This window comes from Pleurodeles waltl, unplaced genomic scaffold (genome assembly GCF_031143425.1).
Source record: "Pleurodeles waltl isolate 20211129_DDA unplaced genomic scaffold, aPleWal1.hap1.20221129 scaffold_59, whole genome shotgun sequence".
NCBI lineage: Eukaryota > Metazoa > Chordata > Amphibia > Caudata > Salamandridae > Pleurodeles > Pleurodeles waltl.
The window spans coordinates 2,512,384-2,800,741 of NW_027150301.1; the positions used below are offsets into that span (position 1 = coordinate 2,512,384).

Sequence of the window (288,358 nt, forward strand, 5' to 3'; positions counted from 1 at the left end):
TGGTCAGGCTGCCTGTAGATCTTACTTTTAACAGGCAAACTGTCTCCAGTATCAATTGTGTGTTCACACCAGGATGTGGTACCTGGCACAATTGAAAAGAGTTTGAAAATTGTCCAAGGAGATTTATGCAGTTGTCTTTCTGTTCTGTAGTCAGACAATCTGCCAAAACTACTCCCTCCACTAAAGCATCAGTTTCAGTGGTGGAAAAGAGATCAGGGAGAGGCTCACTCTCTTCTTTCTGTTGCCATGAGCAGGGTGAGATCAGCCCTGTCATAGTAGGGTTTTAGGCGGTTGACATGAATCACCCTAAGGGGACTCCTGGCAGTGCCCAGGTTTACCGGATAGGTAACCTCACCCTTCTTTTCAACAATGAGATGGAGTCCACTCCATTTGTCCTGGAGTGTTCTTGGGGCCACAGGCTCCACTACCCACACCTTCTGTCCTGGTTGGTACTGAATCAGTACAGCCTTCTGGTCATGCCATTGCTTCTGGAGCTCCTGGCTGGCCTGAAGGCTTTTACTGGCCTTTTTCATGTACTCGACCATTCTGGATCTTAGGCCAAGTACAAAGTCCACTATGTCCTGTTTGGGAGGTTTTAAAGGTTGTTACCAACCCTCCTTCACAAGAGTGAGTGGACCTCTTACAGGGTGTCCAAAGAGGAGTTCAAAGGGCTAAAGCCCACTCCTTTCTGGGGTACCTCCCTGTAAGCAAAAAGGAGGCAAGGTAACAGGACATCCCATCTCCTCCTGAGTTTTTCAGGGAGTCCCATTATCATACCTTTGAGAGTTTTATTAAACATCTCTACCAGTCTATTAGTCTGTGGATGATAAGGAGTGGTGAACTTGTAGGTAACACCACACCCCTTCCACATTGCTTTCAAGTATGCAGACATGAAGTTGCTACCCCTGTCTGATACAACCTCTTTATGGAAACCGACCCTGGAAAAGATTCCCAGGAGGTCCTTTGCCACTGCAGGAGCTGTAGTGGTCCTTAGAGGAATTCCTTCAGGATATCTTGTGGCATGGTCCACAACCACTAAGATAAACCTATTGCCTGAAGCAGTAGGAGGGTCAAGGGGGCCAACTATGTCCACCCCTACCCTTTCAAAGGGCACCCCAACCACAGGTAGTGGAATAAGGGGAGAGTTTGGAGTGCCACCAGTCTTGCCACTGGCTTGGCAAGTCACACAAGACTTGCAAAAATCTTTAGTGTCCTCTGACATCCTAGGCCAGTGAAACAGGGGAACAAGCTTTTCCCATGTTTTGATCTGACCCAAATGCCCAGCCAAAGGAATGTCATGTGCCACAGTTAGGAGGAACTCTCTGTACTGCAGGGGAATGACCAATCTCCTGGCTGCTCCAGGTTTTGGGTCCCTTGCCTCGGTGTACAAGAGGTTGTCCTCCCAGTAAACTCTATGTGAGCCACGGACATCCCCATTTTGCTGTTTGACAGCTTGCTGTCTGAGACCCTCGATGTGGGGCAGGTTTGCTGTGCCACACTCAGTTCTTCCCTGGCAGGCCCCCCTACACGCAAAAGCTCAGCAGTGTCTGCTGCCAGCTCATCTGGTGAAGGTTCTGCACACCGAGGAAATTCTTCTTCCTCAGAAGGAGAATCATCTATAGAGGGAGGGATAGTGGGTAGGGATTTACCCTTGCTACCCCTAGCTTTAGGGAGCACTTGGTCCATTGTTTCAGGATCCAAGTTACCCTGTCCTTTTTGCTTTTTGGCCTGAGCCCTTGTCAAAGCAAAAATATGCCCAGGAATGCCCAGCATTGCTGCATGAGCCTCCAACTCCACTTCTGCCCAAGCTGATGTCTCTAAATCATTTCCTAGTAGACAGTCTACAGGTAACTCTGAGGCAACCACAACTTTCTTTGGACCAGTAACCCCCCACCAGTTGAGATTCACAACAGCCATGGGGTGGCTAAGAGTGTTGTTATGAGCGTCTGTCACTTGGTACTGGTGACCAAGTAGGTGTTGTTCAGGGTGTACCAGTTTCTCTATTACCATGGTAACACTGGCACCTGTGTCCCTGTAGGCCTGAACCTCAACACCATTTATTAGGGGAAGTTGCTTGTACTTATGCATATTAAGGGGACAAGCAACCAAGGTGGCCAAATCAATGGCACCTTCAGAGACTAGCACAGCCTCTGTGGTCTCCCTAACAAGACCAACCCCACCTACATTGCCAATAGTGAGCCCAGTAACACCCTTGGATTGGATATTTGTAGGTTTGCTCCCACCACCACTGCTATTACTAGGGGCACTAGAATTTGCAGCAGGGGTTGTGGTAGTGGGAGGTTTGGTGTTTTTCTTTGGACAACTGGCATCAGTTGTCCAATGGCCTTTGACTTTACACAAATAACACCAAGGCTTTTTAGGTTGATTATTGGAAGAGGATTTGGACCCACCACCCCCACCAGACATCCTGGTCCTTCCTGGTCTCCAGCAGCACCCAAAAACCTCCACCGCAACCCTTCAGCTAGCAAGGCTTGTTTGCAGTATTTCTGTGTGGGAACACTTCTGCAACCTTCATCGCGACGTGGGACACCTTTCACCCAAAGGAGAAGTTCCTAGTCCTCTTCGTTGTTGCAGAACTCCAAGCTTCTTCCACCCAGAGGCAGCTTCCTTGCACCTTTATCCGGGGTTATTTGGGCTCCTGCCCCCCCTGGATACTATTGTCACTCTTGGACTTGGTCCCCTTGCTTTGCAGGTCCTCAGGTCCAGGCATCCACCTTCAGTGCCTTGCTGGTGTTTGTTGTTCTTGCAGAATCCCCATATCACGACTATTGTGCTCTTTTGGGCTAGTAGGTGTACTTTACTCCTACTTTTTAGGGTCTTGGGGTGGGGTATCTTGGACACCCTGACTGTTTTCTTACAGTCCCAGCAATCCTCTACAAGCTCCCATAGGTCTGGGGTCCATTTGTGATTCGCATTCCACTTTTGGAGTATATGGTTTTTGTTGCCCTTAGACCTATGCTTGTCTATTGCAACCTATTGTAATTCTACACTGTTTGCATTACTTTTCTGACCCTTACCTGTTTTGGGTTTGTGTACATATAACTTGTGCATATTACTTACCTTCTTACTGAGGGTACTCACTGAGATACTTGGGGCATACTGTCATAAAAATAAAGTACCTTTATTTTTAGTAACTCTGTGTATTGTGTTTTCTTATGATATTGTGCGTATGATATAAGTGGTATAGTAGGAGCTTTGCATGTCTCCTAGTAAGCTGCTTTGCATTAGCATCCAAAGTCTCTAGGAGTAGTAGGCTGAAATATATTCACTTTAGGTATAGCACATGACATACTTAACACCACACAGACTTCAGTTTATATATGGGGGCAACCCTAAACTATGCCTCTTACCTTGAGGCTGACTTTGCGCATATGGTGTGGGGTTACACGGTGATCCAAAGCTTCTGGGATGGTGTTATTGCTGGCTTTAATGACACATTGGGGCATGCCCTTCAGTGCACAGGAGGGATGTGCTTACTGGGCCTATTGCCTAGGCCACGTCCTAAGAAAGTGGTCTCTAGATTTTGGGATTTGGCCTTGATACTGGCTAAAATCTGCATAGCAAAGCAGTGGACAACACCAGCAGGTCAGCAGGTCTGGGGTAAACACAATGAACCAGAGAGGTCACTATATGGGCTAGGGCTGGGGCAAGAGCATTGCTTGAATATGATACATGAGGTATAGGGAGAAGGTCTTTGGTGGGACTTTGGTCAGATATATTGGGCATTTGGCAACACCCAGGAGATGACTTGGATTCAGATACTGAGACAGAGTCCCTGTCTCCACCAGACCCAATAGAAACCACACGATGGGCCCGACTGGGGCTTGCAACCCAGGGGCCCAGGTTTCACTGCCTTGTACCGGTAAACAAGAGTTGTAACCATCGGTTGCAGGTTGCCCCGCTGCCCCCTCCTCTGCTAACCCCCTAAAACTTTCCCACACCACCCCAGTAGGATTATAACATAGTAAGTTGCTTCCTATGAAACCGGCAGCCTCCAACATTTTTTGTAAAGCTGAATAGAAACCTCCCCGAAAGGACTATAGTTGGATTGTTACAGATGTTACTTCATAAAATCGCAATGCCACAGACTCCACGGTATCCTCTCCATGAAGACAGAAATGACAACAAGGTTAGCACAATGACTCCTCCAGCCTGCCCGTGTGCTACAATCAGGACTGCGTTACTGTATCTGGTTCATATGACAAGGCGCACACCTTTTCTATTTCACTGCACAATGTCTAACTGATGTAAAACTATGATGAACCATATTTTACATGTCTATGCAAAAGCCAATAAAAAGATATTTTTAAAAAAAGGTTTTCAGTGCTAAAATCACCACTTTCCCAGTTTTCAGGAATAGGCACACAAATGAGAAAAGCACATTTTTCAACACAGTCTTGGCATTTTACTGGGAGATGGCCCATTTTTCCTTTTTTTGTGCTTTCACCCAACTTCCAGTTAGTGGTGGATAAGGGTGTGAAACCCATGGTGGATCCTGGAAGGCTATACATTTCTGGAAAGTAGACACAATTCCTACCTATAGCAAGGGGTTGTGTTTATAGATTGAAGTGTTCCTATAGACACTAGCAGTTGAAATAACAAAATATTGAAGTTGAGTTGAAAAAAACAGCCATTTCTTTCTTTCTGTAAATTTTTCCAGCTGTGGCAGATTTTGAAAAGCGATACACCATTATGTCCCTTGGACCCTCCTTGTTGTGGGATATTCAGGGCTTGTAGGTTCACCAAGAATCCAAGGTCAAGAATTCAGCTGCACCTTGCAAGGATTCTTCATTGTACACGGGGAGTTCAGCAATGAATTTGGTGAACTACAATGAGTGACAAACAGATATCAAGGAAACCTATGCAGTTGCAAAATGGGCACAGGATATGGAGTTTAGAAGCAGTGGTTATTCTCATATTTCTGAATTTGTGGGTATCCATACTAGAATGTGAATTAGAGGGCATTTCTCAAAATGACTTTTTTCTTACACACTGTCTTACGTTTGTCAGAATTCATCTGCCTTACTCGATCTTTGTTTTTTCTCCTGCAGCTCGTTTGTCAACTTGTCGTGTTTTGGAAGCTGCTGAGCTAGTAATTGAGCTTGTTGTTTTTTCCGGGAGGCAGCGTGAGTCGATATTTATTAAATAGTGTAGGACGTTGGCTCTGTATATACTATCTCAAAGTGAGAGACAGTGTGGACAGAGTCCAAGGGTTCCACTTAGAGGTTGATAGTGGCAAAGTTAGATCATTTTAATGCTCTATTCTGAGGTAGTGTGGTCGAGCAGTAGGCTTATCAGAGGGTAGTGTTAAGCATTTGTTGTACACACACAGGCAATAAATGAGAACACACACTCAAAGACTTAACTCCAGGCCTATAGGTTTTTATATAGAAAAATAATATTTTCTTAATTTATTTTAAAAAACACGAGTTTCAGAATTTAGGTAAGTACATAAATTGTAAGTATGGAACTTTGAATTAAAACAGTAATGTACACAGTTTTGGCAAAAATTGCAATAAGCTATTTTAAAAGTGGACACTGCAAAAATCAACAGTTCCTGTGGGAGGTAAGTATTGGTTAGTTTCTCAGGTAAGTAAAGCACTTACAAGTTCAATCTCCTGGGCATAGGCAGCCCACCGTTGGGGGTTCAAGGCAACCCCAAACCCACAGCACCAGCAACACAGGGCCGGTCAGGTGCAGAGGTCAAGAAGGGCCCAAATAACATAGGCGCCTATGAAGAACAGGTGTGCTCCGGTTCCAGTCTGCTAGCAGGTACGTACCTGCGTCCTCGGGGGGCAGGCCAGGGGGGTTTTGTAGAGCACTGGGGGACACACACACAGGCATACAAAATACACCCTCAGCGGCACAGGGGAGGCTGGGTGCAGTGTGCAAAGTAGGTTTTGTGTTGAAAGCAATGGAGGGACCCTGGGGTCACTCTGGCGATGCAGGCAGGGCACAGGGGGGCTTCTCGGGCCAGCCGCCGACTGGGCTAGGATGAGGCCACCTGCTGGTCACTCATGCACTGATAGGTGGTTCCTCTCGGTCCTCTCTACAGGCGTCGCTGTGGGAGTGCAGTGAGGTCACCTCAGGGTGTCTACTTTGTTGGAGTAGCCTGGGAGTCCTCTCTGCGGTGTTGGTTCTCCTGATCTCGAGCCGAGGGCGTCGGGTGCAGAGTGTGAAGACTCACGCTTTCGGGGTGAGGTGAGAGTCTCTTTAAAGTTGGTTTCTTGTTGCTGTTTTTGGACAGAGCCGCTGTCCTCAGGAGGTTCTTGGTCCTTTAGGTGCAGGTCAGTCCTCTGAGTCCTCAGAGGTCGCTGGTCCCGCTGGATGCGTCGCTGTGCAGGTTCTTTGAGTCTGGAGACAGGCCGGTAGGGCTGGGGCCAAGCCAGTTTTTGTCTCTGTCATCTCTGCAGAGCTTTCAGGTCAGCAGGACTTCTTCTTTCTTCAGGCTACAGGAATCTGATTTCCTGGGTTCAGGGTTGCCCCCTAAATACTAAATTTAGGGGTATTTTTAGATCTTGGGGGCAGTAGCCAATGGCTACTGTCCTGGAGGGTGGCTACACCCTCTTTGTGCCTCCTCCCTGAGGGGAGGGGGGCATATGCGCATTCCTATTGGAGGAATCCTCCAAAACAAGATGAAGGATTTCTTAAGGCAGGGGTAACCTCAGCTCAGGACACCTTAGGGGCTGTCCTGACTGGTTGGTGCCTCCTCCTTGTTTTTCTCATTATCTCCTCCGGGCTTGCCGCCAAACGTGAGGGCTGTGTCCAGAGGGGCGGGCATCTCCACTAGCTGGAGTGCCCTGGGGCGCTGTAACACCAGGTTTGAGCCTTTGAGGTTCACTGCCAGGTGTTACAGTTCCTGCAGGAGGAGGTGAGAAGCACCTCCACCCAGTGCACGCTTTGTTCCTGGCCACAGAGTGACAAAGGCACTCATCCCATGTGGCCCGAAACCCGTCTGGATGTGGCAGGCTGGCAGGAACTGGTCAGCCTAACACTAGGAATTGGACTGGTTTACAGGGGGCAGCTCTAAGATGCCCTCTGTGTGTATTTTTCAATAAATCCCACACTGGCATCAGTGTGGATTTATTGTGCTGAGAAGTTTGATACAAACTTCCCAGAATTCAGGGTAGCCATTATGGAACTGTGGAGTTCGTAATTGACAGACTCCCAGACCATATACTCTTTATGGCTACCCTGCACTTACAATGTCTAAGATTTGGCTTAGATACTGTAGGGGCATAGTGCTCATGCAGCTATGCCCTCACCTGTGGTATAGTGCACCCTGCCTTAGGGCTGTAAGGCCTGCTAGATGGGTGACTTACCTATGGCATAGGCAGTGAGAGTTGGGCATGGCACCCTGAGGGGAGTGCCATGTCGACTTACTAATTTTCTCCCCACCAGCACACACAAGCTGTGAGGCAGTGTGCATGCTCTGAGTGAGGAGTCCCCAGGATGGCATAATACATGCTGCAGCCCTTAGAGACCTTCCCTGGCCACAGGGCCCTTGGTACCAGGGGTACCAGTTACAAGGGACTTATCCGTGTGCCAGGGCTGTGCCAATTGTGGAGACAAAGGTACAGTTTAGGGAAAGAACACTGGTGCTGGGGCCTGGTTAGCAGGGTCCCAGCACACTTTCAAATCATAACATGGCATCAGCAAAGGCAAAAAGTTAGGGGGTAACCATGCCATGAGAGGCATTTTCCTACAAATTGCAAATAACAAAATCAGAAAGCATCTTTGGAATGTGTGTGTCACTTCAGCAGATGGTGCTCTGCAGCAATTTAAAGTGTTTCCGGCCCCTTCACTCTGGAGACTTCCGAAGCTGTTCTAACCCACCAACAGATCTCTGCAGGCCCAGGAGTCAGCCACACGGGCAGTCACCCTGTTTCACCCGTGCTCCACTCACATCACACCCAGTGCTTGAAATTGAAAAATTAAAGTGCAGGTACTCTGTGCCAGAGTACCTGCTTGTTTCTGAGAAGTGCCAGTACTCTCCAATTAAAAGTATTACGGTTTTCTCGAGATGTGCCGGTACTCTCTCTCTCAAAATAAAAAAGTGCCGGTACTCAGTACCGGACAGTACCGGCCCATTTAAAGCACTGATCACACCCGTTCCCTATCCACTGGTATTTATTTCAACGTTTGGATGGATTAATCATGCTGGCATTGCGTGCTCTTGCCCGAGGATGTAAAAAAGAATCAGTCGGATTCCGATAAAACATGGACGTCCTCATCATGGGCGGCCACGTCATTGCAGAATAGTGCATGTCCCACGGGGCCGTTGTGCAATAGTAAAGAATTGCAAAAAACAAACAATAATCAGGAATCATCCCTCTATGTTGCATGTGTTAACACGAGCGGTGTAAGACTGATAACCTGGGGCACATAGTGGTCACCACCGAGCTAAAGAGAACAGCGAGTGCGGACAGATTGACAGTCAGTCCACCATGGTGCAGTATCCAGATGTAACTGGCCTAAAGGAAGTAAAGAATTAAATATGCAAAAAGTGAAAAAGCAAAGATGAATGAAACACCAAGTATTGCTATATTTTACTACTAAACAGGCAGTTACAACTGCAGGTACCTTGCAGGCACAAGGGTCATGATTTAAATGGTGCAGCAGGTGCAGTGATACCGGGGCCAAAAGCTCTAGGAACCCCACTAAACATCTAATATTGCTGTATTTTACCACTAAATAGGAAGTTACAACTGCGGTTACCTTGTAGGCACTAGGGTCATGATTTGAATGGTGCAGCAGGTGCAGTGGCACCAGGACCAAGAGTTGTCTGAACTCCTCTAAACACCAAATATTGCCATATTTTACTACAAACAGGCAGTCACAAGTGCAGTTATCTTGCAGGCACTAGGGTCAAGATTTCTTGTAGTGCAGGAGATGCAGTGACTCCGGCCCCAATATTTGTCAGAACTCCAGTAAACACCTAATATAGCTATATTTTACTGCTAAACAGGCAGTCACAATTGCAGTTACCTTGCAGTTAAAAGGGGAATGATTTGAATGGTGCAGCAGGTGCTGTGGCACCAGGGCTAAAAGCTCTAAGGACCCCACTAAACTCAGATTATTGTTAAATGTTACTACTAAACAGGCAGCCACAAGTGCAGTTATCTAGCAGGCACTAGAGTCATGATTTCAATGGTGCAGCAGGTTCAGTGGCACCAGGTCTAAAAACTCTAGGCACCCCACTAAACAAGGATCAGTGCTATACTTTACAACTGAGCAGGCAGTCACAAGTGCCGTTATCTTGCAGGCACTAGGGTCATGATTTGAATGGCGCGGCTGGTGCAGTGGCACCAGGCCAAAAAGTTGTCATAACGTCTCTAAACACCAAATATAGCTGTATTATACTACTAAACAGGCAGTCACAATTGTGGTTACCTTGCAGTTAAAAGGGGCATGAATTGAATGGTGCAGCAGGTGCAGTGGCACTCTACTAACTACACATTACTATATTTTAATACAATGCCATATTAAATAAAGTACAAATTACGAGTTTGGAACCCTGGAATATTAATTCAACATACATCAAATACATGCATCGCCATATAAATAACTATTAACGGTTTGATAAATTTAAAACAAACATTATTATAACCGTTTTCTAATATTTTCTGATATTTCTAATATTTATAATCCAGTTAGTAAAGTAGAATGCAAAGGAAAAAGCAATACTTGTTCATGTTAGCATCAATGTTTCCATATTAAAAGAGACCGGGAGAATCTACAACACTAGATCCCCGTTAACACTGGCAGGTTCAATAGAGCCCTGAAGAGTCTACCACAGTAGATCCCTGTTTACACTGCACGTTTACTAGGGCTCTGGAGAGTCTACGACACTAGATCCCTGTTAACCCTGGCATGTTTGCTAGAGACCTGGAGAATCTACCACAGTAGATCCCTGTTAACACTGGCATGTTTGCTAGAGCTCTGGAGAGTCTACGACACTAGATCCCTGTTAACACTGGCATGTTTGCTAGAGCTCTGGAGAGTCTACGACACTAGATCCCCGTTAACACTGGCAGGTTCAATAGGGCCCTGAAGAGTCTACCACAGTAGATCCCCGTTAACACTGGCAGGTTCAATAGGGCCCTGAAGAGTCTACCACACTAGATCCCTGTTAGCACTGGCATGTTTACTAGAGCTCTGGAGAGTCTACCACACTAGATCCCTGTTAACACTGGCATGTTTACTAGAGCTCTGAAGAATCTACGGCACTAGATTCCTGTTAACACACACATTTGATAGAGCCATGGAGAGTCTTTGACACTGGACAGAATGTGCCTTCTAAGGCTTTGTTCTTTTATTTTTGCTACATCTGCACTGGTCACTAAAATGCTTTTAATTCCATCTGCATCATATTTTATGTACGGCCCTAGCACTGAAACAAATACATAAATGTACTCAGAGAGTAAACGGAGGTGAGGCAAAGAAAGGAAAAAGTGAGATCTAAAGAAAATGAAGATGAGATTGTATTACAAAAAAATGAGAGGAACGAAATGAAAGAAGGAAATATAGAAAAGAAAAATCAAATAATTAAAGTGAAAGAAAAAGGAAATACGAGTATGGAAGAGAGAAAAGTTGAAGTATTAACTGGGAAGAAATGAGTTAGGTTACACAGACACACACACAAGTGTTAGACAATCTTCAAGTTTGCCAATTACAACCTCTCTCCCCTCTGATGTTTTACTCTGTAGACACTGAGTGCAGTAGAGACCTGAGGGCATCTCATACAACCTCTTTCACCTGTCAGTCACCTGAGGGTGTCACATACAACCTCTCTCACCTCTGATGTTTCACTCTGTAGACATTGTGTGCAGCAGGCACCTGAGGGTGTCACTACAACCTCTCTCTCCTCTGATGTTTCACTCTGTAGACATTGTGTGCAGCAGGCACCTGAGGGTGTCACTACAACCTCTCTCTCCTCTGATGTTTCACTCTGTAGACATTGTGTGCAGCAGGCACCTGAGGGTGTCACATACAACCTCTCTCTTCTCTGATGTTTCACTCTGTAGACACTGTGTGCAGCAGTCACCTGAGGGTGTCACTACAACCTCTCCTCTGTTGTTTTACTCTGTAGACACTGTGTGCAGCAGTCACATGAGGGTGTCACACACAACCTCTCTCACCTCTGATGTTTTATTCTGTAGACACTGAGTGCAGTAGAGACGTGAGGGCATCTCATACAACCTCTTTCACGTGTCAGTCACCTGAGGGTGTCACATACAACCCCTCTCACCTCTGATGTTTCACTCTGTAGACATTGTGTGCAGCAGGCACCTGAGGGTGTCACTACAACCTCTCTCACCTCTGATGTTTCACTCTGTAGACATTGTGTGCAGCAGGCACCTGAGAGTGTCCCATACAGCCTCTCTCTCCTCTGATGTTTCACTCTGTAGACATTGTGTGCAGCAGGCACCTGAGAGTGTCCCATACAGCCTCTCTCTCCTGTGTTGTTTCACTCTTGAAGTCTCTGTGCGCTGCACCCACCCGAGGACGGTGCCACCTGCACTATTTCTAGTAATGAGCAGCTTATCACCTGTGTCAGGTGATGACTTGATTAGACCAAAGGTTGCTGTGAGCGGGACACACCTTACACTGGTGCTGATAAGGTATTCCTGTCAGAGGGAGAGGACCCGGCACAGCTCAGACATGGCGGCTGCAGACCCCAGGGCCGATCTGTTACAAGAAGTCACCTGCTCCATCTGCAGGGAGCTGTTTACTGACCCCGTGACCCTGGACTGCGGACACAGCTTCTGCCTCTCCTGTCTCACCAGGTTCAAAGCCAGCGAGGATTTAGAGAAATCCTGCCCGGAGTGCAGAGAGAGAATGGACCTGGAGAAAGAACTGAAGCCGAGTAAGAGATTAGGAAATATGGTAGAAATGGTGACAAGACTGGATATAGCGCCCAGAGGGCCTGCCACAGAATGTCTGTGTGAGGAGCACGGGGAGAGACTGCTGCTCTTCTGTGAAACCGACGGTGGACTCCTGTGTTTGGTCTGCAGGGAGTCCCGGGCACACAGGGAGCACCGTGTGACCCCCACGAAGGAAGCAGAGCAGGAGTACAAGGTAAGAGAACTGGAGTCAGAATATAGTACAGAGGGTCATGAGTGAGTACAAACACTTGTATAGCGCCCCCATCACACTAAAGAACTTCAAGGAGCTGAGCAGGACCGCAGAGTCAGAGGGTCAGAATCTGGAGCAGGGGTCAGTCACCCACAGTAGACCTGTCACCTGATTGAACACTGTGGGCCTTGGGTGGACAGTCCTGAAGTAGATCAGGTCTTCCCACCATCAGTTCTCACTGTCTCTTGCTCCCACCTGTCTGGTCAGTAGTGACATAAACACACAGTGGGGTCCCTCAGGGGTCTGGTCGCATCTTCTTTGTGTGAAGCGCAGTCACCGCCGCTGCTTCCACCTGAGCTCTGAGCAGGTCTGAGACCCTGGCCTGGGTACCTACTAACCACATGCTTGGCTAAGGGACCCTAGTGTCAGTCCACTCGGATGGGTCCTGTGTGCCTTGAAGCCAGGTCAGCCTCTGACCAGTGACGTAACAAAACGGAGGGGCGCCCACTGCACAGTACATGGAGGGACCTCCACTCTGCACTCACTCAGGAGCTGTCAGGTGAGGGTACTGTGCTGAGGGGTCCCCCTGGACTTTGAGGCCTCCCCACACCGCAGGGGCTGTGGGGGCCTTTGTTATGCCACTGCCTCTGACCGGCTTAATTTCTTCATGACCTTTAAACCTGGCTTTTCACGTGAAGGTAGTCCCTCTGGATCAGGTTCTGACAGCTGCATTGTCAAGAGACTCGCAGATAAGAGTCGCAGGCTAGAAATTGTAATTTTATTTGTATAGCACCTCCTACCCCTGATGTTTTACTCTAGACACTGTGTGCAGCAGCGACCTGAGGGTGTCACTACCCCCTCTCTCACCTCTGCTGTTTGACTCTGCAGACACCGTGTGCAGCAGCGACTTCAGGGTGTCACACACAACCTCTCTCTCCTCTGATGTTTCACTCTATAGATACCGTGTGCAGCAGTGCCCTCAGGGTGTGACTACAACCTGTGTCTCACCTCTGATGTTTCACTCTGTAGACACTGTGTGCAGCAGTCACCTGAGGGTGTCACACACAACCTCTCTCACCTCTGATGTTTCACTCTGTAGGCAGTGGGTGCACCAGTCACCTGAGGGTGTCACACACAACCTCTCTCACCTCTGATGTTTTACTCTGTAGACACCGTGTGCAGCAGCTACCTGAGGGTGTCACTACAACCTCTCACCTCTGATGTTTTACTCTGTAGACAGTGTGTGCAGTAGTGCCCTCAGGGTGTCACATACAACCTCTCACCTCTGATGTTTCACTCTATAGATACCGTGTGCAGCAGTGCCCTCAGGGTGTGACTACAACCTGTGTCTCACCTCTGATGTTTTACTCTGTAGACACCGTGTGCAGCAGTCACCTGAGGGTGTCACACACAACCTCTCTCACCTCTGATGTTTTACTCTGTAGACAGTGTGTGCAGTAGTGCCCTCAGGGTGTCACATACAACCTCTCTCTCCTCTATTGTTTAACTCTTGAAGTCACTGTGTGCTGCAGGCACTGAGGACCAATTACTCACCTTTTTTCTCCTGGTCGATGGGGGTCACTCTGGTACTTACCTTGTGGGTATCCTAGTTCCTCCAGCTCCCCTCTACTGATTCCACTTCCTAGGGGGGGGCTCCGACTTTCACATTCCACTTTCTTAGTATATGGTTTGGTCCCCCCCAGGCCTTCAGTATTGTCTATTGCTTTCACTGTTTTCTATTGCATTTTATACTAATTCCTAACTGCTACTGCAATATAATAGTGTGTTTACTTACCTCCAGCTGGGGTATTGCCTTTACAGTATTTTAGTATTTGTGTCACTAAAATAAAGTACCTTTATTTTTTGTAACACTGTGTGGTTCTTCCATGTGTGTAAGTGCTGTGTGACTACAGTGGTATTGTATAAGCTTTGCATGTCTCCTAGATAAGTCTTGGCTGCTCATCCACAGCTACCTCTAGATAGCATGGCTGCCTAGACACTGTCTACACCTCACTAATAGGGGATACCTGGACCTGGTATAAGTTGATAACACCATAGGTGCTCACCACACACCAGGTCACAGAGGTCACATGTCCTACACACTGAGCCTCAGAGGAGAGGCTGTAGAAGAACACAGCATATATCTGGCATCTCAAATGACACTGGTGAACCAACAGAGACACTGCCCAGGAGCATAAGAAGCATGTGTTGGTGTCCAGGGATCTCACACACATACGCCCATTGTTGCAGGGATTACATTTTAGTGCCCCATTTTGGCTTTCCCTCTTATGTTAGCATCTTTTTAAGATCATGGGTTTTACATGTTTTTATTAACTCAACAAAATGCCATGTACGCATTTTTTTTTTTTTGTCAGACGTTGTTCTGTAGTCTGCACAGTTAGTTTTAGAGACAGCTACTGGAAGACAACGCCCTTGCTTGTTTTATGCTCGTAGGAGACAACTCTCAGATTAACTGTGGTTGTTTTGTAAGTTCTGGTCTAGTGTGAAAAGGCTCTTGTCTTGTTAGTTAAGCAATACCTGCTCTGAATTCGGTGACAGGCACTTCACAACAGTGTTATCATGAAAACCTGGCCATGACAAATGCTGCCTGACAGACCCCGCTTGCCATCGAGACAGAGCGCATTTGTGAATGCGATGAGACTGGCGTACCATGACAAATGCCAAGGTATAGGGTTAGATCATTCCAACTAAGTCTGGTAGTTTACTCTTGTTAGGACTGGACTCATAGCGCTAGGTAGGGGCAGCTTTAGCTGCAAAACAGTATGGTTGAATTATTTGCATTTTTCACCATTCTAATAACTCTTGTTACAATAATATGTCTCATCTGTCTAACAATAGCAATTCAGGCCTGGACAATGCTCATGAGTACACACAAGGAGTAAAAAGACTTGGGGTCCGGGGCACTTTAAATTGCTGGTGATGTAGCCTTTTTTCCCTTCGCTGAACTAAAATGCTACTTATAAGGCGGGAACGGTGATAATCCCCTAAGGAGTCTGTTGCTCCACAACTGGGTTTCCTTGACATGTAAATCCAATATCAAATAGCATTATATGTAAAGCACATTAGGCTTCAAAATAAACAATGCCACGTGCTATAATGAAAACCACGAAGATTTATTGAAAGTTTAATGGCATTACAGTCAGCAAAACCAATGGCAAATGTCAGTCAATCAATGTTCAATTGGATAGCAAGAAGCTTAGAATAAAGTGCAAATGATGAAATAACAGAGTATATTAGAACTCAGCTCAGTTTATAAATCAGAAATCTGACTGACAGAGTGTCACCTTCTGAAGATCAAGGGAGAGGGACCCCAATCCTTTGGGTAACACTCATTTTATAGGTTGAAATGCATGAAGCTTCATACATTTGGTGTGAATGTGCTCAGGCCTAGGGATCCCAGCAAATCATGTGAAGGAAAGAACAATAGTTTAAAAACTGATTTGTCAGCAGCATCCCACAGATTCATATAATAATGGGGGTCACACCCCCATTGCTCCTGACACTTTATAGTCAGTCCAAATGTTGCTACAGTCAAGGTTAAGTTCTCCTAAGAACAGCATCATTGTCCCAATAAATGTGACCTTGAGAAAACATTCACTTTCCTAACACAGCATGAAAGCGAAGCTGAAGAACGAAGCATCACGTTGTACATGATAGAATGACATTGTGTTCTACTTCTTTCCCTTTATTCACCTCTCATTGGACTCTATAACTACTCGTTAACCTACCGCTCCCTCTAAGCCCCTCATCGGCCACTCTAATAAAATGACTAATTGTCACCCTACCACTCTCTCTCTACTCACCTCTCATTGGCCCCTCTCAAATGACTACTCATCACCCAACCACTCTCTCTTTACTCACCTCTCATCGGCCCCTCTTAAATGACTACTCGGCACCCTACTGCTCTTTCTCTACTCACCCCTCATCAGCCCCTCTCAAAAAATGACTACCCATCACCCTACCCCTCTCTCTATACTCACCTCTCATTGGCCCCTCTCAGTAGATTCCTACTCTTCACCCTACTCCTCTCCCTCTACTCACCTCTCTTCACCTCCTCTCCACCTGCTCACCTCTCATGGCTCCCCCTTAGTATATGTGTACTCATGACCCTACTCCTCTCCACCTACTCACCTCTCATCCCTCCCTCCCAGTAGATGCCTACTCAGCACCCTACTGCTATCTCCTCTCCTGTACTCACCTCTCATCACCCCCTGTTAGACCTGGTATCCTCAGGGGGATGTTTCCCCAGATGTTTTGCCTTTTATCTCCTGTTTTGCTGATTCTCTTTTTGTTGGCTTGTAGTGCATATGCTTCTCCCTTAAACATGTTTATGATTTGTGTACACCTGATTGACATATTTAGTTTACTGATAAGTCCCTTGTAAAGTGGTATATCATGTACCCAGGGCCTGTAAGTTAAATGCTACTAGTGGGCTGCATCACTGATTGTGCCACCCACAGAAGTAGCCTTCAAATCTGTCTCAGGCCTGCCATTGCAGGACTTGTGTGTGCAGCTTACTGCCACTTTGACTTGGCTTTTAAAATTACTTGTCATAAACTCCTCTTTTATCACATGTCAGTTACCCCTAAGGTAGGCCCGGATTTTCCCTAACTACAGGGTGGTATGTAAGTAAAGGATAGGACATGTACTTTTATTCTTTACATGTCCTGGTAGTGACAAACAGCCTAATTAATGTTTCACTACTGTTAGGCCTTCCCCTCTCATAGGTTAGCATTTGGAATTTCCTCATTATTGCCTTATACCTTTTTAAATGGTAATTCCTGATAAGAGAGGAGTAGTTTTTTCATGTTTTATATCTTTGGAATGGTAATGATACATCCTACTTACTGATGAAGTTGGATTTAACATTACTGTTTCAGGAATGCCACTTTTAGAGAGTGGGCATTTCTCTGCACTTAACTGCTCTGTGTGCCTGGCAGCCTTTCTCCAGTACACATCTGGGTTGGGCTTGGTGACAGCTACATTTGAGCATTCCCTCCAGACAGCCATAACACAGGACACTCAACTGCATCTGCATTCTGATTGGTCTCCCTGGACAGAGAGGAATGGGAGGGGCTGACACTAACACTTTAATAGGTAGTGCCCTGTCCACACCCAAAGGGCTGATTACCCCTACCAGTATCCTGGCAGACAGGACTGGATTGAAAGGGATGCTTATGTACTTCAGAGAGCTCCTTTGAAGTCACCATCGAAGGCACATTTAGGTGTAAGTACTGGGTCTCTGACACCCTAAAATCAGGCACTGTGTTGAACTTGTAACCTGACACTGCTGGGTCTATAGCTGCACATTGCCAGAAGGACTGCTGTGCTGCCAGGAGTGACAGCCACTTTGCTAACGGCTTTGCTGTGTTGGCATGCTGCTTGCTGTGTGCTGGGCTGCAGCAGGGACTGCCACTCTGCGACCTGCCTTGTTGTCCAGGTCTGCTGTCTGCTCCTTTTTTGCTGTGTTGAACAATGAGTGTTCTCTAAGGGCTTGTTGTTTTGCCCTAGTTAAGTCACAGGCTCATTAAAAACTTTACCTTACTCCTGCCGTGAGGACTATGTCACTTCTGAGGTGGGCAGCCCAAACATGACATATTTCAGATGGGGCTGATCGCTAAAACCTACAAAGGACCAGTGCTGTTATGATGGACGTATAACAATTTCTGATGCCGGTAAGCGCTCTGCGCCGATCCAGATCATCATGCCTGATCCCCAGCGGCTCTCTGGTGAGCTCCCAAAGTGCTGGTACCTTTCCCAAGATTGAGCATCCTGGGAGGTTGGAAGATGCCAAAGTGTTGAAGGAAACCCTCTCACCGTTACCCCGCCAGTGTGCCTTGACAATTGGAGCTGCAACTGCATCGACGAGTCATCTGCCAACCCTTGGGAGCAGAATTACGGCATTGCGCCAACACCGGCAGTTTCATGAATCTCCTTTTGGGCAGTGGATCACCGTGTCTGGTCCTTCGACAACCCAGCAGGTCCAATGCCATCCCTGTGAATTCAGGAAAGAGCATTTGTAAGGATATGAGACCCGTGAGGTCTCTACAGTTGACCAGCGTGATATCGTGGGCATCTGTGTGTGATGCAGACGTACTGGTTGTGAGAAAGTAGCCTCTTTCTAGCCTTGTTACCCCCACTTTTAGCCTGTTTGTGAGTATATGTCAGGGTGTTTTCACTGTCTCACTGGGATCCTGCTAGCCAGGGCCCAGTGCTCATAGTGAAAACTCTATGTATTCAGTATGTTTGTTATGTGTCACTGGGACCCTGCTAGCCAGGACCCCAGTGCTCATAAGTTTGTGGCCTATATGTATGTGTTTCCTGTGTGATGCCTAACTGTCTCACTGAGGCTCTGCTAACCAGAACCTCAGTGGTTATGCTCTCTCTGCTTTCCAAATTGTCACTAACAGGCTAGTGACCAATTTCACCAATTCATATTGGCATACTGGAACACCCTTATCATTCCCTAGTATATGGTACTGAGGTACCCAGGGTGTTGGGGTTCAGGAGATCCCTATGGGCTGCAGCATTTCTTTTGCCACCCATAGGGAGCTCTGACAATTCCTACACAGGCCTGCCACTGCAGCCTGAGTGAAATAATCAATCAATCAATCAATCACGATATTTATAAAGCGCGCTATGTACCCGTCAGGGTTTCGAGGCGCTGGGGGGAAGGGGGGGGGGGGTGGAGGTGTGCTGCAGTTAGCGGTCGAAGAGCCAGGTTTTGAGGAGTCTCCTGAAGGCGAGGAGGTCCTGGGTCTGGCGTAGAGATGTGGGGAGAGAGTTCCAGGACTTGGCGGCGAGGAAGGAAAAGGATCTGCCGCCGCAGGTCTTGCGCTGGATTCGGGGGACGACGGCAAGGGCGAGGTTGGCGGATCGAAGTTGACGTGTGGGAGCGTAGAAATTGAGTCTGGAGTTGAGGTAGGAGGGTCCGGCGTTGTGAAGTGCCTTGTGAGCGTGGGTGAGGAGTTTAAAGGTGATCCTCTTCTCCACCGGGAGCCAGTGGAGTTCCCTCAGGTGAGGGGAGATGTGACATTGGCGGGGTATGTCGAGGATCAGTCGGGCGGAGGCATTTTGGATACGCTGGAGTCGTTTGATGTCTTTGGTTGGGATGGCCACATTATTTCACAGCCATTTTACACTGCACATAAGTAACTTATAAGTCACCTATACGTCTAACCTTCACCTGGTGAAAGTTGGGTGCAAAGTTACTTAGTGTGTGGGCACCCTGGCACTAGCCAAGGTGCCCCCACATTGTTCAGGGCAAATTCCCCAGACTTTGTGAGTGCGGGGACACCATTTCACGCGTGCACTACATATAGGTCAATACCTATATGTAGCTTCACATTGGTAACTCTGAATATGGCCATGTAACATGTCTAAGATCATGGAATTGACCCCCATTCCAAATCTGGTATTGGGGAGCCAATCCCATTTACACCCTGGGCTCCACTATGGACCCCGGGTACTGCCAAACCAGCTCTCTAGGGTTTTCTCGGCAGCTACTGCTGCTGCCACCCCACAGACAGGGTTCTGCCCTCCTGGGGTCTGGGCAGGCCAGTTCCAGGAAAGCAGAACAAAGAATTTCCTCTGAGAGAGGGTGTTACACTATAGGAAGGTAGCCTCTTTCTAACCTTGTTACCTCCACCTTTGCCCTGTTTGTGAGTATATGTCAGGGTGTTTTTACTGTCTCACTGGGATCCTGATAGCCAGGACCCCAGTGCTCATAGTGGAAACCCTATTTGTCAGTGTGTTTTATATGTCTCACAGGGATCCTGCTAGCCAGCATGGACCCCGGGTACTGCCAAACTAGCTCTCTGGGGTTTTTCACTGCAGCTACCGCAGCTGCCAACCCACAGACAGGCTTCTGCCCTCCTGGGGTCTGGGCAGCCCAGTCCCAGGAAGGCAGAATAAAGGATTTCCTCTGAGAGAGGGTGTTACACCCTCTCCCTTTGGGAATAGGTGTTAAGGGCCTGAGAGGAGTAGCCTCTCCCTCTTCGGTTTCTGCCAAGGATCGACCGCTGACTGCTTAAGGATGCCTGCAAAACCGCGACGAAGTAGCAAGAAGACTACCAGCAACATTGTAGCGCCTAATCCTGACGGCTTTCTCGACTGCTTCCTGGTGGTGCATGCTCTGAGGGCTGTCTGCCTTCACCCTGCAGTGAAAATCCCAAAGAAATCCCCTGTGGGTTGACGGAGTCTTCCCCCTGCTACCGCAGGCACCAAGCATCTGCTTCACCGGTCCTCTGGGTCCCCTCTTATCTCGATGAGCGTGGTCCCTGGAACACAGGAGCTGGATCCAAGTGACTCTCACAGTCAAGTGGTCCTTCTGTCCAACTTTGGTGGAGGTAAGTCCTTGCCTCCCCATGCCAGACATTAATCATGTGTACTGCATGAATTGCAGCTGCGAGGGCTTCTGTGCACTCTTGCAAGGATTCCTTCGTGCACAGCACAGCTCAGGTCCCAAGCACTCCGTCCTGCATTGCCCAACTGAGTTGACCTCTGGCTTCGTGGGACCCTCTTTTGTGTTGCTGAGTCAACCACCGTGCTCAGATTTCTTGAATGCCTGTTCAAGGGTTTCTGTGGGTGCTGCCTGCTTCTGCGTGGGCTCCCTGTGTTGCTGGGCGCCCCCTCTGTCTACTCATCCAAGTGGCGACCTCCTGGTCCTTCCTGGGCCCGGGCAGCACCCTTTATCTTAAACCGTGACTCATGCAGCTAGCAAGGCTTGTTTGCAGTCTTTCTGCGTGGAAACAACTCTGCATCCTCCAGCACGCCATAGGACATCTTCTGACTAAAGGAGAAGTTCCTGGTACCTTCCGGTGTTGCAGAATCTTTGGCTTCTTACACCCGGAGGCAGCCCTTTTGCACCTTCGTCCGGGGTTTAGTGGGCTCCTGCCCCCCCGGACACTTGCATTACTCTTGGACTTGGTCCCTTTCCTTTGCAGGTCTTCAGGTCCAGGAATCCGACTTCAGTGCTTTGCAGTCATTTGTTGTCTTTGCAGAATCCCCTATCTCGACTTTTCTGTCTTTCTGGGGTAGTAGGGTAACTTTACTCCTACTTTTAAGGGTCTTGGGGTGGAGTATCTTGGACACCCTTAGTGTTTTCTCACACTCCCAGCGACCCTCTACACACTACACTAGGCCTGGGGTCCCTTCGTGGTTCGCATTACACTTTTGGAGTATATGGTTTGTGTTGCCCCTAGGCCAATTGTCTCCTATTGCATTCTACTGTGTTCTACAGTGTTTGCCCTACTTTTCTAAGTGTTTTACTTTCCTGATTTTGGTTTGTGTGTATATTTTTTGTATTTTACTTACCTCCTAAGGGAGTATATCCTCTGAGATACTTTTGGCATATTGTCACTAAAATAAAGTACCTTTATTTTTATTAACATTGAGTATTGTGTTTCTTATGATATCTTGCTATATGATAAAAGTGGTATAGTAGGAGCTTTGTATGTCTCCTAGTTCAGCCTAAGCTGGTCTTCTACAGCTACCTCTATCATCCTAAGATGCTAGAACACTTCTAATCTACTAATAAGGGATAACTGGACCTGGCACAGGGTGTAATTACCACTAGGTACCCTCTATAAACCAGGCCAGCCTCCTACAGTCTGCCAGACTGACCTTTGCTCAGTCTGACAGACACTCTACTTTAGGGGCAAAAGGTGAGGGGCGTGGCCCCTCAGCCTCAAATGACAGACCGCAGCTGATCTTTGCTGTCACTGACCACCTCACATCTCACTGTCCACCTCTCCTGTGACTGCCCTGGTTAATGAACAGTGTCCACCTCTGCCATAAGTGTCTCCCTCTCCGGTAAAGTCTCCACCTTTCCTGCCACTGCAAACGCCCCCATGAATGCCTGCTTCCTTCATCATTGCCCTCCTATTATATCAGTGACCATTTCCCATCAATGCCCACCTCCTATCAGTGTCCACCTCTGCCACAAGTCTCTACCTCATCATTGCCCACCTATCGTATCAGTGACCATTTCCCATCAATGCCCACCTCCTATCAGTGTCCACCTTTCCTGCCACTGTCTGCCCCTCCATCCTGACCCACGTCCTCCATCAATGGCCAGGTCTCTTGTCAATGTCTTCCTCTTCTGTTCAGATCATACTGTCACTAGCTCCTTCTGCCAAAGCCCAACTCTCCTGTCCCACCTCTGTTCCCAATCACCTCCCGTAGTTTAACTTGCACTCGTCTGTCACTCACTGTAGATCACTTTTTCCTCTTTCCTTGTCTCCTGTTGCTTCCACTTAACTACCCTTTCCCTGCTCACCTGCCAGTGCCCACCCTTCTTGCTGCCCTCCATTCTTGGCATCTCCTTTTCCCTATTGCAGCACCCGTCCAATCAGGACTCAGCAGGCAGTGCCCCTGAAAGCTGGCAGTGCTGGGGCAAGAGACAGCCTTGCACGTGACTAAGCCCTTTCCAGTGCTACAAGAACTCAGGAGGATGGGCTGCCCCCTTTGGATTGTTTGCATTAAACTGAATAAATGTGATACACCTTCATTTTGAGCTGCCTCCCTACAGCTCATGTGTGTCACAGCTCTCAGCCCTTGACTCGGCTCTTCAGCAGTCTCAGAGAGCACGAGAGACGTGTCTCTCCGAATGAGCACAGCTGCCCTTAGGAAAGAGGCCTGACACCGGGCAATGCTGGTGATGAACCTATCACTGTCGTTGTGGGAGATACCCCTCTTGGGGGCCTTTTCAGGGGCAGTTGTGCTTGCTCACAATCCAGATTAGTGAAAAAACAAATCCAGCGACATAAGTGTTCCTTTGTTGTGGGACTTGCACGCCCCCTGGGCATAGCCCCCCCTTCTTACAGTGACAGGGACTTCTGGGGGGGTCACCCACATTTACAAAACCACTGCTGACTGATCACACGTTTCATTAGAATAGCTACAGGCACCTTCTTGCTGTAAACAATGTCCCACTGACAGGCACTTACCTGCGGCTCATGCTGAGAGTGTGCAAGGCGTCGTGAGTGACACCTTCACTTTGCATTATGAGACATATTGATTCTATAGCTCAGGACACTCCTCTGTGCTCCACTATGCAGGGGAGACCTCAATGTGTGGCTTCACAGGCCAGCAGTCCCGAGCCGGCAGCTCACGAGCACCCAACAAAAGGATGCTCGCAAATAAGTTACTGAAACCATCCCCACCGCCCCCCACCCCAATACATTGTACTGTGTCAGCACACCACCAGAAGTGTGACACAACTGCTCCTTGTGTTCCTTCTTAGGTCGGTGTTCCTCCAGAGCTGGGACTCAGCTGCAGTTCATTGGCTGTTCCTCTGTTCAGTGCACTGGGCTGTGCTGGGCACAAGGCAGGGCAGTCACTGGAGCCCACAGGGCCCTTTGTTAGGTGCTCCTTTTAAAACATCCCTGGACATACACAATGCTGATTGCACGTTGGACATCCCTGGGGGCTCACTAGGCGCTGCTTCAGGAGTCTGGCCTTTCAAGTGCCTGGTTTCTAACATAACTTAATACTGGGAGTCTGCATACATGTCTGTGAGCAGAGAAGGCAACAGAAGAACAGGAAGAAATTTACAAGGGTTTGTGCTAAGATCACACAATGTAGACAAGTGGAGAAGCAATGTCGAAAACTATTATCTTTTGAGAACAGTCATCAACTTTAACATTTTATCATCTTGGCTTTCTGGGAAATGAGTCATGATGAAGGGGGTGGATGCTTTCTTGCTGCAAGGAGGGTCTTGTTAATAACACAACAGAGAGCTCATGGCATCCTGCTTGGCTACTTTATCTAAATCCGTGTTTGTTTTTGTAGTTGTATTTATTACAAACAAGGACCAAATAGATCTTACACGTGCAAAGGGCGCTCCAGAGCTTCACCTAGTAGTTTAATAGGAGAATGCTTAGTCACAAATAGTTGGAAACAACCTAGAATATCATTTAAAGAGACAAATACAAGACATTCCAAGATCCCAGTTTTGTAAATAAAATACATGTCAAAAGGAAAATAAAAATAAATGAAGGGGTATAAAAGGGATACCTAAAATAGCAGAAACATTTAAGTAGGAGCTGTACAAGTCATGATTAGCTTATCCCTCCACCTAAGGAAAAAAGTTTAGTGTGAAAATCCTACTTATAAATTCAGCTGAGAAAAAGCTAAGGAAGTAATTCTTGTGACATATAACTACTTAAGGAAAATAAAAGTATGAGAAAGCTGTGGCAGTTTAGTGTGAAAAGCTTACTTATAGTTTTTGCTGAGAAAAAAGAGGGCAAAGCCATTCTTGTGGAATATAACTACTTAGAGCAAATAAAAATCTTTAGTTAACATGGATTTTTATTGTATATATCACAAGATTGACTTTTATAGGGTTATCTTATTTCTGCTGTTTAGTAAACACTTCAAGCTTGACTGCCATAATCTTCAGTCCTATAAGCTCCCTGCAGTCAGACAGCGTGGGTGCAGATCTGACCTTGTTCAAGGGAAGCATGCCTCCTGGGATTTAGCCCTTCTGTCTTAGCAAATTCCATCCAAAGAATGCTTTATAGAGGAAAACTATAAAAACATGGGAATGCACTATTTGATACCTAGTTCTAGAAACTTTAGCTACAAGGTACTAGATTACAAGCTAGAGCATGGGTAAACAACTGAAAAGCAGTCTATGGTAAATATACAGGTAAATAAAATTGTATTGGGGTACAAAAAATGTTACAAAGCATATGTCAATCCCTTAAATAATTTCAGTTCATTATAATTAAATGAAAACTTGAAGGGCATCTGTTATTTGTTCCAATCATCTCCGCTTGTTTTTTGTACTTCCACTTAGGCAGGCTGCTGGGACAGAAATGTCCTGTGTATGGTATATGGGTTTGTTCCCCCTGCCTAAAGTGTCCAAATCTGTTTTCCTGGTGTTCTGACTTCTCTATTCGTCCTGCCATCTAACAAATCTAGTGTGTGCACACAGGACCAGGCCTGCCCCTGACTATGTGAGGTCCAGGACCTGTCCCGTGACCTGGAGGGTTACATCAAGTGCACCTTCATAGTGGGAAGAGGACTACATTTATGTATCACCCAGAACCTTGCACTGACATCCCATATGTATATTGAATCCATCTTGTGAACATGCAATATATGCGTGTGTGTATTAAGGAGACCAGGCATCATGGTTTTGCCCAGACAGTCCCGTTTTTTTAAGGACTGTCCCGGTGTCCCAGCACTTTTTGACAAAACAGACATGTCTCCGTTTTTGAGAGAGGGTTGGATGAATGTGTACATTAATCACAGAGTTGTGCAGGCTAACGTTTCATCCGGCCCTCTTATCACACCAGAGACCCAACTTAACATTTATAGTCACCTGCTGTGCTGCCTCGCCTCATTAAACAGCACAACAGGCTTTAATGAGGGGTGAATGAGATCTGCATAGCCCATAAGGAGGCCTGGGGGGGGGAGGGGAGTCCACCAGTAGGTAGTTATAGTTAGGACTAGTTTCCAGAGGAAAAGCATTTTTTGACTTGCTCATAACTTTAGAGGCGTTTGACGAATCTTCACAAAAGTTTCCAAATAAAGTGCCCAACTGTGTCTTATTGTACCTGGTAAGTTTCAGCGTTATTTATCAAGAGTGTGGTTGAGAAAAAAAGGAGGGGCTAAAAAAAAAAGTGTTCCCCATGTTAATTCCCATAGGGATTTTGAACACGGCTACAGCTCAAACTGCTGGACAGAATTACACCAGATTTGGCAGGAATGCCGCTTTTGGTCCAGAAAGCACCCTTTTTAGGGTCGAGCGCAAGCGCTCTAGCCTGCTGTAATTTCTCTGTGGGCTTTTAACCTCGCCCACCACACGCCCTTCAGTTTTGTTGGTTTGTGGGCTTGCCTTTTAAAAATCACTTGATTTTATTTGTGAAAGGCATGCATATGTCATCGGCCAACTACTGAACACATACGAGGCTCCATGCTTTCAGCATCGTTTATGGACTACTTTTTCTTTTTATTTCCTACGCAGCTCGATTTCGCTGCACATTTGCCGATACGTTTGACTGCGAGTGAACTTCTGTTTCATTTTGTGTGCTCCTTCACGCTTATTGCGTGGTGCTTTCAATCAGCTTGCTTATGTAAAACTGTATTACTATTCAGTTTCATTTTATGTGGCACTATAAGTCCGGTTAGGACTTTACAATGCTAATAGCTCTAAGTCGAGCTAATGTGAGACCCATTGCAATGCAAATGCTTGTAATAAATATGTCACCCCTAAAGTAGACCCTAAATAGCCTTAAGGGTAGGGTGCAGTGGATTTAAAAAAATAGACATGTGCATTTAAGTTTTAAATGTCCTAGTAGTGAAAAACCTTTAAATTTGTTTTTAACTACTGAAAGGCCTACCTCTCCCATAGGATAACATTGAGCTACTTTATTACATTTGAGAAATGATAACTTTTGTTGCAGTACAAGCAGAGATGTCATGCATGGTCTCTAAAAAATTATAATTTAAAATTCTCTTTAATGGTAATGTTGGATTTTAAGCCACACGTATGAAAGAACACTTTTAGAAAGTTGGTATTTTCGTGTCCGAACCACATGCCTGAAACCTGTGTCCTGCATCACATTACGAGATGTTAGCAGCTTGCCTTTGTGTAATTCTCTTAGACAGTATCACAGAGGGAGACCGGGTGTTAGCAGGATGGGCCATCCTGCCAGCATAAGAGGGGCGGAGCTGTTCACAGCCTCAATTACATATCAAAGGAGCTTCCTTAGCACACTGACAAAGAACTTCACAAAAGCTTTTTGTTTCAATAGACATCCTTTGAGCAGGTCAAGGAGGAAGGAAATTACAAAGCCATCTGAGGGGGAAAACTCCACAAGCTTTTTCCCCTTTAAAGGTGGCACCAGCTATAACAAGCATTGGTAAATGCATTAGGTTTTGCCTGTGTGTATAATAATAAGTACTAAAGCAATGCAATAGCATTCAGTACAAAGTTGTGATATTACAATTACAGTATCTGCAAAGTCTCTGTATTATTTTTGAATTTGGACATTACCATCCATACCTAACATTACTCATTGACTTGTAAGCTGTATACTGCATCATTCTAGACAAGGTTCTCACGTGTTTCTACTTCTATAGAGTTTTTAAGCGAGTGTGTGCAAATAGTCATTGAGCATTCTTTCAGGAGCTCACACACTCTTGAAACGCATGGACTCTGGTGGCACTTTCTGTGGCTTATTAATAAAACTGTTCATGGTGGATGAGCAAGGAAAAAACAGAACTATTTAAACGTGTAAAATCCAAATATGCAGCCCAATTGTTCAGCTTTTGCACATGTCCAGCACAATATATAAGAGTGTGGTGGAGATTATGTTGAACCGATCACCAGCATGACGACTCAGGGAGTGAAAGCTCAGCACTGACACTTCCTGTAATCTGCAGATCATGGGCTCGAATTCATCATTACATGCTTTGTGAGCAGGGTAGAGTTACATAGTCTAATATCTACACTTGTTGTACGAAGCACCATAAAAAGGAAGTGATTCATATTTGAAGCATTAAAAGGTGCCTGACTTTCTGCAGGGCATGAGGGAGATGCTACCAACTGTGCACAGTGAGCCGGTGTTCTCCACTCGCCTGCATGCAGGCTTGCAGTCAGCCATGGCCACTTGCTGCTCACAGCAACAGGACGCTTTACAGAGAACATTTAATTGCAGCAACAGAAGTGTCTCGGACATGCGGTGGTGCTAGATAACTAGTTCCAAGGCGTCGGAGGCAAGAATGAAAACAAGTGTCTCCGACATGCGGTGGTGCTAGATAGTTAGCGCCAAGGCATCGGAGGCAAGAAAGTGAAAAAACAAGCCGCAGGATGCAAGAATGTGAAAAAACAAGGCATCGGAGGCAAGAAAGTGAAAAAACAAGGCATCGGAGGCAAGAAAGTGAAAAAACAAGGCGTCGGAGGCAAGAATGTGAAAAAGCAAGGCGTCGGAGGCAAGAATGTGAAAAAACAAGGCGTCGGAGGCAAGAATGTGAAAAAACAAGGCGTCGGAGGCAAGAATGTGAAAAAACAAGGCGTCTGAGGCAAGAATGTGAAAAAACAAGGCGTCTGAGGCAAGAATGTGAAAAAACAAGGCATCGGAGGCAAGAAAGTGAAAAAACAAGGAGCCTGAGGCAAGAATGTGAAAAAACAAGGCGTCGGAGGCAAGAATGTAAAAAAACAAGGCATCGGAGGCAAGAATGTGAAAAAACAAGGCATCGGAGGCAAGAATGTGAAAAAACAAGGCGTCGGAGGCAAGAATGTGAAAAAACAAGGCATCGGAGGCAAGAATGTGAAAAAAGAAAAAGGTGCCGATGCAAGAATGTGAAAAAATGCATGCTGACAGGAAGAGATAAATGGTGTTAAGAAGCATGCATGGAATGTGTGCAGCCGGGGAAAGATTACAAAATGTAAATAGTAAACACTGTGCAGCCTTAAGCAAAAACAATAAATGCTGTTTGTGCAGAAAGCAAATTAAAGTAGTTCCACGCATCAAAACAACAAGCGGACAATGATAATGAGTACTTGGGCCACACGAGACTGATAAGAGAACGGCACATCGGATGGCAGGAAATAGAACCCCTACAACCAATGAATAGGAGGAAAAGTAAAGCACATGGTCAATAAGAAAGTAAGGCAGGATGTAAGTCCCTTTTAAGATATATTAAATACAATAGATTTCACAAACACAGCGCAAGTGCTGTGCAGATAAAACTTAAAAATAGGGCCCTCAGATCCACTCTGCAGTTCAGTCCTGGACCTGCTGAAAACATGCAGAAGGCCTGCAATGCACTTCAGAGGACGGCCCTACCGCTTGAGGCCTACCTTGCTGCTTGAAGCTAGAACTACCAGAATGAATCCAAGGGCTAGTTGCCTGTTCTGACCGACAGGAACATAACAGACTCCAACCGTTTGAACCCTGTACCTGGACCCTGACAGGTGAGTCCTACCCTCCACATGGTGCCTAACAAGTCCTGGCACCTTGGAGGTGGTGCTAAAGGTGGCCAAATAGGCAAATCTCAAAGTGCTCTGAGAATCGACAGAAGACTGGACCTACTTGCTCACCAATCTGCCTGAGGTGCATCGCCACTTGGACTGACTTTGCGGTAGCTCCTTCTGCATTCTTTTCTGCAGCAGCAAATCCTGTTCAGCGGCTCCTCGCAGAACAGGTATCCGGCCTCGTGGAGCCCTTCTCGGCTACAGCCTACAGCTTTTCTCCGCTGTAGATTTTCGACTTCCCAAAGAGTGACAAAGTCCAAATGTAGAAATCTTCATTGCAAGTTTACCCAGTGCCTTCCCAATGTTGACGCCTCCTCGAACATCACAAGCTGCCTTGCCCTGCGGAACTTTACCTTCTCAGACATGTTCTTCAAAATTTCTCCTAAGTTCGACGGCAAGCCGACACAGGGCAAAATCAACCTCGTATATCCGAATCGCACTCCATTGAAGTTGGCCATAACGTCTGAATTTGGCCTAGCTTTGCATGTCTAGGCACTTTGAGCTTCTAAGTGCTAGTTTTCATCAAAACCTGTAAAGGTTCATAACTCTGGTTCCGCTGATTTGTATTAAAATCATTTTGGTACCATTTTATTTATTAAATTTTACTGTTTTTCTAAATTGGTGTGGGAGCTGTCTTGTGTTGTATTTTCACTTTATTACTGTTTATGCACAGCATAAATAATGTACAGTTAAGCCTGACTGCTTTTGTGCCAAGATACCAGAGGATTAAACACAGGTTGGTTTGGATTTGCTTGAGGCTTTACCCCGACAAGGATGATGGCTGATGTTTTCAGAGGGTTAACAACCCCCCTCAACCAAAGACCGTATTTTTCACAATCCCATCTCAGTCCACGCCTACTCGTGGCCCTGCTCCTCTTCCTCTATTCACCACTCATTGGTCCCCTCTGTAGATGCCTCCTCATCTCCCCACTCCTCTCTTCCCACTCACCTCTCACCCCCTCAGTACATGTCTATTCATCACCCTCCTCCTATCACTCACCTTTCTCCTCACCTCCTGCTCCATCATCCTCCTTCCTCAGACTCCTCTTCCATCCTCCTCCGTCCACCTGTCACACCATCTTCATCCCCTTCTCTACCACACCCATCCCATCTCCTCCTCTTTAGTCCCCTCTCTGCCTTAACATTTCTTCTCTTCCCTTCAACTCCCTCTTTTACTCTTACCTTATCCACCTCTTTGTTTTGTCTCACCCTTCCTTTTGTTTCCCTTGTCTTTTCTACCCTCACGCCCTCCATTCCTCCTCTTTGTGCCCCATCACCTCCTCCTCTCGCCAGGATTCTAGAATGTTTAGTCCTCTCCTCTGCCTCCTGGTGCCACACTTAATCCTCTCCTCTGCCTCCTGGTGCCACACTTAATCCTCTCCTCTGCCTTCTGGTGCCACACTTAATCCTCTCCTCTGCCTCCTGGTGCCACACTTAATCCTCTCCTCTGCCTCTTGGTGCCACAATGAATCCTCTCCCCTGCCTCCTGGTGCCACACTTATAACAACCTTGGCCCTGGTGCTTTCAGGACACTTGATGACAGGATGAGATCAAATTCACACCTGTGAGTTACTCAATAGCTACTGTCACTAGTGGTCTCAGTAAGTGATGAGCTCTACCTTTCCAAACGCCTCAAAACATCTCATTTTTGGAGGTTCCTGTGAGTATTTGGAGATCTTGTAGCCTTGTTCTGGGTTCTAAACCAAAGGAGGCCCAAGAGCACACGGTATGTCTGTGAGTGCGCTGCATTTTTCCTGTCACAGATCCTGCATGTGGCGGGTGCACGTCTCGCTTTTTCACTGTGGCAGGGGCACTCCATGAGACTGGCGTCTGTTCCCTTTTGCAGACACTTTATAAGGCTGTTGTCTGCTCTCTTTCTCCGGCTGCCTGTTCTATGCAGAAGACCCTGCATCAGGCTGGTGCCTTCTTCATTGCACAGACCGTGCTTAGGACCCGTGCCTGCTCTCTCGCTCTGGATTCCGTTCACTGTCACACTCTGTAAGAGGTTGGCGCCTGCTTTCTTCCTGTGGCTTCCTGTTACTTCCTGTTTTGTTTAGGCTGATGCCTGCTCTTTCACTCGCTGCCTGCTCCCAGCTGCTGGCCCTGTACAGGATAGTGTTTGCTCTCCCATTTAGGCTGCCTGTTCCCAAGTGCAGGCACTGTTAGGGACTGCCTGTCCCAGACTGTAGCCCTCACAGAAGGCTCCTGTAGGGTGAGAGTCCCTATGCCCTGTGCCACCCTGTCACTGACCCTGCATGGGCCGGGGTCAGTTCCTGTGGCAGGCCCTGTAAGGGTGTCTGCTCTCTTGCTGCCCGCTCGCTCTTGACATGACTGCCTCTTCCCTGCCACAGACAGTGTAGGCTGCTGGTGTCTGCTCTCCCTGGTATGACTGTCAGTACTGGGGCACATACACTGTATGCTGCTGGTGTCTGCTCTCTCTGGTATGACTGCCAGTACTTGGGCACAGAGTCTGTATGCTGCTGAAGTCTGCCCTCTCTGGTATGACTGCCAGTACTGGGGCACAGACACTGTATGCTGCTGGTGTCTGCTCTCTCTGTTATGTCTGCCTCTTCCCTGACAAAGACACTCTTTGCTGCTGGTGTCTGCTCTCTCTGGTATGACTGCCAGTACTGGGGCACAGACACTGTACGCTGCTGGTGTCTGCTCTCTCTGGTTACGATTCCTGTTCTGGGGCACAGACACTGTATGCTGCTGGTGTTTGCTCTCTCTGGTATGAGTGCTACTTCTGGGGCACAGACACTGTATGCTGCTGGTGTTTCCTCTCTCTGGTTACGATTGCCTGTTCTGCGGCACAGACTGTGTATGCTGCTGGTGTCTGCTCTCTCTGGTATGACTGACAGTACTGGGGCACATACACTGTATTCTGCTGGTGTCTGCTCGCTCTGTTTATGACTGCCAGTACTGGGGCACAGACACTGTATGCTGCTGGTGTCTGCTCTCTCTGGTTATGGCTACCAGCACTGGGGCACAAACACTGTATGCTGCTGGTGTCTGCTGTCTCTGGTACTGGGGCACAGACAGTGTATGCTGCTGGTGTCTGCTGTCTCTGGTATGACTGCCAGTACTGGGGCACAGACACTGTATGCTGCTGGTGTCTGCTCTCTCTGGTTATGATTCCTGTTCTGGCCACAGACACTGTATAATGCTGGGATCTGCTCTCTGGTTATGACTACCAGTACTGGGGCACAGACACTGTATGCTGCTGGTGTCTGCTCTCTCTGGTATGAGTGCCTCTTCTGGGGCACAGACACTGTATGCTGCTGGTGTTTCCTCTCTCTGGTTACGATTGCCTGTTCTGCAGCACAGACAGTGTATGCTGCTGGTGTCTGCTCTCTCTGGTATGACTGCCAGTACTGGGGCACAGACACTGTATGCTGCTGTTGTCTACTCTTTCTGGTATGACTGACAGTACTGGGACACATACACTGTATGCTGCTGGTGTCTGCTTGCTCTGTTTATGACCGCCTGTTCTGGGGCACAGACACTGTATGCTGCTGGTGTCTAATCTCTCTGGTTACGACTGCCAGTACTGGGGCACAGGCACTGTATGCTGCTGGTGTCTGCTCTCTCAGGTATGACTTCCTGTTCTGGGGCACAGACACTGTATAATGCTGGTGTCTGATCTCTCTGGTTATGAATGTCAGTACTTGGGTGCAGTCACTGTATGCTGCTGGTGTCTGCTCTCTCTGGTATGACTGCCAGTACTGGGGCACAGACAGTGTATGCTGCTGATGTATGCTCTCTCTGGTCTGACTGCCAGTACTGGGGCACAGACACTGTGTAATGCTGATGTCTGCTCTCTCTGGTTATGACTGACAGTACTGGGACACAGACACTGTATGATGCTGGTGTCTGCTCTTGGTGGGGCCGGTGCCTGTTCCCTCTCAAAGACCCTCCAAGGGCTGCAGACTGCCTCTCACAGACTGATGCCTGCTCTTGGTGGGGCCAGTGCCTGCTCCCTCTCACAGACCCTCCAAGGGCTGCAGATGCCTCTCACAGACCGGTGCCTGCTCTCGCTGCCTTTGGCCCTGTATAGAAGTGACTGCTCTGTAGCGCGAGGTGATGGTGACAGACAGACAGGTTCCAGACTAGAAACCTGCAAGTAAAGGGGAGTCAAGTATTGAGGAAGTGGCTTGTGACATATTCAGGACCAATCTAGATATCTGATCCTGTCCTTACACGTTGCTTAAGGCTGTTCTGGCATTTTAATATGGAATTAAGTGCCCTGAAAACCTCAGTCGGGTGTCTGTTCCTGGTACCTGTGATCTGGAAACACGTGGCCTATACTCACAATCTGAACTTCAAATGAGCACATCTGTGGCTTGGCTTAGTGCGGCTGTAGCTTCTAGTTTGATAACCTGTGGCTAAAGCTTATAATCAAGATATGTGTGATTGGTGATTAAACTGTGAATGTGTGGCTGGTACTTACTGTCTGCATATGTCTGGATGATCATGTGATGATTATTATTGTATGAACAACTTCACTTTACAAATCAACAGTTGTCACTTTTGTACTTTGCTCTCTGCAGAAGAAGCTCCAGGACTTGCTGTGTCCTCTGAGGAAAGAGATTGGGCACATGCTGGAGTCTAAACTCAAGGAAGAAGAACAATATAACACAGTGAGGGTGAGTGGCAGCCGGGAGTCCTGTGCAGTTAAAGATCTATCATTCTGTATGTGCAGGCTTGTACATGTGCCTGTCTAGGTCAGAGATGCAGAGACGCCACTGGTTCACCCTTCAGCCTGGGTCATGCCTCTACCAGGTGAATATACTGGGTGGAGAGTCACTGTCCGGGGGCTTAGGGACCCAGATCTTTCCAAGTGTCTTCCTGAAAGAATCAAAAACAAGCATTACCCTCCCAAACTTTGTGTAGAAATCACATACCTTCACAGTCCGTGTCAGAGTGAGTATGCATGAACCGTAGGCATCTCTCTGTAAGTATGTGTATGTGTCTGTTGGTGTGTTTGTGTGTGAATGATCAATCAATCAGTCAGGTGTGTTTTGTATAGCACGGCTTGTCACCCAGGTGTTTGTTGCAGGTGACTATCCGAAAAGTGAGGTTTTCAGTCCCTCTCTAAAGTGGGTCAGTGAGGGTGCGGAGATGGAGTTGGACCCCCAACGAAGCCATGGTGTCCCTGAATGCCCTTAAGGCAAAATCAGGGCCCTGGTCCAATTGGAAAGCCGCAACCGCATATGTACCGATAAAGACTCGCAAATCTTTAATAGCAGTCCGAGCGTCAGCCGAGCGTTGTGGCCACACCCATAAAAATCTGGAGCATGAATCAACAGCGACTAAAATATACTTGTATGCACTGTCCGGTGTTAGGGGACCACAGTGGTCCAAGTACACACATTGTAATGGTTTGTTTGAAATTAGGAGGGGTGTCTGCGGTGGGCGTTTTGCAGTGGAAACTTTAATTTGTTGACAGATGTCACAACAAAGGACATACTGCTTGGTCTCTTTACAGAGACCTGTCCACCAATAACGGGCCTGCAAGATCGAAATAGTAGCGGCCACACCAGCATGGGCAGAATCCACCCCCTCATGTGCGGCTTTAATCAATTGTGATCTTATATCTCTATTGGGAATGTCCCGTCCACCTACGCCTGGTATATTAACTTCAGCGTTTAGCATACCTCCCATATGGTAGGAATATTTTGTAGGAAATCCTTTAGGATAGGGCGTACCATCAGCCGTAGCTGTCACGGCGGCCCAAATGTCTGCGTCCGGTTTTGAACTCAAACGAGTCACAGCAGCCACAGCAGCCACAGCCACTGCTGACTTTGCGGCTTCATCAGCCAATGCATTTCCAGAAACGTGTATCCCAACGCGCTGGTGGCCAAGTGTATGTACAACATGGACATTTGGTAGCATTTCTTTCAGATCTGCTACTTTCCCCCACAGAAGTCTGTGTTTTATGGTGTTGCCTTTGGAATCTCTGAACCCATTCTGGCGCCAATAATGCAGGTATTCATTAAAGGACTGGACACAATAATAGGAATCACAAACACTCAGAGTAGGCTGTGCCGGATCCGTGTGCTCCAGTGCCATCAGCAGAGCTTCTAGTTCTGCCAACTGTGCTGTGCAATCCCCTAGGGTTTGCGTAAAGTATGTAGAGGACAAAATTTATCGTCCTCCATGTAGCCACTTACGACTGCACAAGCAGCAGAATATTGGTGTTTTGTGCCAATTGCGGGTTGTGCTGAACCATCGGTTTACATGACTCTATGATATTGTTCAATAGGCAATGTATTCCCTGGAACTGGGTACTCTATTTTGTACTGTAAAAATTCTTGAGTTTGTAATTTTGGGTTAAAAATGTAGTCTACATCAGTGGCTGTCAAAGACGTAGCCCATTGTATCCAACGTGGATGTAATGCTTTTGTTTTTGGAATGCTGGCTTTTGTGACAGCCTCTAGGGCTGGAATTGGAGAAACAACAATAATGTGTTTTCCTTGGGCAAGAGGACTTTCTTTAATGACAGCCATCTGTACAGCAGTGAGAATTTTCTCAGTGGGAACAAAGCGATGTTCTGAGGCTGAATGTAAGTGTGATTTGTAAGCAATCTGGGCTGTCTCACCTTCACTAAATGTCACATAGGTGAAACCGATGGCACCAGCTATTACTCTGATGACCAAATGTGTTTTGTTGCCCCTCATGTGTAAGTGTTGTGCTGCAAGCAGGTCTGTTTGCAAATCTCAAAGAATACGTGTATGTTCAATTGTCCAGAATTTACTTGAAAAATCAGGACGTATCAGATCATATAAAGGTTTTATGCGTGTAGCATAATCTGGAATGTAAGTTCTGCCAAAATTTAGGAAACCCAATAGAGATTGGAGTTTTTTAATCGTATTTGGTGGTTGTAACTGTGCTCATTTTTCTAAAAATTGTGGCTCTAGGCTCTTTCCTTCACTTGACATCTCTTATCCCAAAAACAGGACGCTGAGGAAGGCGATTTTTGTTTTCTTTAAATTGAATTTGTAGCCAAATTCAGCAAATCCTACAACAATGCGGCTTACCCATTTTACAATCGTGTTGTAGTAGTTCATCATCCGTTAGGTAGATATCATCTACATAGGACAATGCTTCAGGATCAATGCTGTGCAAAATTGCTGTCACACAAGCTGCAAACAGTCCTGGGCTGTTCTTATGCCCCTGAGGTAAACAACAGATTTCTTTCTGGGAGCCTTGCGCGCTAAAACTTGTTAAGTCTCTACTCTCAGGCGCTATATTCTAGCATAAAAAAACATTGGTAATTTCCAGTGTTGTTTTGTATTTTTTACGCACTATATTGTTCATTAGTGCCGTGCTATGTGAATTTTGTATAGCATACCTGTGTAAATGACTGTTTAAGTGTCTGTCGTCTATGACTATTCTATATGAATGGTCTGGTTTAGCTACTGGGAATAACGGATTATTCATTGGGGAGACACAGGGTTCAAATACACCCTGGTACTCTTATTGTGCGAGTATTTCTCTCACAGGTGCTTTTGCTTCGTGTTTTATAGGATACTGAGGTTGTGGTTGAGGTTCATTTTTAATTGTAATTACATGGTCGGGGGATTCTTCATCCCATCCTACGTGATTGCAGTATAAAGCAGGAGCCTGTGCCAAAGCCCAATCAGTGGCACAGGAGTCAGCGTGTTCCTCTGGAACAAGGGGCGAGAAGGAAGGCTTAATCACGTCTTCCCCATGTGGGCAGGTACGGACAATCTTGTTTGGCCAACAAAACATCATATATGTTTACCACGCGATCCCAAAAGCTTGCGTCTATTATGCGCTCAATGTATCCTTCTAGCTGCAGCATTACTTTATACATCCTATCAGACGTGGAGACACGCATGTCCGCAGTCTCTACTTGTATAAAGTCATCAGTTGCTTTCACCTCCAGATGCTCTAGAAGACTCCAGCGAACTATTGTGACCTCTGCCACGCTGTCTAGCAGTGCTAGAGCCCACTTCTTGTTCTTCAAGAGGACCCTCTTTCTGAGTGGCATGTCGAACTGTGACTGCTGCCACTTTTTTCTTTTTGAATTTTGGTTTTTGTTGAGTGGGTTTATCTTCCTTTTTAACAGAAACCTCTGAAGAGCGTTGTGATTCCTATCTCGGTTTCACGTACTCTGTCCTTCACTCTGATCACCCACATCCCTCATTTTGTTTTTCCAATGATTCCTGAAAGGAACGAGATTGGCATGTATCAGTATATTGATATCTATCAGGCGTTTTTATTTTATCTCTATTTCTGAGACTATGGCCCTCATTACAACCCTCGTGGTCGGTGTTAAAGCGGCGGTAATACCGCCAACAGGCCGGTGGAAAAAACATGGAATCACGACCGTGGCGGAAACAGCAAACAGAGACAGCCAGTTTAACACTCTGACCGCCACAGCGGTACAAACAAACAGCGCGGCGGTCACTGCCAACAGACAGGCGGAAGACAATGTACCACCCACACTATTATGAGAGGCCAATCCGCCACCTTTTCCGGGGCGGAACCAACGCAAACAAAAACACGGCGGAAACAGGACTTGGAAGGGAAAACACTCACCTCTCCACACCCCACAAGGAACCAGGACACCATGGAGCCAGAACTCCAGATACTCCCTGCAATGGTATTCCTGCTCCTCTATCAGGAGCACGAAAGATGGCGGCGACGACCACGGTGAGTACTGCACCTACAACACAGGGGAGGGGGAGGGAAAAGAGAGTGACACACACACGCAACACGCAATACCCACACCCCCCAACCCTCACCCACAACAACATACACACAAATACATGCTGCAACATACAATTTACACCCTCCTCTCCCCGGAAGAACGCAAGGACAAAAGGAAATGAGTTGAATGATTGTAATAAATTTAAATCCATTAGTCAAAACTTGAAATACAGTATATACAATTATGCACACCAACTACACAAGTCCAGAGAGTGTACAAATTATTATCCGAGGCCCACACTCGATATCAGACTTCAGATGGAGAGAACACTGCAGGGGCATCAGATCGAAATGAAACAGGCAACTCAGGGGGAAGGGAAGGGGGTGCACCTCAGCCGGATGAGTGCACGATGCCAGCTCCACTAGGGGGCTCCATGTCCACTGCTGTATCCTGGGGAGTGCAAAGCCACAGTCTCTCAAGTCATTACAGTGGGTGGTTTGCCAACTGCTTTATGCTGGGGAGTGCAAAGCCACAGTCTCTCAAGTCTTTCCAGTGGGTGGTTTGCCCACTGCTTTATACTAGGGAGTGCAAAGCCACAGTCTCTCAAGTGGATATCATTCTCCACTGGTTCTGGAGGGGGCTTGGTGCCCAGAGTGCTTCATCCTGCCAAGGACTGAGGTAGTGGATGTGACACTCCACTGGTTCTGGAGGGTGCTTTGTGCCCAGAGTGCTTCATCCTACCAAGGACAGAGGTAGTGGATGACTTTCTCCACTGGCTCTGGAGGGGGCTTTGCGCCCAGAATGCTTCATCCTGCCAAGGACTGAGGTAGTGGATGTGATACTCCACTGGTTCTGGAGGGGGCTTTGTGCCCAGAGTGCTTCATCCTGCCAAGGACTGAGGTAGTGGATGCCTTTCTCTACTGGTTCTGGAGGGGGCATTGTGCCCAGAGTGCTTCATCATGCAAAGGACTGAGGTAGTGGATGCCTTTCTACACTGGTTCTGGAGGGGGCCTTGTGCCCAGAGTGTTTCATCCTGCCAAGGACTGAGGTAGTGGATGTCATTCTCCACTGGTTCTGGAGGGGGCTTGGTGCCCTGAGTGCTTCATCCTGCCAAGGACTGAGTTAGTGGATGTGAATCTCCAATGGTTCTGGAGGGGGCTTTGTGCCCACAGTGCTTCATCCTGCCAAGGACTGAGGTAGTGGATGTCTTTCTCCACTGGTTCTGGAGGGGGCTTTGTGCCCAGAGTGCTTTATCCTGCCAAGGACTGAGGTAGTGAATGCCTTTCTCCACTGGTTCTGGAGGGGGCTTTGTGCCCAGAGTGCTTTATCCTGCCAAGGACTGAGGTAGTGGATGTGATACTCCACTGGTTCTGGAGGGGGCTTTGTGCCCAGAGTGCTTCATCCTGCCAAGGACTGAGGTAGTGGATGGCTTACTCCACTGGTTCTGGAGGGGGCTTTGTGCCCAGGGTGCTTCATCCTGCCAAGGACTGAGGTTGTGATACTCCACTGGTTCTGAAGGGGGCTTTGTGCCCAGAGTGCTTCATCCTGCCAAGGACTGAGGTAATGGATGAGATATTCCACTGAAGGTGGTGCAACATGCAAGCTGCCCAGGCTCCTGGAACTGACCACCAGGCTCAGGCGACTGACTACTGGGAATGGCAGCCATGTCTGCGGTGGTACCACTGGCTCAGGATGTCATGGGGCCGCTGGCGGTGCTTGCGGCGGTGTCAGAAGCGGCGGTGCTTGCCCGCGGGCTCTGCGTCATCGTTGCTGGCGGCGGACTCTGTGCCAGCGGTGCTTGTGGCAGGCTCTGTGGCATCGGTGCTTGCGGTGAGCTCCGTGGCATCAGTGCTGGCGGCGGACTCTGTAGCGGCGGTGCTTGTGGCGGGCTTTGTGGCGGTGGTGCTGGTGGCAGGCTCAGTGACTGCAGTGCTGGTGGCGGGCTCAGTGACTGCAGCGCACTCTAAAAACCCGCAGTTGCTCGCACCACTGTGCCCGGTGATGTGGTGGCTGAGGTGCTGGGTTGGGACCTGGAAAGCCGGGCCCTAGGGGACGGACAGAGGGGGAGAAGGAGTAGGGAAGAGGTCAATATTAGCTAGGAAAAGTTTTTTCAACACACTGGGACGGGTAGATGGAGGGGGTTTGGGAGAGGAGGAAGAGGTAGTGGTTTTAGGAGGTGTACGTTTGCTGACTTTGGGTGAAGGTGCATGGGCTGGAGGCTGTTGTGAGGTTGATGGCTGTTGGGTGGGTGTGTGGGTGCGTTTGTGTACTTTAGGAGGAGGGCTCAGAGACACACTGGTAGAGGACACAGGGGATGTGTGAATGGTAGGGGGTGGTGAGTACACGTGAGCAGTGTGTGGTGATGGAGGTTGTGGCTGAGGATGTAGTGCATGCAGGTGTGAGTGCAGACGAGACAGGGAGGGAGGAGGATGATGTGAACGAGGGGGACACAGTGGAGGCAGTGGATGTTGGTATGTGTGCATGGGTATGATGCTTTTGTGAGTGCCTGTGGTGCTTATGTTTGCCGGAGCCACCCTTGTGTATTGAGGTGTGTGCATGCTGGTCTGATGGTGTGCTTGGTATAGGCTGAGGTACATGGGATTGGGTCTGGGTGGAGGAAGTTGTAGGGGGGAGGCTGGACACAGGGACAATGGCTGCCATCAGTGCTTAGGCCAGAGCCTGAAATGCTCTCTGTTGGGCTGCCTGGCAGAATGAATGCCCTCCAGGTATGCATTTGTTTGTTGCAACTGCCTCTCGACACTCTGGATGGCATTCAGAATGGTAGACTGGCCAACAGTGAGGGATCTCAGGAGGTCAATAGCATCCTCACTGAGGGCAGCAGGGCTGACTGGGGCAGGGCCTGAGGTGCCTGGGGCGAAGGAGATGCCCACCCTCCTGGGCGAGCGGGCACGGGACACATGCTGAGGGGCTGCTGGGAGGGCAGTGCTGGTAGGGGGGTGGCGGCTGTACCTGTTGATGCGGGGGGCACAGAGGGTCCCGCCACCGCAAGGGAGCTCCCATCAGAGGAGGAGTCGCTGTCACTGATATCACCTCCTGTTCCCGCTGTGGAGCTCCCCTCGCTCTCCGTCCCACTGGTGGCTTCAGACTCCGTTGTGTCGCCCTCCAGGGCCAAGTGGGATGCAGCTCCCTCCTGCTCCAGTGCCACCGCTCCTCCGCCTGATGATGCTAATGCACACAAGAACGGGGAGACCACAAAAAGGGGGGGGAAGACAGAAGAAAGACATGTTCAGTGCATGCAATACCACTACCGTTGGCGGACACTACAGACACAGCAGCCCTCTGCACTACGCCATGCACTTACAGTTCCTAGATTAATCACATGCCCATGGGGTACAAGGCCTATGCCCGATTGCTGCACACATGGAAGTCACAGGAGCCTGACTAGATGTAGATGGCTCTTCACACTGGTGGGGTGCCACATAGCTTGTCTCACAAAGGGTCCTTGCCTACAAAGCTCGCCATGGTCTAGGGTAACCCACTGCCCACCTCCCCCACCCAGACACCTCGTAATGCGCGCAGAGTCAGCTGAATGAGAGTGTCCTCACCCCCTTGTGGCTGCTGTGATGCCCTCAAGCGTCCATCCAATGCGGATACGCCACCACCAGGATCCGGAACATCAGGGGGGGTCATGGTGTGACGGGCACCCCTCCCACGTTGGGAGGCCATCCCCAGCTGGGCCTCTGCCGTCTTCTTGCTCCAGCGGCGAATGTCCTCCCATCTTTTCCGGCAGTGGGTTCTCTGTCTGTGGTGGACCCCCAGGGTCTGGACGTCCTTGGTGATGGCACGCCAAATGTCCTTCTTCTGGTGGGCACTGACCTACAGAAATAATACAGGGGAAAAGGTAAGACTTTAACCGTCCGGACCGTCACAGTCATTGGCCCCCGTTCCCACACTTGCCCTGACGTACATACACTCACTGTCCGCACATGCAGGCCTCAGCCCCCCCCATTTATCTCCCATGCACACCACTCCAAACAGGCATTGCCCATGCAGCATGCTCACAGCGTACTCACCTGTTTGTCTGGAGGACCGTAGAGTAGCGTGTACTGAGGGATGACCCCATCCACTAACTTTTCCAACTCCTCCGAAGTGAAGGCAGGGGCCCTTTCCCCAGACACATGAGCCATCGTCGCTTCCAGACTGAGGTCACAGCAGCACTTGCAGTGTAGGTCCTCTCCTGTTGAAGGTCGGGTATCAAGTGAGTGAACAGACAGAAAATGGCGGTCACGTCCGCGGTGGTGCGTACCGTGACCGCCGGTGTACATTGTCATTGGCTCCTGGGACCCATGGGGTCCAATGTTAACCAATGCAGGATTGCTCCGCGGTCTTCGACCTCCTACCGCGACGGTGTAGAACGCCAGCGCAGTTACCTCATATCCCCTTGTCCCACCCTACAGGTCAGGCAGCCGCCATTTCAGGGGGCCACTTGGCATTAATGATAACTGCGTCACACCTATCTAGGCCTTGCATACACACAGTAACAGGCACATTGCGGATTTACAAATGTTTGCTAATGACATTTAGCAATACCTCAGTGTTGGCTGACTCTCTGCTCGCTGTTCTCGTCCATAGGGCACGTCCGCTGGGGCAGGTGAGGAGATGGCGGCATCCTCCGGTGTACAGACCGCTGGTGGACCTGTCGACAATGGAAGAGAGACACGTAATAGTCACCTACAGACTTGATTGTGCAACATCCAGGAACTGTGTGTCCAGTTGGAGCCAGACCTGATGTCAGCAATCAGCCATCCCACAGGAATCCCTCCTCTAGTGCAGGTCCTGTCAGTACTCCATTTCCTGGCAAGTGGGTCTTTTCAAACTACAGTGGCCATTGCATCAGGGATGTCCCAGTCTATGTTCTCAAACGTGCTGTCCAGAGTATTGTCTGCCCTGCTGAAACACATGCGCAGCTACATTGTTTTCCCCCAGGTGGAGGATTTGCCTACAGTGAAAGATGACTTCTGTGCCCTGGGACATATCCCCAACATCATAGGTGCCATTGATAGGACACATGTGGCCTTGGTACCCCCCGCAGGAGTGAACAGGTGTACAGAAACCGGAAGAGCTACCATTCAATGAATGTGCAGATGGTGTGTTTGGCCGACCAGTACAACTCCCATGTGAATGCCAAGTTTCCTGGTTCAGTGCATGACGCTTACATTCGGAGGAATAGCAGCATCCATTATGTGATGGGGCAATTCCAGAGGCACCGTGTGTGGCTAATAGGTGAGGACAAGGACCCTATACCCTGTGAATAGTTGTCTGGGTCTGGGGTTGTCCCTAAGGGTCAGTGTGTGTCTAACAGTTGTCCCTTGACATTTGCAGGTGACTCTGGTTACCCCAACCTGTCATAGCTACTGACCCTAGTGAGAAATCCCAGGACAAGGGCAGAGGAACCCTACAATGAGGCACATGGGTGAACTAGGAGAGTGATAGAAAGGACCTTTGGCCTCCTGAAGGCCAGGTTCCGGTGCCTCCATATGACAGGTGGTTCTCTCTACTACTCACCAAAGAAGGTGTGCCAGATCATCGTGGCCTGCTGTATGCTGCACAACCTGGCTTTGCGACGACAGGTGCCTTTTCTGCAGGAGGATGGTCCAGAAGGAGCTCTTGTGGCAGCTGTGGAGCCTGTGGACAGTGACGACGAGGAGGCAGAAGAAGAGGATATCGACAACAGAAACACCGTTATCCAGCCATACTTCCAGTGGGACACAGCTAAGAAGATGTCACAGCCTCACACATTTCATACAATTGTTAGACCTATCGTATGTCTGTCACTTTCACCCAGTGTATGGACCCAGACTTGTCACTTTGCCTTTCCATTTCACAGATGTGGGTCCAACTGTGTGACCTCTGCCATATTACCTCATGGACTAGAGCTGTGTTACATCGGTATGTTGACAGTACAATCAACATTGCTATTCTCCATGGTTATTGCTCATACACATTTGTGAAAGCACAGACTGACTCCAGATTGTTTTGTGATTCAAGGGTGTTTATTTCAGTGTAAAGTAGTGGAGGGGGTTGTAAAATGGGCAGGGGTGATGGTGGAGGATTGTCCATGGCAGAATCCAGTCTATTTGTTTCACAGGTGCATTGTCCAAAGTGGCATGGGAAGTGGAGCTAGGGCATTTGATGGATGGACAGGGTGACGAAGTGGGACAGAAGGATGACATTCAGGGTGGTCTCATTTCCTGGCGGGGTCTTGGCATTGTTCTCTGTCTTTGTCCTGGATCTCAGGGACTGTTTGCGGGGTGGTTCTCCATCTGCAGGGGGTGGGTTGCTGGTGTTGTGGTCCTGTGGCGGTGCCTCCTGTTCAATAGCGCCGGCGGAGGTGGTGGGCTGTTCATCATCCAGGCTAGTGTCAGGGGCCCCTTGTTGTGCCACAGTGTCCCTCCTGGTGTTAACAATGTCCTTCAGCACCCCTACAATGGTGACCAGGGTGGTGTTGATGGACTTGAGTTCCTCCCTGATCCCCAGATACTGTTCCTCCTGCAGCCACTGGGTCTCCTGAAACTTGGCCAGTACTGTTGCCATCGTCTTCTGGGAATTATGGTACGCTCCCATGATGTTGGAGAGGGCCTCGTGGAGAGTGGGTTCCCTGGGCCTGTCCTCCCCCTGTCGCACAGCAGTCCTCCCAGTTCCCCTGTTTTCCTGTGCCTCTGTCCCCTGAACGTGTGCCCACTGCCACTGCCCCAGGTCCCTGATTGTCTTAGTTTGGTGAGTTTGCCTGGGTTCCCTGTAGTGGTGGACACACTGCTGCTTGACGTGTCCTGGGGACAGAGGGATGGGCCCGCTGGGTGGGTGCTGTGCTGGTGTTTCCTAAGGGGGGAGGCTCCGTGGTGGCTTGTGCCAGTGTCAGGGGAACCGACTGTCCCGAGGACCCAGATGGGCCGGGCTGGTCATCTAGGTCCAGTTGGACAGAGCTGCTGTCATCACTGTGGGCCTCCTCTGTGGGTGGAGTGGACATGTCTGGAACCTCCTGTCCGGTGACGTTGGGTAGGGGTCCTGCAGGGGTGTAAAGGCATGATTATTGCATCTGTGTGTGCCATCGTGTGCAATGGGTGGGTGAACCTGTACTCCGGTGCTTGCATTCTTGTCTAGGTCCTTGTGTGAAATTTGGTTTGGGGTCTGTGTGGGTATCTGTAGTGGACATGCTTTGGTGATGGGTGTCCATGCTTTGGTGTTGCATGCAGGGCTTGGTGTTGGGATGGGTGGGTTGTGATAGTGGGACATTTGTGAGGTGTGGGAGTGATGGAGGGTGAGGGTGAGGGTGGGGTATGTGATAGCATGCAGGTAGGGTGGGGGATGTAATAGTTATGATTTGACTTACCAGAGTCCATTCCTCCTGCTACTCCTGCAAGGCCCTCAGGATGCAGTATAGCCAAGACTTGCTCCTCCCATGTTGTTAGTTGTGGGGGAGGAGGTGGGGGTCCGCTGCCAGTCCTCTGTACTGCAATCTGGTGTCTTGAGACCACGGAACGCACCTTCCCCTGTAGGTCGTTCCACCTCTTCCTGATGTCATCCTGTGTTCTTCGATGCTGTCCCACTGCGTTGACCCTGTCTATGATTCTGCGCCATAGCTCCATCTTCCTGGCAATGGAGGTGTGCTGCACCTGTTATCCGAATAGCTGTGGCTCTACCCGGACAATTTCCTCCACCATGACCCTGAGCTCCTCCTCAGAGAATCTGGGGTGTCTTTGAGGTGCCATGATATGGTGTGAGTGATGTGTGAGGTGGTGTGTGTTGTGATGTGTGAGGGGATGTGTTTGTGTGTTTCGTGCGAGGTGCGTGGATGTTGTGTGAGTGATGTTGTTGTGTGCCTGTGGATGCTAGTGTTGTCTCTGGTGGAGTCTCTCTCTGGGCTTCTTTATCAATTTTGGTCGTAGGGGTTTGTGGGTGCTGTGGGTGTGTGTTTTATATTGGATTGGGTGTGTGGTACGTGTATGTGTATCAGGTGTGTGTATTTCGAATTGTTCAATGTAGTTGTGTTTTGTAAATGTGTGTGTATTTTGAGCGCGGCGGTGTGTACCGCCAATGGAATACCGCGGTTGAAAGACCACTGCGTGGATTCGTGGGTCGTGATAGTGTGGGCGTATTCCTGTTGGTGTGACGGTGTCGGTTTTGTTATCGCCAGTTTATCACAGACCTGTGTGGGTGTCTGGATTTTAGCGGGTTCCGGCCTGTGGTTCGTAATAGCTGTAGCGGTATTCTGCCACCGCAGCGGTGCATTGGCGGGCTTCTGCACGGCGGTAAGCGGGATTTACCGCCAATGTTGTAATGAGGGCCTATATATGTTCCACGGGGTCTCCACACGCGGAGATTCCCCCTTCTCTTTTTTAGGAGTTTGTTGTTTTTTATCCCAGCATTTCTTATTACCCTCAGGAGCTTGCTTGGGAGAATCTTTGTTTGATTTGCCCTGAAATTGTGGTTTAGATGGTCTGGCCCCTAAACTGTCTCGACCTCTGCTAGATTAAGTTTCTGCAATTATTTTAGGCAGCTTGCTTTCCTGATCCTGTTGCGGAACGTCGCTTAGCCGCATGCGCACTGCAAGTGCGACCCCTTCCCCTTTAAGGCTACTTAAAATGATTGAAGATACTGTGGCAAAATGACCCAACAATTGCATCTCCAAATCTAGGGCCGGGGCAGCCCCGTATTCATCTTGTATTTGATTCAACATCTAAGGTAAATTTGCAAGTGTCTGTGTACTGTGTGCAGTTGTATAGAGCGTGGCAAATACCGTGCAACAGGTATTACAGTTATCTACTGTATGGACCATCCCATAAGGCAAGCACATTGTTAATATTCTATGTTTATCCTGAGGTCCAGCACATTCATCTATTGTGCTAACCAAAACGGAGTTTCCTCCCGTTTGTCGGGTACTTTACCCATTATTGAATGTATAGTCCCAGGATCTATACCTGGCGTAGCTGCATGTGGATGTGCTGGGGCAGAACGTGCTGGGTTTGTATTTAATGTTTGCATTACGAATTGTACTAATCATCAATATATCGCTGTTAATTCTATACATAAGCGACGAATCTCAGCTACCGCTAAATTTTCAACTTAAGGATGTGGTGTATAGGTGGCCAATAAAGGCCAGGTAGGACCATCATTACTTAGAGGACCTCACCTTACTGGTAATATTGTGTGGGGTAGGGCGCCATCAAGCCAATTATAATGTTCTTGATAAGATAATGGTATTTCTAAATATGCGTATGCTCTGTATTGTCAAGGTGCATTTGCAAGTGCATAATGATGAAATGTATTTGTGTTCCCATCAACTGCCGGAAATGTGACCCAAGAATAAAAAAGTTCTGTTCTATAAGCTGCATGGGCATCCACCACAAATGTTACTGGACCCTCCTGTGGCGTTTTGCTAATAAATGTGCAGTCAGAGGTTGTCTCATATTAACTGCTATTTGTACCTGCTGTGGAATCGCCATTATAGACAGACTATAAGTTCAGAGAAGGCACACCAAATAGGGTTACCTACGTAGCTGGGGTGGAAATCCTCAGTACCATGGACGTCTCCGTATACGGTATTGAGGTGTCATTATATATAATGAGACAGAGATACTCCGGAGGACTTGAAAATTGGAGCCTAACCAAAAGTTGGCGGCACCATGTCACGTAGGCTCTCATTGTTCTAATGAGACTACTGGATTTTGAGCAGCAGAATCGCCCGCGATGTGGGAGACTAAGCCTAACCCACTGCGGGTGACACCTGTCGCTCCAATCCGGGTTTTGTTCTGGCTAACTAGCAGTGCCTCATCCCCACCAAAGGATAGTGATGATTGGGCAGCCGAGCGCATGACATACAAGGCTTCTAAGGGAAGTCGTGGTCACTCAGGTCTCATCCGGTACTCTCACTTACAATTCAGTCTCATATATAAATGACAAACAGAAGCAGTATATGTTTCAATAATAAGTTTAATAAAACAACTGCATCATAGAAAGCAAAGCGTGAGCTGCAATAACCAGGATGACACAACATGACAGTATGAGAATTGTGACGAGAGGAGTGAAGCATAGAAACTACGCTATCATATTGTCACTATTTTTGATGGACTAATCCCTACCTAGGCTATGATAGAGCACAGCATGTTAAGTTCTAAGTCTGCCCTTCAGGTTCCCCTGGGAAGACATCAACCCCCATACCTGAGCAAAGGCCTGTGGTCTGCGTTAGCATCTGTAGCTAAGCATTCGGCAATCAGCAGACAGTCGTGGTTCCCTGTCTGGCATCTCCCTCTAACGTGTAAGGGACAAAGAAGTGTTTTTATAATAACACAGCTGATGTTCTAAGAAAGTGTCCCTACGTAAGGATGTGTGTTTTCTACGAATGTTGGAGACTAAACTTCTACCACATTCACCGGCAATGTACCGTGCTTTAGCCTTGGAAGAAGCACAGAGTGATCAAGAATGTCTTGTTTGAGAACAGAGTGCTGGCCTAGGCAAAAACAGTTAGCTAGCCAGAAATAAAACAAGACCGTAAAAATGGTTATTGTAACAATAATAAGGCGAAGCCGAATAAAATATATCTAGGTTAAAGTGCACAGCGGCCTAGTGTGCTAAAATAACGTGTACGGAGCTAGAACTAAAATGGCTACACAACATAGGGGAAGGCCATGGTTCAGGTAGCTGAGTCCTTGGTTATGGAGGATTTGTCAGGAGCTTGAAATGGCACCTTTTCTGAATCGGGAGCCAATGAAGGTCCTTCAGGGCCTTGGTGACATGGGTTCTCTTGGGCAGGTTGACATTCAGCCTGGCAGCTGCGTTCTGGATCGTCTGGAGTCGTTGCATGATTTCGGTGGTGGTACCTGCATAGAGTGCTTTGCCATATTCCAGGCGGCTGGTGATGAGGACATGCGTCTTCCTCCTGCTGATGCAGAGCATGAGGAATGTGTGAAAGCAGGCTGCTGAAACACCGTTGACCTGGCATTTCATGGAGAATTTGCTGTTGAGAATGATGCAGAGGTTGCGGGCGTGATCTTTCAGTGTGGGGGTGGGTCCAATCTTTGCTGGCCACCAGGAGTCGTTCCAGAGGGTTAAGTGTCTGCCGAAGATCAGAACCTACATTTTGTCCGTGTTCAGCTTCAGGCAGTTGTCCTTCATTCAAGCAGAGGCCTTCTTCATGCAGTTGTGGAAGTTGGTTTTCGTCTTGGTGGGTTCTGCTGAGAGCGAGAGGAAGAGCTGCGTGTCGTAACAATGATTTCTGTGTGTGTGAGTCATTTCTTTATGAGTGTGCACTTTCATGTGTGCTTCTTCGTAATGGTCTCTTTATTTGCTTGTGCATGTTTGGGTGTGGAAGAAATTAAGAGTGCATGCACATATCTGTGTGATCGTGTGAACCAGTGAGTTTGTGTATAAATGGGCCTGGAATTATCTGTCAGTGAGTTTGTACATGCATGCATGCAGCTGTGTGTGGAATGTGTATATACATTTTTCTTAGTGTGTTAACACTGTTAACACTGTTGTACTACAGTCATAATCTGAGATGTAAAATGTCAACAGAAAAAGATCTTGATTCCAGAATCCTGTCTACATTATTGATGTTGTGTGCCTAGTATCGGCTTGAAATAAACCACAGAATATGCATGGCACTGGGAATGTGTTATTGTTGCAGTATTAAGTTGTTGACCTTTTGTTGTTAAGATTTGTGCTTGGTGACGTTTATAGGGTTGCAATTCTTATCTAAAGGCTTGTGAAGGTGCAGGGTCAGTTTTATTAATTCAAGGGCTATTGAATTTATTTCCTTGGGTAGGAGATGTACGCCTCACATAAATTCTAACAGAATAATGTAATTTACCGATTGGTCTTGTGCAACTTTTGGACCAACTGAGTTTCACTATCAGTGATTATTTCCTTTTCTTGGAGAAGAGCTGATATCCAAGGTCTGTGATTATTACCTTCCATGATGGTTCTTGTGGAACTGAAAGACCATCTGACATTCACAGTCAGTGATTATTTTGTGTTTTCATAGGTGTCAAGTAATGCTTGGATCAGCTGCGGTCCATCATCAGTGACTATTTGCGGTTCTCCATGGGTCTTGTAGAACTGTTGGATCAGTTTAGGTCAACCGTTAGTGAATAGTACCAGTTCTTGATGGGTTTAGAAGAACTGATATCCAACATCAGTTATTGTTTCCTCTTCTTGATGGGTCTTGTGGAACTACAAGATCATACACTGAGACCGCACCAACAAAAATGGCGGGGGCATCATCATCATATTCAAGAACACCATTCGATGCATCGCCACCAATGACAACACCTCACCACGCATGGAACACCTCGATTTCCAACCACAAACTGATGCCAAAACTACTCTAAGAGGCACCCTTGTATACAGACCCCCAGGACACTGACTAGTCTTTTGTGACGCCACCCCCAATATCATCGCACTACTAGCCATTGACTCCAACCACTACATTCTACTCGGCGGCCTCAATTTCCATATAGACTACCCCAACAATGCCAACTCTACCACCCTTCTTGAGAACTAGAGCAACACAGGTCTCATCCAACTAGTCAGTGTACCCACACACAAGACCAAACACACTTTTGACCCCCTCTTCACCTCCAGCAACAGAGTCCGATTCAGCCACATCCGACCACAGCATCGTCCACTTCACCTTCACTGATGCCCAACATACCACCACCAGGAACCACAGAGCCAACTACCACAACTGGAGCAGAGTAACTGAAACACAGTGGATGTAGGCCCTCTGCTCATCCAAACCCAAGTTTTAAAAAGCCACAAAGGCATATTATTAGTGTTTATTCTTGAGCATGTCTATTCATGCTGAAAGCAAGTTTGGAACCTATGGATAAAAAGTACACCTATGAGTCTCAACAGACTGATCGTCTTAGAAAGCATCATCCTTATGTAATTTATGGGTGGTTACGCTCAGTTAATGTCTAGAATTTGTTTATAGTTATCACAAATCCTCAAAATGTCTCATAAAAAAGAATATGGTGAGACAAGAATTTATGTGGAAGGAAATTGTGCAAGAGGATGGTAACATGATGCTCTGGAAGAGAGTAGGGTGCGTTGATGTGTGAGGTGAGTTACAAGAAAGTGACTGGAGAAAGGAGAGCAGGGTGTAAAGATGGAGGGAGATGGTGCATGTTTATAAAAGTGTGAGAGAGGAGGGTATGGAAGACAGAGAAAGTGAAGAATGAGGGAGAGGAAGGTGGGAGAAGCTTGTGATTAAGAAGTGGAAGCCTGAATAAAGATGCTAAGGTTTGGACAGATTGGTGAGATTATAAAAGAATTGTGGGGGCGATGGGGTTGGTGGGAATCTAGGGAGGCGGGATATTCCTGTTTGAGGAAACTGTTATGTAACTAATCATGTTCTGTGTGAAAGGTGAGAAGCAGGACGTCAATTTAAGGGAATGTTTGGCATGTCTGAGAAATTTCAATAAAAGTTATATCATAAAAAGGAAGAGAAAAGAGAAGAGATATTGAGAGAAAAGGACAGGACTGAGCAGGTTTTGCAGAAGGAATACTGAATGAATGCCTCGGCTGTCTCTAGCAGAGGATTTCATATCACCAGTGTCAGCAGAGAATTTTTCTCCATTGCTTGGGGGGAGCAGGAGTGGTGGAGAGAATGGTACGTTTTAGAGGGCGGTAGAAATCCTTGCACTGGTCCTAGGAGGTGGAGAGGAAGATGGAAGTAGGACATAGGAGGGTGAAATGAGTGGGACAGCGAGGAAAAAGGAAGCATGACACAGAAAAGGTGTAAGAGATAGGATGGGAGAGGAGAGAGTGGGACACAGGCAAGTATGAGTTAAGAATGTGTGAGTGACAGTTAAGAGAAGGGCATAAAAAAGAATAATAAACATGAGAAAAGACGGAGAAAAGTGAGAAATGAAGGCAGATGAGGTAAACACAAGAGAGAAAAAAATAGGAAACAAAAATTCTCCTCTTGACTTTTCTGCTGGGAATCGCTCTAGAACCACATGTGTCCAGTCACACCTGCAACACACGCACTTGCTCCAAAGCCCCCCTCACTCATTCCACTGACGGCCCCGTCCATGACCCTCCCTGACTGTCTAGGAATGACCAATGCAGCCCGTCCACAGGAAGCCCAGCCCTAGACACCCACGCTGCCACCAGACAGTTGTCCCTGGTTTCATGTGTGTTTTTCACTAGCACCAATCACTTAGAGATTGCTCACAGGTGATTAATTCCACATTAATTAATTTTGAAACGCTACTTTTATCTGTTTTTGCATATTGCATCTGACCATTTATCAAAATGTTTTCAAAGCTTTCTGGGAGGAATCCCCCTTTTAACCCTTTGCCAGAGGTCTAGCTCACTCACTTCACTCACTTATATCAAATATTTTGGGGGCTGATATAACACTTGCTACGGCTGGTTTTAGTTTCCAGTAGAGCCCTATCAACTGTACCGGTTGTGTTAGGGAGGGAAGCTTGTAATGCTGCTCTACCTATTGTGTTAGGGAGGGAAGCTTGTAATGCTGCTGTACCTATTGTGTTAGGGAGGGAAACTTGTAATGCTGCTGTGCCTTATGTATGAAGGAGGGACGCTTGTAATGCTGCTGTACCTATTGTGTTAGGGAGGGAAGCTTGTAATGCTGCTGTACCTGTAATGTAAGGGAGGGAAGCTTGTAATGCTGCTGTTCCTCATGTGTGAGGAAATGAAGCTTGTAATGCTGCTGCCCCTGCTGTACTTGTTGTGTTAGGAGGGACAATTGTAATGCAGCTGTACATGTTGTGCAAGGGAGGGGAGCGTGTAATGCTGCTGTCCAAGCAGCACCTGTTGTTTAAGGAGGGAATCTTATAATGCAGCTGTACGTGTGTGTAAGGGAGGGAAGCTTGTAATGCTGCAGTGCCTTATGTGTGAGGAAAGGAAGCTTGTAATGCTTCTGTACTCATTGTGTAAGGGAGGGAGCCTTGTAATGATAAGGTACCTATTGTGTTAGGGAGGGAAGCTTGTAATGCTGCTGGACCTGTTGTATGAAGGAGGGAATACTGTAATGCATCTGCGCCTTATGTGTGAGGAAAGGAAGCTTGTAGTGCTGCTGTACCTATTGTGTTAGGGAGGGAAGCTTGTAATGCTGCTGTACCTATTGTGTAATAGAGGGAACCTTGTAATGCAGCTGTACCTGTTGTATGAAGGAGAAAATCTTGTAATGCATCTGTGCCTTGTGTGTGAGGAAAGGAAGCTTGTAGTGCTGCTGTACCTATTGTGTTAGGGAGGGACGCTTGTAATGCTGCTGTACCTATTGTGTAAGGGAGGGAATCTTGTAATGCTGCCGTACCTGTTGTATGAAGGAGGGAATCTTGTAATGCATCTGCTCCTTATGTGTGAGGAAAGGAAGCTTGTAATGCTGCTGTACCTATTGTGTTAGGGAGGGAAGCTTGTAATGCTGCTGTACCTATTGTGTAAGGGAGGGAAGCTTGTAATGCTGCTGTACCTGTTGTGTAAAGGAGAGAGGTTTGTAATGCTGCTGTGTAGGAGGCTGGACTGGCTTGTAGTGAGTACCAAGGGGTACTTGCACCTTGCACCAGGCCCAGTTATCCCTTATTAGTGTATAGGGTGTCTAGCAGCATAGGCTGATAGATAATGGTAGCTTAGCAGAGCAGCTTAGGCTGAACTAGGAGACGAGTGAAGCTCCTACAGTACCACTAGTGTCACTTGCACAATATCATAAGAAAACACAATACACAGTTATACTAAAAATAAAGGTACTTTATTTTTATGACAATGTGCCAAAGTATCTCAGAGTGTACCCTCAGTATGAGGATAGCAAATATACACAAGTTATATGTACACAATACCAAAAATATGCAGTATAGTCTTAGAAAACAGTGCAAACAATGTATAGTTACAATAGGATGCAATGGGGACACATAGGGATAGGGGCAACACAAACCATATACTCCAAAAGTGGAATGCGAACCACGAATGGACCCCAAACCTATGTGACCTTGTAGAGGGTCGCTGGGACTATTAGAAAATTAGTAAGGGTTAGAAAAATAGCCCACCCCAAGACCCTGAAAAGTGAGTGCAAAGTGCACTAAAGTTCCCCAAAGGACATAGAAGTCATGATAGGGGAATTCTGCAGTAAAGACACAAACCAGCAATGCAACAACAATGGATTTCCAGTCGAGGGTACCTGTGGAACAAGGGGACCAAGTCCAAAAGTCACAAGCAAGTCGGAGATGGGCAGATGCCCAGGAAATGCCAGCTGTGGGTGCAAAGAAGCTGCTACTGGACAGTAGAAGCTGAGGATTCTGCAGAAACAACAAGGGCTAGAGACTTCCCCTTTGGAGGATGGATCCCCCACGCCGTGGAGAGTCGTGCAAAAGTGTTTTCCTGCCGAAATACCGCCAACAAGCCTTGCTAGCTGCAAATCGTGTGGTTAGGGATTTTGGATGCTGCTGTGGCCCAGGAGGGACCAGGATGTCGCCAATTGCGTCTGGGGACAGAGGGGGCATCGAGCAAGACAAGGAGCCCTCTCAGAAGCAGGCAGCACCCGCAGAAGTGCTGGAACAGGCACTACGAAGAGGAGTGAAACGGTGCTCACCCGAAGTTGCACAAAGGAGTCCCACGTCGCTGGAGACCAACTTAGAAAGTCGTGCAATGCAGGTTAGAGTGCCGTGGACCCAGGCTTGGCTGTGCACAAAGGATTTCAGCCGGAAGTGCACAGAGGCCGGAGTAACTGCAAAAGACGCGGTTCCCAGCAATGCAGTCTGGCGTGGGGAGGCAAGGACTTACCTCCACCAAACTTGGACTGAAGAGTCACTGGACTGTGGGAGTCACTTGGACAAAGTTGCTAGAATCAAGGGACCTCGCTCGTCGTGCTGAGAGGAGACCCAGAGTACCGGTAATGCAGTTCTTTGGTGCCTGCGGTTGCAGGGGGAAGATTCCGTCGACCCACGGGAGATTTCTTCGGAGCTTCTAGTGCAGAGAGGAGGCAGACTACCCCCACAGCATGCACCACCAGGAAAACAGTCGAGAAGGCGGCAGGATCAGCGTTACAGAGTTGCAGTAGTCGTCTTAGCTACTTTGTTGCAGTTTTGCAGGCTTCCAGCGCGGTCAGCAGTCGATTCCTTGGCAGAAGGTGAAGAGAGAGATGCAGAGGAACTCTGATGAGCTCTTGCATTCGTTATCTAAGGAAATCCCCAAAGCAGAGACCCTAAATAGCCAGAAAAGAGGGTTTGGCTACTTAGGAGAGAGGATAGGCTAGCAACACCTAAAGGAGCCTATCAGAAGGAGTCTCTGACGTCACCTGGTGGCACTGGCCACTCAGAGCAGTCCAGTGTGCCAGCAGCACCTCTGTTTCCAAGATGGCAGAGGTCTGGAGCACACTGGAGGAGCTCTGGACACCTCCCAGGGGAGGTGCAGGTCAGGGGAGTGGTCACTCCCCTTTCCTTTGTCCAGTTTCACGCCAGAGCAGGGCTAAGGGGTCCCTGAACCGGTGTAGACTGGCTTATGCAGAAATGGGCACATCTGTGCCCATGTAAGCATTTCCAGAGGCTGGGGGAGGCTACTCCTCCCCTGCCTTCACACCATTTTCCAAAGGGAAAGGGTGTAACACCCTCTCTCAGAGGAAGTCCTTTGTTCTGCCATCCTGGGTCAAGCCTGGCTTGACCCCAGTGGGGTAGAAACCTGTCTGAGGGGTTGGCAGCAGCAGCAGCTGCAGTGAAACCCCAGAAAAGGCAGTTTGGCAGTACCGGGGTCTGTGCTATAGACCACTGGGATCATGGGATTGTGCCAACTATGCCAGGATGGCATAGAGGGGGCAATTCCATGATCATAGACATGTTACATGGCCATATTCGGAGTTACCATTGTGAAGCTACATATAGGTAGTGACCTATATGTAGTGCACGCGTGTAATGGTGTCCCCGCACTCACAAAGTCTGGGGAATTTGCCCTGAACAATGTGGGGGCACCTTGGCTAGTGCCAGGGTGCCCTCACACTAAGTAACTTTGCACCTAACCTTTACCAGGTAAAGGTTAGACATATAGGTGACTTATAAGTTACTTAAGTGCAGTGAAAATGGCTGTGAAATAATGTGTGCATTATTTCACTCAGGCTGCAGTGGCAGGCCTGTGTAAGAATTGTCAGAGCTCCCTATGGGTGGCAAAAGAAATGCTGCAGCCCATAGGGATCTCCTGGAACCCCAATACCCTGGGTACCTCAGTACCATATACTAGAGAATTATAAGGGTGTTCCAGTAAGCCAATGTAAATTGGTAAAATTGGTCACTAGCCTGTTAGTGACAATTTGAAAGAAATGAGAGAGCATAACCACTGAGGTTCTGGATAGCAGAGCCTCAGTGAGACAGTTAGTCACTACACAGGTAACACATTCAGGCACACTTATGAGCACTGGGGCCCTGGCTGACAGGGTCCCAGTGACACATACAACTAAAACAACATATATACAGTGAAAAATGGGGGTAACATACCAGGCAAGATGGTACTTTCCTACACAACCCCACCCCAAACGAAGGACAATAAGACTAGCCATGACCTGATGAGTCTTCATTGTCTAAGTGGAAATATCTGGAGAGTCCATTTGCATTGGAGTGGCTACTCCCAGGTCTATGTTCCACTGTATAGTCCATTCCCTGTAGGGATATGGACCACCTCAATAATTTAGGATTTTCACCTTTCATTTGTTTTAGCCAAAGTAGAGGTTTGTGGTCTGTCTGAACAATGAAGTGAGTGCCAAACAGGTATGGCCTCAACTTCTTCAGTGCCCAGACCACAGCAAAGGCCTCCCTCTCAATGGCAGACCAACGCTTTTCTCTAGGGGTCAACCTTCTACTAATAAAAGCAACAAGTTGATCCTGGCCCTCAGAATTAAGTTGTGATAGGACTGCCCCTACTCCTAATTCAGATGCATCAATTTGGACATAGAATTTTTTAGAGTAACAAGGGCTTTTCAGGACAGGTGCAGAGCACATGGCCTGCTTCAGCTCCTCAAAAGCTTTCTGACAGTTTGCTGTCCATAATACCTTTTTAGGCATTTTCTTGGATGTGAGGTCATTAAGAGGGGCTGCCATAGTTCTTAATGAACCTCCTGTAATACCCAGTGAGGCCTAGGAAGGCTCTCACCTGAGTCTGAGTAGTAGGGGGAACCGAGTCTATGATAGTCTGGATTTTCCCCTGAAGTGGTGCAATCTGTTCCCCACCAACAAGGTGTCCGAGATAAACCACCTTACCCTGCCCTATCTGGCACTTTGAAGCCTTGATAGTGAGGCCTGCCTTTTGCAGGGCCTCCAAAACTTTCCATAGGTGGACCAGGTGATCATCCCAGCTGGAGCTAAAGACAGCTATATCGTCCAAATATGCTGCACTGAAAGCTTCCAGCCCTTGCAGGACTGTGTTCACCAACCTCTGAAAAGTCGCAGGTGCATTTTTCAATCCAAAAGGCATTACTGTGAACTGGTAATGGCCTCCAATGGTTGAAAATACAGTTTTAGGTTTAGCATCTTCTGATAATTTGATCTGCCAATACCCTGCAGTCAAATCAAAAGTGCTTAGATACTTGGCAGATGCCAGTGTATCTATGAGCTCATCTGCCCTGGGTATAGGGTGAGCATCAGTTTTGGTTACCTGGTTGAGACCTCTGTAGTCTACACAAAACCGCATTTCCTTCTTTCCATCTTTGGAATGAGGTTTTGGTACCAGTACCACAGGAGAAGCCCATGGACTTTCAGAGTGCTCAACCACTCCTAGTTCTAGCATTTTCTGCACCTCTTGCTTTATGCAGTCCCTGACATGGTCAGGCTGCCTATAGATCTTACTTTTGACAAGCAAGCTGTCTCCAGTATCTATAGTGTGCTCACACCAAGAAGTGGTACCTGGCACAGTAGAGAAACCCTATGTTTTCAGTATGTTTGTTATGTGTCACTGGGACCCTGCTAGCCAGGACCCCAGTGCTCATAAGTTTGTGACCTATATGTATGTGTTCTCTGTGTGGTGCCTAACTGTCCCACTGAGGCTCTGCTAACCAGAACCTCAGTGGTTATGCTCTCTCAATTCTTTCCAAATTGTCACTAACAGGCTAGTGACCAATTTCACCAATTTACATTGGCAAACTGGAACACCCTTATAATTCCCTAGTATATGGTACTGAGGTACCCAGGGTAATGGGGTTCCAGGAGATCCCTATGGGCTGCAGCATTTCTTTTGCCACCCATAGGGAGCTCTGACAATTCTTACACAGGCCTGCCACTGCAGCCTGAGTGAAATAACGTCCACGTTAATTCACAGCCATTTACCACTGCACTTAAGTAACTTATAAGTCACCTATATCTCTATCCTTTACCTGGTAAAGGTTAGGTGCAAAGTTACTTAGTGTGTGGGCACCCTGGTACTAGCCAAGGTGCCCCCACATTTTTCAGGGCAAATTCCCCGGACTTTGTGAGTGCGGGGACACCATTACATGCGTGCACTACACATAGGTCACCACCTATGTGTAGCTTCACAATGGTAACTCCGAATATGGCCATGTAACATGTCTATGATCATGGAATTGCCCCCTCTATGCCATCCTGGCATTGTTGGCACAATCCCATGATCCCACGGGTCTGTAGCTCAGACCTGGGTACTCCCAAACTACCTTTCCCGGGGTTTCACTGCAGCTGCTGCTGCTGCCAACCCCTCAGACAGGTTTCTGCCCTCCTGCGGTCCAGCCAGGCTTGGCCCAGGATGGCAGAACAAAGGACTTCCTCAGAGAGAGGGTGTTACACCCTCTCCCTTTGGAAAAAGGTGTGAAGGCAGTGGAGGAGTAGCTTCCCCCAGCCTCTGAAAATGCTTTCATGGGCACAGATGGTGCCCATTTCTGCATAAGCCAGTCTACACCGGTTCAGGGACCCCTCAGCCCTGCTCTGGTGCGAAACTGGACAAAGGAAAGGGGAGTGACCACTCCCCTGACCTGCACCTCTCCTGGGAGGTGCCCAGAGCTCCTCCAGTGTGCTCCAGACCTCTGCCATCTTAGAAACAGAGGTGCTGCTGGCACACTGGACTGCTCTGAGTGGCCAGGGCCAGCAGGTGACGTCAGAGACTCCTTCTGATAGGCTCCTTCAGGTGTTGCTAGCCTATCTTCTCTCCTAAGTAGCCAAACCCTCTTTTCTGGCTATTTAGGGTCTCTGCTTTGGGGATTTCCTTAGATAACGAATGCAAGAGCTCATCAGAGTTCCTCTACATCTCTCTCTTCACCTTCTGCCAAGGAATCGACTGCTGACCGCGCTGGAAGCCTGCAAAACTGCAACAAAGTAGCGAAGACGACTACTGCAACTCTGTAACGCTGATCCTGCTGCCTTCTCGACTGTTTTCCTGGTGGTGCATGCTGTGGGGGTAGTCTGCCTTCTCTCTGCACTAGAAGCTCCGAAGAAATCTCCCGTGGGTCGACGGAATCTTCTCCCTGCTACCGCAGGCACCAAAGAACTGCATCAGCGGTCCCCTGGGTCTCCTCTCAGCACGACGAGCGAGGTCCCTTGAATCCAGCAACTCTGTCCAAGTGACTCCCACAGTCCAGTGACTCTTCAGTCCAAGTTTGGTGGAGGTAAGTCCTTGCCTCCCCACGCCAGACTGCATTGCTGGGAACCGTGACTTTTGCAGCTACTCCGGCCTCTGTGCACTTCCGGCAGGAATCCTTTGTGCACAGCCAAGCCTGGGTCCACGGCACTCTAACCTGCATTGCACGACTTTCTAAGATGTCCTCCAGCGGCATGGGACTCCTTTGTGCAACTTCGGGTGAGCGCCGTTTCACTCCTCTTTGTAGTGCCTGTTCCGGCACTTCTGCAGGTGCTGCCTGCTTCTGAGAGGACTCCTTGTCTTGCTGGGTGTCCCCTCTGTCCCCTGACGCAATTGGCGACATCCTGGTTCCTCCTGGGCCACAGCAGCATCCAAAAACGCTAACCGCACGACTTGCAGCTAGCAAGGCTTGTTGGCGGTCTTTCTTCAGGTAAACACTTCTGCACAACTCTGCACGGCGTGGGGGATCCATCCTCCAAAGGGGAAGTCTCTAGCCCTTGTCGTTCCTGCAGAATCCTCAGCTTCTACTGTCCGTAGCAGCTTCTTTGCACCCACAGCTGGCATTTCCTTGGCATCTGCCCATCTCCGACTTGCTTGTGACTTTTGGACTTGGTCCCATTGTTCCACAGGTACCCTCGACTGGAAATCCACCGTTGTTGCATTGCTGGTTTGTGTCTTTCCTGCAGAATTCCCCTATCACGACTTTGTTTGTCCTTTGGGGAACTTTAGTGCACTTTGCACTCACTTTTCAGGGTCTTGGGGTGGGCTATTTTTTTAACCCTCACTGTTTTCTTACAGTCCCAGCGACCCTCTACAAGGTCACATAGGTTTGGGGTCCATTCGTGGTTCGCATTCCACTTTTGGAGTATATGGTTTGTGTTGCCCCTATCCCTATGTGCCCCCATTGCATCCTATTGTAACTATACATTGTTTGCACTGTTTTCTAATACTATACTGCATATTTTTGGTATTGTGTACATATATCTTGTGTATATTTGCTATCCTCATATTGAGGGTACTCACTGAGATACTTTGGCATATTGTCATTGTAGGAGGCTGGACTGGCTTGTAGTGAGTACCAAGGGGTACTTGCACCTTGCACCAGGCCCAGTTATCCGTTATTAGTGTATAGGGTGTCTAGCAGCTTAGGCTGATAGATAATGGTAGCTTAGCAGAGCAGCTTAGGCTGAACTAGGAGACGTGTGAAGCTACTACAGTACCACTTAGTGTCATATGCACAATATCATAAGAAAACACAATACACAGTTATACTAAAAATAAAGGTACTTTATTTTTATGACAATATGCCAAAGTATCTTAGAGTGTACCCTCAGTGAGAGGATAGGAAATATACACAAGATATATATACACAATAGCAAAAATATGCAGTATACAGGGAGTGCAGAATTATTAGGCAAGTTGTATTTTTGAGGATTAATTTTATTATTGAACAACAACCATGTTCTCAATGAACCCAAAAAACTCATTAATATCAAAGCTGAATATTTTTGGAAGTAGTTTTTAGTTTGTTTTTAGTTTTAGCTATGTTAGGGGGATATCTGTGTGTGCAGGTGACTATTACTGTGCATAATTATTAGGCAACTTAATAAAAAAAAAATATATACCCATTTCAATTATTTATTATTACCAGTGAAACCAATATAACATCTCAACATTCACAAATATACATTTCTGACATTCAAAAACAAAACAAAAACAAATCAGTGACCAATATAGCCACCTTTCTTTGCAAGGACACTCAAAAGCCTGCCATCCATGGATTCTGTCAGTGTTTTGATCTGTTCACCATCAACATTGCGTGCAGCAGCAACCACAGCCTCCCAGACACTGTTCAGAGAGGTGTACTGTTTTCCCTCCTTGTAAATCTCACATTTGATGATGGACCACAGGTTCTCAATGGGGTTCAGATCAGGTGAACAAGGAGGCCATGTCATTAGATTTCCTTCTTTTATACCCTTTCTTGCCAGCCACGCTGTGGAGTACTTGGACGCGTGTGATGGAGCATTGTCCTGCATGAAAATCATGTTTTTCTTGAAGGATGCAGACTTCTTCCTGTACCACTGCTTGAAGAAGGTGTCTTCCAGGAACTGGCAGTAGGACTGGGAGTTGAGCGTGACTCCATCCTCAACCCGAAAAGGCCCCACAAGCTCATCTTTGATGATACCAGCCCAAACCAGTACTCCACCTCCACCTTGCTGGCGTCTGAGTCGGACTGGAGCTCTCTGCCCTTTACCAATCCAGCCACGGGCCCATCCATCTGGCCCATCAAGACTCACTCTCATTTCATCAGTCCATAAAACCTTAGAAAAATCAGTCTTGAGATATTTATTGGCCCAGTCTTGACGTTTCAGCTTGTGTGTCTTGTTCAGTGGTGGTCGTCTTTCAGCCTTTCTTACCTTGGCCATGTCTCTGAGTATTGCACACCTTGTGCTTTTGGGCACTCCAGTGATGTTGCAGCTCTGAAATATGGCCAAACTGGTGGCAAGTGGCATCGTGGCAGCTGCACGCTTGACTTTTCTCAGTTCATGGGCAGTTATTTTGCGCCTTGGTTTTTCCACACGCTTCTTGCGACCCTGTTGACTATTTTGAATGAAACGCTTGATTGTTCGATGATCACGCTTCAGAAGCTTTGCAATTTTAAGAGTGCTGCATCCCTCTGCAAGATATCTCACTATTTTTGACTTTTCTGAGCCTGTCAAGTCCTTCTTTTGACCCATTTTGCCAAAGGAAAGGAAGTTGCCTAATAATTATGCACACCTGATATAGGGTGTTGATGTCATTAGACCACACCCCTTCTCATTACAGAGATGCACATCACCTAATATGCTTAATTGGTAGTAGGCTTTCGAGCCTATACAGCTTGGAGTAAGACAACATGCATAAAGAGGATGATGTGGTCAAAATACTAATTTGCCTAATAATTCTGCACTCCCTGTAGTCTTAGAAAACAGTGCAAACAATGTATAGTTACAATAGGATGCAATGGGGAAACATAGGGATAGGGGCAACACAAACCATATACTCCAAAAGTGGAATGCGAACCACGAATGGACCCCAAACCTATGTGACCTTGTAGAGGGTCGCTGGGACTATTAGAAAATAGTGAGAGTTAGAAAAATAACCCTCCCCAAGACCCTGAAAAGTGAGTGCAAAGTGCACTAAAGTTCCCCTAAGGACAAAGTAGTCGTGTTAGAGGAATAATGCAGGAAAGACACAAACCAGCAATGCAACAACTGTGGATTTCCAATCTAGGGTACCTGTGGAACAAGGGGACCAAGTCCAAAAGTCACAAGCAAGTCGGAGATGGGCAGATGCCCAGGAAATGCCATCTGCGGGTGCAAAGAAGCTTCAACTGGACAGAAGAAGCTGAGGTTTCTGCAGGAACGAAAAGGGCTAGAGACTTCCCCTTTGGTGGACGGATCCCTCTCGCCTTGGAGAGTCGTGCAGATGTGTTTTCCCGCCGGAAGGACGCCAACAAGCCTTGCTAGGTGCAAATCGTGCGTTTGGCATTTTTGGACGCTGCTGGGGCCCAGGAGGGACCAGGAGGTCGCAAATTGGAACTGAAGAGAGAGGAGATGTCGAGCAAGAAAAAGAGCCCTCACTGAAGCAGGTAGCACCCGGAGAAGTGCCAGAAATAGGCACTACAAGGATGCGTGAAACAGTGCTCGCCGAAGTTGCACAAAGGAGTCCCATGTCGCCGGAGACCAACTTAGAAAGTCGTGCAATGCAGCTTAGAGTGCCGTGGACCCAGGCTTGGCTGTGCACAACGGATTTCCGCCGGAAGTGCACAGGGGCCGAAGTAGCTGCAAAGTCGCGGTTCCCAGCAATGCAGCCCAGCGAGGTGAGGCAAGGACTTACCTCCACCAAACTTGGACTGAAGAGTCACTGGACTGTGGGGGTCACTTGGACACAGTCGCTGGATTCGAGGGACCTCGCTCGTCGTGCTGAGAGGAGACCCAAGGGACCGGTAATGCAGCTTTTTGGTGCCTGCGGTTGCAGGGGGAAGATTCCGTCGACCCACGGGAGATTTCTTCGGAGCTTCTGGTGCAGAGAGGAGGCAGGCTACCCCCACAGCATGCACAAGCAGGAAAACAGTCAAGAAGGCGGCAGGATCAGCGTTACAGAGTTGCAGTAGTCGTCTTTGCTACTATGTTGCAGGTTTGCAGGCTTCCAGCGCGGTCAGCGGTCGTATCCTTATCAGAAGGTGAAGAGGGAGATGCAGAGGAACTCGGCTGAGCTCATGCATTCGTTATCTAAAGTTTCCCCAGAGACAGAGACCCTAAATAGCCAGAAAAGAGGGTTTGGCTACCTAGGAGAGAGGAGAGGCTACTAACACCTGAAGGAGCCTATCAGCAGGAGTCTCTGACGTCACCTGGTGGCACTGGCCACTCAGAGCAGTCCAGTGTGCCAGCAGCACCTCTGTTTCCAAGATGGCAGAGGTCTGGAGCACACTGGAGGAGCTCTGGACACCTCCCAGGGGAGGTGCAGTTCAGGGGAGTGGTCACTCCCCTTTCCTTTGTCCAGTTTCGCGCCAGAGAAGGGGCTAAGGGGTCCCTGAACCGGTGTAGACTGGCTTATGCAGAATTGGGCACATCTGTGCCCAAGAAAGCATTTCCAGAGGCTGGGGGAGGCTACTCCTCCCCTGCCTTCACACCATTTTCCAAAGGGAGAGGGTGTCACACCCTCTCTCAGAGGAAGTTCTTTGTTCTGCCATCCTGGGCCAGGCCTGGCTGGACCCCAGGAGGGCAGATGCCTGTCTGAGGGGTTGGCAGCAGCAGCAGCTGTAGTGAAACCCCAGGAAGGGCAGTTTGGCAGTACCAGGGTCTGTGCTACAGACCACTGGGATCATGGAATTGTACCAACAATGCCAGGATGGCATAGAGGGGGCAATTCCATGATCATAGACATGTTACATGGCCATATTCGGAGTTACCATGGTGAAGCTACATATAGGTAGTGACCTATATGTAGTGCACGCGTGTAATGGTGTCCCCGCACTCACAAAGCTCAGGGAATTGGCTCTGAACAATGTGGGGGCACCTTGGCCTAGCAGTTCGGGCTGGACTGTTCCCATGGGGAACAGGGTCAAGACTGATTTGCATATGGCTGGGTCCAAACTGTAATGGCATGGGCAGCAAAAAAACGATGGATTTAGGCCCAGATCACTGTACTGGGGGCGAATGTTTGACAATGTTCAGCATTCCGTCCATCACTTGTTGTTTTTGCTTTGTCGCCCTAAGTGGGAAGGGTATGCCCAGACGTGGGTCCCGTGCTTCCCATGCCACTGGATTCAAGCTAGCCTGGCTGATGAGGGGTGAAACCCCGAAACCGGTCCCAGGATGCTTGTTTCCAGTCCAGGAAAGACTTGGCCTAGCAGTTCGGGCTGGACTGTTCCCATGGGGAACAGGGTCAAGACTGATTTGCATATGGCTGGGTCCAAACTGTAATGGCATGGGCAGCAAAAAAACGATGGATTTAGGCCCAGATCACTGTACTGGGGGCGAATGTTTGACAATGTTCAGCATTCCGTCCATCACTTGTTGTTTTTGCTTTGTCGCCCTAGTGCCAGGGTGCCCTCACACTAAGTAAGTTTGCACCTAACCTTTACCAGGTAAAGGTTAGACATATAGGTGACTTATAAGTTACTTAAGTGCAGTGTAAAATGGCTGTGAAATAACGTGGACGTTATTTCACTCAGGCTGCAGTGGCAGGCCTGTGTAAGAATTGTCAGAGCTCCCTATGGGTGGCAAAAGAAATGCTGCAGCCCATAGGGATCTCCTGGAACCCCAATACCCTGGGTACCTCAGTACCATATACTAGGGAATTATAAGAGTGTTCCAGTAAGCCAATGTAAATTGGTAAAAATGGTCACTAGCCTGTTAGTGACAATTTGGAAAGAAATGAGAGAGCATAACCACTGAGGTTCTGATTAGCAGAGCCTCAGTGAGACAGTTAGTCACTACACAGGTAACACATTCAGGCACACTTATGAGCACTGGGGCCCTGGGTTACCAGGGTCCCAGTGACACATACAACTAAAACAACATATATACAGTGAAAAATGGGGGTAACATGCCAGGCAAGATGGTACTTTCCTACACAACCCCCCCCCAAACGAAGGACAATAAGACTAGCCATGACCTGATGAGTCTTCATTGTCTAAGTGGAAATATCTGGAGAGTCCATCTGCATTGGAGTGGCTACTCCCAGGTCTATGTTCCACTGTATAGTCCATTCCCTGTAGGGATATGGACCACCTCAACAATTTAGGATTTTCACCTTTCATTTGTTTTAGCCAAAGTAGAGGTTTGTGGTCTGTCTGAACAATGAAGTGAGTGCCAAACAGGTATGGCCTCAACTTCTTCAGAGCCCAGACCACAGCAAAGGCCTCCCTCTCAATGGCAGACCAACGCTTTTCTCTAGGGGTCAACCTTCTACTAATAAAAGCAACAGGTTGATCCTGGCCCTCAGAATTAAGTTGTGATAGGACTGCCCCTACTCCTAATTCAGATGCATCAGTTTGGACATAGAATTTTTTAGAGTAACAAGGGAAGAGTTCTGAAAATTGTCCTAGGAGATTTATGCAATTATCTTTCTGCTCAGCAGTAAGACAATCAGCCAAAACTACACCTTCCACAAGAGCATCTTGTTCTGTGGAAGAGAAGAGATCAGGTAGAGGATCACTGTCTTCTTCCTGTCCCTCATCAGTTGCCATGAGCAGGGTGAGATCAGCCCTGTCATAGTAGGGTTTCAGGCGGTTGACATGGAGCACCCTAAGGGGACTCCTGGCAGTGCCTAAGTCAACCAAGTAGGTGACTTCACCCTTCTTTTCAACAATTGTGTGGGGTCCACTCCATTTATCTTGGAGTGCTCTTGGGGCCACAGGCTCCAAGACCCACACTTTCTGCCCTGCTTGGTACTGAACCAAAACAGCCTTCTGATCATGCCATTGCTTCTGGAGCTCTTGGCTGGCCTGAAGGTTTTTACTGGCCTTTTTCATGTACTCAGCCATCCTTGATCTGAGGCCAAGTACATAATCCACAATATCCTGTTTAGGAGCTTTTAAAGGTTGTTCCCAACCCTCCTTTACAAGTGTGAGTGGACCCCTAACAGGGTGTCCAAAAAGAAGTTCAAAGGGGCTGAAGCCCACTCCTTTCTGGGGTACCTCCCTGTAGGCAAAAAGGAGGCATGGTAGAAGGATATCCCATCTCCTGCGGAGTTTTTCAGGGAGACCCATAATCATGCCTTTGAGAGTTTTATTAAATCTCTCCACCAGTCCATTTGTTTGTGGATGATAGGGTGTTGTGAACTTGTAAGTTACACCACACTCCTTCCACATGGCCTTTAAGTATGCAGACATGAAATTGCTTCCTCTGTCTGATACTACTTCCTTTGGGAAGCCCACCCTGGAAAATATTCCCAGGAGGGCCTTTGCCACTGCAGGAGCTGTAGTGGTCCTTAAAGGAATTGCTTCAGGATATCTTGTGGCATGGTCCACTACCACTAAGATAAACCTATTGCCTGAAGCTGTAGGAGGGTCAAGGGGGCCAACTATGTCAACCCCTACCCTTTCAAAGGGAACCCCAACCACAGGCAGTGGGATAAGGGGTGCCTTTGGAGTGCCAACGTTCTTGCCACTGGCTTGACAGGTTTCACAGGACTTACAAAATTCCTTTGTGTCCTCAGACATCCTAGGCCAATGAAACAATAGTACCAATCTGTCCCAAGTTTTCATTTGACCCAGGTGCCCAGCTAGGGGAATGTCATGTGCCAGTGTTAGGAGGAACTTTCTGTACTCCTGAGGAATCACTAATCTCCTGGCAGCTCCAGGTTTAGGATCCCTATGCTCAGTGTACAAGAGGTTGTCCTCCCAGTAAACTCTGTGAGAGTCACTGACATCCCCATTAGCCTGTTTGACAGCTTGCTGTCTGAGACCCTCTAATGTGGGACAGGTTTGCTGTGCCACACTCAGCTCCTCTCTGGCAGGCCCCCCTTCACCCAAAAGCTCAGCAGTATCTGCTTCCAGCTCCTCTGGTGTAGGTTCTGCACAGGGAGGGAATTCTTCTTCCTCAGAAGTAGAATCCACTGTAGAGGGAGGGATAGTAGGAAGTGGTTTGCTTCTACTAGCCCTAGCTTTAGGGAGCACTTGGTCCATTGTTCCAGGATCCAAGCTTCCCTGTCCTTTTTGCTTTTTGGCCTGAGCCCTTGTCAAAGCACAAATATGCCCTGGGATGCCCAGCATTGCTGCATGGGCCTCCAACTCCACATCTGACCAAGCTGATGTCTCCAAATCATTCCCTAATAGACAGTCTACAGGTAAATCTGAAGCTACCACAACTTTCTTTGGACCAGTTACCCCCCCCCAGTTGAGATTTACAACAGCCATGGGGTGGCTTTGTGTTATGTTGTGAGCATCGGTTACTTGTTACTGGTGTCCAAGTATGTGTTGTTCAGGGTGCACCAGTTTCTCAATCACCATTGTGACACTGGCACCTGTGTCCCTGTAGGCCTGGACCTCAACACCATTTATTAGGGTTAGTTGCTTGTACTTCTCCAAGTTATGGGGGCAAGCAACCAAAGTGGCTAAATCAATAGCCCCTTCAGAGACTAAAGTAGCCTCTGTGGTCTCCCTAATCAGACCAACCCCAACTAAATTAACAAAAGTGAGCCCAGCTACTCCCTTGGATTGGCTATTAGTAGGTTTGCTCCCACCACCACTGCTATTAGTAGGGACACTAGGTGTAGCAGTAGGGGTTGTAGTGGTAGGAGCTGTGGTGCCTTTCTTTGGACAACTGTGATCTGTTGTCCAATGGCCTTTTATTTTACATAAATAGCACCATGGTTTCTTTTCCTTGTTCTGATTAAAGGAGGATTTGGACCCACCACCCCCACCAGAGTGTTTTTGTGGGCCTGATGAAGACTCATTTTTAGATTTGTCCCCACCCTTGTCAGAAGACTTACCATCCTTCTTTTTGTTGCCATCTTTGTCACCCCCTGTATGAACTTTTCTGTTCACTCTTGTTCTGACCCATTTGTCTGCCTTCTTTCCCAATTCTTGGGGAGAGGTCAGATCAGAGTCCACCAAGTACTGGTGCAACAAATCAGACACACAATTATTAAGAATATGCTCTCTCAGGATCAAGTTATACAGGCTGTCATAATCAGTAACTTTACTGCCATGTAACCACCCCTCCAAGGCCTTCACTGAATGGTCAATAAAATCAACCCAGTCTTGTGAAGACTCCTTTTTGGTCTCTCTGAACTTTATCCTGTACTGTTCAGTGGTTAAGCCATAACCATCCAGGAGTGCATTCTTAAGAACTTGGAAATTGTTAGCATCATTTTCTTTCACAGTAAGGAGCCTATCCCTACCTTTTCCACTAAATGATAGCCATAGGATAGCAGCCCACTGCCTTTGAGGGACATCCTGTACAACACAGGCCCTCTCAAGTGCAGCAAACCACTTGTTAATGTCATCCCCCTCCTTATAAGGGGGAACTATCTTGTGCAGATTCCTGGAATCATGCTCTTTTGCAGGATGACTATGGGGAATACTGCTGCTGCCACCATGGGTATCTAAACCCAACTTCTGTCTTTCCTTCTCTAATTCAAAAGACTGTCTATCCAAATCCAGCTGTTGCTTTTTAAGCTTCAGTCTGGTTTGTTCCACCCTCAACTTATTGAGTTCCCTCTCTAACATTCTGTCATCAGGGTTGGTGGGAGGGACATTTCTAGAAACAGAGCTATGATGGGAATGAACAGAAGGAGACCTGTCCCTTACAGGAGCCACCCTAACAGCTTGGTTTACAGAAACATTACTACCAGTATGGTGAGAATATATGCTTTTGCTATGATGTGAGACAACACTATTTCTATGGTGTGGCTCATCATCATTACCATCTATGCTAGACTGTCTAGTAATGGGCAGGCTAGGAAGTTTCTTTCCTGAATCTTTTCCTGGGGGAGTCCCTGAATCAGATTGAGAACTATTAGGTACTTTTTCAACAGATGGGGCACTTATGGCCTTATCCTGTTCTCTAAGCATGTTAAGTAACAGTTCCAAGGAAGGATTCTTCCCTACACTCAAACCTCTCTCTATACAGAGACTCCTTGCTCTTTTCCAGCTAAGGTTGTCATATGCAAGTTTGGACAGATCAACACTTTGGCCTGTGCCAGACATTTTTTAGAGAGAGTTAAAGTGATAGAAAAAGAGAAAAAAGTTTTCAGAACTTTTTGGAAAGACAGAAAAAAAACTTTTTAAACTCTTAAGAACTTTTTGAAAGTTTAGGAGTACTTTTCAGCACTTAGAAAAGAGTGAAAAGAGGAAATGCAAAACTTTTTGGCTATGTGTATATACACTGACCTTGTTTTGTATATTTTTCTCTTATGAAAAGTACAATGACAAGAGTGGTAAGTAGTCTCAAGCACTTATCCCACCACTGCACAACCAATGTAGGAGGCTGGACTGGCTTGTAGTGAGTACCAAGGGGTACTTGCACCTTGCACCAGGCCCAGTTATCCCTTATTAGTGTATAGGGTGTCTAGCAGCTTAGGCTGATAGATAATGGTAGCTTAGCAGAGCAGCTTAGGCTGAACTAGGAGACGTGTGAAGCTACTACAGTACCACTTAGTGTCATATGCACAATATCATAAGAAAACACAATACACAGTTATACTAAAAATAAAGGTACTTTATTTTTATGACAATATGCCAAAGTATCTTAGAGTGTACCCTCAGTGAGAGGATAGGAAATATACACAAGATATATATACACAATAGCAAAAATATGCAGTATAGTCTTAGGAAACAGTGCAAACAATGTATAGTTACAATAGGATGCAATGGGGAAACATAGGGATAGGGGCAACACAAACCATATACTCCAAAAGTGGAATGCGAACCACGAATGGACCCCAAACCTATGTGACCTTGTAGAGGGTCGCTGGGACTATTAGAAAATAGTGAGAGTTAGAAAAATAACCCTCCCCAAGACCCTGAAAAGTGAGTGCAAAGTGCACTAAAGTTCCCCTAAGGACAAAGTAGTTGTGTTACAGGAATAATGCAGGAAAGACACAAACCAGCAATGCAACAACTGTGGATTTCCAATCTAGGGTACCTGAGGAACAAGGGGACCAAGTCCAAAAGTCACAAGCAAGTCGGAGATGGGCAGATGCCCAGGAAATGCCAGCTGCGGGTGCAAAGAAGCTTTGACTGGACAGAAGAAGCTGAGGTTTCTGCAGGAACGAAAAGAGCTAGAGACTTACCCTTTGGTGGACGGATTTCACTCGCCTTGGAGAGTCGTGCAGAAGTGTTTTCCCACCGGAAGGATGCCAACAAGCCTTGCTAGGTGCAAATCGTGCGTTTGGCGTTTTTGGACGCTGCTGGGGCCCAGGAGGGACCAGGATGTCGCAAATTGGACCTGAAGAGAGAGGGGACGTCGAGCAAGAAAAAGAGCCCTCACTGAAGCAGGTAGCCCCCAGAGAAGTGCCAGAAACAGGCACTACAAGGATGGGTGAAACGGTGCTCGCCGAAGTTGCACAAAGGAGTCCCACGTCGCCGGAGACCAACTTAGAAAGTCGTGCAATGCAGGTTAGAGTGCCGTGGACCCAGGCTTGGCTGTGCACAAAGGATTTCCGCCGGAAGTGCACAGGGGCCGGAGTAGCTGCAAAGTCGCGGTTCCCAGCAATGCAGCCCAGCGAGGTGAGGCAAGGACTTACCTCCACCAAACTTGGACTGAAGATTCACTGGACTGTGGGGGTCACTTGGACAGAGTCGCTGGATTCGAGGGACCTTGCTCGTTGTGCTGAGAGGAGACCCAAGGGACCGGTATTGCAGCTTTTTGGTGCCTGCGGTTGCAGGGGGAAGATTCCGTCGACCCACAGGAGATTCCTTCGGAGCTTCTGGTGCAGAGAGGAGGCAGGCTACCCCCACAGCATGCACAAGCAGGAAAACAGTCGAGAAGGCGGCAGGATCAGCGTTACAGAGTTGCAGTAGTCGTCTTTGCTACTATGTTGCAGGTTTACAGGCTTCCAGCGCGGTCAGCGGTCGTTTCCTTATCAGAAGGTGAAGAGGGAGATGCAGAGGAACTCGGCTGAGCTCATGCATTCGTTATCTAAAGTTTCCCCAGAGACAGAGACCCTAAATAGCCAGAAAAGAGGGTTTGGCTACCTAGGAGAGAGTAGAGGCTACTAACACCTGAAGGAGCCTATCACAAGGAGTCTCTGACGTCACCTGGTGGCACTGGCCACTCAGAGCAGTCCAGTGTGCCAGCAGCACCTCTGTTTCCAAGATGGCAGAGGTCTGGAGCACACTGGAGGAGCTCTGGACACCTCCCAGGGGAGGTGCAGGTCAGGGGAGTGGTCACTCCCCTTTCCTTTGTCCAGTTTCGCGCCAGAGCAGGGGCTAAGGGGTCCCTGAACCGGTGTAGACTGGCTTATGCAGAATTGGGCACATCTGTGCCCAAGAAAGCATTTCCAGAGGCTGGGGGAGGCTACTCCTCCCCTGCCTTCACACCATTTTCCAAAGGGAGAGGGTGTCACACCCTCTCTCAGAGGAAGTTCTTTGTTCTGCCATCCTGGGCCAGGCCTGGCTGGATCCCAGGAGGGCAGATGCCTGTCTGAGGGGTTGGCAGCAGCAGCAGCTGCAGTGAAACCCCAGGAAGGGCAGTTTGGCAGTACCAGGGTCTGTGCTACAGACCACTGGGATCATGGAATTGTACCAACAATGCCAGGATGGCATAGATGGGGCAATTCCATGATCATAGACATGTTACATGGCCATATTCGGAGTTACCATGGTGAAGCTACATATAGGTAGTGACCTATATGTAGTGCACGCGTGTAATGGTGTCCCCGCACTCACAAAGCTCAGGGAATTGGCTCTGAACAATGTGGGGGCACCTTGGCTAGTGCCAGGGTGCCCTCACACTAAGTAACTTTGCACCTAACCTTTACCAGGTAAAGGTTAGACATATAGGTGACTTATAAGTTACTTAAGTGCAGTGTAAAATGGCTGTGAAATAACGTGGACGTTATTTCACTCAGGCTGCAGTGGCAGGCCTGTGTAAGAATTGTCAGAGCTCCCTATGGGTGGCAAAAGAAATGCTGCAGCCCATAGGGATCTCCTGGAACCCCAATACCCTGGGTACCTCAGTACCATATACTAGGGAATTATAAGGGTGTTCCAGTAAGCCAATGTAAATTGGTAAAAATGGTCACTAGCCTGTTAGTGACAATTTGGAAAGAAATGAGAGAGCATAACCACTGAGGTTCTGATTAGCAGAGCCTCAGTGAGACAGTTAGTCACTACACAGGTAACACATTCAGGCACACTTATGAGCACTGGGGCCCTGGGTTACCAGGGTCCCAGTGACACATACAACTAAAACAACATATATACAGTGAAAAATGGGGGTAACATGCCAGGCAAGATGGTACTTTCCTACAGTCATAAAAATAAAGTACCTTTATTTTTAGTATATCTGTGTATTCTGTTTTCTTATGATATTGTGCATATGACACTAGTGGTACTGTAGGAACTTCCCTCGTCTCCTAGTTCAGCCTAAGCTGCTCTGCTAAGCTACCATTATCTATCAGCCTAAGCTGCTAGACACCCTATACACTAATAAGGGATACCTGGGCCTGGTGCAAGTTGTAAGTACCCCTTGGTACTCACTACAAGCCAGTCCAGCCTCCTACATTGGTTGTGCAGTGGTGGGATAAGTGCTTTGTAACTACTTACCACTTTTGTCATTGTACTTTTCATAAGAGAAAAATATACAAAACAAGTTCAGTGTATGTACACCTAACCAAAATGTTTTGCATTTCTTTTCTCACTTCTTTTCTAAAGTGCTGAAAAGTACCTCTAACTTTCTAAAAAGTTCTTTAAAAGTTTAAAAAGTTTTTTTTCTGTCTTTCCAAAAGTTCTGAAAAACTTTTTTCTCACTTTTTCTATCACTTAAACACTTTCTAAAAATGTCTGGCACAGGCCAAACTGTTGATCTGTCCAAACTTGCTTATGATCACCTTAGCTGGAAAGGAGCAAGAAGTCTCTGCATAGAAAGAGGTTTAAGTGTAGGGAAGAATCCCCCTAGAGAACTGTTAGTGAATATGCTTGTTGAACAGGATAAGGCCAGAGCTGGCACTACTGTTGAAAAGTTAGCTGATGGTTCCCACTCTGATTCTGGGGCACCCCTAGCAAAAGAGGTGGGAGGGAAACTTCCAAGCCTGCCCCCTAGCAAGCCACCTAGCATAGTTGGTACTGATGTAGAGTCACACCATACTGATAGTGTTGTCTCACATCACAGTAAGAGTATCCCTTCTCATCATAGTGGAAGTGCTGTTTCTGTTAGTCAAGCTATTAGGGTGCCATCTGTTAGGGCCAGGTCTCCTTCTGTTCATTCTCACCATACTTCTGTTTCTAGGCATATCCCTCCCACCCACCCTGATGACAGAGTGTTAGAAAGGGAGCTCAGTAGATTGAGAGTGGAGGAATCCAGGCTGAAGCTCAAGAAGCAACAGCTGGATTTAGATAGGCAGTCCTTAGAAATTGAAAGAGAAAGACAGAAAATTGGGTTTGAAACCCATGGTGGCAGCAGCAGTATTCCCCATAGTCATCCTGCAAAAGAGCATGATTCTAGGAATCTGCACAAGATAGTTCCCCCTTATAAGGAGGGGGATGACATTAACAAGTGGTTTGCTGCACTTGAGAGGGCCTGTGTTGTACAGGATGTCCCTCAAAAGCAGTGGGCTGCTATCCTATGGCTATCATTTAGTGGAAAGGGTAGGGATAGGCTCCTTACTGTAAAAGAAAGTGATGCCAATAATTTTACAGTTCTTAAGAATGCACTCCTGGATGGTTATGGCTTAACCACTGAACAGTACAGGATGAAGTTCAGAGAGACCAAAAAGGAGTCTTCACAACACTGGGTTGATTTTATAGACCATTCAGTGAAGGCCTTGGAGGGGTGGTTACATGGCAGTAAAGTTACTGATTATGAAAGCCTGTATAACTTGATCCTGAGAGAGCATATTCTTAATAATTGTGTGTCTGATGTGTTGCACCAGTACTTGGTGGACTCTGATCTGACCTCTCCCCAAGAATTGGGAAAGAAGGCAGACAAATGGGTCAGAACAAGGGTGAACAGAAAAGTTCATACAGGGGGTGACAAAGATGGCAATAAGAAGAAAGTTGGTGAAAAATCTCAAGATAAGCATGGGGATAAGGGTAAAACCAAAGATCCCACTTCAAATCTTAAACACTCTTCAGGGGGTGGGGATAAAACAAATTCTTCCTCTTCTTCTCAACCTACACAATTTAAAAAGCCTTGGTGCTTTGTGTGTAAAAACAGAGGCCATAGGCCAGGAGATAAGTCCTGTCCAGGTAAACCCCCTGAGCCTACCACCACTAATACATCAAGCTCTAGTGCCCCTAGCAGTAGTGGTACTAGTGGTGGGACTGCTGGCAACAGTCAAGTTAAGGGTGTAGTTGGGTTCACTTATGGGTCCATAGTAGAAACTTGGGTAGTCAGTCCCAAGACAGTTTCTGTCACACCTAGTGGCATTGGCCTTGCCACACTGGCTGCTTGTCCCCTTACAATGGATAAGTACAGGCAGACAGTTCCAATAAATGGTGTTGAGGCCTTGGCCTACAGGGACACAGGTGCCAGTATCACTTTGGTGACTGAAAACCTAGTGCATCCTGAACAACACATCATTGGACAACAGTATAAGATTATTGATGTCCATAACTCCACTAAGGTGGTCATTCTGACCTCGGCGGTAAAAGGCGTTTACCGCCGGTCAGAAGACCACCATAACACCGCCGCGGTCGCGGTAAACCGCCACGGTCATTCTGACCCGCAACTGCCAAACCGCCAAAAACCCGACCTCCACAGAAGGCCGCAACACCAACGGGTAGCGAAAAACTGTCGGTGACCAAACCTTCACCGTCACGCCAACAGAAATACGCCCATGCCATTCCGACCCACGAATCCATCATTGTTGGGCAGTCTACCCTTTTGAGTGCCATCCAGGGTGTAGAAAGGGAGGTGCATCGGAGCAATGCATCGGAGCAATGCATACCTGGAGGGTCTTCATTCGGGTCAGGCTGCCCATCAGCGATCGTTCAACGCTCTAGCCTCAGCACTGATGGCAGCCATTGTCCCTGTCTCCAGCCTCCCTCTTCCAACTCCCTCCACCCAGTCCCACTCCCCTGTTCCTCTGCCTATCCCATCCACACCTACAGACCAGCCTGCACACACCTCAACACCCAAGGGCAGCTCATCCAGACATAAGCACCACAGATCACACAAGCATTCACCCAAGCAACATCCAGATGCAGACATGCCAACAGCCACTACCTCCTCTGTGTCCCCCACCTCATCGTCTCCCTCCTCCCTCCCTGTGACGTCTACACTTACACCTGCATGCACACCACCATCAGCCAGTACGTCCATCACCAGCACACCCTCCAGACCAGTCCGCACACGTTCAGTCACCACCCCCACTGCCATGTACACGTCCCCTGTGTCCTCTCCCAATGTGTCTGTCACCCCCTCTTCCAAACCACACAAACGCAGGCAGGCACCCACCCAACAGCCATCCACCTCACGACAGCCTCCGTCACAAGCACCTGCACCCAAAGACAGGACACTTGACTCTCCTACAACCACATTCTCTTCCTCCACACCCATACCCACTCCAGCTACCCTTCCCATTGCTCCCAAAAAGCTTTTCCTCTCAAAATTGAACCTCTTTCCATCACCTGACCCACCCCCTCCATCTCGTAAGAGTTAAAAAAACACCTCAGCCACCACCAGCCCTGCATCTCCTAAGACCATAGTGCAGGGCTATTGGAGTCCACCAGCTCCTAGGGCAGGAACATCGGCCAGCAGCAAGGGGACAGCCAGGCACCCCCCCCCCCCCCCCTGGGAAGAGGACCAAAAAAGTGAAGGGCCGGCACGACAGGCCTGAGACAGCTGCCCCCAAGGACAGTAGCCTTGCCCCGTCACCTGCCACATCCACTAAGGGAGGCAAGGGCCACAGAGAGTCTGCGAAGGAGGGCAAGGGCAGCAGGGCGGAAAAGTCAGGCAGCAGCCGACCTGGCCAGGAGGGCCCCACCAGCCCCATTTCCAGGTGTGCCGGAGGACACCCAGGGGCCCAGGACTCCATCACAGGAGGGCCCCGCAACCGAAAGGTCAGATGGTGACTGAGCGGGAAGTATTGGCCAGGTGTGGTTCCCTAGAAACACAAGACAAGCACCGCTGAACAGGGGCCGCCGTGAGAAGCACCGCTGAACAGGGCCCCACCAAGACAGGCACCGCTGAACAGGGCCTGCTGTGAGAAGCACCGCTGAACAGGGCCCCGCCAAGACAGGCACCGCTGAACAGGGCCCCGCCAAGACAGGCACCACTGAACAGGCCCCGCCGTGAGAAGCACCGCTGAACAGGGCCCGCCAAGACAGGCACCGCTGAACAGGGCCCCGCCAAGACAGGAACCGCTGAACAGGGCCCCGCCAAGACAGGCACCGCTAAACAGGGCCCGCCGTGAGAAGCACTGCTGAACAGGGCCCCGCCAAGACAGGCACCGCTGAACAGGGCCCGCCGTGAGAAGCACCGCTGAACAGGCCCCGCCGTGAGAAGCACCGCTGAACAGGGCCCCGCCAAGACAGGCACTGCTGAACAGGGCCGCGCCAAGACAGGCACCGCTGAACAGGGCCCCACCAAGACAGGCACCGCTGAACAGGGCCCACCGTGAGAAGCACCGCTGAACAGGGCCCCGCCAAGACAGGCACCGCTGAACAGGGCCCCGCCAAGACAGGCACCGCTGAACAGGCCCCGCCGTGAGAAGCACCGCTGAACAGGGCCCCGCCAAGACAGGCACTGCTGAACAGGGCCCGCTGTGAGAAGCACCGCTGAACAGGGCCCGCCAAGACAGGCACCGCTGAACAGGGCCCGCCGTGAGAAGCACCGCTGGACAGGGCCCCGCCAAGACAGGCACTGCTGAACAGGGCCCCGCCAAGACAGGCACCGCTGAACAGGCCCGCCGTGAGAAGCACCGCTGAACAGGGCCCCGCCAAGACAGGCACCGCTGAACAGGGCCCCGCCAAGACAGGCACCGCTGAACAGGGCCCGCCGTGAGAAGCACCGCTGAACAGGCCCCGCCGTGAGAAGCACCGCTGAACAGGGCCCCGCCAAGACAGGCACCGCTGAACAGGGCCCCACCAAGACAGACACCGCTGAACAGGGCCCTTCATCTCAAGCACCGCTCCACTGGGCCCTTCATCTCAAGCACCGCTGAACAGGGCCCTTCGTCTCAAGAACCGCTCCGCTGGGCCCTTCATCTCAAGCACCCCTCCGCTGGGCCCTTCCTGTCAAGCACCGCTGGCCTATTGGCAGGCCCGGATCTGTGTCAGGCAGGGCTTCACCAGGCACTCTGCCCACCATGCCTCCTCCATGACCAGTGGAGTCTGTAATCCACCTGATGGACTGTGGCTTTGCACTCCCCAGGATGGTACAGTGGGCAATCCACCCAGTGTAGAGACTTGTGAGACTGTGGCTTTGCACTCCCCAGGATGGTACAGTGGGCAATCCACCCACTGTAGAGACTTGTGAGACTGTGGCTTTGCACTCCCCAGGATGGTACAGTGGCCATGGAGGCCCTTCGTGGATCTGGCATCGTGAACTCATGTGGCTGAGGTGCCCCCCCTTCCCTTCCCCCTGAGGTGCCTGTAGTTTTTTTTTCTGATGCCCCAGCAGTGTTCTCTCCAATGGACTCGGTCTCGTGTGTGGGCTTTGCCCATGTGTTAATGCACATTGGCCCACGAACAATAGAAGGTTGCCAAACTGTGCCGGACTTTTGTCCCATGTATATATTGTTACTGATGTTATTTATTTTATTGATATATTTCATACTTCACATTACTTAAAATTTCCTATAATGTACTTCAATTTTAATGATCATTTCCTTTTGTCTTTGCATTATTCCCTGGGGTTTGGGGGTGTCACTCTGACTTGTTAATCTGCATTGGTGTGTAGGTATTTGGGTGGGGGTGCGGGGGGGGTGGGTGTATCGCGTATGTGTGTGCCCGTAACCTTTCCTCCTCCCCCCTCCCCTGTGTCGTAGGTGCAGTACTCACCGTTGTCGTCTGCGCCGGCGTTCGTGCTCCTGGTAGAGGAGCAGGAAGACAATGGCTGGGAGGATGTGGAGTTCCGGTTCCATGCTGTCCCGATTCCGCGTGGATTGTGTAGAAGTGAGCGTTTTCCGTTTGAAAAGTCTGTTTCCGCCGTGTTTTTATCGGCGGGGCTCCCGCCCCAGAAAAGGTGGCGGATTGGTGAGTCGTGATAGGGTGGGCGCTACATTGTCTGCCGCCTGTCTGTTGGCGGTGACCGCCGCGCTGTTTGTTTGTGCCGCCGCGGCGGTCTTAGTGTTAAAGCGGCGGGCTGTGTTGGCGGTTCCCGCCAGGGTCAGAATTCCATTTTTTCGACCGCCAGCCTGTTGGCGGGTTGGCTGCCGCATTAACACCGACCGCCAGGGTCAGAATGACCCCCTAAGTTTCTTCCCTTAGCTATAATTCAGTTTAGTTGGGGTGGAGTTACTGGCCCTAAGCAGGTGGTAGTATCACCTAGCTTACCTGTAGACTGTCTCTTAGGTAATGACCTAGAGGCCTCAGGTTGGGCTGATGTAGAGTTTTATGCCCATGCAGCCATGCTGGGCATCCCAGAGGAATTGTTCCCTCTCGTTTCTACTGAAATGAAAAAGCAAAGGAGAGAAGGCCTGAAAACTCAGGATCCCTCTCCAACAACAGGTAAAAAGGGTATCACAGTATCCCCTAACCACCCTACCATTCAGGATACCATTCCTGTGGTGGGAGAAACCTCTCCTAGGGTGGCACCTGTTCCAAGGGAATCATCAGTTGGCATAACGGTACTCCCTGAGGTAGAAGTACCTCTCTGTGGGATAACTAACATTGGTGAGAAAAAGAGCACCATTTTAGTTAACATGGAGCATCCCTCCAACCCTCCCAGAGAAACTTTAGTGCAGAAACCCTGCACTACCTCACAACACTTAGGACAGCATCCCTGCCCTAGTGTGGAGCTCATAGGACAGCATCCCTGCCCTGCTCCAACTCAAGAGAAACAGCATCCCTGTTCTCTCTTCCAGCCATATGGACAAAGTGTTTGCCCAGCTGTGAGAAAGTAGCCTCTTTCTAGCCTTGTTACCCCCACTTTTGGCCTGTTTGTGAGTGTATGTCAGGGTGTTTTCACTGTCTCACTGGAATCCTGCTAGCCAGGGCCCAGTGCTCATAGTGAAAACCCTATGTTTTCAGTATGTTTGTTATGTGTCACTGGGACCCTGCTAGTCAGGACCCCAGTGCTCATAAGTTTGTGGCCTATATGTATGTGTTCCCTGTGTGGTGCCTAACTGTCTCACTGAGGCTCTGCTAACCAGAACCTCAGTGGTTATGCTCTCTCTGTACAAATTGTCACTAACAGGCTAGTGACCAATTTCACCAATTTACATTGGCATACTGGAACACCCTTATAATTCCCTAGTATATGGTACTGAGGTACCCAGGGTATTGGGGTTCCAGGAGATCCCTATGGGCTGCAGCATTTCTTTTGCCACCCATAGGGAGCTCTGACAATTCTTACACAGGCCTGCCACTGCAGCCTGAGTGAAATAACGTTCACGTTATTTCACAGCCATTTTACACTGCACTTAAGTAACTTATAAGTCACCTATATGTCTAACCTTTACCTGGTAAAGGCTGGGTGCTACGTTACTTAGTGTGTGGGCACCCTGGCACTAGCCAAGGTGCCCCCACATTGTTCAGGGCCAATTCCCCGGACTTTGTGACTGCGGGGACACCATTACACGCGTGCACTACATATAGGTCACTACCTATGTGTAGCTTCACAATGGTAACTCCGAATATGGCCATGTAACATGTCTAAGGTCATGGAATTGCCCCCTCTATGCCATCCTGGCATTGTTGGCACAATCCCATGATCCCACGGGTCTTTAGCACAGACCCATGTACTGCCAAACTGCCTTTTCAGGGGTTTCACTGCAGCTGCTTCTGCTGCCAACCCCTCAGACAGGTTTCTGCCCTCCTGGGGTCCAGCCAGGCTTGGCCCAGGAAGGCAGAACAAAGGACTTCCTCAGAGAGAGGGTGTTACACCCTCTCCCTTTGGAAAAAGGTGTTCAGGCAGGGGAGGAGTAGCCTCCCCCAGCCTCTGGAAATGCTTTCATGGGCACAGATGGTGCCCATTTCTGCATAAGCCAGTCTACACCGGTTCAGGGACCCCTCCGCCCTGCTCTGGCGCGAAACTGGACAAAGGAAAGGGGAGTGACCACTCCCCTGACCTGCACCTCCCCTGGGAGGTGCCCAGAGCTCCTCCAGAGTGCTCCAGACCTCTGCCATCTTGGAAACAGAGGTGCTGCTGGCACACTGGACTGCTCTGAGTGGCCAGGGCCAGCAGGTGACGTCAGAGACTCCTTCTGATAGGCTCCTTCAGATGTTGCTAGCCTATCCTCTCTCCTAAGTAGCCAAACCCTCTTTTTTGGCTATTTAGGGTCTCTGCTTTGGGGAATTCCTTAGATAACTAATGCAAGAGCTCATCCGAGTTCCTCTGCATCTCTCTCTTCACCTTCTGCCAAGGAATCGACTGTTGACCGTGCTGGAAGCCTTCAAAACTGCAACAAAGTAGCGAAGACGACTACTGCAACTCTGTAGCGCTGATCCTGCCGCCTTCTCGACTGTTTTCCTGGTGGTGCATGCTGTGGGGGTAGTCTGCCTCCTCTCTGCACTAGAGGCTCCGAAGAAATCTCCCGTGGGTCGACGGAATCGTCCCACTGCAACCGCAGGCACCAAAGAACTGCATCACCGGTCCCCTGGGTCTCCTCTCAGCACGACGAGCGAGGTCCCTTGAATCCAGCAACTCTGTCCAAGTGACTCCCACAATCCAGTGACTCTTCAGTCCAAGTTTGTTGGAGGTAAGTCCTTGCCTCCCCACGCCAGACTGCATTGCTGGGAACCGCGAATTTTGCAGCTACTCCGGCCTCTGTGCACTTCCGGCAGAAATCCTTTGTGCACAGCCAAGCCTGGGTCCACGGCACTCTAACCTGCATTGCAAGACCTCCTGAGTTGTCCTCCGGGGGCGTGGGACTCCTTTGTGCAACTTCGGGTGAGCACTGTTTCACTCCTCTTCGTAGTGCCTGTTTTGGCAATTCTGCGGGTGCTGCCTGCTTCTGAGAGGGCTCCTTGTCCTGCTGGATGCCCCCTCTGTCCCCTGACGCAATTGACGACATCCTGGTCCCTCCTGGGCTACAGCAGCATCCAAAAACCCTAACTGCACGATTTGCGGCTAGCAAGGCTTGTTGGCGGTCTTTCTTCAGGAAAACACTTCTGCACGACTCTCCACGGCGTGGGAGATACATCCTTCAAAGGGGAAGTCTCTAGCCCTTGTCGTTCCTGCAGAATCCTCAGCTTCTACTGTCCAGTAGCAGCTTCTTTGCACCCACAGCTGGCATTTCCTTGGCATCTGCCCATCTCCAACTTGCTTGTGACTTTTGGACTTAGTCCCCTTGTTCCACAGGTACCCTCGACTGGAAATCCACTGTTGTTGCATTGCTGGTTTGTGTCTTTCCTGCAGAATTCCCCTATCACAACTTTGTTTGTCCTTTGGGGAACTTTAGTGCACTTTGCACTCACTTTTCAGGGTCTTGGGGTGGGCTATTTTTCTAACCCTCACTGTTTTCTTACAGTCCCAGCGACCCTCTACAAGGTCACATAGGTTTGGGGTCCATTCGTGGTTCGCATTCCACTTTTGGAGTATATGGTTTGTGTTGCCCCTATCCCTATGTGCCCCCATTGCATCCTATTGTAACTATACATTGTTTGCACTGTTTTCTAATACTATACTGCATATTTTTGGTATTGTGTACATATATCTTGTGTATATTTGCTATCCTCATATTGAGGGTACTCACTGAGATACTTTGGCATATTGTCATAAAAATAAAGTACCTTTATTTTTAGTATATCTGTGGATTCTGTTTTCTTATGATATTGTGCATATGACACTAGTGGTACTGTAGGAGCTTCACTCGTCTCCTAGTTCAGCCTAAGCTGCTCTGCTAAGCTACCATTATCTATCAGCCTAAGCTGCTAGACACCCTATACACTAATAAGGGATACCTGGGCCTGGTGCAAGTTGTAAGTACCCCTTGGTACTCACTACAAGCCAGTCCAGCCTCCTACATTGGTTGTGCAGTGGTGGGATAAGTGCTTTGTAACTACTTACCACTTTTGTCATTGTACTTTTCATAAGAGAAAAATATACAAAACAAGTTCAGTGTATGTACACCTAACCAAAATGTTTTGCATTTCTTTTCTCACTTCTTTTCTAAAGTGCTGAAAAGTACCTCTAACTTTCTAAAAAGTTCTTTAAAAGTTTAAAAAGTTTTTTTTCTGTCTTTCCAAAAGTTCTGAAAAACTTTTTTCTCACTTTTTCTATCACTTAAACACTTTCTAAAAATGTCTGGCACAGGCCAAACTGTTGATCTGTCCAAACTTGCTTATGATCACCTTAGCTGGAAAGGAGCAAGAAGTCTCTGCATAGAAAGAGGTTTAAGTGTAGGGAAGAATCCCCCTAGAGAACTGTTAGTGAATATGCTTGTTGAACAGGATAAGGCCAGAGCTGGCACTACTGTTGAAAAGTTAGCTGATGGTTCCCACTCTGATTCTGGGGCACCCCTAGCAAAAGAGGTGGGAGGGAAACTTCCAAGCCTGCCCCCTAGCAAGCCACCTAGCATAGTTGGTACTGATGTAGAGTCACACCATACTGATAGTGTTGTCTCACATCACAGTAAGAGTATCCCTTCTCATCATAGTGGAAGTGCTGTTTCTGTTAGTCAAGCTATTAGGGTGCCATCTGTTAGGGCCAGGTCTCCTTCTGTTCATTCTCACCATACTTCTGTTTCTAGGCATATCCCTCCCACCCACCCTGATGACAGAGTGTTAGAAAGGGAGCTCAGTAGATTGAGAGTGGAGGAATCCAGGCTGAAGCTCAAGAAGCAACAGCTGGATTTAGATAGGCAGTCCTTAGAAATTGAAAGAGAAAGACAGAAAATTGGGTTTGAAACCCATGGTGGCAGCAGCAGTATTCCCCATAGACATCCTGCAAAAGAGCATGATTCTAGGAATCTGCACAAGATAGTTCCCCCTTATAAGGAGGGGGATGACATTAACAAGTGGTTTGCTGCACTTGAGAGGGCCTGTGTTGTACAGGATGTCCCTCAAAAGCAGTGGGCTGCTATCCTATGGCTATCATTTAGTGGAAAGGGTAGGGATAGGCTCCTTACTGTGAAAGAAAGTGATGCCAATAATTTTACAGTTCTTAAGAATGCACTCCTGGATGGTTATGGCTTAACCACTGAACAGTACAGGATGAAGTTCAGAGAGACCAAAAAGGAGTCTTCACAACACTGGGTTGATTTTATAGACCATTCAGTGAAGGCCTTGGAGGGGTGGTTACATGGCAGTAAAGTTACTGATTATGAAAGCCTGTATAACTTGATCCTGAGAGAGCATATTCTTAATAATTGTGTGTCTGATTTGTTGCACCAGTACTTGGTGGACTCTGATCTGACATCACCCCAAGAATTGGGAAAGAAGGCAGACAAATGGGTCAGAACAAGGGTGAACAGAAAAGTTCATACAGGGGGTGACAAAGATGGCAATAAGAAGAAAGTTGGTGAAAAATCTCAAGATAAGCATGGGGATAAGGGTAAAACCAAAGATCCCACTTCAAATCTTAAACACTCTTCAGGGGGTGGGGATAAAACAAATTCTTCCTCTTCTTCTCAACCTACACAATTTAAAAAGCCTTGGTGCTTTGTGTGTAAAAACAGAGGCCATAGGCCAGGGGATAAGTCCTGTCCAGGTAAACCCCCTGAGCCTACCACCACTAATACATCAAGCTCTAGTGCCCCTAGCAGTAGTGGTACTAGTGGTGGGACTGCTGGCAACAGTCAAGTTAAGGGTGTAGTTGGGTTCACTTATGGGTCCACAGTAGAAACTTGGGTAGTCAGTCCCAAGACAGTTTCTGTCACACCTAGTGGCATTGGCCTTGCCACACTGGCTGCTTGTCCCCTTACAATGGATAAGTACAGGCAGACAGTTCCAATAAATGGTGTTGAGGCCTTGGCCTACAGGGACACAGGTGCCAGTATCACTTTGGTGACTGAAAACCTAGTGCATCCTGAACAACACATCATTGGACAACAGTATAAGATTATTGATGTCCATAACTCCACTAAGGTGGTCATTCTGACCTCGGCGGTAAAAGGCGCTTACCGCCGGTCAGAAGACCGCCATAACACCGCCGCGGTCGCGGTAAACCGCCACAGTCATTCTGACCCGCAACTGCCAAACCGCCAAAAACCCGACCTCCACAGAAGGCCGCAACACCAACGGGTAGCGAAAAACTGTCGGTGACCAAACCTTCACCGTCACGCCAACAGAAATACGCCCATGCCATTCCGACCCACGAATCCATCATTGTTGGGCAGTCTACCCTTTTGAGTGCCATCCAGGGTGTAGAAAGGGAGGTGCATCGGAGCAATGCATCGGAGCAATGCATACCTGGAGGGCCTTCATTCGGGTCAGGCTGCCCATCAGCGATCGTTCAACGCTCTGGCCTCAGCACTGACGGCAGCCATTGTCCCTGTCTCCAGCCTCCCTCTTCCAACTCCCTCCACCCAGTCCCACTCCCCTGTTCCTCTGCCTATCCCATCCACACCTACAGACCAGCCTGCACACACCTCAACACCCAAGGGCAGCTCATCCAGACATAAGCACCACAGATCACACAAGCATTCACCCAAGCAACATCCAGATGCAGACATGCCAACAGCCACTACCTCCTCTGTGTCCCCCACCTCATCGTCTCCCTCCTCCCTCCCTGTGACGTCTACACTCACACCTGCATGCACACCACCATCAGCCAGTACGTCCATCACCAGCACACCCTCCAGACCAGTCCGCACACGTTCAGTCACCACCCCCACTGCCATGTACACGTCCCCTGTGTCCTCTCCCAATGTGTCTGTCACCCCCTCTTCCAAACCACACAAACGCAGGCAGGCACCCACCCAACAGCCATCCACCTCACAACAGCCTCCGTCACAAGCACCTGCACCCAAAGACAGGACACTTGACTCTCCTACAACCACATTCTCTTCCTCCACACCCATACCCACTCCAGCTACCCTTCCCATTGCTCCCAAAAAGCTTTTCCTCTCAAAATTGAACCTCTTTCCATCACCTGACCCACCCCCTCCATCTCGTAAGAGTTCAAAAAACACCTCAGCCACCACCAGCCCTGCATCTCCTAAGACCATAGTGCAGGGCTATTGGAGTCCACCAGCTCCTAGGGCAGGAACATCGGCCAGCAGCAAGGGGACAGCCAGGCCCCCCCCCCCCCCCTGGGAAGAGGACCAAAAAAGTGAAGGGCCGGCACGACAGGCCTGAGACAGCTGCCCCCAAGGACAGTAGCCTTGCCCCGTCACCTGCCACATCCACTAAGGGAGGCAAGGGCCACAGAGAGTCTGCGAAGGAGGGCAAGGGCAGCAGGGCGGAAAAGTCAGGCAGCAGCCGACCTGGCCAGGAGGGCCCCACCAGCCCCATTTCCAGGTGTGTCGGAGGACACCCAGGGGCCCAGGACTCCATCACAGGAGGGCCCCGCAACCGAAAGGTCGGATGGTGACTGAGCGGGAAGTATTGGCCAGGTGTGGTTCCCTAGAAACACAAGACAAGCACCGCTGAACAGGGCCCGCCGTGAGAAGCACCGCTGAACAGGGCCCCGCCAAGACAGGCACCGCTGAACAGGGCCCGCTGTGAGAAGCACCGCTGAACAGGGCCCGCCAATACAGGCACCGCTGAACAGGGCCCGCCGTGAGAAGCACCGCTGGACAGGGCCCCGCCAAGACAGGCACTGCTGAACAGGGCCCCGCCAAGACAGGCACCGCTGAACAGGCCCCGCCGTGAGAAGCACCGCTGAACAGGGCCCCGCCAAGACAGGCACCGCTGAACAGAGCCCCGCCAAGACAGGCACCGCGGAACAGGGCCCGCCCTGAGAAGCACCGCTGAACAGGCCCCGCCGTGAGAAGCACCGCTGAACAGGGCCCCGCCAAGACAGGCACCGCTGAACAGGGCCCCGCCAAGACAGGCACCGCTGAACAGGGCCCTTCATCTCAAGCACCGCTCCGCTGGGCCCTTCATCTCAAGCACCGCTGAACAGGGCCCTTCGTCTCAAGAACCGCTCCGCTGGGCCCTTCATCTCAAGCACCCCTACGCTGGGCCCTTCCTGTCAAGCACCGCTGGCCTATTGGCAGGCCCGGATCTGTGTCAGGCAGGGCTTCACCAGGCACTCTGCCCACCATGCCTCCTCCATGACCAGTGGAGTCTGTAATCCACCTGATGGACTGTGGCTTTGCACTCCCCAGGATGGTACAGTGGGCAATCCACCCAGTGTAGAGACTTGTGAGACTGTGGCTTTGCACTCCCCAGGATGGTACAGTGGGCAATCCACCCACTGTAGAGACTTGTGAGACTGTGGCTTTGCACTCCCCAGGATGGTACAGTGGCCATGGAGGCCCTTCGTGGATCTGGCATCGTGAACTCATGTGGCTGAGGTGCCCCCCCTTCCCTTCCCCCTGATGTGCCTGTAGTTTTTTTTTCTGATGCCCCAGCAGTGTTCTCTCCAATGGACTCGGTCTCGTGTGTGGGCTTTGCCCATGTGTTAATGCACATTGGCCCACGAACAATAGAAGGTTGCCAAACTGTGCCGGACTTTTGTCCCATGTATATATTGTTACTGATGTTATTTATTTTATTGATATATTTCATACTTCACATTACTTAAAATTTCCTATAATATACTTCAATTTTAATGATCATTTCCTTTTGTCTTTGCATTATTCCCTGGGGTTTGGGGGTGTCACTCTGACTTGTTAATCTGCATTGGTGTGTAGGTATTTGGGTGGGGGTGTGGGGGGGGTGGGTGTATCGCGTATGTGTGTGCCCGTAACCTTTCCTCCTCCCCCCCCCCTGTGTCGTAGGTGCAGTACTCACCGTTGTCGTCTGCGCCGGCGTTCGTGCTCCTGGTAGAGGAGCAGGAAGACAATGGCTGGGAGGATGTGGAGTTCCGGTTCCATGCTGTCCCGATTCCGCGTGGATTGTGTAGAAGTGAGCGTTTTCCGTTTGAAAAGTCTGTTTCCGCCGTGTTTTTATCGGCGGGGCTCCCGCCCCACAAAAGGTGGCGGATTGGTGAGTCGTGATAGGGTGGGCGGTACATTGTCTGCCGCCTGTCTGTTGGCGGTGACCGCCGTGCTGTTTGTTTGTGCCGCCGCGGCGGTCGCAGTGTTAAAGTGGCGGGCTGTGTTGGCGGTTCCCGCCAGGGTCGGAATTCCATTTTTTCGACCGCCAGCCTGTTGGCGGGTTGGCTGCCGCATTAACACCGACCGCCAGGGTCAGAATGACCCCCTAAGTTTCTTCCCTTAGCTATAATTCAGTTTAGTTGGGGTGGAGTTACTGGCCCTAAGCAGGTGGTAGTATCACCTAGCTTACCTGTAGACTGTCTCTTAGGTAATGACCTAGAGGCCTCAGGTTGGGCTCATGTAGAGTTTTATGCCCATGCAGCCATGCTGGGCATCCCAGAGGAATTGTTCCCTCTCGTTTCTACTGAAATGAAAAAGCAAAGGAGAGAAGGCCTGAAAACTCAGGATCCCTCTCCAACAACAGGTAAAAAGGGTATCACAGTATCCCCTAACCACCCTACCATTCAGGATACCATTCCTGTGGTGGGAGAAACCTCTCCTAGGGTGGCACCTGTTCCAAGGGAATCATCAGTTGGCATAACTGTACTCCCTGAGGTAGAAGTACCTCTCTGTGGGATAACTAACATTGGTGAGAAAAAGAGCACCATTTTAGTTAACATGGAGCATCCCTCCAACCCTCCCAGAGAAACTTTAGTGGAGAAACCCTGCACTACCTCACAACACTTAGGACAGCATCCCTGCCCTAGTGTGGAGCTCATAGGACAGCATCCCTGCCCTGCTCCAACTCAAGAGAAACAGCATCCCTGTTCTCTCTTCCAGCCATATGGACAAAGTGTTTGCCCAGCTGTGAGAAAGTAGCCTCTTTCTAGCCTTGTTACCCCCACTTTTGGCCTGTTTGTGAGTGTATGTCAGGGTGTTTTCACTGTCTCACTGGGATCCTGCTAGCCAGGGCCCAGTGCTAATAGTGAAAACCCTATGTTTTCAGTATGTTTGTTATGTGTCACTGGGACCCTGCTAGTCAGGACCCCAGTGCTCATAAGTTTGTGGCCTATATGTATGTGTTCCCTGTGTGGTGCCTAACTGTCTCACTGAGGCTCTGCTAACCAGAACCTCAGTGGTTATGCTCTCTCTGTACAAATTGTCACTAACAGGCTAGTGACCAATTTCACCAATTTACATTGGCATACTGGAACACCCTTATAATTCCCTAGTATATGGTACTGAGGTACCCAGGGTATTGGGGTTCCAGGAGATCCCTATGGGCTGCAGCATTTCTTTTGCCACCCATAGGGAGCTCTGACAATTCTTACACAGGCCTGCCACTGCAGCCTGAGTGAAATAACGTTCACGTTATTTCACAGCCATTTTACACTGCACTTAAGTAACTTATAAGTCACCTATATGTCTAACCTTTACCTGGTAAAGGCTGGGTGCTACGTTACTTAGTGTGTGGGCACCCTGGCACTAGCCAAGGTGCCCCCACATTGTTCAGGGCCAATTCCCCGGACTTTGTGACTGCGGGGACACCATTACACGCGTGCACTACATATAGGTCACTACCTATGTGTAGCTTCACAATGGTAACTCCGAATATGGCCATGTAACATGTCTAAGGTCATGGAATTGCCCCCTCTATGCCATCCTGGCATTGTTGGCACAATCCCATGATCCCACGGGTCTTTAGCACAGACCCATGTACTGCCAAACTGCCTTTTCAGGGGTTTCACTGCAGCTGCTTCTGCTGCCAACCCCTCAGACAGGTTTCTGCCCTCCTGGGGTCCAGCCAGGCTTGGCCCAGGAAGGCAGAACAAAGGACTTCCTCAGAGAGAGGGTGTTACACCCTCTCCCTTTGGAAAAAGGTGTTCAGGCAGGGGAGGAGTAGCCTCCCCCAGCCTCTGGAAATGCTTTCATGGGCACAGATGGTGCCCATTTCTGCATAAGCCAGTCTACACCGGTTCAGGGACCCCTCAGCCCTGCTCTGGCACGAAACTGGACAAAGGAAAGGGGAGTGACCACTCCCCTGACCTGCACCTCCCCTGGGAGGTGCCCAGAGCTCCTCCAGAGTGCTCCAGACCTCTGCCATCTTGGAAACAGAGGTGCTGCTGGCACACTGGACTGCTCTGAGTGGCCAGGGCCAGCAGGTGACGTCAGAGACTCCTTCTGATAGGCTCCTTCAGATCTTGCTAGCCTATCCTCTCTCCTAAGTAGCCAAACCCTCTTTTTTGGCTATTTACGGTCTCTGCTTTGGGGAATTCCTTAGATAACGAATGCAAGAGCTCATCCGAGTTCCTCTGCATCTCTCTCTTCACCTTCTGCCAAGGAATCGACTGTTGACCGTGCTGGAAGCCTGCAAAACTGCAACAAAGTAGCGAAGATGACTACTGCAACTCTGTAGCGCTGATCCTGCCGCCTTCTCGACTGTTTTCCTGGTGGTGCATGCTGTGGGGGTAGTCTGTCTCCTCTCTGCACTAGAGGCTCCGAAGAAATCTCCCGTGGGTCGACGGAATCGTCCCACTGCAACCGCAGGCACCAAAGAACTGCATCACCGGTCCCCTGGGTCTCCTCTCAGCACGACGAGCGAGGTCCCTTGAATCCAGCAACTCTGTCCAAGTGACTCCCACAGTCCAGTGACTCTTCAGTCCAAGTTTGTTGGAGGTAAGTCCTTGCCTCCCCACGCCAGACTGCATTGCTGGGAACCGCGAATTTTTCAGCTACTCCGGCCTCTGTGCACTTCCGGCAGAAATCCTTTGTGCACAGCCAAGCCTGGGTCCACGGCACTCTAACCTGCATTGCACGACCTCCTGAGTTGTCCTCCGGGGGCGTGGGACTCCTTTGTGCAACTTCGGGTGAGCACTGTTTCACTCCTCTTCGTAGTGCCTGTTTTGGCACTTCTGCGGGTGCTGCCTGCTTCTGAGAGGGCTCCTTGTCCTGCTGGATGCCCCCTCTGTCCCCTGACGCAATTGGCGACATCCTGGTCCCTCCTGGGCTACAGCAGCATCCAAAAACCCTAACTGCACAATTTGCGGCTAGCAAGGCTTGTTGGCGGTCTTTCATCAGGAAAACACTTCTGCATGACTCTCCACGGCGTGGGAGATACATCCTTCAAAGGGGAAGTCTCTAGCCCTTGTCGTTCCTGCAGAATCCTCAGCTTCTACTGTCCAGTAGCAGCTTCTTTGCACCCACAGCTGGCATTTCCTGGGCATCTGCCCATCTCCGACTTGCTTGTGACTTTTGGACTTGGTCCCCTTGTTCCACAGGTACCCTCATTTAGAAATCCATCGTTGTTGCATTGCTGGTTTGTGTCTTTCCTGCAGAATTCCCCTATCACGACTTCTGTGCTCTTTGGGGAACTTTAGTGCATTTTGCACTCACTTTTCAGGGTCTTTCGGTGGGTTATTTTTCTAACCCTCACTGTTTTCTTACAGTCCCAGCGACCCTCTACAAGGTCACATAGGTTTGGGGTCCATTCGTGGTTCGCATTCCACTTTTGGAGTATATGGTTTGTGTTGCCCCAAATCCCTATGTGTCCCCATTGCATCCTATTGTAACTATACATTGTTTGCACTGTTTTCTAAGACTATACTGCATATTTTTGGTATTGTTTACATATATCTTGTGTATATTTGCTATCCTCATACTGAGGGTACTCACTGAGATACTTTTGGCATATTGTCATAAAAATAAAGTACCTTTATTTTTAGTATATCTGTGTATTGTGTTTTCTTATGATATTGTGCATATGACACTAGTGGTACTGTAGGAGCTTCACTCGTCTCCTAGTTCAGCCTAAGCTGCTCTGCTAAGCTACCATTATCTATCAGCCTAAGCTGCTAGACACCCTATACATTAATAAGGGATACCTGGGCCTGGTGCAAGGTGTAAGTACCCCTTGGTAGTCACTACAAGCCAGTCCAGCCTCCTACACCAGCTATTGCTTTATTGAGACAGCATCCCTGTCTGGCATTTCCATCACTACAAATAGGTTCAGTGGACAATTCCCACTGCTCTAAACTAAAACTTACTGATAGAAACTCTGAAAATACATCTTCACATTGTTGCTTAGCTAAAAAACTTCAAACAGGGTGGTTTACATTCCCACAGGGAGGTAACATATAGTGGATGATAAAGGGAGTAACCAGTCTATTGCAGAGCTACTCTCTACTTATCACCACTTAGACAATAAAGTCTGAACTGGCCAAGGTTAGCCTTATTGTCCTTCGTTTGGGGGGGGGGGGGTTGTGTGAGAAAGTAGCCTCTTTCTAGCCTTGTTACCCCCACTTTTGGCCTGTTTGTGAGTGTATGTCAGGGTGTTTTCACTGTCTTACTGGGATCCTGCTAGCCAGGGCCCAGTGCTCATAGTGAAAACCCTATGTTTTCAGTATGTTTGTTATGTGTCACTGGGACCCTGCTAGTCAGGACCCCAGTGCTCATAAGTTTGTGACCTATATGTATGTGTTCCCTGTGTGGTGCCTAACTGTCTCACTGAGGCTCTGCTAACCAGAACCTCAGTGGTTATGCTCTCTCATTTCTTTCCAAATTGTCACTAACAGGCTAGTGACCAATTTCACCAATTTACATTGGCATACTGGAACACCCTTATAATTCCCTAGTATATGGTACTGAGGTACCCAGGGTATTGGGGTTCCAGGAGATCCCTATGGGCTGCAGCTTTTCTTTTGTCACCCATAGGGAGCTCTGACAATTCTTACACAGGCCTGCCACTGCATCCTGAGTGAAATAACGTCCACGTTATTTCACAGCCATTTACCACTGCACTTAGGTAACTTATAAGTCACCTATATGTCTATCCTTTACCTGGTAAAGGTTAGGTGCAAAGTTACTTAGTGTGTGGGCACCCTGGCACTAGCCAAGGTGCCCCCACATTGTTCAGGGCAAATTCCCCGGACTTTGTGAGTGCGGGGACACCATTACACGCGTGCACTACACTTAGGTCACTACCTATGTGTAGCTTCACAATGGTAACTCCGAATATGGCCATGTAACATGTCTATGATCATGGAATTGCCCCCTCTATGCCATCCTGGCATTGTTGGCACAATCCCATGATCCCACAGGTCTGTAGCTCAGACCTGGGTACTGCCAAACTACCTTTCCCGGGGTTTCACTGCAGCTGCTGCTGCTGCCAACCCCTCAGACAGGTTTCTGCCCTCCTGGGGTCCAGCCAGGCTTGGCCCAGGATGGCAGAACAAAGGACTTCCTCAGAGAAAGGGTGTTACACCCTCTCCCTTTGGAAAAAGGTGTCAGTGATGGGGAGGAGTAGCCTCCCCCAGCCTCTGGAAATGCTTTCATGGGCACAGATGGTGCCCATTTCTGCATAAGCCAGTCTACACCGGTTCAGGGACCCCTCAGCCCTGCTCTGGCGCGAAACTGGACAAAGGAAAAGGTAGTGACCACTCCCCTGACCTGCACCTCCCCTGGGAGGTTCCCAGAGCTCCTCCAGTGTGCTCCAGACCTCTGCCATCTTGGAAACAGAGGTGCTGCTGGCACACTGGAGTGCTCTGAGTGGCCAGGGCCAGCAGGTGACGTCAGAGACTCCTTCTGATAGGCTCCTTCAGGTGTTGCTAGCCTATCTTCTCTCCTAAGTAGCCAAACCCTCTTTTCTGGCTATTTAGGGTTTCTGCTTTGGGGTATTTTCTTAGATAACGAATGCAAGAGCTCATCAGAGTTCCTCTGCATCTCTCTCTTCACCTTCTGCCAAGGAATCGACTGCTGACCGCGCTGGAAGCCTGCAAAACTGCAACAAAGTAGCGAAGACGACTACTGCAACTCTGTAACGCTGATCCTGCCGCCTTCTCGACTGTTTTCCTGGTGGTGCATGCTGTGGGGGTAGTCTGCCTCCTCTCTGCACTAGAAGCTCCGAAGAAATCTCCCGTGGGTCGACGGAATCTTCCCCCTGCTACCGCAGGCACCAAAGAACTGCATCACCAGTCCCCTGGGTCACCTCTCAGCACAACGAGCGAGGTCCCTTGAATCCAGAAACTCTGTCCAAGTGACTCCCACAGTCCAGTGACTCTTCAGTCAAAGTTTGGTGGAGGTAAGTCCTTGCCTCCCCACGCCAGACTGCATTGCTGGGAACCGCGACTTTTGCAGCTACTCCGGCCTCTGTGCACTTCCGGCAGAAATCCTTTGTGCACAGCCAAGCCTGGGTCCACGGCACTCTAACCTGCATTGCACGACTTTCTAAGTTGTCCTCCAGCGGCGTGGGACTCCTTTGTGCAACTTCGTGTGAGCACTTTTTCACTCCTCTTCGTAGTGCCTGTTCTGGCACTTCTGCGGGTGCTGCCTGCTTCTGAGAGGGCTCCTTGTCTTGCTGGGCGCCCCCTCTGTCCCCTGACGCAATTGGCGACATCCTGGTCCCTCCTGGGCCACAGCAGCATCCAAAAACGCTAACCGCACGACTTGCAGCTAGCAAGGCTTGTTGGCAGTCTTTCTTCAGGAAAACACTTCTGCACGACTCTCCACGGCGTGGGGGATCCATCTTTCAAAGGGGAAGTCTCTAGCCCTTGTCGTTCCTGCAGAATCCTCAGCTTCTACTGTCCAGTAGCAGCTTCTTTGCACACACAGCTGGCATTTCCTGGGCATCTGCCCATCTCTGACTTGCTTGTGACTTTTGGACTTGGTCCCCTTGTTCCACAGGTACCATCGTTTGGAAATCCATTGTTGTTGCATTGCTGGTTTGTGTCTTTCCTGCAGAATTCCCCTATCACGACTTCTTTGTCCTTTGGGAAACTTTAGTGCACTTTGCACTCACTTTTCAGGGTCTTGGGGTGGGCTATTTTTCTAACCCTCACTGTTTTCTTACAGTCCCAGTGACCCTCTGCAAGGTCACATAGGTTTGGGGTCCATTCGTGGTTCGCATTCCACTTTTGAAGTATATGGTTTGTGTTGCCCCTATCCCTATGTGCCCCCATTGCATCCTATTGTAACTATACATTGTTTGCACTGTTTTCTAATACTATACTGCATATTTTTGGTATTGTGTACATATATCTTGTGTATATTTGCTATCCTCATACTGAGGGTACTCACTGAGATAATTTGGCATATTGTCATAAAAATAAAGTACCTTTATTTTTAGTATATCTGTGTATTGTGTTTTCTTATGATATTGTGCATATGACACTAGTGGTACTGTAGGAGCTTCACTCGTCTCCTAGTTCAGCCTAAGCTGCTCTGCTAAGCTACCATTATCTATCAGCCTAAACTGCTAGACACCCTATACACTAATAAGGGATACCTGGGCCTGGTGCAAGGTGTAAGTACCCCTTGGTACTCACTACAAGCCAGTCCAGCCTCCTACAATCACCCACTGAACATGAGTGCAAGTGAGGGGTTTGACTTGCGCTTGAGGTGCTTGCTCTAAAATACGCACCTAAATCGCTGGTTCGTAGTCTTAAGGGAATGATCAAATCGCTAACATGATCAGTTGATTCCATAGGTGCCTCGGATCAGGCTCGGACCTCGAAGGAGTATCGCCGCTGATCTCCATGAACATCACCAAAACAAATAAGGAGCATAACTCCAGGGTACACCGGAACTCTCCAAGGTGAGAGCTGCTCTTCTGGCCGCTTGTCACCAGAACAAACGGGAACATAACTCCAGGGTACAATGGAACTCTCCAAGGTGAGTGCTGATCTTCTGGCCGCTCGTCACCAGTTTGTGTAGAGAGCACACAGATGCGGGTTATGAAGGATACGTTTATTTCTTGAATTAGAAGAGCAGCTTAACAGCCACGTCTCCTTCTCCGCTGCCCTCGCAACTGTCACCGTGTGAATCCTACCAACATGACGTCTATACCATTCCAGCCCAGTAACAATATAGGTATTCTTAAAGTAAATACTACACCTGACGCACAGGCACACAGCTCCGGGTGCCTTGGTTGCTATAACAGGGATAAAAGATAAAGATCATACTGCCAGGTCCGACAGTACAGAGATTCCTTCAGCGCACTTGCTGAGCTAGTTACTGTTGATGGACCCTATTCCCGCTGCAGCCCCTTCCACAATCAGCTTCTCCACAGGGTTGATTCTTCCTTCCCTCATTCTCCAGCAGGATATCTTCACACCAGGGATAGTCCAGAAATTCCTCTTTCAAGTCGGAGATCAGGCGATGTTCCCTCACGTCTGGGGTGTTGGCTGTCGATGCAATACCAACCCTTGGCTGCATAGCAGTCCCTGAGTACTCTGCAGAGTACCCTTTACTCAGTAGAAGAAATCACAACAACAAACAGCGATGGGTCTTCGGTTCCCATTTGTCTAGTGATTTCACAGACACAATGTATATTCCATGTCTGCTTCCTTGAAACCACTTAGGTCGGGCCCCCTTTCATGTGTCCTGCCCAGGCCAACTTCCAGGTATGTCCTTTGTCTGCAATGATGCTCTGCCCAGCAGGACAGTCTCCAGGTGGAGTGTGAACCACAGAGAGATATGAGCAGGCATCACCCAGCTCACAGAGATCAGAGAGACAAGAATGTGTGCCTCTTCAAAGGACTCCTTTCCCTAACAACAAATGCTGCAGGCCTCACCCTGCACCCCCTGCCATCTCCGATCAGAAGCTGTAGTCAGAGTCACACACCATCCAATGTACCAGGAAGGGCCCTGGACAGTCTAAAGAAAGCCTGTCTCCTCTTTCTTTACTATAGTGCCTGGAGCTCCCCCTGCCATCTAGGAGATGGTAACAATACACATATGAGATCCAGGAAAAGCAATCTCTCCCCCATCTTGTACTGTGGTCCAGGCTGTGGCCTTCCATAATGGATCCCGCAGGCCTGTATCACTTGTGCACGGCACACTAGCCATCCTAGCACACAAGCACATCACATGCACAAGACCCAAGATGTCATTGTTTAGGATTTCTGTTTCATCGTTAGCAGAGGCACTGTAGATGAATGGGCCTGTGAGGGTGTTTTCATGTCTCACAGGTAAAAAGGCCTCTATAATTCAACATCCATGGTAAGCTGCAACCACAATGCTCCATGCATAAAACCCGCAGCACCAAGGGTACTCCGTCACTCTGAGGATGTGCAATTCAGAACAATTTCCAGAACGGATTATTGTCACAGACCAGGCCTAAGTCATGATCAGTGTGTGGCTTGAGCGAAATTAAAAAAGACAGTATCCCAAGTATATGCAGCTGACACAACTGTACATCATGCAGGTGACACTCCCATCCCAACAATAATGCAAATAAAATGTGAAAAACAAGATTAAAATATAAAGCGTTACGCTCCTGAAAAATTGAGTTCACCCACAGTTCAATCACTAGAAACACACAGGTGTGAACATCATCAACGCCATCGCCAAAGTACAGACAAAGGTCACACAATGACCTTCAGACCAGAAATGTTCAAAAAAGAGAAAACATGACACTCTGTGGTGCAAACTCACTTAAGAGGACAACCCACATGAAAAGGAGGATCCGGAAAGGACAACACTGAAGGAGCACAGAGCGAAATGCAGATACAGACGCACAAAGGATATTACGATATGACTCCTACTGCTCACATACACATGATACAAAAGAAAAATATATCTTACACAAGAAGTGATAAGAAATAGAGCATGACAGTGAGTGCTGCCCTGGGATGAGCAGGTTGCAGTCCTAAATATCGATATTAAAATATCTATTACAAACATTTTTTAACTTCCACACTTTATATTTAAAATGACGGAAACGTTGTTTGTAAATAATAAACTATAAAAATATCTACTAACAAAATATCTTCTACTGCAATATTATATAATTATAAAGTAACCATAGAATTAACAAATAAAATCTACTGAAAACTTGGGGCCAGATGTATGAAATATTTTTGCACTCGCAAACGGTGCGAATCGCAAAAATCGTCCGTTTGCAAGTGCAAAAGCGTGGTCTGCAATGCATGAAAGGCATTCGCAGACCAAAAAAAAGAAATCGCTAAATTTGCGATTTTTTGCGTTGCGACCTGATTTTGCGAGTCGCAGTTTGCGATTCGGTATTTCCAGTAGGAAATTGCGAGGCGCAAATTGCGATTCGCAAAATCCAAGTCGCAAATAGATGCATCAAAAATCGCAAATTGCGATTTTTCGCAGAATGGCATTTTGCACATGCAAAATACCATGAACTGAAACCAGGTGGTAACCAGGTGCAACCTATATAAAGAGGCCCAGAATGCCTCAAACTCTTTTCAACAATGGCTGCACTCTACGTCATGGCGAGGAGGATGAGGATCTTGGCAGGTTTGATGAGAGGGAGGAGGAGACAGGAGCGCATTTTCAGAGTGCGCATTACACTTTTTGACCTGACAGAGGAAGAAATATATGAGAGGTATAGGTTGAACTCATCCATGATACTTGATCTGATAGCTGAGCTACAACCCATACTGCAGCGCAGAACACAAAGGACTCACAGCATACCCACCCATGTGCAGGTATTATGCTCCCTCCACCTACTTGCCTCAGGGAGCTATCAAGGGGTCATAGCAGCAGCTGGAGGGGTCTCACAGAGTACCCTCTCCAGATTTTTCAATGCATTCATCAACGCCATGCTGAGCAAACTACAACAGTACATCAGAGTCCCTCACACCCCACAGGAATTACAGCAGGCAAACATTTTACCAGATAGCACAGTTCCCCCACGTCCTAAGTGCCATAGATGACACACATGTGGCAATCTGTCCACCATCCGTCACAGAGTATGTGTACCGCAACCGGAAATACCAACATTCCATGAATATACAGGTGATATGCAATGCCTCCTACATCATTACTGATCTCGTGGCCAGGTACCCAGGGAGCACACATGATTCGTAGATCTTTCGCCACAGCGGGATTCACACAAGACTGCTAGCTGGGGAGTTTGGTGAAGGATATCTACTAGGTACTGTCCCTCTATACAATGGCGCATTCATGGCGTGCTGATGTCAGATGGCTCAGTTATTCATCACAACCTCTGTCCCTTCCAGGAGACAGTGCTTACGCAGTGCGCACCTACATGATGGCGCCCTACCTCCATCCTGCAACACCTGCTGAACGGAGGTACAATGCAGCAGACAGGGTGACCCGCAATGTGGTGGAGCGCACCTTTGGACTGCTGAAGAGTCGCTTCCGGTGCCTCCACAAAAGTGGAGGGGCACTACAGTACAGCCCAGAGACAACATGTAGAATAGTGGCTACTTTTGCAATCCTGCACAATATAGCTACAACCAGGGGCATACCTGTAGAAATCAGTGATACTGAATCTGATGAGGATGATGATCCCATACCATCCCTACAGCCAGCAGACAGGACCAGTTCAGTAGTAGTAGTGCTGTACCTGTAGTGAAATAAATGTATTACCTTAAGTCAGGTAATGTAATAACAATAAACAGGTAATGTGAGAAACGCAAACCAATGAAGAACCAGAGTTATGCACTGTTACTTCATAGTGTCAACAGCAGTCCAATGGCAGCTAGAGTCATTTTTTGCGCCCACAACTCGGGTGGCCAGTTACGTCACTGGCACCTCTATTGTCACCCTCAGTGGCAGTGCTGTGCCTGGCACTGCGCCATCTGGTGTCTGCTGCTGGTACGGCAACACTGCTGAGGCTGGAACTGTCCTCAGTGTCCCCTAGTGCTAGCTCACTCGGAATGGCTGATCTTGGTCCCATAATGTGTTCGATCACATTGGTGATCTGCACAAGTCCATTGACAACATCCCTGCTGCTGTGTGCTGCCTCCACTTACGCAGCCACTGCACGACGGGCAATCAGTGCTGTAGAATTTGCCATCCTGTTAGAGGAACGACAGAAGCTGCCAAACATGGTACGGAATCTGCGCTCCTGTCTGCGCTGGCTCACACTCTCATGGTGCAGCTCCTGGCAGAGTTCACGGACAGCACTTGTAAGGTCCCTGGTGTCCTGTGATGCCTGCACCTGTCCCTCACGCAGCTGTACAATGTTACTATTGAGGGAGTCAAGTTGGCGATGCAGGCCCATCATGTTGCGGTTATGTTTGCGCAGGTTTTTATCTAATGCAAGGATCCGCTTATTTTGTAGACGCTGCTGCTGCAACATAGCAGCTTCCAGGTCACCAAATAAGGAGGAACCCTCACCTGCCTCATGCTGCTGTGCCCAGGACTCTGTCGCAATCCTGCGTGGTGCTGTGGTTGGATGACACCTGCCCTCCTGAATCTGGCTGCGCCTGTCTTTTGCTGATGGGGTACTTGGCCCTTACTGCTGCTCATCGGAGTCGTTGCTGAGCTCTGGCAGTGGCAGTGCCCTGGGACAGTTGCTATGTTGAGGGACCCACTGGTGTTAGAATCTGAGGCCAGATGTGTGTCTGTCTCGCCTACCCGTGCAGACGCTGTGGCTGCTGGGCCTGGCCCACCTGCAACAACAATATGCATCATGTCAGTTATGCATGTTACATTTTCGGTCAGACAATGGCAATAAATGTACAGGTGTTGAAGTAAGCCTCAGCAAGGCCTACCAGTGCAAGGGGTTCACCCTTCGCTGCACAAAGTCCTCAGACCACATAGGAAGAAGTTGGCACAGAAACTGAAATAAAAGACCAGGTTTATTAACCCTCATGAGGTGGTACTACAGTTCCAACAGCACCCTTCGGTAATGTTTGAAGTAGCACACTGAACTGAGAGAGCATGGTCCTTTTATACCCAAGCAGGGGCTAAAAGGAGGTGGTACAATTATAGAAGTAAGACTTGCATACATGTAAGGTCATGAGGAAATGCACAGTCGACAGGTAGAAGGAGATGACAGTTTTCAAGGACTAACAGCTGCAGACCTTACTGAGGATGTGCGAAAGTGGGAGATGCTAAATATAACTTGTCACTAGGCAGATTTTCAAGAGTAGTTAACAGAAATGTAGGACAGAGCACATGGTGAGCACATGGCAGCATGTGGCTGAGAAAATGGCTGCCATGAATACAAAATGGATTCCGTCAAATGTTCACAATAGTTGCTAAATACAAGATGTCTTCTGCTAATGCTTAATCTAATCGCTGCTAAACTACAACAGACGACCCTTTCAGCATTAGCTGAAGACATTCGTCTTTCTAGGATAATCTAAATATTCATCTTGTATATTTATGCTCATCATTTCAGCTATTTCCTTATCTAACATATGTTGTGCTTTCATTTCTGTAATATTTCTTTTGGTAGGCATACAAGCAGTAATACACATGGAGCAGAACATTGGACCACACTGAATACAGATATAGCATGTGAAAAATATTGCAATCATTACACACACCTCACCACCCAACAGGTAGTTGGTAATATCCATAGTTACCACAAACTAAATATGTATTACGTGAAGCTGTAAAACTACTATTATTTACACCCTCAATAGTTAAAATCAAGGTACAATCGCTTATCCCTACTGGAATTCGCCCAATGCTACGTCTACATAAATCTGCTTTAGTTTTTGTAACAGAAATCACAAATTGTTCTTTCTTGTCAAAGTCTCTTATATTTGTGAAGACATATGGTATTGAAACATTGTCCGGTTGATACTCTTCCTATTCCCATTTAGTTCCTTTGGCTTGGGGATACCGATCTTTGTCTTGGTAGCATACTTTATTAAGGCGAAAAAGAAGTCCGCCCTCTGTACGTTTTCCAGATGCAAACAAAAGCGTATACCAAGCTTGACAAGAACCATTGTGTGAAAAAGGAAGAGGAATGAAAGGTGTTCCTCCTTTCTTTTGATGCGCAGGTATCATTCCACATACCCAACAGTTAGTAGTATTTGTAGCATTATGAGTTTGATGCAACATCTGAATGAAAGTATTATTGAAGTACGATTGACGGTGCTTCCCCTCCTGATAGGGAAGCGTAAAGTAATAGTGATCCTCTGGTACTGGAGTAGTGGCAACAAAAAACTCACAAGCAGGAGCCTTCTTTTCAACAAACCCAAGTGATTATTGCTATAACCACCAAAACAACAACAAACCCCATAGTACTAATGATCAGTTTGTTATTCATTTTAGCAACAGTGATAATCGACCCTTTCAGAAATCAATTGTTGGAGCTCTTATCCCTGGGCAGCCGCTGATTTCTTCACCACGGGCCAAGACGGGTGTCACTACTCTAATGCATGGCTGGTCCCCCACCCTTGCCACATTGGCTCTCCGTTTCACTAACCCAGGGCGGTAGCTCAACCAGTTTAAAAAAAAAACAAAATTCAGATTCTTTCCTCGGTCTCCAATTATATCACGACACTCCAGAAGTCGTAGGGTCCGGGAAGACCTCTGCAGATTCGTCAGGTGATATAGCACGGCCTTTCTCCGTAGTCAAAATCTCTCGATGATCGGTCAGCACAGCAGGTTCCACCAAGGTAGGTAGCACTCTCTTGCAGTGAGTACTATGGACCCAATTCTTTCGGTTCGTCACTCGAACTGCTGTCCTTGTCGCAAGGAGCACCTGTTCTGGGCCTCGCCACCTTGGTTCCAAGCTGCTTGATCTTTCAAAGGACTTAATCATCACCTGGTCACCAGGTCGGAGTTCATGGCCTTCACCTGTAGATCTGTCAGGAAGTGCTTCTCGAACCTGTTGATGAATAGAAACCAAATTGTTGGTTAACTGTGCCAAATAATCATTCATCAGGACACAAGGTACATCATATACAGAATTTGGCTTAGGAACTCCCCAAATGTTCATTGGCCTTCCAAATACCACTTCATAAGGACTGTGGCACTGACCTAATAGACAATAATGCCAACAGTAATGCATCCGGCCAAGTTAAGGATGTGGAAGCCTGTATCTTCGCTAACTTCAGCTTCAAAGTAGCATTATACCTTTCCACCAACCCTGCTGATTGTGGGTGGAAAACCGCATGGAACTTCTGTTTGATCCCTAAGCCTTTCAGGGCATACTTAATAACTTCCCCAACAAAATGAGGTCCATTATCATTCCATAAAAGTCTGCAAACACCACACCTAGGGAAAAATTATTTCAAAAGCACCTTTGCTGTGGTAATGGCAGTATTATCCTTTGTGGGGTACGCCTCTATCCATTTACTGAAGGCACATACCACCACAAAGACATACTTTAAATTGTTGCAGTGTTCAAACTGAATATAATCCATTTGTAGAACTTCAAAAGCTGCAGTTGGTGTAGCGAACCCTCCAGCAGGAGTGTGTCCCTTTTCCAGGATTGTATTATAAACAGATCAAACAAGACTGTACTACTCTCTTAGCTGTACTGGAAATTTCTGGATGCTCCCAAACTTGCGTAAGCAACTTCGTTATTGATGAAGCTCTAACATGTGCCAGCCCATGTGCCATCTGAACCATAGGTTGTACAAAAGCTATAGGCAATTTCCATTTATCCATCTGCTTATTCCGCCAACAGCCCTCATCATCTAATTCTCCTTCTTCAGATCATTGCTCACGTTCTTTCACAGAAGCAGATGTCGGTATATCTAATTACTCTTGTCTAGCATTATGCCAACGTTCAGCTTGTGACTTCACTACATACATAGAAGTAGTACTTTGCTGCATCGCAGTCTCACGTGCTATGCGGTGTGCAAGAGCATTACCTTGCCCTATATTATCGGTCACTTTCTTGTGTGCACTACATTTCACAATAGCTAGTTTCTTTGGATATGTCAATGCAGTCAAGAGGTTGTGCACTAATTCTCTGTGCATTATCTGCATCCCGTGGGATGTGAGAAAGCCTCTCTCCTTCCAAAGCAAACCAAAATCATGAGCCTCTCCAAAAGTATAGCGGCTGTCTGTATAAATGTTCACACATAAGTCAGTACTAAGCTCACTTGCTCGTGTCAAAGTTATTAGTTCAGCTGCTTGAGCTGACTTCTGTGGTATACGAGCTGTCTCCACTACCGTGTGTATTGTGGTGATTGCATATGCAGCTGAGGTCGCACCATCTGGCAACTTCAAACAAGACCCATCAACCCACAATTCCCTGTCTACATCTGGAAGGGGTGTGTCTTGTAAATCAATACGACCCTTTGTCTGTTCTTCGGTAAGGAATATACAATCATGTGTTTCTTGTGACTGAGGCTGAGTCACCGGATATGGCAACAAAGTGGCTGGATTTAGTGTTGCACATCTCTTCAGTGTAATGTGAGGAGCCAGCAATGTCAACTCATATCCTGTTATACGAGTGCTAGTTAAATGTTGTGTCTTTGTTTGATTTAAAAGAGCATCAACCGCATGGGGTACTAACACCAACAGCTTATGTGACAAAACTATCCCTTCACTCTGACGTATTGACACAGCTGTTGCGGCAACTGAACGAAAACACCCAGGCAACGCTCGAGCGACAGGATCAAGTGCTTCTGAAAAATATGCAAAGGGACGCTGCTTATTGCCATGTGTCTGTACTAAAACTGACAATGCACATCCATCTTTCTCATGTACGTAAAGTGCAAAAGGCTTCATGTAATCTGGAGTACCTAACACCGGTGCTGACCAAAGGGCTTGTCCTAGCTGCCGGAAAGCAGTCTCACATTCATCTGTCCATGGGAGGGGCATTGGAGTATCTTTAGACAAAAGTGCTAGCAAAGGTTTGACAATGTGTGAAAACCCTAATATCCATTACCTACAAAAAGAAGTAAGACCAAGGAATGCACAAACATCTTTGTGAGTAGAGGGTACTGGTGTGTCTAAAATTGCTTGAATACGATCCGATGTGAGTGCACGGCCCTCCTTAGACAAAAGGTGACCTAAATAGGTTACCTTTGGTCTACAATATTGCAATTTCTTTTGTGACACTTTATGATGGTGTAAAGCAAGAAAAGAAAATAAGGACAAAGTGAACTTTTCACATTGCTCAGGGGTATCAGCCGCCAACAAAATATCATCGACATATTGTATGAGAGCCACACCTTCAGGCAAAACAAAAGAATCAAGTTGTCCAAAGTCATAGTACAAGAACTAATTGCTCCCTCAACTTCCTCATAAAAGGCGGCTGGATTTTTCCGCGGGTCAGGTAATGCTGTTTTAAGTGCCATTACATCTGCCCTATTCCAAGGAGTATACACCCAATTATAAATAAAATAACCCTTAGCATCAACAGAAGTTTTATCATCACTTGTACCCAATCCTTTAGGAGGAACATACAAAGACGCAGCGTCCCGCATTGGTTTCGCGTGAACTATCATAATCTTATCTGTTCCAAAGATGGAAGCTTGCACCCCGCCGGTCTGAGATGTCCGTGCAACTACGTCCACGGCCCTTTTATCCTCTCGCAAACGGTCTGCTGCAACACATAATTTCACCAAATGCCTGATTGCATCAGCCACCTGGGAGAAAACAAAAAGACCATCACGCATTTGCTTATGATCAGCTGCTACATCATCGGGCTCTAACTCATCAGAATATTTCTGAACTAGTTCAATAACTTCTGTGCCAAATGCCTCTGTAAAATATAGCTGCTCCTTTTCCGTCCACCCTTTCATGTTATCTAAAAGTTCAGAAGCAGAGACAACGGTACGAATTGTTTTACGAGCAATAGATCTAAGCTCAGACGCACGGTCAGCAGGCAACATAGAGCGACTGTCTCGTATCTTCTGTTGCTCTGAACCAGAGACCTCAGCTAACTCATGAGGGGCAGAAAGAACGACATACGGAGGTGGAGGGCGATCTAGTAACAAAAAATCATCATGTGGTTTATTAAGGATAGGATAGAGAGGTTGCCTAACGGTGTATTGGCCAGTTACCTGTAATTTACATTCTTTCTCTTCTAGCTCCTTTAAGTCATTTATTTCTTTCTTTCTCATTTCCAATGCTTTCACATATACATTCTTCCGCTGCTCTTTCTCAAGCAAGGCTTGCTCACGCTTCACTCGTCCACACACTTCTTTCTCCCACATTCGTACACAGTCAAACATATCTTGCCTAGACTTTCGCTTACACATACATTGGTACACATACTCAATCTTTCGCAAATCAAATGACCCATGCATAGGCCAACGTAACTCAGGATCCGCACAAGTGTATTTATTCCATAATGTGCTGTACATTATAGAAGAAAGACCATATTTAACATACATATCTCTATTGGGCGTCCCCTCTGGGGGTGCCGGTTGCGATTCTTCCAGTCGCAAATTGGTACCATTACAAAAGCAACACATCCTACGAAGTGCGCTAAAAACAGGCATGCCAAAAATAGTGCAGAATATGCAATATTATAATCAGAGTAGCACTTAAAGTGCTGTTCAAATCAAAATTAAATTGGAGAAAATTCTCCTCATTACTTGCCTATATAAATTGCAATTTATATATCAATTCAAAGGACACAAATTGACTAGTCACCCAAAACACGAGAGCCACAGTAAGTAGTGCTAAACTACATTACCAAACAAAGGCATCAAAACCCACAGCTAGTGCCGTAAAACGGCTCTTACCAATCACAGGGTGTCCAGGTTCCAACTGCCAAGTTCTAAAATCGACCAAATGGTCACTGCATGACGAATGAACAAAAAGGATCTCAGTCGAGGACCGGCGCCACCTGGATGGTCAAATCAGAAGGAAGGGAGAAACGCCGTGGTTGCCAAGACTCTGGTCTCCTCAGGCATTGATCGTCCGCAGCGAGATCCCAATCCTTCATCGCGACCAATCCGTTGGGTGTCCGAGTCACCGATGAGTCCCTGTTCGGGTGCCAATTTGTTGAAGTAAGCCACAGCAAGGCCTACTAGTGCAAGGGATTCACCCTTCTCTGCACAAAGTCCTCAGACCACATAGGAAGAAGTTGGCACAGAAACTGAAATAAAAGACAAAGTTTATTAACCCTCATGAGGTGGTACTACAGTTCAAACAGCACCAGGTAATGTTTGAAGTAGCACACTGAACCGAGAGAGCATGGTCCTTTTATACCCACGCAGGGGCTAAAAGGAGGTGGTACAATTATTGAAGCAATGCTTGCATACATGTAAGGTCATGTGGAAATGCACAGTCGACAGGTAGGAGGAGCTGACAGTTTTCAAGGACTAACAGCTGCAGACCTTACTGAGCATGTGCGAAAGTGGCAGATTTTCAAGAGTAGTTAACAGAAAGGTAGGACAGAGCACATGGTGAGCACATGGCAGCATGTGGCAGAGAAAATGGTTGCCATGAATACAAAATGGATTTCGCCAAATGTTCACAATAGTTGCTAAATACAAGATGTCTTCTGCTAATGCTTAATCTAATCGCTGCTAAACTACAACACAGGTACTTCTCTACACGGTGTTGTGTGTGTTGTGTTCCTCTGGGTGTCACTCTACTTAAATACATTGCTGTGCTACTTTCAGTTCTGGGTTGTGGACTGCCACTACCATAATGCATTGCAGTGCTGCTTCTAAGATGTGGACTGGACTACTTCTCACACTGTTTCACATTACGTGCTAATTCCTAAGGGGCTTTTGTGCATGCACATATAGGGTTACAAAACAATATTCCACTTACCTTGGCTGGTACTTGGTGTGCCGGAGGTGTCGATCTCTGTGACCCCAGTCACAGCTTCAGGGTGGAGTGTGGACTCCACTAGGTCCTCTAATGGTGTTGATGGTGCCTCCGTGGGTGGACCGCCTCCTGTGCCCCTGGCTTCCGCAAGTCTCTTTGCCACCCTCTCCTTTGCACGGGACCGCAGGTCATACCACCTTTTTCTTATCTCTTCAATGGAGCGCTGTGCCACTCCAATTGGGCAGATCTTGGACTGTATGTCCAACCATAGTCTCCTCTTCTCACTCTCAGGCACCTGGAGTGAGCTTTTTCCAAACAGGCGGTCATGGCTCCTCACCACCTCCTCAGTTAGTACCTCAAGCTCCTGCTCGCTGAATTTCAGCTTGCGCTTCCTTTCACCCTTCTCCTGTGCTTGGCCTGGGGTATCCATCCTGGCTCAGGTGTTCTTGCACCTTCTGAGTGCTGCTCTGTGTGGCTGGGCTGCTCTCTCTCAGGATGCTGGTTTGGGTGTGGCACCTGAAACTGCCTGGGATGACTCATTTCCTGCTGGTGATGTCATCAGGCACCTCCAGGTGTGCTTTCTCAAACTTTCTCGCAATTTGCGATTTTTTACAGAATCGCAAAAAAATCGCAATTTGCGAAAATGCAAATTGTGATACGGTAAATGGGCCTCGCAAATCACAAATAGCGATTTTTAAGAAATCACTATTTCCGAATCGCAATATTGTTACATGGCCAATTGGGACTCGGAAATAGCGATTTCTTAAAAATCGCTATTTGCGACTCGCAAGCTCCAGTTTTCATACATATGGCCCATAGTGTTTCAAAATGTTGATAATGTAATAAAGTAATTTGAATATATTGTCATAGGGAGGACAGGACTGCTTTTTTCATTCCAACAGTTTGATATCTCGCAGCCCCAGGTGTTTGAAGGTGCTTAGAGTCCACCATAGTTCCTCACCAATTTTAGGAAGTTTATTCCTCCCAGCAGGGAAATGTGATGAATATGCATCAATCTTGTGCCAATTCACCCTAAAGGCAGACAATTTGCTGAAGGGCTCCAAGGCCTTAAAGGTGTTCGCTGCATCCGATCCCTTTCCACATAGATTACAACATTTAATTTGCGTATAGTTAGCTATACAGTGATGATCCATTAACCAAATGGTCTTGGTGGCAATTTCCCTAAAGAGAGTGGGCAACCCTGCCTTGTGCCCCAACAACTATACATTTGTCTGAAATGACCCTCCCACCCTTTTTATGGGCTTATGGAGGAATCTGGTTGCTAAAATGTTGCTAAATACCTTATAATCCACATTAAGTATGTGAGTGATCTATAGGAGAGTGGTCTATAGCAGGTCACTTGTTCCTCATCCCTGTTCTTCATACACAGTGACACAATCAGAGCCTCCCACATTGCTGACAGGACTTAGGCCAGTATCTTAGATTCATTATACACCTGTCAATATAGGAGCCAATTCATCCAGACAGGCTGCATTAAATTCAGCGGGTAGGCCTTGGACACAGGCACCTTTCCTCTCACTCGGAATTTCATAGCACCCACCCTTGAACTAAGATGTCCCCACCCAAGAAGGCTGCTTCCTCACTGGTCAGTCTATGTGCCTGAGCCACCAAGACATAGTCAACCTGTCCAGTGAATACCTATGTATAAAAGGCCCTGAAAGTTGCATGCATTCCTCTCTGTAACTAGCTGCCCCTCACCAATTGTATCTTTAAGATCGAGGAGCCTTTCTCATAGGATTAGCCATCTATGCAAGCAATCTCCCATCTTCACGCCTCGCCTCGAGACTCTGACGGGTGAGTTGTCGTGCTCTATAAATGTTTGATTGATTGATCTTTATCTCTTTCTTTGTGCTCCTTGGTGATGTAGCTATGATAATCGTATCATTTTTAGTGGGTCTCTCATTCCTAATAACTTTCCTCTCTCTTCACGCAACTCATGTCTGGCATCCTAGTTACTCACAACCATTTTCTCTATGTTACATAAGACGTTCTCTTGTTTAAGAGTCTTGGGCCAGATGTGAGAAGGCTTTTTGCAATCTCAAAAGCTTTGATTAGAAGATCACAAAAAGGCCTTTTGCTACATATGAAGCCTGAATTGCTATACGGAAACCCGTTGCCAAATCACAATTTGGATTTGTGTCAACATACCGAATCGGTATTCGCAAGGGGCGGGTTTTGGGCGTCCCTTCTGTCAGTATGCAACCCCGCGTGGATCCTCTGAATCGTCTTACCTCCAGGGACTGCACACAAGCTATCCTGGATCGGAAGCGGTGTAGTCCCTTGCCAGGACTCTGGTGCTCCTCCCTGGACCCATTCCACAACTGAGGTGACAAACGGAGGCAATCACTTAAATAAAGTAATCCAGTCACAGATGACAGACACTGATCTACGTTTTAAAGCTTTACTCAGAATTAGTACAAGTACTGAATTTAGCTGTAAGCAAGTTAGCACGTACATGAAGTCCAGCAAATTCAATACAAAATCGAGCATAGATTTGCTTTCATAGGATGGGGAAAGGATCTTATCTCAAGCAGGAGAAATCTTTCTCTTTTATAGCAAAAGAAACAAAGACTTCATACATTTACCATATCAGTGCGGTGTTCTCACTGACTCATCCAATAAGGATTAAAACTCAAGAAACAGTTGCCACTGCTTACTATCAAGGTTATTCTCACAGATACCATGCAAGACACTATTGTTCAGAGAAAGAAACATTTTACCACAGTTGCTGTCTCCAGTCGTCTTGTGGATTCTCCAAGTCCACATCAGTTTGTTTTCTCTTTCTCCTAATCAAAGTCCTTGATCCATGTCTCCTACAGTTGATGAAATTTGTGTTGAAAGTTTAAGAGAAAAGACACATGCAGTGCATATTAGAATCACAAGAAGAGGTGTTAATAGCAGTTTAAGCACTCCCCCTCCTACACTCCCTAGCCATGCACCGACCTTAGCAAAACCCTTTCCAGTGGAATGAAACAATGACCCTATTCCTTCCCACGCACCGTCTCTTCTCGATCATGTAATTCAGAGGTGACATTTGTGATATTAGTAATATAGCGATCAAGGTTGTCGTCTACTTTAGAAATGGATGCACAACATTCACAGTATGGGTTACGCGGCAGACTCTGCCTTCTTTTGCTTAAAGCTTGTCTACAGCAAGCCGATTGTGCAGGATCATGGCTTTCACAGCAAGCAGCTCCTTGTTAATCACTGTTAAAGCACCAGAAGAGTTGGCATCCAGGGGATCTACTAGCGTGGAAGGTTCCTAATCTTGACGTCATTCAGAGCTACTCCCATCGAGGGGATCAGCGCTCCAAATATATCACCTAATATCTGTTCAATGCCTCTTTTATTTGCTGTCAGGTGTCTTTCTAGGTCATTTGTATGGGAAGTCTTGGGAAACACTCAGGCCACGTAACAACTACCTACCTAACTGTGTGGCAACTGGATGTCAGCTGATTTGTATTTAATACGTACATCTAGTTCAGCAAAGGTTTGATCTACAACTAACTATGATCCCACTCACTCCATCCAGCATCTTCAGCCGTCTCATTTCCTTCTTGTCTGTGAACTAAGCAAACATTCCTCTCTTTTCCAAGTCTAAACTCAGTCTCGGATGATCATTCTGCGTTCCTTCTGTCTCCTCCTTCACACTCCCTCTTACCTCCTTCCCACCGCTTGCCTTTTCTTCTTCACTCCGTATCCTGACATTTAATTCATCAACAGAATGCGCTCTTCCTCGCTTATTCTGCCTCGCAGGTTTTCACTGGGACGGTTAATGGGGGTAGCATTCGTTAGAGGGGCGAAGAATTTCATCATATACTCACGCTTCTTTAGTATATTATACGGTTTCAGAAACCAATGGGATGTCTAGTTTCTCCAAAATAAATGTCAGCATCAGTATCTTACGGTACATTTTCAAACGTACATGGGTGACCAGAACAATACAGCTTAATTGAAGTTTGGTTAAATAACACATTCACAACACAGAGCACGAAAATGCATAAGATAAAGATAAGTGATAATATGCCGAACTATTGGCATCTGATACTGGAAGCTAGGAACACACAAAAAAATTATTAACTTTCATGATCTTAATATATTTCGACAACATTTGATGGTACACATTATAACTGTGTTGGAAGGTGGGTCATTAGTTGTGTGGCCTGCACAAGTAATGGATCCGCACATGACCACCACTGGAAACCAAACACCCCACCGTAGCGCTTGACTCTCATAGGGTAGCGCTGCTGAGCAGTCCATGGCTTACTCAAGGGAGGTGGTGTGGGCTAGTAATCCCCATTCACGAGCACGCATGTATAGCACTCAGTAAATTATTGTCCAGTCTGTGCTTTTTCTTTTGATAAACTAAAAGTACGTTTATTACTCACACACACTACTCAATACTATGCAACAATTTACAAATATACATAAATTGATGGAACTACCCTTGGATGACTGTGTAATCTCTCATGTCTACCCCTAGGAGAAATATAACCCAACAACCCACATGGCAAAACAATCTCTGGGATCCCAATGCAACATTTGCTTCTAATGTAGAGTAAAACCACCAAAATCTGACAAATAAGTACATGTACGGTACAAGAGCGTGGGTATCAGTCTCATTATATAAATCAACATTACCAGAATAGAGACATGTTTAAATACTTTAAACAATAAAGATTAATTTTGGATTACTTTTAAATTATTTGTTGATTACCCTGGTATAACATCATACACTTGATTAATCTGGTGTAATACCATCCTGCACTCCTAGAGATTGCAGACACACAAGCCAAGAACTAAAGTTCAAACAAGCTGCTGCTTTACATTTGGTTGTAACACTTTGGGGGTTATATTTCCTTTGTCCGTCCCAACCTAGGGTGGGGGACTTAAACGTGAGATTGGGGGGACACTGCGCTGTTCCTACAGCTCCTCCTAACAATGGGCACTTGTTTGGTGGTGGCCCCATCTTCCTGGGGCCACCACAAGCTGAGCACTGTGTTCCGGAAGACTTGGGCCCCGTAAGACCTTATTGGCCATATGCATCTTTAATGAGTGGCAACCACACGCCACTGCTTTACTCTGGGGATACGGTGTGTCTGTTCCCACGCAGGCACCCCCTGAATGCTGGCCTCGTGGAGGGCAGCGCGGGGAGCCTACCCCCAGCTGTCCTCGTGTTTTAAAGTGTGTCCGGTTCCACCCGGACACCCCGGTCAGGTGAGTGCTCTTGTGGAGCGGCTCGGGGAGTCCAACCCCGGCTGCTCCCGCCGGCTCCCTGCACGGCCAACACCTCCAGGGGTTGCCGCGGGAGCCGGCCTGTACTCTGGTGTGTGCCCGCTCCTGCGGGCAGAAGCGTGCTCCTGCAGTGGCTGTTGGGGCCACCGGGTGGAGTGTGACGGCACTCTCCCCTCCACTTCTGCTGCAATGGGGCCTCGGAATGGGGTCTGGGGCCCCCTCACAGTCCCTGGCCTCGACCTCTTTGTGGGGCCCCGAGGTGGGGTCCGGGGTCCCTCTGGCCCCCGACTTGGTCTTCTGGTGGGGGCCTGGGGCCCCAGAGCCACCTTCACAGGTAGTGCAACGGCGCTCCCTGGTTTAGACTTCGGCCGGTGGCTCAGCCGGCAGCCATCTTCGCGTCCCCCGACTTCTCTTCTTGGCAGGGTCCCGAGATAGGGTCCAAGGCCCCTTCCACCATTTTCATCGGGCTCCCTGTCTTCCTCGTCAGTGGGACCCTGGGATGGGGTCCTGGGCCCTCTCAGTTTGTCTTCACGGGGGTCACAACAGTGGAACCCCGGCTTTACTTCCACTTCTGTTTGGAGGCAGCCTCTGGGCCCTGGCCCATCCCGGGGGCATCGACTGGAGCAGCAGCAGAGACACACGCACTTCGCCGCTCGCTCAGAAGGAGGTCACAGACCTTCTCCTTTGGATATTTCGGCCCGAAGGGCCAATTTGGGTGGGTTTGGTGTCGTTTCACTCCTGGTGACGATCCCTTGCTATCAGAGGCACTCTCCTTAGGCCTCCTGGCCTAGAAGGGCCCCAGATTATAGCAGGCAAGTCCTTCCTCTGGTGCCCTCCTTTCCCTCTGGGCAGCGCGCTCTCCTTGCGCCAGCCCAGTCTTTCCCCCAACTAGTCCTCAGGGGTGTGAGAAGCTGGCCTGGTTTGTAGTGGGTACCTGTGAGAAGGTAGCCTCTTTCTAGCCTTGTTACCCCCACTTTTGGCCTGTTTGTGAGTGTATGTCAGGATGTTGGTCACTGTTTTCACTGTCTCACTGGGATCCTGATAGCCAGGCCTTAGTGCTCATAGTGAAAACACTATGTTTTCAGTATGGTTGTTATGTGTCACTGGGATCCTGCTGGTCAGGACCCCAGTGCTCATAGGTTTGTGGCCTATATGTATGTGTCACTGGGACCCTGTCACACAGGGCCCCAGTGCTCATAGGTGTGCATGTATATGTTCCCTGTGTGGTGCCTAACTGTCTCACTGAGGCTCTGCTAACCAGAACCTCAGTGGTTATGCTCTCTCATTACTTTCAAATTGTCACTAACAGGCTAGTGACCACTTTTACCAATTTACATTGGCTTACTGGAACACCCTTATAATTCCCTAGTATATGGTACTGAGGTACCCAGGGTATTGGGGTTCCAGGAGATCCCTATGGGCTGCAGCATTTCTTTTGCCACCCATAGGGAGCTCTGACAATTCTTACACAGGCCTGCCACTGCAGCCTGAGTGAAATAACGTCCACGTTATTTCACAGCCATTTTACACTGCACTTAAGTAACTTATAAGTCACCTATATGTCTAACCTTTACCTAGTAAAGGTTAGGTGCAAAGTTACTTAGTGTGAGGGCACCCTGGCACTAGCCAAGGTGCCCCCACATTGTTCAGAGCCAATTCACTGAACTTTGTGAGTGCGGGGACACCATTACACGCGTGCACTACATATAGGTCACTACCTATATGTAGCTTCACCATGGTAACTCCGAATATGGCCATGTAACATGTCTATGATCATGGAATTGCCCCCTCTATGCCATCCTGGCATTGTTGGTACAATTCCATGATCCCAGTGGTCTGTAGCACAGACCCTGGTACTGCCAGACTGCCCTTCCTGGGGTTTCACTGCAGCTGCTGCTGCTGCCAACCCCTCAGACAGGCAGCTGCCCTCCTGGTGTCCAGCCAGGCCTGGCCCAGGATGGCAGAACAAAGAACTTCCTCTGAGAGAGGGTGTGACACCCTCTCCCTTTGGAAAATGGTGTGAAGGCAGGGGAGGAGTAGCCTCCCCCAGCCTCTGGAAATGCTTTGTTGGGCACAGATGTGCCCAATTCTGCATAAGCCAGTCTACACCGGTTCAGGGACCCCTTAGCCCCTGCTCTGGCGCGAAACTGGACAAAGGAAAGGGGAGTGACCACTCCCCTGACCTGCACCTCCCCTGGGAGGTGTCCAGAGCTCCTCCAGTGTGCTCCAGACCTCTGCCATCTTGGAAACAGAGGTGCTGCTGGCACACTGGACTGCTCTGAGTGGCCAGTGCCACCAGGTGACGTCAGAGACTCCCTGTGATAGGCTCCTGCAGGTGTTAGTAGCCTTTCCTCTCTCCTAGGTAGCCAAACCCTCTTTTCTGGCTATTTAGGGTCTCTGTCTCTGGGGAAACTTTAGATAACGAATGCATGAGCTCAGCCGAGTTCCTCTGCATCTCCCTCTTCACCTTCTGATAAGGAATCGACCGCTGACCGCGCTGGAAGCCTGCAAACCTGCAACATAGTAGCAAAGACGACTACTGCAACTCTGTAACGCTGATCCTGCCGCCTTCTCGACTGTTTTCCTGCTTGTGCATGCTGTGGGGGTAGTCTGCCTCCTCTCTGCACCAGAAGCTCCGAAGAAATCTCCCGTGGGTCGACGGAATCTTCCCCCTGCAACCGCAGGCACCAAAAAGCTGCATTACCGGTCCCTTGGGTCTCCTCTCAGCACGACGAGCGAGGTCCCTCGAATCCAGCGACACCGTCCAAGTGACCCCCACAGTCCAGTGACTCTTCAGCCCAAGTTTGGTGGAGGTAAGTCCTTGCCTCACCTCGCTGGGCTGCATTGCTGGGAACCGCGACTTTGCAAGCTACTCCGGCCCCTGTGCACTTCCGGCGGAAATCCTTCGTGCACAGCCAAGCCTGGGTCCACGGCACTCTAACCTGCATTGCACGACTTTCTAAGTTGGTCTCCGGCGACGTGGGACTCCTTTGTGCAACTTCGGCGAGCACCGTTTCACGCATCCTCGTAGTGCCTGTTTCTGGCACTTCTCCGGGTGCTACCTGCTTCAGTGAGGGCTCTTTGTCTTGCTCGACGTCCCGTCTCTCTGCAGGTCCAATTTGCGACCTCCTGGTCCCTCCTGGGCCCCAGCAGCGTCCAAAAACGCCAAACGCACGATTTGCGTGTAGCAAGGCTTGTTGGCGTCCATCCGGCGGGAAAACACTTCTGCACGACTCTCCAAGGCGTGGGGGATCCATCCTCCAAAGGGGAAGTCTCTAGCCCTTGTCGTTCCTGCAGTATTCACAGTTCTTCAGCCTAGTAAGAGCTTCTTTGCACCAACCGCTGGCATTTCTTGGGCATCTGCCCATCTCCGAGCTGCTTGTGACTTTTGGACTTGGTCCCCTTGTTCCACATGTACCCTCAGTCAGGAATCCATCGTTGTTGCATTGCTGATTTGTGTTTTCTTTGCATTTTCCCTCTAACACAACTATTTTGTCCTTAGGGGAACTTTGGTGCACTTTGCACTCACTTTTCAGGGTCTTGGGGAGGGTTATTTTTCTAACTCTCACTATTTTCTAATAGTCCCAGCGACCCTCTACAAGGTCACATAGGTTTGGGGTCCATTCGTGGTTCACATTCCACTTTTGGAGTATATGGTTTGTGTTGCCCCTATCCCTATGTTTCCCCATTGCATCCTATTGTAACTATACATTGTTTGCACTGTTTTCTAAGACTATACTGCATATTTTTGCTATTGTGTATATATATCTTGTGTATATTTCCTATCCTCTCACTGAGGGTACACTCTAAGATACTTTGGCATATTGTCATAAAAATAAAGTACCTTTATTTTTAGTATAACTGTGTATTGTGTTTTCTTATGATATTGTGCATATGACACTAGGTGGTACTGTAGTAGCTTCACACGTCTCCTAGTTCAGCCTAAGCTGCTCTGCTAAGCTACCATTATCTATCAGCCTAAGCTGCTAGACACCCTATACACTAATAAGGGATAACTGGGCCTGGTGCAAGGTGCAAGTACCCCTTGGTACTCACTACAAGCCAGTCCAGCCTCCTACAGTACCTACGTTACTTACACCTTATACCAGGTCCAGTGATCCACCTTAGTGAAATGTAGGCATTGTCTAGCACCTCAGGCTGTCTAGGGGTTGCAGTAGCTGAGCAGCCAAGGCTGAACTAGGAGACTGTAGGAGGCTGGCCTGGCTTATAGTGGGTACCAAGGGTACTTACACTCTGTGCCAGGTCCAGATAGCCCTTATTAGTGTAGAAGAGGTGTTTCTAGCAGCTTAGGCTGATAGAAGATAGCTATGGCAAAGCAGCTAAGGCTGAACTAGGAGACATGTAAAGCTCCTAGTATACCACTGGTGTCATATGCACAATATCATAAGAAAACACAGTACACAGAAGTACTAAAAATAAAGGTACTTTATTTTTATGACAATTTGTCAAAAGTATCTCAGTGAGTACCCTCAGTATGAGGATAAGTTATATACACAAGATATATGTACACAAACCACAATTATGCAGGTAACAGCAAAAGGAAGTAATGCAAGCAATGTAAAGTTACAGTAGATTGCTATAGGAGCACATAGGTATAGGGGCAACACAAACCATATACTCCAAAAGTGGAATGCGAACCACGAATGGACCCCAAACCTATGTGAGCTTGTAGAGGCACCATCTCCAGTGGTCTCCATACGGACCGACTCATCTCATTCGAGAGCGGCATCATCGGGGCATGTTTCTCCCATCAACTTATCACCTAGATGGTTGGAGAGCCTGAATAGACCAGCGGCCTCCCCGGATTCACAATACTCTTGAATGTACTCTCCTACTGCCTCTCTCCCGAGAACACCATCGCCGACAGCGCGGGCAGGACGGGCTTGTTCTGCTCCTCGTCAACCGACCGCGAGGCCTGGGCGCTCTCTTACAGCCTCTCGCAGCAGGTCTCGTTCCCAACGGAGATCCAGGTCACGATCACGACACAGAAGATCACCCTCTTGGTCGTCGTCAGGATCATCTGTTGGGCGTTACTCCCCCACCCTAACAGATTCTCCACCTGCTAGGATCTCACCATTGGATGACATTACCACTTTTAACGAGGTGCTGTTAAGGGGAGTGCAGAAATTGAGTATAGAGGTTCCGGAACCAACTACCTCCTCGTCAGTCATCTTTGAGACTCTGCAGCACAGATCAGTGTCGAAAAAGCTACTACCACTAGTGCCTGGCTTATTGCAGCCAACCATGGACACTTTTCTGCACCCAGCCACACTCAAGTCTGCCCCGGCTAGGATTAAAAAAAAATACAAGGCTCCCGAACAGGATCCTTTATTCCTAAGAAAGGATCCGCCACCGGATTCTGTTATATTGGCCGCAGCCCGAAAAACCCACTCGGTGGCATCATCCTCCACGGTCCCCCCGGATAAAGAGAGCAGGCATCTAGACTCTCTGGTGAGAAAGATGTGCGGTACGGCAGCATCTGCAATGAAAGTCTCCAGTGCTTCTGCACTCCTGGGGAGGTATGACCGTTCTCTGTGGGACTCCCTCCACAGATTCACAAAAAAATTGCCCAGAGAAGACAGACAGGACTTTCAAGAAATCCTGCAAGAAGGATGCCTGGTATCCAACCAGGTCATCAGCGCGGCGGCAGATGGGGTGGACTTAGCTGCGCATGGGTACGCGCATGGAATCTTTGCTAGAAGGTCTTCCAGGCTGAGACTGACTGGTTTAAAGCAGGAAGCACAGCAGCGCATCCTAAACCTCCCATTCAGCGGGAACTCGCTGTTCGGTACCCATGCAGATGAAGAGATGGCCCGCATGAAGACAGAGGTGGACACCATGAGGGCAGGAGGCCTGGAAAGAAAGAAAGATTTCAGGCGGAGGTACAGGCCTTATGACAGGCGCCCATTCCAGCAGAGGGTTCAAACCCCTCACTGGTCCCAAAGGCCACAACAACGGCAAGGACGCCCCCTTTTTCAGGCTCGTAAGCCCACAAGGGAGCGAGGGTCAAGTAGACCTCAACAGCCCACACCGAAAGCGCCGGCCAAACAATGAGATCTCGCTTCCCTCGACACTGTACACCACTCCGGTGGGGGGAAGTATCACGGGTTATCTTCACGAGTGGCACTCGATCACAAAAGACAAATGGGTGCTCAACATTGTCGAAAATGGCTACTCTCTTCTTTTCAGACAGCCTCCACCACACTTGCCACCAGCCAGATGCATTCCATCTCATCTCAGCCTGCTGCGCAAAGAGGCTCTCGCCCTCTTACAAAAGAAAGCAATAGAAAAGGTTCCACCTGCGCACAGAGGAAAGGGGGTTTACTCCCGTTATTTTCTGGTGGCGAAAAAGGGCCGAGAGGGCGTTTTCAGACCAATTCTGGACTTACGGCTGCTGAACAAGTACATAAGAAAACAGAAGTTCAGGATGCTAGCCCTTCACCAGATTTTCCCGCAACTACATCAGGGAGACTGGATGTGCTCCATCGACCTGCAGGATGCATATTTTCACATCCCAATAGCTCCCAAGCATCGGAAATTCTTGCGTTTCCAAATAGCTTCACAGCACTATCAGTTCAGAGTTCTACCATTTGGCCTGAAATCTGCCCCCCCGTCTTCTCGAAATGTGTGGCAGTGGTAGCGGCACATCTTCGAAAACAAAAGATCTTCGTCTACCCATACCTAGACGACTGGTTACTGAAGGCTTCCTCTCCGGATCAGGCGAGAAGCCATCGGGACATTGTGCTCAGGGTTTTCGAGTCTCTAGGTCTTCAAATCAACTACCAAAAGTCAACCTTGATTCCAACACAGAACCTTCACTACCTGGGAGCTATACTAAACACAGAGCTCCAAAGAGTGTATCCTTCGGAGGAACGACTTTTATCGATACACAGGAAGTGTCAAGACCTGTTAGAAGCCGACGCACCTACTACCCGTCAGGTGACATCGCTACTGGGCTCCATGGCTTCATGCATTTTCATTGTCCCAAATGCCAGGCTGCACATGAGGCCCCTTCAAGAAGCATTGGAGAGCAACTGGAGCCAAAGGACAGGTCGCTGGGAGGACAGAGTGCGGCTACCGACAGCGGCACTTCAGTCATTGCAATGGTGGATGCACAGACCTCACCTGTCAGTAGGTTCTCCGTTTCACCAGGTAGTTCCATCCGACACTCTGGTAACGGATGCGTCTCTTCAGGGATGGGGGGCTCATCTGGGTCCCCTCCAAGCTCAGGGCCTGTGGTCCGACAAGGAAAGGAACTACCACATCAATCTGCTGGAACTCAGAGCGGTCCATCTGGCTCTCAAGTCTTTCTCTCCATTGGTTCAGGGGAAATCTCTCCTAATACAAACGGACAATACAACCACAATGTATTATTTGAACAGACAGGGGGGAACGAGATCCCTACCCCTATCTCGAGAGTCCCAAACGATATGGCATTGGCTCCTGGCCAGGGGAATGTCAATTACAGCGGTTCACCTGCCAGGTCAACAAAACGTGGAAGCAGATTTCCTGAGCAGACACCTAGAGGACGCACACGATTGGGTCCTACACGGCGAAGTCGTCGAGTACATCTTCGCTCAATGGGGTCGACCTCAATTGGATCTCTTCGCAGACGAAGTAAACAAGAAATGCCCAGACTTCGCATCCAGGTTCTACCGTCCGGGATCTTGAAGAATGCCCTGTTGATCGACTGGTCAGGTATATTTCTCTACGCCTTTCCACCGATTCCCCTCATACCGGCTGCGATCAACAAACTTTACAAATCCAGAACCAGAATGATTCTCATAGCGCCACTATGGCCCCGTCAATTCTGGTACACAGATCTCCTCAACCTTTCGGAAAAACCTCACAGGAGGCTGCCGTGCAGACCGGATCTTCTGAGCAGGATGGAGGGCAGGATTCTACATCCCAACCTACCCTCTCTGAGCTTAACAGCATGGCTCCTGAATTCCTGCAGTATGGACACCTAGGGCTCTCGCAGGAGTGTATGAACATATTGAAAGAGTCCAAACGGCCTTCCACGCGGCGTTCTTATGCTTTTAAGTGGAAGAGTTTCTACATATGGTGCTGTCAACAAGGGCACAATCCCATACGGGCTCAGGAGGATGTCATACTGTCTTATTTACTTCATCTGGCAAAGTCCGGTCTGCAGGTATCATCTATTAAGGTACATTTGTCTGCCATTACAGCCTATGGTAAGTCACCTTCTCAGGAATCCTTCTTTACGAAACCAGTAGTCAAGGATTTCTTAGAAGGTTTGAAGAAAGTTTTTCCTCCCATTCGGAGACCCTCTCCTCCATGGGAACTGAACATAGTACTGTCAAAACTTATGGGCCCTCCTTTCGAACCTATACACAAGGCCTCTTTACAACACCTTACGTGGAAGACGGCTTTTTTGGTAGCCATTACTTCCGTGAGGAGGGTCAGTGAGATTCAGGCTTTGTCTTCCAAAGAACCATACACAGTTTTTCACGACAATAGAGTGGTTCTGCGAACTCACCCATCTTTCCTTCCGAAGGTGGTGTCAGAATTCCACATCAATCAAACTATATCTTTACTGACTTTCTTTCCCAATCCGGAGACTCCGGCGGAGAAAGCATTGCACTCCTTAGACTTGAAAAGAGTGCTGAAATTTTATTTGGATAAGACAAAATTGATTATACATTCCAACCACTTGTTTGTAAATTATGGTCATTTGAGGACAGGAGAGGCAGCATCTAAACGAACGATATCAAGATGGATAGTTTCTTGTATTGTTAATACTTACCAGCTGGCTAATAAACAATTACTAGCTAGGCCTAAAGCGCATTCCACAAGGGGAAAAGCGGCTACTGCTGCCCTCCTTAACAATCTCCCAATCTCTGAGATTTGTAAGGCTGCTACATGGAAGTCTGTACATACTTTTACTAGACATTACTGTTTAGAGTCAGATGCAAGAGCAGACGCCCAGGTTGGGCAGGCCTCTCTGAGAAATGTATTTGCATAATACGTATCTATTCCTGCACTTCTATTAGACAGTCCACAGAGTTTAGGGATGGGCTTGCTAATCTATTCAATGTTTATGACTATTGATGAGGATCCCCTGGAAGAGAAGGATTAGTTACTTACCTGTAAATCCTAGTTCTCTTCCAGGGGTATCCTCATCAAATTCATAAACAACCCACCCTCCTCCCCGGACGCACGTCTCCTAGAAGTGCAGGACAGACTGTCTTTCGAATCAGTTTCACAGCTTGTCACCGTAAAAAAGTACTGACCTAACTGTGAACCAACTGTCACCTTTCCTTCACCCCTGAGGCATGGTGGGATACTGGAGGTGCTCAGGGTCTTAAAGGCACGGTGCCAAAGTTTTTATGGTTCTCCTGTGTTAACCTGCATGCAGCCTATTGGCTAAGAATGCTCCATTGTTTTTCAATGTAGTTTTTCTCTTTTTTCTCTAGATATTGCTGATGCTTATTTCCCTAAGCCCAGTCTTGGGGGCTTGGGTAGATATTTATTCTCTTTTGTAATTTTATAATGTTTTTAAAAAAAAACTCCATAGAAATAAAGCATTTTAGCTTGTTTATGATTATAGTCTGCATTGCTGTTTTATACATGTACATATGAATTTAGTATGAAAGATATGTCTACTAAAAATACTATATATATATATTTTTTCGTGCATATTTCATACTTTATATGTGTGTATTTTATACATGCTCCGGGGTCCCCGCACAAGGGCGGGAATATTCAATGTTTATGACTTTCATGAAGATACCCCTGGAAGAGAACTAGGATTTACAGGTAAGTAACTAATCCTTATGACATAGTAGCAATACATATTTTCCAAAGAAACTATAAATAAATAGAAATATACATATAATCTGAAAAAAAATATTTATCCACATAGGCATATGCAGTTCATAGTTTGAAAAAGGTGGTTATGAAGGAAAGAGCCAACTCTTGAGTAGTTTTCTGAAGACAAGAAAGTTATCTGTGGTTCTTATAGTTGGGGGTAATGAATTCCATAGTTTGGCTGCTTGGACGGGGAAGGATGTACCACCTATAGTCTTTTTCTTGTATGGTGGTGTTCTAAGGCGGGGTGCCAATCTTGAGCGGAGGGTTCTTTGTTGGATGTATTTGGTAATTTTCTTTCTGATAAAAAGCAGTCCTGTTCCATGTCTAGCTTTGTGGGTGATACAAAGCAGCTTGAAAGTGCATCTTCTGGCAACGGGTAACCAGTGTAGTGCTCTCAAGGCAGGGGAGATGTGGGCTTGCGGCTTTATATGTAGTAGTAGCCTGGCTGCGGAATTCTGGATACGTTGTAGTTTTTTCATAACAGATAGAGATGATCCATGGTAGAGGCTATTGGCATTATCCAGTTTGGATAGTACAAGCGAGATAGTAGCTTGCACCTTGTGTGGAAATCCGAGGTGGGGGAAGATGCATTGTATAGTCTTTAAGGTGATGAAGCTTGTGCGTGCTAATTTGTCTACTTGGGCATTCATAGTTAACTTGGAATCCATGGTGATTCCTAGGTTTTTAACTTCCTTGGATAATTGAGAGGGTGGTCCGAGATCGTCAGGCCAGACGCACAGAGGGTCATAATTTTTCCAGTCACCACATATGAGTATTTCTGTTTTGGAGGTATTTAGTTTGAGATGGCTCCAGGTCATCCACTGATCAACGGCTCTGAGGCAACTGAAGATTTGTGAGTTTTCAATGTTTTTGATTGTGATAGTGTGTAGAGGAGTTTCATTGCAAGAATGTTTAAAAGTCTGTGTAGTTCCGCTCACATTCTTAGTAGGTAAGAAAGGTAGAAGATCGAGTATTTGTAATCCTGAGATTGCAAATCAATTGTCATTAGACTGTCCAATTCTATTAACTTCCTGAGACATATAATTATCACTATATTCAAGCGATTCAAAATCAGATTTCTTGTTTCAATCATCATCTTTATTGAATATCTTGAGAGGGAAGGAAGGGGTGGGGTCTGTCACTGGAAGCTTCCCAGAATCTAACCATCATTTCTTTGATGCTGACAGAACAAGGTGAGAGCCGAGAAGCAGAAAATTGAGTCTGAGATTGAACAGCTGCGCCAGCTCTTGAGAGATAAAGAGCAAACACTGTACAGGGAACTGGAGGAGTTGGAGAAGAAAATTACCATGGTAGAAAATGCAAATATCTCCAAACTGTCCAATCAAATCACCTCTCTCAACGTCCTGATAGCAGATCTAGAGAAAAAATGCAAGGAACCAGCCTTGGACCTCCTGAAGGTGAGACACTGCTTCGTAAATACAAGACAATACAGAAGTGCTCCATTCATATTGTGTGTGATGCGTTGAATGTACGTGAGAACATGCATGATCAACATAGAGGGTCAATTTACAGCAACCTGTATTCTGACAACCCAATATAACATTCAGACAAGTTCAACTAACTGCAAATGCTTCTGTTCTGACAGCCCAGAGCAATGTACAGGCACATCCAGTACAGAGCAAACTCCTTATATACTGACACTCCGACACGGTATAAAGAATATGATAGGCTGGGTCATGTGACTTCATTCAGAATATCAGACTCTTCTCTATCATGTGACCTCTTTAAGAATATCACAGACCGGTCTGTGTCATGTGATCCCATTCAGAATATCAGACTATGCTGTCCTGTCACCTGGTACAGATTATCAGACTTTGCAGTCTCGGGTGACCCTATTCAGAATTTTAAACTCTCCGCTATGCCATTTCACCCCTTTCAGAATAAAGCTGTGCTATCCTGTGACCTTGTTCAAAATATCAGACTCTGTACCTTGTGTGGCCAGATTCAAAGTGTCACAGATGGTGCTGTGCCATGAGCCAGTATTCAGAATATCACAGATTGTGCCCTGTCACATGGCCCTTTTTGAATTATTGCAGGCTGGGCTGCATTATTTAACATATTGTCTTGTATCATGTGATCCCACTCAGCATATCACAGATTGTCATGTGATCCCATTCAGAAACTCACAAGCTGTACTTCATCACATGACCCAGTTCCGAATATAACACTGTGCTGTGCCGTGTGACCTCATTCAGAATGTGTTTACAGATTAATTTTTATTGTTACAAATTTCCTGTGGATTTCAAAGAATAACCATTCTTAAAACAAAGTAAAATATAAATATATTTCAGTTCTATTCCTAAACTGAAATATCATAATATTGACACATTTGTACATTCCTAATTATCAATGGAACTTTAACAAATAGAGTGAGCACTAGTTACATTCATTAACGGGTTGAGACTGAATATACCTACTACAGTGTATGTAGTTTGGTTCAATCCCGCTAGCACGTCCCACCTTCCCTTATTTACATTTAACAACAAACCGCGAGTGTGCAGATTAAGAAAGAAGTTTCTCGTAGAACGGTCACATTGTGAATTATGGTTGTGTACTTTGGTGCAGCAGTATCAACAACAGTTTCAGGCTTTATCACCAGCTTCAGTGCTGTTTATTAAAACTGCTGCAATTAAGCTCCATTGCTCATGGTCCTAAAGATTTCCTAACCTGAATGAAAAATGTCCTAGCTTTTGAAATGGAAAGCTTTGTTTCCAGGAAGGACACAAAGGCGAGGAGTATGCTTTTCTTCCTTCGCTGTAATCAATAGCAGCCATATTCAAACTTTATGATAAGCTACAAATCCCAAGAACCTTTGGGAATGGAACAGACAAAACATCCAATCAAACATAGGCATTAGTCCATGACCAATCAGGCCCCAGCAGAGACCCATAAAGTCTATTGCCATGTTGTCCCAGCCTCTGTCTTCACTCAAGATCAGCCACTGCACATCCATCGAGTCTTGTTTCCCAGTCTCAGTCCCAGGAAGAAACAGAAGCATCAATACGGGGTGCCATGTCAGAGAAACCTTAGCAAAACAGCTTTCTTAACATCACGGTCATAATGCTGTATTACAACACTGCATCATATAACATATAATAACATAATAGGAAAAATGATTACCTACCAGTCACGTGAGGGTTGGGGGTCAAGATTCTCGCTGGGTGGGATAATCCTTGTCCTTGTGTCCTTAATAGAATTGAAACTTTCCATTACAACAGGTAGGACATTTTTCATTCTATATCATGAATGGAGGCGAGGATTATGCTGGTTCAAAGCTTGCTTATGATTAAATTAACCATATCCAGCGCCAGCCTCTTAAAAGTGGAGTCCAAAGACCAGTGTGCTGAATTCATAATATCCTCCAAGTGGGCACCCAGGCTAAAAGCCTTTAAAGCCATTGGCCCTCAAGTGGAAGGTGCTCCAAAAACCTTGAGATCAATGCCAGCCTCCTTCATGACCCACCGTACCCACCATTCTGTGGTGGGGAAGAGACTGCCCTGTGCCGTTTCTGCAACACGATTAGGACCTGGTGCTCACCAGGTGGGCGAAACTTGGAAGACATCTCTTCATATGCCTTAAGACATTGCACGACACACACAGTTTAGGGGAATCTGGAAATGCAGGATAAGAAATAACCCTGGTATTGGACTTGGTCCTCCTATTTACCATAAGGAAAACTCCAGACAGGGAGAAGGTGCACCCCAATATGTTCAGGACTCGAACATCTGAGACCCTCCTGCAAGATACCAGGCACAAGTCATTGCTAATTTAGCCTAAAGCTCCTTTCTGGACAAAAATCTGTTGAGTTGCCAAGACAAGAAAATGTTTAGCACCTGCAGCACCTGGTCGGCATTCCAAAGAGCTGAATAACGTGGCTCCGCTTAAATCGAGAGACAAATCTCTTGACGGATGCCATTGGTGAACCATCCAGAAGGGTGTGTCCTACCGAAACGGTGAAATGGCAAAACTGTGAAACGGAAGGTATTGATGGATCTATGTACTAAACATTTCTTCACCAGACTAGCCAGGAAATTAAGCACTTGAACTACATCTGCGACCACGGAATCCACACCCCTTTGCATGCACCAGCGTGTCCATTGTGTCCATACTGCCCTGTAACGTTTGACTGTGCTGCTGGCTTGGGCAAGACCTCTTCAGCTTGTCTCGAAAGGCCCAGGGTCAACCATCATCTCCTGTAATCTGCCACGCCATCAGGGTCAAGGAGCCTTCCATCACCAGTTCTGAAGCAGGGGGAAACTGATTGGAAAATCCAAGGAAAGTTTCAGAAGAGCTGGAAACCAGACTTGAGATCTCCAAAAAGGTTTGATCAACACTACTTCTGAATGTTGCCTCCTGAGTTGAGCCGAGTGCTCATTGCAAATGGAGGGAATACGTATCCCTTTTCCTGACTCCAATCCTGAAGGAAGGCGCCTGTCGCTGCCACCAACTGATCCGTTCTCTAACTGAAGAAGCGGGTAGTTGGTGGACCAGCAGCACACCAAAGGTCTACAGAGAATGGTACCCAGCATACCTGAAGATTGGCAAAGACTTCTGGATGTAGTTTCCACCGGCTAGAATCCCAAAGATGAAGGGAGTGTGTAGTAATCACACAGAGCAGGATGATTTGAGGTGTTTATTCCAGACTCGTCACAACAAATCTCACAAACCAGCATCGCCAACATTCTATGGCAAACTCCCGTCTGGTCCACTTACCAACATTCCAAGGTAAGTAGGAGCATACCATAGTATATATTATTACATTAAATAAATACTAATACATATTTTAACATGTATCACAGCATATGTATAATACATATTTACAAAGTCAGTGAAAGTTAGTACGTTTTCTTATTGCTTGGATACAATTGTTTTTAAGACATTTTCCTCGAATACTCATATGCTTATAACAGAGTGCCTGTTCGCTTCGCTTGCCGGGGGAGATATTCTGCCGTGACTGAGATTTGATGGTCTAGGCAGTGCTGCCAATAGTTGGAGCCTTGGAGCAAGTGCCCCCAGATGGTTGATATATTGGACTGCTGACACATTTTTCATTTTGAAGATGACACGCAACTGAATCTTGTTGTTCGTCCAACATCGTACTATGAAAGAGCCGGTTAGAAGTTTCATTCCATTTCTGTTCTTGAGGAGACCCCTGTAGAAAACTCTCTGCATCTAGCAACCCCAACCTGACCTGCTGACATCCAATTCTATAATGAGGTCTAGGGCTGAACCGAAAATCAGTCTCCCATTCCATGCTTCCTTGTTGGACAGCCACCAGCGGATTTCTGCCAGCGCCCCATCTGGGAGGGACACCAGTTGGGAGTAAGTTAGTCCTTTCTTCAAATGAGAAGTCTTTAACCTCTGTAAGGTTCAGTTATGGAGGGGCCCTGGAAGGATGGCCTAGATGGACGACAACAGGCAGCCAACCAGGCAAGTGATCTGCCTCAGCAAGGTGTGAGGTTTGTCTAGGGTCTTCCTCCACTTGTGTTGAATCTTCCCTACCTTATGGGATGGAAGGCTGTGGACAGTCGTAGTAGAGTCCATGATGAAGCCCAGGAAAGTTGCTCTCTGGGAAGGAACCAAGAGTGACTTTTTCTCGTTTATCACAAAGCCTACCCCCTTCAGAAGGTTAATGACTGTTTGAAGTTGGAGAGAGAGACGACATGGACATTGACCCATTATCAGCATGTCATTGAGGTAGATGATAATGCGTATCCCCTACACCCTCAGGTGTTCCACGATCGGTTTGAGAACCTTTGTGATGCACTAGGGGCATAAGAGACAGAGTGGAAAATTTGAATGTTTGTTGGCACCAAACATACTGGGGGAACCTTTAATGCAGGGGAAAAATTGGAATCGATGGGTATGCTTTTTTGAGGTCCAAGCGGACCAACTAGTCTGAGGGACGTAACACGTCTCTTAGGAAGTAGATCCCCACCATCTTGAAATCGTGGTAGACAAGCCATTGATTGAATTCTCATTAGTTAATAACTGGGCTTTGTCCTTCATTGCTTATGTCCACCAAAAATATGTTACTGATGAACCCATGGGGATGTGGGACCATCGGGGGAACAGTCCCTTTGTTCAGCAGGGAAGAGACGTCCTCATCCATGAGGGATGCCTCTAGGGAGAAATACTGAAGGGGACGAGGCCATGGTTCCTGGTGAGGGAAACCATAGAATTCTATTTGGAAATCTTGGGCCATTTGTAAAACCCAAGCATCTGCTGTAAAGGATCTCCAGGCCGTCTAGGAAAACCCCCGTCGGACCCCACTTTTATAAGAGAGGAAGGATTAGCACTCAGCGGAACGGGAGGAAGCGGAGCTCCCTTTGAATCTTCTGCCCTGGATATGTTGCCCTCTGGTGGGGTGGAAGTTGGTGAATTTGGTCTGGTACTGAAAGGAGCCTCGTCTGGAGCCTGGCCCGCTGGAAGGGTATTGGGAAAGTACGTGGCTGACCAAGCGGCCTCCGCCATGAACGGCCCCTTGGAAAACCCGAGAGTTAAAGACTTTCTTTATGGAGAACCTGGCCTAGTCTGGGGATGGGGAGAAGAAGGTGTTCACAAACTTTCCCAACTCTTTGATAAAGGCTCTCCTTGGGCAATAAGTCTTGCCTCCGAGGTCGCATTGACCCGGTGCTTTGGGTAACCTTAATCAACAGGGAACGGCAGCACTGTGTGGACAGCGTGCAATTGGCGTTACCTAAGAAGATGATAGCGTGCTGTGCCCACCCTGAAAGGGCCTCTGGTGAAATAAGGGCACTTGTGGCCTTGGAGTCTTCAGTCATATCAAGGATCTTGGTAAGGGGGCAATAGTATTCAAAAGCTTATCCTGACAAGCCCTCCAGGAATGGAATATGGTCTTTTTCGGGTCTTTTATGAATTTTTCCAGGGAAGTGGCCATTCTAGAGTCAATGTCGGGAGTCAGGGCGACTTTACCCTCCAAGCCAGGGCAGTGACATTCGGCCCGGAAGCAGCTGCAGGCTTCTTTCTCCAGTGGCTTCCTAAGGTGACCAACCACATAGCTGGCTACCTTTTCTGCCGGGGCCCGCTCAGAGAACCAAGGGTTGAGGATGTCATCTGGGTAAAACATGTCCAAGCCCTGGTCCTGGGCCTCTGGGTTGGCAGAGTAAGGGATGGATGGACGCCAAGGTCTGGAGGACTCTTCCTCATCATCTGAGTCCACAGGGGACTCATCATCTTGAGTGTCTGGGGAAATAGGGCATGGGAATTCCAGGGCTGGTTCAGTAGGACCCGGGATTGGGGTGGGGGTGGATAGCCAAGAAGGCTTGCTTAAGGCGAGCAGAAGCATCATAGTCAACGCCATCCTTGCGAGGAAGATTGACAGGCACGTGGTCTGGATTTGGGGCAGATTGGAAGGTGCCTAAGATCCCAGAGGGCACAGTGGACTCTTTCATGGAATTAGAGATATGGGTGCAGGCACGCGCAACTTGATCCACCAGGTGCTGTTCCAAGGAGCCCAGGGCCCCAGCAACCTCCTGGTAAATTAAGGCATCTACAGCCTCATAAAATTTATCGTCCCAGGGCAGGAATTCTAATGGGTCCCCTTTCGACTGCTGATCTCTGGAAACCTCCATGTATGCTAAAATTAGCTGCAAGTGGGGAATCAGGCGGAGATGCACTAGTTTACAAATGAACACCAAAATATACAGCGCAAGCACTGCAAAGTGCCAATTGGTCCAAAGTGGACTGTTTGGGTCTCTGATGGGCTCTGATTGGTCATGGACTAATGCTTATATATGATTGGATGTTTTGCCTGTTCCATTCCCAAAGGTTCTTGGGATTTGTAGTTTATCATAAAGTTTGAACATGGCTGCTATTGATTAAAGGGAAGGAAGAAAAGCATAATCCTCCCCTCCGGTCACAACATAGAATTACTTCCGTCCATTAATTTCATAATTTGTTCTTCAAATTGAAACAATTCAGAGGGAAGACCGATTTTATACATAGAACATAGTTTGATGACTGAGAATGTTCCAGTTCAAGTGTGAGCAGTTCTCAGAGAGCATTTGGAGCCGCCTGTTTTAAACGAAAACACCACAGTATATAGACACAAGGGCTTTTTCCTGAGTACTGGTTATACCCAGTTCTAGCGCTGCAGCTTGTATAAATAGACACTTTCTATCAGAAACAAGAGACCTAAGGATCCTATCCTGTGCTTTATCCAAAGTCCTTGTTTATTTACATTTAATCCCATAGAAGTGTGTTAGAAGTAATTTTGGCGTGGTATACATTGAGTATAGACACTAGTTGTTTCTCAAGCGATGCAGGAGTTATGACAGGCCTGACATCTGATCTCAGGAACTCTAGACTATAATACATGATGCATTCAGAATATATCAGATTGTACTGTCATCTGCCCTCATTCAGAATTCCAAAGTTCTGCTGTCTTGTGGGACCATTTGGGATATCACAAGCTGCGCTGTGTCATGTGACCCTATTCAGAACATACTCCCAGGTGTGTAACTGAACTTAAATTTCACAACTTATATTGTACCTAAACTTCTGCCAGAATCTAAAATCTGTTGTGGAAACTGATGTCCTTCTGCCTGTTCTTCTGTTTTGCAGGATGTTAGAAGCGCACTGGACAGGTAAGGTTGGTTTATTGTCCTCCTCTCAGTGTGTAAGGAGCAGATCTGGCTGCAGTATGGAAATGTCAGTAGTGAGGTCACACAAATCCACTCTGCTGTGAGAGCAGTACTCCCTCATACAATTATGATATGTAGATCACCTCGTAGCTACTCTCCTGTCTTCCAAACAGTGTTGAGGCCCCTCTGCTTATCCTTAAAACATCCACAGTCTTTAAAAGCCTCTTTCGGTTTTCAGAAACATTACTTGAGTTCTCAAAAAACAACGTGAGGACTCCTGGAACTCGGAGACTTATGAACCCCCCCCCTCATGTCCACAAATATCACTTTTATCCACAGAAACTACCTCACGTTTTCCACAATCATAGCATACTCAAAACCTCCTTCAATACCTTCTGACCCCACTGCCAATCCTCAAATGTCCCTCTAGTGCTTTGACACATCATTGGAATTGTCTAAAAACCACATCATCTTGCAAACCTGTCTCATCTTTTATTAAGGAGCCTGTGTATGGCGCTAAAGGGCTACAACCATAGTTTTATGCCCCAGTTTAAGGTATTGCTTGTGCCTTAAACTCTCATCTTTTATTAAGGAGCCTGTGTAGGGCGCTAAAGGGCTACAACCATAGTTTTATGCCCCAGTTTAAGGTATTGCTTGTGCCTTTCTGACTGTGAGTGGCCATATTACTAAGAATTAAGGGCCAGATGTAGGAAAATCCGAAATTGCGACTTGCAATTTGCGAGTCCCTGCGACTCGCAAATTGCAAGTCGCAATTTGGGATGCAGAAAGGTGTCTCAGACACCCCTTCCTATTTGCAACTCGGAAATGCATTTTGGGAGTCGGTTCCGACTCGCAAAATGCATTTCTACATACCAGATGGGGTTTAGCGACTCGCAAACGGCGTTTTTCGCCGTTTGCGAGTCGCTAAACCTTTCCTACATCTGGCCCTAAGTTACTACTAAAACTGAAAGTGGGCGCAATTTTCAAAGCTTTACTTGGATATAATCAGCTATTTGAAAGAAAATCATTCTGAGATAGTATAGCCTTATAGCCCGCTGCAGAGGGCTGTACTAGGTGTTAAAGGCCCTGAACCCAAGTTGTTGGACAAAGCCACAGGTGAGGGTCTAGAACAAAGGAGAGGGACTTTAACAACAGGTATAGCCTGAGGCAGAAGGGCTGTTAATCCCTTAAAACATTATGCACTTAGTGGTGAAAATGGAGAAACATGAAGACAAGCATTGGGATGTTGGAGCTTCGGCTTATTCCAGCCGTTATAAGTCCGGAGCTATTCTATTGTCTTCAAGGGAGCTCCCAATATCCCAATCTTCTAAAGATAGGTAGAGTAGAGAGACGGGTACTTCAGTTGTTCAAACTGAGACAAAGTTATGCAGTTGCTGAGTTACAATATTACAATTCATTTGTGATTCAGGCATAGTATTCCGCATTCAGAGGTTTATGCAGAACAGTACATTCCACACAGATGCTTCATGTTCAAAAGACTCTGCAGAAACACTTTTCACCCACTTGTCATTAACACAAGAGCTTTCCCAAGGGAAAGGCTTCAGAGCAGCTATTAAAATGTAAAGCATACTTCCACTTTTATAGTGATTTCCTTGCCTAACACATGGGCAATGCACTGCACGTCAGTCCTCAGTGAGAGCATCAAAAAAGAAAAGTTCTTAAAAATGAGAAATGTGTGAAGTGGAGAGCTTGTTAATGTGCATTCAGTGTCAAAAAGATGTACATGAAGGAATGGCACGTGAAGATACTGCTCTGCTCAAGTGAAAACCGCAGTTCAATTAAGATGTCCTACGTGTACTGGAACACTGTGCACTGAAAGGGGCTCGTACCTGTCTTGAGTCACAATGTCATGTAATTGTCCAAAATACAGGTATAAATAAGTCCAATGGCCATTCTAAAAAAACGACAACCCTATAGTTTCTGCACTCTTCCTCTGATTATCAAATTTAGTTCTTTTAATGTGGATATTAATTCCTCTGAATACTTTTTAGATTTTTGCCTACTTTTATTTTTACTCATTCTTTTGTGATATCGCTTCAGTCCTCAAAGGGCTCCCCCTGGCCTCATAAACCCAACTCTGTTCCTCAGATCTGCTTTTGGTGGTAAGAAATCTTTCTTCATCCCTCACGACTTCCCTTCAGTCCACAGCATCCTCAGGGGTCAGCATCCTGTCAATCTTCAAACCTCTGAAAGTGTCCAGAACCCTCACGTCTGGCATCAGAAAAGAGAGAGGGGGGGATGGAAACTCTAATATTCTGAAAGAAAGAAGGTGAAAAGAAAAAGCAATGTAGAAGAAGAGACAAGGCAGTTGAACGGGAAGAGAACAAGAAGGAGGGAGAAATGCAGAGAGAGGTGCAGAAGAGACGAGTGAAAGAGACACGGGCAGGAACCATTTCACTTTTAAGATGCACTGGAGTGAATATCCTGTGCGTGTGGTTTGCAGTAATCTGAAAGCACTCCGGGTCCTAATGGAGGGGCTAATCCTCTGACACTTGAGAGAGAGGCACCTGGGAGCAGTTCACAACACCAACAAATAGAAGAAAAGTCAAGGCTTCTTTTTAGGGAGGTGTTAGAAGTAGCCGTTTAGAAGTAGTCAAACCAAAGGTCATAGCCTCGAAGTGAGATGCCCACAAACCGAATTTGCAACAGGGTCAAAAGTGGAGGACCTTAGAGACTCCAAGTTGCAGGACTTCAGAGTCCCCAAGGTGCTGGACCTCAGACATTCCAAGGTGCAAGACCTCAGCGTCAGCAAGGTGCAGGACCTCAGCATCCCCAAGGTGAAGGACCTCAGGATGCAGGACATTAGAGTCTCCATGGTGCAGGAACTAAGAGAGGCATGGTCCTGTAGTTCAAAGCCTCCAGAGACTCTAAAATGCCGGACTCCTATCTGCAGTCTGCTGGGGAGGCCTCATCCACACCAGGACATCAGTGGGCCCGAGGGGTGATGGCGGGGACCGGGTGAAAGGTGGGGCCGACACCATAGCCTGCGGATAGATCACCACCCTCCTTCTGCAGAAGAAGGACAGAACCACCCCCCAGATCTGGGTAGAGGTGAGGAGAGTGCAGCGGCCTAGAGCCAGAGGATTGCAGGGGAGCGGGGACCACTGCAGGTCACTTCTTTGGCCATGATGGGGGGGCTGCCTACTTTAGGGGCCCAGGAGATTGCCCCCGAGACATCACCTCACTGGGGTGGCTCACACAGGACCTTCTCTGGGGTGCGGGCCCCTACTTGGAACCAGCAGGCCTGGTGGGCTATACCAGTGAGCGACCCACCTTATGGGCCCCCTTCTACTCTGCACCCATTAGAACAAGAGGAGTGGGATTTATGAGATGGCACGAGAGCCTGTGAGACACCCACCAACATAGAGCATGGATTCCGTTGTGACCCCTGCCAACGGGATTCATAGCGACAGTGTCTGGATACGGCTTATCACCTAGATCATTATGACAGCAGCCCGTGCTAACAAGGAACGCACCCTGAAGGAGATATTCTCCAAACCCATATAGATGATGGGGGCCGTCCCCTCTTGAGTGTGATCGCACACCAGAGGGCAATGGATGAGAGGAACAGGTAACGCACTCGTTCTTGGTGGCCTTTTTCTAATCTCTTAAGGAGGACCTGCAGGTGGTGAAACAAGATCTCTCCCAGGATCTAAGAGAGGTCCGATGCGCGGTATCACAGCTGGGTGACTGTCTCCTCCATTTTGGCTTATCTTCTGGTTGGATGGAACCGTGCACCAGCATCCCTCACTGGAGGCAGCTTGCAAGGCCCTGTGATTGGAGTACCCCCATGAGCCGACTCGGTTGACAACAAAGGAGGACCCCGAGATGGCGTAGCCAGAAGACATCGCCCGGCGTGCTCCACCTCGATCCAGAGACTGAGAGGAGGGCGGTGGTGGAGTCCCTATAGGGGAATGCGGAGGGGTGAAGATCTTTGGACCACAACACACTTCTGGCTATTTGAGGGCCAGATACAGAGAGGAAATGGGTGGAGGATGGAGGGCCCAATGGAAGGAGACGGTGGACTCAGGTGGGATTAGACCTTCATTTATAGGATTGCCCACAGAGACTATTCTGGGTTAGTCCAGAGCTGTTGATCTATGTTTGTGTTGTTCTTTCAGGGTTGTGGATTTTTTGTTCTGAGAGGGGAGGGAGCACATTCACAGAAGCAGAGGGGCACGATCATAGGAGGACAGGCGGTGGGACTTCCTATCACTCTCCCGGGGCTACACTACTATATTGGAAGGATTTACTGCTCTTCGCGATAAGTTAACTGTATTGACCCTTAATGTTAGGGGTCTTTACAATCGGGTGAAACGTATGGTGGTCCTCTCACACGTAGAGCATATGAAAGCTGAAATATGACTTGTACAGGAGACATATCTCCTAGCCGGGGACTGCCATAGATTACGATCTAGAGCCTTCCCTCACCCGTATTTCTCTTCAGCAGATAAAAAGACATCCGGGGTAGCCATATTAGTTTCCCGCTCCTTACAGGGTAAGGTGGGAATAAAGGTTCTGGAGGTCAAGAGGAGGTTTCTGGCTTACAGAATTAGCTTACATTGCTAATTACACTATTGTGGTGGGGTCCATTTATGCAGCAAACGGGGGTCAAGAACGATTTATCCAACAAACTGTCGGAGGTGACAGGCATTCCAGACAAATTGCTTTTACTGGGAGGAGATCTGAACCTAGTCTTCCACAATGAGATGGATAGATCGGTGCCACGCACAGGGGGAGTGGGAACGTTATCATCAGAAGGGGTTAGGCGGGTGGGGGAGTTGAGACTCCGAGAAATGTGTCGAGAGTCCTATCTTTAGTCTAGAGATTACACCTTCCACTCACATGCCCATAAAACGTACGCCAGACTACACTATTTTTTAGGAACTACAGGTATACAATCCTTACTGCCAACCATTGATATACAACTCTGCTGCTTGTTGGACCACTCAGCAGTGTCTTTGACCCTGCGGCTTCCTCCTCTCCAAAGACAGGTTCGACCATGGTGACCGAACAAAACTCTTTTTCAGCGCCCGGCATTCACTAAACAAATAGAACAAGCTATTTCCAGATATTTGGCACTCAACGATGTTTCAGGCTGCTCTGTTTTCCTTCTGTGGGAAGCTCTAAAGGTGGTCATTACAGGAGAGCTCATAGCAATTACAGCTACGGATAACAAGATTAGGCAAGAAAAAAGGGAAACGATGACCAAACAGGTGCTAGACCTAGAACAGATCCATAAGTGTACTGGGGTGCCAGAGATCTGGAGGCGATTGGAGGCAGCTTGTAAACAATTGGCAGGCCTAGACCAAAATAGACCAAGACAGAGCGGAATATGCGCTCCTGCGGATGCACCATTCCTTTTATGTGGGAGGCAACCGCATGTGCTGGCTGCTGGCTAACCGCCTCTGCGCCCTGAGTCTTTCCAATCGTCTGAGGGACACATGATTAGAGGTGACAGTCCTATAGCTTCGGCCTTCTGTCAATTCAATGAAACCATGTACGCCACTAACACCGCAGTGGGGGGTGGTTCCGGGACCTATTTCGGGGATGCTCCCACTGCTCGGCTGACACCGGATCAGGTGGCACAGCTGGAGGGCCCATTTAAAACAGAAGAATTGAATTGCGATGATAGCTAAAACAAGCCTCATAAATCCCGGAACCCGGATGGGTTCCGTTCTGTATTTTATAAAACTTTCTGCTTCCAATTGGCACCCATCTTAACATGCCTATTTAATGCCATAACAGGCCCTGATTCCATTCCGCCCGCAATGCTGGAGGCGTCCATTGTGGTTCTTCCTAAGCCCGGGAAGGATCCTTTATCATGCAGGTCCTACCAACCAAATCACTACTTAATACGGACAATAAGCTGCTAACCGGTATCCTAGCTATCCACTTCTACTAGGTCTGATTGATCCAGACCAAAATGGATTTGTGATGCACCCCCAGTGTGGTGTCACACAAAACGCATTCTTGACTTAATAAATAAGACAGGCCTGGCTTGTAGTGTTGAAGTAAGCCTCAGCAAGGCCTACTAGTGCAAGGGGTTCACCCTTCTCTGCACAAAGGGGGTCATTCTGACCCTGGCGGTCCGAGACCGCCAGGGCCATAATGAGTGAAAGCACCGCCAACAGGCTGGCGGTGCTTTCTCACCCATTCCGACCGCGGCGGTAAAGCCGCGGTCGCCCCGCCGGGGCCGGCGGTTTTCTGCCGTTTTTGCCCCAGCTGGGAGAATCCGCCAGGGCAGCGCTGCAAGCAGTGCTGTCCTGGGGATTCTGACCCCCTTACCGCCAGCCTGTTTCTGGTGGTTTTCACCGCCAGGAAGAGGCTGGCGGTAAGGGGTGTCCTGGGGCCCCTGGGGGCCCCTGCACTGCCCATGCCACTGGCTTGGGCAGTCTAGGGGTCCCCTAACAGGGCCTCAGCCGGCTTTTCACTGTCTGCCTAGCAGACAGTGTAAAGCGCGACGGGTGCAACTGCACCCGTCGCACGGCCGCAACACCGCCGGCTCCATTCGGCCTCATTCCCGCTGGGCCGGCGGGCGCTAACTTGGTTAGCGCCTGCCGGCCCAGCAGGAATGTTGGAATGGGGTCCGCCTAAATTCGGCCGCAAGGTTGGAATCACCCCCTAAGTCCTCAGACCATATAGGAAGAAGTTGGCACAGAAACTGAAATAAAAGACAAAGTTTATTAAACCTCATGAGGTGGTACTACAGTTCAAACAGCACCCTTCGGTAATGTTTGAAGTAGCACACTGAACTGAGAGAGCATGGTCCTTTTATACCCACGCAGGGGCTAAAAGGAGGTGGTACAATTATAGAAGCAAGACTTCTATACATATAAGGTCATGTGGAAATGCACAGTCGACTAACAGTTAGGTAGGAAGGGCTAACAGTTTTCAAGGACTAACAGCTGCAGACCTTACTGGGCATGTGCGAAAGTGGGAGATGCTAAATATAACTTGTCACTAGGCAGATTTTCAAGAGTAGTTAACAGAAAGGTAGGACAGAGCACATGGTGAGAACATGGCAGCCATGAATACAAAATGGATTCCGCCAAATGTTCACAATAGTTGCTAAATACAAGATGTCTTCTGCTAATGCTTAATCTAATCGCTGCTAAACTACAACAGACGACCCTTTCAGCATTAGCTGAAGACATTCGTCTTTCTGGGATAATCTAACTATTCATCTTGTATATTTATGCTCATCATTTCAGCTATTTCCTTATCTAACATGTGTTGTGCTTTCATTTCTGTAATATTTCTTTTGGTAGGCATACAAGCAGTAATACACATGGAGCAGAACATTGGACCACACTGAATACAGATACAGCATGTGAAAAATATTGAAATCATTACACACAGGATAGTCAGTAGTTTCCAGCCCCAGGCGGAAACAAGAGCCCAAAACCATCCAGAAAAAGTCCAAGAACCAGTCTCTGTGTGGATTTCTGCAACAATTTTATGCAATTTAGATATTGCATCATATACTGAAGGTGAGTGATCTGTAATAAAAACACAGCAACTACTACCGATGATGCGACATGGACCACCTCGATCAGCTAATATCACATCTAGTACCATACGATTTTGGAGCGCTACAATCCTTGCAATTTGGAGCTCCTCGGTAATATTCCCAAGTGCCAGAGCTGCCTGATTGGTAACAGCTTCCACAACCCTAGTCAATCGGCTCACTTTCCTACTGTTTAACGCAGCACCCACAAAGGAGAACAACCCTAAATTAAAATCAACATATTGTTGCAGGCTAGTGTCCGTTTGGTCTACCTCATTTGTACTTATTGTCCTTTTATATCTATTTTTAATGATGTAATTGAACAGTTTAAAATCTCGGTGATATGATGCAGGGGCCAAAAACACAGGGGGTAATAGAAAAGATACATAACACACACCTGACCACCCAACAGGTAGTTGGTAATATCCATAGTTACCACAAACAAAATATGTATTATGTGAAGCTATAAAACTACTATTATTTACACCCTCAATATTTAAAATCAAGGTACAATCGCTTATCCCTACTAGAATTCGCCCAATGCTACGTATACATAAATCTGCTTTAGTTTTTGTAACAGAAATCACAAATTGTTCTTTCTTGTCAGAGGGGGTCATTCTGACCTCGGCGGTAAAAGGCGCTTACCGCCGGTCAGAAGACCGCCATAACACCGCCGCGGCCGCGGAAAGCCGCCACGGTCATTCTGACCCACAACGGCCAAACCTCCAAAAATCCGACCTCCACTGCAGTCCGCCACATCAGCGGGCAGCGATAAACTGGAGATGACCAAACCTCCACCGTCACGCCAACAGAAATACGCCCGTGCCATTCTGACCCACGAATCCACACGGCGGTCTTTCAAACGCGGTATTCCATTGGTGCTACACACCGCCGCAGTCAAAATACACACCCAGCACCAAAACACAGCCACATTGGACAATTTGAAATACACACACCTGATACACATACACACACCACTCCCACACAATCAATCAACTATAAAACACACACCCACATCACCCACAAACCCCTGCGACCACAATTATTGAGAGAAATAGAGAGAGACACAGCAGACAACCCATAGCAAGACACACTGAGGCACACTACACCATCACACACACCACATAGAAGCACAAAGCACCACACACCAACATAGTCATCATCACATACACCACCCCACACCTCACCCACACCACCCCATGGCACCCCAAAGGCACCCACGCTTTTCGGACCACGAACTCCGGGTCATGGTGGAGGAAATCCTAAGAGTGGAACCCCAGCTCTTCGGCTCGCAGGTGCAGCACACCAGTATAGCTAGGAAGGCGGAGCTATGGCAGCGGATCGTGGACAGGGTCAACGCGGTGGGACAGCATCCCAGGAATAGGGAGGACATCCGCAAAAGATGGAACGACCTACGGGGAAGGTCCGATCGATGGTCTCCAGGCACAACATCGCGGTCCAGAAGACTGGCGGCGGACCCCCACCCACCCCTCCCGATTTTACATCGTGGGAGCAAGACGTCTTGAACATCCTGCATCCTCAGGGCCTCGCTGGAGTAGCCGGAGGAATGGACTCTGGTAAGTCCAATCTCAACTACTATATCCCCCCCACCCCACCAGCATGCCAACCCACACCCCCACCCTCACCCCCAACCCCCCAGCACACATCCTCCCTGACAATGTCTCACCAGCACAACCCACCCATCCCAACACCAACCCCTGCATGCCAACACAAACCATGGACACCCATCACCTAAGCATGACCACTGCACTAACCCCCCCCCCCACCAACTACCCTCACAACACCTCCCTCAAGGGAATGCCTGCACTGGGGGACAAGGGCACCCATAACACGCACGCTATTGCACACACAGAAACAATAACCAAACTCTCTTACCCCATGCAGGACCCGAACGACAACACACCAGCCAGGAGGGTCCAGAAGTGTCCATCCCACCACCGGAACAGGCCCACACTGAGGATAGCAGCTCTGTCGACAGTGAACCTGATGACCAGCCCGGACCATCGGGGACCTCTGGGCAGTCGGTTCCCCTCAGGCAGCCACAGGCCACACCAGACCCGACCCCCTCTGTCAACACCAGCACAGCTCCCACCCAGCGGGCCCATGCCTCTGTCTCTAGGACACGTCAATCAGCGGTGTGTCTGCCACTACAGGGCACCCAGGCTAACCCAACACCCCAACAACAACAGGGACCTGGGGGCAGTGGTAGCGGGCACACCGTCCAGGGGACAGAGGCCGGGGGAAACCGGGCAGCTCGGAGGGCTGCTGTGCGACAGGGGGGGGAGGAGAGGCCCAGGGAACCCACTCTCCAAGAAGCCCTCACCACCCTCATGGGGGCCTACCACCACTCCCAAGAAACGATGGCGACGGTACTGGCCAGGTTCACTGAGATCCAGGCACAGCAGGAGGAACGCTACATGGGGTTCAGGGAGGAGCTGAGAATCATCGGGACCGCAATGGGGACCATCGCCCTGGCCCTCAACAGGATAGAGGACGCGTTGCGGGACCATGTTGCACCACACAGGGCCCCTGTCACTAGCCCGGACCAGGAACAGCCTACCACCTCCGCCGGCGCTAGTGGACAGGAGGCCCCAACACCACGACAGCCCCCCAGAACCCCACCTCCTGCTGAAGAACAACCACCCCGTAAGAGGAGCCTGAGACCAAAAAAAAAGACAGAGTAGGATGTCAAGACCCCCGCCAGCAGGACATACCCCCTCAAGTCTTCAAACTGTCCCACATTGCCACCCTGTCCAACCATGAACTGCCTATGCTCCATCCTTCCACAGGCAAAAGGACAATGCACCTGTGAGACTGAGAACTGGACTCTGCCATGGATATTCCTCCACCCCCACCCATCACCCTTAGAATCACATGTACCGATATCTAGCACTGTAAATAAATCACATATTGCACAAAAATCTGTTTGGAGTCATGCTGTATTATTAACAAATGTATTACATATTACTGTGCAATATCTGTTCTGTCAATTACTGATGACAACATACCAATGTCAATACGCTGTAGTTCATGGGCAAACCAAGCAGAAGTCAGGTACTGAGTCAGACAGCACTGAGAAGGGAAGGGAAAGGCAAAAATTAATGAAAAAGATCTGGGGGGAACTACAGAAAGTACAGATGCAGGAGGCTATAAGCAATTGTGAAATGGCGTGGGTGATTCTTACCTGTGTGTTACTGGAAATACTGTTGTATCACTCTGTCCCTATTGTCTGTGTCATCCTCTGAGTCTTCCTCCTCTTCACTCTCCACAGGCTCCACGGCTTCTACAACACCACCATCTGGACCATCCTCCTGCAGGAAAGGCACATGGCGTCGCAAAGCCAGGTTGTGAAGCATACAGCACGCCACGATAATATGGCACACCTTCTTTGGTGAGTACATTAGGGATCCACCAGTCATATGCAGGCACCTAAATCTGGCCTTCAGGAGCCCAAAGGTTCGCTCAATCACCCTCCTAGTACGCCCATGGGCCTCATTGTACCGTTCCTCTGCCCTGGTCCTGGGATTCCTCACTGGGGTCAATAGCCACGGCAGGTTGGGGTAACCAGAGTCACCTATTAGCCACACACGCTGTCTCTGTAGCTGTTCCATCACATAGGGAATGCTGCTATTTCGCATAACATACGCGTCATGCACTGACCCTGGGAACTTGGCATTTACATGGGAGATGTACTGGTCAGCCAAACAGACCACCTGCACATTCATAGAATGGTAATTCTTCCTGTTCCTGTACACCTGTTCATCGTCATTTGGGGGGACTAAAGCCACATGGGTTCCATCAATTGCACCAATGATGTTTGGGATGTGTCCAAGGGCATAGAAATCAGCTTTCACTGTAGGCAAATCACCCTCCTCTGGGAAAATGATGTAGCTCCGCATGAGTTTCATCAGGGCAGACAACACTCTGGACAAGATCTTTGAAAACATAGGCTGAGACATCCCAGATGACATGGCCACTGTTGTCTGGAATGAGCCAGTTGCAAAAAAATGGACTGACAGAACCTGCACTAGAGGGGGAATTCCTGTGGGTTGGCGGATGGGGGACATCAGGGCTGGCTCCAGCTGGCCACACAGTTCATGGATGGTGGCTCGGTCAAGTCGGTATCGTAGTATTATATTGCGTTCTTCCATTGTCGACAGGTCCACCAGCGGCCGGTACACGCGAGGATTCCTCCTTCTCATCGCAAGTCCCAGCGGACGGTGCCTAGGAAGGAGAATATGGAGTACAGAGTCAATCCACTCACAGGTACGTACAACACAGCTTGCACAGTACAGGTAAATGTATGGGTTGCTATGTTTGTATGTGTGCCATAGCAAGGCCTAGGCCTGTGTGACGCAGTAGAAATTAAGCCATGTGGGCCTTTGAAATGGCGGCTGCCTGACCTGTGAAGTGGGACAATGGGATGTGAGGTCACTGCGCTGGCGGGACACACCGTGGCGGTAGGCGGTCGAAGACCGCTGTGCGAAGACGCATTGGTTAACATTGAAGACTATGGGTTTCAGGAGCCAATGACGATGTGCGCCGGCGGTCGCGGTACGCACCGCCGCGGTACGCACCGCCGCGGGCGTGACCGCCATTTCCTATCTGCTTAATCACTCGAGACCTGATCATCCACAGGAGAGGACCTATACTGCAAGTGCTGCTGTGAACTCGGTCTGGAAGTGACAATGGCTGCTGCTACTGGTGAAAGGGCCCCCGCCTTCAGTTCAGAAGAGTTGGAGAAGCTCGTGGACGGGGTCCTCCCCCAGTATGCGCTACTCTACGGTCCTCCAGACCAACAGGTGAGTACACTCAGTGCACATTGAATGGGTTATGCCTGTGTGGTGTGGGGGGGATGCAAGTTGGTGGGGTGGGGAGGAAATGAGGAGTGCAACGCACGACAGATGAGAGAATGGGACCCATGGCAAGGTTGGGGAGAGGGGGGCATGTACTCCAAACAGACAGATATGTGACTTTTTCTCTTTCCCACCCTGTACATGTCAAACAGGTGAGCGCCCATCAGAAAATCGATATTTGGCGTGCCATCGCCAAGGAGGTCCGGAACTTGGGGGTCCACAACAGACGTGGCACCCACTGCCGCAAGAGGTGGGAGGACATCCGCCGCGGAACGAGGAAGACCGCAGAAACACTGCTGGGGATGGCCTCCCGACCTAGGAGGGGTGCCAGTCGCACCATGACCCCCCTGATGTTCCGGATCCTGGCGGTAGCCTACCCTGCTTTGGATGGGCGCTTGAGGACAGCACAGCAGACACAAGGGGGTGAGCATCTGCACATTCTCCTATCTGTATGCGCAGTGGAGGCGTCTGGGTGGGGGAGGAGGGCTGTGGGTGACATTAGGCCAGGGCGCTTTCTGTAGTGTAGTCCTCTCCCTTAGGCATGGCCCTGTGCCCCCGCCCCCCACCTCTGTAGGGTGCCAAGCGCAGCTACCCATGGTCCAGCATCACCCATTTGCGCGTCTGTTGGCCCTAGACCTGTTGGCCTAGTCAGAAGTACTGAGTAGTGTACCCCTAGGTCGCGACTTAGTGCATGAGGCACCTGTGTCTGTCCTCTCCGCAAAGGGCATTGATAAGGCATGCACTCAACTTTGTTTTATTTCTCCCCCCACCCTAAATCTTTGTTTTCTTGTGCTTTAGCATCATCAGGCGGAGGAGATTTGGCGTCGGAGCAAGAGGGAGCTGCAGGTCACCAGACCCCGGTGGGCACTGACACAGACACCGAGGGCACCAGTGATCCGGAGGGCGAGGGGAGCACCACAACGGGGGCCGGTGGAGACACCAGCGACACGGACACGTCCTCGTTTGGGAGCTCCCTAGCGGTGGCGGCACCATCTGTGCCCCCCGCAACAACAGGTACAGCCGCCACCCAGCGCACCAGCACCGCCCTCCCAGCAGCCCCTCAGTCTTCGCTCCGTGGCCGCTCGGTCAGGAAGGCGCGCGTCTCCTTCGCCCCAGGCACCTCAGCCCCTGCCTCTGTTACCCCTGCTGCCCTCAGTGCGGAGCTCATTGACCTGGTGAGGACGGTCATTGTTGGGCAGACTACCCTTCTGAATGCTATCCAGGGGGTGGAAAGGGAGGTGCATCGGAGCAATGCCTACCTGGAGGGCATTCATTCGGGTCAGGCTGCCCATCAACGAGCGTTCACTGCTCTGGCCTCAGCACTGACGGCAGCCATTGTTCCTGTCTCCAGTCTCCCTCTTCTATCTGCCTCCAGCCTGTCTCTGTCTCCTTTACCTCAGCCTATCCCATCCACACCATCAGACCAGCCTGCACACACCTCAACACCCAAGGCCAGCTCATCCAAACATAAGCACCACAGAAAACACAAGCATTCACCCAAGCAACACACAGATGCAGACATATCAACAGTCACTACCACCTCTGTGTCCCCGTCCTCCTCGTCTCCCTCCTCCCTCCCTGTGACGTCTACACTCACACCTGCATGCACACCAACATCAGCCAGTTCTTCCACCACCAGCACACCCTCCACTACAGTCCGCACACCTGCAGTCACCACCCCCACTGGCATTTACACGTCCCCTGTGTCCTCACCCATTGTGTCTGTCACCCCCTCTTCCAAGACACATAAACGCAGGCAGACACCCAAACAACAGCCAACCACCTCACGACAGCCTACGTCCCAGTCACCTGCACCCAAGGACAGCACACCTGACTCTCCTACAACCACATCCTCTTCCTCCACTTCTCTCACCACTACTCCTACCCCTTACCTTGGTCCCAAGAAATATTACCTCTCCAATCTTGACCTCTTTCCCTCCCCTGACCCACCCCCTCCAACTGGGAAAAGTCCCAAGGTCAGCTCAGCCACCACCAGCCCAGCTTCTAAAGTGCAAGTGGTGCATGGCATGTGGAGTCCACCCTTTGGCGGCAGTGACACTTCGGTGAGCAGCAAGGTGACAGCCAGCCCCCCCCCAGGCAAGAGGACCCGGAAAGTTAAGGGCCGCCGTGAGCGGACAGAGACGGCTGCCCCCAAGGAGGTAACTCCGGCCACTTCACCTGCCACAACAGCCAGGGGAGGCAAGGGCCCGAGAGCCCCATCTAAGGAGCGGAAGGACAGCAGGGCGGAGAGGACAGCCACCAGGAGCGCGGAGCAGGAGGGCCCCACAAGCCCCATCCCGGCTGCAAGGGACGACACCAAAGGGCCCAGGACTCCGTCCCCGAAGGGGCCTGACCCTGCACGTTCGGAGGGCGAGTGAGCAGGGTGTCCAGGCCAGGTCTGACTCCCTTGACATGCTGCAAGAGCACCGCTGAAGAGGGCCCCGCCGTGAAGACAGGTACCGCTGAACAGGGCCCGCCGTGCAGAAGAGCACCGCTGAAGAGGGCCCCGCCGTGAAGACAGGTACCGCTGAACAGGGCACCGCCGTCTCAAGCACCGCTCTGCTGGGCCCTTCATTTCAAGCACCGCTGAACAGGGCACCGCTGTCTCAAGCACCGCTCCGCTGGGCCCTTCATCTCAAGCACCGCTCCGCTGGGCCCTTCATCTCAAGCACCGCTCCGCTGGGCCCTTCATCTCAAGCACCGCTCCGCTGGGCCCTTCATCCCAAGCACCGCTCCGCTGGGCCCTTCCTGTCAAGCACCGCTCCGCTGGGCCCTTCATCCCAAGCACCGCTCCGCTGGGCCCTTCCTGTCAAGCACCGCTCCGCTGGGCCCTTCATCTCAAGCACCGCTGAACAGGGCACCGCCGTCTCAAGCACCGCTCCGCTGGGCCCTTCCTGTCAAGCACCGCTCCGCTGGGCCCTTCATCTCAAGCACCGCTCCGCTGGGCCCTTCATCTCAAGCACCGCTCCGCTGGGCCCTTCATCCCAAGCACCGCTCCGCTGGGCCCTTCCTGTCAAGCACCGCTGGGCCCTTCATCTCAAGCACCGCTCCGCTGGGCCCTTCCTGTCAAGCACCGCTCTGTTGGGCCCTTCCTGTCAAGCACCGCTCCGCTGGGCCCTTCATCTCAAGCACCGCTGAACAGGGCACCGCCGTCTCAAGCACCGCTCCGCTGGGCCCTTCATCCCAAGCACCGCTCCGCTGGGCCCTTCCTGTCAAGCACCGCTCCGCTGGGCCCTTCATCTCAAGCACCGCTCCGCTGGGCCCTTCCTGTCAAGCACCGCTCCGCTGGGCCCTTCCTGTCAAGCACCGCTCCGCTGGGCCCTTCATCTCAAGCACCGCTGAACAGGGCACCGCCGTCTCAAGCACCGCTCCGCTGGGCCCTTCATCTCAAGCACCGCTCCGCTGGGCCCTTCCTGTCAAGCACCGCTCCGCTGGGCCCTTCATCTCAAGCACCGCTCCGCTGGGCCCTTCCTGTCAAGCACCGCTCCGCTGGGCCCTTCATCTCAAGCACCGCTGAACAGGGCACCGCCGTCTCAAGCACCGCTCCGCTGGGCCCTTCCTGTCAAGCACCGCTCCGCTGGGCCCTTCATCTCAAGCACCGCTCCGCTGGGCCCTTCATCTCAAGCACCGCTCCGCTGGGCCCTTCATCCCAAGCACCGCTCCGCTGGGCCCTTCATCCCAAGCACCGCTCCGCTGGGCCCTTCCTGTCAAGCACCGCTCCGCTGGGCCCTTCATCTCAAGCACCGCTCCGCTGGGCCCTTCCTGTCAAGCACCGCTCCGCTGGGCCCTTCATCTCAAGCACCGCTGAACAGGGCACCGCCGTCTCAAGCACCGCTCCGCTGGGCCCTTCCTGTCAAGCACCGCTCCGCTGGGCCCTTCATCTCAAGCACCGCTCCGCTGGGCCCTTCATCTCAAGCACCGCTCCGCTGGGCCCTTCATCCCAAGCACCGCTCCGCTGGGCCCTTCATCTCAAGCACCGCTCCGCTGGGCCCTTCATCTCAAGCACCGCTCCGCTGGGCCCTTCATCTCAAGCACCGCTGAACAGGGCATTGCCGTCTCAAGCACCGCTCTGCTGGGCCCTTCCTGTCAAGCACCGCTCCGCTGGGCCCTTCCTGTCAAGCACCGCTCCGCTGGGCCCTTCATCTCAAGCACCGCTCCGCTGGGCCCTTCATCCCAAGCACCGCTCCGCTGGGCCCTTCATCTCAAGCACCGCTCCGCTGGGCCCTTCATCTCAAGCACCGCTCCGCTGGGAACCGCCGTCTCAGGCACTGTTTATGGTTCACTGTGCCCACCATGCCTCCTCCTTGACCAGTGGAGACTGTCATCCACCGGATGGACTGTGGCTTTGCACTCCCCAGGATGGTCCAGTGGGCAGCCCACCCACTGTAGAGACATTGAGAGACTGTGGCTTTGCACTCCCCAGGATGGTCCAGTGGGCAGCCCACCCACTGTAGAGACATTGAGAGACTGTGGCTTTGCACTCCCCAGGATGGTCCAGTGGGCAGCCCACCCACTGTAGAGACATTGAGAGACTGTGGCTTTGCACTCCCCAGGATGGTACAGTGGGCATGGTGGCTCCTCGTGGATCTGGCGTCGTGGACTCATGTGGCTGTGGTGGCCCCCTCTTCCCTTCCCCCTGAGGTGCCTGTAGTTTTGTCATCAGATGCCCCTGCAGTGTTCTCTCCAAAGGACTCAGGTCTTGTGTGTGGGCTTTGCCCTTGTTTCGCAGAATATTGGCCCACGGACATGCTAGATTCGTAGGATGTGCAGGACTTGTTACTCCAGTTATACACTGATGTGTATATATTTTTTGTTTTTGTATATATTTATCACGGTTGGTCAATACTTTCCAGGAGCTTTTTTTGTACATAAATATTCATTCTAAATTTGGTTGTGTCATTGTATTTTTTACGGGTGTTTGTGTGGTGTCACTGTGACTTGTTGCTCTGCATTGGTGTGTACATATTGGGGGGGTGGGGGCGGACGCATATGTGTGTGCCCGTAACCTTTCGTCCTCCCCCCTCCCGTGTGTCGTAGGTGCAGTACTCACCGTTGACGTCTGCGCCGGAGTTCGTACTCGTGGTAGATGAGCAGGTAGACGAGAGCCGGTATGATGTTCAATTCGGGTTCCATGCTGTCCGGATTCCGCGTGGAGTGTCTCGAGGTGAGCGTTTTCCATTGAAAATGTCTGTTTCCGCCGTGTTTTTATCGGCGGGGCTACCGCCCCGGAAAAGGTGGCGGATTGGTGGGTCGTGATAGGGTGGTGGTACATTGTCTGCCGCCTGGCTGTTGGCGGTGACCGCCGCGCTGTTTGTTTGTTCCGCCGTGGCGGTCGGAGTGTTAAAGCGGCGGCCTGTGTTGGCGGTTTCCGCCAGGGTCAGAATTCCATTTTTTGGACCGCCGGCCTGTTGGCGGGTTGGCCGCCGCTTTATCACCGACCGCCAGGGTTAGAATCACCCCCAGAGTCTCTTATATTTGTGAAGACATATGGTATTGAAACATTGTCCGGTTGATACTCTTCCCATTCCCATTTAGTTCCTTTGGCTTGGGGATACCCATCTTTGTCTTGGTAGCATACTTTATTAAGGCGAAAAAGAAGTCCGCCCTCTGTACGTTTTCCAGATGCAAACAAAAGCGTATACCAAGCTTGACAAGAACCACTGTGTGAAAAAGGAAGAGGAAGGAAAGGTGTTCCTCCTTTCTTTTGATGCGCAGGTATCATTCCACATACCCAACAGTTAGTAGTATTTGTAGCATTATGATTATGATGCAACATCTGAATGAAAGTATTATTGAAGTACGATTGACGGTGCTTCTGCTCATGATAGGGAAGCGTAAAGTAATAGTGATCCTCTGGTACTGGAGTAGTGGCAACAAAAAACTCACGAGCAGGAGCCTTCTTTTCAACAAACCAGGTGATTATTGCTATAACCACCAAAACAACAACAAACCCCATAGTACTAATGATCAGTTTCTTATTCATTTTAGCAACAGTGATAATCGACCCTTTCAGAAATTAATTAAAAACAATCTTTGGAGCTCTTATCCCTGGGCAGCCGCTGATTTCTTCACAATGGGCGAAGACGGATGTCACTACTCTAATGCATGGCTGATCCCCCCCCCCTTGCCACATTGGCTCTCCGTTTCACTAACCCAGGGCGGTAGCTCAACCAGTTTAAAAAAAAAAAAAAAAAGATTCTTTCCTCGGTCTCAAATTATATTGCGACACTCCAGAAGTCGTATGGTCTGGGAAGAACTACACAGATTCGTCAGGTGATATAGCACGGCCTTTCTCCGTAGTCAAAATCTCTCCATGATCGGTCAGCACAGCAGGTTCCACCAAGGTAGGTAGCACTCTCTTGCAGTGAGTACTATCGACCCAATTCTTTCGGTTCGTCACTCAAACTGCTGTCCTTGTCGCAAGGAGCACCTGTTCTGGGCCTCGCCACCTTGGTTCCAAGCTGCTTGATCTTTCAAAGGACTTAATCATCACCTGGTCACCAGGTCGGAGTTCATGGCCTTCACCTGTAGATTTGTCAAGAAGTGCTTCTCGAACCTGTTGATGAATAGAAACCAAATTGTCAGTTAACTGTGCCAAATAATCATATATCAGGACACAAGGTACATCATATACAGAATTTGGCTTAGGAACTCCCCAAATGTTCATTGGCCTTCCAAACACCACTTCATATGGACTAAGGCCGATTCGAGAGTGTGGCACTGACCTAATAGACAATAATGCCAACGGTGATGCATCCGGCCAAGTTAAGGATGTGGAAGCCTGTATCTTCGCTAACTTCAGCTTCAAAGTAGCATTATACCTTTCCACCAACCCTGCTGATTGTGGGTGGAAAGCCACATGGAACTTCTGTTTGATCCCTAATCCTTTCAGGACATACTTAATAACTTCCCCAACAAAATGAGGTCCATTATCAATCCATAAAAGTCTGCAAACACCAAACCTAGGGAAAAATTCTTTCAAAAGCACCTTTGCTGTGGTAATGGCAGTATTATCCTTTGTGGGGTACGCCTCTATCCATTTACTGAAGCCACATACCACCACCAAGACATACTTTAAATTGTTGCAGCGTTCAAGCTGAATATAATCCATTTGTAGAACTTCAAAAGGTGCAGTTGGTGTAGCAAACCCTCCCGCAGGAGTACGTGTCCCTTTTCCAGGATTGTATTGTAAACAGATCAAACAAGACTGTACTACTCTCTTAGCTGTACTGGAAATTCCTGGATGCTCCCAAACTTGCGTAAGCAACTTTGTTATTGTTGAAGCTTAAACATGTGCCAGCCCATGTGCCATCTGAACCATAGGTTGTACAAAAGCTATAGGCAATTTTCATTTATCCATCTGCTTATTCCGCCAACAGCCCTCATCATCCAATTCTCCTTCTTCAGACCATTGCTCACGTTCTTTCACAGAAGCAGATTTCTGTATATCTAATACGTCTTGTCTAGCATTATGCCAACGTTCAGCTTGTGACTTCACTACATACATAGAAGTAGTACTTCGCTGCATCGCAGTCTCACGTGCTACGCGGTCCGCAAGGCATTACCTTGCCCTATCTTATCAGTCACTTTCTTATGTGCACTACATTTCACAATAGCCAGTTTCTTTGGATATATCAATGCAGTCAAGAGGTTAAGCAGTAATTCTCCGTGCATTATCTGCATCCCGTGGGATGTGAGAAAGCCTCTCTCCTTCCAAAGCAAACCAAAATCATGAGCCACTCCAAAAGCATAGCGGCTGTCTGTCTAAATGTTCACACATAAGTCAGTACTAAGCTCACATGCTTGTGTCAAAGCTATTAGTTCAGCTGCTTGAGCTGACTTCTGTGGTATACGAGCTGTCTCCACTACTGTGTGTATTGTGGTGATTGCATATGCAGCTGAGGTCGTACCGTCTAGCAACTTAAAACAAGACCCATCAACCCACAATTCCCCGTCTACATCTGGAAGGGGCGAATCTTGTAAATCAATACGACCCTTTGTCTGTTCTTCGGTAAGGAATATACAATCATGTGTTTCTTGTGACTGAGGCTGAGTCACCGGATATGGCAACAAAGTGGCTGGATTTAGTGTTGCACATCTCTTCAGTGTAATGTGAGGAGCCAGCAATGACAATTCATATCCTGTCATGCGAGCGCTAGTTAAATGTTGTGACTTTGTTTGATTTAAAAGAGCATCAACCGCATGGGGTACTAACACCAACAGCTTATGTGACAAAACTATCCCTTCACTCTGATGTATTGACACAACTGTTGTGGCAACTGAACGAAAACACCCAGGCAACGCTCGAGCGACAGGGTCAAGTACTGATGAAAAATATGCACAGGGACGCTGCTTATCGCCATGTGTCTGTACTAAAACTGACAATGCACATCCATCTTTCTCATGTACGTAAAGTGCAAAAGGCTTCATGTAATCTGGAGTACCTAACACTGGTGCTGAACAAAGGGCTTGTCGTAGCTGCCAGAAAGCAGTCTCACATTCATCTGTCCATGGGAGGGGCATTTGAGTATCTTTAGTCAAAAGTGCTAGCAAAGGTTTGACAATGTGTGAAAACCCTAATATCCATTGCCTACAAAAAGAAGTAAGACCAAGGAATGCACGAACATCTTTCTGATTAGAGGGTACTGGTGTGTCTAAAATTGCTTGAATACGATCTGATGTAAGTGCACGGCCCTCCTTAGACAAAAGGTGACCTAAATAGGTTACCTTTGGTCTACAATATTGCAATTTCTTTTGTGACACTTTATGATGGTGTGAAGCAAGAAAAGAAAGTAAGGACAAAGTGCACTTTTCACATTGCTCAGGGTTATCAGCTGCCAACAAAATATCATCGACATATTGTATGCAAGCCACACCTTCAGGCAAAACAAAAGAATCAAGTTGTTGTTTTAACGCTTGACTATAAATACTTGGACTCTCAGTATAGCCTTGAGGAACTCTGCAAAATCTATATGATCGTTTATTCAAAGTAAAACCAAACAAATATCGGCTGTCAGGATGAATAGGGATCGAAAAGAAAGCATTCTTCAAGTCTATCACAGAGAACGTAGTTGCTGTCGGGGGAACCAAAGTAAGAAGTGTAGTGATGTCAGATACCACAGGATATTGTGGTATCACAACCTTATTGACTTCTCGTAAATCAATAATGAATCGGTAAATCCTGGTATCAGTATCCTTTTTCAGAATAGGAAGAATCGGACTGTTACAAACATTATACAGAACTTCCTCAACAACTCCAACTGCAATAAGATCATGCATAATTCGTGTGAGTGCTTCTTCGCCCTCCTGTAAAATTTTGTATTGAGGCAAACGTGGCAATAAAGCTCCCTCCTTGACACTAACATGTACCGGTGGAATAATCATTTGTCCCACATCAGTATCTGAAGTAGCCCACAAAGTACAAGGGAGTGAAGCTAATGCAATATACTCTTTAACAAGACAAACTCTTTCCATCACAGGATGATTATCATTCAAAATAACACGCACCCCTTCAGGAGAGCATCGTATTGTAGCCCTGAAATACTTGAGCATATCAAGACCCACAATATTGTCTGGTGTATTTGGAGAAAGCAAAAATGGACATGGATCAGTAAATTTATCAACATGGAATGCAAGTGGTTGTGACAATGGGCTAGGGGAAGGTGTTCCATCGAAACCTATCGATGTAATGGTTAAGCCAGACAGGGGAGCCCTTGGAATCAATTGTTTAGATAAGGCGCTACGAGTAGCTCCTGTATCAACCAGAAACTGATCAGTAGAACCCAAAACATGTGCTGTAACATAGGGACCCCTCTGATCTACTGGAACTTCAACTGATTCCTTACCCCATCCTAGGCAATCCTATGCATAAGCAGAATCTTGGAAATCAGGCTGCACATGGTTAGACATCTGGTATTGGTTCCGTCTATCAAAAGTGTTGAACCCATCCTGCCCTTGTACATTAGCATCAACCCTAGCATGATCATTTGTGCTTCTTCAAGGCCCTGAATATCCTCAGCGATTTCTCATTTGTCCCCGACCACGTGAACACTGCTGAACACGTAGTGCAGGACAATCGGTAGCCCAATGCCCACATTTCTTACAATACGCACACTGATCAACAGACAAATTCGAACGAGTGTAAGAAGAACCATAAGATCCACCTCCACCTCTATCACTACCTCTAAAAGGTGGACCATAAGCTTGAGCCAACATAACCTTCGTCTTTAATTCTTTAATCTTTTTATCCTCGCTACCTTTTGCTTCTAATTCCTGACGTTCATAATACTGAGCCATAGTCAAAAGAGAAACCGGAGTAGAGGTAGTCCATGAACTTTCACTAGCTTTTAGATGACTAGCTATTCCTGGTAACAGATTTGCAGCATATTTATCGACAAACAAATGTCTGCCCATATCATCTGACAATAACTGGCCACTAAAATCATGAAATGCTTCTTCAAAGCGTGTAAAGAAATCAGACACCGATTCATCTGTCTTTTACTTACAAGACGCTAAAACAGTCCAATCTATCTTTTTAGGGGGAATAATCGTTTTTAACTTAACTAATATGGCTGCGGGAAGATCTAGAATCAACTGATATGGCTTTTTCGCAGGTTCCCTATCCCCGTCCATCTGTTCTAATTCTTTCTTTGATGCCCCAAAAACTACACGATCATCAATTTTATGAACAGTTCTCCACATATCTGGCGGTAATATCAATCCGAAAAATAAATCAATGTCAGCCAAAGTCATAGTACAAGAACTAATTGCTCCCTCAACTTCCTCATAAAAGGCGGCTGGATTTTATCGCCGGTCAGGTAATGCTGTTTTAAGTGCCATTACATCTGCCCTATTCCAAGGAGTATACACCCAATTATAAATAAAATAACCCTTTGCATCAACAGAAGTTTTATCATCACTTGTACCCAATCCTTTAGGAGGAACATACAAAGGCGCGGCCTCCCGCATTGGTTTCGCGTGAACTATCATAGTCTTATCTGTTCCGAAGATGGAAGCTTGCACCCCGTCGGTCTGAGATGTCTGTGAAACTACGTCCACAGCCCTTTTCTCCTCTTGCAAACGGACTGCCACAATACATAATTTCACCAAACGCCTGATTGCATCAGCCACCTGGGAGGAAACAAAAAGACCATCACGCATTTGCTTATGATCAGCTGCTACATCATCGGGCTCTAACTCATCAGAATATTTCCGATATAGTTCAATAACTTCTGTGCCAAATGCCTCAGTAAAATATAGCTGCTCCTTTTCCGTCCACCCTTTCATGTTGTCTAAAAGTTCAGAAGCAGAGACAACGCTACGAATTGTTTTACGAGCAATAAATAGATCTAAGCTCAGACGCACGGTCAGCAGGCAACATAGAGCGACTGTCTCGCATCTTCTGTTGCTCCGAACTGGAGACCTTAGCTAACTCATGAGGGACAGAAGGAACGACATACGGAGGTGGAGGGCGATCTAGTAACAAAAAATCATTGTGTGGTTTATTAAGGATAGGATAGAGAGGTTGCCTAACGGTGTATTGGCCAGTTACCTGTAATTTACGTTCTTTCTCTTCTAGCTCCTTTAAGTCATTTATTTCTTTCTTTCTAATTTCCAATGCTTTCGCATATACATTCTTCCGCTGCTCTTTCTCGCGCAAGGCTTGCTCACGCTTCACTCGTCCACGCACTTCTTTCTCCCACATTCGTACACAGTCAAACATATCTTGCCTAGACTTTTGCTTACACATACATTGTTCCACATACTCAATCTTTCACAAATCAAATGGCCCATGCATAGGCCAACGTAACTCAGGATCCGCACGAGTGTATTTATTCCATAATGAGCTGTACATTATAGAAGAAAGACCATGTTTAATATACATATCTCTATTGTGCGTCCCCTCTGGGGGTGCCGGTTGCGATTCTTCCAGTCTCAAATTGGTACCATTACAAAAGCAACACATCCTACGAAGTGCGCTAAAAACAGGCATGCCAAAAATAGTGCAGAATATGCAATATTATAATCAAAGTAGCACTTAAGGTGCCGTTCAAATCAAAATTAAATTGGAGAAAATTCTCCTCATTACCTGTATCAATTCAAAGGACACAAATTGACTAGTCACCCAAAACACGAGAGCCACAGTAAGTAGTGCTAAACTTCATTACCAAACAAAGGCATCAAAACCCACAGCAAGTGCCGTAAAATGGCTCTTACCAATCACAGGGTGTCCAGGTTCCAACTGCCAAGTTCTAAAATAGACCAAATGGTCACTGCATGACGAATGAACAAAAAGGATCTCAGTCGAGGACCAGCGCCACCTGGATGGTCAAATCAGAAAGAAGGGAAAAACGCTGTGGTTGCCAAGACTCGGGTCTCCTCAGGCATTGATCGACCGCAGTGAGATCCCAATCCTTCGTCGCGACCAATCCGTTGGGCGTCCGAGTCGCCGATGAGTCCCTGTTCAGGTGCCAATTTGTTGAAGTAAGCCTCAGAAAGGCCTACTAGTGCAAGGGGTTCACCCTTCTCTGCACAAAGTCCTCAGACCATATAGAAAGAAGTTGGCACAGAAACTGAAATAAAAGACAGAGTTTATTAAATTTCATGAGGTGGTACTACAGTTCAAACAGCACCCTTTGGTAATGTTTGAAGTAGCACACTGAACTGAGAGAGCATGGTCCTTTTATACCCACGCAGGGGCTAAAAGGAGGTGGTACAATTATAGAAGCAAGACTTCTATATATATAAGGTCATGTGAAAATGCACAGTCGACAGGTAGGAGGGGCTAACAGTTTTCAAGGACTAACAGCTGCAGACCTTACTGGGCATGTGCGAAAGTGGGAGATGCCAAATATAACTTGTCACTAGGCAGATTTTCAAGAGTAGTTAACACAAAGGTAGGACAGAGCACATGGTGAGCACATGGCAGCATGTGGCTGAGAAAATGGCTGCCATGAATACAAAATGGATTCCGCCAAATGTTCACAATAGTTGCTAAATACAAGATGTCTTCTGCTAATGCTTAATCTAATCGCTGCTAAACTACAACAGTAGGGACATTATGCTTTTAACCCTGGGCATGGAGAAGTCCTTCATCAGAGAGCATTGGCCTTACCTGACCACAACATTAACCCACTTTGGTTTAGGCCCCCCGTTTCTCACAAGGATCCACAGCACCTATAGCAAACCGTGGGCGATGGTATGGGTGAACTGACATTCCTCCCAATCATTTCCCATATGCAGAGGCACCAGACTGGTGTGTCCTTTGTCACCCCTACTATTGGAGCGGTTTGCACAGAGTGTACTATCGAATCCAAATAGAATGGGTGTGACATTTGAAGGCGAAGTGCACATCTTGGCTTTATAAGTAGGTGATGTTTTAGTCTCCTTAGATAATTCCAAGGCTCCGGCTCTTCTGCAGGAGATAGAGGAGTTTGGGTAGATCTCCGGCTTCCCCGTAAATGTTCAGAAATCTCAAGCCCTTAATATTGCGGTCCCTCTTCTGGTCCATCAGTATCTGGAAAGGCAGTTTCCAATATGTTAGCATAGATAGAGTATCCCTTATCTAGGGCTCAAGCTTGCTCCAACCATCTCCAACACTACCCTTATTAACTTATCGGTACAGCGAGTACGACGCGGACTTGCCAAATGGCAATCATACCCGATTTCATTGCTGGGCTGCATTGCCTCCCTTAAAATGACGATCCTTCTGCAAATCTTATACCTTTTTCAAACCCTACCGGTCGAGCCTCTCCTGAGAACGATTCAATCTTTACAGAAAGGTTTTTACCATTTCATTTGAGCAGGGAGGCGGCCTCGCGTGAGCCGCACCCTTATGCTATCAACCGCCAGCACAAGGGGGGCTGGGGGTGTCTAACCTACTGCACTATATTCAAGCTGCCCAACTCTACTATTTAGTAGAGTGGTCGAGAGGCAAGTCCGAAAAGAGGTGGCCGTTTATGTATAGGGCGCTCGCAGGCACATCCCTGTGGAAGATTCCCTTCCTATCCAACCCACAACATCCTTGGGGTTTATATTCTTCTCCAATCACACACTCACTTATGAGAACGTGGGACCGGGTGGCAACAGGGAAAGCTTTACTACATTTCCCTTTCCCTTGATGCCAATTGCTGGCAATCCATCCTTTACCCCTGGTATGAACACCTTGGCCTACAGCAAGTGGTTGCAACTGGAGTGTCGCACTGTCGGCCATCTATTTGATGTCGAGGGTTTGATACCTTTTGACACTCTGAAATCCGAACATGCACTCCCCAAGACAGAGCGAAAGCGTACTTACAAATTAGTCTTTGGGCCATGCATCCAGTGACGAGATCAGGTAAAGAGATTCCTTACAGATGTTGAGCAATGGCTGTTGAAGAAGACCTCAGATAAAAGATAAATCACTGACCTGTATGATTTACTACAAAAGGCCCCGATACACAGATATCCCGAGGACAACGACAATGGGAGGCCGAAATCGGTAGATCTCTCACACATAGGAAATGGGAGGACATATACTGCAGGGCACGTCACACAACTAAAATATGGCAAGCATAGAATCTGCGACCATAGGCGGTGTCTAATAGGGTTGGCATTGGGTTTGGCCACTCAAAACATACTCTCTCACTGGGGTACTGTAAGGAAATGTCTCCTTGGCATGGGTACCCCCTAACGTTTTGCCTTTGCTGATGCTAAGGTATGATTTGAAAGTGTGCTGGGACCCTGCTAACCAGGCCCCAGCACCAGTGTTCTTTCCCTAAACTGTACCTTTGTCTCCACAATTGGCACAACCCTGGCACTCAGGTAAGTCCCTGGTAACTGGTACCCCTGGTACCAAGGGCCCTGATGCCAGGGAAGGTCTCTAAGGGCTGCAGCATGTCTTATGCCACCGTGGGGACCCAGCACATGCACACTGCCTCACAGCTTGTGTGTGCTGGTGGGGAGAAAATGACTAAGTCGACATGGCACTCCCCTCAGAGTGCCATGCCAACCTCACACTGCCTGTGGCATAGGTAAGTCACTCCTCTAGCAGGCCTTACAGCCCTAAGGCAGGGTGCACTATACCACAGATGAGGGCATATGTGCATGACTATGCCCCTACAGTGTCTAAGCAAAACCTTAGACATTGTAAGTGCAGGGTAGCTATAAGAGTATATGGTCTGGGAGTTTGTCAAACACGAACTCCACAGTTCCATAATGGCTACACTGAAAACTGGGAAGTTTGGTATCAAACTTCTCAGCACAATAAATGCACTCTGAGGACAGTGTGCAATTTTTTGTAACATACACCCAGAGGGCATCTTAGAAATGCCCCCTGAATACCTACCCGACTTCTAGTGTAGGCTGACCAGTTTCTGCCAGCCTGCCACACCCCAGACATGTTGCTGGCCACATGGGGAGAATGCCTTTGTCACTCTGTGGCCAGGAACAAAGCCTGTACTGGGTGGAGGTGCTTCTCACCTCCCCCTGCAGGAACAGTAACACCTGGTGGTGAGCCTCAGAGGCTCACCCCTTTTGTTACAGCGCCCCAGGGCATCCCGGCTAGTGGAGATGCCCGCCACTCCGGCCACTGCCCCCACTTTTGGCGGCAAGGCTGGAGGAGATAATGAGAAAAACAAGGAAGAGTCGTCCACCAGTCAGGACAGCCCCTAAGGTGTCCTGAGCTGAGGTGACCCCTGCCTTGAGAAATCCTCCATCTTGAGTTTGGAGGATTCCCCCAATAGGATTAGGGATGTGCCCTCCTCCCCACAGGGAGGAGGCACTAAGAGGGTGTAGCCACCCTCAAGGACAGTAGCCATTGGCTACTGCCCTCCCAGACCTAAACACCCCCCTAAATTCAGTATTTAGGGGTTCCCCGGATCCCAGGAAATCAGATACCTGCAACCTGAAGAAACCAGAAGGACTGCTGACTTACAAGCCTGCAGAGAAGGAGGAAGACGACAACTGCTTTGGCTCCAGCCCTACCAGCCTGTCTCCAACTTCGAAATCCTGCTCCAGCGACGCATCCGCCAGGGACCAGCGACCTCTGAAGCTTCAGAGGACTGCCCTGGACTAAAGGACCAAGAAACTCCTGTAAACAGTGGCCCTGTCCAAAACCAGACACCCCCGGCTCGAGATCCAGAGAACAAACACCTCAGGGAGGACTCCCGGCGACTGCGAGCCCGTGAGTAACCAGAGACGACCCCCCTGAGCCCCCACAGCTACGCCTGCAGAGAGAATCCAGAGGCTCCCCCTGACCGCGACTGCCTGTAACAAGGGACCCAACACCTGGAACCAACACTGCACCCGCAGACCCCAGGACCTGAAGGAACCAAACTTCGATGCAGGAGTGACCCCCAGGTGACCCTCTGCCTAGCCCAGGTGGGGGCTGTCCCGAGAAGCCCGCCCCTCAGCCTGCCTGCACCGCTAGAGTGACCCCCGGGTCCCTCCATTGTTTCCTACCTGAAACCCGATGCCTGCTTTGCACACAGCACCCGGCCGCCCCTGTGCCGCTGAGGGTGTATTTTGTGTGCCTACTTGTGTCCCCCCCAGTGCTCTACAAAACCCCCCTGGTCTGCCCCCCGAGGATGCAGGTACTTACCTGATGGCAGCCTGGAACCGGAGCACCCCTATTCTCCATAGGCACCTATGTGTTTTGGGCACCTTTTTGACCTCTGCACCTGACCGGGAGTTGACATGCCCCAGATATCTTCAGCTCCTGAGGCTTCTCGACACACCAGCCATGATACAGTGAACAGGGCCATGTAGGGATTTAACCTTTAGTGTTTTCTCTCATTGTTGCTGTATTAATGGGTAAATGTGCTCCCTGGAGGAGGGAGGGAGGAAAAGGGGATGCTTTGTTTACCTTTCATCCCGTTCTATGTTATTACTTGTAATACAGCTGTATAATTATTATCACTATGAAGCCCTCTTCTGGGTGGCTCATACAATGCGATCGCTGTATATTGTTACATACTATAAAAAAAAAATTAACTTAAAATGTAGGACTTAAGTGTAGGAAAGTACCATCTTGCCAGGCATGTTACCCCCATATTTCACTGTATATATATGTTGTTTTAGTGTATGTGTCACTGGGACCCTGCCAGCCAGGGCCCCAGTGCTCATAAGTGTGCCCTGTATGTGTTCCCTATGTGATGACTAACTGTCTCACTGAGGCTCTGCTAACCAGAACCTCAGTGGTTATGCTCTCTCTGCTTTCTAAATTGTCACTAACAGGCTAGTGACCAATTTCACCAATTCACATTGGCATACTGGAACACCCTTATAATTCCCTAGTATATGGTACTAAGGTACCCAGGGTATTGGGGTTCCAGGAGATCCCTATGGGCTGCAGCATTTCTTTTGCCACCCATAGGGAGATCTGACAATTCTTACACAGGTCTGCCAGTGCAGCCTGAGTGAAATAACGTCCACGTTATTTTTCCCTAGTATATGGTACTAAGGTACCCAGGGTATTGGGGTTCCAGGAGATCCCTATGGGCTGCAGCATTTCTTTTGCCACCCATAGGGAGATCTGACAATTCTTACACAGGCCTGCCAGTGCAGCCTGAGTGAAATAACGTCCACGTTATTTCATAGCCATTTACCACTGCACTTAAGTAACATATAAGTCACCTATATGTCTAACCTTCACCTGGTGAAGGTTGGGTGCAAAGTTACTTAGTGTGTGGGCACCCTGGCACTAGCCAAGGTGCCCCCACATCGTTCAGGGCAAATTCCCTGACTTTGTGAGTGCGGGGACACCATTACACGCGTGCACTGTACATAGGTCTCTACCTATGTACAGCATCACAATGGTAACTCCGAACATGGCCATGTAATATGTCTAGGATCATGGCATTGTCACCCCAATGCCATTCTGGCATTGGGGGGACAATTCCATGGTCCCCCGGGTCTCTAGCACAGAACTGGGTACTGCCAAACTGCCTTTCCCGGGGTATCACTGCAGCTGCTGCTGCTGCCAACCCCTCAGACAGCTTTCTACCCTCCTGGGGTCCAGCCAGGCCTAGCCTAGGAAGGAAGAACAAAGGACTTCCTCAGAGAGAGGGTGTTACACCCTCTCCCTTTGGAAAAAGGTGTCAGGGCTGGGGAGGAGTAGCCTCCCCCAGCCTCTGGAAATGCTTTGATGGGCACAGATGGTGCCCATCTCTGCATAAGCCAGTCTACACCGGTTCAGGGATCCCCCAGCCCTGCTCTGGTGCGAAACTGGACAAAGGAAAGGGGAGTGACCACTCCCCTGACCTGCACCTTCCAGGGGAGGGGCCCAGAGCTCCTCCAGCGTGCCCCAGACCTCTACCATCTTGGATTCAGAGGTGTGCTGGCACACTGGACTGCTCTGAGTGGCCAGGGTCAGCAGGTGACGTCAGAGACTCCTTCTGATAGGCTCTTACCTGTGTTACTAGCCTATCCTCCTTCCTAGGTAGCCAAACCTCCTTTTCTGGGTATTTAGGGTCTCTGCTTTGGGGAATTCTTCAGATACCGAATGCAAGAGCTCATCAGAGTTCCTCTGCACTTCTCTCTTCACCTTCTGCCAAAGGATCAACCGATGACTGCTCAGGACGCCTGCAAAACCGCAACAAAGTAGCAAAGACGACTACTGCAACCATTTATCGCTTCATCCTGCTGGCTTTCTCGCCTGTTTCCTGGTGGTGCATGCTCTGGGGGTAGCCTGCCTCCTTCTTGCACCAGGAGCTCTGAAGAAATCTCCCGTGGGTCGACGGAATCTTCCTCCTGCAACCGCAGGCAACAAAGGACTGCATCACGGGTCCTCTGGGTCCCCTCTCAGCACGGCTAGCGTGGTCCCTGGAACTCAGCAACTCTGTCCAAGTGACTCCCACAGTCCAGTGACTCATCAGTCCAAGTTTGGTGGAGGTAAGTCCTAGCCTCCCCACGCTAGACTGTATTGCTGGGTACCGTGTGATTTGCAGCTGCTCCGGCTCCTGTGCACTCTTCCAGGATTTCCTTCGTGCACAGCCAAGCCTGGGTCCCCGACACTCTAACCTGCAGTGCACAACCTTCTGAGTTGTCCTCCGGCGTCGTGGGACTCCCTTTTCTGACTTTGGGTGGACTCTGGTTCACTCCTCTTCTAAGTGCCTGTTCCGGTACTTCTGCAGGTGCTGCCTGCTTTTGTGAGGGCTCCATGACTTGCTGGGTGCCCCGTCTGTCTCCTCATCCAAGTGGCGACATCCTGGTCCCTCCTGGGCCACAGCAGCATCCAAAAACCCTAACCGCTACCCTTGCAGCTAGCAAGGCTTGTTTGTGATCTTTCTGCGTGGGAACACCTCTGCAAGCTTCTTCACGACGTGGGACATCCATCCTCCAAAGGGGAAGTTCCTAGTTCTCTTCGTTCTTGCAGAAACCAAAGCTTCTTCCATCCGGTGGCAGCTTCTTTGCACCCTCAGCTGGCATTTCCTGGGCATCTGCCCTCTCTCGACATTGTTGTGACTCTTGGACTTGGTCCCCTTGTTTCGCAGGTACTAAGGTCCGGAAATCCACTGCTGTTGCATTGCTGGTGTTGGTCTTCCTTGCAGAATCCCCCTATCACGTCTTCTGTGCTCTCTGGGGTTATAGGTGCACCTTACACCTACTTTTCAGGGTCTTTGGGTGGGCTATTTTTCTAACCCTCACTGTTTTCTTACAGTCTCAGCGACCCTCTACAAGCTCACATAGGTTTGGGGGCCAATCGTGGTTCGCATTCCACTTTTGGAGTATATGGTTTGTGTTACCCCTATACCTATGTGCTCCTATTGCAATCTATTGTAACTTTACACTGCTTGCTTTACTTCCTTTTGCTATTACTGCATATTTTTGGTATTGTGTACATATATCTTGTGTATATTTGGCATCCTCATACTGAGGGTACTCACTGAGATACTTTTGGCATATTGTCATAAAAATAAAGTACCTTTATTTTTAGTATATCTGTGTATTGTGTTTTCTTATGATATTGCGCATATGACACCAGTGGTATAGTAGGAGCTTTGCATGTCTCCTAGTTCAGCCTAAGCTGCTCTGCTATTGCTACCTTCTATCAGCCTAAGTTGCTAGAAACACCTCTTCTACACTAATAAGGGATAACTGGACCTGGTACAGAGTGTAAGTACCCCTTGGTACCCACTACAATGCAGGCCAGCCTCCTACATTAAGTGAGTCCAATATTTAGCTGTTTAGAGATTTTAAGGAACAGGCCTTCAGTTATTAAAAGATACCGTGATCCAGAGATTCCAAGGTACAGGGATCCAGAGATTCCAAGGTACAGGGATCCAGAGATTCCAAGGTACATGGATCCAGAAATTCTAAGGTACAGGGATCCAGAAATTCCAAGGTACAGGAATCCAGAGATTCCAAGGTACAGGAATCCAGAGATTCCAAGGTACAGGGATCTAGAGATTCCAGTGTACAGGGATGTAGAGATTTCAAGGTACAGGAATGCGGAGATTCCAAGGACCATGACTCTAAATATTCCACAGTGTAGGATTTCAAGGATCTCAAGGTGGAGGAGCTCAATGATTCGACGATGCAGGAGATGTAGTAATTCCTGGTTGAAGGCTTTCACAGACAGGTGCAGGATCTAACAGACAGTCATACTCGGCACTACTGAGATTTTACAGGAGGAGAGGAAGAAAGCAAGAGAGAGATACAGAAAGAGAGAGAGTGAGCCCTACAGACGCAGGAGATCACAAGAGTGAGTAGAAGATCGAGAGGCATATGCAGAGAGGGAATGAAAGAGATAGTGTGTGATTATTCACATCTGCTTTTGAGATCCCAAGAACTGTCAGCGAGACAAACAAACCAAGAGAGTTAATATGAAAGAGAGAGAAAAAAGAAAACAGTGTGTGTGTGTCTGTGTGTGTGTTCTGTTCCTTTTCAGCTCCTGTAGCCTCCGAGTCTTCTGTAACACTAAAATGATTTGTGTGTCCTTCAGGTGTAAGAAGGTGAAGTTTCAGGGTCCTAGGAGTGAGATGAAGAAAACAAGGAAAGAAGAGGTTATGATAACTCTGAAACCTAAAGAGGAAATGAAGAAATATAAAGGTAAATAGAGTTGCACTGAATGTAATTATATGTTGGTGTCCACACTGAGACCTTCGGCCTCCACCAGCTACAGCTGCAGCTTTTACTGTGGAAAGACCTGGTCGACCAGTTGGCGAGTGCAGGGTTACACACTGACCCCCTCAGCTGTGCTAACTCCTGAGCCGTGCTGGTGGTCCATCAGCAGTACAGGGAGTTTCTCCTTAACATTGTCCATGATATCCCCTGGGTTGGGCATCTAGGGGTGACTGAGACCTCAGTGAGGCTGGTCAACCACTTCTACTGGACCTAGATGTCAGAGAAGGTCAAGGAGTTTTGTCGCTCATGTGTGACCTGCCAAGCCAGTGGCAAGGGAGGAGGCAAACCCAAGTCTCCCCTGATACCACTACCAGAGGTGGGGCAGCTTTAGAGAGGGTGGTGCATTGCTTGAGATCATTTGTAAAAGTGCAATCAGCTGCTTTAGGAGGAAGTGCCCGCGCTCATGAGGTAACCAACCGAGAGTCACTACCCGGAATGAAGGAAGGGGAGAGGGGGCCACAATAGTGGAGGCTGACAAAGATTAAAATTGTGCATGAGCAGAAAAGTCTTGAGCTGTGTTCAAAAGATAAACGGATTTGGTTGGGAATAGAGATGATGCTGCAATTGTACCATTGACTACAATATACTGTCTAGTGCAGCACTGTGGACAGTGCAGTATAGTGTACTGAGTAATGCAGTGTGCTCTCTTGTGCAACAAGCCATCTGGTACATTGTGACATGTAGTACAGTGTGCTGTTTGGTGCAGCATTTTGTGAAATAGTGCACTGTCTATTCTGTTGTGCTCTCTAGTGTTGTATGCTGCCTAGAGCTATGTGCTGCCTTGTATGGTGTATTCTCTAGTTGTAAGAAACAGTCCCCTTGTTTGCAGTACCCCCCACACACACTTTTTGCCTGATATCTGATGCCAACTTGACTAAGGGGGTCATCACGACCCTGGCGGTACAAAACCGCCAGGGCCGTGGTCCGCGGGAGCACCGCCAACAGGCTGGCGGTGCTCCTAAGGGCATTCTGACCGCGGCGGTACAGCCGCGGTCAGAAACGGGAAACTGGCGGTTTCCCGCCAGTTTCCCGCTGCCCTGGGGAATCCTCCATGGCGGCGCAGCTTGCTGCGCCGCCATGGGGATTCCGACACCCCATACCGCCATCCTGTTCCTGGCGGTTCGGCCGCCAGGAACAGGATGGCGGTATGGGGTGTCGTGGGGCCCCTGGGGGCCCCTGCAGTGCCCATGCCAATGGCATGGGCACTGCAGGGGCCCCCGTAAGAGGGCCCCACTTTGAATTTCAGTGTCTGCTTAGCAGACACTGAAATTCGCGACGGGTGCTACTGCACCCGTCGCACCCCTTCCACTCCGCCGGCTCCATTCGGAGCCGGCTTCCTTGTGGAAGGGTGTTTCCCACTGGGCTGGCGGGCGGCCTTTTGGCGGTCGCCCGCCAGCCCAGTGGGAAACCCAGAATGACCGCCGCGGTCTTTTGACCGCGGTACGGTCTTCTGGCGGTTCCCGCTTGGCGGGCGGCGGGATCATGCCCTAAGTGTGTGCTGGGATCCCGCTAACCAGGCCCCAGCACCTGTGTTCTTTCCCTAAAGCTGTACCATTGTTCCACAATTGGCACACCCCTGGCCCACAGCTAAGTCCCTTGCAAGAGGTATGAGTGGTACCAAGGGCTCTGTGATCAGGGTGGGTCCCTAAGGGCTGCAGCATAGATTGTGCCACCCTAAGGGACCCCTCACCAAACACATGCACACTGCAACTTGTGTGTGCCGGTGGGAAGAAAAAGGTACAGTTGACATGGCATCCCCCTCAGGATGCCATGCCCACAAACCACTTCCTGTGGCATAGGTAAGTCACCACCCTAGCAGGCCTCACGGCCCTAAGACAGGGTGCACTGTCCCACAGGTGAGGGCATTGGTGCAGGAGCAATGTGCCCCTACAGTGTCTAAGTCCATTTTAGACATTGTAAGTGCATGGGCCATAATGAGTATATGGTCTGGGAGTTTGTCATTACGAACTCCACAGCTCTATCATGGCTTCACTGAAGTCTGGGAAGTTTGCTTCTCAGCGCATTAAACGCACCCTGTGCATTGCTGGATTTATTGAGAAATGCACCCAGAGGGCATCGCAGCGATCCCCCCTGTATTTTACCCAATCCTTTAGTGCAGGACTGACTGGTCTGTGCCAGCCTGCCACTAAGAGACAAGTTTCTGACCCCATGGGGTGAGGGCCTTTTCTGCTTTCTGAGGCCAGAAACAATGCCTGCACTGAGTGGAGGTGTTTCACACTCCCCCCCTCCCCGCAGAAACTGTAACACTTGGCAGTGAGCATCAAAGGCTCAGGCCTCCTGTTACAATGTCACAGGGCACTCCAGCCAGTGGAGATGCCCACCCCTGGGAAAGCCCCAATTTTGGCAACAAGTTAGGAAGGAAACTTGGGAAAAATAAGGAGGAGTGACCACATCAGATGGGATCACTCCTAAGGTGCCCAGAGCTAAAGTGACCCTCTCGCTGCAGAATGCGTCATCTTGGTTTGGAGGAAAGGGACCAATAGGGTTAGGTCTGTGTCCCCCTCCCCAAAGGGAGTGGACATGAGAAGGATGTAATCACCCTCAGAGACAGTAGCCACTGGCTTCTGCCCTCTGACCCCTGCAACGCCCCTAAATCCAGGATTGAAGTGCTCCCCTGAACCTAGCTCGTCAGATTGCTGGCGACCTCACAAGAAGAAAGAAGAAGGACTGCTAACCTGACTCCCAGCAGAGAAGGCTGAAGACGCAAACTGACTTGGACCCAGCCCTGCCGGCCTCTCTCCAGCTTCTAAAGCCCTGCTAAAAGAAGGTGATGCATCCTGCAGGACCAGTGACCTCTGAAAAGCCTCCAGAGGACTGCCTGCACCCCAGAGGACCAAGGACACCCAAGCACAGCTGCCCTGTCCAAGAAGAACTTCCAACTAAGGACTTCAGAACCACCCCAGATCCTACCCACTCTGCACCCAACGCCCAGAGCCTGTGTCCAGTTGGCCCAACCGACTAAAGCTGGTCCCCAGGTGATTCTGAACAAGTCCCCACCCTGGGTTGACCCCCCCGTCCAACACGATGACATCTGCAGCCTGAATCCAGAGGACCTCCCCTGACCGTGAAGGTTCCGGACGAAGATACACAACGCCAAAGGTAACCCTTCACCTGCAGCGCCCTGGCATTGGGAAATTCGACCACTGGTCCAACACTGTTCAGCAGGCGGCCCTCCTCCTCGACCAGTTGGTGGTTTTTCTGGAACTGACCCCCTGGACTTCACCTGCAGCATCTTTGTGACCCCTGGGACCCCCGATAGGAAAGCATTGGGAGTCTGACTCTGTGTTTGTACCCTGCATCCAGCTGCCCCTGTGCCTCTGAGGGTATGTGTTCGGTGCTGACCTGTGCCCCCGGTGCTCTTTTAAACCCCCCAGGTCTGCCCTCCTAAGACACGGGTACTTACCTGGAAGCAGGCCTGATTCCGAATGCCCCCTTCTCCATAGGAGCCCATGTTAAATCAACCTCAACGTTAACTTTTGCACTCGACCGGCCCGTGTTTCTGGTGGTGGGTGTTTGGGGTTAAATTCAACCCCAACCTGTGGACATCCTAACCCCCGGAGACTGGAACCACAAGGTTCAAGTTGTAAGTAAGTAAGTTTGCAAGCAAGTATCCAACATATGTATCAATACCACTTTGTTTAGAATTGACACGTTATACGATTTTCAAGCAAATAGCAATAATCTATTTTAAAAGTTGACACACTGCAATTTTCAGAAACAGTTCTGGGGAAAGAAAAGTTAGCACAGTTGCAATGTGAGTACAGGACTTAGTTCCAGTCTCTCCCTGATCCCTGTACCCACCCCTGATCCCCTTGCTTACCCCCGGCTCCCCCGAGCCACACATGCACACACCACACATACATACATACACGCACAAATCCACGCTCACTCATTCACACCACATGGCCACGACACTCCCTCCACCCCAGCATACACGCATTCACACAAGCACATAGACACTTGCACAAACACACACAACAACCCCACCTCCACCAAATTCACACAAACACACACCCATTCACGCACACAACACTCAACATCCCCTGTCCCCTGTAAGACGATCACCTTACCTGGTGGTCGTGGTGGTCGTCCGGGAGGGAACGGGGTCCATGCTGCTTACTCCGCCACCAGTGCCCCACCAACACAACACCGCCACGCCATTTACAATCTTGTAATACAGCGGGCGGTGTTGGGAAGCTTCACCAGACCGCCGACAGCCAGTATGACTGCTGGCGACTTTCTGCCCAGTATGTGGCGGGGAGCAGCCAGTGGTCATAATATGACAGTCATGTGGTGGGTGCAACTTCGGTGGTCTACCAAAAATGAGTGTAATGCACACTACAGTGTGCTTCTTGCAGGTAGGTGATGTGTAGTGCAGTGTACTGCACGGTAAAGTGTGCTTCTTCCAGGTAGCTGCGGTGCAGTGCAGTGTATTCTACAGTGTGCTCCTTCCAGGTAGGTGCTGTGTAGTGCAGTGTATTGCACAGTACAGCGTGCTCCTTCCAGGTAGGTGCTGTATAGTGCTGTGTAATGCACAGTACAGTGTGCTCTTTCCAGGTAGGTGCTCTATAGTGCTGTGTAATGCACAGTACAGTGTGCTCCTTCCAGGTAGGTGCTGTGTAGTGCAGTGTTTTGTACAGTACAGTGTGCTCCTAACCAGGTAGGTGCTGTTAGGCCAGTGTATTGTGCAGTACAGTGTGTTCCTTCCAGGTAGGTGCTGTGTAGTGCGGTGTATTCTACAGTGTGGTCCTTCCATGTAGGTGCTGTGCATTGCAGTCTAATATACAGTACAGTATGCTCCTTCCAGGTAGGTGATATAAACTGCTGTGTAATGCACAGTACAGTGTGCTCCTTCTAGGTAGGTGCTGTGTAGTGCAGTGTATTGTATAGTCTGCTCCTTCCAGGTAGAAGCTGTGTAGTGCAATGTATTGTATTATGTGCTCCCTCCAGGTAGGGGTGTTGCAGTGCAGTGTGTTCTACAGTGTGCTCCTTCCAGGTAGGTGCTGTGCAGTGCAGTTTATTGTACAGTACAGTATGCTCCTAACCAGGTAGGTGATGTTAGGCCAGTATTGTACAATACAGTGTGCTCCTTCCAGATAATTACTGTTTAGTGCTGTGTATTCTACAGTGTGGTCCTTCCATGTAGGTGCTGTGCAGTGTAATGTATTGTACAGTACAGGGTGCTCCTTCCAGGTAGGCGCTGTATACCGCAGTTTCTGCTGTGTAGTGCAGTGCATTGTACAGCACAGTATTCTTCTTCCAGGTAGGTGCAGTGCAGTGTATTATACAGTACAGTGTTCTTCTTCCAGGTAGATGCAGTGCAGTGCAGTGTATTATACAGTAGAGTGTGCTTCTTCCAGTTAAGTGCTCTGTAGTGCAGTGTATTGTACTGTGTGGTCTTTACAGGTAGGTGTAGTTTAGTGTAGTTTATTGTACTGTTCGTTTCTTCCAGGTAGGTGCTGTGTAGTGTAGTGTATTGTACAGTACAGTATGTTCCTTCGAGGTAGGTGCTGTGTAGTGCAGTTTATTGGGTAGTCTGCTTCTTCCAGGTAGAAGCGGTGTAGTGCAGTGTATTTGTATTGTGTGCTCCCTCCAGGTCGGTGAGGTCTAGTGCAGTGTATGGTACAGAATAGTGTGCTCGTTCCGGGTAGGTGCTTTGTAGTGCAGTCTATTTTACAGTACAGTGTGCTCATAACCAGGTAGGCGCTGTTAGGCCAGTGTATTGTACAGTATAGTCTGTTCCTTCCAGGTAGGTGAGGTGTAGTGCAGTGTATTGTACAGTACAGTCTGCTCCTACCAGGTATGTGCTGTATAGTGCAGTGTCTTTTAAAGTACAGAGTGCACCTAACCAGGTAGCAGATGTTAGGCCAGTGCATTGTACAGAACAGTGTGCTCCTTCCAGGTAGGTGCGGTGTAGTGCAGTGTATTGTACAGTACAGTTTGGTTCTTCCAGGTAGGTGCGGTGTAGTGCAGTGTATTGTACAGTACAGTGTGCTCCTTCCACATAGGTGCTGTGTAGTGCAGTGTATTGTACAGCACTGTCCGCTCCTTCCAGGTAGGTGCTGTGTGGTGCAGTGTATTCTACAGTACAGTGTGCTCCTTTAATAGCGCAGTGTACTGTACAGTGTGCTCCTTCCAGATATCTACGGTGTAGTGCAGTGCATTGTACAGAACAGTGTTCTTCTTCCAGGTAGCTGCGGTGCAGTGCAGTGTAATATACAGTACAGTGTGCTCCTTCCAGGTAGGTGCTGTGTAGCACAGTCTATTGTACAGTAGAGTGTGCTCCTTCCAGGTAGGTACTGTGTAGTGCAGTATATTGTATAGTCTGCTCCTTCCAGGTAGAAGCTGTGTAGTGCAATGTATTGTATTGTGTGCTCCCTCCAGGTAGGTGTGTTGCAGTGCAGTGCGTTCTACAGTGTGCTCCTTCCAGGTAGGTGCTGTGTAGTGCAGTTTATTGTACAGTACAGTATGCTCCTAACCAGGTAGGTGATGTTAGGTCAGTATTGTACAATACAGTGTGCTCCTTCCAAATAATTACTGTTTAGTGCTGTGTATTCTACAGTGTGGTCCTTCCATGTAGGTGCTGTGCAGTGTAATGTATTGTACAGTACAGGGTGCTCCTTCCAGGTAGGTGCTGTATACCGCAGTTTCTGCTGTGTAGTGCAGTGCATTGTACAGCACAGTATTCTTCTTCCAGGTAGGTGCAGTGCAGTGTATTATACAGTACAGTGTTCTTCTTCCAGGTAGATGCAGTGCAGTGTATTATACAGTAGAGTGTGCTTCTTCCAGTTAAGTGCTCTGTAGTGCAGTGTATTGTCCTGTGTGGTCTTTACAGGTAGGTGTAGTTTAGTGTAGTTTATTGTACTGTGTGTTTCTTCCAGGTAGGTGCTGTGTAGTGTAGTGTATTGTACAGTACAGTATGTTCCTTCGAGGTAGGTGCTGTGTAGTGCAGTTTATTGGGTAGTCTGCTTCTTCCAGGTAGAAGCTGTGTAGTGCAGTGTATTTGTACTGTGTGCTCCCTCCAGGTGGGGGAGGTCTAGTGCAGTGTATGGTACAGAATAGTGTGCTCGTTCCGGGTAGGTGCTGTGTAGTGCAGTCTATTTTACAGTACAGTGTGCTCATAACCAGGTAGGCGCTGTTAGGCCAGTGTATTGTACAGTACAGTCTGTTCCTTCCAGGTAGGTGAGGTGTAGTGCAGTGTATTGTACAGTACAGTCTGCTCCTACCAGGTAGGTGCTGTATAGTGCAGTGTCTTTTAAAGTACAGAGTGCACCTAACCAGGTAGCAGATGTTAGGCCAGTGCATTGTACAGAACAGTGTGCTCCTTCCAGGTAGGTGCGGTGTAGTGCAGTGTATTGTACAGTACAGTGTGCTTCTTCCAGGTAGGTGCGGTGTAGTGCAGTGTATTGTACAGTACAGTGTGCTCCTTCCACATAGGTGCTGTGTAGTGCGTGTATTGTACAGTACTGTCCGCCCCTTCCAGGTAGGTGCTGCCTGGTGCAGTGTATTCTACAGTACAGTGTGCTCCTTTAATAGCGCAGTGTACTGTACAGTGTGCTCCTTCCAGATATCTACGGTGTAGTGCAGTGCATTGTACAGAACAGTGTTCTTCTTCGAGGTAGCTGCGGTGCAGTGCAGTTTATTATACAGTACAGTGTGCTCCTTCCAGGTAGGTGCTGTGTAGCACAGTATATTGTATAGTCTGCTCCTTCCAGGTAGAAGCTGTGTAGTGCAATGTATTGTATTATGTGCTCCCTCCAGGTAGGTGTGTTGCAGTGCAGTGTGTTCTACAGTGTGCTCCTTCCAGGTAGGTGCTGTGTAGTGCAGTTTATTGTACAGTACAGTATGCTCCTAACCAGGTAGGTGATGTTAGGCCAGTATTGTACAATACAGTGTGCTCCTTCCAAATAATTACTGTTTAGTGCTGTGTATTCTACAGTGTGGTCCTTCCATGTAGGTGCTGTGCAGTGTAATGTATTGTACAGTGCAGTACAGTGTGCTCCTTCCAGGTAGGTGCTGTATACCACAGTTTCTGCTGTGTAGTGAAGTGCATTGTACAGCACAGTATTCTTCTTCCAGGTAGGAGCAGTGCATAGTATTATGCAGTACAGTATGCTCCTTCCAGGTAAGTGCTGTGTAGTACAGTCTATTGTACAGTAGAGTGTGCTTCTTCCAGTTAGGTGCTCTGTAGTGCAGTGTATTGTACTGTGTGCTCTTTACAGGTAGGTGTAGTTTAGTGCAGTTTATTGTACTGTGTGTTCCTTCCAGGTAGGTGCTGTGTAGTGTAGATTATTGTACAGTACAGTATGTTCCTTCGAGGTAGGTGCTGTGTAGTGCAGTGTATTGGGTAGTCTGCTTCTTCCAGGTAGAAGCTGTGTAGTGCAGTGTATTTGTACTGTGTGCTCCCTCCAGGTGGGTGAGGTCTAGTGCAGTGTATGGTACAGAATAGTGTGCTTATTCCGGGTAGGTGCTGTGTAGTGCAGTGTATTTTACAGTACAGTGTGCTCCTAACCAGGTAGGCGCTGTTAGGCCAGTGTATTGTACAGTACAGTCTGTTCCTTCCAGGTAAGTGAGGTGTAGTGCAGTGTATTGTACAGTACAGTCTGCTACTACCAGGTAGGTGCTGTATAGTGCAGTGTCTTTTACAGTACAGTGTGCACCTAACCAGGTAGCAGATGTTAGGCCAGGGCATTGTACAGAACAGTGTGCTCCTTCCAGATAGGTGCGGTGTAGTGCAGTGTATTGTACAGTACAGTTTGGTTCTTCCAGGTAGGTGCGGTGTAGTGCAGTGTATTGTACAGTACAGTGTGCACCTTCCACATAGGTGCTGTGTAGTGCAGTGTATTGTACAGTACTGTCCGCCCCTTCCAGGTAGGTGCTGTCTGGTGCAGTGTATTCTACAGTACAGTGTGCTCCTTTAATAGTGCAGTGTACTGTACAGTGTGCTCCTTCCAGATATCTACGGTGTAGTGCAGTGCATTGTACAGAACAGTGTTCTTATTCCAGGTAGCTGCGGTGCAGTGCAGTGTATTATACAGTACAGTGTGCTCCTTCCAGGTAGGTGCTGTGTAGCACAGTCTATTGTACAGTAGAGTGTGCTCCTTCCAGGTAGGTACTGTGTAGTACAGTGTATTGTACAGTCTGCTCCTTCCAGGTAGAAGCTGTGTAGTGCAATGTATTGTACTGTTTGCTCCCTCCAGGTGGGTGAGGTCTAGTGCAGTGTATGGTACAGAACAGTGTGCTCCTTCCGGGTAGGTGCTGTGTAGTTCAGTGTATTTTACAGTACAGTGTGCTCCTAACCAGGTAGGTGCTGTTAGGCCAGTGTATTGTGCAGTACAGCGTGCTCCATCCAGGTAGGTCTGGTGTAGTGCAGTGTATTGTACAGTACACTATGCTCCTTCCAGGTAGGTGTTGTGTAGTGCAGTGTATTGTACAGTACTGTCTGCCCCTTCCAGGTAGGTGCTGTCTGGTGCAGTGTATTCTACAGTACAGTGTGCTCCTTTAATAGTGCAGTGTACTGTACAGTGTGCTCCTTCCAGATATCTACGGTGTAGTGCAGTGCATTGTACAGAACAGTGTTCTTATTCCAGGTAGCTGCGGTGCAGTGCAGTGTATTATACAGTACAGTGTGCTCCTTCCAGGTAGGTGCTGTGTAGCACAGTCTATTGTACAGTAGAGTGTGCTCCTTCCAGGTAGGTACTGTGTAGTACAGTGTATTGTACAGTCTGCTCCTTCCAGGTAGAAGCTGTGTAGTGCAGTGTATTTGTACTGTGTGCTCCCTCCAGGTGGGTGAGGTCTAGTGCAGTGTATGGTACAGAATAGTGTGCTTGTTCCGGGTAGGTGCTGTGTAGTGCAGTGTATTTTACAGTACAGTGTGCTCCTAACCAGGTAGGCGCTGTTAGGCCAGTGTATTGTACAGTACAGTCTGTTCCTTCCAGGTAAGTGAGGTGTAGTGCAGTGTATTGTACAGTACAGTCTGCTACTACCAGGTAGGTGCTGTATAGTGCAGTGTCTTTTACAGTACAGTGTGCACCTAACCAGGTAGCAGATGTTAGGCCAGGGTATTGTACAGAACAGTGTGCTCCTTCCAGGTAGTTGCGGTGTAGTGCAGTGTATTGTACAGTACAGTTTGGTTCTTCCAGGTAGGTGCGGTGTAGTGCAGTGTATTGTACAGTACAGTGTGCACCTTCCACATAGGTGCTGTGTAGTGCAGTGTATTGTACAGTACTGTCCGCCCCTTCCAGGTAGGTGCTGTCTGGTGCAGTGTATTCTACCGTACAGTGTGCTCCTTTAATAGTGCAGTGTACTGTACAGTGTGCTCCTTCCAGATATCTACGGTGTAGTGCAGTGCATTGTACAGAACAGTGTTCTTATTCCAGGTAGCTGCGGTGCAGTGCAGTGTATTATACAGTACAGTGTGCTCCTTCCAGGTAGGTGCTGTGTAGCACAGTCTATTGTACAGTAGAGTGTGCTCCTTCCAGGTAGGTACTGTGTAGTACAGTGTATTGTACAGTCTGCTCCTTCCAGGTAGAAGCTGTGTAGTGCAATGTATTGTACTGTGTGCTCCCTCCAGGTGGGTGAGGTCTAGTGCAGTGTATGGTACAGAACAGTGTGCTCCTTCCGGGTAGGTGCTGTGTAGTTCAGTGTATTTTACAGTACAGTGTGCTCCTAACCAGGTAGGTGCTGTTAGGCCAGTGTATTGTGCAGTACAGCGTGCTCCATCCAGGTAGGTCTGGTGTAGTACAGTGTATTGTACAATACAGTGTACTCCTTCCAGGTAGTTGCTGCGCAGTGCAGTGTATTCTACAGTGTGCTCCTTCCAGGTAGGTGCTGTGTAGTGCAGTGTCTCATACAGTACAGTGTGCTCCTTCCAGGTAGGTGCTGTATAGTGCAGGGTAATTCACAGTACAGTGTGCTCCTTCAAGGTAGAAGCTGTGTAGTGCAGTGTATCCTACAGTGTGGTCCTTCCAGGTAGGTGCCGTGTAGTGTAGTGTATTGTACAGTACAGTATGTTCCTTCCTGGTAGGTGCTGTATAGTGCTGTGTAATGCACAGTACAGTGTGCTCCTTCCAGGTAGGTGCTGTATAGTGCTGTGTAATGCACCTTACAGTGTTCTCCAACGAGGTAGGTGTTGTGTTATACAGTGTATTGTACAGTACAGTGTGCTTCTTCCAGGTAGGTGCTGTGTAGTGCAGTGTATTGCACAGTACTGTCTGCTCCTTCCAGGTAGGTGCTGTGTGGTGCAGTGTATTCTACAGTACAGTGTGCTCCTTCCATAGTACAGTGTATTGTACAGTGTGCTCCTTCCAGATTTCTGCTGTGTAGTGCAGTGCATTGTACAGTACAGTGTTCTTCCAGGTAGGTGTGGTGCAGTGCAGTGTAGTATATAGTACAGTGTGCTCCTTGTAGGTAGGTGCTGTGTAGTGAGGGGATTTTACTGTTTGCTCTTTACAGGTAGGTGCAGTATAGTGCATTTTATTGTACTATGTGTTCCTTCAAGGTAGGTGCTGTGTAGTGCAGTGTATTGTACAGTATGTTCCTTCCAGGTAGGTGCTGTTAGTGCAGTGCATTGTACAGTACACTATGGGGGTCATTCTGACTCCCGCCGGGCGCGGTCACCGCGCGCCCGGCGGGAGCCGTCAAAATACCGTACCGCGGTCGGAAGACCGCGGCGGGTATTTTGAGTTTTCCCCTGGGCTGGCGGGCGGCCTTCAAAAGGCCGCCCGCCAGCCCAGGGGAAAACGACCTTCCCACCATGAAGCCGGCTCGTAATCGAGCCGGCGGAGTGGGAAGGTGCGACGGGTGCTACTGCACCCGTCGCGTATTTCACTGTCTGCTATGCAGACAGTGAAATACAAGCGGGGCCCTCTTACGGGGGCCCCTGCAGTGCCCATGCCATTGGCATGGGCACTGCGGGGGCCCCCAGGGGCCCCGCGACACCCCCTACCGCCATCCTGTTCCTGGCGGGCGAACCGCCAGGAACAGAATGGCGGTAGGGGGTGTCAGAATCCCCAAGGCGGCGCAGCATGCTGCGCCGCCTTGGAGGATTCTGACGGGCAGCGGAAAACCGGCGGGAGACCGCCGGTTTTCCTGCACTGACCGCGGCCAAAGCGCCGCAGTCAGAATGCCCTGCGGGGCACCGCCGGTCTGTCGGCGGTGCTCCCGCCGACCCTGGCCCTGGCGGTCTGAGACCGCCGGGGTCAGAATGACCCCCTATGCTCCTTCCAGGTAGGTGTTGTGTAGTGCAGTGTATTCTACAGTACTGTGTGTGCCTTCCAGGTAGGTGCTGTCTAGTGCAGTGTATTCTACAGCGTGTCCTTCCATGTAGGTGCTGTGCAGTGTTGTGTATTGTAGACTACAGTGTGCTCCTTCCAGGTAGGTGCTGCATACTGCAGAGTAATGTACAGTACAGTCTGCTCCTCCCAGGTAGGTGCTGTGTAGTGCAGGGTATTGTATAGTCTGCTCCTTCCAGGTAGGTGCTGTGTAGTGCAGTGTATTCTACAGTGTGGTCCTTCCAGGTAGGTGCTGTGCAGTGTAGTGTCTCGTACAGTACAGTGTGCTTCTTCCAGGTAGGTGCTGTATAGTGCAGGGTAATGCACAGTACAGTGTGCTCTTTTTTAGGTAGGTGCTGTGTAGTGCAGTGTATTGGGTAGTCTGCTCCTTCCAGGTAGAAGCTGTGTAGTTCAGTGTATTGTACTGTGTGCTCCCTCCAGTTGGGTGAGGTCTAGTGCATTGTATGGTACAGAACAGTGTGCTCCTTCCGGGTAGGTACTGTGTAGTGCAGTGTATTTTACATTACAGTGTGCTCCTAACCAGAAAGGTGCTGTTAGGCCAGTGTATTGTGCAGTACCGTGTGCCCCTTCCAGGTAGGTCTGGTGTATTACAGTGTATTGTACAATACAGTGTACTGCTTCCAGGTAGTTGCTGCGCAGTGCAGTGTACTCTACAGTGTGCTCCTTCCAGGTAGGTGCTGTGTAGTGCAGTGTCTCATGCAGTATAGTGTGCTCCTTCCAGGTAGGTGCTGTGTAGTGCAGTGTTTTCTACAGTGTGGTCCATCCAGGTAGGTGCTGTATAGTGCTGTGTAAGGCACAGTACAGTGTGCTCCTTTCAGGTATGTGCTGTATAGCGCTGTGTAATGCACAGTACAGTGTGCTTCAACCAGGTAGGAGAGGTGTAATGCAGTGTATTGTACAGTACAGTGTGCTCGTTCCAAGTAGGTGCTGTGTAGTGCAGTGTATTCTACAATGTGGTCCTTCCAGGTAGGTGCTGTGCAGTGTAGTGTCTCGTACAGTACAGTGTGCTTCTTCCAGGTAGGTGCTGTGCCTTCCAAGTAGGTGCTGTGTAGTGCAGTGTATCATAGTGTACTGTGTGCTCCTTCCAGGTCGGTTCTGTATAGTGCTGTGTAATGCACAGTACAGTGTGCTCCTTCCAGGTACGTGCTGTATAGTGCTGTGTAATGCACAGTACAGTGTGCTCCAACCAGGTAGGTGCTGTGTTATACAGTGTATTGTACAGTACAGTGTTTTCCTTCAAGGTAGGTGCTGTGTAATGCATTGTATTCTACAGTGTGGTCCTTCCAGGTAGGTGCTGTGCAGTGTAGTGTCTCGTAGGGTACAGCACTCCTCCCAGGTAGGTGCTGTGTAGTGCAAGGTAATGCACAGTACAGTGTGCTCCTCCGAGGTAGTTGCTGTGTAGTGCAGTGTATTGGGTAGTCTGCTCCATCCAGGTAGAAGGTGTGTAGTGTAGTGTATTGTACTGTGCTGTATAGTGCAGTGTATTTTACCATTCAGTGTGCTCCTAACCAGGTAGGTGCTGTTAGGCCAGGGTATTGTGCAGTACTGCGTGCTCCTTCCAGGTAGGTCTGGTGTAGTATAGTGTATTGTACAATACAGTGTACTCCTTCCAGGTAGTTACTGCGCAGTGCAGTGTATTCTACAGTGTGCTCCTTCCAAGGAGGTGCTGTGTAGTGCAGTGTATTGTTCAGGACGGTATGCTCCTATCAGGTAGGTGCTATTAGTGCAGTGTATTGTACAGTACAGTATGCTCCTTGTAGGTACTGTGTAGTGCAGTGTATCGCTCAGTGTGGTCTTTAGAGGTAGGTGCAGTATAGTGCAGTTTATTTTACTTTGTGTTCCTTCCAGCTTCCAGGTGGGGGCTGTGTAGTGCAGTGTACAGTGGGGTCCTTCCAGGTAGGTGCAGTTTATTCTACAGTGTTCTCCTTCAAGGTAGGTGCTGTGTAGTGCAGTGCATTGCACAGTGCAGTGTGCTCCTTCCACATTGGTGCTGTGTAGTGCAGTGTATTGTACAGTACTGTCTGCTCCTTCCACGTAGGTGCTGATGGTGGAACAGTGTATTCTACAGTACAGTGTGCTCCTTCCATACTGCAGTGTATTCTCAGTGTGCTCCTTCCAGATTTCTGCTTTGTAGTGCAGTGCATTGTACAGTACAGTGTTTTTCTTCCAGGTAGGTGTGGTGCAGTGCAGTGTATTATACAGTACACTGTGCTCTTAGCAGGTAGGTGCTGTGTAATACAGTCTATTGTACAGTACTGTGTGCTCTTTACCAGTAGGTGCAGTATAGTGCAGTTTATTGTACAGCGTTCTCCATCCAGGTAGTCTGGTGTAGTGCAGTGTATTGTACAATACAGTGTACTGCTTCCAGGTAGTTGCTGCACAGTGCAGTGTATTCTACGGTATGCTCCTTCCAGGTAGGTGCTGTGTAGTGCAGTGTATTCTACAGTGTGAGGTGTCCTCCTTCAAGGTAGGTGCTGTATACTGCAGAGTAATGTACAGTACAGTCTGCTCCTTCCAGGTAGGTGCTGTGTAGTTCAGTGTATTGTACAGTACAGTATGCTCCTACCAGGTAGGTGTTGTTAGTGCAGTGTATTGTACAGTACAATGTGCTTCTTCCAGGTATGTGCTGTGTAGTGCAGTGTATAACTCAGTGTGGTCTTTACAGGTAGGTGCAGTATAGTGCAGTTTATTTTACTTAGTGTTCCTTCCAGCTTCCAGGTAGGGGCTGTGTAGTGCACTGTATTGCTCAGTGTGCTCTTTACAGGTAGGTGCAATATAGTGCAGTTTATTGTACTATGTGTTCCTTCCAGGTAGGTGTTTTATCGTGCAGTGGATTGTACAGTACAGTGTGCACCTTCTAGGTATGTGCTGTGTAGTGCAATATACTGTACAGCATGCTCCTTCCAGGTAGGTGCTGTGTAGTGCAGTGTATTGCACAGTACTGTCTGCTCTTTCCAGGTAGGTCCTGTGTGGTGCAGTGTATTCTACAGTACAGTGTGGTCCTTCCATAGGACAATGTATTGTACAGTGTGCTCCTTCCAGATTTCTGCTGTGTAGAGCATTGCATTGTACAGTACACTGTTCTTTTAGGTAGGTGTGGTGCAGTGCAGTGTATTATATAGTACAGTGTGCTCCTTGCAGGTAGGTGCTGTGTAATACAGTCTATTCTACAGTAGAGCGTGCTCCTTCCAGTTTGGTGCTGTGTAGTGCACTGTATTGAACGTTGTGCTCTTTACAGGTAGGTGTAGTATAGTTCACTATGTGTTCCTTCCAGGTAGGTGCTGTTAGTGCAGTGCAGTATACAGTACACTATGCTCCTGCCAGGTAGGTGCTGTGTAGTGCAGTGTATTCTAAAATACAGTGTGTTAGTTCCAGGTAGGTGCTGTCTAGTGCAGTGTATTCTACAGTGTGGTCTTTACAGGTAGGTGCAGTATAGTGCAGTTTTACTTTGTGTTCTTTTCAGATTCCAGGTAGGGGCTGTGTAGTGCAGTGTACAGTGGAGTCCTTCCAGGTAGGTGCAGTTTATTCTACAGTGTTCTCCTTCAAGGTAGGTGCTGTGTAGTGTAGTGTATTATACAGTACAGTATGTTCCTTCCAGGTAGGTGCTGTTAGTGCAGTGCATTGTACAGTACACTATGCTCCTTCCAGGTAGGTGCTGCGTAGTGCAGTGTATTCTACAGTACTGTGTGTTCCTTCCAGGTAGGGTCTGTCTAGTGCAGTGTATTCTACAGCATGTCCTTCCATGTAGGTGCTGTGCAATGTCGTGTATTGTAGAGTACGGTGTGCTCTTTCCAGGTATGTGCTGTATACTGCAGAGTAATTTACAGTACAGTCTGCTCCTCCCAGGTAGGTGCTGTGTAGTGCAGGGTATTGTATAGTCTGCTCCTTCCAGGTAGGTGCTGTGTAGTGCAGTGTATTCTACAGTGTGGTCCTTCCAGGTAGGTGCTGTGCAGTGGAGTGTCTCGTACAGTACAGTGTGCTTCTTTCAGGTGGGTGCTGTATAGTGCAGGGTAATGCATAGTACAGTGTGCTCTTTCGAGGTAGGTGCTGTGTAGTGCAGTGTATTGGGTAGTCTGCTTCTTCCAGGTAGAAGCTGTGTAGTGCAGTGTATTTTACAGTAGAATGTGCTCCTAACCAGGTAGTTGCTATTAGGCCAGTGTATTGTGCGGTACAGTGTGGTCCTTCCAGGTAGGTGTGGTTTAGTACAGTGTATTGTACAATACAGTGTCTTGCTTCCAGGTAGTTCTGCACAGTGCAGTGTATTCTACAGTGTGCTCCTTCCAGGTAGGTGTTGTGTAGTGCAGTGTCTCATACAGTATAGTGTGCTCCTTCCAGGTAGGTGCTGTGTAGTGCAGTGTATTGTACAGTACAGTGTGCTCCTAACCGGGTAGGTGCTGTTAGGCCAGTGTATTGTGCAGTACAGTGTGCTCCGTCCAGGTAGCTCTGGTGTAGTACAATATATTGTACAATACAGTGTACTCCGTCCAGGTAGTTGTTGCGCAGTGCAGTGTATTCTACAGTGTGCACATTCCAGGTAGGTGCTCTGTAGTGCAGTGTCTCATACAGTACAGTGTGCTCCTTCCAGGTAGGTGCTGTATAGTGCAGGGTAATGCACAGTACAGTGTGCTTCTTCGAGGTAGAAGCTGTGTAGTGCAGTGTATTCTACATTGTGGTCCTTCCAGGTAGGTGCTGTGTAGTGCAGTGTCTCATACAGTACAGTGTGCTCCTTCCAGATAGGTGCTGTATAGTGCTGTGTAATGCACAGTAGAGTGTGCTCCTTCCAGGTAGGTGCTGTATAGTGCTGTGTAATGCACAGTACAGTGTGCTTCAACCAGGTAGGGGCTATGTTATACAGTGCATTGTACAGTACAGTGTGCTCCTTCCAGGTAGGTGCTGTGCAGTGCAGTGTATTTTACAGTACAGTGTGCTCCTAACCAGGTAGGTGCTGTTAGGCCAGTGTATTGTGCAGTACAGCGTGCTCCTTCCAGGTAGTTGTTGCGCAGTGCAGTGTATTCTACAGTGTGCTCCTTCCAGGTAGGTGCTGTGCAGTGCAGTGTATTTTATAGTACAGTGTTCTCCTAACCAGGAAGGTGCTGTTAGGCCAGTGTATTGTGCAGTACCGGGTGCTCCTTCCAGGTAGGTCTGGTGTAGTACAGTGTAATGTACAATACTGTGAACTCATTCTGGATAGTTGCTCCGCAGTGCAGTGTATTCTACAGCTACAGTGTGCTCCTTCCAGGTAGGTGCTGTGTAGTGCAGTGTATTGTTCAGTACAGTATGCTCCTATCAGGTAGGTGCTATTAGTGCAGTGTATTGTATAGTACAGTATGCTCCTTGTAGGTAGGTGCTGTGTAGTGCAGTATATCGGTCAGTGTGGTCGTTACAGGTAGGTGCAGTATAGTGCAGTTTATTTTACTTTGTGTTCCTTCCAGCTTCCAGGTAGGGGCTGTGTAGTGCAGTGTACAGTGGAGTCCTTCCAGGTAGGTGCAGTTTATTCTACAGTGTTCTCCTTCTAGGTAGGTTCTGTGTAGTGCAGTGCAATGTATAGTACAGCATGCTCCTTCCAGGTAGATGCTGTATGGTGCAGTGTATTCTACAGTATAGTGTGCTCCTTCCACAGTGCAGTGTATTGCACAGTACAGTCTGCTCCTTCCATAGTGCAGTGTATTGTACAGTGTGCTCCTTCCAGATTTCTACTTTGTAGTGCAGTGCATTGTACAGTTCAGTGTTCTTTTTCCACGTAGGTTTGGTGCAGTGCAGTATATTATACAGTACAGTGTGCTCCTTGCAGGTAGGTGCTGTGTAATACAGTCTATTGTACAGTATAGTGTGCTCCTTCCAGTTAGGTTTTGTGTAGTGCAGTGTATTGTACTGTGTGCTCTTTACAGGTAGGTGCAGTATAGTGCAGCTTATTGTACTATGTGTTCCTTCCAGGTAGGTGCTGTGTAGTGTATTGTACAGTACAGTATGTTCCTTCTAGGTAGGTGCTGTTAGTGCAGTGCATTGTAAAGTACACTGTGCTCCTTCTAGGTAGGTGCTGTGTAGTGCAGTGTATTCTACAGTACAGTGTGTTCCTTCCACATAGGTGCTGTCTAGTGCAGTGTATTCTACGGTGTCCTTCCATGTAGGTGCTGTGCAGTGTAGTGTATTATAGCGTACAGTGTGCTCCTTTCAGGTAGGTGCTGTATACTGCAGAGTAATGTACAGTGTATTGTTCAGTACTGTATGCTCCTACCAGGTAGCTGCTGTTAGTGTAGTGTATCGCTCAGTGTGGTCTTTACAGGTAGGTGCAGTATAGTGCAGTTTATTTTACTTTGTGTTCCTTCCAGCTTCCAGGTAGGGTCTGTGTAGTGCAGTGTGCAGTGGGGTCCTTCCAGGTAGGTGCAGTTTATTCTACAGTGTTTTCCTTCAAGGTAGGTGCTGTGTAGTGCAGTGTATCCTACAGTGTGGTCCTTCCAGGTAGGTGCTGTGCAGTGTAGTGTCCCGTACAGTACAGTGTGCTTCTTCCAGGTAGGTGCTGTATAGAGTAGGGTAATGCACAGTACAGTGTGCTCCTTCGAGGTAGGTGCTGTGTAGTGCAGTGTATTTTGCAGTGTACTCCTAACCAGGTAGGTGCTGTTAAGCGAGTGTATTGTGCAGTAAAGTGTGCTCCTTCCAGGTATGTCTGGTATAGTACAGTGTGCTCATTCCACATCGGTGCTCTGTAGTGCAGTGTATTGTACTGTACTGTCTACTCCTTCCAGGTAGGTGGTGTGTGGTGCAGTGTATTCTACAGTACAGTGTGCTCCTTCCATAGTGCAGTGTATTGTACAGTGTGCCCCTTCCAGATTTCTGATGTGTAGTGCAGTGCATTGTACAGTACAGTGTTATTCTTCCTGGTAGGTGTGGTGCAGTGCAGTGTATTATATAGTACAGTGTGCTCCTTGCAGGTCGGTGCTGTGTAATACAGTCTATTGTAGAGTAGAGTGTGCTCCTTCCAGTTAGGTGCTGTGTAGTTCACTGTATTGTACTTTGTGCTCTTTACAGGTAGGTGCAGTATAGTGCACTATGTGTTCCTTCCAGGTAGGTGCTGTGGTAGTGTAGTATAGTGTATTGTACAGTACAGTATGTTCCTTCCAGGTAGGTGCTGTTACTGCAATGCATTGTACAGTACACTATGCTTCTTCCGGGTAGGTGCTGTTTAGTGCAGTGTCTTCTACAGGACATTGTGTTCCTTCCAGGTAGGTGGTCTAGTGCAGTGTATTCTATAGTGTGTCCTTCCATGTAGGTGCTGTGCAGTGTAGTGTATTGTACAGTACGGTGTGCTCCTTCAAGGTAGGTGCTGTGTAGTGCAGTCTATTGCTCAGTGTGCTCCTTCCAGGTAGTTGCTGTCTACTGCAGAGTAATGTACAGTACAGTCTCCTCCTACCAGGTAGGTGTTGTTAGTGCAGTGTATTGTACAGTACAATGTGGTCCTTCCAGGTAGGTGCTGTGTAGTGCAGTGTATCACTCAGTGTGGTATTTACAGGTAGGTGCAGTATAGTGCAGTTTATTTTACTTTGTGTTCCTTCCAGCTTCCAGGTAGGGGCTGTGTAGTACAGTGTAAAGTGGGGTCCTACCAGGTAGGTGCAGTTTATTCTACAGTGTTCTCCTTCAAGGTAGGTGCTGTGTAGTGCAGTGTATTGTACAGTACAGTGTGCTCCTTCCAGGTAGGTGCTGTGTAGTACAGTGTATTGCTCAGTGTTCTCTTAACAGGTAGGTGCAATATAGTGCAGTTTATTGTACTATGTGTTCCTTCCAGGTAGGTGTTTTATTGTGCAGTGGATTGTATACTACAGTGTGCACCTTCTAGGTAGGTGCTGTGTAGTGCAGTGTAATATACAGTACAGATTGCTCCTTCCAGGTAGGTGCTCTGTAGTGCAGTGTATTGCACAGTACAGTGTGCTCCTTCCACATTGGTGCTGTGTATTGCAGTGTATTGTACAGTACTTTCTGCTCCTTCGAGGTAGGTGCTGTGTGGTGCAGTGTTTTCTACAGTACACTGTGCTCCTTCCATAGTGAAGTGTATTCTACAGTGTGCTCCTTCCAGATTTCTGCTGTGTAGTGCAGTGCATTGTACAGTACAGTGTTATTCTTCCAGGTAGGTGTGGTGCAGTGCAGTGTATTATATAATACAGTGTGCTCCTTGCAGGCAGGTGCTGTGTAATACAGTCTGTTGTACAGTAGAGCGTGCTCCTTCCAGTTAGGTGCTGTGTAGTGCACTGTGTTGTACGTTGTGCTCTTTACAGGTAGGTGTAGTATAGTGCACTATGTGCTCCTTCCAGGTAGGTGTTGTGGTAGTGTAGTGTAGTGTATCGTACAGTACAGTATGTTCCTTCCAGGTAGGTGCTGTTAATGCAGTTCATTGTACAGTACACTATGCGCCTTCCAGTTAGGTGCTGTTTAGTGCAGTTTATCCTACAGTACAGTGTGTTCCTTCCAGGTAGGTGGTCTAGTGCAGTGCATTCTGTAGTGTGTCCTTCCATGTAGGTGCTGTCCAGTGTTTTGTACAGTACGGTGTGCTCCTTCCAGGTATGTGCTGTGTAGTGCAATGTATCTCTCAGTGTAGTCTTTACAGGTAGGTGCAGTACAGTGCAGTTTATTTACTTTGTGTTCCTTCCAGCTTCCAGGTAGGGGCTGTGTAGTGCAGTGTACAGTGGGGTCCTTTCAGGTAGGTGCAGTTTATTCTACAGTGTGCTCCTTCCAGTTAGGTGCTGTGCAGTGCAGTGTATTCTACAGTACCGTGTGTTCCTTCCAGGTAGGTGCTGTCTAGTGCAGTGTATTCTACAGTGTGTCCTTCCATGTAGGTGCTGTGCAGTGTAGTGTATTGTAGAGGGTGGTGTGCTCCTTCCAGGTAGGTGGTGTATACTGAGAGTAATGTACAGTACAGTCTGCTCCTCCCAGGTAGGTGCTGTGTAGTGCAGGGTATTGTATAGTCTGCTCCTTCCAGGTAGAAGCTGTGTAGAGCAATGTATTGTACTATGTTCTCCCTCCAGGTAGGTGTGCTGCAGTGCAGTGTATTCTACAGTGTGCTCCTTCCAGGTAGGTGCTGTGTAGTGCAGTGTATTTCACAGTACAGTGTACTCCTTCTAGTTAGGTGCTGTGTAGTGCAGTGTTTTCTACAATGTGGTCCATCCAGGTAGGTGCTGCATAGAGCTGTGTAATGCACAACACAGTGTGCTCCTTCCAGGTAGGTGCTGTATAGTGCTGTATAATGCACAGTACAGTGTGCTCCAACCAGGTAGGTGCTGTGTAATGCAGTGTATTGTACAGTACAGTGTGCTCCATCCAGGTAGGTCTGGTGTAGGGCAGTGTATTGTGAAATACAATGTACTGCTTCCAGGTAGTTGCTGCGCAGTGCAGTGTATTTTACAGTATGCTCCTTCCAGGTAGGTGCTGTGTAGTGCAGTGTATTGTACAGAACAGTATGCTCCTACCAGGTAGGTGCTGTTAGTGCAGTGTATTGTACAGTACAATGTGCTCCTTCCAGGTGGGTGCTGTGTAGTGCAGTGTATCACTCAGTGTGGTCTTTACAGGTGGGTGCAGTATAGTGAAGTTTAATTTACTTTGTGTTGCTTCCAGCTTCCAGGAAGGAGCTGTGTAGTACAGTGTACAGTGGAGTCCTTCCATGTAGGTGCAGTTTATTCTACAGTGTTCTCCTTCAAGGTAGGTGCTGTGTAGTGCAGTGTATTGTACAGTACAGTGTGCTCCTACCAGGTAGGTGCTGTGTAGTACAATGTATTGCTCAGTGTGCTCTTTACAGGTAGGTGCAATATAGTGCAGTTTATTGAACTATGTGTTCCTTCCATGTAGGTGTTTCATCGTGCAGTGGATTGTACAGTACAGTGTGCACCTTCTAGGTAGGTTCTGTGTAGTGCAGTGTAATATACAGTACATCATGCTCCTTCCAGGTAAGTGATGTGTAGTGCAGTGTATTGCACAGTACAGTGTGCTCCTTCCACATTGGTGCCGTGTAGTGCAGTGTATTGTATAGTACTGTCTGCTCCTTCCAGGTACGTGCTGTGTGGTGCAGTGTTTTCTACAGTACAGTGTGCTCCTTCCATAGTGCAATGTATTTTACAGTGTGCTCCTTCCAGATTTCTTCTGTGTAGTGCAGTGCATTGTACAGTACAGTGTTATTCTTCCAGGTAGGTGTGGTGCAGTGTATTGTAGTGTGGTCATTTTTATATATCCTTTGCGCGTTTGCTTCAGGCGTTAGGCCTTTGTGCACTTTGCCCTGGATGTATTTTATTCCTTTGCTCGCAGCATAGAGCCTCTGTGCACTTTGCTCTAAATGCATTTTATTCAGCTTCGTACTGTTATTTTTCAAATAGCCAGTTCTACGGTCTTGTTTTATTTTTTACATCACACTGTTTAGCCTACTTCAGCACTGGAGTTCTCAATAACACATTCTTGTTCACTCTGTGCTTCAGTCAAGGATACAGTCTGGTACATTGCCGATAGACGTGGTAGGAGTTTAGTCTTTGGATTGCAGATATACATTCTTGCGTAGGGACGTTTTGTTATCACACTGACATGTTAGTTATAAATACACTTCCTTGTCCTAATACACGCGAGAGGGAGATTCCGAACAGGGAACCACAACTAGACGCTGACTGCCCTGTTCCAGATGCTGATCCAGATCACAGGCCTTTGCTCAGGTATGAGGGTTGATGTCTTCCCAGGGAATCGGAAAGGCAAGCTTAGAGCTTAACATGCTGTGCTCGAAATAGAACTTACTTAGAGAGAACGGAATCTATTAACACTATGATAGCGTTGTTCTTATGTTTCACTCTCATCGTGACTATTTCAATCCTACTGTGTTGTAAGCTTCTGGTTATTGCGGCTCACGCCTTGTTATCTAAAATGCAGTTGTTTTATTAAAAACAATCTATAAAACTTAAACTGCCTTTGTCATTTGTATATGAGATCATACTGTAAATGAGAGAGCTGGTTGGGACCTGAGTGACCACAACTTCCCTGAGAAGTTCTAAAGATGTCATGCGCTCGGCTGCCCAATCATCCCTCCCCCTTGGAAGAGATGAGGCACTGCTAGTTAGCCGGAGCAAAACCGGATTGAAGGTGACAGAGGTCCTTCTCAGTGGGTAAGACTCATTCCCCCACACCCGGAACGACCCTGCGACCTAGAAATCCAGTAGTCTCATTTAGGATAATGAGAGCCCACGCGACATGGCGCCGCCAACGTTTGGTCTGGCTCTAATTTTCCGGTCCGGCTGACTCTCTCGGTCTCATATATATATTGACTCCTCGGTTCCATTAGCGGAGACGTCCGTGGCACTGAGGACTTCCGCCACCGCGATATAGGTAGATCCTAAATATAGCGGTTGGTTGTTGTAGGAGGCTGGACTGGCTTGTAGTGAGTACCAAGGGGTACTTGCACCTTGCACCAGGCCCAGTTATCCCTTATTAGTGTATAGGGTGTCTAGCAGCTTAGGCTGATAGATAATGGTAGCTTAGCAGAGCAGCTTAGGCTGAACTAGGAGACGTGTGAAGCTACTACAGTACCACCTAGTGTCATATGCACAATATCATAAGAAAACACAATACACAGTTATACTAAAAATAAAGGTACTTTATTTTTATGACAATATGCCAAAGTATCTTAGAGTGTACCCTCAGTGAGAGGATAGGAAATATACACAAGATATATATACACAATAGCAAAAATATGCAGTATAGTCTTAGAAAACAGTGCAAACAATGTATAGTTACAATAGGATGCAATGGGGAAACATAGGGATAGGGGCAACACAAACCATATACTCCAGAAGTGGAATGCGAACCACGAATGGACCCCAAACCTATGTGACCTTGTAGAGGGTCGCTGGGACTATTAGAAAATAGTGAGAGTTAGCAAAATAACCCACCCCAAGACCCTGAAAAGTGAGTGCAAAGTGCACCAAAGTTCCCCTAAGGACAAAATAGTCGTGTTAGAGGGAGAATGCAAGGAAAACACAAATCAGCAATGCAACAACGATGGATTCCTGTCTGAGGGTACCTGTGGAACAAGGGGACCAAGTCCAAAAGTCACAAGCAGCTCGGAGATGGGCAGATGCCCAAGAAATGCCAGCGGTTGGTGCAAAGAAGCTCTTACTAGGCTGAAGAACTGTGAATACTGCAGGAACGACAAGGGCTAGAGACTTCCCCTTTGGAGGATGGATCCCCCACGCCTTGGAGAGTCGTGCAGAAGTGTTTTCCCGCCGGATGGACACCAACAAGCCTTGCTACACGCAAATCGTGCGTTTGGCGTTTTTGGACGCTGCTGGGGCCCAGGAGGGACCAGGAGGTCGTAAATTGGACCTGCAGAGAGAGGGGACGTCGAGCAAGACAAAGAGCCCTCACTGAAGCAGGTAGCACCCGGAGAAGTGCCAGAAACAGGCACTACGAGGATGCGTGAAACGGTGCTCGCCGAAGTTGCACAAAGGAGTCCCACGTCGCCGGAGACCAACTTAGAAAGTCGTGCAATGCAGGTTAGAGTGCCGTGGACCCAGGCTTGGCTGTGCACGAAGGATTTCCGCCGGAAGTGCACAGGGGCCGGAGTAGCTTGCAAAGTCGCGGTTCCCAGCAATGCAGCCCAGCGAGGTGAGGCAAGGACTTACCTCCACCAAACTTGGGCTGAAGAGTCACTGGACTGTGGGGGTCACTTGGACGGTGTCGCTGGATTCGAGGGACCTCGCTCGTCGTGCTCAGAGGAGACCCAAGGGACCGGTAATGCAGCTTTTTGGTGCCTGCGGTTGCAGGGGGAAGATTCCGTCGACCCACGGGAGATTTCTTCGGAGCTTCTGGTGCAGAGAGGAGGCAGACTACCCCCACAGCATGCACAAGCAGGAAAACAGTCGAGAAGGCGGCAGGATCAGCGTTACAGAGTTGCAGTAGTCGTCTTTGCTACTATGTTGCAGGTTTGCAGGCTTCCAGCGCGGTCAGCGGTCGATTCCTTATCAGAAGGTGAAGAGGGAGATGCAGAGGAACTCGGCTGAGCTCATGCATTCGTTATCTAAAGTTTCCCCAGAGACAGAGACCCTAAATAGCCAGAAAAGAGGGTTTGGCTACCTAGGAGAGAGGAAAGGCTACTAACACCTGAAGGAGCCTATCAGCAGGAGTCTCTGACGTCACCTGGTGGCACTGGCCACTCAGAGCAGTCCAGTGTGCCAGCAGCACCTCTGTTTCCAAGATGGCAGAGGTCTGGAGCACACTGGAGGAGCTCTGGACACCTCCCAGGGGAGGTGCAGGTCAGGGGAGTGGTCACTCCCCTTTCCTTTGTCCAGTTTCGCGCCAGAGCAGGGGCTAAGGGGTCCCTGAACCGGTGTAGACTGGCTTATGCAGAATTGGGCACATCTGTGCCCAACAAAGCATTTCCAGAGGCTGGGGGAGGCTACTCCTCCCCTGCCTTCACACCATTTTCCAAAGGGAGAGGGTGTCACACCCTCTCTCAGAGGAAGTTCTTTGTTCTGCCATCCTGGGCCAGGCCTGGCTGGACCCCAGGAGGGCAGCTGCCTGTCTGAGGGGTTGGCAGCAGCAGCAGCTGCAGTGAAACCCCAGGAAGGGCAGTTTGGCAGTACCAGGGTCTGTGCTACAGACCACTGGGATCATGGGATTGTGCCAACTATGCCAGGATGGTATAGAGGGGGCAATTCCATGATCATAGACATGTTACATGGCCATATTCGGAGTTACCATGGTGAAGCTACATATAGGTAGTGACCCATATGTAGTGCACGCGTGTAATGGTGTCCCCGCACTCACAAAGTTCAGGGAATTGGCTCTGAACAATGTGGGGGCACCTTGGCTAGTGCCAGGGTGCCCTCACACTAAGTAACTTTGCACCTAACCTTTACCAGGTAAAGGTTAGACATATAGGTGACTTATAAGTTACTTAAGTGCAGTGTAAAATGGCTGTGAAATAACGTGGACGTTATTTCACTCAGGCTGCAGTGGCAGGCCTGTGTAAGAATTGTCAGAGCTCCCTATGGGTGGCAAAAGAAATGCTGCAGCCCATAGGGGTCTCCTGGAACCCCAATACCCTGGGTACCTCAGTACCATATACTAGGGAATTATAAGGGTGTTCCAGTAAGCCAATGTAAATTGGTAAAAATGGTCACTAGCCTGTTAGTGACAATTTAAAAGTAATGAGAGAGCATAACCACTGAGGTTCTGGTTAGCAGAGCCTCAGTGAGACAGTTAGGCACCACACAGGGAACATATACATGCACACCTATGAGCACTGGGGCCCTGTGTGACAGGGTCCCAGTGACACATACATATAGGCCACAAACCTATGAGCACTGGGGTCCTGACTAGCAGGATCCCAGTGACACATAACAACCATACTGAAAACATGGTGTTTTCACTATGAGCACTGAGGCCTGGCTATCAGGATCCCAGTGAGACAGTGAAAACAGTGACAAACACCCTGACATACACTCACAAACAGGCCAAAAGTGGGGGTAACAAGGCTAGAAAGAGGCTACCTTCTCACACAACCCCCCCCCAAACGAAGGACAATAAGGCTAACCTTGGCCAGTTGAGACTTTATTGTCTAAGTGGTGATAAGTAGAGAGTAGCTCTGCAATAGACTGGTTACTCCCTTTATCATCCACTATATGGTTACTTCCCTGTGGGGATGTAAACCACCCTGTTTGAAGTTTTTTAGCTAAGCAACAATGTGAAGATGTATTTTCAGAGTTTCTATCAGTAAGTTTTAGTTTAGAGCAGTGGGAATTGTCCACTGAACCTATTTGTAGTGATGGAAATGCCAGACAGGGATGCTGTCTCAGAAAAGCCATAGCTGGGCAAAAACTTTGTCCATATGGCTGGAAGAGAGAACAGGGATGCTGTTTCTCTTGGGTTGGAGCAGGGCAGGGATGCTGTCCTATCAGCTCCACACTAGGGCAGGGATGCTGTCCTAAGTGTTGTGAGGCAGTGCAGAGTTTCTGCACTAAAGTTTCTCTGGGAGGGTTGGAGGGATGCTCCATGTTAACTAAAATGGTGCTCTTTTTCTCACCAATGTTAGTTATCCCACAGAGAGGTACTTCCACCTCAGGGAGTCCAGCTTTGCCAGCTGATGATTCCCTTGGAACAGGTGCCACCCCAGGAGAGGTTTCTCCCACCACAGGAATAGTATCCTGAATGGTAGGGTGGTTAGGGGATACTGTGATACCCTTTTTACCTGTTGATGGAGAGGGATCCTGAGTTTTCAGGCCTTCTCTCCTTTGCTTTTTCATTTCAGTAGAAATGAGAGGGAACAATTCCTCAGGGATGCCCAGCATGGCTGCATGGGCATAAAACTCTACATCAGCCCAACCTGAGGCCTCTAGGTCATTACCTAAGAGACAGTCTACAGGTAAGCTAGGTGATACCACCACCTGCTTAGGGCCAGTAACTCCACCCCAACTAAACTGAATTATAGCTAAGGGAAGAAACTTAGTGGAGTTATGGACATCAATAATTTTATACTGTTGTCCAATGATGTGTTGATCAGGGTGCACTAGGTTTTCAGTCACCAAAGTGAAACTGGCACCTGTGTCCCTGTAGGCCAAGGCCTCAACACCATTTATTGAAACTGTCTGCCTGTACTTATCCATTGTAAGGGGACAAGCAGCCAGTGTGGCAAGGCCAGTGCCACTAGGTGTGACAGAAACTGTCTTGGGACTGATTACATCAGTTTCCACTATGGACCCATAAGTGAACCCAACTACACCCTTTGCTTGACTGTTGCCAGCAGTCCCACCACTAGTACCACTACTGCTAGGGGCACTAGAGCTTGATGTATTAGTGGTGGTAGGCTCAGGGGGTTTACCTGGACAGGACTTATCCCCTGGCCTATGGCCTCTGTTTTTACACACAAAGCACCAAGGCTTTTTAATGTGTGCAGGTTGGGAAGAAGAGGAAGAATTTGTTTTATCCCCACCCTCTGAAGAGTGTTTAAGATTTGAAGTGGGATCTTTGGTTTTACCCTTATCCCCATGCTTATCTTGAGATTTTTCACCATCTTTCTTCTTAATGCCATCTTTGTCACCCCCTGTATGAACTTTTCTGTTCACCCTTGTTCTGACCCATTTGTCTGCCTTCTTTCCCAATTCTTGGGGAGAGGTCAGATCAGAGTCTACCAGGTACTGGTGCAACAAATCAGACACACAATTATTAAGTATATGCTCTCTCAGGATTGTGTTATACAGGCTGTCATAATCAGTAACTTTACTGCCATGTAACCACCCCTCCAAGGCCTTCACTGAATGGTCAATGAAATCAACCCAGTCTTGTGAAGACTCCTTTTTGGTCTCTCTGAACTTTATCCTGTACTGTTCAGTGGTTAAGCCATAACCATCCAGGAGTGCATTCTTAAGAACTGTAAAATTATTGGCATCACTTTCTTTCACAGTAAGGAGTCTATCCCTACCCTTTCCAGTAAATGATAGCCATAGGATAGCAGCCCACTGCTTTTGAGGGACATCCTGTACAGCACAGGCCCTCTCAAGTGCAGCAAACCACTTGTTAATGTCATCCCACTCCTTGTAAGGGGGAACTATCTTATGCAGATTCCTGGAATCATGCTCTTTTGCAGGATGACTATGGGGAATACTGCTGCTGCCACCATGGGTATCTAAACCCATCTTCTGTCTTTCCCTCTCTATTTCTAAAGACTGTCTATCCAAATCCAGCTGTTGCTTCTTGAGCTTCAGTCTGGTTTGCTCCACTCTCAATCTATTGAGCTCCCTTTCTAACAATCTGTCATCAGGGTGGGTGGGAGGGACATTTCTAGATACAGAGGTATGATGGGAATGAACAGAAGGAGACCTGTCCCTTACCAAGGGCACCCTAACAGCTTGGCTACCAGCATAATGTGAGAGCACATCATCAGTATGATGTGATTCAACCTCTGTACCAACTATGCTAGACTGTCTAGTAATGGGCAGGCTGAGAAGTTTCTTTCCTGAACCTTTTCCTGGGGGAGTCCCTGGATCAGATTGAGAACCATTAGCTACTTTTTCTACAGATTGGGCACTTATGGCCATATCCTGTACTCTAAGCATATTAATTAACAGTTCTAAGGAAGGATTCTTCCCTACACTCAAACCTCTCTCTATGCAGAGACTCCTTGCTCCTTTCCAGCTAAGGTGATCATATGCAAGTTTGGACAGTTCAACTTTTTGGCCTGTGCCAGACATTTTTTAGAGAGAGTTAAAGGGATAGACAAAGAGAAAAAAGTTTTCAGAACTTTTTGGAAAGACAGAAAAAACTTTTTAAACTTTTAAGAACTTTTTGAAAGTTTAGAAGTACTTTTCAGCACTTAGAAAAGAGTGAAAAGAGGAAATGCAAAACTTTTTGGCTATGTGTATATACACTGACCTTGTTTTGTATATTTTTCTCTTATGAAAAGTACAATGACAAGAGTGGTAAGTAGTCTCAAAGCACTTATCCCACCGCTGCACAACCAATGTAGGAGGCTGGACTGGCTTGTAGTGAGTACCAAGGGGTACTTGCACCTTGCACCAGGCCCAGTTATCCCTTATTAGTGTATAGGGTGTCTAGCAGCTTAGGCTGATAGATAATGGTAGCTTAGCAGAGCAGCTTAGGCTGAACTAGGAGACGTGTGAAGCTACTACAGTACCACCTAGTGTCATATGCACAATATCATAAGAAAACACAATACACAGTTATACTAAAAATAAAGGTACTTTATTTTTATGACAATATGCCAAAGTATCTTAGAGTGTACCCTCAGTGAGAGGATAGGAAATATACACAAGATATATATACACAATAGCAAAAATATGCAGTATAGTCTTAGAAAACAGTGCAAACAATGTATAGTTACAATAGGATGCAATGGGGAAACATAGGGATAGGGGCAACACAAACCATATACTCCAGAAGTGGAATGCGAACCACGAATGGACCCCAAACCTATGTGACCTTGTAGAGGGTCGCTGGGACTATTAGAAAATAGTGAGAGTTAGCAAAATAACCCACCCCAAGACCCTGAAAAGTGAGTGCAAAGTGCACCAAAGTTCCCCTAAGGACAAAATAGTCGTGTTAGAGGGAGAATGCAAGGAAAACACAAATCAGCAATGCAACAACGATGGATTCCTGTCTGAGGGTACCTGTGGAACAAGGGGACCAAGTCCAAAAGTCACAAGCAGCTCGGAGATGGGCAGATGCCCAAGAAATGCCAGCGGTTGGTGCAAAGAAGCTCTTACTAGGCTGAAGAACTGTGAATACTGCAGGAACGACAAGGGCTAGAGACTTCCCCTTTGGAGGATGGATCCCCCACGCCTTGGAGAGTCGTGCAGAAGTGTTTTCCCGCCGGATGGACACCAACAAGCCTTGCTACACGCAAATCGTGCGTTTGGCGTTTTTGGACGCTGCTGGGGCCCAGGAGGGACCAGGAGGTCGTAAATTGGACCTGCAGAGAGAGGGGACGTCGAGCAAGACAAAGAGCCCTCACTGAAGCAGGTAGCACCCGGAGAAGTGCCAGAAACAGGCACTACGAGGATGCGTGAAACGGTGCTCGCCGAAGTTGCACAAAGGAGTCCCACGTCGCCGGAGACCAACTTAGAAAGTCGTGCAATGCAGGTTAGAGTGCCGTGGACCCAGGCTTGGCTGTGCACGAAGGATTTCCGCCGGAAGTGCACAGGGGCCGGAGTAGCTTGCAAAGTCGCGGTTCCCAGCAATGCAGCCCAGCGAGGTGAGGCAAGGACTTACCTCCACCAAACTTGGGCTGAAGAGTCACTGGACTGTGGGGGTCACTTGGACGGTGTCGCTGGATTCGAGGGACCTCGCTCGTCGTGCTCAGAGGAGACCCAAGGGACCGGTAATGCAGCTTTTTGGTGCCTGCGGTTGCAGGGGGAAGATTCCGTCGACCCACGGGAGATTTCTTCGGAGCTTCTGGTGCAGAGAGGAGGCAGACTACCCCCACAGCATGCACAAGCAGGAAAACAGTCGAGAAGGCGGCAGGATCAGCGTTACAGAGTTGCAGTAGTCGTCTTTGCTACTATGTTGCAGGTTTGCAGGCTTCCAGCGCGGTCAGCGGTCGATTCCTTATCAGAAGGTGAAGAGGGAGATGCAGAGGAACTCGGCTGAGCTCATGCATTCGTTATCTAAAGTTTCCCCAGAGACAGAGACCCTAAATAGCCAGAAAAGAGGGTTTGGCTACCTAGGAGAGAGGAAAGGCTACTAACACCTGAAGGAGCCTATCAGCAGGAGTCTCTGACGTCACCTGGTGGCACTGGCCACTCAGAGCAGTCCAGTGTGCCAGCAGCACCTCTGTTTCCAAGATGGCAGAGGTCTGGAGCACACTGGAGGAGCTCTGGACACCTCCCAGGGGAGGTGCAGGTCAGGGGAGTGGTCACTCCCCTTTCCTTTGTCCAGTTTCGCGCCAGAGCAGGGGCTAAGGGGTCCCTGAACCGGTGTAGACTGGCTTATGCAGAATTGGGCACATCTGTGCCCAACAAAGCATTTCCAGAGGCTGGGGGAGGCTACTCCTCCCCTGCCTTCACACCATTTTCCAAAGGGAGAGGGTGTCACACCCTCTCTCAGAGGAAGTTCTTTGTTCTGCCATCCTGGGCCAGGCCTGGCTGGACCCCAGGAGGGCAGCTGCCTGTCTGAGGGGTTGGCAGCAGCAGCAGCTGCAGTGAAACCCCAGGAAGGGCAGTTTGGCAGTACCAGGGTCTGTGCTACAGACCACTGGGATCATGGGATTGTGCCAACTATGCCAGGATGGTATAGAGGGGGCAATTCCATGATCATAGACATGTTACATGGCCATATTCGGAGTTACCATGGTGAAGCTACATATAGGTAGTGACCCATATGTAGTGCACGCGTGTAATGGTGTCCCCGCACTCACAAAGTTCAGGGAATTGGCTCTGAACAATGTGGGGGCACCTTGGCTAGTGCCAGGGTGCCCTCACACTAAGTAACTTTGCACCTAACCTTTACCAGGTAAAGGTTAGACATATAGGTGACTTATAAGTTACTTAAGTGCAGTGTAAAATGGCTGTGAAATAACGTGGACGTTATTTCACTCAGGCTGCAGTGGCAGGCCTGTGTAAGAATTGTCAGAGCTCCCTATGGGTGGCAAAAGAAATGCTGCAGCCCATAGGGGTCTCCTGGAACCCCAATACCCTGGGTACCTCAGTACCATATACTAGGGAATTATAAGGGTGTTCCAGTAAGCCAATGTAAATTGGTAAAAATGGTCACTAGCCTGTTAGTGACAATTTAAAAGTAATGAGAGAGCATAACCACTGAGGTTCTGGTTAGCAGAGCCTCAGTGAGACAGTTAGGCACCACACAGGGAACATATACATGCACACCTATGAGCACTGGGGCCCTGTGTGACAGGGTCCCAGTGACACATACATATAGGCCACAAACCTATGAGCACTGGGGTCCTGACTAGCAGGATCCCAGTGACACATAACAACCATACTGAAAACATGGTGTTTTCACTATGAGCACTGAGGCCTGGCTATCAGGATCCCAGTGAGACAGTGAAAACAGTGACAAACACCCTGACATACACTCACAAACAGGCCAAAAGTGGGGGTAACAAGGCTAGAAAGAGGCTACCTTCTCACAGTTGTTCAAGCTTGAACTCTGAAAGGAAAACCCCGATATTGGTGTGCCTTCTCTGAACTGTCGCTGTTTTCATAATGGCGAATCCCCAAGTAATGAATATAGCAGTTAATATGCGACAACCGCTCAGGGTTCATCTGTTAGCACATGGTCTAACAAACCAGGGGGGTCCAGTGACGTTTGTGGTGGACACCCATGCAGCCTATAGAACAGAACTTTTTTATTCTTGGGTCATATTTCTAGCAGTTGATGGGAATTCACACACATTTCACGATTACACTCTTGCAAATGTCCCTGGACAATACAGGGCATATGCATATTTAGAAATACCTCTATCTTATCAAGAACATAATAATTGGATTGATGGAGCCCTACCCCACACCATAGCACCAGTTAGGCTAGGTCCACTATGTAAAGATGGTCCTACCTGGCCTTTATTGGCTACATATACACCACATCCAGCAGTTGCTCAGTTGGCGGTGGCTGAAGTTCGTCGTTTATATACAGAATTAACGGCTACATATAGACACTTAGTTCAATTTGTGATGCAGACACTAAACACAAACCCAGCGCATGCTGCTCTGGCACAACCACATGCAGTAGTTCCGGGTATCAATCCGGCCACTGTGCACTCTGTTATGGGCAAAGTACCGGCTAAACGAGAGAAAACTCAATTTTGGCTGGCGCAAAAAATTAAAACGCTGGAAGCAGTATTTCCCCATACGGGACCTCAGGATAAACATAGCATATTAACGATGTGTTTGCCGTTTGGTATGGTTTCTACAGTGGACCATTGTAATACATGGGGCACGGTGTTTGCCGCGCTCTACACTACAGCACACGGTACACCAACATTGGCTAATTTACCGGAAGTGCTCAAACAAATTCAAGATGAATATGGGGCTGCCCCGGCCTTAGATTTAGGGATGCAGCTGATAGGCAATTTTGCCATGGTTTATTCCATCATATTAAGTAACCTAAAAGGGGAGGCAGTAGCACTAGTGGTGCGTATGCGTCTTCGTGACGTTCCGCAGCTAGATCAAGAGCGGGAAATGCCGAGAATAATAGCAGAAACATATTCTAGTATCATTCGTGATAGCCTAGGGGCTAGACCACAGAAACCACAGTTTCAGGGTAAGGGTAGTAAGGATACTACTAAACAACAGCAACCTGAGGGTACTAAAAAGCGCTGGGAGAAAAAAAAAAAAACACCTAAAAAAGAAAGGGGAGAATCTCTGAGACCGGAGATCCCGCAGACAAGGTATAATCTCAGAAATAGGGATAATTTGAAGACGCCTGATAGATATCAATATACTGATACACGCCAATCTCGTTCCTTTCAGTACTCATCAGAAAAGAGAAATGAGAGAGGTGGGCGATCAGAGAGGAGAACAGAGTACGTGAAACCGAGACAGGAATCACAACGCTCGTCGGAGGTTTCTGGAAGAAGGAAGAGAGACCGATCCAACAAAAACAGCAGTTTAAAAAGAAAAAAGTGGCGGCAGTCTCGGTTAGACATGCCACACAGGAAGAGAGTTCTCTTGAAGAACAAGACATGAGCACTAGCACTGTTAGACAGTGCGGCAGAGGTCACAATAGTTCGCCTAAATCTTCTAGAGCATCTGGAGGTGACAGCAACTGATGACTTCATACAAGTCGAAACAGCAGATATGCGTGTCTCTGATCCCGATAGAGTTTATAAAGTAACTTTACAATTAGAAGGGGACATTGAGCGCACTATAAACGCCATCTTTTGGGATTGTGTAGTCAAGATATCTGACATTCTGCTGGCCGAACAGGATTGGCCCCCGGACTTTGTTCGCGACTGTCCAGTTGGGGAGGAGGTTATTACACCTTCGTTCTCACCACTTGTTCCGGGAGAACTCGCAGAGTCCTAGAGCATTAAATGGGCTCTGGCACAAGCACCCGCCTTATATAGAAATCATGTGGGGTAGGATAGGGATTCACCTTATCATGTAATTCCGATAAAGGGCGAACCTCAGCCACAACCGCAATATCCTATAAAATTTGAAGCAAGAGCATCAGTAAGGAACATACTTGCACAATTGGAGTACCAAGGAGTAATTGAACCCTGTGTCTCGCCGATGAATAATCCCTTAGTCCCTGTAGCTAAACCGGAACATTCTTATAGGATAGTGGTGGACTACAGACATTTAAACGGACATGCACGCACATATGCTATACAAAATTCACATAGGGTAGCACTCATGAATAATATTGTGCGTGAAAAATACAAAACCACTTTAGGTATCTCGAATGGTTTCTTCTCTCAGAATATAGCGCCCGAAAGAAGGGATTTTACGAGCTTTAGGGCGTTTGGCTCTCCGAAAAAATTTGTCGTTTGCCTCAGGGGTATAAGAATAGCCCAGGACTGTTTTCGGCTCGTGTGACTGAAATTTTGCACGAGTTGGACCCTGAAGCTTTGTCATATGTTGATGATATATATCTCACAGATGACGAGTTACTAGAACATTTAAAGCGGGTAGCCCGCATTGTTGTGGGATTTGCCGAAATTGGCTACAAATTTAACTTCAAAAAGTCGAAAATTGCCTTCCTCAGTGTCATTTTCCTGGGATATGAGCTGTCGAACGAGGGTAAGAGCTTAGCGCCTCACTTTTAGAAAAATGTGCACAGTTACAACCTCCTAATACGATTAAGAAACTCCAGTCGCTGTTGGGATTTCTAAATTTTGGCAGAACTTACATTCCTGATTATGCTACACGTATCAAACCATTGTACGAGTTGATTCGCCCAGATTTTTCAAGTAGATTTTGGACGATTGAGCGTACACATATTCTTCGAGACTTGCAAACTGTGCTCCTAGCTGCTAAGCATTTACACACACGGGACAATAAGACACATCCGGTCATCAGGGTTATAGCTGGGGCCGTTGGGTTTACGTATGTCACCTTTAATGAAGGTGAGACAGTCCCGATAGGATACAAGTCTCACTTGTATTCTACTGCAGAACAACGTTTTGCCCAAACTGAGAAAATTCTCACTGCTGTACAGATGGCTGTGATTAAAGAACGACCTCTTGCCCAGGGTCCAACGCATCATTGTCGTTTCCCCGATTCCAGCCTTAGAGGCTGTTACAAAAGCGAGTGTTCCTAATGCGAAAGCACTACACCCGCAATGGATACAATGGGCTACGTCTTTGACAGCCACGGATGTAGATTACATTTTTGACCCAAAACTGCAGACACAGGAATTTCTCCAATATGAAATGGAATACCCGGTTCCCCCTGGCACGTTGCCTATTGATCAATATCAGGTGGTCATGTACACCGATGGCTCTGCGCAACCTGCGGTGGGAACTAAACAACAGTATTCTGCTGCATGTGCAGTAGTGAGCGGCTATATGAAGGGGGGGAAGTTCTGCCCCCAACATACTTATACACAGACCTTGGGAGACTGTACGGCACAGTTGGCTGAGCTGAAAGCTCTGTTATTAGCCTTGGAACATGCGGATCCGGCACAGTTTACACTGCTTGTTTGTGATTCCTATTACTGTGTTCAGTCTTTCAATGAATATTTGCATTACTGGAGGTTAAATGGGTTCAGGTATTCCAAGGGTAACACCATAAAACACAGGTTACTGTGGGGGAAGGTTGCATATCTGAAGGAGACGCTTCCTAAGGTCCATGTTGTACATACACTTGGAAACCAGCGCGTTGGAATACACGTTGCTGGAAATACTTTGGCTGATGAAGCCGCAAAGTCAGCAGTGGCAGTTGCCACTGTGGCCGCAGTAACCCGTTCAAGTTACAAACCAGACACAGAGATTTTGGCAGCCATAAAAGCTACGGCTGATGGCACGCCATATCCTAAAGGATTTCCGTCTAAATATTATTACTCCATGGGTGGTATGCTGAACGCTGAAGTTTAAATCCCAGGCGTTGGTGTACGCGACATGCCCAATAAAATTGTGCGACCTCAATTAATTGCTGCAGCTCATGAGGGGGCGGCATCTGCACATGCTGGCGTGGCTGCCACAATTTCACTCTTACACGCCCGTTACTGGTGGCCTGGTCTCTATAAAGAGACGAAGCAGTATGCCCTTTGTTATGACATCTGTCAACAAACTAAAGTTTCCACGGCTAGACGCCTGCAGCAGACGCCCCTTCTAATATCGAATAAACCATTACAGTGTGTGTTTACTTGGATCATTGTGGTCCGCTGACACCAGATAGTGCATACAAATATATATTGGTAGCTGTAGATTCATGCTCAAGATTTGTGTGGGTGTGGCCACAGCCCTCGGCTGACACTCGGACTGTTATTAAAGATTTGCGCATCTTTGTTGATACATGTGCAGTTGCGCCGTTCCATTCGGACCAGGGCCCTGCTTTTGCCTCTAAGGCATTCAGGGACGCCATGGCTTCGTTGGGGGTCCAGCTCCAGTTCTCGTCTCCATTTCATCCCGAGGGAAATTCTGTTGTGGAGCGATTAAATCACGATTTAAAGCAATCCTTAACGGCCAGAGTTATAGGTACGGGTTATAGTTGGCTAACCCACCTGTATGGAGTACAGAGAGCACTGAATAACTTGCCTAGAAGGTCCCTGGGGGGTCGTACTTTATATGAGTGCCTGTTCGGAACACAAATGTTTGTTCCAGATCAAGAAGGTCCTGGTGTGGAGGCGCCGGAAACACCGTTTTGACATAAATGATTGTGTCACTGTTTTGCAGGATTTACAACAATTCCATAAAGATAACTCTTCTGCAAATGCTGCCTCCACAGGAATTAAGGATGAGCCAGTAACGCCTACTGGTTGGATTCCCAGAGTTGGGGATCTTGTGCGTGAAAAGGTCGCAGTGTAAAAAGAATTTGGCCCTTCGTATCGAGCGCCAGTCCCTGTACTGGGGATCCACGGAACAAGAACTGTGATTTTGCCGCCGTTGCAAGGAGCCAAAGGAAATCGCCTTGTATCCATCGACAATGTCAAGTTACAACATGTGGCCGATTCTGCACAGCAGACCAAGAGGAACGCCCAGTAGTTCCCGAATCCCTCTCACTACTGGGGAAGATGTTCCGCTGCAGGTGATTTGCACCAACGCTGTTTCCTCTCCGAGCTTGGGGAGGGTGGAAGCTGATCTTACGATTGTTCCACTAACGGCAAATAATTTGGAATCTTTTGATCAAGTTGCTGTGACTACTGATTTTGCTGAGGGTGTTATCTACATCGTACCACGGCGGGAGACTGCTCCTTTGTTTACGGTGGCACCTTTTGCGAGAACTGCCTCCGGCTGCTTTAATAACAATGATGATGACATGTCGGACTCTTTGTCCTCTTCCACACCAGTCCTGGGTCCATGTAAGCTGATGTATTGGCTTAAACATACGTATTTTGTGTTTCCTTGGAACTATCTGTGGTTTTTTATGACTATGATGGCTTTTCTTCTGTGGCTAGGGTTTGTTGTTACCTTTTTTCTGGTAATACATGGTAATTTTCTTCCTGAACGATCAGAGACTGAGCAGGTGGAGAAGGTGTTGAAACCACATTTTTCATTGCATAAGGTTCGAAGAGACTTGTCCTTTGTGAACATTTCTGCTGTACCTATTCCGGATGGGATTGTGTGGGATAGAGTAATGTTTGATATATATGGTCCCACTGAGATAATTCAAATACCTTATGTTCTAAAGTTATCGATGAATAATATTGTACCAGGCATTGTATCAGATGATTGGGATGTAAAGACAGTTGATTCTATGTTAACAGAATTACAGTATTATACTGTCTATGAAAATGAAGATGCTTACCAGTTTAGAGATAATTATGGTGACATGTTTTGTTACAATTATTATGGACACCACTTTATTCATAAAGTCAGTAGCCCTAAATCGATATTTGATTATATGCAATGGGAACATTGCCCGACTCCTCTGCTGGGTAGTTCTAAAACATATTCTGACAAATTTGCATATTTTTCTGGGCATCATCAACAAAGTGCTAAGTCATATTATTTTAAAGTTACTCTGCATGCTAATCAGCAAATGTTGTTGACTGATACTAAATTCCTGTATTCAAATTCGTTTGTTTCCCAACTATCTATTGAAGGGTATGAATACTGGTCCAAAACTGTTGTTTTGAAAAGTGTTTGGGGAACAAAACATTGGCAGACGCGGGGTAGGGAAACATTGTTTAGGGCATGTATCATTCCTGTCCAAATGATTTTCTTAAATGACACTGTACAACAGACTAGCTGTTTGGGCTTAGTGACAATTAGAGATTTGAATATGCCTGGCATACCTGTCCCTTCCAAAATGAAAGATTGGCAGCAATATATTAATGCCACGTTTAGTGAGCTTACAGACTGGGTCCAGAATGGTACGCTTAACACTTCATTGACACGTCCAGGCGGGTGGTTATTGTGGCCCATAGACACTAATGGGTGTCATCAACGTTTTGTGACCTCCTCGGGGGGTTTCAGGACCAGCAGGGCAGACCCTCGCTACATATCACCAGAACATGCTGAGATCATTACTACATATAGCGTGGGGAAACTTTGTCGACAATGGTTAAAATCATCCACGCTAGATGCAGTTAAGACACATCTCACGTTACTGTCTAATTATACTGAGTTGCAAGATTTTTTGTCAGGCCCAAGAGTGCCCCGGAGGAAACGTTTTTTGTATGAAGTATACAATGAGCTTTGGAAACTTTCCCAACAGGAGGCAGCAGCCCGGTTGAGGCAGATAGATCAGGAAAATTTGAAACAAGCATTGTCTGTTGTGGATAATGGAATACATACCCTGTCCGACCGTGTATATACCATTGACAACATTGTTTCCTCTGCTATAGACATTATTAGATCAGATATGTCTTCTTTATATCATGGACAGAGTCATTATGCAGTTGGGTTGGACACTTCAGACATTGAAGGCGGGTCGCGTTCCGTGGCAGCACATCAGAGCCAGGGAGATATTTTTTTCCTTTAATTTAACACGTCAACAACAGCTGATGGCTAAAAAGGAGGCAACATATGTTATGTTGAATATTGAAAAGTTGGAGAAGTTGCCTTTTACTGTGGCTGAGATTCCGTCAGCTGAATGGTTGATACACAGGGTTATTAATTTGCCTATTTCGAATCTGCAATTCACTTCTTGTTTGAAGCATATTCCGGTGGGCAGATATGAGAAATTGGGAGACAGTTACATACATGAGATGTGGGAGCTTCCCTTTTTATACAGATGTCTTAATGGTATGAGGGAGGTTTTTCTTAGCGGTAGCGAATGCAAAACTTCTGTCAGCCATTCGATGGTTTGTAAGCAGCTGTCCTTGCATGCGGCGTGTAATGCCTCGGTTGCGAATTTGACTTGCTATCTAAAGGGAGTTCCAGTCCCCGTGATTAAAAACACATTCCAGGTGCTTTCAAATGGCAGCTACGTCCTTCTTAACAGTGAAGACTGTTGTGGCATGCATGCTGGAATAGTTTACGTGGTCGTGGTCACCAAGGCCGTTACGTGCTGTGGGAATGTGTTGTTTCCCCCCACTAAATTAAGGGAGGTAGCAGACATCTGGCCTCACATTGCTACTTCCAAGGTGAATTTCGACAAGTTGAGTCGACTAAAGGCTCTATTGTTTCAAAAGCATGTGGCCCTTACATCTGCACGAGAGACCTACGCACTTCAGGTGGCGAGGTCATCAGCAGAAATACAGTACCTGTTAAATACTAACTTTCCGAGCCACTTTGGTGAACTCGTGGGACGTATATTTAATGCGTCCAGCACTGCTGGAATTGCACATTTTTTCAAAGCCGTTGGTGCTGGTTTTGCTCATGCCTTCTCTTCCATTCTCAGTTTGATACCTTCGGCTATTCATTCGATTTTCGGAATCATTTTTGGCGGATTTCCGATAAATTTGGCTTTATTGGCTGGTGTTTTGCTATTGCTGTTGTTCTTCCACAATGGCTGTCCCGCCGCGACAAGATCCAATGTGGGCGCTCCCATCAGCGCAGCTGTGTCGTGAGCGCATGATGCAGCATTTTGGAGCAACAGTCCTGGAACATTTGGAGTGTGGCTGGTCTCTGTCATTCCGACCAGTTTTGGATTGTGTGCAGCCCGTGTTTCGGTGCCTTTGGTGCTCCTTTGAACATGCAATGTCTCTCTGTCTCTCACTGCAGCGCCCCCCAGTGGTTGATGCTAATCTGTTGATGTTCCCGATTAGGGCTCATTCCCAGACATGTGCCCTGCGGCTGCGTTTGCTTCGTGAGGCAGTTTATGAGATTCCCTTCCTGGAGGAAGATGGTATTGTCTCATTCATAGGCCCTGCACGGGATGCCGCCTTGTATGGTTCTGGGGCTTTGGAACACACCTGCTCCATGATAGTGTTTGGTGTGGATTTTCCAGTGTTGACATCTGCCGAAGTGGAGGATGTCCTGCTTTCCGTGGCTTCCATTTGAAATTGGGTTTCTTCAAAATTGACATTGTAACGATTTGGCTCTTCCGTCACATGCTTACAAATTTAAATTTAGTTTTGTCCTTTGGTGTCCTCTGGACTTGTCGAAATGTATTTTGTATATTTTTATATCTGGGGCATATTTTTATTTTCGTTTTGATTAGAACCACTTTCTACAGACAAGGGGAGGGTGTAGTGTGGTCATTTTTATATATCCTTTGCGCGTTTGCTTCAGGCGTTAGGCCTTTGTGCACTTTGCCCTGGATGTATTTTATTCCTTTGCTCGCAGCATAGAGCCTCTGTGCACTTTGCTCTAAATGCATTTTATTCAGCTTCGTACTGTTATTTTTCAAATAGCCAGTTCTACGGTCTTGTTTTATTTTTTATATCACACTGTTTAGCCTACTTCAGCACTGGAGTTCTCAATAACACATTCTTGTTCACTCTGTGCTTCAGTCAAGGATACAGTCTGGTACATTGCCGATAGACGTGGTAGGAGTTTAGTCTTTGGATTGCAGATATATATTCTTGCGTAGGGACGTTTTGTTATCACACTGACATGTTAGTTATAAAAACACTTCCTTGTCCTAATACACGTGAGAGGGCGATTCCGACCAGGGAACCACAACTAGACCCTGACTGCCCTGTTGCGGATGCTGATCCAGATCACAGGCCTTTGCTCAGGTATGAGGGTTGATGTCTTCCCAGGGAATCTGAAAGGCAAGCTTAGAGCTTAACATGCTGTGCTCGAAATAGAACTTACTTAGAGAGAACGGAATCTATTAACACTATGACAGCGTTGTTCTTATGTTTCACTCTCATCGTGACTATTTCAACCCTACTGTGTTGTATGGTTCTGGTTATTGCGGCTCACGCCTTGTTATCTAAAATGCAGTAGTTTAATTAAAAACAATCTATAAAACTTAAACTGCCTTTGTCATTTGTATATGAGATCATACTGTAAATGAGAGAGCTGGTTGGGACCTGAGTGACCACGACTTCCCTGAGAAGTTCTAAAGATGTCATGCGCTCGGCTGTCCAATCATCCCTCCCCCTTGGGAGAGATGAGGCACTGCTAGTTAGCCAGAGCAAAACCGGATTGAAGGTGACAGAGGTAATTCTCAGTGGGTAAGACTCAGTCCCCCACACCGGGAACGACCCTGCGACCTAGAAATCCAGTAGTCTCATTTAGGATAATGAGAGCCCACGCAACAGTATTATATAGTACAGTGTGCTCCTTGCAGGTAGGTGCTGTGTAATACAGTCTATTGTACAGTAGAGTTTGCGCCTTCCAGTTAGGTGCTGTGTAGAGCACTGTGGTGTACTTTGTGCTCTTTACAGGTAGGTGTAGTATAGTGCACTATGTGTTCCTTTCAGGTAGGTGCTGTAGTAGTGTAGTGTAGTGTATTGTACAGTACAGTATGTTCCTTCCAGGCAGGTGCTGTCAGTGCAGTGCATTGTACAGTACACTATGCTCCTTCCAGTTAGCTGCTGTTTAGTGCAGTGTATTCTACAGTACAGTGTGTTCCTTCCAGGTAACTGGTCTAGTGCAGTGTATTCTGTAGTGTGTCCTTCCATGTAGGTGCTGTGCAGTGTAGTGTATTGTACAGTACCGTGTGCTCCTTCCAGGTAGGTGCTGTGTAGAGCACTGTATTGTACTTTGTGCTCTTTACAGGTAGGTGCAGTATAGTGCACTATGTGTTCCTTCCAGGAGGTGCTGTGGTAGTGTAGTGTATTGTACAGAACGGTATGTTCCTTCCAGGTAGGTGCTGTTAGTGCAGTGCATTGTACAGTACACTATGCTCCTTCCAGTTAGCTGCTGTTTAGTGCAGTGTATTCTACAGTACAGTGTGTTCCTTCCAGGTAACTGGTCTAGTGCAGTGTATTCTGTAGTGTGTCCTTCCATGTAGGTGCTGTGCAGTGTAGTGTATTGTACAGTACCGTGTGCTCCTTCCAGGTAGGTGCTGTGTAGTGCAGTGTATTGCTCAGTGTGGTCTTTACAGCTAGGTGCAGTATAGTGCAGTTTATTTTACTTTGTGTCCCTTCCAGCTTCCAGGGAGGGGCTGTGTAGTGCAGTGTAACGTGGGGTCCTTCCGGGTAGGTGCAGTTTATTCTACAGGGTTCTCCTTCAAGGTAGGTGCTGTGTAGTGCAGGTGTATTGTACAGTACATTTTGTTACTTCCAGGTAGGTGCTGCATAGTGCAGTGTATTCTACAGTGTGGTCCTTCTAGGTAGGCACTGTGCAGTGTAGTGTCTCGTACAGTAACGTGTGCTCCTTCCAGGTAGGTGCTGTATAGTGCAGGGTAATGCACAGTACAGTGCGCACCTTCCAGGTAGGTGTTGTGTAGTGCAGTGTATAGTGTAGTCTGCTCCTTCCAGGTAGAAGCAGTGCAGTGTATTGTACTGTGTGCTCCCTCCAGGTGGCTGAGGTCTAGTGCAGTGTATGGTATAGAACAGTGTGCTCCTTCGAGGTAGGTGCTGTGTAGTGCAGTGTATTTTACACTACAGTGTGCTACTAACCAGGTGGGTGCTGCTAGGCCAGTGTACTGTGCAGTACAGCGTGCTCCATCCAGGTAGGTCTGGTGTAGTGCAGTGTATTTTACAATACAGTGTACTGCTTCCAGGTAGTTGCTGCACAGTGCAGTGTATTCTATGGTATGCTCCTTCCAGGTAGGTGCTGTGTGGTGCAGTGTATTGTAGTATAGTACAGAGTGCTCATTCCAGGTAGGTGGTGTAGTGCAGTGTATTGTACAGTGTGCTCCTAAACAGGTAGGTGCTTTTAGCCCTGTGTATTGTGCAGTACAGTGTGCTCCTTCCAGGTATGTGATGTGTAGTGTAATGTGTATTCTACAGTACAGAGTGTTCCTTCCAGGTAGGTGCTGTCTAGTGCAGTGTATTCTACAGTGTGTCCTTCCATTTAGGTGCTGTGCAGTGTAGTGTATTGTAGAGTGCGGTGTGCTCCTTCCAAGTAGGTGCTGTATACTGAGAGTAATGTACAGTACAGTCTGCTCCTCCCAGGTAGGTGCTGTGTAGTGCAGGGTATTGTATAGTCTGCTCCTTCCAGGTAGAAGCTGTGTAGAGCAATGTATTGTACTATGTGCTCCCTCCAGGTAGGTGTGCTGCAGTGCAGTGTATTCTACAGTGTGCTCCTTCCAGGTAGGCGCTGTGCAGTGCAGTGTATTTCACAGTACAGTGTACTCCTTCTAGGTAGGTGCTGTGTAGTGCAGTGTTTCTACAGTGTGGTCCATCCAGGTAGGTGCTGTATAGTGCTGTGTAATGCACAGTACAGTGTGCTCCTTCCAGGTAGGTGCTGTATAGTGCTGTGTATGCACAGTACAGTGTGCTCCAACCAGGTAGGTGCTGTGTAATGCAGTGTATTGTACAGTACAGTGTGCTCCTTCCAGGTAGGTGTAGTGCAGTGTATTGTACAGTACAGTGTGCTCCTACCAGGTAGGTGCTCTGTAGTACAGTGTATTGCTCAGTGTCCTCTTTACAGGTAGGTGAAATATAGTGCAGTTTATTGTACTATGTGTTCCTTCCAGGTAGGTGTTTTATTGTGCAGTGGATTGTATAGTACAGTGTGCACCTTCTAGGTAGGTGCTGTGTAGTGCAGTGTAATATACAGTTCAGATTGTTCCTTCCAGGTAGGTGCTGTGTAGTGCAGTGTATTGCACAGTACAGTGTGCTCCTTCCACATTGGTGCTGTGTAGTGCAGTGTATTGTACAGTACTGTCTGCTCCTTCCAGGTGGGTGCTGTGTGGTGCAGTGTTTTCTACAGTACAGTGTGCTCCTTCCATAGTGCTGTGTATTTTACAGTGTGCTCCTTCCAGATTTATTCCGTGTAGTGCAGTCCATTGTACAGTACAGTGTTATTCTTCCAGGTGGGTGTGGTGCAGTGCAGTGTATTATATAGTACGGTGTGCTCCTTGCAGGTAGGTGCTGTGTAATACAGTCTATTGTACAGTAGATTTTGCTCCTTCCAGTTAGGTGCTGTGTAGTACACTGTGGTGTACTTTGTGCTCTTTACAGGTAGGTGTAGTATAGTGCACCATGTGTTCCTTCCAGGTAGGTGCTGTGGTAGTGTAGTGTAGTGTATTGTACAGTACAGTATGTTCCTTCCAGGCAGGTGCTGTCAGTGCAGTGCATTGTACAGTACACTATGCTCCTTCCAGTTAGCTGCTGTTTAGTGCAGTGTATTCTACAGTACAGTGTGTTCCTTCCAGGTAACTGGTCTAGTGCAGTGTATTCTGTAGTGTGTCCTTCCATGTAGGTGCTGTGCAGTGTAGTGTATTGTACAGTACCGTGTGCTCCTTCCAGGTAGGTGCTGTGTAGAGCACTGTATTGTACTTTGTGCTCTTTACAGGTAGGTGCAGTATAGTGCACTATGTGTTCCTTCCAGGAGGTGCTGTGGTAGTGTAGTGTATTGTACAGAACGGTATGTTCCTTCCAGGTAGGTGCTGTTAGTGCAGTGCATTGTACAGTACATTATGCTCCTTCCAGTTAGCTGCTGTTTAGTGCAGTGTATTCTACAGTACAGTGTGTTCCTTCCAGGTAACTGGTCTAGTGCAGTGTATTCTGTAGTGTGTCCTTCCATGTAGGTGCTGTGCAGTGTAGTGTATTGTACAGTACCGTGTGCTCCTTCCAGGTAGGTGCTGTGTAGTGCAGTGTATTGCTCAGTGTGGTCTTTACAGCTAGGTGCAGTATAGTGCAGTTTATTTTACTTTGTGTCCCTTCCAGCTTCCAGGGAGGGGCTGTGTAGTGCAGTGTAACGTGGGGTCCTTCCGGGTAGGTGCAGTTTATTCTACAGGGTTCTCCTTCAAGGTAGGTGCTGTGTAGTGCAGTGTATTGTACAGTACATTTTGTTACTTCCAGGTAGGTGCTGCATAGTGCAGTGTATTCTACAGTGTGGTCCTTCTACAGTAGGTAGGCACTGTGCAGTGTAGTGTCTCGTACAGTAACGTGTGCTCCTTCCAGGTAGGTGCTGTATAGTGCAGGGTAATGCACAGTACAGTGCGCACCTTCCAGGTAGGTGTTGTGTAGTGCAGTGTATAGTGTAGTCTGCTCCTTCCAGGTAGAAGCAGTGCAGTGTATTGTACTGTGTGCTCCCTCCAGGTGGCTGAGGTCTAGTGCCGTGTATGGTATAGAACAGTGTGCTCCTTCCTGGTAGGTGCTGTGTAGTGCAGTGTATTTTACACTACAGTGTGCTACTAACCAGGTGGGTGCTGCTAGGCCAGTGTACTGTGCAGTACAGCGTGCTCCGTCCAGGTAGGTCTGGTGTAGTGCAGTGTATTGTACAATACAGTGTACTGCTTCCAGGTAGTTGCTGCACAGTGCAGTGTATTCTACGGTATGCTCCTTCCAGGTAGGTGCTGTGTAGTGCAGTGTATTGTAGTATAGTACAGAGTGCTCATTCCAGGTAGGTGGTGTAGTGCAGTGTATTGTACAGTGTGCTCCTAAACAGGTAGGTGCTTTTAGCCCTGTGTATTGTGCAGTACAGTGTGCTCCTTCCAGGTATGTGATGTGTAGTGTAATGTGTATTCTACAGTACAGAGTGTTCCTTCCAGGTAGGTGCTGTCTAGTGCAGTGTATTCTACAGTGTGTCCTTCCATTTAGGTGCTGTGCAGTGTAGTGTATTGTAGAGTGCGGTGTGCTCCTTCCAAGTAGGTGTTGTATACTGAGAGTAATGTACAGTACAGTCTGCTCCTCCCAGGTAGGTGCTGTGTAGTGCAGGGTATTGTATAGTCTGCTCCTTCCAGGTAGAAGCTGTGTAGAGCAATGTATTGTACTATGTGCTCCCTCCGGGTAGGTGTGCTGCAGTGCAGTGTATTCTACAGTGTGCTCCTTCCAGGTAGGCGCTGTGCAGTGCAGTGTATTTCACAGTACAGTGTACTCCTTCTAGGTAGGTGCTGTGTAGTGCAGTGTTTCTACAGTGTGGTCCATCCAGGTAGGTGCTGTATAGTGCTGTGTAATGCACAGTACAGTGTGCTCCTTCCAGGTAGGTGCTGTATAGTGCTGTGTATGCACAGTACAGTGTGCTCCTTCCACATTGGTGCTGTGTAGTGCAGTGTATTGTACAGTACTGTCTGCTCCTTCCAGGTGGGTGCTGTGTGGTGCAGTGTTTTCTACAGTACAGTGTGCTCCTTCTCCTTAGTGCTGTGTATTTTACAGTGTGCTCCTTCCAGATTTCTTCCGTGTAGTGCAGTCCATTGTACAGTACAGTGTTATTCTTCCAGGTGGGTGTGGTGCAGTGCAGTGTATTATATAGTACAGTGTGCTCCTTGCAGGTAGGTGCTGTGTAATACAGTCTATTGTAAACTAGATTTTGCTCCTTCCAGTTAGGTGCTGTGTAGTACACTGTGGTGTACTTTGTGCTCTTTACAGGTAGGTGTAGTATAGTGCACTATGTGTTCCTTCCAGGTAGGTGCTGTGGTAGTGTAGTGTAGTGTATTGCACAGTAAAGTATGTTCCTTCCAGGCAGGTGCTGTCAGTGCAGTGCATTGTACAGTACACTATGCTCCTTCCAGTTAGCTGCTGTTTAGTGCAGTGTATTCTACAGTACAGTGTGTTCCTTCCAGGTAACTGGTCTAGTGCAGTGTATTCTGTAGTGTGTCCTTCCATGTAGGTGCTGTGCAGTGTAGTGTATTGTACAGTACCGTGTGCTCCTTCCAGGTAGGTGCTGTGTAGTGCAGTATATTGCTCAGTGTGGTCTTTACAGCTAGGTGCAGTATAGTGCAGTTTATTTTACTTTGTGTCCCTTCCAGCTTCCAGGGAGGGGCTGTGTAGTGCAGTGTAACGTGGGGTCCTTCCGGGTAGGTGCAGTTTATTCTACAGGGTTCTCCTTCAAGGTAGGTGCTGTGTAGTGCAGTGTATTGTACAGTACATTTTGTTATATTCCAGGTAGGTGCTGCATAGTGCAGTGTATTCTACAGTGTGGTCCTTCTAGGTAGGCGCTGTGCAGTGTAGTGTCTCGTACAGTAACATGTGCTCATTCCAGGTAGGTGTGTATAGTGCAGGGTAATGCACAGTACAGTGTGCACCTTCCAGGTAGGTGTTGTGTAGTGCAGTGTATAGTGTAGTCTGCTCCTTCCAGGTAGAAGCAAGTGCAGTGTTTTGTACTGTGTGCTCCCTCCAGGTGGCTGAGGTCTAGTGCAGTGTATGGTATAGAACAGTGTGCTCCTTCCTGGTAGGTGCTGTGTAGTGCAGTGTATTTTACACTACAGTGTGCTACTAACCAGGTGGGTGCTGCTAAGCCAGTGTACTGTGCAGTACAGCGTGCTCCATCCAGGTAGGTCTGGTGTAGTGCAGTGTATTGTACAATACAGTGTACTGCTTCCAGGTAGTTGCTGCACAGTGCAGTGTATTCTACGGTATGCTCCTTCCAGGTAGGTGCTGTGTAGTGCAGTGTATTGTAGTATAGTACAGAGTACTCATTCCAGGTAGGTGGTGTAGTGCAGTGTATTGTACAGTATGCTCCTAAACAGGTAGGTGCTTTTAGCCCTGTGTATTGTGCAGTACAGTGTGCTCCTTCCAGGTAGGTGATGTGTAGTGTAATGTGTATTCTACAGTACAGAGTGTTCCTTCCAGGTAGGTGCTGTCTAGTGCAGTGTATTCTACAGTGTGTCCTTCCATTTAGGTGCTGTGCAGTGTAGTGTATTGTAGAGTGTGGTGTGCTCCTTCCAAGTAGGTGCTGTATACTGAGAGTAATTTACAGTACAGTCTGCTCCTCCCAGGTAGGTGCTGTGTAGTGCAGGGTATTGTATAGTCTGCTCCTTCCAGGTAGAAGCTGTGTAGAGCAATGTATTGTACTATGTGCTCCCTCCAGGTAGGTGTGCTGCAGTGCAGTGTATTCTACAGTGTGCTCCTTCCAGGTAGGCGCTGTGCAGTGCAGTGTATTTCACAGTACAGTGTACTCCTTCTAGGTAGGTGCTGTGTAGTGCAGTGTTTCTACAGTGTGGTCCATCCAGGTAGGTGCTGTATAGTGCTGTGTAATGCACAGTACAGTCTGCTCCTTCCAGGCAGGTGCTGTATAGTGTTGTGTATGTAGGAGCAGTTTATTCTACAGTGTGGTCCTTGCAGGTCGGTGCTGTGTAGTGCAGCTTATTGTACAGTATAGTGTTCTCCTTCAAGGTAGGTGGTGTAGTGCAGTGCTGTACAGTGCAGTGTTCTACTTCTAGAGAGGTGCTGTGTAGTGCAGTGTATTCTACAGTACAGTGTGCTCCTTCCAGGTAGGTACTGTGAAGTGTAGTGTATTGTACAGTGTGCTCCTTCCAGGTAGGTGCGGTGCAGTGTTGTGTATTGTACTGTACAGTGTGCTCCTTCCAGGTAGGTGTTGTGTATTGTAGAATATTGTACAGTACAGCGTGCTCATTCCAGGTAGGTGGTGTAGTGCAGTGTATTGTACAGTGTGCTCCTAACCAGGTAGGTGCTGTTAGCCCAGTGTATTGTTTAGTACAGTGTGCTCATTCCAGGTAGGTGCAGTGTAGTGCATTGTATTGTACAGTGCAGTGTTCACCTTCCAGATAGGTGCGGTGTAGTGCAGTGTATTGTACAGTGCAGTCTGCTCCATTGAGGTAGGTGCTGTGTACAGTACAGTTTTCTCCTTCCAGGTAGGTGCAGTATATTCTTCATTATGGTACTTGCAGGTAGATGCTGTGTAGTACAGTGTATTGTTCAGGACAGTGTTCTCCTTCCAGGTAGGTGCTGTGTTGTGCAGTGTATTGTATAGTACAGTGTGCTCCTTTCAGGTAGGTGCTCTGTAGTGCAGTGTATTGCTCAGTGTGCTCTTTACAGGTAGGTGCAGTATAGTGCTGTTTATTGTACTATTTGTTCCTTCCAAGTAGGTGTTGTATCGTGCAGTGTACTGTACAGTACAGTGTGCACCTTCTAGGTAGGTGCTGTGTAGTGCAGGGTATTGTAAAGTATTTTGTGCTCCTATCTAGGTAGGTGCTGTTAGGCCAGTGTATTGTGCAGTATTGTGTGCTCCTTCAATGTAGGTGTGGTGTAGTGCAGTGTATTGTACTGTACAGTGTGTTCCTTCCAGATAATTGTTGTGTAGTGCAGTGCATTCTACAGTACAGTGTGTTCCCTCCAGGTAGGTGAGGTGTAGTGCAGTGTATTGTACAGTGCGGTCCTTCCCAGTAGGTGCTGTGTAGTGCAGTGTGCTCCTTCTAGAGAGGTGCTGTATAGTTTTACCTCATGTCAAACTGAATATAAAATATAAATAACATGTATATGGCTTTAAATCTCTAACTCTGAGTCTCTTCCCTGCAGTGATGGTGACTCTGGATCCAGACACAGCACATCCTCAGCTCCTCCTGTCTGAGGGGGGGAGACGTGTGAGACGGACTTACACAGCAGAGACCCTGCCGGACACCCCCAAGAGATTCACCTCTGATCCCTGTGTGCTGGGGAGCGAGGGGTTCACCTCAGGCAGACATTACTGGGAGGTGCAGCTGCTGCGGGAGGGGGGATGGACTGTGGGGGTCGCAGCAGAGTCTGTGGAGAGGAAGGGAGGGGTCACATGGTCACCTGAGGGGGGGGTCTGGGCTGTGCAGAGGAGGGGGGGTCAGTACAGGGCTCTCACCTCCCCTCGGACCCCCCTGTCCCCTCGTGAGGAGCCCCTGAAGCTGGGGGTGTATCTGGACTACGAGGGGGGGCGGCTGTCCCTGTACAATGCGGACTCCATGGAGCTTCTCTACACTTTCCCCCGAACCCGCTTCACCCGCAGGCTCTTCCCCTTCTTCCGTCTCTGGGGGGGAGCAGAGCTGAGGCTGGTGTAGGAGCTGTTGGGGAGGGGCTGTGACTCCTATGGGGGGGGGCTGTGGTTCAGGTGGGGGAGGGGCTGTGACGTTCCATCTCAGATTTAACCCCTTCTGCTCCTGATTCTTCATTTAATTAACATTCACCACTGACTCCGTGAGCACACCTGACTCCAGATACAGGCACTACCGATTCCTGTCACAGGCACTGGTGGCTCAATTTCAAATAATACTGACTCCAAATACAGGCACCACTTACTCCAGTCACAGGCACTACCGATTCTAGTCACAGGCACTCCTGTCTCAATAATGATGGCTCCAGGCACTCGAGGCACGGGCACTGCTGGCTCATTTACAGATAACCCTAACTTCAAATTCAGCTTACTAAAGATGGGCACTACTGATGTGAAACACTGTCACTGCATATTCTAAAAACAGCACTGCTCACTCAAATACAGATAACTAGGCACAGGTATACCAGAATCGCGTCACAGGCACTCCAGACTCCAACCACATGCACTGCTAACTCAGAGTGCTTCTGAATCCAAGCACAGATACACCTGACTCCATGCACAGGCACTGCTAGCTCCAAGCACAGGCACTGCTGATTCAAAACTCAACTACTGTTGATTCAAACTGGGCACCGTTTATTCCAGTTACTGGCACTGCTTATTCAAAACAATGCTTGTCCAATACACAGGCACTGCTGACTCCAACACAAAAAATTCTGACTACAGATAATGTTGACTCCAAGCCCATAGGCATGATCACTATTGAGGCAAAACACAATACATGTTTACCTCATTAACAGACACTGCTCAGTCAGTTACAGCTAACCTTGGCTCCAGGCATAGGTACTCCAGACTCCTGTCATAGACACTCTTGACTCTAAAGACAGACACTGCTAACTCCAATCACGTTTTAGTCAAAGTAAAACCACTGCTGACGTGTGGCAGGCACTGCTGCTTCCAAGCATTGATACTGCTGTTTCAGACACAGAAACTGCTGCCTCAAGTAATGGGCACTGCTCATTCAAAAGAGGCAAAGCTGACTCCAAGCACACACACTGCTACCTCAATTCTAAATAATCCTTACTCCACGTACAGGCATTGCTCGCTCCAGGTAGAGGCACTGCTGTCTTAATTAAATATAACCCAGACTCCAAGCATAGGCAGTGCTGACTCTTTGCACTGGCACTGCTGATTCAGTTAAGGAGTTCCTGGACAACAAGCCTAGGCAATGTTGAATTAAAACATAGGCACTGGAGACTCCACTAATACTGACTCTAAACACAGGTTTTTCTGGCTTAATTATTGATAACCTAGCACTTGAAGTCAGCAGTGCCTGTGATTGGTGTCAGAGATAACGCCCACGGTTGACTCCAAATCACAGGAACTATAGACTCCAGGCACAGACACTTCAGACACAGGCACTGCTGATTTAAAAAAGACAACAGGTATTGATGGCTTCAATTACGGAAACACCTCATTCAAAACACAGGCACTGCTGACACCTGACTTCAAGCACAGGGACTTCTGTTTTAAGACACAGGCACTGCTCACTCCAAGCACAGTCACTTGTCACCCATTACAGATAATGCTGTCTGCAAATACAGGCACTGTTAAACACAAGCACTACTGATGTGAATTATTGTCACTGCTTACTCCATGAATAGACACTGTTCACTTAATTCCAGGTATCCCAGACTCCAGGCACAGGCACTGCTGACTCATTACAGATAGTGCTGACTCCAAGCACAGGGGTCCCGACTACAGGCACAGGATCTGCTGACTACAGTACTGATAATGCTGACTCCAAGCACAGGCACTGCTGATGCAAAAAACAAATACTGCCAGTTCAAAACAGGAAGACAAGACTGAAGCTACTGACTCCAGTCACAGGCACTGCTGATTCAATATAGGCACCTCTGATACAGGCACTACTCACCTCATCCACAGGCACTGCTGAATGAAATTACAAGTACTATTGGCTCCAAACATAGGCACTCGTGACTCAGTTTCAGATAACCTTCTAGTCATACACAGTCCTTACTCCAAGCACAGGCACTGGTGACTCAGTTATAGATATTTTTTATAATGTTTACACCAAGCACATAATTTCCTGTCTCCAGTGCATCTAAGACTGACTCCAAAGCACATGCACTGCTGCCTCAGTTATAGATTATCCTGATTCAAAATACAGGCACTGCTAACCCCCAACAAAGACACTACTGACTCCACTCAGTGGCACTTGACTTCAAGCCCAGCCACTTTTCTTTCAAAAGACATGCACTGCTCACTCCAAGCACAGTCACTCATGGCTCATTACAGATAATGCTGACTACTACAAATACAGGCATTTCTAAATATGGGTACAACTGAGATGAAATGCTGTCAGTGCTTAATCCACAAGCAGGCACTGCTCACTCACATACAGATAATCTTTCTCCAAACGCAGGTACTGGTAAACTCCAGTCATAGGCACTTCTGTCTCCCAGCATGAGCACTACAGGCATTTCTGTCTTCAATCACAGGCACTGCTGGTTCAAAACACATGTACTGCTGACTCCAGTGTAGCTTACTTTGACTCCAAACAGGCACTGCTGGCTTTAAACAGTCAATGTGGACTTCAATAACAGGCACTATTCACTTAATTATAAATCCATAGGCAGACATTCATGACTCCGGTACAGTTAATGCTCACTCCTGGTCCATGCACTGCTAACTGAATTACATGTAAATCTGATTCTAATCACAGGCACTGCTGACTGCCAGCCGAGGCAATTCTAATTCAAAACGCAGGCACTGTTGACAGCTGTGCTGCTAATGCTAGCTCCAAGCAAAGGCACTGCTGATGCAAAAGACAAATATTGCTGATTCAAAACTCAGGAACTACTGTCTCAAGTAATAAGTACACTTGCTTTTAGGCACTTGTCTTCAAGCAAGGCACTGCTGACTCAACCCACAGGAATTGCTGACTCAAGCACATTCACTGCTCTATCAAGTATATATAATTCTTACTCCAAGCACAGGCACTGCTGACTCAGATACACTTAATAATTGCTCCAGGCACTGTTATCTGAATTAAAGGCAATTCTAGTTCCAAATACAGGCATGGCTTGCTCCAGATAGAGGCTCTGCTGTCCTAAATAGAGATAACCCAGACTCCAATCATACGCAGTGCTGACTCCATGCACTGGCACTGCTGATTCTGCTAAGCGTTCCTTGACTCCAAGCTTAAGCCTTGGCAATATTGAATTAAAACATAGGCACTTGAGACTTCACTAATACTGATTCCACACATAGTTTTTTTTACTTAATTATTTATAACCCAGTGCTTAGACTCAGCAGTGCCTGTGATTGGTGTCGGAGATAACTGTCACAGCTGACTCCAGACATAGGCACTACAGAATCCGACTCAGAGACTTTTGATTTCAAACACAGGTGCCGCTTACTGCAGGCACAGACAGGTCTCACTCCAAGTACAGGCACTTCAGCTTCACAGGAATCCAGGCACAGACAGGTCTCACTCCAAGCATAGGCACTTCTGATAAACAAAAAAAAAAAAACAGGCATTCTGGCTCCAATCACAGACACATCTGATTCAAAACTCAGGCACTGCTGGCATCTAACTTTAAGCACAGGGACTCATTACAGAGAAAGCTGACTCCAAATACAGGCACTGCTAAACACAGGCACTAATTATGTGAATTACTGTCACAACTTATTCCACCAACAGACACTGTTCACTTAGGTAACACAGACTCCAAGCAGAGGCACTGCTGGCTCCAAACAGGCACTGCGGACTCAAAGAACAGGCACTACTCACTAAAGTATAAATTATCCTTACTCCACGCACAGACACTCCTGACTCCCATACCTTAATGCTCACTGCAAGCACAGGCACTGTTTACTAAATTACAGGTAATCTTGATTCCAAGCACAGGCACCGCTGACTGCAAGCCGAGGCAATTCTAATTTGAAAACACAGGCACTGTGGACTCCAAACACAGGCCCTGTGGCTCCAAAAAGCCACTGCAGACTCCAAGCACAGGCACTACTCACTAAATTGTAAATAATACCTACTCCATATACGGACACGCATGCCTCCGTTACTCTTAATGTTCACTCTAGGCACAGCTAACTAAATTACAGTTAATTCTCATTACAATCTCAGGCACTTCAAAATGCAAGCCAAACCAATTCTAATTCAAAATGCAGGCACTGCTGACTCCAATCATAATCACTCCTGGATCATTACAGATGATGTTGACTCCAAGCTCAGGGGCACGATCACTATTGATGCAAAACACAGTCCCTGCTTAATCCATGAACAGGCACTGCTCACTTAGTTACTGCTAACCTTGACTCCAGGCACTACAGGCTCCTATCACAGACACTTCTAACTCCAGGCATGGTTTAGTCAAAATAGAGACACTGCTGTCTTTTGACAGGCACTGCTGACTCCAAGCATTGGTACTGCTGATTCAAAGAATAGAAACATAATTCCACACTCCTGATTTCAAACATAGGTACTGCTGGCTACAGGCACAGATACCCCTGACTCCAAGTACAGGCACTTCAGCTTAAATCACAGGAACTGTAGAGTGCAGGCAGGTCTGACTCCAAGTACAGGCACTGATGATTAAAACACTCCGCGCGTGGATACCGCTGATTCCTAGCAAAGGCACTGCGGGCTCCAAATTTAAGCATTGCTGACACAAATGCAGATAACCTTGATCCCAATATCAGGCACTGGTGACTCCAAGCACATGCAATTCTCACTTTTGTCAGATAACCCTGTCTCCTAGTACAGACACTGCTGCTTCAGTTTTTTCTGTGCACACTTCCAATTAAAAAGTCTTGAGATACCAGCAAGAGACTGGTTTGACTAGAAAATGTCTCTCCAGTAGATAGTTTTTACTTAAATGGGTGTTTGTGTGGAAACGAGGTGCTCACTGTGGAAAAAATGGGGCGGATATATTAAGCATTATTTTGTGAGATGTCATGACTTTTTTCAATGCAAAGTTTTGGAACTTAGCCAGCATAATCACAATTTCTTCAAGGGACACAGAGCTCCTTACTCCAGACACACCACTTTTGACTCCAAACACAGCACTCCTGACTCCAAACACAACTCTCTTTCCTCCAGACACAGCTCTCCCTGACTTTAAAACTAGCACTGCTGACTCAAAACACAGCACTCCTGACTTCAAACACAGCACTCCTAACTCCAAACACAGCACTCCTGACTTCACATACAGCACTCCTGACTCCAGAAACAGCACTCCTGACTTCATATACAGCACTCCTGACTCCAGACAGAGCACTGCTGACTCCAAACACAGCACTCCTGACTTCATATTCATCATTCCTGCCTCCAGACACAGCACTCCTGACTTAATATACATCACTTCTGACTCCAAACGCAGCACTCCTGACTCCAGACACAGCACTGCTGACTCCAAATACAGCACTCCTGACTCCAAACACAGCACTGCTCACTCCAGACACAGCACTCCTGACTCCAGACACAGCAATCCTGACTTCAAACCCAGCACTCCTGACTTCAAACATAGCATTCCTGACTCCAGATACAGCACCCCTGACTCCAGACACAGCAATCCTGACTCCAAACACAGCACTCCTGACTTCAAACACAGCACTCCTGACTCCAGATACAGCACTCCTGACTTGAAATATAGCATTGCTGACTTCACACACAGCACTGCTGACTCCAAACACAGCAGTCCTGACTGCAAACACAGCACACCTGACTTCAAACATAGCACTCCTGACTCAGCACTCCTGACTCCAGATGCAGCACTCCTGACTTGAAATATAGCACTGCTGGCTTCACACATAGCACTGTTGACTAGAAACACAGCACCCCTGACTTCACACATAGCACTCATGGCATCAGCAATAATCACTCCTGACTCCAGACACAGCACTCCTGACTCCAGACACAGCTCTCCTGACTTCAGGCACAGCACCCCTGACTTCACATACAGCACTCCTGACTCCAGACACATCAATTCTGACTCCAAATACAGCACTCCTGACATCAGCAAATCACTCATGACTCCAACCACAGGTCTCCTGACATCTGCAATAATCACTCCTGACTCCAGACACAGCACTCCTGACCTCACATACAGCACTCTCGACTCCAGACACATCCCTCCTGACTCCAAACACAGCACTCCTGACATTAGCAATAATCACTCCTAACTCCAGACACAGCTCTCCTGACTTCAGACACAGCACTCCTGACTTCACATACAACACTCTTTACATTAGCAAAATTCACTCCTGACTACAGTGCACTAAAGTCATGGTGCATAGAATGCCTGTGAGCACGCCCAGCTACAATGATACCTTTAGATTTTTCTTATTTAGGTATGCCCCATTATATTTGATATATTCAATTATCTAAATGCATTTTCTTTCCATTATGGATGCACAGCAGTTAAAGTTGTTTAAATAATGATCTCATTGCAAATGTGATAATTCAGCTTCTCAAATGTGTTGCTTTATGTTTATACTTAATATGGCCTGATATCTCGTTGTTCAACTTATGTTTTTTTAAACAATCAACAAAGTTTCACTGGAAAACAAGCAGATGAAAAGCCAAAGTGGGGCCTATTGTTAATTTTAGAGGCATCAATAAAAGACATGCAATTAAAAGGTATAAAGGTGTCTATGAGCATTATTTGACAGAGTGGCGTCTTCGTTCCAGAGAGGGCTAAGAGATCACGCAGAAGGTCAAGGGCTGGCACATGGAGTGAAATTCCTGATGGGCTTCTCAGCCTGCCAAGGACACACAACTGTTGAACAAAGGAATAAAGACAACATCTGGCTTCATACAGAACAGTAATTCCATTAAGGTCTTCAGATGTGGTGGGCAAGGCCTCCCAGGAAACATTCAAGCTATCTCTAGTGCTAGGGTTAGCCGAGACAGAGGATGGGAAGGAGACTTTGGAGGAGAATTAGGAAGAAGTATTGAGACACCATTATTATGTTTCAATATTTATTATCATGTTTCTTCCTACTAAATATTGGAGCCACTATCTTGTTTATTTTATAATAGTCACTGCACATATCATGGGCACTACAATAGATTTTTGACTATAACAAAATCATAAAAGCATATTTGTAGCGTGGATTCTTGTGCATGCCTGTTCATGCTGAAAAAGAAATTTGGAGTCCACGTCTATGAGTTTCACAGGTCTGATGATTACCCAGTGTGCACCTTCCACACGTAAAAAGTGCCATGGGTTGCGTGTGTTTCCAGCAGCAGCGTTCTCTGTCTCGTGTTGTTATGTTGACTTAGTGTGTTGCCAGAGGGTCTAGGAAGACATTAGCCCAGGCCGTCTTCTGAATAAAATCCAGAAAACATATCACTGTAACTCAGTATTTCACCTCTTCTCACCACCAGCCTTTAGCTGCTGGTAATCAGCGATGATATTACCGTCAGATACCAGTAATTACTTCACTTATAACAGTGGGCAGTATAAATATCCAGTAAGAGGGAAGCGACTCCTTCACTTCAAGGGAGATTCCTTTGTTCTTCTGGTGCAGTCCTTGGAGGATGCAAGACCTGGAAACAGTTGCAGTTGTTGGCAGGAGCTGAAGATACAATGTTGCAGAAGTCGTCTTTGCTTCTTTGTTGCAGTTGTAGAGTTCCTGGAAGGTCCAGGTGCAGTTTCGTTGGTAGAAGGTGAAGTAAAGGAAGCAGAGGATTCATGCTGGAGTCTTGCAATCCGATTCTGAGGAAACACCCATGAGAGAGACCCTAAATAGCCTTGAAAGGAGGATTGGTCAGCTACACAGGTAAGCACATATCAGGGGAGAGCTCTGACGTCACCTGCTGGCACTGGCCACTCAGATGCTCCCAGAATGCCCCACCACTTTGGAATCCAAGATGGCAAAACCCAAAACACTCTGGAGGAGCTCTGACCACCACCCCTGGGGTGGTGATGGACAGGGGAGTAGTCACTCCCCTTTCCTTTGTCCAGTTTCACGCCAGAGCAGGGGCTGGGGGACCCAGAATTGGTGTAGAATGGATTATGCCAGGAGGGCACCATCTGTGCCCTTCAAAGCATTTCCAGAGGCTGGGGGAGGCTACTCCTCTCATGCCTGTAACACCTATTTCCAAAGGGAGAGTGTTAGACTTGGCATCCTTGGCCTTGCCTGTACCTATTGCCTGCATCAGGAATGGATCACCCTAGGGTCAACAGTTGCCCTCATGTAAGAACCAACATTGACCGTTGTGTGATCTATTCCTGACATGGGCACTAGGCCTACCAACCAAGTGAGGTACCATTTTTATTGGGAGACTTGGGGGAATGCTGGGTAGAAGGACATTTGTGGCTCCCCTCAGATTCTAGAACTTTCCGTCACCAAAATGTGAGGAAAAAGGTTTTTTTTGGGCAAATATTGAGGTTTGCAAAGGATTCTGGGTAACAGAACCTGGTTAGAGCCCCACAAGCCACCCCATGCTGAATTCCCTTGATTTCTAGATTTAAAAAATGTATAGGTTTGCTAGGTTTCCCTAGGTGCCGGCTGAGTTAGAGGCCAAAGACCACAGCTAGGCTCTTTGCAAAAAACAGGTTAGTTTTCTTTGGGAAAATGTGATGTTTCCACGTTGTTTTTTGGGGCATTTCCTGTAGCGGGCACTAGGCCAACCCACACAAATGAGGTGCAATTGTTATTGGGAGACGTGGGGGAATGCTGGGTGGAAGGAACTTTGTGGCTCCTCTCAGATTCCAGAACTTTGCAGCGCCGAAATGTGAGGGGAAAGTGTTTTATTTGCCAAATTGTGGGGTTTGCAAAGGATTCTGGGTAACAGAACCTGGTGAGAGCACCACAAGTCACCCCATCCTGGATTCCCCTAGGTGTCTAGTTTTAAAAAATGCATAGGTTTGGTAGGTTTCCCTAGGTTCCGGCTGAGCTAGAAGCCAAAGACCACAGCTAGGCACTTTTCAAAAAACATGCAAATTTCAATGTAAAAATGTGATGTGTCCATGTTGTGTTTCCTGTCGCGGGCATTAGGCCCATCCATACAGGTGAGGTACCATTTTTATCTGGATACTTGAGGGAACACAGAATAGCAGAACAAGTGTTATTGTCCCTTGTCTTTCTCTACATTTTTCCTTCCAAATGTAAGACAGTGTGTAAAAAAGGCATCTATTAGAGAAATGACCTGTAATTCACATGCTAGTATGGGGACCCCGGATGTCAGAGATGGGAAAATAACCACTGCTTCGCAACACCTTATCTTGTGCCCATTTTGGAAATACAAAGGTTTTCTTGATACCTATTTTTCACTCTTTATATTTCACCAAATGAATTGCTGTATACCAGGTATACAATAAAAACCCATTGCAAGGTGCAGCTCCTTTACTGGCTCTGGGTACCTAGGGTTCTTGATGAACCTACAAGCCCTATATATCCCCGCAACCAGATGAGTCCAGCAGACGTAACGGTATATTGCTTTAAAAAATCTGACATTGCAGGAAAAAGTTATATAAGAAAACGTTGTCGGGAATGGCACTTTTTTTTACCTCAATTTCCATTTCAATATATTTTTATATTAGCTATTACTTTCTGTAAGAAAACATTGAAGGGTCTAGACAAATGACCCCTTGCTGAATTCAGAATTTTGTCTACTTTTCAAAAATGTTTAGCTGTCTGGGATCCAGCACTGGTTTCACACCCATTTGTGTCACCAACTGGAACGAGGCTGAAAGCACTAAAATTAGTAAAAATGGGGCGTGTCCCAGTAAAATGCAAAAATTGTGTTGAAAAATGTGTTTTTCTGATTCAAGTCTGCCTGTTCCTGAAAGCTGGGAAGATGGTGATTTTAGCACCGCAAACCCTCTGTTGATGTCATTTTCAGGGGAAAAAACACATGCTTTCTTCAGCGGCTCTTTTTTCCCATTTTTCTGAAAAAATATATTTTTTTTGTTGTATTTTGACTAGTTTCTTGGCCTCCTCCAGGGGAACCCACAAAGTCTAGGTACCTGTAGAATCTGTAGGATGTTAGGAAAAAAGGACACAAATTTGGTGTGGATAGCTTACGTGGACAAAAAGTTATGAAGGCCTAAGCGCAAACTACCCCAAAAAGCCAAAAAAGGGCTCAGCACTGTGGGGTGTGGGGGGGAGGGGGAGGCCCCACAACTAAGGGGTTAAAGAATTGCAAGTCTTCATTGGGGCATATGCAGTTGTGGAATTCCATTCAGACCAGGGCCCTGCTTTTGCCTCAGGGACATTCAGTGACCCCATGGTGCCGATGGGTAGCCAGCACTTAATGATCTGCCCAGAAGGTCCTTGGGAGGGTGCACCCCATATGAGGACTGTTCGGCATACCTATGTATTTCCCCAGATCTTGATGACTCTGGCATGGTGGCAGCAGACACACCCTTTGACATAAATGAACGTGTCACTGTCTTGCAGGACTTACAACAGTTCCATGATGACAACTCATCAGCATTGCCGCCTTAGGAATGAGGGTGCACCAAAAACATCTGCCGGCTGGATTCAAAAAGTTGGGGATTTAGTGCGTGGAAATATTGCTGTAAAAATGAATTTATCCCTTCATATCAAGCACCGGTTCCAGTCGTGGGAAAACACGGTACCAGAAATGTCATCCTACCACCGCTGCCTGGTTCCAAAGAAAACTGCTTTGTATCAATTGACAGAGTCACCTTTTGGCCAGTCCTACACAGTAGACCACGAGGAATCCTGAGCAGTTTACAGACCCTGCTCACTGCCAGTCAGGATGTGCCTCTTCAAGATTTCACCAATAATGATGAGACTTCCCCGAGCTTGGGGAGGGTGGAAAATTAACTTTCATTAGCACCTGTCTCTATGTCATCCACAAGAAATGTCCAAAATTCGGAGTTATCTTTTTCTCATTCTACACAGATGGATAGAATTCTTCACTACGAACCACCAAGGGATACATCTGACAGTTCTCTTTCCCCGACATCGGCTCCAGTCTTTGCATGAACTGCTTCTGGATATTTTGCTGACGTCAACAACTCTTTTTCAAATTCTTCAGCGGCTTCAACTGCACCTGTTTCAAGAGTACGCAAGCTATTCAATTGGCTTGAAACTAACTATTTGACTCGTCCATGGAGCTATCTATGGATCTTTTTAACTGTGCTTGCCTTCCTTCTCTGGACTGCTTTTGTCATACTTTTCTTTCTGCTGATACATAGTCATTATCTTCCTGAGCAGTCTGCCGAACTGTGGATACATTTGTTGCCAGTGGCCCCTTGTTGCTTGGTGTGACATCACGCTGGGGTGGGACTACATCCCACAGCATCCATGATTGCGAGGAGGAGCGGAAGGAGGTGTTGCCAGGGACTTGCATGTAGAGTTTAAAGTGTGATAGACTGCCTGTGGCTGAGGGCGTGCTCGTGACGCTCCCGGACGCGTGCCTGGGCCAAGACCGGGCCCGTCTTCACCCGTCATCGACTGTATGGGGCCGGGCCCCCTTCTTGTTACCTTCTCATTGGCATCATTTTTATAGTAAGTCTTTTAGGCCCGTATTTATACTCCGTTTGCGCCGAATTTGCGTCGTTTTTTTCGACGCAAATTCGACGCTAAACTAACGCCAACTAACGCCATATTTATACTATGGCGTTAGAGGCGTCTAGCGCCAAAGTTCCCGGAATGTGCGTCATTTTTTAGCGTGAACCCCTTCCTTGCGTTAATGATATGCAAGGGAGGCGTTCCCGTCTTAAAAAATGACTCCCAGGCCTTTACGTGGTATTTATACTCCCGGGCAAAAGAGACGCCCGGGAGTGGGCGTGGCTAAAAACGGCGCATTTGCGCCGCTTTTTAACGCCTGGGTCAGGCATGGCGTTAAGGGACAAGTGGGCTCAAAATGAGCCCAGAGTGCCCTCCCCTGCCCCCAGGGACCCCCCCTGCCACCCTTGCCCACCCCAGGAGGACACCCAAGGCTGGAGGGACCCACCCCAGGGACATTCAGGTAAGTTCAGGTAAGTATTATTTTTTTTTTTTTTAATAATTTTTTTTGGCATAGGGGGGCCTGATTTGTGCCCCCCTACATGCCACTATGCCCAATGACCATGCCCAGGGGACAGAAGTCCCCTGGGCATGGCCATTGGGCAAGGGGGCATGACTCCTATCTTTACAATGATAGGAGTCATGTTGATGGGGGATGGGCGTCGTTAAAAAATGGCGCAAGTCGGGTTAAGACGATTTTTTTGCCTCAACCTGACTTGCCCCATTTTAAGACGCCCTAACGTCATTTTTGCCTAACGCCGGCGCTGCCTGGTCTACGTGTTTTTTTTCCACGCACACCAGGCAGCGCCGGTCTGCTTGCGCCGGCTAACGCCATTCCATAAATACGGCGCCCGCATGGCGCTTCAGAATGGCGTTAGACGGCGCAAAATTTTTTGACGCTAAACTGCGTTACCGCAGTTTAGCGTCAAAAAGTATAAATATGGGCCTTAATACTTCTTACTGGAAGGCCTGTTTGTGGCAATGGGCAAACGCAAGCTGGTGGCAGGGCAAAATTCTGCTATGACCCCCTTAAAGCAGGGCGCCTCTCCGGACTCATTCCTGACCCGGCTAGTCAGTGTTGTATCCAAAGAAATCTAACTTGCAGAAAGGAGGCTGTCGTTTGATGTGGGGGAAAACATTAGTTCCACAAACTTTTGTTCAATTTCCCTACCAGCTGAAGCATCAGGCGCAGCCACGGAGCAACTATAAACATGCCATGCCACAAGCCCTCAATTTCAGTTTCACATAGGCCTGTGAAGGAAGGTACAGTAGTGGGTTTATCGTCCCCTACGCCCGAGCCTAGCCTTAATAACAGTACTAGGGAGCTTGTGGTGAAAAACAGGAGGAAAATTTAAACAGTCACAGTTTCAGCCAGCTCCAAACATTTGGGCTCCAGACTGTTTCATCGGAATAAGGACTCCCCTTCCCAGCAGTCTCCTGTCTTTGCCATAGATAATGAAACATGCTGGTGGGAGCATAGTTCATCATGGGAGGGCCTGGTTGATGTAGTGAAGATGATTACTAATGATGCAATTGCTCTTGTTTTTGAAAGAACTGGTGCTTCAGAAGGGGCTAACAAGGATATAATTGCTATAGTAACCCTTTCAACCCTGCAACCCCACACAGTGACTGTCCAGGCACCTCTTTTTAATCTTTCTGGTCCCAATACCATAGGAGACCCTGGAATGTCAGCTCAGAGTGGTGTTCACATCGCAGCAGTGACAAATTAGATACTAGCTCTAGCGATATGTTGGGCCTGAACAGGGATTCTTGCATTTGCTATCTGGTGATGGGGCGGATAAGCCTTCCGTCTCTTTAGCTATCTCTGAGAAAGCTTTTCAGTGCAGCTCTACTCATGGTCAAGAGTCTTTACATTTGCCTCCTGAATGTTCCCTGTATGTGGCCATGCTCATAGGGGTCCAAACTATAGAATGTCCTGCTGATGAATCTTACAACAATAAAGTGTGTCACTGGCTCTCCAGAAATACTGATTTTGCCATCCAGAGGTTTAATGACATAATGGTGAGGAGAGTGGGCTGGGTAGGTCCTTCTGTCAAGGCTTTAAAAGGAGACTGTATTATTCTTCACTGCAGATATCCAGAGTGTTGAGTAGGTGATTGTCACCCCTTTGGATTACTACTAGTGTTTACCTGATTATAATAGGGCAAAGGCGAGAGCAGATTGTCGTACTCCCAATGGCTCAGTGGCATGAGGAGCCCAAGAGATTTCGACACACCACAGATTCCAGGTGCTATCTGAGCTGGATCCCAATGATTGACTTGATCGAAAGCTTGAAGAACCCTCAGAAAAAGGCTTAACTGGCCCATCGCCCACTAGGTGTTCTCTATCGCAGAGGTCCGATAGCAGTTTGACTATTGAGGGGGTAGCTCATGATTTGGGAGACTTCGCCTGTAATAGCCTGGTCCCTGATTTTATTAGTGGGGAAGCGAGTGGCCAGTCTGATGCAGACCTTAAACGTATTGTAGCCCTATTCTTCTAACAATTCGGGCAGTATATTATGCTTAGATTAGACAGCTCACCCAATTAGGGGAGTGGATGGTTCAATTATTGAGGTGAGTCTTGAATTTTTAATGCCCAGTATAAATTAACCAAACTCAATCCAGGGCGATCATTTAGCAATTAAGTCTAGCCATGTTCTATAGTTTTATGATTTCTCTCCTGGAATGTGGCAGGGTTTAGATCTAAGTTGAATATTCAGGAGTGGTGAGATTCATTTAGGACTATGACATTATCAGGGTCATTTTGACCCCGGTGGTCGGTGGTAATGTGACAGTGGTACTGTAGGAGGCTGGCATGGCTGGTAGTGGGTACCAAGGGGTACTTACACTCTGTACCAGGTTATCCCTTATTAGCATAGAAGAGGTGTTTCTAGCAGCTTAGGCTGATAGAAGGTAACTATAGCAGAGCAGCTTAGGCTCAACTAGGAGACATGCAAAGCTCCTATCATACCACTGGTGTCATATGCACAATATCATAAGAAAACACAATACACAGATATACTAAAAATAAAGGTACTTTATTTTTATGACAAAATGCCAAACGTATCTCAGTGAGTACCCTCAGTATGAGGATGCCAAATATACACAAGATATATGTACACAATACCAAAAATATGCAGTAATAGCAAAAGGAAGTAATGCAAGCAATGTAAATTTACAGTAGATTGCAATATGAGCACATAGGTATAGGGGCAACACAAACCATATACTCCAAAAGTGGAATGCGAACCACAAATGGATCCCAAACCTATAAGAGCTTGTAGAGGGTCGCTGGCACTGTAAGAAAACAGTGAGGGTTAGAAAAATAGCCCACCCCAAGACCCTGAAAAGTAGGTGTAAAGTGCCCCTATAATCCCCAGAGAGCATAGAAGTCGTGATAGGGGGTTTCTGCAAGGAAGATCAACACCAGCAAAGCAACAACAGTGGATTTCCGGACCGGAGTACCTGTGAAACAAGGGGATCAAGTCCAAGAGTCGCGACAATGTCAAGAGTTGGCAGATGCCCAGGAAATGCCAGCTGAAGGTGCAAAGAAGCTGCCACCGAATGGAAGAAGCTTTGGTTTCTGCAAGAACGAAGAGGACTAGGAACTTCCCCTTTAGAGAATGGATGTCGCACGTAGTGAAGAAGCTTGCAGAGGTGTTCCCACGCAAAAAGACCGCAAACAAGCCTTGCTAGCTGCAAGGGTCGCAGTTAGGGTTTTTGGATGCTGCTGCGGCCCAGGAGGGACCAGGATGTCGCCACTTGGATGAAGAGACAGAGGGGGTTCCCAGCAGGTCAGAGAGCCCTCACAGAAGCAGGCAGCATCCGCAGAAGTACCTGATCAGGCACTTAGAAGAGGATTGACCTGGAGTCCACCCGAAGTCAGAAAAGGGAGTCCCACGATGCCGGAGGACAACTCAGAAGGTTGTGCACTGCAGGTTAGAGTGTCGGGGACCCAGGCTTGGCTGTGCACAAAGGAAATCCTGGAAGAGTGCACAGGAGCCGGAGCAGCTGCAAATCACGTGGTACCCAGCAATGCAGTCTAGCGTGGGGGAGGCAAGGACTTACCTCCACCAAACTTGGACTGAAGAGTCACTGGACTGTGGGAGTCACTTGGACAGAGTTGCTGAGTTCCAGGGACCACGCTCATTGTGCTGAGAGGGGACCCAGAGGACCGGTGATGCAGTCTTTTGTTGCCTGCGGTTGCAGGGGGAAGATTTCGTCGACCCACGGGAGATTTCTTCAGAGCTCCTGGTGCAAGAAGGAGGCAGGCTACCCCCAGAGCATGCACCACCAGGAAACAGGCGAGAAAGCCAGCAGGATGAAGCGATACAAGTTTGCAGTAGTCGTCTTTGCTACTTTGTTGCGGTTTTGCAGGTGTCCTGAGCAGTCAGCGGTCGATCCTTTGGCAGAAGGTGAAGAGAGAGATGCAGAGGAACTCTGATGAGCACTTGCATTCATTATCTGAAGAATTCCCTAAAGCAGAGACCCTAAATAGCCAGAAAAGGAGGTTTGGCTACCTAGGAAGGAGGATAGGCTAGTAACACAGGTAAGAGCCTATCAGAAGGAGTCTCTGACATCACCTGCTGGCCCTGGCCACTCAGAGCAGTCCAGTGTGCCAGCACACCTCTGAATCCAAGATGGCAGAGGTCTGGGGCACGCTGGAGGAGCTCTGGGCACCTCCCCTGGGAGGTGCAGGTCAGGGGAGTGGTCACTCCCCTTTCCTTTGTCCAGTTTCACGCCAGAGCAGGGCTGGGGGATCCCTGAACCGGTGTAGACTGGCTTATGCAGAGATGGGCACCATCTGTGCCCATCAAAGCATTTCCAGAGGCTGGGGGAGGCTACTCTTCCCCAGCCCTGACACCTTTTTTTCCAAAGGGAGAGGGTGTAACACCCTCTCTCTGAGGAAGTTCTTTGTTCTGCCTTCCTGGGCCAAGCCTGGCTGGACCCCAGGAGGGCAGAAACCTGTCTGAGGGGTTGGCAGCAGCAGCAGCTGCAGTGAAACCCTGGGAAAGGCAGTTTGGCAGTTACCGGGTCTGTGCTAGAGACTCGGGGATCATGGAATTGTCTCCCCAATGCCAGAATGACATTGGGGTGACAATTCCATGATCTTAGACATGTTACATGGCCATGTTCGGAGTTACCATTGTGACGCTATACATAGGTAGTGACCTATAGTGACCTATGTATAGTGTACGCGTGAACTCGTGTCCCCGCACTCACAAAGTCCGGGGAATTTGCCCTGAACGATGTGGGGGTACCTTGGCTAGTGCCAGGGTGCCCACACACTAAGTAACTTAGCTCCCAACCTTCACCAGGTGAAGGTTAGACATATAGGTGACTTATAAGTTACTTAAGTGCAATGGTAAATGGCTGTGAAATAATGTGGACGTTATTTCACTCAGGCTGCAGTGGCAGGCCTGTGTAAGAATTGTCAGACCTTCCTATGGGTGGCAAAAGAAATGCTGCAGCCCATAGGGATCTCCTGGAACCCCAATACCCTGGGTACCTCAGTACCATATACTAGGGAATTATAAGGGTGTTCCAGTATGCCAATGTGAATTGGTGAAATCGGTCACTAGCCTGTTAGTGACAAATTATAAAGCAGAGAGTGCATAACCACTGAGGTTCTGATTAGCAGAGCCTCAGTGAGACAGTTAGTCATCACACAGGGAACACATACAGGGCACACTTATGAGCACTGGGGCCCTGGCTGGCAGGGTCCCAGTGACACATACAACTAAAACAACATATATACAGTGAAATATGGGGGTAACATGCCAGGCAAGATGGTACTTTCCTATACAACCCCTCCCCCCCAAACAAAGGACAATACGACTAGCCATGACCTGATGAGTCTTCATTGTCTAAGTGGAAATATCTGGAGAGTCCATCTGCATTGGAGTGGGTACTCCCAGGTCTATGTTCCACTGTATAGTCCATTCCCTGTAGAGATATGGACCACCTCAACACTTTAGGGTTTTCATCTTTCATTTGTTTTAGCCAAAGTAGAGGTTTGTGGTCTGTCTGAACAATGAAGTGAGTGCCAAACATGTATGGCCTCAACTTCTTCAGTGCCCAGACCACTGCAAAGGCCTCCCTCTCTATGGCAGACCAACGCTTTTCTCTAGGGGTCAACCTCCTGCTGATAAAAGCAACAGGTTGATCCTGGCCCTCAGAATTGAGTTGTGATAAGACTGCCCCTACCCCTAATTCAGATGCATCAGTTTGAACAATGCGTTTCTTGGAGTAACATGGGCTTTTTAGGACAGGTGCAGTGCACATGGCCTGTTTCAGCTCCTCAAAAGCTTTCTGACAGCTAGCTGTCCACTACCTTTTTAGGCATCTTCTTGGAAGTGAGATCATTAAGTGGGGCTGCAATGGAGCCATAGTTTTTAATGAACCTCCTGTAATACCCAGTGAGGCCTAAGAAGGCTCTCACCTGGGTCTGAGTTGTAGGGGGAACCCAATCCATGATTATTTGGATTTTCCCCTGAAGTGGTGCAATCTGTTCTCCACCTACCAGGTGTCCCAGATAAACCACTTTCCCCTGCCGTATCTGGCACTTTGAAGCCTTGATAGTGAGGCCTGCCTTTTACAGGGCCTCCAAAACTTTCCACAGGTGGACCAGGTGATCATCCCAGGTGGAGCTAAAGACAGCTATATCGTCCAGATATGCTGCACTAAAAGCCTCCAACCCTTGCAGGACTGTTTTCACCAATCTCTGAAAAGTGGCAGGTGCATTTTTCAAACCAAAGGGCATTACTGTGAATTGGTAGTGCCCTCCAATAGTCGAAAATGCAGTTTTTGCTTTAGCATCCTCTGATAACGTGATCTGCCAATACCCTGCAGTCAAATCAAAGGTGCTTAGATACTTGGCAGATGCCATTGTATCTATGAGCTCATCTGCCCTGGGTATAGGGTGAGCATCAGTTTTTGTTACCTGGTTGAGACCTCTGTAATCTACACAAAACCTCATCTCTCTTTTCCCATCTTTTGAGTGAGGCTTTGGTACAAGCACCACAGGAGAGGCCCATGGGCTTTCAGAATGTTCAACCACTCCTAGTTCAAGCATTTTCTGAACTTCTTGTTTTATGCAGTCCCTGACATGGTCAGGCTGCCTATACATCTTACTTTTGACAGGCATGCTGTCTCCAGTATCTATAGTGTGCTCACACCAAGAAGTGGTGCCTGGCACAGTAGAAAAGAGTTCAGAAAACTGACCTAGGAGATTTATGCAGTTGTCTTTCTGCTCAGCAGTAAGACAGTCTGCTAAAACTACACCTTCCACTAGAGCATCTTGTTCTGTGGAAGAGAAGAGATCAGGGAAAGGGTCACTCTCTTCTTCCTGTCCTTCATCTGTTGCCATGAGCAGGGTGAGATCAGCCCTGTCATAGTAGGGTTTTAGGCGATTGACATGGAGCACCCTAAGGGGACTCCTGGCAGTGCCCAGGTCAACCAAGTAGGTGACCTCGCCCTTCTTTTCAACAATGATATGGGGTCCACTCCATTTGTCTTGGAGTGCTCTTGGGGCCACAGGCTCCAATACCCACACCTTCTGTCCTGGTTGGTACTGAATCAGAACAGCCTTCTGGTCATGCCATTGCTTTTGGAGCTCTTGGCTGGCCTGAAGATTTTTACTGGCCTTTTTCATGAACTCAGCCATCTTGGATCTTAGGTCGAGTACATAGTCCACTATGTCTTGCTTGGGAGCTTTTAAAGGTTGTTCCCAACCCTCCTTTACAAGTGTTAGGGGACCTCTTACAGGGTGTCCAAAGAGGAGTTCAAAGGGGCTGAAGCCCACTCCTTTCTGGGGTACCTCCCTGTAAGCAAAAAGGAGGCAAGGTAACAGGACATCCCATCTCCTCCTGAGTTTTTCAGGGATTCCCATTATCATTCCTTTGACAGTTTTATTAAACCTCTCTACCAGTCCATTTGTTTGTGTATGATAAGGTGTGGTGAATTTGTATGTTACACCACATTCCTTCCACATGGCCTTCAAGTACGCAGACATAAAGTTGCTACCCCTGTCTGATACAACCCCTTTTGGGAAGCCCACCCTGGAAAAGATTCCCAGGAGGGCTTTTGCCACTGCAGGAGCTGTAGTGGTCCTTAGAGGAATTGCTTCAGGATATCTTGTGGCTTGGTCCACTACCACCAAGATAAACCTATTGCCTGAAGCAGTAGGAGGGTCAAGGGGGCCAACTATGCCAAACCCTACCCTTTCAAATGGAACCCCAACCACAGGCAGTGGAGTAAGGGGAGCCTTTGGAGTGCCACCAGTCTTGCCACTGGCTTGGCAGGTCACGCAAGATTTACAAAAGTCTTTTGTGTCCTCTAACATCCTAGGCCAGTGAAACAGGGGGACAAGCCTTTCCCATGCTTTCATCTGACCCAAATGTCCAGCCAAAGGAATGTCATGTGCCAGAGTTAGGAGGAACTCTCTGTACTGCAGGGGAATGACCAATCTCCTGGCTGCTCCAGGTTTTGGGTCCCTTGCCTCTGTATACAAGAGGTTGTCCTCCCAGTAAACTCTATGTGAGTCACTGACATCCCCATTTTGCTGTTTGACAGCTTGCTGTCTGCGACCCTCTAATGTGGGACAGGATTGCTGTGCCACAATCAGCTCCTCCCTGGCAGGCCCCCCTCCAACCAAAAGTTCAGCAGTGTCTGCTGCCAGCTCCTCTGGTGAAGGTTCTGCACAGGAGGGAAATTCATCTTCATCAGAAGTAGAATCATCTGTAGAGGGAGGGATAGTGGGTAGGGATTTGCCCTTACTAACCCTAGCTTTAGGGAGCACTTGGTCCATTGTTCCAGGATCCAAGTCACCCTGTCCTTTTTGCTTTTTGGCCTGAGCCCTTTTCAAAGCAAACATATGCCCAGAAATGCCCAGCATTGCAGCATGAGCCTCCAACTCCACTTCTGCCCAAGCTGATGTCTCTAAATCGTTCCCTAGTAGACAGTCTACAGGTAAATCTGAGGCAACCACAACTTTCTTTGGACCAGTAAACCCCACCCAGTTGAGATTCACAACATCCATGGGGTGGCTAAGAGTGTTGTTATGAGCGTCTGTCACTTGGTACTGGTGACCAAGTAGGTGTTGTTCAGGGTGTACCAGTTTCTCTATTACCATGGTAACAATGGCACCTGTGTCCCTGTAGGCCTGAACCTCAACACCATTGATTAGGGGAAGTTGCTTGTACTTATCCACATTAAGGGGACAAGCAACCAAGGTGGCCAAATCAATGGCACCTTCAGAGACTAACACAGCCTCTGTGGTCTCCCTAACAAGACCAACCCCAACTAAATTACCAAAAGTGAGCCCAGCTACTCCCTTGGATTGGCTATTAGTAGGTTTGCTCCCACCACCACTGCTATTACTACGGGCACTAGAGTTTGCAGTAGAGGTTGTGGTAGTGGGAGGCTTGGTGCTTTTCTTTGGACAACTGGCATCAGTTGTCCAATGGCCTTTTACTTTACATAAATAGCACCATGGTTTTTTTACTTGATTAGAAGAGGATTTGGACCCACCACCCCCACCAGAGCGTTTTTGTGGGCCTGATGAAGACTCATTTTCAGATTTGTCCCCACCCTTGTCTGAAGACTTACCATCCTTCTTCTTGCCATCCTTGTCACCCCATGTATGAACTTTTCTGTTCACTCTTGTTCTGACCCATTTGTCTGCCTTCTTTCCCAATTCTTGGGGAGAGGTTAGATCTGAGTCCACTAGATATTAGTGTAACAAATCAGACACACAGTTATTCAGAATATGCTCTCTCGGGATTAGATTGTACAGGCGTTCATAGTCAGAAACTTTACTGCCATGTAACCACCCCTCAAAAGGCCTTCAATGAATAGTCAACAAAGTCTACCCAGTCTTGTGAGGACTCTTTTCTGGTTTCTCTGAACTTAATCCTGTACTGTTCAGTGGTTAAGCCAAATCCATCCAAGAGTGCATTCTTCAAAACTGTAAAATTATTAGCATCACTTTCCTTCACAGTAAGGAGCCTATCCCTACCCTTTCCACTGAAAGGTAGCCACAGGATAGCAGCCCACTGCCTTTCAGGGACCCCCTGTACCATAAAGGCCCTCTCAAGTGCAGCAAACCACTTGTTAATGTCATCCCCCTCCTTGTAAGGGGGAACTATCTTGTGCAGATTCCTGGAATCATGCTCTTTAACAGGATTGCTATCAGGAATACTGCTGCTGCCACCATGGGGTCCTAACCCCAACCTCTGTCTCTCCTTCTCTAAATCTAGGGATTCCCTGTCTAGAGCCAGCTGTTGCTGTTTAAGCTTCAGCCTGGTCTCTTCCACTCTCAACTTATTGAGTACCCTTTCTAACATTTTGTCATCAGGGTGGGTGGGTTGGGAATGCTTTGACACAGAAGAAATATTGGAATGAGCAGAGGGAGACCTGTCCCTAACAGTTGGCACTCTAACAACCTGGCCTCCAGGAACAAAAACATCCCTACTGTGATGGGAGCTTCTATTACTACCAGCATTGCTAGGTGGTCTGCTAAGGGTCAGATTAGGAAGGGAACCCTGTAACACTCCCTCAAGGGGCTCCCCTGAGTCAGAGTGTGAGCTATCTATCAACTTTTTAGATGAGGTGCCACCCAGGGCCTTATCATTCTCAATAAGCATATTAGACAGAAATTCTCTAGTAGGGTTCTTTCCTACCACTAAACCTCTATCAGTGCAGAGACTCCTTAGGCTCTTAAAGTTAAGGTCGTCATAAGTTGTATTAACCAAATTAAGAGGAGTTCCTACACCAGACATGATAGAAAAAGGTTTAGAGACAGATAAAAGAGAGACAAAGTTTCAGGACTTTTTAAAGAACAGAAAAAAAAAAACTTTTTCAACTTTTTGAAACTTTTTGAAAGTTTTAGGAGTACTTTTCAGCACTTAGCAGATAGTGGAAGAGAAGAAAAGCAAAACTTTTTGGTTAGGTGTACATACACTGAACTTGTTTTGTATATTATTCTCTTATGAAAAGTACAAAATGACAAAGTGGTAAGTAGTTACAAGTACTTATCCCACCGCTGCATAGCCAATGTAAGAGGCTGGCCTGGCTTGTAGTGCGTACCAAGGGGTACTTACACTCTGTACCAGGTCCAGTTATCCCTTATTAGCGTAGAAGAGGTGTTTCTAGCAGCTTAGGCTGATAGAAGGTAGCTATAGCAGAGCAGCTTAGGCTCAACTAGGAGACATGCAAAGCTCCTATCATACCACTGGTGTCATATGCACAATATCATAAGAAAACACAATACAAAGATATACTAAAAATAAAGGTACTTTATTTTTATGACAATATGCCAAAAGTATCTCAGTGAGTACCCTCAGTATGAGGATGCCAAATATACACAAGATATATGTACACAATACCAAAAATATGCAGTAATAGCAAAAGGAAGTAATGCAAGCAATGTAAAGTTACAGTAGATTCCAATAGGAGCACATAGATATAGGGGCAACACAAACCATATACTCCAAAAGTGGAATGCGAACCACGAATGGACCCCAAACCTATGTGAACTTGTAGAGGGCCGCTGGGACTGTAAGAAAACAGTGAGGGTTAGAAAAATAGCCCACCCCAAGACCCTGAAAAGTAGGTGTAAAGTGCCCCTATAACCCCCAGAGAGCATAGAAGTCGTGATAGGGGGTTTCTGCAAGGAAGACCAACACCAGTAAAGCAATAATAGTGGATTTCCGGACCGGAGTACCTGTGAAACAAGGGGACCAAGTCCAAGAGTCGCGACAATGTCGAGAGTGGGCAGATGCCCAGGAAATGCCAGCTGAGGGTGCAAAGAAGCTGCCACCGGATGGAAGAAGCTTTAGTTTCTGCAAGAACGAAGAGGACTAGGAACTTCCCCTTTGGAGGATAGATGTCGCACGTCGTGAAGAAGCTTGCAGAGGTGTCCCCACACAGAAAGACCGCAAACAAGCCTTGCTAGCTGCAAGGTTCGCAGTTAGGGATTTTGGATGCTCCTGTGGCCCAGGAGGGACCAGGATGTCGCCACTTGGATGAGGAGACAGAGGGGGCGCCCAGCAGGCCAGGGAGCCCTCACAGAAGCAGGCAGCACCCGCAGAAGTACCGGATCAGGCACTTAGAAGAGGACTGAACCGGAGTCCACCCGAAGTCAGAAAAGGGAGTCCCACAACGCCGGAGGACAACTCAGAAGGTTGTGCACTGCAGGTTAGAGTGTCGGAGACCCAGGCTTGGCTGTGCACAAAGGAAATCCTGGAAGAGTGCACAGGAGCCGGAGCAGCTGCAAATCACGCAGTACCCAGCAATGCAGTCTAGCATGGGGAGGCAAGGACTTACCTCCACCAAACTTGGACTGAAGAGTCACTGGACTGTTGGAGTCACTTGGACAGAGTTGCTGAGTTCCAGGGACCACGCTCGTCGTGCTGAGAGGGGACCCAGAGGACCGGTGATGCAGTCTTTTGTTGCCTGCGGTTGCAGGGGGAAGATTTCGTGACCCACAGGAGATTTCTTCAGAGCTCCTGGTGCAAGAAGGAGGCAGGCTACCCCCAGAGCATGCTCCACCTGGAAACAGGCGAGAAAGCCAGCAGGATGAAGCGATACAAGGTTGCAGTAGTCGTCTTTGCTACTTTGTTGCGGTTTTGCAGGCGTCCTGAGCAGTAGGTGGTCGATCCTTTGGCAGAAGGTGAAGAGAGAGATGCAGAGGAACTCTGATGAGCACTTGCATTCGTTATCTAAAGAATTCCCCAAAGCAGAGACCCTAAATAGCCAGAAAAGGAAGTTTGGCTACCTAGGAAGGAGGATAGGCTAGTAACACAGGTAAGAGCCTATCAGAAGGAGTCTCTGACGTCACCTGCTGGCCCTGGCCACTCAGTGCAGTCTGAATCCAAGATGGCAGAGGTCTGGGGCACGCTGGAGGAGCTCTGGGCACCTCCCCTGGGAGGTGCAGGTCAGGGGAGTGGTCACTCCCCTTTCCTTTGTCCAGTTTCGTGCCAGAGCAGGGCTGGGGGATCCCTGAACCGTTGTAGACTGGCTTATGCAGAGATGGGCACCATCTGTGCCCATCAAAGCATTTCCAGAGGCTGGGGGAGGCTACTCCTCCCCAGCCCTCACACCTTTTTCCAAAGAGAGAGGGTGTAACACCCTCTCTCTGAGGAAGTCCTTTGTTCTGCCTTCCTGGGCCAAGCCTGGCTGGACCCCAGGAGGGCAGAAACCTGTCTGAGGGGTTGGCAGCAGCAGCAACTGCAGTAAAACCCCGGGAAAGGCAGTTTGGCAGTACCCAGGTCTGTGCTAGAGACTCAGGGATCATGAAATTGTCTCCTCAATGCCAGAATGGCATTGGGGTGACAATTCCATGATCTTAGACATGTTACATGGCCATGTTCGGAGTTACCATTGTGACACTATACATAGGTAGTGACCTATGTATAGTGTACGCGTGAACTGGTGTCCCCGCACTCACAAAGTCCGGGGAATTTGCCCTGAACGATGTGGGGGCACCTTGGCTAGTGCCAGGATGCCCACACACTAAGTAACTTAGCTCCCAACCTTCACCAGGTGAAGGTTAGACATATAGGTGACTTATAAGGTACGTAAGTGCAGTGGTAAATGGCTGTGAAATAACGTGAACGTTATTTCACTCAGGCTGCAGTGGCAGGCCTGTGTAAGAATTGTCAGAGCTCCCTATGGTGGCAAAAGAAATGCTGCAGCCCATAGGGATCTCCTGGAACCCCAATACCCTGGGTAACTCAGTACCATATACTAGGGAATTATAAGGGTGTTCCAGTATGCAGGCGTCCCCCAAGGAACCTCCCTCAGCCCCACGTTGGTCAACATCTACATGGCCCCCCTCGCTCAACTGGCCCGCCAACATCATCTCAGCATCATCTCCTACGCCGACGATACCCAGCTCGTCCTCTCCCTGACCAAAGACCCGCTCACCGCCAAAACAAACCTCCACGAGGGACTAAAATCCATCGCCGGTTGGATGAACGACAGTCGTCTGAAACTCAACTCCGACAAGACGGAAGGCCTCATCCTCGGACGCACTCCCTCGGCCTGGAACGACTCATGGTGGCCCTCCGTCCTCGGACCCCCACCCACCCCTGCCAGCCACGCAAGAAACCTCGGCTTCATCCTGGACTCCGCCCTCACCATGTCCAAACAGGTCAGCGCCGTCTCCTCCTCCTGTTTCAACACCCTCCGAATGCTCCGCAGAATTTTCAAGTGGATTCCAACAGAAACCAGAAAGACGGTGACCCAGGCCCTCGTCAGCAGCAGACTTGACTACGGCAACGCACTCTACACAGGCATCCCAACCAAAGACATCAAACGCCTCCAACGTATCCAAAATGCCTCCGCCCGACTGATCCTCAACATACCCCGCCGAAGTCACATCTCCCCTCACCTAAAGGAACTCCACTGGCTCCCGGTAGACAAGAGGATCACCTTCAAACTCCTGACCCACGCTCACAAGGCACTTCACAACACCGGACCCTCCTACCTCAACACCAGACTTCACTTCTACACCCCAACACGTCAACTCCGATCCGCCAACCTCGCCCTCGCCATCGTTCCCCGAATCCAGCGCAAGACATCCGGCGGCAGATCCTTCTCCTTCCTCGCCGCCAAGACCTGGAACTCTCTCCCCACATCCCTTCGCCAGACCCAGGACCTCCTCGCATTCAGAAGGCTCCTCAAGACCTGACTCTTCGACCGATAAACCAGCAGCGCTCCCCTCCCCCCCCCCCCCTCAGCGCCTCGAAACCCTGACGGGTACATAGCGCGCTTTATAAATACTATGATTGATTGATTGATTGAGTATGCCAATGTGAATTGGTGAAATTGGTCACTAGCCTGTTAGTGACAATTTAGAAAGCAGAGAGAGCATAACCACTGAGGTTCTGATTAGCAGAGCCTCAGTGAGACAGTTAGTCATCACACAGGGAACACATACAGGGCACACTTATGAGCACTGGGGCCCTGGCTGGCAGGGTCCCAGTGACACATACACTAAAACAACATACATACAGTGAAATATGGGGGTAACATGCCAGGCAAGATGGTACTTTCCTACAATGTGTGCATGAATGAATGGATGAATGCATGTATGAATGCATGCATGCCTGTGTGAGTGGGTGTCTCACTGAGGCTCTGCTAATCAGAACCTCAGTGGTTATGCTCTCTCATTTCTTTCCAAATTGTCACTGACAGGCTAGTGACCATTTTTACCAATTTACATTGGCTTACTGGAACACCCTTATAATTCCCTAGTATATGGTACTGAGGTACCCAGGGTATTGGGGTTCCAGGAGATCCCTATGGGCTGCAGCATTTCTTTTGCCACCCATAGGGAGCTCTGACAATTCTTACACAGGCCTGCCACTGCAGCCTGAGTGAAATAACGTCCACGTTATTTCACAGCCATTTTACACTGCACTTAAGTAACTTATAAGTCACCTATATGTCTAACCTTTACCTGGTAAAGGTTAGGTGCAAAGTTACTTAGTGTGAGGGCACCCTGGCACTAGCCAAGGTGCCCCCACATTGTTCAGAGCCAATTCCCTGAACTTTGTGAGTGCGGGGACACCATTACACGCGTGCACTACATATAGGTCACTACCTATATGTAGCTTCACCATGGTAACTCCGAATATGGCCATGTAACATGTCTATGATCATGGAATTGCCCCCTCTATACCATCCTGGCATAGTTGGCACAATCCCATGATCCCAGTGGTCTGTAGCACAGACCCTGGTACTGCCAAACTGCCCTTCCTGGGGTTTCACTGCAGCTGCTGCTGCTGCCAACCCCTCAGACAGGCAGCTGCCCTCCTGGGGTCCAGCCAGGCCTGGCCCAGGATGGCAGAACAAAGAACTTCCTCTGAGAGAGGGTGTGACACCCTCTCCCTTTGGAAAATGGTGTGAAGGCAGGGGAGGAGTAGCCTCCCCCAGCCTCTGGAAATGCTTTGTTGGGCACAGATGTGCCCAATTCTGCATAAGCCAGTCTACACCGGTTCAGGGACCCCTTAGCCCCTGCTCTGGCGCGAAACTGGACAAAGGAAAGGGGAGTGACCACTCCCCTGAGCTGCACCTCCCCTGGGAGGTGTCCAGAGCTCCTCCAGTGTGCTCCAGACCTCTGCCATCTTGGAAACAGAGGTGCTGCTGGCACACTGGACTGCTCTGAGTGGCCAGTGCCACCAGGTGACGTCAGAGACTCCTGCTGATAGGCTCCTTCAGGTGTTAGTAGCCTATCCTCTCTCCTAGGTAGCCAAACCCTCTTTTCTGGCTATTTAGGGTCTCTGTCTCTGGGGAAACTTTAGATAACGAATGCATGAGCTCAGCCGAGTTCCTCTGCATCTCCCTCTTCACCTTCTGATAAGGAATCGACCGCTGACCGCGCTGGAAGCCTGCAAACCTGCAACATAGTAGCAAAGACGACTACTGCAACTCTGTAACGCTGATCCTGCCGCCTTCTCGACTGTTTTCCTGCTTGTGCATGCTGTGGGGGTAGTCTGCCTCCTCTCTGCACCAGAAGCTCCGAAGAAATCTCCCGTGGGTCGACGGAATCTTCCCCCTGCAACCGCAGGCACCAAAAAGCTGCATTACCGGTCCCTTGGGTCTCCTCTCAGCACGACGAGCGAGGTCCCTCGAATCCAGCGACACCGTCCAAGTGACCCCCACAGTCCAGTGACTCTTCAGCCCAAGTTTGGTGGAGGTAAGTCCTTGCCTCACCTCGCTGGGCTGCATTGCTGGGAACCGTGACTTTGCAAGCTACTCCGGCCCCTGTGCACTTCCGGCGGAAATCCTTCGTGCACAGCCAAGCCTGGGTCCACGGCACTCTAACCTGCATTGCACGACTTTCTAAGTTGGTCTCCGGCGACGTGGGACTCCTTTGTGCAACTTCGGCGAGCACCGTTTCACGCATCCTCGTAGTGCCTGTTTCTGGCACTTCTCCGGGTGCTACCTGCTTCAGTGAGGACTCTTTATCTTGCTCGACGTCCCCTCTCTCTGCAGGTCCAATTTGCGACCTCCTGGTCCCTCCTGGGCCCCAGCAGCATCCAAAAACGCCAAACGCACGATTTGCGTGTAACAAGGCTTGTTGGCATCCATCCGGCGGGAAAACACATCTGCACGACTCTCCAAGGCGTGGGGGATCCATCCTCCAAAGGGGACGTCTCTAGCCCTTGTCGTTCCTGCAGTATTCACAGCTCTTCAGCCTAGTAAGAGCTTCTTTGCACCAACCGCTGGCATTTCTTGGGCATCTGCCCATCTCCGAGTTGCTTGTGACTTTTGGACTTGGTCCCCTTGTTCCACAGGTACCCTCAGTCAGGAATCCATCATTGTTGCATTGCTGATTTGTGTTTTCCTTGCATTTTCCCTCTAACACGACTATTTTGTCCTTAGGGGAACTTTGGTGCACTTTGCACTCACTTTTCAGGGTCTTGGGGAGGGTTATTTTGCTAACTCTCACTATTTTCTAATAGTCCCAGCGACCCTCTACAAGGTCACATAGGTTTGGGGTCCATTCGTGGTTCACATTCCACTTTTGGAGTATATGGTTTGTGTTGCCCCTATCCCTATGTTTCCCCATTGCATCCTATTGTAACTATACATTGTTTGCACTGTTTTCTAAGACTATACTGCATATTTTTGCTATTGTGTATATATATCTTGTGTATATTTCCTATCCTCTCACTGAGGGTACACTCTAAGATACTTTGGCATATTGTCATAAAAATAAAGTACCTTTATTTTTAGTATAACTGTGTATTGTGTTTTCTTATGATATTGTGCATATGACACTAAGTGGTACTGTAGTAGCTTCACACGTCTCCTAGTTCAGCCTGAGCTGCTTTGCTAAGCTACCATTATCTATCAGCCTAAGCTGCTAGACACCCTATACACTAATAAGGGATAACTGGGCCTGGTGCAAGGTGCAAGTACCCCTTGGTACTCACTACAAGCCAGTCCAGCCTCCTACACACATCCTCACCACATTCACACTGACACTCACAGGCATTCACATTTCCATACTTACACTCATTCTCACACATTAATACACACATGTAAACAACACTACACATACATTCGCATTCACGCACACACTCACACACTCATGCACACACCCCCATACACAAACACAACACCCCCTACCCCCTCCCCTGTCAGAAACCCAACTTACCTGGATCCAGGGGGTCTTCCGGCAGGGGACGGAACGTGGTGCTGCTACCGCCAGCAGCGCCCAACAGCTGAACACTTCCAGGCCGCATTATTTTTCACAATACCGCTGGCGGTGGTCTACTGGCGTGGCGCTGCTGGTGGTAGCAGCACCACCCTAACGCCATCCACCAGCATGATCACAGCCGGATTTCCACCCTTCTGGTGGTGGAAATCCGTCTGTGGTCCTTATTTGACGGACAGATGTTAGCCGCGGCGACGGTCTTTTGGCAGCCGTCGCAGCAGCGGTAGGCAGTACTTACCACCAAAGTCATAATGTATGCCTATAAGTTGCCAGGAGACTTGGTTGTTTGATTGCCCATTTATCAATGGGTTTAGGTCCTTCTGATCCCCAGCGGTTGATTCGGTGGCTGGTGGGGGGAAAGTGATCTTTTAGTCCTGGTTTCTAACTCAGTAGCGCATCTTACAATCAAGGAATTTTCAAACCCCTGCTATCAGCTTCTAAAGTTATCTCACCTTGAAACGTTTCGCATAACCCTTGTAAACTTTTATTACAATTTGTTTGGGTGCCACCCGGGGGGGGATTATTGAGGAAATAGAGACCATTCTTCCAGAAATCACGGAAAATGAGTCTAATGCCTCCAATTTATGGGTGGGTGATTTTGATATATCACAATGTGTTCATAGTGGGCACTATGCTTGCGGAATAATAAATGGTCAGGACGATCATGCGGCCCATTTTTACCACTCGGGGTGTGGCGAAGACCTAACATGAGTAATGCTGGTTAACAGTCTGTTTTTGTTTCAGACTTAGGGGATAACACTCCGTGTGTGCCCCAAACTTTGTTGGGAGGAGGCAGGGGAGCGCCACAGACCATGTCCTATATTCTGAGGACCTGGCTCAACAGCTAGGAAAATATGAGGTTCTTTGTTCCCCTTGGAGCGACCATTACCCGATCTTCCATGAGTTATCATTCGCCTATATTGCCGCTCTTAGCCTTGGGCAACCTCCGCCTTTAATTGTTATCACCAACAAAGGGGTTCACAGGAAGTGGCATCATGTTGATGCTAATATAATCCTACTAGAAGTGGTTAGTAATAATCTTGAAGGGGTAAACAGCTGTTTACCTGACAATCAGGCTCCAGTTACCATTTGTTCCAACTTTACTAAGATCTTCACTTTCATTTCAAATCTGTTACTGACAAATAATCAGCGGCGGGAGCGACCTGCCCAGGCCTGGTTTCACTCTGAGTGCATTATCACCCTAAAAGTCTTAAAACATGTCACCCATATCACACCACGAGATCCTGTAGCAGTGCGGGCAGCCAGAAGAAATTATAAATCTGCCATCGAGAAAAGAAAGATAGAAATCAGGGCAAAGGCCTGAGACGACTTGGAATGTCCGCCACCTTGAAAGATATCAGGGCCTTTTGGGAAGTAGGGAACAGACTGTTTCTTTGCTAAAAAGACCCCTTCAGGGATTCATTGTCAATCATAGTGCACTGCATTCAACTTTATTAGCCTTTAGCAAATCCATCTCAGTGTGATAAGCAAACCTAAATTCTGAGATAGGAGAAGGGGCCAGGGCCAGATGGGGATCCAGGCTAATATTTTAATCACAACCCAGATTTCTGGGCTCCATTGCGTTTAGGTCCTTGATATGTGGAGGGTTTTTGGAGTCCTGGAAACACTGTTCCTATCTATAAAAAAGGTCGTAAAAATATCCCCTCCAATTATTGCCCCATTTCTTTGCTTGATTCGTCTTTGAAAATTTTAGGCAGGGTTACCTTGGAAAAATTGGAAACCTGTGCAGAGGAAAACTTGTTTTTTATGGATGTGTAATATGGTTTTCGCCCGGGCAGATGTACAATGGAGCAAGCATTAAATCTAAACCTGATCCTTGGCACATATATCAAAGCCTGGAGGAGGGCCATACATATGGCTTTCATTGACCTCTCCTGTGCTCTTGACTTAGTGGACAGGGATAAAGGCTGGGATATCATGGGGCTAGCTGACGTCAATCCCCCTCTAGTAGATGTTTGAAAAAACTTCAAGATAACTTGATTGATTTAGCTGGTGGATGAGGCTTTCAAACCTCACCATCCTCACATAAGGTCCAAAGAGACTTGTCCCTGGTGAACATTTCAACTGTTCAAATTTCAGATGTGATAGTGTTCCCCTTGATATATTTGGGTCAACAGAAATTATTCAACTTCCATATATAGTTAAAGTCTCAATTAATTATATCATAACACCTGGGGTTGTTTCTGATGATTAGGATGTAAAAACAGATGATTCTATGCTTTCTGAGCTTGATACTATACTATATTTGAAGGTGAAGATGTTTACCAAACAACAGCAAAGTTTGGGGAAATGTTTTGTTACCACCATTACGGACATCACTTTATACATAAAGCCAGCACACCGAGAACTGTTTACAATTCCACACAATGAGAACATTGTCCAACTCCACCAGTGGGAAGTTCAAAAACATTTGCGGAAAACTTGCTGGGCATGATGATAAAAATGCTGAGTGTTATTATTTTAAAGTGCCTCCTACAAAATTGCAGAATATGTTGCCAACAGACACCAAGTAAATGTATTCTGATTTCTTTGTTTCCAGTTTGGCTATTGAAGGCTATGAATATTGGTTGAAATTGATTGACTTAAAGAGTATGTGGGGAACTAAACATTAGCGACAATGCAGGAATGGGAAGCTTTGTTTAGAGCATGCCTTATTATGTTGCAAATTCTTTTTGAAAATTAAACAATACAACAAGCACGTTGTTTAGGCTTAGTGAAGATTAAGGAATTGAATGCACCCAGTATTCCAAAACCTGCTAAATTTAACAAATGGCAAAGATTTTAAGTGTCACTAGAGAACAGCTCAATGGGTAGGTCCAAAAAGGAACATTAAATTAGACACTTTCAGGATCCTATGGGTGGTTATTGTGGCCAGTGGACACAAATGGTTGTCATTCGTATTTTGAAAACTCCACAGGGGGTTTTAAATCAAGTAGACCTGACCCTCGTTACACATCACAAACCTCCCATATCATTACCACATACAGCGTGAGGAAACTATGTCAACAATGGGTGAAATCCTTCACACTGGCAGCCGTTAAAGAACACCTTAGTCTCCTGTCTGACAACACAGACTTACAAGATTTTTTGCTAAGTCCTGGAAAACCTTCCACAAAGCGCTTCTTATATGGAATATATAACAAAATTTGGAAACTATCACAAAAAGAAGCTGCTGCCCGGTTGAGGCAAATAGATCAGGAAAACCTTCAGAAAGCTCTAGCCATTGTAGATAATGGTATAAGCACTGTGTCCTCCCTAAACAACATCATACAAAATAATATATCATTTTTGCATCATAGACAGAGTCAACTTAGGTCCATTATGCAGTTAGAGTGGATGTTACAAATAGTGAAAAGTGGTCGCGTACCTTGGCAACACTCCAGCTCCAGGGACCTGTTTGCCATACTTAACTTAACGTGCAAACAACAAATAATGGCTAAGAAAGAAGAGAATGTTAAACATCGAAAAGTTAGAAAAGTTGCCTTTCACTCTGGCAGAAATACCATCTGCAGTTTGGTTAAAACATGGGGTTATTAATCTGCCCATCTCAACACTACAGTTCACCTTGTGCTTGAGGCACATTCCAGTAGAAAGATTTGAAAGGCTGGGAGATAGTTACATTCATGAGGTGTGTGAGCTACCCTTCTTGCGCAAATGTTTCAGTGGCATGAAAGAGGTCTATTTTAGTGGCAGCGAATGTTAGACGTCTGTAAGTCATTCAATGATTTGTAAACAGCTGTCCTTGCATGGAGCATGTAATGCTTCAATTGCAAATTAAGGGCCAGATGTAGGTAGCAAAAAAATTGCGAGTCTTTGCGACTCGCAATTTCCGTCTTGCAAATAGGCATCCAACAAGAAGAAGTGACTTCATTTTGCGACTCACAAATGAAGTCGCACCGCAGATTGGGAGTCTGCTGTTTGCGAGGTCGCTTTTTGCGACCTCGCTAAAAACGAACACGCAAATTGCGAGTGGGTGTCGCAAATTGCGACTGTGCCGCAAATTGCATGCAGGTGCAGCAGAACACTCTGGAAAACACTTCCTGGCTCTTGATGATGATATCACAGCCAGGAAGTTTACAAATACACCTGGGAGGAGGGAGGACCACATCCATTTCCAACTGCTGGACAACCAACAGGAGGAACAGCAGCAACAATGGAGGAATCAGGCACAAAGAGGAAAATCAAATTTTTGGAAAAGGAACTGGAGGTGCTGACAGAAGAATGCTGCCAGCACCATGATCAACTTTTTGGAAGAGCAGCCCTCAGTGTGCATGAGTTGGAGAAAAGGAGGAATTGGATGGAAATCCAGGAGAAGGTGAATGCAATTGGGGTGAGCCACAGGGGCATAGAAGAACTGAAGAAAAGATGGTATGACCTGCGCTCCAGGACAAAGGAGAGGGTGGCAGAGCACCTCCGGGAGATGAGGGGCACTGGAGGAGGCCCATCAACCGTCCCACCACCCACACCCATGGAGGAACGAGTGCAAGAGACCCTGGAGCCAGAGGCAGTTTCTGGAATAGGAGAGCTGGACACGTCAGCGCCAGGACCATCAGCTAGTGAGTACCATGAAACATGCATGTACACCCATATCTGCCATACCCCCACCCACCTAGTACACAGCAGCATGCACAACCAAAATAGCTCCATTTCAGAGTAGCAACCACCAGAATGGTACATTATGGGCAATGTAGTCCAGAAGGCAGCTGATAGGCAACAGTTTATTAGGAAGCATACAACAGATGGTAGATACTGACAGTGTGTCCCCTATGTCCCACAGGTCTCCCACAAGACACCACCACCAGCCACACCATCCAGGGTGCAGAGGTCAGCCACCAGCCAGCAGAGGACCCAGGAGCAGCCGCCACAGGGACCTGCACCACCCGACCACAGACCCCTCTAGATGCACCAGTGGCCATAGTGGACATTGACCCAGCACCCGGTCCCAGCCACAGTGCCAGCCAACAGGACACTGATGCACCACCGTGTCACAGACGACGTCTCCATGTCCCTGCAGTGTCCCTGGGAGATGTAGGGGACTCCTCTATGTCCGCCGCCGAGGCAGCACTCATCGAAGGTCAGCGCCTGCAGACAAGGCAAATGAGACTGATATCAGGGGCCATGCGGCGAATGGAGAGGAATCAGACAACAGGGCTGGCACAGGTCCACACAGAGCTTCAGAACCTGAACACTCATGTAGGTGACATTGCGCTCTCCATCAGGCAACTAGTGATTGAACTTGTTACGGAGAGAGAGAGTGCAAGGTGCCGTGACCGCCAACTAATCCACTGTCTAGACCGCATGGCTGCCTCCATCGTCCGCCTAGCTGTGAATACTACAGGGCTGTCACGCCACACAGTCAGTTTACAGGTCGACATGGGCCACTTTGCCAGCGATGTGGCTTGCGGCCTGGGATGGATAAGCCACGCTGTGGACATGATGGAGGCACGACAGGTGGCTAGTGGCGCGGCAGACACCCCGCAAGACAGTGAGGAGGGCTGTACTATCAGTAGTGCATCTGCCACCGACACCAGGGTTTTGCGTAGTGACAGTGCACGGCAGGGATCTGCAGACGCTCCAGGCACCAGCCATGCTGGGCGTCCCAGGCGTAGGATGTGAGCTACGCACTTACAAACATTTGAGGCACATGAGGTTAATGGGTCCTCATAGCAGGTGGACTTTTACAGCCCCTGATCAATAGTTCATTTCTATAGTTTTTTTGGTTCACTTCATTAAAGTTCTTGTTTGTTCCACTTCACACCTGGACTCTTTGTGTGTGACATTCGTGGGTGTGGTGACAGGCAGCACATACCTTCCAAAGTATTGGTTTGCAATGTGGTCCCCTCTCTGTCTGCCTATCCCCATCATGGCGATGTGGTAGCTCTTGCTCGTCATCCTCCGAATCTGGGTCTTCAGGGGTGAGATGTAGCCCACGTCTGGTGGCAATGTTGTGCAGTATAGCGCATGCGCCAACGATCTTGAATGCTGTTATTGGGGCATACTGGAGGGCAACTCCACTTCTGTGGAGGCATCTGAATCTTGCCTTCAACAGTCCAAAGGTCCTCTCTATAACAGTACGGGTCCTCCTATGTACACTGTTGTATCGTCTCTCTGTCTCATTGCTGGGTGTTGAGTACGAGGTAAGTATCCATGGTCGTAGTGCATATGCACTGTCACCTGTTTGGCAAAAATGAACAATGTTAGCTGGGCATGGATGGGTTCCACATTGACCTGTGTGTATGTCTGCAAGGTGTATTCAGGTATACCTAGGAGATATCCGTCTGCAAACTCCCCACATTCTAGGCGTTGGTGTATCCCACTGTGCCTGAAAATGTAAGAGTCATGTGTACTCCCTGGAAATTTGGCTACCATGTCAGTGATGACATAATGGGCGTCACATACCACCTGGATGTTCAGTGAGTGGGTACACTTCCGGTTGCGGAACAGATATTCCAGATTTGCAGGAGGGCATATTTGTATATGTGTCCCGTCTACACACCCTATTACATGTGGGAAGTTGGCAATCCTGTAGAATTCCAACTTGGTGCTGTTGATTTCTGCCTCATTCCTGGGTAGGTATATGTATCTGGACATGTGTGTGTGTATGGCATCTAGGAATGCTCGAAGAACCGTGAGAGTGCACTTTGAGATACCCCACCTGCCACGGCAATGACCCCCTGATAGCTACCTGAGGCCAATAGGTGCAGTGAGCATAGCACTTGCACATGTGTGGGGATGGCGCTGCCGCGCACAGTCTGGCGTTGAAGCTGCGGATTGAGTAGATCTATTAATTCTAATATTGCTGCACTGCTGAGTCTGTATTTATCATAAATCTCCTCCTCAGTTTGTTGGAACAGTGTCTGCCTGGTTCTGTATATCTTCTCCTGTCTCTGGCTCCTCCTCCTCCTCTGCTGGGCGGCGTGGGCTCTCCTCCTCCTTGCTATCACATATATCTCCGCCATCTTGAGTAACCCAGATGCCTTCTGGGTCTCCTTTTATTCTTTGGTTCTGGTTACCACCTGCTCTGAGTTAGTGGTATATTGGACATGCAAACTGGGCTTTTTGCGACTAGTCGCAATTTGCGAGTGGCTATTGCATAAGCTTTGCGACTCGCAAATTGCGACTTCCTATTTGCGGGACGCACAATGGGGTAGCAAATTTTGCGAGTCAGTAATGGCTCGCAGCGCAATTTGCGATTCGGAAATGGGGTTTTAGCATCCCGTTCTGATTTTGCGGGGTCGCAAATTGCGATTCGGGCCATTTGCGACTCGCAAAAGTTTGCTACATCTGGCCCTAAGCTTGTTATCTGAGGGGTGTCCATGTCTCCCTGATTTGCCTTGGGTTCAGGTACTTGTGAATGGGAGTTATTAGATTCTAAACAGAGAGAGCTGTTGCAGGATGCATGCGGGAATTGCCTATGTAGTTTTCATCGCCCAAACTGTAAAATGTTGCGAAAATATGCTTTCCACCAGTGAGAAATGAAAGTAGCAGAAATTTGGCCCCACATTGCTACTTCAAATGTACATTTTTACAAGATGAGCAGACTGAAAGATCTTTGATTTCAATAACAAGTGGCACATGCATCTGCCCCCAAGACCTATTCTCTCAAAGTGGTGATGTCATCCGCAAAGATACAGTCCCTTTTAAATACCAACTTTTCATCACATTTCAGTGAACTAAAATGCTGCATTTTTAACACATCGAACTTTGCTGGGATTGTACATTTCTTTAGGGCTGTAGGTTCTGGTTTGGTCAGCACCATTCAATCTATATTCGGCATAATAACTTCAGCCATACACTCAATATTTCAAGAGTTTTCGGGGGATTCCCTTTAATTTTGGGATTAATCCGTGGTCTTTTGCTGTTGCTCTTTTTTTCTTCGCAATGGCTGCCCCATCCCAACAAGAAGGATCGATGGCACTTCCACCAACTAAACTGTGTTTGAACACATGATGCTGTATTTCGAAGCACCACTCCTGGAAGAACTGGAGTCCAACTGTTTTTTGCCATTCAGACCGATTCTGAATTGTGTGCAGCCCATTTTTCAATGTTTGTGGTGCCCTTTCGAACACGCACCAGAAGTGTGTCTTGCTATGCAGCACGTGCCTTCTTTGGATGTAGGTCTGTTGATGTTCTCAATAAGGGCTCATTTCCAGACTTGCACACTGAGACTGCACCCTGAGACTGCAATTGCTATGAGCAGCTTCCTATGAGCCGCCCTTAGTGGATCAGGGGGCTCCTGGTGCTACAACATCGGAACTATGGCTGAGGCAATGGAAAATGAGTGCTACCTCGCTTTCCTTGTAAAACGATCTGATCAATTTGTCTGTTTTAGCTTGGGCTGGAGGCCTGTGTCCTCTCACATTGTTAGTTGTCATTTTATTGTTTCAGTAAGGTTTCATTTTAGTGATGATGTTTTATTATATTTTATCAGCTACCCTTCCGAACACAATTTGTTATTCATTCTCTGAACAAAACTTCACCTGTGCTAGCTCCACGGCTGCATACTAGGTTTACCGGGTATTGCCAGTTCAGAGACTATAATGTGCTCCTACAAAGAAAAGTATGTGTTGTCACATGAGGACACCTCTCAGAATAACAAGATGTTTTATTACAAAGCAACATCCTGCCTCCACTAACTTAGAGGGGGCATTCCAACCAGTTTTGCCATCTCACGCTGCACGTTGCTGCAGTTTCTACAGAAACGTACACTTCCTCTTCTTCTACGTGGGAGGATTTCCATCAGACCAACAGACCTCTTGTTTACCTCTACCCAGGGGCGTAGCTTGGTCAGTATGATCTTGGGGGGTGTTATCTTTAGATTTCCTGACAATCAGGCTGACACATCATGTTAATATACATTATACAAAAGGCAGGGTGCACGATAGGGGCTTAAGAGTGGAAAGGGAAAGAAATGTGGATTGGTAGGTGTACTAAGTGGGAGAAAGGGCAACATTTTGTGAAATAACCAACATTTTTTAAGTCTTTCTAGACAGAGAAAGGGAGAGAGTGTCTGCGTTTCTATCACAAAATAAATTTATTGGGGGGGTGTAACACCCCACACACTGCCCCCCTTGAGCTACGCCCCTGCCTCCAACACAGGTATGGGAATTGGGCTTCACTTCCAGGACTAGAAGGGCGGATCAGAGCTAACACTGCCATTTGCTCTACTATAGGAAATTAGTAGTGTAGGTAGGAAAGGAATGGTAGATGCACTACTATGGCAACATGGTGGGACTTTTCCTGTGTTTCTCTTTCTTTGTTACCGCTGTGATAGTATTGTGTTCCATTATACTCTTAATCGCAATTAATGCCTTCTCACATAGAACGCAGTTGCTTCAATAAAACCTATTGAACCAATATTCTGCTTCTGTCCATCTTTACATGTATGAGACTTGTATGACTGAGTGAAAGGGTCTGATCTGTTCTACTACGACCTCCCTGAGGAGTCTGAGTGTCATGCAATGTGCTGCCACAAATCACCTTTACCTCTGGTATTGGTGAGGTGCTGCTTGTTACTCAGAGGGGTGTGCGACAGCTGTCACACGGCAAGGGATCAGACTCAGTCCCCCATGCTCGGCGGTGCTGCTGCCCAAAATCCCGCAGTTTTGTTACTTTAACAAGAGTCACACAACACCATAAGGACTGTGTTCTCCACATCCGGTTGACCAGAATCAAATCTGCATCCTGCTTCCTCACTTGTGCTGTTAGTCCCGGATCCCTGGATCATCATGAACAGGTGAAAAGCATGATGTAGTTTCCTGTGACAATTCTAAAGGAACACATCTGCCACTTTGCTGCTAGATCCAACCTCAAGTTGAAGAAATCCTTCAGTTGTCTCTTTATTCTGGATGTCAAAAGATCTGCCGTGCCTTGTCCACACATCTTATTCAGACACTGAAACTCATGAGGATGTAGCATCCAATGGCTGGCATCCCTCACATGTCTGTAACTCCAGTACGCCAGGACATTTCGTTGTCCTGGAATGTATTTCACCATCACTGCAACCTGGTTTTGGACGTAAAAATGCAGAAGTTCTTGATTATCTCTTCCAACATTTTTGTCTTCATCAGCATTGTTTTTTTTTAAATATCTTTTTTGGCATTTTAAAAATAATATCAGTCCGCTAACAGTAATCTGATTTTGGTTATCCAGAATGTACCAGTCGGTTATTGGCATACGTCAATTATACTTTGCAGGTAATAGACGGATGTGTTATAACAAGGATAATAGACAATTATAATGACAATCCATTACAACCAGCACGTTCGTGCTTCTCATACCTGATGATAGCATCACTTTCTGTGCGTTTTATCATACTTTCCATTGTAGACATCCCTCATGAATGGGGAGGGTTAGTTTCATGCACTGTAAGAGGCCTTGCATTATAAAAGGGTGTGGAATTACCATTGTTAAAGCCAATAGAACTAAAGCAATCTGTGAAACATAGAAAATCAAGAAGAAGCAACAAAAGAATTAACAGTAGGTTCTCTGGCTATTAGACCTTGCTTAACACTAGGGTAGGAAACGGACAGCGTGTCCGAGAAGAGGGCGTCCAATTGAGTTGTTTTATATCAAACTAACTGGGTATCATATCAGGCTTCCTGTCCAGTGGTGGGGTCCTCCGGTGAGTTAAGTCCCCAGTAGGAACAGCTGTGGAGGGAGCATGTGAGAGGCTGCATCTTCTCATTTAACTTGACTAAGTTAAGTGTGAGCTCTTGTGCCAGGTATCTCCCTGGCATTAATGCTCTTCATCAGTATCACTGCCCTGCTCTAAATCAGTAGCTTCAGCAGGGCACAGCCAAATGCCCACTAATCCGCTCCACAGATCAGCCATAGGATGCTTACGTATACTCCTGTTGTCTTCCGTGAGGAGCACTCCCTCCTCTGCCTCTGCTCACCTTGTAACATTTTGTACCCAATCCTCATATACAGGACCAGCTCTAGCCTTCCAGGCTTAGCCAGTGCTAGGTCCAGGAACCTAGTTCCCATCCTCCCCCTCTGGGGTCTCGGGAAGGCACCCAAAATATAGGTCTCAATTCCTTGCAGAATATGTTGTCCGATTGCAAGACGCAACTTACGCAAGACCGCCGTCCAGAACACCTGGAGAACTGGGCAGCTCCGGATCATGTGGCAGAAGTCTGCATCCAAGTGTCCACACCTTGGGCATCTCCCCATATCTGTAGCATATATTACTCAGAGCCTGTGCAGAGTGAGATATGTCATGCGGAGGAAGTTGAACTGAGTGTATTTGAGCCTGCTGTTACAGGATACCTTCTTGGGATATGCTAATATTTTGTTCCACTCAATCAATCAATCATGGATTTGTAGAGAGCGGCTAATCACCCATAGGGTCTCAAGGCGCTGAAGGTAGGCATGTTGCTCAGTCACAGAGCCAAGTCTTGAGGTCCTTCCTGAACTGCTTCAATGATTCGGTCTGCCTGAGCTTGAGGGGAAGTGCGTTCTATGTCCAGGCTGCTAGGTAGGAGAAGGATCTTCCTCCTGCTGTTCTTTTCTGGATCTTGGGGACTCTACAAGGGCGAGCTGGGAGGAACAGGGATGTCTGTTGGGTACGTAGAAGGTGAAGTGGTGGCTGAGGTATTCTGGTCCTAAGTTGTGCCACTCCCTATCAGTAAAGACTTTCCCACCGACGCCATCCCACTTGGGCCCTCAGGGTATTCAGTGGTTGGCACTCCATGTTGCTTAATGCTCTACAAAACCAACTGACCTGTTGGCGTGAAGTACCCAGTGTCAGTAATAACTGCAAAGTATCATGCGTATTGGGTTCTTGTCTGCAAGACTGCCAAAGGCTTGCAAACATTCTACGTAAGGCTTCATATTGCAGGAAGTGGTCTCCGGGCAGCGCATACTGCTCCATAATATCTCCCAAAAGCATGAACATCCCCATTTGGAAGCAGTCTCCTACCGATGTCAATCCCGCAGTTGTCCATGCAGCCAGCTCAGCTGCAGTAAACAAAGTAACTGGGTCACCATGCAGTAGACCTACCAGGGGAAGCTCCAGGACGTAAGGAATCGCCCTATGATTTCTCACTTGGCAACGCCTCCAGGTGTATAAGGCCAGCTCCAGGACGTACGGAATCGCCCTATGATTTCTCACTTGGCAGCGCCTTCAGGTGTATAAGGCCACCTGCAGTAAAATAGTAGGGTGAGGGATTTTAATATCCTGCCTAAGGAGCCGTGAGAGAAGGACGGCTTGGTAAGGGGCAGGGCCCATATAATCTCAGGGGCTATGTGATGAGTCATCGAGCCATTTTGAGATCTGGTGGCCCAATCCACCTCCTCTAGCGGGCATCGTAAGGTCTGAAGTGAAACCCTATATCCACCCCAAACCAAGTCTATGAGCAGCATGTCTACTTGTTTAAAGCAATTAGCAGGGATACGTAGTGGTAGATTCACAAAGTAATACAGGAGGTGCGGAAGAAGCACAATTTTAGCTACAGCAACTCGAGCCATCAGAGAGAGTTTCAGTGATCTCCAAAAAGAAACATTCCCCTTAAGCGACTGATATGCCCTCTGCAAGTTTCCTTTGTGTAGGTCATCCATTGAATGTTAAATATGTATGCTTAAATACTTCAAGGAAGATGTTTCCCATCGAAGATCCTCTGGCTTGGGAAGATGTTTCCCATTGAAGACCCTCCGGCTTGTCCTGGGGCATGGCATATCAGCGGCACAGGGAAACAGACAAGTGTTAGATCGGTTCAAGCGAAGGCCGGACACTTTCCCAAACTCCTCAAGTCATGCCACCGCTCTGCTTACCCCCGTGCCCTGTGCTACATATACCAGAAGATCATCGTTGTAAAGCAATATAATGTGCTGAAATCCATCCACAAATATCCCCTCCCCATCACCTTCCCTGCGGAAGATTGCTGCTAGGGGTTCAATAGCCAGGGCAAACAGCAGGGGTGACAGAGGGCAGCCTTGTCTGGTGCCCTTTTAAAATGTATTTGGAGGAGATCCTATTTCCGGTCCTCACTCTACAAGTCGGGTCTTTATAGAGCAGCATGACCCACCTAATCCATCCCTACCCTAAGTCTATCTTTTCCATTACCTTGATTAGGAAGTCCCACCTGATAGAATCTTCTCTAGGTCTACCGACATAAGTACAGTCTAGGGATGAGTTTGTATGTCCTGGTGATACAGGACATGGAACAGCGTGCATAGGTTAAGGGCTGTGCTCCTGTTTGAGATAAATCTGTTCTGGTCTTTATGCACCAATTTCTGCATGCAGGGCATAATTCTATTTGGCAAACTTTTACTAAGAATTTTGAAATCCATGTTAGGCAGGAGTAAGGACCTAAAGGCAGTAGTCGGCATACCTAGGAGATTGGTCTTGGGGAGCGTTACCACCACAGCATCTCTGTTAGATTCAGGTGATCGATCCACGCATAGCACATTTGCATAAAGAAGCACCAACTTCGGGGCCAGTAGGTCTATGTAGGTTTATGTAGGTCTGGAAGAATTCGTCCGGGAGGCCGTCTAGACCTGGTGTTTTACCAGAGGCCGTCTCTTTGACCACCTCTTTTACCTCCTGTCTTGTAATGGGCCCCCCTAATATTTCTTTAGCTGTAGAAAGCAGCTGTGGTAAGAAGATACGCACCAGAAAGACAGATTGTACCTTAGCAGGTAGGGCTTTGGGAGGTCCATACAGGGTCTTCCTTATTGGGCCCCAGGGAATGAACATGGGGCCCTGTGGAAGTGGTCAAATGGATGATAGGGGCACCTTGAGATTCCGGGCATATAAGCCACTCCAAAATCCAGCCCGACTTGCCCTCCTCAGCATGTGCCTTGGCTACTAGCTTTGAAGTTAATACATTTTAGCCTGTGTAAAACAACAATATATTGTTTATAGGCTGCACTAAGATTTGAGCCAATGATGGGGTTTGTTAGCTTGTCTGTTCCCAAGGTGTGAATGGAAATTTCTAACGTGTGTAATTGTTTGTGTAGCTCCTGGCGAACACTCACGGACTGACCCAGGCATTGTCCTCTAATCACTATTTTGAAGGCCTCCCATTCCACAAGCATCGATGAGGCAGACCCTTGATTCAATTCAAAGTACTCAGTTATCTTTCTGTACAGTAATATCCCTATAACTATCATCTTCCAACAAATCACGGTGGAGTCGCCGGCCTTTCGACCAGGGGATGGAATGCTATGAGGAGAGGGCTATGGTCTGAGAGAGTACACCCCAAATATTAAGTAAGCTTCACATAATTACAAAGTCTCTCAGAACAGAACACTCCATCTATTCTAGTGTGCAAATCATGGAGGTGCGTATAGTAAGAAAAACTGGATTCCTGACCATGCTGGTGCCGCCATACATCTATTAAAGCCCAGTGGTGTCACCAATCCCCAAACCCCACTGCAAGCTTGTGGGCCAGGGTTCCCCTGAGGGGTGGAGTGGATCGATCCAGAGTGACATCTCCTGCACAGTTAATTTTACCATCCAATAAAAGCTCCCCATGTATCAACAAGCCGATTGGTGCCGACAAGGAATGGAGGAAGGCCATTTGGCATATAAGGAGCCAAGAATCACCTCTTTACCCATTAATCTGCCATGAAGCAAGACATATCTCCCATCTTTTTCGATCAGTTCCCTAATGAGTTCAAAGGGGTTTCCAGCCCTAATCCAAATCAAAACCCATTGTGTGTATGCTGAATAGAAGGTAGCGTATAGTTGCCCACACCACCTTCGTCGGAGACGCTCAATTTCAAACCTCAGCACTGCCACCTGGACTCCCCAAACACAGCAGATCTTATAGCATTTCGCAGCAGAGCCCATTCCCCATACATTCCATGTTATACAATAGATATCTTGCAGTGAACCCACCATCTAGGTATAAGTGTTCCTGAGCTCCATCTCATGGATGTCATTCCCATCCCACATGTCCAATTGTCCAGTACCCAGAGAGGTAAAAAAAAAAAACATAAACAAGCAATTCGAATCCCCAAATATGATCTCCCTCTCCCCAGGGCTGAATGGCAACAGCCAACCGCCCAAACACAACAACTTCCAAAAAGGAACAAAGTCAGACCTACTGATCCACCACACTCTAGGCATAAGTGCGTGGTGTGAGGGTGGTGTATATGAGCTGTCGAACAATAAGTCAATTTGGTTCAGTAAACTTACTTATAGCTAGGGCACGGGGCATCCAGGGTGCCAAAGATCAGGCCTGTTTTCACTGTTCGCTGGCCTCTACCAGGTGACACCTGCCCCCCACGCCAGGGCAGCGGCACAGGGCGTCTCTGTGTCATAATACTGGTCAGCAGGTGCCCCCCATGTAATACGAAATTGTGTGTGGACCAACCAGCTGGGCGGCAGTACTGCCATATGTTAACCCCAACCAGGGGCGTGGCAGAAGGGGACGTTAAATCAGGTCATCAACAGTTTGTGGGATAATCACAGGCAGCCCCCCCTTAGGGAAGACCGTTCCATGTCGGAATCCATTGCCAATTCGTTAGTGTCCATTTCCGAGCAATGATCAGAGCCCTGATGGGCGGCAAGATCCGCCACCACCTAAATCACAGCCTCGTTATCCTCCTCCGCCTGCTCCTTAGTCGGTTTAGGTAGCCGATGTATGGCTCTAGACTTTTAAGATTCCTTGTTGGGGCTCTGTTGTCTTCCTTTTGATTTCCGCTGCCGCCCCTTCTACAGGGTACCAGTCTTTTAACTCTTGAACCAGTCTCATGCATCTTGAGGGGTTTCACAGAAATTCTCAACAATCATTTTCAGCTTAGCAGGGAACACCAATAAGTATTGAATACCTTCATCCCTAAGTGCCTTTTTAACTGCAGGCTACGAGGCCCGTTGAGACTGGACAGCCATTGCAACTTGGCAATCACTGTGCGTGGTTGTCTACCAGGTGCAGATGGCCTAGAGGGTACACTCTGAGCACTTTCTATTGCAAAGAAAGAGGGTTAGTTAAGCCTGTACTGTGAGCGATCTAATCCAATTTTTAAGGTATGTCACCATATCTGCCCCTTTAATGTTTTCGGGAAGCCCTACTATTCAGATGTTGTTCCATCTGTTACACCCTTCGGCGTCCTCAGCTCGGCGCTCCAACACGTGTACTGTGTCAGAGAGGCGAGCTGGCACCAAAAATCTTTCTGTGCCGGGCGAACTTCCTTGTACCCCTTCTCTACCTTTGCATTCTATCAGCCTGTTTGTAGTGCTCAGCACGTAGCAAGCCACAAACACTGCGCACATGTCTTACTGAAGAGCATAGTTGGTGTCCACTATACCCGCCAGTATTTATCAAATTGGAGCTGCATAGAGGACGGCATAGTGATTGTCTCTCCTGATAGTTCTGAGGCAGGTGTTTGCAGATTGTGAGTTCCCTGTGGAGCTTGGGACTGTGTTGTCGGGACCTCCCCATATTCATTATTGTGATGTGCTACCGCCTGATACGCAGTAGCGGACACCACCCAGTCGCGCGGATCTCTTTTAGTAGATATGTTCAGTAGGGGTTAACCGGCCAGCCATGGCCCCCGTTGCGGGCCCAGCGGCGCCACAGCCCCCCGGAGGATGCAAGTGATTCAGCAGCTCAGTAATCAGCTGGCCCCCTCGGCACACCTCACCTGCAGGCATGGCCGCACTCCGGGTCCGCACTAAGTCCAGCCAGCAGCGGTGATCCCGGCCAAATGAGCATTACGTGCTTTTCCTTGTGTTGCAAGCTCAGATACTGACCGCAACCCCCCCCCCCAGTCCTACCATTCTCCAGCACCGACAGTCACAGGCTGCTGGCAGCAGACATCCCCAAGGCAGGGATCAATCCCCTACACAGAGAGGGTGTTCTACATGAGGTCCTTTAAGCACTGTCCACCTAGTAGTCCCTGGTCCACTGGGACCTATCCTCGCTGCTCATCTCCCATGTGTAGGAAAGTACACTCTTTTTGCCACGTTTACCCCCATTTTCGGCCTGATGTCAGTGTGTTTGACTGTGTTCACTGGGATCCTGCTAACCAGGACCCCAGTGATTATGCTCTCTCTACTCTAAAATTTTTCACTGCATACTGGTAACCCAGTATTTCGCCCACAATTGGCATACTGGTGCCCCCTTATAAGTCCCTAGTATATGGTGCATAGGTACCCAGAGCATTGGGGTTCCAAGGGATCCCTATGGGCTGCAGCATTTCTTTTGCCAACCGTAGGGAGCCCATGCAAACGCTTCTCCAGGACTGCCATTGCAGCCTGTGTGAAAAGGTGCATGCACCCTTTCACTGCCATTTACACTGCCCAAGGTCACTTATAAGTCACCCCTATAGCAGGCACTCCAGCCCTGAGGACGGGGTGCTGAGTACCTGTGTGTGAGGGCACCCCTGCACTAGCAGAGCTACCCCCACAACCTCCAGAACCATTTTTCCAGACTTCGTGATTGCAGGTACGCCATTTTACACGTTCACTGGACATAGGTCACTAGCTACATAATGGTATCTCTGAACATATGCATTTTTGGTACCAAACATGTTGAAATCATACCCCAATGTTTTTGTAAGCATTGGTTGTATGATTCCATGCACTCGGGGGGGCTCCTTAAAGAACCCTCAGTATTGCCATTCCAGCCTTCTGAGGTTTTCCAGGCAGCCCCAGCTGCTGCCACCTCTCAGAAAGGTTTCTGTCCTCCTGTTGCATCTGTTGCATGAGCAGCTTAAGCCCAGGAAGGCAGAACAAATGATTTCCTTTGGTAGAGGGTTGTTACACCCTCTCCCTTTGGAAATAGGTGTTACATGCTTGGGAGGGGTAGCCTTCCCAAGTCACTGGAAATGCTTTGAAGGGCACATTTGGTGCCCTCCTTGTATAATCCAGTCTACACCCATTCAGGGACCACCAGTCCCTGCTCTGGTGCGAAACTGCATAAAGGAAAGGGGGGTGACTGCTCCCCTGTCCATCACCACTCCAGGGGTGGTGATCAGAGCTCCTCCAGAGGGTCCCTAGGTTTTTCCATCTTGGATTCCAAGTTGGCAATGAACTCTGGGAGCATGTGTGTGGCCAGAGTCAGCAGGTAACATCAGAGCCCTCCCCTGATAGGTGCGTACCTGTTTAGCTGACCAATCCCCCTTTTAGGGCTATTTAGGGTTTCTCTCTGGGTGACTCTTCAGATTCGGATTGCAAGACTCCAGCAGGAATCCTCTGCATCCTTTATTTCACCTTCTAACTGCAGAAACTGCATCTGGACCCACCAAGAACTCTACAAACTACAACATAGAAGCAAAGACGACTTGTGCAACATTGTATCTTCAGCTCCTGCCAGCAACTGCAACTGTTTCCTGGTCGTGCATCCTCAGAGGACAGCCTGTATTCAGCCTGCACCAGAAGAACAAAGGAATCTCCCTTGGAGTGAAGGAGTCGCTCCCCTACTTCAGCAGATACCTCTATACAACGAGGACCAACGGTGTGGGTCTCCTCTCCTGATGAGCTGCATGGATCCTGCCTCACGGTTGGTGGACTGAAGTGGTCCTGACGGTCCCGACGTACTGCTGTCCAACTTTGGTGGAAGTAAGAACTTGTCTCTCCCGCTCAAGACAGTACTCCCTTGCACTGCATGTTTTGCAGCTGCCAAGGCTTATTGGCTCATTCCACAAAGTTCTTTGTGCACTGTGCAACTCCGGCCTATTCGATCCTGTGAGACACAGCTTCCTGTGTGGTTCTACGGCAGCATGCGACCCCTTGTTGTAGTGCTGCGTGGACCTCCTTTTGCACCATCTTTGTCCCTGTGCTGTGGGACTCCTGTGCATGCTGTCTGGTCTTCTGGGGGCTCTCTGAGTTGTTGAGCGATTCCTCTGACTCACCCTCCTAGGTAGAGTCCATTAGGTCCCTCCTGATTCCGGGCAGCACCATTTTCCTCTAACCGCGAGCTTTAAGTGTGCCAAGGCTTGTTGGCAGAATCCAGCAATGCATACCAGACTGCAATCTTCCATCCAGCTTGGGACATCATCTGCACCAACCAGGAACCTGCAAGCGTCTTCTTGGGTGCAGTGTTGGCTGTTGTTCTTCGCTGGTGTTTCTTCTTTTGCACCTTTATTCGGGTTAGCAAGGGCTTCTGTTCTCCCTGGACTCTTCTAAGCTTCTTGGACTTGGTCCCCTTCTTCCACAGGTCTCCAGGTCCAGGAATCCACTGTTGTTGTAGTCTAGTCTCTTCTGGTTCTTGCATAATCTTCTTTCTCGTGTTCTAGGAAAGTTACTGTGATTTACTTCTGCTTTCCTGGGCTCTGGGGTGGGTTCTATTACGTACCTCTGGTGTTTTCTAATACTCCCAGCGCCCCTCTACACTCTACACTTGCCTAGGTGGGAAACCGACATTCGCATTCCACTTTCTTAGTTTATGGTTTGTGTTCCCATAGGACCATTTTCTAACTGTTTTTACAGCTATTTATGAATACTAGTGTATATAATTTGTGTATTAGTTACCTCCTAAGGGAGTATAGTGTCTGGTATTTTTGACATGTGTGTCACCAGAATAAAGTATCTTTATTTTTGTAACACTGAGTAGTTTCTTTCATATGTGTGAGTACTGTATGACTGCAGTGGTATTGCATGAGCTTTGCATGTCTCCTAGAGAGCCTAGCTGCTAGACACTGACTACATTTCACTAATAAGGGATAACTGGACCTGGTATAAGGTGTAAGTACCTTAGGTACCAACTACAAACCAGGCCAGCCTCAGGCACAGGCGCAAGTACCTCTGGCTGCCTCCGACGGCCAATTCAGGTGCCTGTCAACACCCAATCCAGTGGAGAAATCCCACCAGTCCAGGGATCTCCGCGCCATCCCACTCACCACTGCTCCGCTGGTTGCACCAGTCCAGGAGTGCAGCGTGGCAAGCGCCTCTGCACCCGCTCCACCAGCACCGTCAGCGGCAGGCTCCGTTCACGCCAGCTCTTCTGGATGTGATCCGACCGGCAGGCACCCAGCAAGAGGCCCCTCACCGCTGGTCCAATCGCCTCTGACTGCCTTCAGTCTGGGGGTCCACGCCACCCTGCCAAGCGATCCCTCCTTATCTCCCTCAGACGTCCCCGGCACCCGATGCGGTGGATAAATTGGTGCCCCAGGGACGTGTGTTGCGCTCATGCGTCTGCCATCGTCCTCAGCTTAGCCACGCCCCCTCTTCAACAACATTGTTGATGTAACATACTACAGATTTATTGTCCATCTGAATATGCAACAATTCACCTTTTGTGGTGAAAGGGTCTTGATGGCAAAATAAACCTTAGAGTAGTTCTCAGCAATTTATGTGGTATATTAATTCCATCTCTGAACAACATCTGTAGGAAAATGGCTCCCTGTTGCAGTTGCCCCCCACTTTTTGCCTGATATTGATGCTGACTTTACTGAGAAGTGTGCTGGGACCCTGCTAACCAGTGTTCTTTCACTTAAAATGTACCATTGTTCCACAATTGGCACACCCCTGGCACACAGATAAGTCCCTTGTAGAAGGTACCAGTGGTACCAGTGGTACCAAGGGCCCTGTGACCATGGAAGGTCCCTAAGGGCTGCAGCATATGTTGTGCCACCCTAAAGGAGCCCTCACCTAACACATGCACACTGCCATTGAAGATTGTGTGTGTTGGTGGGGAGAAGAAGGCAAAGTCGACATGGCATCCCCCTCAGAATGCCATTGTGGGCAAATACTGCCTGTGGCATAGGTAAGTCACCCCTCTAGCAGGCCTTACAGCCCTAAGGCAGGGTGCACTATACCACAGGTGAGGGCATAGCTGCATGAGCAATATGCCCCTACAGTGTCTAAGTCTATTCTTAGACATTGTAAGTACAGTGTGGCCATATTAAGCATATGGTCTGGGAGTTTGTCAAAAACGAACTCCACAGCTCCAAAATAGCTACACTGAATACTGGGAAGTTTGGTATCAAACTTCTCAGAATAATAAACCCACACTGATGCCAGTGTTGGATTTATTACAAAATGCACACAGAGGGTATCTTAGAAGTCGTCCCCTGTAATTTACCCAATCCTTCAGTGCAGGACTGACTGGTCAGTGCCAGCCTGCCACTGAGACGGGTTTCTTACCCCCTGGGGTGAGAGCTTTTGTGCTCTCTGAGGACAGAAACAAAGCCTGTACTGGGTGGAGGTGCTTAACACCTCTCCCCTGCAGGAACTGTAACATCTGGCAGTGAGCCTCAAAGACTCAGGCTTCATGTTACAATGCCCCAGGGCACTCCAGCTAGTGGAGATGCCCTCCCCTCTGGACACAGCCCCCACTTTTGGCGGAAGGCCAGAGGAGATAATGAGAAAAACAAAGAGGAGTCACCCACCAGTCAGGACAGCCCCTAAGGTGCCCTGAGCTGAGGTGACATCTGCATTTGGAAATCCTCCATCTTAGTTTTGGAGGATTCCCCCAATAGGATTAGGGATGTGCCCCCCTCCCCTCAGGGAGGAGGCACAAAAAGGGAGTAGCCACCCTCCAGGACAGTAGCCATTGGCTACTGTCCCCTAGACCCAAACACACCCCTACATTTAGTATTTAGGAGCACCCCAGAACCCAGGAAATCAGATTCCTGCAACCTGAAGAAACAAGAAGGACTGCTGACCTACAAGACTACAGAGAAGACGGATGACAACAACTGCTTTGGCCAAGCCCTACCAGCCTGTCTCCAACTTGGAAAACTTGCAACCAGCGACGCATCCGACAGGGACGAGCGAGCTCTGAAGCCTCAGAGGACTGCCCTGGACTAAAGGACCAAGAAACTCCAGTGAGCAGCGGCCCTGCTCAAATCCAGCTACTTCTTTGCAACAAAGAAGCAACTTTCAAAGACTGCACGTTTCCCGCCAGAAGCGTGAGACTCTACACTCTGCAACCGACGTCCCCGGCTCAAGATCCAGAAAGCCAACACCACAGGGAGGACTCCCTGGTGACTGCGAGCCCGTGAGTAGCCAAAGACGACCCCCCTGAGCTACCACAGCGACGTCTGCAGAGAGAATCCAGAGGCTCCCCCTGACCGCGACTGCCTGTAACAAGGGACTCGACGTCTGGAACCAACACTGCACCCTCAGCCCCCAGGACCTGAAGGAACCGAACCTCAGTGCAAGAGCGACCCCCAGGTTACCCTCTGCCTAGCCCAGGTGGTGGCTGTCCCAAGAAGCCCCCTCTGTGCCTGCCTGCAACGCCAGAGTGACCCCCGGGTCCCTCCATTGTTTCCTATCTGAAACCCGACGCCTGCTTTGCACACTGCACCCGGCTGCCCCTCTGCCGCTGAGGATGTGTTTTGTGTGCCTGTTTGTGTCTCCCCCAGTGCTCTACAAAACCCCCCTGGTCTGCCCTCTGAGGATGCGGGTACTTACTTGCTGGCAGACTGAAACCAGAGCACCCTTGTTCTCCATAGGCACCAATGTGTTTTGGGCACCTCTTTGACCTCTGCACCTGACTGGCCCTGAGCTGCTGGTGTGGTAACTTTGGGGTTGCCTTGAACCCCCAACGGTGGGCTGCCTATGCCCAGGAACTGAGACTTGTAAGTGTCTTACTTACCTCACAAAATAACCTTTACTTACCTCCTCCAGGAACTGCTGATTTTTGGACTGTGTCCACTTTGAAAATAGCTTATTGCCATTTTTACAAAGACTGTATATGATATTGCTTTTATTCACAGTTCCTAAAGTATCTAAGGGAAGTACCTTGTATTTAAAGTATTTACTGTAAATCTTGAACCTGCGGTTCTTAAAATAAATATATATTTTTCAATATAAAAACCTATTGGCCTGGAGTAAGCCTTTGAGTGTGTATTCCTCATTTATTGCCTGTGTGTGTACAACAAATGCTTAACGCTACCCTCTGATAAGCCTACTGCTTGACCACACTACCACAAATAGAGCATTAGAATTATCTAATTTTGCCACTATCTTACCTCTAAGGGGAACCCTTTGACTCTGTGCACACTATCTCTTACTTAGAGATAGTATATACAGAGCCAACTTCCTACAACATCCTTTTGTGAAGCCCACACAGCATTGTGCTTCTGAGCCCCACCTATTGCCATCTGATTTGATTAGTTTTGGCTCAAATTCGAAAACGACCACATATTCCATATGTTCCAGCCATCACACCAACTTTGCTGTGGCTTCGGTCAACAACTGGACCTGATCTTCAATATGAAAGACCTCTGTGAAGATACTGTATATTCCACCTCTGTAGGGCCTTGTAATGCAATTGACCTGGAAAGATTACCTGGATTAATGATGGTAAAAGAGATATAATGCATGCCAATTGCCTCAATGACAGTCTGCTTGGCTAAAGATGACCTCAATTCCCTTTTGTGGCCCTCATTTTCTGCTATGGCAGCTGTAACTGAGCTTTGACTCATCAGAAAGCCTGGAAACTCTGTATATTTGGTTGGAATTAACACTTATTTTGTTACGTTGAACACAAACCCCTGTCTCTTGTAACAAATGGATTGCCCAAGACAGATAATGTGTCGCGTGGTTGGCTCTGGAGCCATGATAATCAAATCCTCCAAATAAGCTATTATCCGATCTCCCTCAACTCATAGAGCTTCAACTGCAGGCCTGATCAGCTTGTAAAGCACCAAGAAGCTGATGAAAGGCCAAACAGGGGAATAAATAAATTGAGCAATGAATTTAACACTACAAACTATGAGAACAGTCTAGGAGGCACAAACATGGAAATGGTCAAATAAGCATCTTTGAGATCAAACCAGACAAGCCAATCTTGATTGCTGAGAAGATGTTTTAATAGAAGAATAGCTTCCATTTTGAAATGCCTGTGTAGAACCCACCAGTTGAAATCTCGAAGATTCAGTGCCAAACCTTAACCTCTGCCTTTCTCCTTTCCAAGAAATACATTACTTCAGCACACCTTGGGATGTGGTTCTGATAAGCATATTGACTTTTTTGTCAATAACTCCTGAATTTCAGTATCAATAAAAGTCTACTATTGAAGGGAAAAACTCAGTTGTCTCAGAGTAGGTTACTGAGTTGGTGTACCACAAAACTGCAGCTTGAAGCCCTGAGCTGTCTCTAGAACTCAAGCATCTTGAGATATCGACGGCCAATTGTGTAGAAAACATATCACTCGCCCCAGACCCACTTGAGAAACAGAAATACTCTATACCTATAAATCCAACGCCTGTGCCGCTGGGAGGACGTCCGATGCAGCCGCCACCATTAAACCTTGCAGAGACCCCTCTGGCTCATGAAGGGAAGGAAAATCCTCATTTTAAGGATTTGCTGCAGCATTTTACAAATAGATAAATGCTTCAATGAGGTCGGCAATCTTTTCACCCATCTGGAGGTAAAAGACTGTGAGCATCAACAATTTAAATAAATAAAATAAGTTTCAAACAGGCTTTATTATAAACTACTGAACAAGTAAATATACACAATTCTCACAAACAGGCTATAGAGCTACAGGACCAGCATAGGGTGACCAAATCTTTGAAAGAAACAAACGTTTCAATACACGCTCCACAGAATAGAAGAATTATAATTTGGTGGTTACTGAAGACATGTAGACCACTTCTCAGCAACATGTAAACAGTTCAAATTGTATCAAGTTAGTCAGGCTTAAGACATCCTTCTTAATGTCACTAGCTGACATAATATGGAAAATCAAGTTAGGGGACAAAAAGTAAAAAGCATTTGAAGCTCTTAAGAGTTTTCAAACAGAGTCAGAAAAATCCTAATTCTAAACTTCCAAGTATGGTTATATTACAAATAAACATTTCAATCAATACCTAGGGAATCCAAAAGAAAATCATTTTAGTCCATGCAGAAAAGGCACTAGCAATAGTGACCACAGAGTAAAGAGTTCAAAGTCTTTGGTCATCAGGGATGACTGACCAAGTGTCCATGGGGTTGGGGCAAAGGCTTGAAGCCTCAAGCAAGACAAAAGATAAAGGGTCTGCTCCAAGCGAAGTCCAAAGCGGGAGTGCCCTCCAGTCCATCAGGGCGCGATAAGTTAAAAGGCACAAAACGTTCTGATTTGTTGCAACTGTATCAAATTGGGGATCATACAACTCCATTGTCCCATCAGGGAACATCACATGTTGAGCATTGGCAACATCCAGAAGTTTTCACATCACTGTCATGGGAAAGGGGCACATATTCCGCTGCTGTGACAGTCTTATATATTTCATTTGTGCAGTTTCTGTGGATATCTAAGCCAAGGACATCTTTCCCAGGTTTACAGGGCACAAAACAATAGGGCATTTCATGGTCTGAAAACTATGCAATGGAAGAGGAACTTAATGAAACATAATCGAACAATTTATGTGAACGGAACCTAGAAGAAATGCCACGTTAGCGCGTATAAAGGGCATCACCTCGCAAATTCTGCTATGTCATCAGCATATTAACTGCTATGGCTAAGCTAAGCAAATAGAACGTAATGCATATATAATAAAGTCATCATTTCATTTAAACTTAGAACTGCATTTACTTTGTCATTCAAGAAACAACAATTAAACCATTTTAAAAACATTTAGAAAGGAAATGTACATTTTAAAGTCACACTTATAACTATGTCCATGAACTGCATTGAATCAAAGTATGTAAGTGCCACTATATGGTTAATGCTTGAAATCAAATATCGTGATTTCATGAATTCTGCTAGCTAAGACTCCATAGTATAAGAAAAACTTAAACCAAATTTCTATAAATCAAGTTTTAGTGCTATACCACATCACTTTCAAACTGTCCGTTTACTGTAGATGCACATCATCAGGTGTTTTCAGTACAGCATTCTACTACAAACTGTTAAACATTAGTACATTAGAATGAATATATGGTCATATTTAGGGCAATACTGTGAGAAACATATGGCAGCCATACCTCTGCTGCACCATTGTCATACCAGCCTCCTCATCAGCATGATGGGTACGACAATTGGGGAATTTAGAAATACATGCGGCCTGACTTCTCGGCCCAGTTGAAAAGACCAGGTCAAAACACATTTTTCAACAAAGTTGGGCCTTGCACAGCACTGTGAATGTCATGGCAAATGTTTGCAGATCCTTCACAAACAGATCACCACTAACCAAACCGCTTACCGCAGGATCCGCCTCAGCCAAGACTAAATTCATCAACTGGGAATCAATGAGCATTAATATAGATTGTTGCTGTTCCTCTGGAATTGTGCAGTTAGCGTTGTCCAGTTGACATATGGCCCACTGGACCCAGCCTGACAGAATCCAGACAAATCTAACTACTTGTCTTGACATGCTCTCCAAGACCTATCAATGCCCTTTTTTGGATCACATGAAAACTTTTGGAATAAATGTGTTCATGTTCGGATCTAGATTTGGCTTCTCATCTACTTTCCCTGGTCTAGGACACTTCGCCTGAAGGTGGTTGCAAACTTCTTGCTCGAAGCTTTGCCTGAGCTGAACTTGAGAATACCCCGCTATGCCTGGTGCAGGCCAAAGACCTTGAATGAATAAGTTCCTTTGGGTCAAACTATAGCAACAACACAACACCACAAAGAAACTCTGTGACCGTAGGGTCCCTTGTATCATTCCTTTCTTCCAGGTTAGCTACTCTAGGTGATACTATAACTCAGAGTTTTATGATATTTGGTGAGGTGGTCTCACCCATATAATGTGATATGCCGGTAGCACTACCAGGGCGGACCCGGCCTCAAGAGTTTAAGGGAGTTCTTAAAATATTATTCTCTGGATAACATTCCAGGGAACTAGTTTAAACCTATTAAACAAACCTTAAGTAATACCACAAAGATTGCTTCTATTAGGTGGTTATATTTGGTATTAATAAAAATACTGTAGTGTATATTCAGAGGACGTTTCTAGGTATAATGATCTTTGCGCCCCACCTACCGAAGCAGGAAATTGGCTTCTCCAGTCTCATGGACGAGCTTGTACTGAATTGTTTTCAACCAAGAGTGAAGCAGTGTTGTGTCCAATGCAATTATTCCTGGTATACTTGGTGTGCATGTGACTCTGAGGGTATTGACAAAGAAATAGGACTATGCTCATCAGATTCTAGCCATTGGAGAATAGTCTTCTTCCCATCTCGTGCTCCTCCACAAAATCACAATTGTGATAACAACCAAAGTTAGCCCGTTAGTGCGCCACCGCAAGCAAATAGAAATATCTGATCAATCCAGGGCTAGCAATTGTTTCAGACCACACGAGCATCAGACCAGAATTACTGGTGTTGCTACTCTAAGGACAAGTGAAACGCACCCTGAAATGTGCATAAGTGAACCAAATGCACATTAAATGCACAATAAACACACCATAAATGTACCACAAACACGATATAGTCAAAAAACCACAGAGCACAAGAAGAACCAAATGGGAGAAACTTATCATCGCTGCGAAATAGCAAAAAAATAAGAGGCAGCAAGTTGGTGTCTGTCCCGTTTGGTTGGATGGGGCTAGCGATTGGCAGATTGGATCATGGCGTGTTGGGGAGATATAGTTTGTGTTCAAACATTTTTTGATTGGCTGATGGGTTCTGTAGTAAAAGAAAGAAAAGCATAATCCTGGCCTCTGGTCCTGCAGAATTTTATTAGCAGTGACCATCTACCTCTGTACTGTAAATAAAGCATGAATAACATATCATATGCTTTGGATTAAACTTTCACCCAAGAAGCGGTCAGCCGGTGTAAATCCCAGAATGGGGATGTTTTATTTAATAAGTGGGCCAGGGCAGTACCAGCATTAACTCTTTACAGACCAGGACAGTAAAATGTAAAAGGGCCACACAGTCCCTTGGTACTTCTAGGAGGAGTAAATACATAAATGAATAAAAAATGGACAAAACATATGAGTCAAAGGTAGCCTTGTTTGGTGGTAAGAAGTGTAAAGCAGCCAAAAAGGCCCCTCTGATGGTCAGTTAGATGGATAATTAAAGCCCTTGCTGATGGCGGGACGGCAGGTGAGCTGGCTCACTGAAGTGTACGTGATATGAACTGTATAACTCCAGCCAAGAAAGAATATGTGGAGAGCAGGTGGCTGCTAATGTTTGATGCACCACAAAGGAGGGTAAAACATCTTGGTTGCTAGTAGCCTCCAGATGTGGAGTTGAGGTTCAAACACTACTGCTGATGTCACACTAAAGCTTCTGATGCAATAGTGTGGAATATTCTACGTTGTTCAATGCAACACAGGGGAAGAAGGGCAAGTTATCTTGGTCACCAGGATACTCCATATGTGGAGCTGAGTAGCACAGAGGAAGGAGGATACATCTGTTTCTAGTAGCCACCACACAGGGATGAGTACCAGAGAGGAAGGCAGGTAGACCATCTTTGTCACCAGAAGCCTCAAAATATGGAGCTGTACTTCATTCTTTGCTGCAGATAAACTCCTGCTGCAACATTGTGAAATATTCTACATTGTTTGATGCACCACGGAAGAAGGGAGGTAGAACATCTTTGTAACTTGTAGCCACTATAGTGGGGAACCTTTAGCAGCTTTTTAACCATTTCAGGTGGACTTGCTAATTCTTTCTTTGACTTTATTAGAAATCCAACTTTTTGCACCCCAGGCACCATCTCCTGGCCTCCCAGCCTCAATGCAAGATGTACATGGTAGAAGAATTGGCCCATGCTGAGATGATCAGAAAACCGCAATATATATCATCAAAGCAAACAGTCTCTGAAATGTGTCCTGTGTGCAGAGCTATCCGTACCCCATTCAGAGGACAACGGGGCAAGCAGGAGTTATGAGGCTCAACCGTGGTGGTTGAGGAATTTTACTCTCGATGTGTCAGGCCTGCTGTACTCTAGATCCCGCTCAACTGGGCCAAGTACCCCTTTTGCATCTGACTGGGTAGCGTAGGATGAGTAAACAAGGCTCTTTCGGGGGAAAGCACAGATACAGATCAGTAAACACGACTCATAACTCAATGTGCGAGCAGTGTAAACAATAAATCAATGCCCAGTTAATTACTTGTTTTTGTATAAAAAGAAGTATTTTAATTCCAACTCTACATATGCAAAGGTAAACAACATTCAAAAGCAACAACACAATCCCCCTTGATGTCAGGGTTCTAGTAGTTGTCAGGAGACTCCCTGTTCTCCCGTCTCCAGTTCAAATGGTTCGATTTTATTCCTCATTCACTGATGACTACATCCAGGGAATGTATACTAACAGGCCCTTCTCAAGAGTTCTGCCCTTGGACTCTGTTCGTAATTTTAGTTATTATTTGAGTTTTTCAAAAACCAAACATTGTGCTACATACATGTATTATCGGTGACAGGATATTAGTAGTTTAAACAGATCTTTTAAATTCGCACAACTTAAAATAATCAAACAACTAAAACACATTGTACACTTCCAGGTCCGAGTGATCTATCCAGTATTTTTAAGTTATTGCCTATGCCGATAACTAGTGTATTTTGATGCGGAGAGACTCCACAGTTGCCCAGGATGGAGTCTTGGACTCTGTGCGAGGGGGGGGAAGCGCCGGTTGTTAGGGTGCTAGTGTCGAGTGATTGGGGTGTGCGGGCCAGTGAGTACTACATGAAGCATGTGCGCACGGAGATTTGGTGTGTTGTCAGTGGGGGTGAGGTGTTGTTGATGAGGTTGTGTATATCCCCTGATGGAATGCTGCGTTGTGGCCGGCTGCGTGCCAGTGACTACCTGGACATTTGTGTTAATTCGCAAGTCACTGAGGCTTCTCGTCGTTTTTTGCCTCTAGTTTAGATACTAGTGTGTTCCATATTTCGCAACCCGCATGTCGCAGTCCCTTGCGCGCTAGTTTCTTAAGTACCTGGTACTCAGCGCGGGCCCATTGCAGTGTGAGGGTGAGCCAGGCTTTCAGGTCGGGTGCATTGGGAGCTTTCCAATTCATGGCTATCAGTCTTTTGTACATTGCATAAGCCAGGTCTGCAAACCTATGTAGGTGTTTGTGTTTTTCGCCCTTGTCCTGAGACCAAGTAGGCAGGACTTGGGGTTCAAGTCCAGGGCAAGGCCCGTCATTTCTGCTAATGTTTTTACCACCCCAGCCCATTCCTTTTGTATCCGGGGGCACTCCTAGACCATGTGGTAGAACTGTGCCTCTGGGGCATTACATCTGGGGCAGGCCGGGTTAGACCCAGGGAACATGTGTTTGATCCTAGCCGGTGCTAAATATGTTTGGTGTATGTAATTGGACTGCGTGTAGCGGAATCTGGGGTTTCTTGAGACCTCACGGGTATGGCTTAAGGCTTTCGACCATTCTTCCCATGGGATCGGGGCAGGCAGTACGGCGTTCCACCTCTCCCTGGCTTTTACCAAATTGGGTACCGGGGGCTTATTCAGGAGTTTGTAAGACTTCGAGACTACTTTTGCTTGGGTGTTGCAGCTCAGCTCAGCATGTGGTGCAGTGCGGGGGAGGTATCTGGCTCTAGTTCTCCAGCCGCCCATATTTTTCTAATTGAGTGACATATGGCGTGATAGGCCAGGAATTGTCCAGGGCTCACCGCTGTGAGGGCTTGCATGGATTCGAATGACATTAATTTACCTTCCTCAAAGCAGTCTCCCACTGTGTATATGCCCGCATCCGACCAGGCTGCGGGCGAGTGTAATCCAGTCTCGGCCCATCCGGGAAGCAGTTCCAGTGGGAGGAGCGGTGAGTAGGGGAGTTCCTTTGCGTCTCTTTGGATGTACCTCTTTCCAACATGCGTGAGCCACCGCCATCAATGGGTTTTCACGTGCGCTTTTTATTTGCTTATTTGTGAGCCATACGAGCAGGGGAACTCCCTGGAGTCGGGTCGTTAGCCAAGTGGATTCCGCCGAATTAGGCCTATGGATCCAGTTCAGTATCCACTGTAACTGCGCGGCCGCAAAATAAAGCTCAAAGTTGGGGGCGCCCAGACCACCCGCGTTGACCAGGCAGTGTAGCGTGTGAGTGTGACCCGCCTTCTGCCCTCTCCCCACACAAGCTGCAGTAAGACAGCGTTCAAACTATTGAAGAAACTTTTAGGAATAATGAGCGGAAGGGCCGCAAAGTGGTATAACAATCTAGGTAGTATCAGCATGTTTGCTAAGGCCACCTTGCCCAGTGGTGAGAGTGGTAACTTATTCCAGAATCGCATTGAACCCTTCATGGAAGCCACCGCTCTCCCTAGATTACCATCCCTAAGGTCCTCTGTTCTGTGATAAATGTTGACCTCTAAGTATTTAAATGTGTCAAAGCACCATTTCAGGCAGCCTAATGGGGCGTTATCTCGTTTCGATAGGGGCCAGCTAGTTAGTGGGAATACACAGGATTTTCCCCAGTTTACTACTGGGCCAGAGATCCCTCCAAACTCAGATAGCAGCGACATCACCGAGGACAACACCCCTCCACCCCTTCGTATGTATATCAAGGCATCGTCTGCATATAATGATACGGCGTGGTAGGTCCCGTTCCTAACTATCCCCCACCTCTCCTTCTTCACGCGAACGCGTACAGCCAGTGGTTCCATTTCCGAGGCAAACAGCAGGGGGGACAGGGGGCATCCCTGTCTTGTGCCCCTGTTGATCGGGAAACTCCCTGATATGACCCCACTCATCTTCACCCTAGCCTGTAGGTTGGTGTACAATGTACGTACCCAGCATGTGAATTTTGGCCCAATACCCATTTGCTGCATGGTGGCGAACAAGAAATCCCATTCTAGTGTGTTGAGCGCTTTCTCAATATCGAGTGAGATCACCATTTCCTCGTATGCATGCGGGAGAGTGTCGCCCAGCACGCTCAGCAGCCTCCGGATGTTAAGAAAAGTGTTGCGTTTCAGGATGAACCCGTTTTGGTCTTCGTGTACTAGGTTGTGCATGTAGGGGACTAACCTGTTGGCCAGTATTTTATCAAGTATTTTACAGTCTAAATTTAGTAGCGACAGGGGCCTGTAGGATTTAACATCAGTGGGGTTGCGTCCTTGTTTAGGGAGGACCACTATCATTGCCTCCCTCAGCGTTGGGGGTAGGGTCCCGCTGTCCCATGCCTCTTCGAATACTTTCAGGAGATGGGAGTTTAGGCGTGTCACAAGGGTAGAGTAGTATTCTGATGGAAGGCCGTCTGCGTCTGGTACTTTATTCCTAGGCAATTGTGCAAGTGCCATGTTGAGTTCCCCTAGTGCCAGGGGGGCCTCTAGTGTCTCCCTATCAGCCCGTGAAAGTTGGGGCAGGGGTGAGCCCGCCAGGAAGGACATAAGTTGTTGGGAGGTGCATGATGTGCGTTTGGTGTATAAGTTTGTGTAGTGTTCCCTAAACGTGTTGTTTATTTCTTCCTGTGTGATTGCCAGTGTACCTGCGCCTGTCTCTATGGCCCCAATAGGTGAGCGCTGCCGGTCTTAGCATAGAAGCCACGCGAGTAGCCTGCCCGATCTGTCGCCTTCCATTTGAAGTCGCATCAAGTGGTATTTATGATCGTGTTGGCGAAGTGTGGTGTCAGCGACAGCATATTCTGCACGCGCATCTTTTAGTACCATGTATGGTGTTTCGTTGCGGGCTACTGCAGTTTCTAATGCTCTTAATTTTTTTCCAACTTGCTGACCTCTGCGTGGAGTGTGCGTCTCACCCCCCAGGTAGTTGAAATACAGTGACCGCGAACCACTACTTTATGGGCATCCCACTCCACTGCTCTTAGGTTTGTAGAACCACCATTTATTTCCCAATACTGTTTTAGGTCTGTGTTTAGCATGTCTGTGAATGCTTGATCCTGGAGGGCTTCCACCTGAAGTCTCCATGTGGGGATTGCTTGGCACTTCCTGCCCCAGTTCAGAGTTACTTTGAGCGGCGAATGATTCGATAGTGTTTTAGCTAGATATTCTATCCCGCTGGCGATGGTGCAGATTTCCTGGGTGCCCCACAGTATGTCTATCCTGGTGTGTACCTTATGTGGTATTGAGTAGAATGAGTATTCCCTTTGTAGTGGGTGTTTCACGCGCCATATGTCATGTAGACCCATATCACTAGCCCACGCATGTAGTGGGCGTCTGGTGTATCTGTTAGCTGTCCTTTGTGTGGGGGGGTTTGACCTTTCCAGTGCCGGGTCCGGTATACAATTGAAGTCCCCGCCCCATATGGCGGGTGCTTCAGGAGTCACCAATAATGCTGGGGTGAGTGTACCCAAAAATTCAGATGACGCGTTATTGGGGGCATATATCCCTATTAGTGATAATTGCCTGCCGTCAAGTCGACCCTCCACTACACATACCTGCCTCCCTGATCTATCCTGTGCGATGTTTGGAGGAAGGGGACGCCCCCTGCTATCCATGTAAGGACCCCCCTCGCGAAGGACAAGTAGGATGTGCCTATTATCTGTCCCCCCCATTTGCTCCGCAGTTCTTGCAGGTCGGGGTCTCGTAGGTGAGTCTCTTGTAGGATTGCAATGTGCATACCCTGGCGCCTAAGACGTGCGTGCACCCGGGACCTTTTACTCGGTGTCCCCAGTCCCTTGACATTCCAGGTGAATATTTCATATTTATGCGTGATGTGGACTGCGGATTGAGCCATGTTTTATTTTGCGAGGGTGCATCTGGCACTCTGCCTCCGGTTGAGACCCAGCCGGCTCCCCCTAACCCCAGCACGTCTGCAGTCAACCCCATCAGTCTCGGCAATGTTCCCTGTGTTATGGACGGACCTGTAGTGTACAAACTAACTATTACCCCCCTTCCCTCCCCAACTGGATCCCTTCCCCAACTGTGAACCTGTAGCAAACTGCACACCCCTCTGGAGTGTAAGCAAAACTGTATTCATGTGGATGTCTGTGGGGGAGCAATTTTACCAACCGGATGAGGCTCGTTATGGGGCTCACATCCTTCCGCAGACCCGGTCTGCAGATGGTTTGGGGCGCTCCCGGGGTGAGCTGTTCCCTCCCGTCCGCGTGTCATCGCCGCCAGTAGTGCGCAGTCTGGGGGTGGAAACAGTTTTCAAGAAAAAAGATACATAGATTCAGATGTGGTAGCTACCCACATCCAGTGGCGCACGCAGTGTCCCGCTCTGCTCCTCGGTTGTGGCGGCCAATTCCAACGGGGGGTGACCCAGCAATAATCTGTCAGAGTGCATCTGCGGTTCTGGGGGTAAACTCTGGACCTTTTAGCACATCTCTTAATGTAGAGTCCGAGCTGATCGAGTCTGACTCCGAGCCTTCCTCAGGGCGCGACCTGAGAGCCTCAAAGGAGTTCTGTGTCAGCAGGGAGGTTTCTTTCAGGACATTGGCTCTTTCTTCTACGTCCTGTTTCTCCGTGGGTTGTCCCCTGGTGCGCCTCTTAGTGCGTTTCCACGGAGAGGATACTAACCAGTCCTCGTCAGTGCCATCCGCTTCTTGGGGGTGAACGAGCCCCTTGGCGTGGATCCACGTCCAGGCGTCCTCCGGGGAGCTGAACATGTGGGTGCGTTCATCTGTTGACACTCTTAGTTTGGCAGGGAATAATAATGCGTACTTTATGTCATGCTCACGAAGGCGCTGCTTTATTTTGACGTAGGAGTTGCGTTGTTTTTGTACCTCTTGAGTGAAGTCTGGGTAGGCGCTGACAACTGAGTCCTCATATCTGAATGGGCCTTTGTTGCGGAACTGCTGCAGTATAGCATAGCGGTCTCTAAAGTTCAGGAACCTGGCTATTAGCAGTCTTGGAGGTTGGCCCGGAGCTGGGGGGCGTCCCGGGATCCTGTGCGCTCTTTCTACAGAGAAGAACTTCGATGCGGCCCCATTCAGAACTTCTTTGGTTAGCCAGTGTTCCAGCAAGAGTTCTGAGTTTTGGAACCGTACGTTGTTGCGGCGGGATCTGCCCTCCGCCTCCTCCGCTCTTCTCAACAGTGTCTTTACTTCTGCGTCTAGGCGGAGAATTTGTTTTTGGTTTTGCGCAGCCGTGGGGGTCAGTTCACTTAGCACCTCTTCCGGTCACTTCACTCTTTCAGGTAATTTACGATGGTCTACTCTGAGTAGATTCAGGTCTTGCAATACTGTGTCTATTCTGTTCTCCAGTGAAGATTTAGTGTCCATAATTGCCTGTAGCACTTTCTCGAATTGTGAGGAGTGGGCCTGGAGTGTGCTTTCCAGTGACTGTAGGGTTGGTATAAGTTGTTGATCAACGGGTGCTGGTCCGTGTGTGCTTCGGTCTTGGCTTTTCGCTGATTTGGACTTCCCGGCCATTTTGTCTGATTTTTAAATGTCCTTCGGGTAGTTGTACTGCACCACCGGGTGCAAACCGGGTGGATGGCTTCGCTGTTGGTGTTGGTGCAAAATAAGTTTCAAACAGGCTTTATTATAAACTACTGAACAAGTAAATATACACAATTCTCAGAAACAGGCTATAGAGCTACAGGACCAGCATAGGGTGACCAAATCTTTGAAAGAAACAAACGTTTCAATACACGCTCCACAGAATAGAAGAATTATAATTTGGTGGTTACTGAAGACATGTAGACCACTTCTCAGCAACATGTAAACAGTTCAAATTGTATCAAGTTAGTCAGGCTTAAGACATCCTTCTTAATGTCACTAGCTGACATAATATGGAAAATCAAGTTAGGGGACAAAAAGTAAAAAGCATTTGAAGCTCTTAAGAGTTTTCAAACAGAGTCAGAAAAATCCTAATTCTAAACTTCCAAGTATGGTTATATTACAAATAAACATTTCAATCAATACCTAGGGAATCCAAAAGAAAATCATTTTAGTCCATGCAGAAAAGGCACTAGCAATAGTGACCACAGAGTAAAGAGTTCAAAGTCTTTGGTCATCAGGGATGACTGACCAAGTGTCCATGGGGTTGGGGCAAAGGCTTGAAGCCTCAAGCAAGACAAAAGATAAAGGGTCTGCTCCAAGCGAAGTCCAAAGCGGGAGTGCCCTCCAGTCCATCAGGGCGCGATAAGTTAAAAGGCACAAAACGTTCTGATTTGTTGCAACTGTATCAAATTGGGGATCATACAACTCCATTGTCCCATCAGGGAACATCACATGTTGAGCATTGGCAACATCCAGAAGTTTTCACATCACTGTCATGGGAAAGGGGCACATATTCCGCTGCTGTGACAGTCTTATATATTTCATTTGTGCAGTTTCTGTGGATATCTAAGCCAAGGACATCTTTCCCAGGTTTACAGGGCACAAAACAATAGGGCATTTCATGGTCTGAAAACTATGCAATGGAAGAGGAACTTAATGAAACATAATCGAACAATTTATGTGAACGGAACCTAGAAGAAATGCCACGTTAGCGCGTGTAAAGGGCATCACCTCGCAAATTCTGATATGTCATCAGCATATTAACTGCTATGGCTAAGCTAAGCAAATAGAACGTAATGCATATATAATAAAGTCATCATTTCATTTAAACTTAGAACTGCATTTACTTTGTCATTCAAGAAACAACAATTAAACCATTTTAAAAACATTTAGAAAGGAAATGTACATTTTAAAGTCACACTTATAACTATGTCCATGAACTGCATTGAATCAAAGTATGTAAGTGCCACTATATGGTTAATGCTTGAAATCAAATATCGTGATTTCATGAATTCTGCTAGCTAAGACTCCATAGTATAAGAAAAACTTAAACCAAATTTCTATAAATCAAGTTTTAGTGCTATACCACATCACTTTCAAACTGTCCGTTTACTGTAGATGCACATCATCAGGTGTTTTCAGTACAGCATTCTACTACAAACTGTTAAACATTAGTACATTAGAATGAATATATGGTCATATTTAGGGCAATACTGTGAGAAACATATGGCAGCCATACCTCTGCTGCACCATTGTCATACCAGCCTCCTCATCAGCATGATGGGTACGACAATTGGGGAATTTAGAAATACATGCGGCCTGACTTCTCGGCCCAGTTGAAAAGACCAGGTCAAAACACATTTTTCAACAAAGTTGGGCCTTGCACAGCACTGTGAATGTCATGGCAAATGTTTGCAGATCCTTCACAAACAGATCACCACTAACCAAACCGCTTACCGCAGGATCCGCCTCAGCCAAGACTAAATTCATCAACTGGGAATCAATGAGCATTAATATAGATTGTTGCTGTTCCTCTGGAATTGTGCAGTTAGCGTTGTCCAGTTGACATATGGCCCACTGGACCCAGCCTGACAGAATCCAGACAAATCTAACTACTTGTCTTGACATGCTCTCCAAGACCTATCAATGCCCTTTTTTGGATCACATGAAAACTTTTGGAATAAATGTGTTCATGTTCGGATCTAGATTTGGCTTCTCAGCTACTTTCCCTGGTCTAGGACACTTCGCCTGAAGGTGGTTGCAAACTTCTTGCTCGAAGCTTTGCCTGAGCTGAACTTGAGAATACCCCGCTATGCCTGGTGCAGGCCAAAGACCTTGAATGAATAAGTTCCTTTGGGTCAAACTATAGCAACAACACAACACCACAAAGAAACTCTGTGACCGTAGGGTCCCTTGTATCATTCCTTTCTTCCAGGTTAGCTACTCTAGGTGATACTATAACTCAGAGTTTTATGATATTTGGTGAGGTGGTCTCACCCATATAATGTGATATGCCGGTAGCACTACCAGGGCGGACCCGGCCTCAAGAGTTTAAAGGAGTTCTTAAAATATTATTCTCTGGATAACATTCCAGGGAACTAGTTTAAACCTATTAAACAAACCTTAAGTAATACCACAAAGATTGCTTCTATTAGGTGGTTATATTTGGTATTAATAAAAATACTGTAGTGTATATTCAGAGGACGTTTCTAGGTATAATGATCTTTGCGCCCCACCTACCGAAGCAGGAAATTGGCTTCTCCAGTCTCATGGACGAGCTTGTACTGAATTGTTTTCAACCAAGAGTGAAGCAGTGTTGTGTCCAATGCAATTATTCCTGGTATACTTGGTGTGCATGTGACTCTGAGGGTATTGACAAAGAAATAGGACTATGCTCATCAGATTCTAGCCATTGGAGAATAGTCTTCTTCCCATCTCGTGCTCCTCCACAAAATCACAATTGTGATAACAACCAAAGTTAGCCCGTTAGTGCGCCACCGCAAGCAAATAGAAATATCTGATCAATCCAGGGCTAGCAATTGTTTCAGACCACACGAGCATCAGACCAGAATTACTGGTGTTGCTACTCTAAGGACAAGTGAAACGCACCCTGAAATGTGCATAAGTGAACCAAATGCACATTAAATGCACAATAAACACACCATAAATGTACCACAAACACGATATAGTCAAAAAACCACAGAGCACAAGAAGAACCAAATGGGAGAAACTTATCATCGCTGCGAAATAGCAAAAAAATAAGAGGCAGCAAGTTGGTGTCTGTCCCGTTTGGTTGGATGGGGCTAGCGATTGGCAGATTGGATCATGGCGTGTTGGGGAGATATAGTTTGTGTTCAAACATTTTTTGATTGGCTGATGGGTTCTGTAGTAAAAGAAAGAAAAGCATAATCCTGGCCTCTGGTCCTGCAGAATTTTATTAGCAGTGACCATCTACCTCTGTACTGTAAATAAAGCATGAATAACATATCATATGCTTTGGATTAAACTTTCACCCAAGAAGCGGTCAGCCGGTGTAAATCCCAGAATGGGGATGTTTTATTTAATAAGTGGGCCAGGGCAGTACCAGCATTAACTCTTTACAGACCAGGACAGTAAAATGTAAAAGGGCCACACAGTCCCTTGGTACTTCTAGGAGGAGTAAATACATAAATGAATAAAAAATGGACAAAACATATGAGTCAAAGGTAGCCTTGTTTGGTGGTAAGAAGTGTAAAGCAGCCAAAAAGGCCCCTCTGATGGTCAGTTAGATGGATAATTAAAACCCTTGATGATGGCGGGACGGCAGGTGAGCTGGCTCACTGAAGTGTACGTGATATGAACTGTATAACTCCAGCCAAGAAAGAATATGTGGAGAGCAGGTGGCTGCTAATGTTTGATGCACCACAAAGGAGGGTAAAACATCTTGGTTGCTAGTAGCCTCCAGATGTGGAGTTGAGGTTCAAACACTACTGCTGATGTCACACTAAAGCTTCTGATGCAATAGTGTGGAATATTCTACGTTGTTCAATGCAACACAGGGGAAGAAGGGCAAGTTATCTTGGTCACCAGGATACTCCATATGTGGAGCTGAGTAGCACAGAGGAAGGAAGATACATCTGTTTCTAGTAGCCACCACACAGGGATGAGTACCAGAGAGGAAGGCAGGTAGACCATCTTTGTCACCAGAAGCCTCAAAATATGGAGCTGTACTTCATTCTTTGCTGCAGATAAACTCCTGCTGCAACATTGTGAAATATTCTACATTGTTTGATGCACCACGGAAGAAGGGAGGTAGAACATCTTTGTAACTTGTAGCCACTATAGTGGGGAACCTTTAGCAGCTTTTTAACCATTTCAGGTGGACTTGCTAATTCTTTCTTTGACTTTATTAGAAATCCAACTTTTTGCACCCCAGGCACCATCTCCTGGCCTCCCAGCCTCAATGCAAGATGTACATGGTAGAAGAATTGGCCCATGCTGAGATGATCAGAAAACCGCAATATATATCATCAAAGCAAACAGTCTCTGAAATGTGTCCTGTGTGCAGAGCTATCCGTACCCCATTCAGAGGACAACGGGGCAAGCAGGAGTTATGAGGCTCAACCGTGGTGGTTGAGGAATTTTACTCTCGATGTGTCAGGCCTGCTGTACTCTAGATCCCGCTCAACTGGGCCAAGTACCCCTTTTGCATCTGACTGGGTAGCGTAGGATGAGTAAACAAGGCTCTTTCGGGGGAAAGCACAGATACAGATCAGTAAACACGACTCATAACTCAATGTGCGAGCAGTGTAAACAATAAATCAATGCCCAGTTAATTACTTGTTTTTGTATAAAAAGAAGTATTTTAATTCCAACTCTACATATGCAAAGGTAAACAACATTCAAAAGCAACAACACAATCCCCCTTGATGTCAGGGTTCTAGTAGTTGTCAGGAGACTCCCTGTTCTCCCGTCTCCAGTTCAAATGGTTCGATTTTATTCCTCATTCACTGATGACTACATCCAGGGAATGTATACTAACAGGCCCTTCTCAAGAGTTCTGCCCTTGGACTCTGTTCGTAATTTTAGTTATTATTTGAGTTTTTCAAAAACCAAACATTGTGCTACATACATGTATTATCGGTGACAGGATATTAGTAGTTTAAACAGATCTTTTAAATTCGCACAACTTAAAATAATCAAACAACTAAAACACATTGTACACTTCCAGGTCCGAGTGATCTATCCAGTATTTTTAAGTTATTGCCTATGCCGATAACTAGTGTATTTTGATGCGGAGAGACTCCACAGTTGCCCAGGATGGAGTCTTGGACTCTGTGCGAGGGGGGGGAAGCGCCGGTTGTTAGGGTGCTAGTGTCGAGTGATTGGGGTGTGCGGGCCAGTGAGTACTACATGAAGCATGTGCGCACGGAGATTTGGTGTGTTGTCAGTGGGGGTGAGGTGTTGTTGATGAGGTTGTGTATATCCCCTGATGGAATGCTGCGTTGTGGCCGGCTGCGTGCCAGTGACTACCTGGACATTTGTGTTAATTCGCAAGTCACTGAGGCTTCTCGTCGTTTTTTGCCTCTAGTTTAGATACAAGTGTGTTCCATATTTCGCAACCCGCATGTCGCAGTCCCTTGCGCGCTAGTTTCTTAAGTACCTGGTACTCAGCGCGGGCCCATTGCAGTGTGAGGGTGAGCCAGGCTTTCAGGTCGGGTGCATTGGGAGCTTTCCAATTCATGGCTATCAGTCTTTTGTACATTGCATAAGCCAGGTCTGCAAACCTATGTAGGTGTTTGTGTTTTTCGCCCTTGTCCTGAGACCAAGTAGGCAGGACTTGGGGTTCAAGTCCAGGGCAAGGCCCGTCATTTCTGCTAATGTTTTTACCACCCCAGCCCATTCCTTTTGTATCCGGGGGCACTCCTAGACCATGTGGTAGAACTGTGCCTCTGGGGCATTACATCTGGGGCAGGCCGGGTTAGACCCAGGGAACATGTGTTTGATCCTAGCCGGTGCTAAATATGTTTGGTGTATGTAATTGGACTGCGTGTAGCGGAATCTGGGGTTTCTTGAGACCTCACGGGTATGGCTTAAGGCTTTCGACCATTCTTCCCATGGGATCGGGGCAGGCAGTACGGCGTTCCACCTCTCCCTGGCTTTTACCAAATTGGGTACCGGGGGCTTATTCAGGAGTTTGTAAGACTTCGAGACTACTTTTGCTTGGGTGTTGCAGCTCAGCTCAGCATGTGGTGCAGTGCGGGGGAGGTATCTGGCTCTAGTTCTCCAGCCGCCCATATTTTTCTAATTGAGTGACATATGGCGTGATAGGCCAGGAATTGTCCAGGGCTCACCGCTGTGAGGGCTTGCATGGATTCGAATGACATTAATTTACCTTCCTCAAAGCAGTCTCCCACTGTGTATATGCCCGCATCCGACCAGGCTGCGGGCGAGTGTAATCCAGTCTCGGCCCATCCGGGAAGCAGTTCCAGTGGGAGGAGCGGCGAGTAGGGGAGTTCCTTTGCGTCTCTTTGGATGTACCTCTTTCCAACATGCGTGAGCCACCGCCATCAATGGGTTTTCACGTGCGCTTTTTATTTGCTTATTTGTGAGCCATACGAGCAGGGGAACTCCCTGGAGTCGGGTCGTTAGCCAAGTGGATTCCGCCGAATTAGGCCTATGGATCCAGTTCAGTATCCACTGTAACTGCGCGGCTGCAAAATAAAGCTCAAAGTTGGGGGCGCCCAGACCACCCGCGTTGACCAGGCAGTGTAGCGTGGTGAGTGTGACCCGCCTTCTGCCCTCTCCCCACACAAGCTGCAGTAAGACAGCGTTCAAACTATTGAAGAAACTTTTAGGAATAATGAGCGGAAGGGCCGCAAAGTGGTATAACAATCTAGGTAGTATCAGCATGTTTGCTAAGGCCACCTTGCCCAGTGGTGAGAGTGGTAACTTATTCCAGAATCGCATTGAACCCTTCATGGAAGCCACCGCTCTCCCTAGATTACCATCCCTAAGGTCATCTGTTCTGTGATAAATGTTGACCTCTAAGTATTTAAATGTGTCAAAGCACCATTTCAGGCAGCCTAATGGGGCGTTATCTCGTTTCGATAGGGGCCAGCTAGTTAGTGGGAATACACAGGATTTTCCCCAGTTTACTACTGGGCCAGAGATCCCTCCAAACTCAGATAGCAGCGACATCACCGAGGACAACACCCCTCCACCCCTTCGTATGTATATCAAGGCATCGTCTGCATATAATGATACGGCGTGGTAGGTCCCGTTCCTAACTATCCCCCACCTCTCCTTCTTCACGCGAACGCGTACAGCCAGTGGTTCCATTTCCGAGGCAAACAGCAGGGGGGACAGGGGGCATCCCTGTCTTGTGCCCCTGTTGATCGGGAAACTCCCTGATATGACCCCACTCATCTTCACCCTAGCCTGTAGGTTGGTGTACAATGTACGTACCCAGCATGTGAATTTTGGCCCAATACCCATTTGCTGCATGGTGGCGAACAAGAAATCCCATTCTAGTGTGTTGAGCGCTTTCTCAGTATCGAGTGAGATCACCATTTCCTCGTATGCATGCGGGAGAGTGTCGCCCAGCACGCTCAGCAGCCTCCGGATGTTAAGAAAAGTGTTGCGTTTCAGGATGAACCCGTTTTGGTCTTCGTGTACTAGGTTGTGCATGTAGGGGACTAACCTGTTGGCCAGTATTTTATCAAGTATTTTACAGTCTAAATTTAGTAGCGACAGGGGCCTGTAGGATTTAACATCAGTGGGGTTGCGTCCTTGTTTAGGGAGGACCACTATCATTGCCTCCCTCAGCGTTGGGGGTAGGGTCCCGCTGTCCCATGCCTCTTCGAATACTTTCAGGAGATGGGAGTTTAGGCGTGTCACAAGGGTAGAGTAGTATTCTGATGGAAGGCCGTCTGCGTCTGGTACTTTATTCCTAGGCAATTGTGCAAGTGCCATGTTGAGTTCCCCTAGTGCCAGGGGGGCCTCTAGTGTCTCCCTATCAGCCCGTGAAAGTTGGGGCAGGGGTGAGCCCGCCAGGAAGGACATAAGTTGTTGGGAGGTGCATGATGTGCGTTTGGTGTATAAGTTTGTGTAGTGTTCCCTAAACGTGTTGTTTATTTCTTCCTGTGTGATTGCCAGTGTACCTGCGCCTGTCTCTATGGCCCCAATAGGTGAGCGCTGCCGGTCTTAGCATA

At 47.9% G+C, this 288,358-nt stretch overlaps 1 protein-coding gene across 1 annotated transcript; it reads left to right on the top strand.

The window, feature by feature from the left end:
• The first annotated feature begins 11,661 nt into the window (after positions 1-11,661).
• On the top strand, positions 11,662-215,483 carry LOC138278805 (E3 ubiquitin-protein ligase TRIM39-like). Its single transcript, XM_069219318.1, has 6 exons — positions 11,662-12,102; positions 33,661-33,756; positions 123,401-123,631; positions 130,821-130,843; positions 164,172-164,278; positions 214,975-215,483. Exons 1-6 carry the CDS (start codon positions 11,686-11,688, stop codon positions 215,481-215,483), a joined length of 1,383 nt encoding a protein of 460 aa, XP_069075419.1. The 5' UTR covers positions 11,662-11,685.
• The last annotated feature ends 72,875 nt before the right edge of the window (positions 215,484-288,358 follow it).

What these genes read in the sequence shown, in the direction of transcription:
- LOC138278805 (XM_069219318.1), top strand. Translation starts at nt 11,686, where the DNA reads ATGGCGGCTGCAGACCCCAGGGCCGATCTGTTACAAGAAGTCACCTGC. An exon ending in AAGCAGAGCAGGAGTACAAG is followed by an intron (nt 12,103 to 33,660) that starts GTAAGAGAACTG and finishes TGCTCTCTGCAG; the next exon opens with AAGAAGCTCCAGGACTTGCT. An exon ending in GGAAATGAAGAAATATAAAG is followed by an intron (nt 164,279 to 214,974) that starts GTAAATAGAGTT and finishes TCTTCCCTGCAG; the next exon opens with TGATGGTGACTCTGGATCCA.